The sequence below is a fragment of the Zootoca vivipara genome, chromosome 11, assembly GCF_965207765.1.
Source record: "Zootoca vivipara chromosome 11, rZooViv2.hap1.1, whole genome shotgun sequence".
Classification (NCBI taxonomy): domain Eukaryota; kingdom Metazoa; phylum Chordata; class Lepidosauria; order Squamata; family Lacertidae; genus Zootoca; species Zootoca vivipara.
In genome coordinates this window covers 53,390,728-53,626,749 of record NC_142594.1, presented here as the reverse complement: position 1 = coordinate 53,626,749, position 236,022 = coordinate 53,390,728, and the positions used below count along the sequence as shown (strand labels likewise).

At 47.0% G+C, this 236,022-nt stretch overlaps 1 protein-coding gene and 1 pseudogene across 1 annotated transcript; both read left to right on the top strand.

Moving 5' to 3' along the window:
• The first annotated feature begins 64,601 nt into the window (after nt 1-64,601).
• Nucleotides 64,602-167,969, top strand: WNT3A (Wnt family member 3A). The gene is made up of 4 exons (XM_035130022.3): nt 64,602-65,140; nt 118,197-118,438; nt 164,582-164,847; nt 166,525-167,969. Exons 1-4 carry the CDS (start codon nt 65,070-65,072, stop codon nt 167,002-167,004), a joined length of 1,059 nt encoding a protein of 352 aa, XP_034985913.2. The 5' UTR covers nt 64,602-65,069; the 3' UTR covers nt 167,005-167,969.
• LOC118092416 (U2 spliceosomal RNA) lies at nt 101,195-101,297 on the top strand (annotated as a pseudogene).
• Nucleotides 167,970-236,022: the final 68,053 nt, after the last annotated feature.

The following is a 236,022-nucleotide window of genomic DNA, read 5'->3' as shown; positions in this document are numbered from 1 at the left end:
AGGTGATGGATTTGCCTTTGTTGGAGGTTTTCCAGCAGAGGTCGGGGGCCCACCTGCCAGGGATTCTCCAGCAATGATGAGTGGATTGCAGGGGGTTGGACTGGATGACCCTAGGGGTCCCTTCCAATTCTGCAATTCTATGTTTCCCAGCATTTGGAGGATTTAAAAATAAATAAATACACACACACCAGTTGATTTTGTGTATATCTTGATGCTTTTAATATGTGCACTGTTTTTAAAAGCCTGCCTTTTTATAAAAAAATGACAGAATTGTTTATTTATTTACAACATTTATTTATTTATTTATTTATTTATTTATTTTACTGGAGGTATATATTATTCTCCAAGGAGCTCAAAGTGGTGTACATTGCTTCACCTCATTTAATCCTCACACCAACCCCGTGAGGTAGGCAGTGCCTGGCCCCAAGTCACACAGTGAGTTCCATGGCCGAGCATGGATTTGAACAGGCATCCCCAAACTGCGGCCCTCGAGATGTTTTGGCCTACAACTCCCATGATCCCTAGCTATCAGGACCAGTGGTTGGGGAAGATGGGAATTGTAGTCCAAAACATCTGGAGGGCCGAAGGTTGCTGATGCCTGGATTTGAACCTGGTTCTCTCATATCCTAGTTCCACACTCTAACCCAGGCTTCCTCAACCTCGGCCCTCCAGATATTTTTTGGCCTCCAGCTCCCATGATCCCTAGCTAGCAGGACCAGTGGTCAGGGATGATGGGAATTGTAGTCTCAAAACATCTGGAGGGACGAGGTTATGTAACCCCCTTAGAGGTATATTTTTGGGGAGGGGTTTAATCGAGCACTGAGACCTCCGGGTATAGGGTGATATATAAATTCAGTTAATAATAATAATAATAATAATATGTTGAGTTTTCTTTGCTGTTTTTAGTATAGGTTGTGGCATTTATATCTCACCTTTTTTCTCCAAGGAAGTCTAGTGGTGTACATCAGGCATCCCCAAACTTAGCCCTCCAGATGTTTTGGGACTACAACTCCCATCATCCCTAGCTAACAGGACCAGTGGTCAGGGATGATGGGAATTGTAGTCCCAAAACATCTGGAGGGCCGAGTTTGGGGGTGCCTGGTGTACATGGTTTTCCTTCCCCTCCCCAATTTAATGCGCGTGCGAGGCAGCCTATTGGCTGAGAGCCAGTGCCTGGCCTAAGATCACCCACCCAGTGAGCTGCATGGTCAAGTGAAGATTTGAACCCTTGACATTGCCTGGAGACGTCCATGTGGAAGGTGATTAACAATAAAGAATAATCGGAATTAAATATTGCATAAATCTTGGGTGGCAGAGGCTGTTGGGGGGAAAGGCAATCTCAAGGCAACTTGCAGATAAAATAAGAACAGCTAAAAACATAGAAAGAAAGAAACAACAGTAATTAAAAGCAAAAGCATACAGACAATCTCAACAGAAACAGCATGGCCCTCATTAAAAGTAGCCAGTTCCCAAAAACCTCTTCACCTGCCACCAAAAAAAAAACCTGTGCTGTGGGTGACGATTAGATTAGGCCTGCTCTGCAAGGGCACCTAACTGAGTGAAGGGGTAGAAATATTGAATGCTCCCCCATATCTAGAGAAGAAGAAAGCGGGGAAACTCCTTGACAGTTTAAAGTTCATATAGATAGAATTGAAGAGTTGGAAGGGACCCCCAAGGGTCATCTAGTCCAACCCCCTGCAATACAGGAATCTCAACACATGCTACCCCATCCAATTCGAAACCAGACCAGACTCTGCTTAGCTTTGTAAATGTGCTAGCGGTTTTATTGCTGCACCGATAAGAATACAGTTCTGTTTTTTCCTGCTGTGCTAGATTTCTTCTTCCAGGGAGGGTTGTTTTTTTTGGGGGGGGGGTAATGCAAGGAACCGTTCAGCAGTGGAATCTCCCGAGACAATCCATGTACTTTTGTAAAGCAAGAAAATCTTTAATAAACTTTTTTTTTCAAAAGAAAAAGATAGAAAGGGGATCTCCCCACCTGCAGCCTGGTGTGATACCGTTTGCAGAGTTTGGACCCGGTTTATTCATTAAGTGGCTTCATTTGCAGCATGTTTCATTCATGGTTTCATTCTGCCCGGACACTGAGGTCCAGCACCGAGGGCCTTCTGGCAGTTCCCTCGTTGCGAGAAGCCAAGTTGCAGGGAACTAGGCAGAGGGCCTTCTCGGTGGTGGCGCCCGCCCTGTGGAACGCCCTCCCATCAGATGTCAAAGAGAAAAACAACTACCAGACTTTTAGAAGACATCTGAAGGCAGCCCTGTTCAGGGAGGCTTTTAATGTTTAATAGATTAGTGTGTTTTATTTTTCTGTTGGAAGCCGCCCAGAGTAGCTGGGGAAACCCAGCCAGATGGGCGTGGTATAAATAATAAATTATTGTTGTTGTTGTTGTTGTTGTTGTTGTTGTTGCTAGCCACAATAGCTATGCTTTTCCTCCACAGTCAGAGAGACAGCTTCCAACAAAATATTAAAAATACATTAAAACATCAGTCATTAAAAACTTCCCTAAACATGATGGTGGAGTAAACCCCTGCAGGATTACACACTTGGTATATGGCTCAATTACTGTATCAGCTGTCAGTATTGCAAAGGGGGGACAAAACCAATGGCGAGAGATCTCTTTGGAGATGTCCACATCAGCACAGTTTGGAACTGCTCCATCAGGCATGTCCAACAGGTAGATCGTGATTTACCGATAGATCACTGGGTGTCTGTGGTAGATCACTGGCTTGCCCCAAAGAAGCTCAACAACTTTGGCTCCCCTAAAGAAAGCTCAACAATGTTACCCTGCCCTCCTAAAAAACGGGGCTTTCCTCCTCCCTAAAAACAGCTTAACATCTTACCCCCCAAAAGGGGGTAGATCACTGCCAGTTTTTAACTCTGTGAGTAGATCACAAGTCTATTGGGAGTTGGCCACCCCTGTGCTACATCCAATTGGCACAGTTTGAAACTGTTTGGTCCACCAGCTGAATTCAGAAAAAGTGTCTGATGGCATTCAAACATAGGCCAAAATCCACTCCTCAATCTTGGGAACAGTAATTGGGCAGCAATATTTCCAGAGGCATCCAAAGTGGCGGAGTTCAGAATGTTTTGGACCACCATATTGATTCAAAATAGCATGCAGTATCCAAAAACCGCCTCCTCCCTCTCGGGAACCACCATATCAGGTTTGGTCATGGTATCTCATGAGACTCTGCATGCCTGCCTGTGCCTCTCTGCCTCCCTCTTCTCTCACCGTAGAACGCCAGTTCCCAAATGTTGGTATCTACCGAGAGGTCATGGCAGAAGATCCAGCAGGTTCTTGTATTGCTAACTGGTCTTCTCTCGCCCTTTTCTTCCACAGGTCTTGCGTTACTTCAGGCATCCCCAAACTTGGGCCCCCAGATGTTTTGGGACTACAACTCCCATCACCCCTAGCTAACAGGACCAGTGGTCAGGGATGATGGGAATCGTAGTCCCAAAACATCTGGAGGGCCGAGTTTGGGGATGCCTGCGTTACTTCCTATCCATAAGAATGGCTTTGGATTCTACACTACATGACTGGAGCTTCCTCCATGGTATCCTCTTGAAAGAAAGACTGAGAAGAGAAGATGTGGAGAGGGCTCTTGTGCTCAGATCCTGCTTGCTGGTTTCCCACTGTGAGAACAGGTTGCTGGACGGATGGGCCAGAGGCCTGATCCAGCAGGCTCGTCTTTAATCAGTTGTTGATGCCCAGCAACTGGTCTATAGAGGAATTCAGCCTCTGACAGTACTTGGCAGAATCCCATGTCAAACTTTACATCAATTGGAGATTTAACCCCGTTAAAGGGGTTCCGGGGGCGGTAGCTTTGTCCTGAGCCTGCGGAGGTCAGGGCCCTATGGCACCCCCCAACGGTGGCCACAGGGGGTGTCTCAGTAGATGTACATCATTCGGCTCCTTTCTGGTGGTTAATTTCTCCCAGACTGTAACACACGGGTTACAGTCGGATATAGCCTGTTAGGTTCCAATGCCTAAGCCAATACCGCTCAACATCCGAAACCAATAAAGTCGTGGCCTGTTCACCCACTTAAACTCATTTCACTGTGTCTTGTGTCTTATTTCCTGGGGAGCAAGGGACATCGCCACACAAGCTAATTTTCAGAGAAGCAAATAGAGATTAATGTTGATGGGATTGCCACCTTCCTTAACAGCCCCCGCTCTTCAGACCTCCTTTCCTTCCAAGAAGAGCATGCATATATATATTTTTAATTTCTGCATGCCGTGCGGTTATGAAATGACAGGACACGCAGCCAGCAACCCAAAATTAAAATGCATTTCATTTTTGGAAAACAATATCGCCCTGTTTTTGGAAGCGGTCCCTCTCCGTGTGCCTGGAATTCAAATATTTGTTTCCTTTACCAAAAAGAACTGAAAGGGTCTCAAATATTTAACCTTTCAGAAATTTCGCTATTGTGTGTTTAAAAGAGAGGGGTTTGGCTCTTAGGGTGATTAGGCGTAATTCAGTTTGAACGCATTAATTTGATTTAACGCTAGGATTGCTTTCATAGGCAATCCTAGGGTGAATGATTAACGATTTGGGCTGTACAAACTCCACCAGGGTTGAACTTGATTCCGATAGAGTTTGGAGCTGGTGCAATTCACTTCAGCCTGATTTCTCTTCAGATTGTGTCGGGCGGCCTGTCTACACCGGTTCACTTTGTTGAATTTAATTTCATCAGGTAAGGCGGTGGCGTGGGCCAGGTTCGCTCAGCCAATAGCTGAGCTTGATCGGTTGCCTGTTTAAACCAAACATCCACGCAATCCAGTATCAGCCACCAACAAATTCCACAAAGGGTAGCCTGACGCCTACATCATCAAATCAAAGGTGTGTCGGCTGCTGATGTCTTGATCTGTGGCATTGTTGCAACGGATTTGGTTTCGGAATCTCAGGCATCCACGCTTGCTCCATTTTAAGGAAGAACTTCGGGGCAAATGTAAAGTATTCCACTCCGGGACTTGAATCTGTTTGGTTCGGGGGTGGGGGTGGGAATAGTTTTACAAGTTGTGTGTCCTTGTTTCTCAATTTGATCCTTTAATGTGGTTTTGTATGTTTTGTGGTATTTTATGCATTCTGATTTGCTGTTATTTTCATTGATTATAGATTGCTAATACTTTGTTGTGGCTGATAAGTATAAACTATTTAATTATTATTTGCTGATGTTTAATTTTACTCTTCACAATTAGATTCTGGTAGTTGAAATTAAAAGACGCCTGCTTCTTGGGAGAAAAGCAATGACAAACCTAGACAACATCTTGAAAAGCAGAGACATCACCTTGCCGACAAAGGTCCGTATAGTTAAAGCTATGGTTTTCTCAGTAGTGATGTATGGAAGTGAGAGCCGGACCATCAAGAAGGCTGATCACCGAAGAATTGATGCTTTTGAATTATGGTGCTGGAGGAGACTCTTGAGAGTCCCATGGACTGCAAGAAGATCAAACCTATCAATTCTGAAGGAAATCAGCCCCGAGTGCTCACTGGAAGGACAGATCCTGAAGCTGAGGCTCCAAGACTTTGGCCACCTCATGAGAAGAGAAGACTCCCTGGAAAAGACCCTGATGTTGGGAAAGATGGAGGGCACAGGGAGAAGTGGACGACAGAGGATGAGATGGTTGGACAGTGTTCTCGAAGCTACAACCATAAGTTTGACCAAACTGCGGGAGGCAGTGGAAGACAGGAGTGCCTGGCGTGCTCTGGTCCATGGGGTCCCGAAGAGTCGGACATGACTAAACAACAACAACAAAAGTTGAATGTTGCTTGGTCTGATACAAGTTGTTTGTTTTAAAGTTACCGTGACGTTTTATATTGGATCAGATTGTTGCTGTTTGATGTTTTATTTTGGGTTTTTGTATGTGTTGGAAGCCACCCAAAGTGGCTGGGGCAACCCTGCCAGATGGGCGGGGTATAAATAAAAAATAATAATAATAATAATATAAGGTCCTTGTACAGCTCACCAGTGGATAGTGTTGATGACACAGATGCTGTTCAGAGATGGGGGAGAGCTCTGCTCACTTAGAGCCTAAGAATTGGGAGTGGAGGGGGTCCTGTAGTTGTTTAATGCTGGGGGAAAGTGTATAAATCCCAGGTCAAAAATAAGAACTGGGTCAGGCCAGTGGCCCATCTAGTCATAGAATCATAGAGTTGGAACAGACCACAAGGGCCATCCAGTCCAACCCCCTGCCAAGCAGGAAACACCATCAAAGCATTCTTGACATATGCCTGTCAAGCCTCTGCTTAAAGACATCCAAAGAAGGAGACTCCACCACACTCCTTGGCAGCAAATTCCACTGCCGAACAGCTCTTACTGTCAGGAAGTTCTTCCTAATGTTTAGGTGGAATCTTCTTTCTTGTAGTTTGAATCCATTGCTCCGTGTCCGCTTCTCTGGAGCAGCAGAAAACAACCTTTCTCCCTCCTCCATATGACATCCTTTCATATATTTGAACATGGCTATCATATCACCCCTTAACCTTCTCCTGCATCCTGCTCTCACAGTTGAACCAGATGCCCTGATGGGTAGCCCCAATGCAGGGCCTGAGTACAACAGCATTCTCCCCATGTCTGGTTGGAGGAAAGGATAGTCACTGCCGGATTTACATATAGTGGGAGCTATTCATCATCCGACTTTTTCGAGTTATGAGCGGAAAAAGTGGCCGCGCGCTGATGATTTCTCCGACATCCGAACGGAAAACCCGTTCACGGCTAGATGCGGTTTCCTCGACTTACAAGTTTTTAGATGTGGTTTCCTCGACTTACGAATTTTTCCGTTTCCAATGCATTCCTATGGGAAACCGCTTTTCCTATGGGAAACTCAACTTGTGAAGTTTTCGACCTACGAGTGTGCCTTCGGAACGGATTCAATTTGTGTAAGCCGAGGTCCCACTGTATAAGCTAAACAAGTTATAGCTTAGGGCCCCACTCTCTTCGGGGCCTCAAAAAATTTAAAGGGAAAAAAACCCCTGGATGTATTGCAAAATATAAGATAAAAAACAAATAAAATAAAACCTACATACAGCAACCGTGTTTTGTGTTGTGTAGGCTCCTATGATGTAAGTCATGGCCCCCGCCTGCTTGCCTGCTCCCTAAAATATCACTGGTTTGCTCATTTCTATATAGTGGTACCTTGATTCTCAAACTTAATCCGTTCTTAATTATCATATATTCAACACAAAAAACAGAAACAATTTGTTGTTGACAAAGGACAGCTGGACATACAAAGGGCCCCATTACCTTCAGTGGCTGAGGGCTTCATCAAACCTAAATCCGGCCCTGAGGATAGTGGAATGGTTGGGCCTTTGGCCTGATCCAGCATGGTCCATCTTATGTTCTTTATAAGGGGGTGGGCAGGGTTTTTTTAAGTATTAACGCGGGTGGCGCTGTGGGTTAAACCACAAAGCCTAGGGCTTGGCGATCAGAAGGTCGGCGGTTCGAATCCCCACAACGGGGTGAGCTCCCGTTGCTTGGTCCCAGCTCCTGCCAACCTAGCAGTTCGAAAGCACATCAAAATGCAAGTAGATAAATAAGAACCGCTCCAGCGGGAAGGTAAATGGCGTTTCCATGCGCTGCTCTGGATCGCCAGAAGCGGCTTAGTCATGCTGGCCACATGACCCGGAAGCTGTACACCGGCCAATAATGTGAGATGAGCGCCACAACCCCAGAGTCGTTCGTGACTGGACCTAATGGTCAGGGGTCCCTTTACCTTTTTACTTTCCAGTTACTATATTTAAAATATTTTTTAAAAGGAACAATGTATGTGAATTGGGACCACAGTGGTGGGTGCTCAAAGGCAGACACTATGTAAATGGAAAGACCACACTGCTTGGTTATCCTCACCCCTCTCTAGTTAACTGGCTCCCCACCCCACCCACCCTGGAAGGAGGAAAGAACAAAGAAGACACCCAGCATTGTGTCTGGGATTACTTCACCTCCACTCTCCCACTGGCTGTTGAAAAAATCTAATCAATGAAGACCCGGGGAAATTTAATCATGGATATTTCACAACAAGTTGAGTTTCGCCCATTGTGGTACTGTTTTGCCTTTAGGACACACACACACACACACACACACACACACACACACACACTCCAGGAAGCATCAAAAGATGTCAACCAAAAAAGAAATTTGTCTCAAATACCCCCCCCCCCCGGGTTTATTTATTTGTAAAATATGTTCAACCTATTTTGGCATGACGGCTTAGCCTTAGGAAATAATATTTATTTATGTGTTGCATTTATGTCTCACTATTTCCTCCCAAGGGGCTCAAGGCATAGCTGCCAAGTTACCCCCTTTTTTTAAGGGATTTTCCCTTATGCTGAATAGGCTTCCTCGTGAGAAAAGGGAAAACTTGGCAGCTATGGCTCAAGGTGATGCATACGTGTCTCCTTCTCATTTAATCCCCACAACAGCCCTGTGAAGTAGATTAGGCTGTAAGGCGGAAGTGACAAGCCCAAGATCACCCAGCGAGCTTTATGGCCCAGTGGAAATTTAACTTTGGTCCCCCAAGAGATAATAATACAAGAAGTAAAATAAAAAAATTCCTTCAGTAGCACCTTAAAGACCAACTAAGTTTTTATTTTATTTTTTTAAAAAAAGACGCCTGCTTCTTGGGAGAAAAGCAATGACAAACCTAGACAGCATCTTAAAAAGCAGAGACATCACCTTGCCGACAAAGGTCCGTATAGTTCAAGCTATGGTTTTCCCAGTAGTGATGTATGGAAGTGAGAGCTGGACCATAAAGAAGGCTGATCGTCGAAGAATTGATGCTTTTGAATTATGGTGCTGGAGGAGACTCTTGAGAGTCCCATGGACTGCAAGAAGATCAAACCTATCCATTCTGAAGGAAATCAGCCCTGAGTGCTCCCTGGAAGGACAGATCGTGAAGCTGAGGCTCCAATACTTTGGCCACCTCATAAGAAGAGAAGAATCCTTGGGAAAGACCCTGATGTTGGGAAAGATTGAGGGCACTAGGAGAAGGGGACGACAGAGGATGAGATGGTTGGACAGTGTTCTCAAAGCTACGAACATGAGTTTGACCAAACTGCGGGAGGCAGTGCAAGACAGGAGTGCCTGGCGTGCTATGGTCCATGGGGTCACGAAGAGTCGGACACGACTAAACGACTAAACAAACAACAACAACAAGTTTTTATTTTGGTATGAGCTTTCGTGTGCATGCACACTTCGTCGCATGCACACGAAAGCTCATACCAAAATAAAAACTTAGTTGGTCTTTAAGGTGCTACTGAAGGAATTTTTTTATTTTGCTTCGACTCAGACCAACACGGCTACCTACCTGTAAATACAAGAAGTGTTCATATTGCTTGTATAAAAATTGCAACAATACAAGAATTGCTAAATCACACATATAACAAACCCTTTAGGGGATTTTTTTTTAAAAAAAATACACAATAAGAATCATATTCATGGAACTGTCTGAATTGACTGGGAGAATCCGGGATCGGAGTGAGGAGTCAGTGGAAGAAGATTGGAAGAAATTTAAAATTTATTTGGAGAAGAATTATAAAGTTAACAATATTTATTAAAGGAGGCAGAAGTATAAGGAGGTGGTAGAAGCAAATTAGTTTCGAGGAGGAGGGGTTAAGATTATATGAAAAATAGTTATGTTTTCTAGATCCAAAAGATATGTTGAAAAAATGGAATTTAGAGATGAAAATGGAACTAGAATAATGGTTTATAATGTGTATTTCAAGAAAGAATGGTATTAAGGAGTGCTAAACTAGTTATAAATAGAAATGTGGAAGGGGGGGACGGAGGAAGTCGATGGAGTTAAGAATTGGCAAGTGAGCAATATAACGTTATGTAAACTAAAGTTTGATGTTATGTATGCTCAAACGAGTCAATCTATTTGATCTATTTGTTTTTTGTCTTTTTTCTTTTTAAATTTTCTATCTTGTTTTTTCTATTTTGTTAAAATCAATAAAAATATTTGGGAGAAAAAAGAATCATATTCAAGTGAAATTATTAGTAAGAATCTATTTAAACTACAACTAGCCATATTTTATATGGCCCATACAAACACACACTCTCTTCTTTTGTTACTTTGTGAACAGGTCAAGCAAATCCGTTATTTATTTATTTATTTATTTGTTTGTTTGTTTGTTTGTTTGTTTGTTTGTTTTAAAAAAATTCGCGGGACAATAGCTCCTAAGAGACTCGCCTGGCTTTGCAGAACTAGATACTTAATGCCAGGTGTAGTAGTAATAATAATAATAATCCTATATAATAAAGTCCAAGTTGTCCCTGCGTCCAAGTTGTCCCGTGTGTCCCTGGGGTACTGCGCATGTACCCCAGGGACACAGGGATTGGACAGCAGAGACTGCACGCGCACACTCTCTCCCCCCCCCCCCGCCTCGCTCCCGGCCAGAACGTCAGGGAAGCGAGGGTGGAGGCCGGTGGAGACCTCCTCCTCACAACCCTCCCTGGCCCGTGAGAGGAGCGGCGGGAGGCCGCGAAGCAGCGGCGGCGAGGTAGGGGTTTGTGTCCCGCGTCCTTCCTGTTGGTGGCTGCGGGAGAGGAAGGAAGGAGGAGAAAGCAGCGCTTTCTCCTCCTTCGTTCCTGTCCTCCTGCCGCCGACAGTAAGGACAGGTCCCAGGGTTCGGAGAAGCGCTGTGCAAGCGCTTCTCCGAACCCTGGGATGTCTCCTTGCTGTCGGCGGCTGCAGGAGAGGAACGGAGGAGAAGAAAGCAGCGCTTTCTCCTCCTTCGTTCCTGTCCTCCTGCCGCCGACAGTAAGGACAGGTCCCAGGGTTCGGAGAAGCGCCGCGCAAGCGCTTCTCCAAACCCCGGGATGTTCTAGCGCCCGTTATTGAACGGGCTGAAATACACTAGTAATAATAATAATAATAATAATAATAATAATAATAATTTGTTTATACTCTGCCCATCTGGCTGGGTTTCCCCAGCCACTCTGGGAGGCTCCCAACTGAATATTAAAAACACGATACAGCATTAAACATTAAAAACTTCCCTAAACAGGGCTGCCTTCAGATGCCTTTTAAAAGTAAGATAGTTGCTTATTGCCTTGACATCTGCTGGGAGAGCGTTCCACAGGGCAGGTGCCACTACAGAGAAGGCCCTCTGCCTGGTTCCCTCTGCCCCCTGGTTCCCTCTGCCCTCTGCCTGGTTCCCTGTAACCTCACTCCTCGGCGCTGGACCTCATGGGCACTGGAGGAGAAGGAAAAGAAGCATCACCAAACTTCCATATCCCTTATAAATAAATCCCTAAATGCACCTTGAGAGCCAGTGTGATTATAGAATCGTAGAGTTGGAAGAGACCACATCCAGTCCATCCAGTCCAACCCCCTGCCAAGCAGGAAACACCATCAAAGCATTCTTGACATATGCCTGTCAAGCCTCTGCTTAAAGACCTCCAAAGAAGGAGACTCCACCACACTTCTTGGCATCAAATTCCACTGTCGAACAGCTCTTACTGTCAGGAAGTTCTTCCTAATGTTTAGGTGGAATCTTCTTTATTGTAGCTTGAATCCATTGCTCCGTGTCCGCTTCTGTGGAGCAGCAGAAAACAACCTTTCTCCCTCCTCTATATGACATCCTTTTATATGTTTGAACATGGCTATCATATCACCCCTTAACCTTCTCTTCTCCAGGCTAAACATACCCAGCTCCCTAAGCCATTCCTCATAAGGCATCGTTTCCAGGCCTTTGACCATTTTGGTTGCCCTCCTCTGGACACGTTCCAGCTTGTCAGTATCCTTCTTGAACTGTGGTGCCCAGAACTGGACACAGTACTCCAGGTGAGGTCTGACCAGAGCAGAATACAGTGGTTCTATTACTTCCTTTGATCTAGATGCTATACTCCTATTGATGCAGCCCAGAATTGCATTGGCTTTTTTAGCTGCTGCATCACACTGATGTAGGAGTTCGTTTCTGGCTCCCACCTCCTACCCCTCGAGCCACCCCAGACCAACTGCAGTCAGGAATATTGCCACCCTGCAGAAAGCAGTTATCATTGTTATACCGTACATTCTCCAGAAGAGCTTTTCTCCTTCTTCCTTTTTTTTGAAAATAATAATAATAATCCTCATGCGTGATTATTATGTTTTGGCTGTCGCAGAGCCCTGAAGTAGGGTGTGCCAGGAAGGGACGGTATCTTGTGCACAGCAGTTGCTGTGAATCACAACAAACTCTGGAAACTCAATGTGACGTGGCTGCAAGCGGGTAACGCCGCTGAAGGCTGCCAAGGCTCTGTGTTGCCCTCCTCTGCAACCCCAGCCCCCCTTGGGTTTCCTTGTTGCTCTTGGAAGGCAAAGGGGAGCTTAGAAGAGATGGAGGGGGCTCGGGCAGGGAGAGGGAGACCCAAAGAGGAGGAGGAGGAGTGGAATTATCCAAGCAGGGAGGTCACCGAATCAGCATGACCCCGGCCCCCTAGCAAATGCATGGCATTTTTCATTAGTACTCATTTCTAGATTGCCTAGGGGAAGTCAATTCAGTCCACGTTTTAATGAGAAATGACCTAAATCGCACTTCTCCGAGCGATACGCTAACCAAACTGAAGCCTTCCTTTGAAATTCGCACCGCTCCAAATTTTGCAACTCAGTTTTCCCAACTCAGCAATGGGTACAATCAGGCTTTATATTTGGGGACAGTGTGGGGCACAATGCAGGTATCAGTGAGGATGACGTACAGAATGCATTGTATATGGGGAAATGGCTTGCAAGAATGTGTGTATTGATAAAAAAAATGTGTGTATTGATAAAATGTGCAAGAATGTGTGTATTGATAAAAAAAGTGAGTATTTGGTTACATTTGTTTTAAAATGTTGACAAATTTTCATGAGGATGTTTTTAAAGAGAAAAGGGAAAAGGAAAAAACACAGATTGTTGTGGAAATGTGGAGAAGTAAATTTAAGGTTGGAAAAATGAGAAATTGAGAGAACCAGAATTGACAGGCCTGTCCATTCCTTCATATGTAATTTATGCAGGTCTAGGAGATAAGTTTGGGACGCAGGTGGCACTGTGAGTTAAACCACAGAGCCTAGGGCTTGCTGATCAGAAGGTTGGCGGTTCAAATCCCCGCGATGGGGTAAACTCCTGTTGCTCGGTCCCTGCTCCTGCCAACCTAGCAGTTTGAAAGCACATCAAAGTGCAAGTACAGTGGAACCTCGGTTTATGAACACCTCAGTTTACAAATTTTCGGTTTACGAACGCCGCAGACCCATCTGGAACGGATTAATTCACTTTCCATTACTTTCAATGGGAAAGTTCGCTTCAGTTTATGAACGCTTCAGTTTATGAACAGACTTCCGGAACCAATTACACCCATGCTTCGGGTTAAGTACGCTTCAGGTTGAGTACTCCGTGGACCCGTCTGGAACGGATTAATCCACCTTCCATTACTTTCAATGGGAAAGTTCGCTTCAGTTTATGAACGCTTCAGTTTATGAACAGACTTCCGGAACCAATTGTGTTCATAAACCGAGGTACTACTGTAGATAAATAGGTACCGCTCCAGCGGGAAGGTAAACGGCGTTTCCGTGCGCTGCTCTGGTTCGCCAGAAGCGGCTTTGTCATGCTGGCCACATGACCTGGAAGCTGTACGTCGGCTCCCTTGGCCAATAGAGCAAGATGAGCGCCACAACCCCAGAGTTGGTCACGACTGGACCTAATGGTCAGGGGCCCCTTTACCTGGGACCCAGGTGGCGCTGTGGTTAAACCACTGAGCCTAGGGCTTGCTGATCAGAAGGTCGGCGGTTTGAATCCCTGTGACGGGGTGAGCTCCCGTTGCTTGGTCCCAGCTCCTGCCAACCTAGCAGTTCGAAAGCACGTCAAAATGTAAGTAGATAAATAGGAACCGCTACAGCGGGAAGGTAAACGGCGTTTCCATGTGCTGCTCTGGTTTGCCAGAAGCAGCTTTGTCATGCTGGCCACATGACCTGGAAGCAGTATGCCGGCTCCCTCGGCCAATAATGCGAGATGAGCGCGCAACCCCAGAGTCGGTCATGACTGGACCTAATGGTCAGGGGTCCCTTTACCTTTACCTATGAGATAAGAACTTTAGGTTTTCATCTGTTAATCTGCCTGAATAATCAAGGAATGAGAAAACAAACTACTTAAAAACACCTTTGTAAATTAACAATGGGCTGTTTCTCCAGAAGAACTCAGATCCACCACTGACCTTGCCAAGGCGTTGTCGCTCTTCTTTGCAGTACAAGAACTCCCCCAAATTCCATTTTCCTAGCATGTCCTGTCTTTTTAGAGTTTAAACCTGAGGGCAGGGACCATTTTAATGCTAATTTTTGTAAGCCACTCCAGGAGCAGGTTTTTTGGCTAAAGGGTGAGTTTCTAAATGCTATCAAGAAATAAGTGCTAAGTAAATCAGTCCAAACTGCAGTCCTTGTATTTGCAAATCAAGCTATTCACGCATGCATCTGTTTAGTTTTGCAAAATTTGCTTGGTTTCTTAATGTCAGTCATGGGGAACATGATGCAGTGCTGGGCAATGAAACCTCACCCTCAGGTATACACAGCAAACCCCCTTAGTTCCTGATCTTAGCTTCTAAATACAGGTAGGTAGCCGTGTTGGTTTGATGTAGTCAAAAGGAAATTTTAAAAATCCTTCCAGTGCACACACACAAAAAAATCCTTCTCCAGTGGTATCTGAAGAAGTGTGCATGCACACGAAAGCTCATACCTATGACAAACTTAGTTGGTCTCTAAGGTGCCACTGGAAGGATTTTTTAAATTTTGTTTTAGCTTCTAAAATTTGCCATACTTTCAAATTGCCCACACATTCTCAAGGTTACCACCATAGGCATGAGGGACAGAACCCTGCTAATGAAATTTGGGGTTCATGTGGATTTCTGCACCTTGTGAGTTTCCACTGGTGTGATCCTGGCCCTGGCAGTAGCTCTCTTACAATGAATTGCCTTTTCTTGGTGTGCATTCATTCACTTACCCATTCTTGTTATTCTAAATTGTGCCCCCCCCCAAAAAAAGAGGGACTTGCGTTTTAAACTGCAACCACCAAAATGTAGAATAAAAAAGGGGGGTTGAAAACAAACATAAAAAAACTAATAAACTGATGTCTCTGTCTCTCTCTCTGCAAAAGGCAGAGACATCATCTTGCCGACAAAGGTCCGTATAGTTAAAGCTATGGTTTTCCCAGTAGTGATGTATGGAAGTGAGAGCTGGACCATAAAGAAGTCTGATCGCCGAAGAATTGATGCTTTTGAATTATGGTGCTGGAGGAGACTCTTGAGAGTCCCATGACTGCAAGAAGATCAAACCTATCCATTCTGAAGGAAATCAGCCCTGAGTGCTCCCTGGAAGGACAGATCCTGAAGCTGAGGCTCCAATACTTTGGCCACCTCATGAGAAGAGAAGACTCCCTGGAAAAGACCCTGATGTTGGGAAAGATTGAGGGCACTAGGAGAAGGGGACGACAGAGGACGAGATGGTTGGACAGTGTTGTCGAAGCTACGAACATGAGTTTGACCCAACTGCGGGAGGCAGTGGAAGACAGGAGGGCCTGGCGTGCTCTGGTCCATGGGGCCACGAAGAGTCGGACACGACCAAACGACTAAACAACAACATCAATAAACTGATTGAACAGACAAGCTTTTTGACAGATGAAACAGTTGATCCCAAGCAATTGGACAGCACATTTTTTGTAATTATTTGTTCTTTTTAGTACAGATACTTAGCGCAATAATATGAATAGTTTCCTGTGACTGACAGGCACCATCTCAGAAGAGGCAGTGCACCAATGGTCTCTCCCATGGGGCAAGACACCTCTCCTGGGATGAGAGGCCTCTGCTGTGAAAGGTAACATCATCCCTAAACCGAATACTGTATAGGGTGAAAGTCAACGTCCTACAATTGTAAATGTTCCCTCTGCAAAGTCTTGCAGTTTTCCAGGTGGAATGAGTCTTCCTCTCCTCCCACCGACCCCCTAGCTCCGCTGTTCTGGAGGTTCTCCTGACTCTCTCAGAGCCAATTGAGAGGGGCACAGTGGAAGCCCCATCACATGCGGAAGTCCTTCCACAGGGCTTCCACTCACAGGGCAAATTAGATGAATCCTGCTCTGGATTCTTCCTTTCCTTCAGATCTGAGGTTTCAGATGACCCATGAGTTTCTACTCTGCAGTATACCTGTATGTCCCATGGGCTCGATCCAGTTCCCAGTGCAGCAATGGATGTTAATAAACACACACACACCTCTTATCAGGGCCGTCTCAAGCACGCCGGGCGCCGTGGTGCGGAGATCGCTCCGGCGCCCCCCGCTCCGCCCCATTACTTGCCGCGGCTGCTGGGCGGGTGCAACGTGCAGCGGGGCTGCCGCGCAGCTCCGCCGTGTGCTGCCCCCCTGCCGGCCCAGCCCCCTGGTGTCCCACGCCACCCAGCCTACCCCTAGAGCCGGCCCTGCCTCTTATCAAGTTCAGCACAGACTGGGTGATCAGGTCAATATGTAGGCCATATTGGGTGTAGCCGGGGGCGGGGGAGCAGCTGCCCTTCCTAAATCAGTAAAAATCAATACAAATCAATACAAATTTGAGGTTCTGCCCCTCCTAACAAAAGCCTGCCCCCCCCCAAAAAAAATTCCTGGCTATGTCCATGCATGTAAGCTATTTGTGTAGATGCTCTGCAACAGATCAGAGAACAGCTGCAGCAATGGTCACAGCAGCATTATTATTACTATTTACAAATTCATGAATCACCTTTTTATCTATGTCTCAAGACGATTTACAAATGCACCATAAAAACAATTTATTTATTTTAAGTACAAAAAAACCCCTGAAGATAAAATGAGCACCTAGGGCAGAAACCGTTTAGCATATCATCATTGTTATCATTGCCCAATCAGGCTATCTCAGTTTCCGCCAACCTGCCTGGGACCACTTGGCAGCTGTAGGGTTGCTTCACACATGCAACAGCCGCAAAAGCAGGTCTCTGCCCTCAGGAGCATGCAGCCAAAATTATGATAGCTGGAAAGAGGTGACACCTCAGAGCAGATGGGAGAGAAGAGATGGCAGTAAATGAAAGCAATTTAGGTTGGGAGTTTGGGGGCATCCAAAGCAGTCACCATCCCAGTTAGAAAGCCTTCCTACTTGGTTAATGGATCGGCAACCTCTATTGCTTTAATGGTTAATCATCTATCCACGTGGTTCGAGTGAGTTAACCCCCACCTCCAGATGAAGCTCTGGGTGTCTGTGGGTCATGATAAATCCCACTGGTTCCTTCCATCAGTGAAATGCTACTGACCAGGTGTCTTATCGAGAGGTAGATGAGACTGGAATAACCAAACCAGGAATATCCTGGACAAGTAGGGTGGGTTCACTTCCTTCAAGTGCAGCAAATTTGTGGTTGGTTTCGGTGTGTTGAATCTCTCTTTCCTCACTTGCTGTTCACATCAGCATGGCTTCATTAGTGAACAATTTGTTTCCATTGGTGTCTATACTAGGAAACATTGATGATGATGATGATGATGATGATGATTTACTTAAACCCCTGCCCATCTGGCTGGGCCTCCCCAGCCACTCTGGGCGGCTTCCAACAGGATATTAAAAACACAATAAAACATCAAACATTAAAAACCTCACTCGGTCCAGTATACCTGAAGGAGTGTCTCCACCCCCATCGTTCTGCCCGGACACTGAGGTCCAGCTCCGAGGGCCTTCTGGCGGTTCCCTCCTTGCGAGAAGCCAAGTTGCAGGGAACCAGGCAGAGGGCCTTCTCAGTAGTGGCACCCGCCCTGTGGAACGCCCTCCCACCAGATGTCAAAGAGAAAAGCAGCTACCAGACTTTTAGAAGACATCTGAAGGCAGCCCTGTTCAGGGAGGCTTTTAATGTTTAATAGATTATTTTATTTCATTTTTCTGTTGGAAGCCGCCCAGAGTGGCTGGGGAAACCCAGCCAGATGGGCGGGGTATATAATAATAATAATAATAATAATAATAATAATAATAATAATAATAATAATAATATATTATTATTATTATTATTATTATTATTATTATTATTATTATAAACAGGGCTGCCTTCATATGTCTTCAAAAAGTCAGGTAATTGTTTATCTGTTTGACATCTGATGGGAGGGCGTTCCACAGGCCGGGTGCCAATACCAAGAAGGCCCTCTGCCTGGTTCCCTGTAACCTCACTTCTCGCAGGGAGGGATCCGCCAGAAGGCCCTCAGAGCTGGACCTCAGTGTCCAGGCAGAATGATGGAGGTGGAGACGCTCCTTCAGGTCTACAGGGCCGAGGCCGTTTAGGGCTTTAAAGGTCAGCACCAACACTTTGAATTGTGCTCGGAAACGTACTGGGAGCCAATGTAGGTCTTTCAGCACCGGTGTTATATGGTCTCAGCGGCCACTCCGAGTCACCAGAATAGCTGCCGCATTCTGGATTAGTTGTAGTTTCCGGGTCACCTTCAAAGGTAGCCCGACGTAGAGTGCATTGCGGTAGTCCAAGCGGGAGATAACCAGAGCCTGCACCACTCTGGCGAGATAGATCGTGGAATGTCTTTACCCTACACAAAGGTGTTCACAGGGGGATAGGACTAGATGGCCCTTGGGATCCCTTCCAACTCTACAATTCTATGTGTTAGGGCAAAATTCTGGGTGCGAGAATGCTCAGCCACCCAGCTCATCAGGCAAGGGCCTGTGGTCATTGCGGAGTATAAAAAAGGAAGGAGTCCAGCCACGATCCGGAGCAAACAGCCAGGTTTATTACTGCGCAGCAGGTTCAATGCCAGACTGAACACCGTGAACAGGGCTGCAGGAACTTTTAAAAGTTCCCACCACCATCCCATAATGCACATCGAAAGCATCATACATACATCACTTGTGACAGGGTAAAACGTCAGAGAAGGGGAAGGTGCAAGGGACATTAGCATACAGGTAAACAGGAGGGACCCAGGTGGCGCTGTGGTTAAACCACTGAGCCTAGGGCTTGCTGTTCAGAAGGTCGGCGGTTCGAATCCCCGCGACGGGGTGAGCTCCCGTTGCTCGGTCCCAGCTCCTGCCAACCTAGCAGTTTGAAAGCACATCAAAGTGCAAGTAGATAAATAGGGACCGCTGCAGCGGGAAGGTAAACGGCGTTTCCGTGTGCTGCTCTGGTTCGCCAGAAGTGTCTTTGTCATGCTGGCCACATGACCTGGAAGCTGTACGCTGGCTCCTTCGGCCAATAATGCGAGATGAGCGCGCAACCCCAGAGTCGGTCACGACTGGACCTAATGGTCAGGGGTCCCTTTACCTTTAAACAGGAGGTAAACAGGATTAACATAAGGTAACAATGCACGATGTCCCAGGACATTGATAAGCAAGTACCAGTAAGTATCTGGGAGGGGATCCTTGAGTACCTGGCGGGGGGGGGGGAACAATGGGTCCAGGTTTGTGTATTGCCTCTGGCTTCGGAGGGGCGGGAATGGCAGGAGATGGTACCTGAATGCATTATGGATATGCAGAGGAGCACCACCCTGGCTACGTGACCTCTCGCTTAAAGGATTATGGCTGTTCCCTGCATCCCTGAGAGCCCTTGGCCAGAGTCGCAAAAGGGGGTTTCATTTAGAAATACAGATACACGGTATTCATTCATAAAGAAATATGGTTACATAGAGTCTCAGGCAACAGAGAAAGGGTAGGAAAGGGAGCCTTTATTACACAGGGCTTGATCTTGAGGGGTCCGTGTTGGTGCGATACTAGAGTGGTGTTGTAGGATCAGACGGGGTCCCCTTGAGGGCATTTGTACCAATCTTGATTCCCAAATGAAGCCTCGTTTGTGTGCCCCCCCCATAAAATTCCCTAACACTATGTGTTATGTACTGAGCTGAATCCTAGAACAATAGGATCCAGAATCAGCAGTCTGATTGGTCCGCAGGAGCCACCCAATCCAACTCCAGGTGGAAGTGAATCAGCAACCTGATTGGCCTGCAGGAGCAGCCAATCAGGCTGCTGGCAGAAGTCAATCCACAACCTGATTGGCCCACAGATGTAGTTCTGAAGTAGCCAATCACGCAAGGCCCATTGTGTAAATAATGTATATAAGCAGATGTTTTGGGGGGGAAGAGCCATTCTTCTCTTTTTCTCCTTTGACGACTACGAGCTGAATAAAGAGCATGAAATTCACTCTCGACTCCGAGTATATTGCACTATCACCCTCCTGGAGATTCAAGCCCTCCACCTGCCACCTGGAGGGGGCCTGGCAAACTTGGAGACTTATGGTCATACCTGGAGGTCTGGCAACCCTACTGGAGAGAGCCAGTCAACACAGAAGGAAGCTTTGCCAACCTGGTGCCCTCCAGATGTTTTTAGATCACAACTCCCATCAGCCTTGGGCCCATACAGACTGTCATAGTCTATGACAAGGGTAGCCAACCTTTTGCCCTCCAGGTGCTGTGGACTCCAACTCCCATTAGCCCCAGCCAGCATAATCAATAGGACCGACAGCTGTTGCAGTCCCAAAAACATCTGGAGGGCACCAGGTTGACAAAGCTTGTATACACTGATGCCAACCGGTCCACAATACGGCAATCTGCCCCGTGATCTTGGGCAGGAAACATTCAAGCGCTGCAGCTTTATCTTGACTTTGAATATTTCATATTGAAGATTTTTATATTTCTATTCTGCAACGAGCCCGATATCCTCCCTGAGCCTAGGGGAATAGGACAAGCTTTTATATATATATATATAAGAAAAGAAAAGAAAACCCTAAATAAATAAATCGACACGTCCTTCCAGCCTCGGCTTGTTTACCTTACTAGTTTATCGCAGGTCAGTCCTGAGTTGAAGTTGATTTAGCCTGCAGGTGACCCACAGCTGGTGCGCTGGAAACATCTGGAAATCAGTACGGCCAGGGCCTAGCAGAGAAAGAATGCGGAGCTGCTGCGTCGCCTGGCGTTTTTAGGGAAGAAAGGAGACTGCGCCTCACCCTTCATTGGATAGTCTTAATCAATGGAGAGCAGAGTTGCCAAGGAGTGATGCTCTCTTGATCTGACGGGTCTTTAGGGCAAGAGGGGGAAAGCTCAGGCCCAAATGCGCCCCTCCAGGTCTCCCTATTTGGCCCTCAGAACTCTTCCCAGGAAACACCTCTTGTCGTCCCCCCCCCATGCCACACTCCTCATGGACCCTGCTTTACACGCCCCCTCCAGTGTTCCTGCTTGAATCGTGCCTTTGAACTCCGATAATGACTCTTGCTTGCCAGAAGTTAATGTAGCCCTCCTCCATCTGAAAAAGGGAATGCCAACCACTGCTGCTTGAACAGCTGTTCAGCCTGCTATCGGCAAAATCGGTTTGGGTTTTATTAGATCCTGCTGCATTTTATCTTGCTTATAGAGGATAATGCATATTTTGCCCCAGGTTTATGCTTGTTGTTGTTTAGTCGTTTAGTCGTGTCCGACTCTTCGTGACCCCATGGACCATAGCACGCCAGGCACTCCTGTCTTGCACTGCCTCCCGCAGTTTGGTCAGACTCATGTTCGTAGCTTCGAGAACACTGTCCAACCATCTCATCCTCTGTCGTCCCTCTTCTCCTAGTGCCCTCAATCTTTCCCAACATCAGGGTCTTTTCCAAGGATTCTTCCCTTCTCATGAGGTGGCCAAAGTATTGGAGCCTCAGCTTCACGATCTGTCCTTCCAGTGAGCACTCAGGGCTGATTTCCTTAAGAATGGAGAGGTTTGATCTTCTTGCAGTCCATGGGACTCTCAAGAGTCTCCTCCAGCACCATAATTCAAAAGCATCAATTCTTCGGCGATCAGCCTTCTTTATGGTCCAGCTCTCCCCTTCATGGATCATTGCCTTGTCGTGGCGAAGGGGCTTGAATAACTCAGAGAAGCTATGAGCTATGCCATGCAGGGCCACCCAAGATGGACAGGTCATAGTGGAGAGTTTTGACTAAACGTGATCCACCTGGAGAAGGAACTGGCAAGCCACTCCAGTATCCCTGCCAAGAAAACTCCATGGACAAAGACAACAGGCATATAAAAAAGTTTATGCTTAGGGTGGGCTAAACATTTCCATGAATGTAAAACAGGGGTCAGCAAGGTTTATATTGCCTGGGCTGGATTGGTCCCACGGAGATCCCTCCGTGGGCCGGGCCGGATCGTGCCTGCGCCCGTGATTTTCGGCATCTCTGTCTGCGCAGACGCGGTTTTCGGTGCCGCTGAAGCGATTCCCCGCATCGCGCTGCGCCCGTTTAGCATGGCGCGAGAGCAGGCGGCTCGGTTTGGGGGGTGGCTTGTGGGCTGGTCAAACTACCTACCTCCGTGGGCTGCTTCCAGCCCATGGGCCTTAGGTTGGTGACCCCTGATGTAAAAGGTAGAGTAGCCCCATTGAAGTTAATGGACATGACTCAGGGTTCATTAATTTCAGTAGGTTGCAATCCTGTATGGTACACTTATCTGGGAATAATGGAACCGACTTTGAAGGAAGCATGCGTAGGTTTACCCCCCCCCCCCCATTACGGTTATTTCTTGCAAAGATGCAATTCATTCATTTACAGAGCAATTTTATTAATGTTTGCCCCAAAGTAAGTCCCATTGAATTCAATGGGACCTCCATTCACCAGGAAGCACTTGGTCAATCTGCAGTACCAAAGCAAAGCATTCTGAGTACTGTAATTACTTACAAGGCATTTTGGCTTTGCAAAGCTTATCAGACCACTTTAACACCAGCACAATTATAGCTGCTGCCTCCATGGTTTGTGAACCGAAGCACAAAGCCGTTTGATTTGAACGCCCAAGAGAGCAGGGATCTGGCTGTTGTCACCTGTGTATTTGGAAAGATTGCTGCAATCTGCTCTGTGCAGAGCTTCCCTTAAAACTGTTGCTATTGCAAAAAATACTACCACCTACTGTTTTTCAGGGTCTACCAGGAGCACAGACCTGAGTTCTATAATTTTCACCTGCTGTGTGTTGGTAGAATCATAGAGTTGGAAGAGACCACAAGGGCCATCCAGTCCAACCCCCTGCCAAGCAGGAAACACCATCAAAGCATTCTTGACATATGCCTGTCAAGCCTCTGCTTAAAGACCTCCAAAGAAGGAGACTCCACCACACTCCTTGGTAGCAAATTCCACTGTCGAACAGCTCTTACTGTCAGGAAGTTCTTCCTAATGTTTAGGTGGAATCTTCTTTCTTGTAGTTTGAATCCATTGCTCCGTGTCCGCTTCTCTGGAGCAGCAGAAAACAACCTTTCTCCCTCCTCTATATGACATCCTTTTATTTATTTGAACATGGCTATCATATCACCTCTTAACCTTCTCTTCTCCAGGCTAAACATACCCAGCTCCCTAAGCCGTTCCTCATAAGGCATCGTTTCCAGGCCTTTGACCATTTTGGTTGCCCTCCTCTGGACACGTTCCAGCTTGTCTGTATCCTTCTTGAACTGTGGTGCCCAGAACTGGACACAGTACTCCAGGTAAGTTCTGACCAAAGCAGAATACAGTGGTACTATTACTTCCCTTGATCTAGATACTATACTCCTATTGATGCAGCCAAGTCTTCCACTGCCTCATGTTCGTAGCTTCGAGAACACTGTTCAACGATCTTTTTTTCTGTCGTCCCCTTCTCCTAGTGCCCTCAATCTTTCCCAAGACCAGGGTCTTTTCCAGGGAGTCTTCTCTTCTCTTCAGGAAGCTACGACTCTTTAAACTGGCACCAGTGCTTTAAATGTACAGTGTGAATGCGGCCAAAGTCTTCTTTAGTGGCATACAGTTAGAAAAGGGAATCTCCTTGTGCAGGGCTCAGAGGGAAAGTGTGTGTGTGTGTGTGTGTGTGTGTGTGTGTGTATGTGAGAGAGAGAGAGAGAGAGAGAGAGAGAGAGAGAGAGAGAGAGAGAGAGAGAGAGAGAGAGAGAGAGACCATGTATCATATTCTTAAAAACATAAACCTCTGTCATTCCAGTTTTTCTTCAATAAACCCTGGGCTCACCATATGATATATTATGGTGCTGCAGACTTTTGTAGCTTAAGAAAATTAGTCATAAGGTCTTCTGCAGAACAGCAGTGTTCAAGCCCCGGTGGAAAATATCCCCTCTAGGTTCTCTCCTGCTTAGGCAGGCTATTGTGAACATCTAATCTATGAATTAGGGACCCAGGTGGCACTGTGGGTTAAACCACAGAGCCTAGGGCTTGCCGATCAGAAGATCGGTGGTTAGAATCCCTGCGACGGGGTGAGCTCCCGTTGCTTGGTCCCAGATCCTGCCAACCTAGCAGTTCGAAGGCACGTCAAAGTGCAAGTAGATAAATAGGTACCACTACAGTGGGAAGGTAAACGATGTTTCCGTGTGCTGCTCTGTTCGCCAGAAGCAGCTTTGTCATGCTGGCCACATGACCTGGAAGCTGTACGCCGGCTCCCTCGGCCAATAACGCGAGATGAGCGTGCAACCCCAGAGTCGGTCACGACTGGACCTAATGGTCAGGGGTCCCTTTACCCTTTGCCTAATCTATGAATTATTATTATTTTCTTGGAAAACATTTTGAGAGTTCAGCAGTTGCTTTACTTTGCTCTACATTGTTTCTTTAGATGGATGACTTTGATCTGTTTTGCATCGCCAAGTCACTTTGAGCGTCTGATTTTGGGTATTAATGATTTTTTTAAAATCAAATCCATTCAATAGATTAATAACAGAAGTGTGTCTGAAAAGCAGCCAAAAGAGTTCAGAGCATTGCAAGATTATGTGTCCCCCCCCATATGGCATTTCGGCAGTGGGCAACAAGATGCTTTTTCTAAGCTGTGGGAAAGACAAATTCCATGCTAGGGATCATTAGGAAAGGAACTGAGGAGACAACTTCCAAAATTATAATGCTGTTATACAAATCTATGGCGAGGCTGCATTTGGAATCTGCTCTGTACAGTTCTGGTCACCTCACCTCAAAAAGGATATTGTAGTGTTTGAAAAAGTTCAGGAAAGGGCAACCAAAAGGGTCAAGGGGAAGGAGCAACTCTCCCATTAGCAAAAGTTGTAATATTGGGGACATTTTAGTTTAAAGAAGTGACATGATTGAAGTTTATAAAATTGTGCAGGGCCTGGAGAAAGTGGATAGAGAAAAGTCCCCCCCCCCTCTCTCAAAACACTAGAACTCTCATCCAGTGAAGCCAAACGCTGTAAGATTCAGGAAAGATGAAAGAAACTATTTATTCACACAGGGCATAATCTAACTATGGAACCGGCTCCCAGAGGAGGCAGCGAGGGCCACCAACTTGGGCAGCTTCAAAAGAGGGTTGGACAGAGTTATGGAGGAGGCTCTCAATGCCTGCTAAGCGTGATGGCTGTGCTCGAAGGCCGTCGTTTTTCTCATTACCTCTTGTTGGAAACCACAGGAGGCGAGAGCTGCTCTTGTGCTTGGATCCTGCTTGCGGGCTTCCCATTGGAGCATCTGGTTGGCCGCTGTGCAAAGAGGATGCTCCACGACACGGGCATTTGAGCTGATCCAGCAGGCTCTTTTCAGGCTCTTAGGAGGGATGGCTAACATGGTCGTCGTCCCCTTTAGCTGTTTTTGAACTACAACTCCCATCATCTCTCACCATTGGCCATGCCAGCTGGGGCTGGTGGAAGTTGAAGCCAAATGTCACCCAGAAGACATCACAGAACCATAGAAGGGACCCTGAGGATCTAGTCCACCCCCCCCTGCAATGCAGGAATCCTGCCAGTGTGGTGTAGTGGTTAAGAGCAGCAGACTCGTGTGGTGTAGTGGTTAAGAGCGACAGACTCGTAATCTGGGGAACCGGGTTCGCGTCTCCGCTCCTCCACATGCAGCTGCTGGGTGACCTTGGGCTAGTCACACTTCTCTGAAGTCTCTCAGCCCCACTTCTTTGAAGTCTCTCAGCCCCACCCACCTCACAGAGTGTTTGTTGTGGGGGAGGAAGGGAAAGGAGAATGTTAGCCGCTTTGAGACTCCTTCGGGTAGTGATAAAGTGGGATATCAAATCCAAACCCTTCTTCTTCTGTCCACAGCCATCCCTGGGTTGGCTCGAACCACCAGCCTTCTGGTTTCAGCCAGACACACTGACTCATTGTGCTCTATGGCTCTATGGTAGGCATGTCCAACAGGTAGATTGTGATCTACTAGTAGATCACGGGGTGTTCCTGGTCAATCCTGGTAGATCTCTGGCCCCTCAGTGATCTCCAGTTCTCCCCCCCCCAAAAAAACCTCACTAACTCATGCTTCCTAAAAAAAAAAAACCCTCAATAACTCATAATTCTGGCTTCCCAACGAAGTTCAATAACTTTGGTCCATTCAACAACAATGGGCAGATCACTGCCAGTGTTTTCATACTGTGAGTAGATCACGGTCTCCTGCCATAGAGAAAAGAATCAAATTCTGGGTTGCTCCACTGGATTTATAACATGAATGGGAAGCTGTGGTCCTTTGGATGTTGTTGGACTCCTCCTCCCATCACCCCCCACCCAGAATAGGCAATGGTTAAGGGTGATTTGAGCTGGAGTCCAGCTGGAGGACCAGCCATAGTTCCCTGCCTTTGATTTATCATCACTGCCCAGTGCCCACAGTACCTTGCAAACCACAATCAGTATGTAGTTTATTGCAACCCTGGTCCTTCTTCTGCATGATAAAGAGAGACATCTAGTGGTTATGGAGATAATGGCAATTTGCAATGTTGGGGACACCTGTTTGTTGCAACTGGGCTTTGCGTTGTTGTTGTTGTTGTTTAGTCGTTTAGTCGTGCCCGACTCTTTGTGACCCTATGGACCAGAGCACGCCAGGCACTCCTGTCTTGCACTGCCTCCCGCAGTTTGGTCAAACTCATGTTCGTAGCTTCGAGAACACTGTCCAACCATCTCGTCCTCTGTCGTCCCCTTCTCCTAGTGCCCTCCATCTTTCCCAGCATCAGGGTCTTTTCCAGGGAGTCTTCTCTTCTCATGAGGTGGCCAAAGTTTGGGGGCCTCAGCTTCAGGATCTGTCCTTCCAGTGAGCACTCAGGGCTGATTTCCTTCAGAATGGATAGGTTTGATCTTCTTGCAGTCCATGGGGCTCTCAAGAGTCTCCTCCAGCACCATAATTCAAAAGCATCCATTCTTCGGCAATCAGCCTTCTTTATGGCCCAGCTCTCACTTCGCTTTGCTTTACACATATTAATTCCTCCAGAAGAGGGTTCTTTCTTCCCATATAACCATCCCATAACATCAAAAGCAGCCCTCAGAAGATCTGGTTGTGCTTCCTTGTTTTCATGGGTCCTGCAGGTTATGGAAGGAGGTAGCACCAGGTAGCAAAAAGCCCCGTGGTTTCAATCAAGAAATATGCCGGGCAGTGAACAGCCTGTAAATCATTGCTAGCAACACATGCCTGCCCACCTGGGTCCAAAGGTCAGGGACTAGCAAATGAAGCGTCCCATGTTTGGAAAGCCGACGAGCGTGATGCATTTTTAAAATGGAAAGGATCCCCCGCAAAAAAAAAAAAACACCTCTGGGTGAGATTGTTCTATCCAGTCCTCAGAACTCTCTCCAAACAACACCTTACTCTCGAGGCCACACACCCCTTTCCAATCAGATCCCTGTTTTGCACCCTCTTGTCTGAAATGTGTCCTTGAACTGTAACCACGACTGTTGCTTGCCTGGATGGAGAGGCATTTGTGTGTATAGTCATCTCTGGCTTTTGCCTGGCAAGAATGTAGCTTACCTTAAAAAGGTAAAGGGGCCCCTGACCATTAGGTCCAGTCGTGACCGACTCTGGGGTTCCGCGCTCATCTCTCATTATTGGCCGAGGGAGCCGGCGTATAGCTTCCAGGTCATGTGGCCAGCATGACAAAGCCGCTCCTGGCAAACCAGAGCAGCACACGGAAACGCCGTTTACCTTCCCGCTGTAGCGGTACCTATTTATCTACTTGCACTTTGACGTGCTTTCGAACTGCTAGGTTGGCAGGAGCTGGGACCAAGCAACGGGAGCTCACCCCGTCACAGGGATTCGAATCGCTGACCTTCTGATCAGCAGGCCCTAGGCTCAGTGGTTTAACCCACAGCACCACCTGGGTCCCTTACAAGGGTCCTATTGGTTGCTCCTACCTTACAAGGGTCCTATTAGTTGCTCCCCCCCACCTTTGCCTCTGGCCCCACCCATCACAGGCAGGTGGCCCCCAGAAAGTTGCCCCTGAGGGAATGTGGAAAAAGTTCCCAACCTCTAACCCTAACCCTAGACCTCAGAAAGTAGATTCTATCTACTGGACTTTCCATAATTTGTTATTATTTATCATTATCATTATCATCATCATTATCATTATTTCCACTTTTATGCAACCCTTCCTTTTATACAAGCCTAGGGCAGTGAATACCATCAATATGCAATCTATACAATAAAGCATATTTAAAACACAACCTTAAATACAAATATAAACAACGCAAACTGCTGAAATTGCAAGGGGCAAGTTGTCATGTCTCAAAAGCTTCAATCTGGGTGAAGAAATATGTCTTTTGTCTTCATTGAAAATTAAAAGAGAGAGAGAGAGAGAGAGAGAGAGAGACCATTCCACAAACAGGGTGCCACCTTAAAGAAGGCTTTGTCACAATTCGCCACCTGTGCAGCCGAGCTCATTGGTAACACCATCTTTTTTTAATTATTTTAATTATTTTTATTTTTTTAAATTTTCTTTTTTATTAAAACAAACTTTATTTGGAATTGTTTAAATAAACACACTCACAAACATACTGTGAGGGACAAGGGATACAGGGAAGTCCCTCCCATCTTAAGTTCCAGCCCATCCCCAAGCGCTGGAGAGAGTAGGGAGAGCTCTGCCTCTAGCGGAGAGTCAGGAAGTGGGGTCCGAGGCTCAGGCAAGGTTGCGGAGCCCATGCACCAGGTGGGACAGGAAGTGGGGGGCCAGGGGGGAAGGCCAATCCCCCCAACTCCCGAATTGCGACGCAAACGTAGGGGGAAGAGGTTGGGTCTCCCAAAGCTTCTGTGCTGGAAGAAAACGCGCCAATCGCCATTCGGAGGTTCTGACACCTCACCTTAAGGATGCATATTTACCGCTCTGAACACTGTAAATAATCAGCACTTAATAAAAGCCTAAAAAGACCATGCTGGAGTCGTTACTCTAGAGTAGCCATATCAGGCCCCCTGACAGCAACCTCCGAATCTTTTTTTGGCTACTTTGGAGTGCCGCGATGAGCGCGCAAGAGGCTGAGCATTGGAGGCTGGAGGCTGAAGCAGTGAAGCAGGAGCTACGGAACCTTACAGCGCAGGCACAGCAGCAATTGCATGCCGCTCAGGAGGAAGCGCGCGGGGCGCAGGAGGAGCTGAACAAGCTGGTGGACCAGGTGAGGACAAAAGAGGAGACTGAGAAACAGCTAAGGGTGATGGTATTAGACCTGCAGAAGAAGTTGGAAGAGGAGAAAGCCGCTAGAGGTGGGGGGGCGCCCCAGCCGCAGCTAGTCCAAGTGAGAAGGGGACAGAGCCTAGTCACCAAGTTTAGCGGCGACCCTAGGGAGTACCTAGGATTTGAGACAGAAATAAATTATGCGCTGGAATTGCATGCAGCAGAATTCCCAGATGACGCGCACAGAGTCTCCTTTATCATAGAGCATTTGACGGGGGCCGCCCGAGAATGGGTAAGACCGCTCATCACGCAAAAAAATCCTTGCATGAAGAACGCAAAACTATTTCTAGAAGCTTTAAAAATAATGTACGCTAGTGACAGTGAAATGGAGGCCACTAAAGAGGAGCTTCATAACTTAACACAAGGAAAATCGACAATTAGGGACTACTGGGCGAGATTCACCATGCTGGTGCACAAACTGGGGTGGGATCTGCAAAGTGAGCCAGTGAAATCAGCCTTCTACCTGGGTTTGCACGCAGATGTTAAGGATGAGCTGGCGAGAGGTCCTAAACCGCGAACTATGGATGAGTTAAGCAAAGCGGCGCTAGCGGTGGGGGTGAGACAGGAATCCAGATGGAATGACAAACAAGCGACGCGCGCAGCAAAGCCTTGGTTCCCACGCTCCCAGGACAGACCACATCACCAAACCCCACCCCAGGGCCCGCCCACAGACCCGCCCAGACCAAGCCCAGAGCCGGAACCGATGGAGATCGGTGGAGCGCGCGCGCGGGCTTTTCAAACCTCGGCGGCGCCAAGACGCAAGGAGGGAAGAGGCGGGAATTGCTTTCTCTGCAACTCCCCCCGGCATCGCGTCAGAGACTGCCCTCATCGCAGGGAGTGGCAAGGAAAGGCGGGAACGGTTGTACCTTCCCCCACTGAAGCAGCACCACAGCAGGGAAACGAGACAGCCTGGCTGCAGGAGACAAGGGGCAGCAGCCAGGCACAGTTAGCACAAACCGGCCCCAACCCACCCACCCGCACAGCGAGGAGCAGCAACAGCCCACCCCCCCCCAGAGCAGGGGTGGTTCTAGAAGTGACGCTAACGCTCCCAAATGGCTATCCCCTGACGGTACTCGCGTTAATTGACAGTGGTGCCTCAGCCAACTTCTTCTCGAGAAACTTTGCAGAAGAGCACCAGATCCAACTTCTGCAGCTGGATTTCCCCCTGCACGTCTCCACCATAGACGGCAGGGAGTTGCTGGGGGGGGGCCATCACCCACCAGACCCCCCCCCCATGAGAATGACGGTGGGACGACACTCAGAGACGCTGGCATTCAACGTCACCTCCATCTCCGACCCCCCCCATCGTTTTAGGCATGAGCTGGCTGGCGCGCCATGACCCCTCCATCAGTTGGCACCAGAGATGCATCACGTTTGGATCGGACTTTTGTCTGGAGCATTGCATGCAGCACCAACCGGGGGAGGGGCCTCCCATCGCCACAGTGGCCACCATGCACGTCAAGGGGGGTGAGGCAATACCCAAACCGTACTGGGACCTACAGGAGGTCTTCAGCGAAGCAGAGTCCAACCACCTACCCCCACACAGGTCCTTTGACTGTCAAATCAACCTGGTGCCAGGGGCCACGCTACCCCCAGCCAAGCTGTACTCCATGTCAGATCAGGAACTGGAGGATCTGAGGGAGTTCATCGACAAGAACCTCAAGCGGGGGTTCATCAGAGAAAGCAAGGCAGCAGGGGGCAGCCCGGTCTTCTGGGTGGACAAGAAGGACACGCAACAGCGCCGTCTGGTGGTGGATTTTAGACGGCTCAATTCAATGACGGAACCGGTGGCTTTCCCAATGCCCAGAGTGGATGATCTGCTGACAGCGGCACGCAGGGGCAAGATTTTCACCAAGCTAGACCTGAGGGGGGCGTACAACTTGATCAGGATCCGGGAAGGCGATGAGTGGAAAACCACGATGTTCACGCCACTGGGCTCTTTTGAATATCTGGTCATGCCCTTCGGTTTGCAAGGGGGCTCAGCATGCTTCCAAGCCTTCATGCACCACGTCCTGGGGTCCCTCCTCTTCAAGAAATGCCTGGTCTTCCTGGATGACATCCTTATTTACTCCAATGACCCAGAGCAGCATGTGAAGGATGTCAGGGAGGTGTTGCAGCGCCTGAAAGAGAACCACCTGTATGTGAAGCTGGAGAAATGCAAGTTTCACACCAGGGAGGTGGACTTCCTAGGTTACAAGCTGTCAGACGAGGGGCTAGCAATGGATAAGGACAAGGTGCAGGCCATCCTGGACTGGCACAGCCCTAGGACGCGCAAAGATGCCCAACGCCTACTAGGCTTCGCCAACTTTTACAGGAAGTTCATCAAGAACTTCTCTCGCGTTACGGCTCCCATCACGGACTGCCTAAGAGGCAAGCAGAAGTTCAGGTGGACTCCAGAGGCGCAAGCAGCGTTCGAAAGCCTCAAGAGGGTGTTCGCTTCCGACCAGAACCTGTTCCACGTGGTGCAGGATGCGCCCCTACGCGTGGAGACAGATGCTTCAGACAGGGCTTTGGGAGCGATCCTGTTGCAACTGGATGCCAACAGAGAGTGGAGACCCTGTGATGCCAACAGAGAGTGGAGACCCTTTCTCTAGAAAGCTGACCCAGCCAGAACGCAATTACACGGTGTTTGATAAGGAACTTCTCGCGATCCAACGTAGGGGGAAGAGGTTGGGTCTCCCAAAGCTTCTGTGCTGGAAGAAAACGCGCCAATCGCCATTCGGAGGTTCTGACACCTCACCTTAAGGATGCATTTTTACTGCTCTGAACACTGTAAATAATCAGCACTTAATAAAAGCCTTAAAAGACCATGCTGGAGTCGTTACTCTAGAATAGCCATATCAGGCCCCCTGACACATACACATACACATATAGCATTAAAGTAAAGAAGAACAAAACTGAAATAAGAAAAAGGAAAAAGAAAAGAACCTTATACTCGAAAACAATAACTTAAACAAAGTAAAGTTAATAACATAACATAATCCAAATAATATTTGTAATATATCCAAATCATAATTATAACAAGAATTCTAACATAGGAATCTTAGTCATCGAACAGAAGATAAGGAAGTTTAGAATAGAAACAAATAAGGAATAAACGAATCAAATTTCTCTTCAGACAATCGTTCATGCTCAACCCCCTAATTTTTTGTACTCTAGTCCAATTCATCTTGACCATTAATTCTGTTAAAAAAGCTTAGTTACCCTCCCCCTTGCCCTCCACCCTGGTGACTTCCAGTCATTCCTATATGTTGACTATCTTTCTTTATTCTGATGCATACTTAATACAATTTTCTCCTGCCCTTTAAATTCCTTGCCCTTCATATCTCTGCCTCAAGATTCGCTCATTTTGCCTTGTTTTTCATATATGATTCATTGGTAACACCATCAACAGGGCCTCCCCCTACAGAACTTAAAGCATGGGTGAGTGAGCTGGTATTGGGAGTTCATAGAATCATAGAATTGTAGAGTTGGAAGGGACCCTGAAGGTCCTCTAGCCCAACCCCCTATAATGCAAGAATCTCAACTAAAGCATCCATGACACATGGTCATCCAACCTCTACTTAAAAGTGAAGGAGAGTCCACAACCTCCTTGATCCTCGCTCCTTGGACCCTTGCCTTGCCGACGCCTTGATCCTCGACCCTTGGACCTTTGCCTTGCTGACGCCTTGCTCCTTGACTCCCAGACCTTCGCCTCTGCCTTGATCCTTGACCCTGCGACTGCCTGCTGCTGGACCCTCAGCCCTGCACCTGTTCCTGCTTCTACACCACCATCTTGCCTCTGGTCCTGACCGTTTCCCCAGCCACTCTGGGTGTCTTCCAACCAAAAATTAAAAACAGTACAGCATCAAACATTAAAAACTTCCCTAAACAGGGCCGCCTTCAGTTGTCTTTTAAAAGTAAAACAGTTGCTTATTGCCTTGACATCTGCTGGGAGGGCGTTCCACAGGGTGGGTGCCACTACCGAGAAGGCCCTCTGCCTGGTTCCCTGTAACTTGGCTTCTCGCAGCGAGGGAACCGCCAGAGGGCCCTCGGCACTGGATCTCAGTGTCCAGGCTGAATGATGGGGGTGGAGACGCTCCTAAATGATGGGGGTGTAGGCTCCCTAAACAGGGCTGCCTTCAGATGTCCTTTAAAAGTCTGGTAGTTATTTTTCTTTTTGACATCTGGTGGGAGGGTGTTCCACAGGGCGGGCACCACCACCAAGAAGGCCCTCTGCCTGGTTCCCTGTAACTTGGCTTCTCACAGCGACGGAAACGCCAGAAGGCCCTTGGCACTGCATCTCAGTGTCCAGGCTGAATGATGGGGGTGGAGATGCTCCTTCAGGTCTACTGGGCCGAGGCCGTTTAGGACAACAAAGCGCCGCCCCACCGTCTCAGCGACTCCACTCTGGATTTGTGTAGGGTTCGCTCCTGAGCCTTTTCTTCTCCCGAAGATATCCCTCAAGGCAGCGTAGGTTTAGGATCAGAGTTTTCCTTCTAGATGGGCTCCCTTCCCAGGTGGATGAGCCCCATCTGCCCCTTAAACGTCACTGTTATTCCTATTGCTATGAACAACACCCTAAAAGGGACCCAGGTGGCGCTGTATGTTACACCACAGAGCCTAGGGCTTGCTGATCAGAAGGTCAGCGGTTTGAATCCCCACAATGGGGTGAGCTCCTAGAATCATAGAATCATAGAATCATAGAATCATAGAGTTGGAAGAGACCACAAGGGCCATCCAGTCCAACCCCCTGCCAAGCAGGAAACACCATCAAAGCATTCCTGACAGATGGCTGTCAAGCCTCTGCTTAAAGACCTCCAAAGAAGGAGACTCCACCACACTCCTTGGCAGCAAATTCCACTGCCGAACAGCTCTTACTGTCAGGAAGTTCTTCCTAATGTTTAGGTGGAATTTTCTTTCTTGTAGTTTGAATCCGTTGCTCCGTGTCCGCTTCTCTGGAGCAGCAGAAAACAACCTTTCTCCCTCCTCTATATGACATCCTTTTATATATTTGAACATGGTTATCATATCACCCCTTAACCTTCTCTTCTCCAGGCTAAACATACCCAGCTCCATAAACCGTTCCTCATAAGGCATCGTCTCCTGTTGCTCGGTCCCAGCTCCTGCCCACCTAGCAGTTCGAAAGCACATCAAAGTGCAAGTACCTTCCGGTGGGAAGGTAAACGGCGTTTCCGTGCGCTGCTCTGGTTCACCAGAAGCAGCTTTGTCATGCTGGCCACATGACCCGGAAGCTGTCTGCCGACAAACGCCGGCTCCCTCGGCCTGTAGAGCGAGATGAGCGCCGCAACCCCAGAGTTGGACACGACTGGACCTGATTGTCAGGGGCCCTTTACCTTATGAACAACAAATAGGTTTAGAGCCCAACTGGGCTTGACGACATGTGGCTGGGTCTGTGAGCTGCCCTTATGAATCTCCTACAGCGCCTTAGATTGGGAAATTCCAAAACTCTGCCTCAGAACCATCTGTAGCTCTGGTCCCACCACGGGCGTCTTTCCAGTTGGGCTGAGTGGCGCAATGTGCCACGGCGCCCGCCCAACAGGGGCGCATCGGAGGGCGCATCGAGGAGGCACACGGAGCCGCCCACGCGTGCACCTCACCTGCTTCGCTCCTTTCCCGGTGGCAGTGCCTGAAGCGAGGTGGCAGCGCCAGCAGCAGAGCTGCCTCCGTCGAGGGGCGGCGCCCCCCCCAGCCACTCAGCCCAGCCCAGCCGCCCGACGTTGTGCGCTCCTCAGGGCGCAGATTGCCACGCCTCCGAAGGCATCCTCCGGCCGCAGAGGCGCAGAGGGTGGGTTGACCCCGTGGGGGTGGGGGGCACCCGAGGGATCCCTGCACCACGGCGCCACATAAGCTTAAGACGGCACTGGGTCCCACCAACACAAGAGGGGGTCTCCCTCAAGCATGGAGCTGGTTGTGGCTTGAGGCAAAATCTCACTGGCAGGCAGCCCAAGATTATTACAGCCTCTCTGATTTTGGTTCAGCAGGGAGGAGTGTTTTGCTGATCAGATGACCAGTCATGAAATTGAGTCGAGGTTGACCTGTAACCCATTTGGTCATGGGGTTGCTTCCAGAGGGCCCTGCAGCACCGCCACCCAACATGAACACTGAAAACATGACCGAGCAAGCTTCGAAGATGGGCCTGGCTTCCTTCAGCATGACAGAGTTCGCTCCCCCCGGCGGCTACCAACAGTTCAAGCTCAGGCCGCTGAGGAAACCCTCTGGTCTCTCGTGTTTTCCTCAGCTCGTCCTTAGGAGTGAGATTTTGCAGACTTTGTTGGAAGGGCAGAAAGTTAAAACTGTAATGCGGGCCTCCTTGGTAGACCCTGCCTGGAAGAGCAGGTCATAGCAGCCTACGTCAAAATAATTAAGTCAGATGGGGGCTACAAGGACCAGAACGTCTTCAGGCTGGGTGTGTTCAATGGAGCTCACCTTGTGTGGCCCAATTTGTTGGGGCTTTCATCAAGTATGTTTCAGTTGAAATAAATTATCACCACCCTCATCTTCATCATTATATATTCATTTATACCCCGCCGTTTTCCCAGAAAGGGACTCCAAGCAGCTTACAGATAAAATAGGAGCAGCTAAAATTATTTTAATTGGTTTGTTTTTGTTTTTTTGTTATGCATTTTGTGTTCTCCTTTTGTATTTTTATGTCGTAAACTGCCCTCTGATCTTCAGATGAAGGGTGGTATACAAATTTAATTAATAATAAAAATAAAGGTAAAGGTAAAGGGACCCCTGACCATTAGGTCCAGTCGTGACCGACTCTGGGGTTGCACGCTCATCTCGCATTATTGGCCGAGGGAGCAGGCATACAGCTTCCAGGTCATGTGGCCAGCATGACTAAGCCACGTCTGGTGAACCAGAGCAGCACATGGAAACGCCGTTTACCTTCCCGCTGTAGCGGTTCCTATTTATCTACTTGCATTTTGACGTGCTTTCGGACTGCTAGGTTGGCAGGAGCTGGGACTGAGCCACGGGAGCTCACCCCGTCACAGGGATTCGAACCGCCGACCTTCTGATCAGCAAGCCCTAGGCTCAGTGGTTTAAACCACAGCGCCACCTGGGTCCCCTACTATGTATATATAAAAGATATTAAAACATACAGATAATTTCAATAAAAACAGCACGGCATCAGCCCTTGCATTACAAGCAGTCAGTTCCCCAAAACCTGTTGGAACAAGGTCTTCACCTGCTGGCAAAAGGTCTACAAAGAGAGAGCCAGTCTGGCTTCTCCAGGTAGGGAGTTCCTGAGTCTGGGAGCAGCCACCAAAAAGGCCCTCTCCTGCATCCCCACCAAAGTCCAAATAAATGGCCTGTGGTGAGGTGTTGAAGGTGGGCAAGGTTGCTGCAGGTGTTGAAGGTGGAGGTTGCTGCAGGCCAGAGTCCAGACATCAGCTACACACCAACACTTCAAAAGGATCTGAGGACAATCAGTCAGACGGGACAATAGTTTAGGAAGCTGCCTTCTACCAAGCCTTGTCTACCTAGCTCAATGCTATTGTTCTTCTCCAGAGGTGAATTTCAGCCCTCAAGGCCTCCATATCTGATCCTTGGGACACTCCCTTCCCAGGCCATACATCCATACATCTTGTAGAGAAACATAAGGCCATAAGAGAAAGCACAAGAGAATCCTCCCTTCTTGTGGTTTCCAGAAACTGGTACTCGGCCCAATAAAGATTGACCACCTTCCCATTGACTTCTGCTCTTTGCCTGGCAAGGGATGTGTGCGCTAGAGCCAGATCTGCGTAACTGCTGGCATTTATGTTTTCAAGGGGGGAGCAGCTGTTGGGACAGCTCTCTTTTTAGGCATGTCCAACAGGTAGATCGTGATCTACCAGTCGATCACTGGATGTCCGCGGTAGATCACTAGTAGATCATTGGCTCCCCCCAAAGAAGGTGAACAACTGTGGCTCCCCTTAAAAAAGCTCAACATTTTACCTCCTTCCTAAAAAAAGCCCAACAACTTTGACCTGAACCCCCCAAAAGGGGGTAGATCACTGTTGTTTAGTTGTTTAGTCGTGTCCGACTCTTCGTGACCCCATAGACCATAGCACGCCAGGCACTCCTGTCTTGCACTGCTTCCCGCATATCTGAGGTTGTTGATATTTCTTCCAGCAATCTTAATTCCGGTTTGGGATTCATCTAGTCCAGCCTTTCGCATGATGAATTCTGCATATAAGTTAAATAAGCAGGGAGACAATATACAACCTTGTCGTACTCCTTTCCCAATTTTGAAACAATCAGTTGTTCATATCTTTTTGAAACAATCAGTTGTTCCAGTTCTAACTGTAGCTTCTCTTCCCACATAGAGATTTCTCAGGAGACAGATGATCACTACAGGGTAGATCACTACCAGTTTTTAACTCTGTGAGTAGATCGCAGTCTCTTGGGAGTTGGCCACCCCGCCCCTAACCAAATCAGCCTGCTTCACATTCAGCCTGGAGAAGTGAGCAAGGGGCTTCTCAAGTTCTCTTGCTACTTTGTGACATTTTAATAAATGCTAACGAGGTTATTACACTACTGTCACTTTGGGGCTTTCTCTTACACACTTGGCCATCAGAACTATGCCTGCAACTTTTGTGTGGATAGCTCATAGAGATCTATCACCACCTTGTGGTTGCAAATGCATTTATGCTAGGCTGTCTTTCTCTCTCTCTCTGTGTGTGTGTGTGTGTGTGTGTACTTTCACACAGTGCTTTTTCTGGGGAGGCGCAGGGGGACACGTGAATCTAAGTTTGGCCTCATTGAGGGGCAGTATTTCAATATGAGTAGGAAAATGAGAGTACCCCAAAACATTTTTTAAGGAAAGAAGGAGAGCAGTACATGTGAAAAGGATCTAGGAGTCTTGGTAGACCACAAACTTGACATGAGTCAGCAGTGTGATGCAGCAGCTAAAAAGCCAATGCAATTCTGGGCTACATCAATAGGAGTATAGCATCTAGATCAAGGGAAGTGATAGTACCACTGTATTCTGCTCTGACAAGCTGAAACATGTCCAGAGGAGGGCAGACAAAATGGTCAAATGCCTGGAAACAATGCCTTATGAGGAACGGCTTAGGGAGCTGGGTATGTTTAGCCTGGAGAAGAGAAGGTTAAGGGGTGATATGATAGCCATGTTCAAATATATAAAAGGATGTCATATAGAGGAGGGAGAAAGGTTGTTTTCTGCTGCTCCAGAGAAGCGGACACGGAGCAATGGATTCAAACTACAAGAAAGAAGATTCCATCTAAACATTAGGAAGAACTTCCTGACAGTGAGAGCTGTTCAGCAGTGGAATTTGCTACCAAGGAGTGTGGTGGAGTCTCCTTCTTTGGAGGTCTTTATGCAGAGGCTTGACAGGCATATGTCAAGAATGCTTTGATGGTGTTTCCTGCTTGGCAGGGGGTTGGACTGGATGGCCCTTGTGGTCTCTTCCAACTCTATGATTCTATGAAAGGCACTGCTTTCACACCTGGGCCAGAGACAGTGTCAAAATGTGCCTCTTTTTTAACTTGTAGCCATGGAGTGCTTTGGTGTTGCCTTTTTTATTTTGGTATGGAAGGTGCTAGTGATAGTCTAAGTTAATTGTGCTGTTTCTCTCCCTCCCTCCCTCCCTTTCGCTCCCAGGCTGTCACTACAGCCTCATGTGACCTCATTGCCTAGGGGCACCTATGCAGATCTACAGCCATTCCTACTAGCAGGTGACCTGAGTGTTGCGATCAGCCAGTGGTGAACGGTGCTGCTTGGCTGCCCAGGGCGGCACATACGCAGTCCGCCCGGGCGCATGCGTCGTGATGTTACAACACGGCCTGACGCATGCGTCGCAACGTCACGACGCACGCGCCAAGATGGACTGAGCATGTCCACACATGCGCAGTCCATCCGTGCCGGCACACTCGGGCGGCGGCTGGCGCACTCAGACGGCAACTGGCACACAAGGGCAGTGGGCAGCAAGGGTGCCGATGCACTCGACCAGAGGAGGTGAGGGGCGGGCCAGGGGCGCCTGCGATCAGCAGGAGATTCCCTACTTGTGGTTCTATCCATAGCAGAAGCTTGGGGGTCGGTAACACAAGACAGGTCACTCTTGGTGGTGGCACCTCATCATGCACATCATGCATGACATTCAGTCTGCTCCCACAGGTAGCATCTTTAACAGCAGGCTTAAGACCCTTCTTCAAGGGCTGCATTCCCCTCAGGGGTCACACCCCAGCAGTGGGCAGGGCCAGAGGCAAAAGTGGGAGGAGCCACTGGTGTAAATTCTACCTTTGTACAGTTAGGCTAGTTTCTAGACACACCCCTCTTTATTCTCTATTTGGGCAAACAAGGAGCATTAGCAGAGTTCAAGGACATATCCCAGCCAGGCAAAAACACTCAAAGAGGGTGCAAAGCACAGGGTTTTTTTGGGGTGTGTGTGTTTCCTTCATGTAAGAATATGCCACCCATTCTATTCATTTATTACACTGTTTAGATCCCCTTTTATGTGTTGGCCATACGAGTCAGCTGTTTTTTGGTGTGACTGTCCATTTTCCAGCCCATATTAATGTTACACTAGGACAGTAGGACAGGCTTCCTCAAACTTGGCCGTCCAGATGTTTTTGGCCTACAACTCCCATGATCCCTAGCTAGCAGGACCAGTGGTCAGGGATGATGGGAATTGTAGTCTCAAAACATCTGGACGGCCGAGTTTGAGGACTCCTGCACAAGGAAAACATACAGTGGTACCTTGGCTTGTGGACCCAACCCATTCCGGGGTGCCGTTCACACCCCGAAAAGTCCACAACCCGAGCGGCGATAGAGTGCATGAGCGAAAGCGCGATAGAGCACTTCTGCGCATGTGCGAAGCGCACAGAACGCTTCTGCGCATGCACGTGCGTCGGAACCCAGAAGTAAACACTTCCAGGTCCGCCGCGTTCGTATCCTGAAAGAACGCAACCCACAGCGGACACAACCCAAGGTATGACTGTACAAGTGATATGCAGATACTGTAGCCAAATAAATATCATTTGTAAAAGTGACTTTTATAGCTTTTCATCAAAACTGCAATTCCTGGCTGGGAGCAAATGGGCATTCAATAGTTCTGGCCAGGAGGTGGCAGTAGAGATTCATGTGTGTTTATTCCAACGCAGGCGGGAGCTTTATACCGAGAGAGGCTATTTGTCCTAGGCAGCTTTTAAACCATACATTTTTAAAAACAATATTTTACCACTTTAAATAGTCATGGTGCCCCCAAAAATAATTATTGGAGCTCTGGTTTGCAGACAGTGCTGAGAATTTTTAGGAGACCCCTATTTTCCTTACCTGGGGTGCAGGTGGCGCTGTGGGTTAAACCACAGAGCCTAGGACTTGCTGATCAGAAGGTCGGCAGTTCGAATCCCTGCGACGGGGTGAGCTCCTGTTGCTTGGTCCCAGCTCCTGCCAACCTAGCAGTTCGAAAGCACGTCAAAGTGCAAATAGATAAATAGGCACCGCTCCAAGCGGGAAGGTAAACGGCGTTTCCGTGTGCTACTCTGGTTCGCCAGAAGCGGCTTTGTCGTTTGACTCGGAAGCTGTACGCCGGCTCCCTCGGCCAGTAACGCGAGATGAGTGCCGCAACCCCAGAGTCGGTCACGACTGGACCTAATGGTAGCCATGTTCAAATATATGAAAGGATGTCATATAGAGGAGGGAGAAAGGTTGTTTTCTGCTGCTCCAGAGAAGCGGACACGGAGCAATGGATTCAAACTTCAAGAAAGAAGATTCCACCTAAACATTAGGAAGAACTTCCTGACAGTAAGAGTTGTTTGGAGTGTGGTGGAGTCTCCTTCTTTGGAGGTCTTTAATCAGAGGCTTGACAGCCATATGTCAAGAATGCTTTGATGGTGTTTCCTGCTCAGCAGGGGGTTGGACTGGATGGCCCTTGTGATCTCTTCCAACTCTATGATTCTATGATTCTATTCTCCTTACACATTGTGTAAGAGGGATTGTTTTTTTTAAACCACACTGGACACTCTCCATTTTCCCTTCCTGCTCCTTATGGCTGGAATTCCATTCTAGAAAAAATGACATAGACTATTAAGCCAGGGCTCAACCCCCACCAAGAGTTTCTATCCTTTGACTTGGACATGCAGCCCTCTAAGCTGTAGGAGCATCCGGCAGGATCTTGGTGAACAAGAAGGGAACTCTGCACATGCTCAGAGGTGCTTTCTCCCTTGTCTATGCATCTGGGGCATTCCAAACAGGTTTTTCAGGGCAGAGTCTGTGACTCAGCTGAAGGCTTTTGGAAGTGGCAATTTGGGGTGAGGGGGTGGCACCTTTTCAGCAACGGGAAAAGGTGACCTGAGAAATCTCAGGGGTGCCCTGTCAGTAGGGGGCAAGGCAAGTGGGTACAGGGTGCCTGCAGCTTTCAAGGATCAAGGACCAACATTTTCAGGGAGTGCTGGGCCAACCAGAGACCCAAGGTATCATGTAGAAAGGGGTAGTCTGAAATAACAGCTCCCTGGCTATGGTCTAAATCAGGGGTGGCCAACTTCCAAGAGACTGTGATCTGCTCACAGAGTTAAAAACTGGCAGTGATCTACCCCTTTTGGGGGGGTTCAGGTCGAGGTTGTTGAGCTTTTTTAGGAAGGAAAGCCATCCATGTTTTGGGGGGTTCAGGTCAAAGTTGAGCTTTTTTATTTTTTAGGAAGGAAAGCCCTGTTTTGGGGGCTTCAGGGCAAAGATGTAGAGGGAGCCAAAGTTGCTGAGCTTCTTTGGGTGGAGCCAGTGATCTACCAGTGATCTACCACAGACGTCCAGTGATCTACCAATAGATCACGATCTACCTGTTGGACATGCCTGGTCTAAATGGAGAAAAACGGTGAACAACACAGTGCTGTTGGCTAAATGGTAGCTATAATGGCCTTAGCTCAGTTCTTGGAATCTCCAAGCAGGACTGGGAGAAACATCTGCCATTGAAGAGCCACGGCCATTCAGCGTAGACGATACTGAGCTAGGTGGGCCAACGGTCTGACTCAGTATAAGCCAGCTTCCTATGTCACAGAATCACCAAAAGAATACCAGACAATTGCCAGAGGCGGCTCTAGTGAGCCTGGTGCAGTAACACACAGGCATGGAGCTTCTGCGACGCCAGATCAGGCTCCGCCACTATTACTCCAATGAAGGGCAAGAGGCCGGGGGGGGGGGAGCGACCAGATTTTGGCATTGCACAGGGCACAACTGAAATTTGAGACGCCAAGGTCTGCCACTGCAATTGCCCCAACAAAGATCTTGCCCGAGTTAAGAAAAATCTCTTAGCCAGCTTTGCATGGAACACCACTAGGGGGCACCAGCCTGCAGATCAGAAGGCCGTACCTTTGTCCTTCTCAATATGGTGGAATCACTAGAAGAAGAAGAAGAAGAAGAAGAAGAAGAAGAAGAAGAAGAAGAAGAAGAAGAAGAAGAAGAAGAAGAAGAAGAAGAAGAAGAAGAAGAAGAAGAAGAAGTAGTTTGGATTTGATATCCCGCTTTATCACTACCCGAAGGAGTCCCAAAGTGGTTAACAATCTCCTTTCCCTTCCTCCCCCACAACAAACACTCTGTCAGGTGGGTGGGGCTGAGAGACTTCAGAGAAGTGTGACTAGCCCAAGGTCACCCAGCAGCTGCATGTGGAGGAGCGGAGATGCGAACCCGGTTCCCCAGATTACGAGTCTACCGTGTTTCCCCTTTTTTAAGACGTAGCCATAAAGTAAGCCATGGCAGGATTTTTAAACATTTGTGAAATATAAGACATACCCTGAAAATAAGACATACCTCCATGCCGTGTGGAGCGAGACCGCCGAGGGCCCCAGCCAGCCAGCGGGACTCAGAACGCCGGCTGCAGCAGCAGGAGGCCTGCCGGCTTGGTGCCTGGAGCCAGCTGCTGCTGCAGCGGCGAGCGCGCAGAGCACCCGAGCCAGCGGTTTTGCCTCCGCCCGGCCGAGGAGGCCTGCCGCCCAGAACCGGTGGCTGCAGCGTGGAGCATGCCAAGCGCTCCGCAGCATCGAGCGCTTGGAGCGCTCTGTCGGGCCGGGCGGAGCGCTTGAGCCAGCGGCCTCCGCTTGACCCGGCCGATGAGACCTGCCTCCCTGCCGCCCAGAAGTGGCGGCTGCAGCATGGAGCACTTGGAGCGCTCTGCAGGACTGAGCACTTGGAGCGCTCTGTCGGGCCGGGTGGAGCGCCTGAGCCAGCGGCGTCCGCTTGGCCCGGCCGAGGAGACCTGCCCTCCCTGCCGCCCAGAAGTGGCGGCTGCAGCATGGAGCACTTGGAGCGCTCTGCAGGACTGAGCGCTTGGAGCGCTCTGTCGGGCCGGGCGGAGCGCCTGAGCCAGCGGCCTCCGCCTGGCCCGGCTGAGAAGACCTGCCTCCCCGCCGCCCAGATCCGGCTGCTGCAGTGTGGAGCGCGCCGAGCGCTCTGCAGGACTGAGCGCTTGGAGCACTCTGTCGGGCCGGGCGGAGCACCTGAGCCAGCGGCCTCCGCTTGGCCCGGCCAAGGAGACCTGCTTCCCCGCCACCCAGAACCGGCAGCTGCAGCGTGGAGCACGCCAAACGCTCCGCAGCGCCAAGCACTTGGAGCGCCCTGCTGGGCCGAGCGGACCACGTAAGCCAGTGGCCTCCGGATCGGCAGAAATCAGGGGCCTGGGTGGGAGGGCGACTGGGGTGTGCCTTTTGGATTCTTGCATTTTCTTGTTTTCTTCCCTTTTTGCAATGTACAGAAATGCAAACTATATCTTATCATCATCACTATTATTACAATTTCACCCCTCCGTTTCTTTTCTGTGTGTGTGTGTGTAATTGTGGAACCCTCCCGGCCAATTGAGAAATGCACAGACGTCTTTCTTTAGTTCTTTACAACCATTGAACTCTGTTGTCTGTTTAAATTTCACATTTAAAAAGGAAGATAACTGGGTAGTTTCCTTTTCCTTTTAAAAATATTATCTGCAGCAAAGCAGAAATGGGCACAAGAAACAGGAGGTGTGGACCTTTTGGGTTTGCTTTTCTCAGGGTTCAATCCAACCCCACCTTCCCCAGCTGCCGCCTCCCCACCTTTCCTCCCCAGATCGGCTCTGCCCCATCGTCACGTTGCTCTTAGGCATTTTGCTCAAAGCGTAGCGGATGGGGAGGGCTAAGGAGAAGATGTTCATCCAAGCCAGGCTTTCAGGTGCTGCTGGACTCCAACTCCCAATAGCCAGCATGGCCAGTGGTTGGGGATAATGGGAACTGCAGCCCCACAGCATCCGGAGGGCTGGGGGGTTGCTCTGGAACTTCTCTCCCTCCCTCCTTTTCCGTCTCTTTCCCCTCTCTTCAGACACTCATGTGCTGCATCTGCTTTGGGGTAACTTGATGGTAGAATTTGGGCTAGATGACAGGTAATAAAAAAATAAGACACCCCACTGAAAATAAGACACCCTGTGTTTTTTTGAGAGAAAAAAGTTATAAGACGGTGTCTTTAAAAAGGGGAAACACGGTACCACTCTTAACCACTACACCACACTGGCTCTCAATACCAGTAGTGTGTGTGTGTGTGTGTGTGTGTGTGTGTGTGTGTGTGTGGCCACACACAAAATGACATATTTTGGCTTGAAAGAATCCCTGGGAGCAAAAAAATCCCAAGCTAAAAGCCCTGGTGCATATATTTCAAATTTTTCAAATTCAAATATCCTTCCGGTCTGAGTGGGGCAGGCAGACACATGATTAGGGAAGTGGGGTAATCATAAAAGAAATAAAATAGAGTATTGTCTATGGTAGGGAAGTTCTTACTAAAAGGTAATGTCTTTACCTCCACCAACAAGATACACACCTTCCCTTCCAAACACCATTTCATGTTGAGTCGCCCCCCCCCCCAAAAAAATTATGTTTTTAAATGCAAACATTCCATACATTCCAGTTTTGGAAACCTTATTTCAAAAAAAGCTGTCCTCCTAGTGGGGCAGCAATAAAACTTCTAGCACATTTGCAAATTGGACAGGGGACTGTGTGTTGAGATTCCTGCACTGTTTAGTCGTTTAGTCGTGTCCGACTCTTCATGACCCCATGGACCATAGCACGCCAGGCACTCCTGTCTTCCACTGCCTCCCGCAGTTTGGTCAAACTCATGTTGGTAGCTTCGAGAACACTGTCCAACCATCTCGTCCTCTGTCGTCCCCTTCTCCTAGTGCCCTCCATCTTTCCCAGCGACTCTTGGGTTCCGTTCAGGTTATAAGGAAGGAGATTCCGACTAAACATCAAGAGGAACTTTCTGACGGTAAGAGCTGTTCAACAGTGGAACGGACACCCTTGGAAAGTGGTGGTTTTCAGATGACCATCTGCCCTGGATGCTTTAGTTGAGAATCCTGCATTGCAGGGTTTGGACTAGATGGGGTCCCTTCCAACGAAAGGTGCCAACTTTAATCAAATATTGGAGGGGACAGGTAAGCCCCACCCCGCATAATCGGTCACAAGACACAGAGCACACATACACACCATTTGAATGGCCGTGCTCATAAACGTGGGAGGCAGCCCCCTCAAATATTTTATTGGGGAGCTGAAGGGACCTCGGCCTCTAGGAATTGACCCCTATGCTTCCAACTCTACAAGTCTATAATTCCATGATTGTACAGCAATTGGGCCAAGGTCACTCAATGTGCTTCACGATGCTTCATGGCTGAGTCTATGCATCACATTGGCCCTCTAAAGCCTATATAGTGAAAGAGGTTCTTGCTCTGGTCCACAGACCATTGGTGGTCTATGAGGTCCATTCAGGGTGGATGTTGGTGGAACGGTCAAGGCTACCTGTATGTGGCTCTGCATTTTACTGAGCTCTGTTAGGAGAAAGGATGAGACGGAAATCTGATAAACTGCCATTCTAAATAATAATAATAATAATAATAATAATAATAATAATAATAATAATAATAATGCTATCTTTTTCTAAAGATGGAGATCGACTTCATAGAACTTTGTACATAAAGACAGGCATCCAAAAGGCAAGAGAATTTGGAATTAAAATATGAGTGGGGTTTGTGCTTTGTTTTGTAGAACAAGAAAATTAAGCAGTTCGCTGACACCCCCAGCAATATTGAAGTGGTTGTTACACACTGCAGGACGGGGAGAGTTTGAGAACCTGATCTGTTCTTTGGACATCCCTGTGTTGAATATTAGACTGTAGGCTCCTAGGGGCAGGGGGGCTAACCGTTTATACTTTGCAATTCATCAGGTGCACTGATGGTCTAATAAGGACTTGTAACCTACCTCAGGCCTATACGATGAGAATAAATGAAATGAATGAATGAATAATATGGAAATGAAATGTGGGGGGAAAAACAATTCACCCAACTCACCCACCTAAAGGATGTTGAACTTCACACACACACACCAAATAAACCACAGAAAACAGGACAGGTGCCCATTTGTCAGCAGCATTAAGATGTCCTCACTTTTCTCTAATTTGTAAACAGTTGGAAAGAATATCCTCCCTCGGCGGAGAGGGGAAAGCCATCTTTTGAAACCCCCAGGGCTATGACCCCTTGTCCTCTCTGTTTATGAAGAAGAAAGCCAAGGAAGGCAAGACTTTTTTTCATTGACAAAGTTTTCCGTCTTTTGTGATTAAAATGGGGGAGAGGCATTGTAAATCCTCTCCACTTTCTACAGTACTTTGCTCTCCCTTTTTTGGACATCCCTCTTGCAGAATCCATGTTCTTCTCCATTTCTTCTTCCAATATTATGATTATTATTAATAATAATATGAATTATTGTGGTTAGCCTTTGGGAGGAAGGTAGGTATGGGTAAAATAAAGTTCTTGTTATTAATTTAACTTATGGATTACTTCCCATGAGAAATCCCAAAGCAATTTTATAATACTGTACAATAAAAAGGACAATTTCATTTATAAGCTGCTTTAAAACCGCATATATAAAAATGATTAAAATAAACACACAAACACACATAATTTAAAATATCAGTACATATATCTGAAATCAATTCAAATACAATACAAGTAGCAACTTCGACACTTCTTGACTCTCTCTTGTTCTAAAGAACCTTTGCTCTGTGTGTGTATGTGTGTGTGTTTGCATGTTTTTAACACCTTTAGAAATAAGCCTTTTTTAAAAAAAAAACAACCTCCAAATATAACTTTCCTTTCCTGCTCTGAGTGAAAACAACAGTTCAAACAATCCTTGTCAAGGATCTACTCTTAGGGAAGAACTTATTTTGAGAGGGATTTTCAGCAGTTTAGAGATTAGAGTCATTCATTCATTCATTTATATCATATGCCGCCAAAAGCAGGACTCAAGGCAGCTCACAAAAATTAAAATAAGCACACAGAAAGCTAAAAACCCATAAAAGATAATAGCTAAAAAGTAATTAAACTATAATGGAACTGAAACGATGAAAAAACCAAATCTATTAAGAAACAGATAGCAAGATAACTAAAAGCAGCGCTATTAAAAGGAGCCAGAATAAAACAATCTTTACCTGCCAGCAGAAGGACAGCAAGGAAGGAGTCAATCTGGCCTCTCCGGGAAGGGAGTTCCAAAGCCTGGGAGCTACCACCGACAAGGCCCTCTCCTGCATCCCCACCAAACATGCCTCTTAGTGTGGTCAGATAGAGAGAAGGGTGTCCCCTGAAAATCTCAGAGTCTGGGGAGGTTCAAATGGGAGGGTATAGCTCTTCAGCTAACCTAGGCATAGGTCCACTTTTCTACTAAAATAATATTCAGAATGACTTCAACATACCGGTACATTTTCAAAATATTCCATATGCAATGCTAGTTGTCAATCAGGGCAAATGAGAAAGCCCCCACCATCCTCAGTCTGCCCTCCGCCAGCCCCTACCTGCCCGCTTTCTTACAAACAGTCCTGGGCATATGGGGACAAAACTAAAATTAGTTGCCTCTACCTGTCACTGGGTCACCTGCTGCTGGCCTCCCTTCCTTCCACCTACCAGCCCAAATGGTCACCAGGCACTGCTGTTCATTACAATATCATCAACAAAATGATATGTCCAAGCCACTGCTCCTTTTGCTGTCCTAACAGAGCTTCTATTGCTGTGACTCATATCCCACAAAGGGTTGTCTTCCCTTTGTTGTTGTTGTTTAGTCGTTTAGTCATGTCCGACTCTTCGTGACCCCATGGACCATAGCACGCCAGGCACTCCTGTCTTGCACTGCCTCCCGCAGTTTGGCCAAACTCATGTTCGTTGCTTCGAGAACACTGTCCAACCATCTCGTCCTCTGTCGTCCCCTTCTCCTAGTGCCCTCAATCTTTCCCAACATCAGGGTCTTTTCCAAGGATTCTTCTCTTCTCATGAGGTGGCCAAAGTATTGGAGCCTCAGCTTCAGGATCTGTCCTTCCAATGAGCACTCGGGGCTGATTTCCTTCAGAATGGGTAGGTTTGATCTTCTTGCAGTCCATGGGACTCTCAAGAGTCTCCTCCAGCACCAGAATTCAAAAGCATCAATTCTTCGGCGATCAGCCTTCTTGATGGCCCAGCTCTCACTTCCATACATCACTACTGGGAAAACCATAGCTTTAACTATACGGACCTTTGTAGGCAAGGTGATGTCTCTGCTTTTTAAGATGCTGTCTAGGTTTGTCATTGCTTTTCTCCCAAGAAGCAGGGGTCTTTTAATTTCGTGACTGCTGTCACCATCTGCAGTGATCAAGGAGCCCAAGAAAGTAAAATCTCTCACTGTGTCTTCCCTTACAGATGGATATTCTCATGGAATTAGAATTGAGACATGGGGATAGATACCAACCGTGTTCATGGGAAGGAAGCCACTGACGGCTGTTGCAACAATGCCTTGCCAGCTGTATCATGACTCTAGTAGTGGCCAGGGCATTGAGGTGGAGGCTACAGGACAGTGATGCTGTTTTGAGACTACAACTCCCATCATCCCAGTGGTCAGGTTTGATGGGAATTGTAGTCCCAAAACAGCTGGAGGGCCAAGTTTGGCCATCACTGCTATAGGGTAACTGGCTAAGGAACCAGGCCTAACCCTGAGTCTGATGCTTATTTCTGGGGAGCACTGACCTCAAGGCTGGGAAGGGCCAACACCTTCAGGTCCACCTTTCTCCGGGCTTGAGGAATGGATTGCCTCCTGAACTACCTTTCCAGACCAGCAGCATAGGGAGCACACCAAGCAGGAGGCCATGGAGTGCAGGAGAAGGACTGGTCTTCAAGCCAGAAGGCTAGACCTTTACGAGGTTCCACTAGTAGGTGGTGCTTCACTAGAGCAAGTGGCTCATACAGAGCTCTCCATGGTGCTGGAGTCCTTGCCTTCCCAGCTTCTCCTTGGAATGAAGACAGGGTAGTATGGACACCAGCAACGATAGCATGTCTTCTGCCACTGTGCTATGGCTCTCCCCTATGATAACTTAACTAGAGAGTGGTCTTCCTAGCCATGCTATCCAAGATCCATTGTCAAACTGGAGGTACCAGAGACCAAACAACTCTGGGCCAGACCCAGATTTAAGATTCCCTTCCACCATCTTGTCTGGTCAGAGCAGTGGTAGTCAATGTGGTTCTCTCTGGATGTGGTTTGATAGGAACCCCCAGCATCCCTGATGTTTGACCATGCTGGCTGGGGCTGCAGTCCAGTAACATCCAGAGCGCACCTATTGGCTACTCCAGTACCAAAGGCTCCAGGATGAAGCCTTTGCTCAAGTTTCCTTGTCAAGCAGATGATGACCACTGGGGGGCACACTTGATTGGAAAAAACACACATGGCCAATCATCTCCAGGGATATCCCTGTTCTCTCCCTGTGGTCCATCACCTGCCTCTTCTGCTAAAGTAAGGATGGGGAACTGAACTTTGGTCCATGACCCCATGCACGCCAGGCACTCCTGTCTTCCACTGCCTCCCGCAGTTTGGTCAAACTCATGTTGGTGGCTTCGAGAACACTGTCCAACCACCTTGTCCTCTGTCGTCCCCTTCTCCTTGTGCCCTCCATCTTTCCCAACACCTTTCCCAACATTTTTGATAACACACAGCTACATCTACTTAGCCAGTTTCACCAGGGCTAGGATCTCAGTCACCACTGTCCCTGCTCATTACAGTCATACCTCGGTTTAAGTACGCCTCGGTTTGAGTATTTTCAGTTTAAGTACTCCGCGGACCCGTCTGGAACAGATTAATCCACTTTCCATTACTTTCAATGGGAAAGTTCGCTTCGGGTTAAGTACGCTTCAGGTTAAGTACAGACTTCTGGAACCAATTGTGTTTGTAAACCGAGGTACCACTGTATTGTTTATTGTTGGCTTCCATCTGTCTCAGGAGATAATGGAGGGGTGCGCCTTTCGGGGTCAAACTGTTGGAAGGTTGCATTGCCTGGTGTGGCTGTAGAGGCCAATACGGAAGAGAGATGTTTTGTTGCAGCTAGGGCAGATGAAGGCATCCGGTTGTGCTGCAGCAGATGCACCATGATGTTTCTTCTCTCTGCGCTCCTCCCAGGGGTTATTCCTCCTCTGGTCACTGCTATTGTTGCGCAACCTCACTGTCTGTCTCCAGGGGCTGCTGTCAGCTGCAAGGGATCCCCACAGACACAGATTATGCAGACATCTTTGTAAACTGGCAGAGTTGGTCCACCAATGGGTCTGGTGCCTGAAGTGAGATCCCCATACAGAACCTCCTTGGGGATCCTGCCATCTTCCATTCTGTGGACATGACCAAGCCAGCGTAGACTTGGGCTTGGAAGAGCACATCTTTGTTTGAAACTCTGTCCTGCCATGTGTTACCCCAAATCCTCCTAACATGGTGCATGTGGAAGGCACTGAAGCATTGCTCCTGACAGTTGTAAATTTCCCATGACTCACTTCCATAAAGCAGCATGCTCCACATGCAAACATGGTAGACCTTCCTTTTGATATTGCATGTTAGCACCTCACATTCTTCCATACCCATTTTCAGAGGCAAACCATCTTAGTGTTTTTAAGTGTCAGGTGCCTGAACACAGCAGAGTTTGCGCAGGTTTTTCCGGAAGCTTCTGGCGGTAATTTAAATGACTAGAGGTCTGGACGCAGAGTAAACTATATACAGGATTTATTAAAATAAAAGAAACCCAGAGTTTCTATGGACAACTTTAGAACTCAGAAACAAAGTAAAATAAATCATTTCCTCTCTGTCTCTCTCTCACACACACAACCGATACAGCACCTCTCCTCCTACACTGACCACACACACCACACCACATACTGTGCTAGCTTTCTCTGATAACAGGTCTCAGTGCTGATATCAACCAATGAGAGCTCAGTTACTATGGCAGAAGAAGACCTTGGCTTTCTGCCCAGTGTTAATTGCTTGTCCTAGAGTTGATTGTGTGTAGAAGCAATCTGATGGTTTCTCATGCTACTAATTTTGCAAAACCCGAACAAACCATTGCCCTAGCTGCCTTGCAAATGTGCGTGTCCAGCTCAGCACTGATGGAAAGGTTGCTGGGTATGGTGGAGCTCAGGCAGACAAAATCGTCTCCCGCCTAAAGCTTGTGGTCACCAATTATGATGTGCATATGCAAAGTGGGTGGAGCACGGAATATAAAATTTCTTTTTGTACATTATGCTGGTTTCTACAAACTATCCTCCATCATGCTGTCTGGGGCTGATGAGAGCTGTAGTCCAAACCATCTGGAGAGCCCCAGGTTGGGAAAGGCTGCCATAAAGCATTCAAAGCATTTCTCATCTGGAAGATGTAGAAGCCCCTTTCATGTCAGCCACAATACCTGAATTGTGGCTTCCCTATTTCATAACCCTAGGCTTTTAACCACATTGTTACATGGCTTCATATGCTCAAAGGTCTGTTCCCTCTGTGAAATGTGATGGAAAAGATTATCAGTGCTAGCTTTTTTCCTCCAAGTTGTTTCAAAGCCAGCAGACATTTTGCACCTCTGAAAGCTGGGGCCAGCTGTGTTCTATCACAAGGGGGCAGGCAGCGAGAAGGCCCTGTTTCTTGTCCATCCCCCCCCCAACTCCAAAGGCTTTTTTTTAAAAGAAAGATTACACCAGTTTGCAGGTCATTAAGGGGAGCATCACAAATGTCTCAGAAGGTGGAGCATGGCAGGAGTGTAGATTTGCCTTTCCATAACCACAAGAGCCCATTTTTGCAAGCTATTTGCAATTATCATTGCCTCTGAGTGTATGGAGAGTACCTTTCCCTCATCATTGAGGAACTGTATGTGGTGTAGGGGAGACCTTCTTTGTTTTTTCTGGTAGCACAGTTCTATAGAGAGGAACAACTGTTCCACATCATTAATCTACTCAGTTACTAAAGGCCATGTCAGTATCTATAATGGCCACAAGAAAATATATTTTTCGTGTCTTTTATCCCCTACGAAAGTAACAGCAGCTTGGGGCAGAGGACCGTGCAGGAGATGACATGAGAAGGGTTAAAAACCCGGAGCACCGCATCTCTGCTCCTCAAAGATAGCTGATTAGCAGAGAGAGAGAGAGAGAGAGAGAGAGAGAGAGAGAGAGAGAGAGAGAGAGAGAGAGAGAGAGAGAGAGAGAGAGAGAGAAGACATTCTAATCATCTGGGGCCCTACTATTTGCATCATGCCATTTGGGCATGCATAATACTTCGCAACGGGACCCAGGTGGCGCTGTGGGTTAAACCACTGAGCCTAGGGCTTGCTGATCAGAAGGTCAGCGGTTCGAATCCCTGTGACGGGGTGAGCTCCCGTTGCTTGGTCCCAGCTCCTGCCAACCTAGCAGTTCAAAAGCACGTCAAAATGCAAGTAGATAAATAGGAACCGCTACAGCGGGAAGGTAAACGGCGTTTCCATGTGCTGCTCTGGTTCACCAGAAGCGGCTTTGTCATGCTGGCCACATGACCTGGAAGCTATACGCCGGCTCCCTCGGCCAATAATGCGAGTTGAGCATGCAACCCCAGAGTCGGTCACGACTGGACCTAATGGTCAGGGGTCCCTTTACCTTTAATACTTCACAACAACCCTACAGAGGAGGGTTAGACAACATGGTGCCATTCAGATGCTGTTGGACTACAACTCCCATCATTCCTACCGGTATCACTGCCTGGTAAGCGCATTATGCTCAGCTAATGGAACCCACTTGGTTTTGCCACAGCCGTGGTGGTAGCACAGAGGCAGGCTTTTGCACTGGTGGCACCAGTGATGTGGAATGCCCCCCCCCGCCTGCTGAAATGCGAGCGGCTCCTTCAGTGTTGGCATTCTGCCATCTCTTGAAGACGCACCTGTTTAGGCAAGCGTTTCCCTGAAATGAACTTCTGGTTTCATTGTTTTAACTGGTTTTTTTTAAAATGTTCTAATTGTTATGCTTTTAAATTGTTTGTTTTATTGTATATTTTAATTAAGGCTGATTTAATGCCCTAGTGGATATGCTACTGCGTGTTTTAATTATGCATTAGGAGTATAGCATCTAGATCTAGGGAAGTAATAGTACCACTGTATTCTGCTCTGGTCAGACCTCACCTGGAGTACTGTGTCCAGTTCTGGGCACCACAGTTCAAAAAGGATACTGACAAGCTGGAACGTGTCCAGAGGAGGGCAACCAAAATGGTCAAAGGCCTGGAAACAATGCCTTATGAGGAACGGCTTAGGGAGCTGGGTATGTTTAGCCTGGAGAAGAGAAGGTTAAGGGGTGATATGATAGCCATGTTCAAATATATAAAAGGATGTCACATAGAGGAGGGAGAAAGGTTGTTTTCTGCTGCTCCAGAGAAGCGGACACAGAGCAATGGATTCAAACTTCAAGAAAGAAGATTCCACCTCAACATTAGGAAGAACTTCCTTGACAGTAAGAGCTGTTCGGCAGTGGAACTTGCTACCAAGGAGTGTGGTGGAGTCTCCTTCTTTGGAGGTCTTTAAGCAGAGGCTTGACAGGCATATGTCAAGAATGCTTTGATGGTGTTTCCTGCTTGGCAGGGGGTTGGACTGGATGGCCCTTGTGGTCTCTTCCAACTCTATGATTCTATGATTTTTTTACAACCGTAAACTGCTCAGAAGAGGCCATTTGGGCATATAAGTAGCATATTAATTAAATCATCGTCATTCCTGAGCATCGATCAATCTGGCTGGAGCTTGTAGGGACTTGGGAGTCCAACCACTTTGAGGGAGCCATGTGTTGGCTGCCCCCACTAGTGGATAAGTATTCCTATTACCAACAGGGCGAGAGGTGATGGCTTGTCTCAAGCCACCTTCTGTACTCAGAGCTAAAGTGACATTTTCACCCAGGACTCCCTTGGCCGTCGGGTGACACATCTGCTGTGCAGGACATATCTGTGTTAAGGGTAAATGCATACCACCCAGAGATTCCTCACACAGAACAGGGGTGGGGGACGTGCTTCCAACCCAAGGGCCACATTATCATTCCAGGGGTTCCCAAACTTGGGTCTCCAGCTGTTTTTGGACTACAACTCCCAGCAACCTTAGCCAGCAGGACCAATGGTCAGGGATGGTGGAAATTGTAGTCCCAAAACAACCGCAGACCCAAGTTTGGGAAACCCTGATCTAGGCAATGTTCCAAGGGCTATGTGCTAGTGCAGGAAGGGTCAGAGGGGAAAGTGGGTGGAGCAATTCATGTAAATGTTATCTTGCTGTTGGTGCTGATCTTTAAAGCCCTAAACGGCCTCGGTCCTGTATACATGAAGGAGCATCTCCACCCCCATCGTTCAGCCCGGACACTGAGGTCCAGCTCCAAGGCCCTTCTGGCGGTTCCCTCACTGCGAGAAGCAAAGCTACAGGGAACCAGGCAGAGGGCCTTCTCGGTAGTGGCACCCGCCCTGTGGAACGCCCTCCCGTCAGAGGTCAGAGAGATAAACAACTACCTGACATTTAGAAAATACCTAAAGGCGGCCCTGTTTAGGGAAGTTTTTAATCTGTGATATTTTAATGTATTTTAATGTGTGTTGAAAGCAGCCAGAGTGGCTGGGGGGGGGAGGGGACCCGGCCAGATGGATAGGGTATAAATAATTATTATTATTATTATTATTATTATTATTATTATTATTATCTTTGTAAAGTAGGCTAATTTCTTCCACCCAGACCAGTGATGGCCAAACTTGGCCCTCCAGCTGTTTTGGGACTACAATTCCCATCATCCCTGACCACTGGTCCTGTTAGCTAGGGATGGTGGGAGTTGTAGTCCAAAAACAGCTGGAGAGCCGAGTTTGACCATCACTGATCCAGACAAAAGAGAGGCATCAGCAGAATTCAGGAACACATTCCAGATTTTTTTTGGGGGGGGGGGTTATTCAGGGTACAAAGTGAGGTGTGTCATGGGGAGAGATGTGAGGGCCAAGTAAAGAGGTCTAGAAGGCCACATTTGGTTCCCAGGGCTGAGGCTCCCCGTCCCCCCGTCCCCCCCAAAAAACTGATTTAGGGTTGCCATACGTCCAGATTTTCCTGGACATATTCAGAAAACTGTCCAGACGTATTGCAGCCCATGTTGGCAGTGCTGTTTTTGCCCGTCTTCCATAAAAATAGCTCAAATTTGTGCAACAACTTTGCCAAAAAAAGCTCAACAACTTTTCTGTTCAGATTATCACTGTTTGAAATATGGCAGCCCAACTATATCAGGACAGGAGAATGATCCCCCTGAGCTACTTCCAGCAAGAGTAGTGGACATTTCTTACTTATTTACATTCCGCTGACCACTTGGTCAATATCTCAAGTTCTCTGGGTGCAACACAGGTGGAGAAAGACTTTCAAACCACAGTTTAAAGCATGAGTCAATAACAGCACTAACACACAGGGCAGCCACATCAAAGCAGAGCTTAACACTATTTCAGCAATGATACAGAGAGCCACAAGAAAAAGTTATTTGCTGAGCTAAAAGCCACAGTGCTTAAACCACATCGAAATGCAGGCATCACAGTAATAAAATAAGTGTTTTTAAAGGCTTGAAAAGGTGTTAAAGGAGGGGGCCAGGTGAACCCCTCTGAGGATAGCCTTTCACTATACTGATTTATTGTAATAATATGAAAATACCTTCCAAAGCCTTTATCACCCTCACAATTAAGTTGTTTTAAATAGTTCTAAATAGTGTGTTGTAATGCTGTAACCCATCCCGGGACCTTAGGGTGAAGGTCAGGTAACAAATTAATAACAATAATCCACATACAGATCTCAGAGTGTCCTCCAGAATATTGTATCATCTGTGTTGAAGAAAACCAAGCATCACCAGTTTAAAACTTTCCCCACAAAACAGGTAAATAACCGCACAAAGCAAACAATTTTCCTGGACAATATTCTAAAACAGGTTTTTTGGGGGGAGGGGGGGTTTGTATGGAGATGCTATGTTCCGAAACCTCAGCTGTAGGAGACAGGATGACTCTGAACGCCAGCTGCTGAGAATAACACAAGTGGGGAGAACGCTGTTGTTGTACTCGGATCCTGCTCCCAGGCTTCCCAGAAGATGGTCATACTGAGGACAAGATGCTGGACAGGACGGGCCTTTGGCCTGGACCAGCAGCCAGTCTCTTCTTGGGTTCTTTAGATGGAGGGTCCAAAAGACCTGGTCACACATGATCTGACATGTGCAGAGAGAGGGAACGTCATCACTCCACTTTTTACCATGCATCTCCCCTTCAGGAAAGCTCTCTACTCCCACTGCTTCTGGTTTGACTCAGCTCCCTTGCAGGCAGTCTTTTTAATTGAGCATAGGTCCTGATTTGTAAATCTGGGAGGAGGTTATACCATATTGCTATCGTGGTACCGGTAGTCATCCCACACTTTCCGGTGCTTTTTTTCTTTTGTTTGGAAAACATTTGTTGCCAGGAAGGTGTTTCAAGTTAGGTTTTATTATGGAACGGATGCTCTTTGTCCATGCACATTTTATGCAGTGCTCTTTGTGCGTTCACATTTTATGCAGCATTCTTGGTACGTGCGCATTTTATGCAGTGTTCTTTGCATGTGCACATTTTACGCAGTGCTCTTTGTGCATGCACATTTTATGCAGTGTTCTTTGTGCGTTCACATTTTATGCAGTGTTCTTTGCACGTGCACATTTTACGCAGTGCTCTTTGTGTGTGCACATTTTATGCGGTGTTCTTTGTGCGTGCACATTTTATGCGGTGCTCTTTGTGTGTGTGCATTTTATGCGGTGGTCTTTGCGCGTGCACATTTTATGCAGTGCTCTTTGTGCGTGCACATTCTATGCAGTGTTCTTTGTCCGTGCACATTCTATGCAGTGTTATGTGCACGTGCACATTTTATGCAGTGTTCTTTGCACGTGCACATTTTACGCAGTGCTCTTTGTGCATGCACATTTTATGCAGTGTTCTTTGTGCATGCACATTTTACGCAGTGCTCTTTGTGCATGCACATTTTACGCAGTGCTCTTTGTGCATGCACATTTTATGCAGTGTTCTTTGTGCGTGCACATTTTATGCAGTGCTCTTTGTGCGTGCACATTCTATGCGGTGTTCTTTGTCCGTGCACATTCTATGCAGTGTTCTTTGTCCGTGCACATTCTATGCAGTGTTCTTTGTCCGTGCACATTCTATGCAGTGTTCTTTGTCCGTGCACATTCTATGCAGTGTTCTTTGTCCGTGCACATTCTATGCAGTGTTCTTTGTCCGTGCACATTCTATGCAGTGTTCTTGGTACGTGCACATTTTATACAGTGTTCTTTGTGCGTTCACATTTTATACAGTGTTCTTTGTGCGTTCACATTTTATGGGAAAGGTAGCCCAACTAGGAGAAGGACAACTCTGGTCCCAAACCTCCTTGCAGGATCTTCAGGAGAAGAAAAGGCTAAAGGAGGCCTAAAGCACTTGGACGGCACCTTGTATGCCTCCTTCTGGAGACTCCTGCAGCCAAGCTGATGCCAAACATGTTGCTCTGCTTTCCTTTGGGCAGCCCAGGACTGTGCAGGCTTGTGCTCCATGGAGGTCACTTCGGTGCTGCTAGTGCAGCGATTTGACTTCACCCCAGAAGGTGGACTCCAATGTCTCATGAGACGGAAAGGTGCCAACAACCAGTTTTCCTGAGGGCGGGTTATGAAGCTGGTCTTCATTGCTTGAAGGACAGGGGCCAGCATCTAACTGATTAGGTGAGAGATAAATATAATAAATAATACATAAATTTGAATGATCTCTAACCATTGGCCATACTTGTAGGTGTTGATGGAAGCTGGAGTGCATCAAGTTCTAAAGGGCCATGGGCAGGACCGTCTTAAGTGCCCCTGGCGCCATGGTGCGCCGGATCTCTCCGGCGCCCTCCCGCCCCGTTTCCCAGCGCGGTGGGCGGGTGGGCGCAGCGCACTGCACGGCGGACGGGCGGGCAGGCACAGCGCGATCTCTCCGGCGCCCTCCCACCCCGTTTCCCAGCGCGGTGGGTGGGTGGGCGCAGCGCGCAGCTGCGTGGCGGACCGGCCAGCCAGCGGGCGGGCGCAGCTCCCGGTGCCCTCCTGGCGGGCCGGCGCCGTGGTGCCCTGCGCCACCCAGCCTGCACGTAGGGTCGGCCCTGGCCATAGGGTCCTCACTCTTGCTTTACATAAGAGCCCAAGAAGAACCTCACTGGGCTCATTTAATCCAGTGGCCAACCAGGTGCCCATTGGAAGCCCACAAGCAGCTCCTGAGCAGAGCAATGCTCTCTCGCCAACTGAGCTTCCCAGGCATACTGCCTCCAACAGTGGAAGCAGAAGGTAGTTATCATGGCTAGTTGTTTTTAGCAATGGTGCCTCTACAATGACTTGATCATGTCCACAGAATGGAAGATGGCAGGATCCCCAAGGATGTGCTCTACGGGGAGCTGGCTTCCAGGCACCAGGCCCGTGGGCAGACCAACTCTGCATTACAAGGATGTCTGCAGATGTGACATGAAATCTGACAACATCAACTTCACCTTTTGGGAATCCCTTGCAGTACTTGGAGAGAAGCAGGCAGGTCATGCATTCATAGCAGTAACCAGAGGAGGAAGGACCGCTGGGGGGAGTGCAGAGAGAAGAAACACCATGGTGCATCTGCAGCAAAACAACTGGACACCTTCATCTGCCCCAGCTGCAACAAAACATGTCTCTCTTGTATTGGGGTCCACCGCCACAGCAGGTATTGCAGCCTTCCAACGGTTTGAGTACACCCCAAAGGCACACTCCTCCATTGTCTCCTGAGACAGACAGATGCCAATAACAATAGGAATGGTGCCTGTTAACTTATACACCCCTTCTTGGAAGCAAATGCCATTGAAAATGAGAGTAACTTATGCGTAGAAATGGTTAGGAGCCCCACTCACAAGTCTGATTGGGCAGCCTAAGCAAGGTTTAACTTACAGACCAAGAGAGCTGAAAGCAGGAAGTGAAAGCACAGTGGTACCTCTGGTTAAGAACTTAATTCGTTCCAGAGGTCCGTTCTTAATCTGAAACTGTTCTTAACCTGAAGCACCACTTTAGCTAATGAGGCCTCCTGCTGCCGCCGCGCCGCCAGAGCACGATTTCTGTTCTCATCCTGAAGCAAAGTTCTTAACCCAAGATACTATTTCTGTGTTAGCAGAGTCTGTAATCTGAAGTGTTTGTAACCTGAAGCGTTTGTAACCCGAGGTACCACTGTATATCAGCAACATCAGTTGTAGGAAAAATAGCTCTCAGCTTTGTCTAGTGACAAGTCAAAGCATTGGGGAGATTCCAGTTTCCCTAAATATGGGTTGATCAAATGTTTCTATTTCTGTAAACAGGATGTTGTTGTTGTTGTTGTTGTTGTTGTTTAAAAAAAGCTCCAACCCAACTTTATGTAGATTTGCTCAGATGTAAGATGCGGGTGGCGTTGTGGGTTAAACCACAGAGCCTAGAGCTTGGCGATCAGAAGGTTGGTGGTTCGAATCCCTGCGGCGGGGTGAGCTCCTGTTGCTCGGTCCCAGCTCCTGCCAACCTAGCAGTTCGAAAGCACGTCAAAGTGCAAGTAGATAAATAGGTACCACTACAGTGGGAAGATAAACGGCGTCTCCGTGTGCTGCTCTGGTTTGCCAGAAGCGGCTTTGTCATGCTGGCCACATGACCTGGAAGCTGTATGCCGGCTCCCTCGGCCAATAATGCAAGATGAGCGCGCAACCCCAGAGTCTGTCACGACTGAACCTAATGGTCAGGGGTCCCTTTACCTTTACCTAAGCCCCAGCTAGCACAATCAATCCTACTCTTGTGCCAGTGGCAATTTAAGGGTGCCTCAATTTAAGCTTCAAAAGGGGCACCTGCAGCTCAGGTTTAGCAGTGGCAGTCTTTGGAGGTCTTTAAGCAGAGGCTTGACAGGCATATGTCAAGAATGCTTTGATGGTGTTTCCTGCTCGGCAGGGGGTTGGACTGGATGGCCCTTGTGGTCTCTTCCAACTCTATAATTCTATGATTCTAAACCACCTGCCGTGGAACTGATGTCTTGCAAAGCACGGTTGTTTTCAGTTATGAATTTCAGTTATGATTTCCAGGTATTAAAAAAAAATCATTGATTTTCAGAGGAGCTTTAAAAAGGAGTGGCGAAGATAAGTCCACCAAGGGCTGATGTCTGTTTGAAGAAGGCATCCCATTGTAAGAGGGAAGGAGACACACCCCGCCATCCAGCCGGTTGTCTACCTCCCCCTCCTCCCCACGTCCCTTTCTTTCTGCTTCGCTCGGCTTGTGTATTAGAAGGACGCGTGTTTGGGTGTGTGCATTTCAGTCTGAAATAGAAGCAATTTCCCTTGAAAAGGCTGTGAAAATCCCCCTGCCTTTGAACACGGAGGCACTCGCTCCTTTGCCTGTAATGCTATAATTGCCTGGGATTTTCACCTAATGCAGAGGGAAAGTCCTAGAGGAGAGAGAGGGGGGGGGGCTGTTTTGCTCTCTCTCTCTCTCTCTCTCTCTCTCTCTCTCTCTCTCTCTCTCTCTCTCTCTCTCTCTCTCTCTCTCTCTCTCTCTCCATCACCCCCGCCGCTCTTTTTCCATTATCCCCACCGCCAACCATCACATCAGATCCTCTTTGGCAGAAGCGCATATAGCAGAAGGCTCTGGGAGCGTCGTCCGAAAAGATGCGTGCAAGTGTGGGTCCAAAACTAAGGGGGTCGCAATCGCTGAGAGACACCAGACAAGGCGTTTAGACTACGTAGCTGGCCAATCCCACACCATTCGAAAAGAGCCCCCCCCCACGGCCATATTTAAGCGCCAGCGGGGCTTCCGATCATAGCTGCCAAGTTATCCCTTATTTTAAGGGATTTTCCCTTATGCTGAATAGGCTTCCTCGCGAGAAAAGGGAAAACTTGGCAGCTATGCTTCCGATGTGAAACCGGATTGACTCCAGATTGCTGAGGGTCGGCCCGCAGCACAGATCTAGGCTGCGATCCCAAACACACTTTTCCTTGTAGCTTGGCCACAATGGGATTTATTTGCATAGGGTTGAGCTGTGAACTAGGTATCGCAAAGTTAAATGCGTCTACTCGGGTGTAAAGCCACACTGGTCTGCAACAGAAGCTACTTCCGAGTGGGCGTGTTTTAGACGCTGACCGGGCAACCGTATTCGCGGGTTACTCAGAAGTAAATCCATTGTGTTCGATGTGGCTTACTCCCAGGTAACCGGGTAGAGGACTGCAGCCTAAAAGGGTTGGTTTTCAAAGCAAATGTGTCTAGAATCGGAGTCTAAAGCTGATTGGAACTTTTAGTGGATTTAGTTCAAACAAATTAGCGCACAGTCGCGTCCGGATTCCTATAGAAAACCATGCATATACGACTGAAATGTTAAATAGGCCGCGGATCGGGATCTCTGAAAACTGGGAAACGGAAGAAAGAGTACAATTATTTTTTTAAAAGAAGGATTTTGGGACTAAGGGATTCCACCTTCATTCCTGTCTATATCAATATCAACATCTCGGATTCCTCAACACGTCAAGGTTTTAAAATACCCGCAAAATATAATATAATCGCACGAGGAGGAGGGGTGGGCTTTTAAAATATAATTTCCTTCCAGGCCTCGTTTGTGCGTGATCTTTTTTTTTTAATGATTAAAAAATTGAATTTTAATGTCAATATTAAGATGAGGTGGAATTTCTGGTACGTCTTTCAAGGCATGGAGGATGTGAGCGAGTAATCCCACCGGATGGACTGGGTCTTACTTCCAAGTAAACGTACAGAAACCCAGGCTCTTAAAAGTTCCACCCCCCAAAAGTCTGGGGCGATAGGGAGTGGCAAGGAGGGTCTCCTTTGAGGCCGAAATCTGTCAAAAACACACCGCCGTCTCCACCTCTTTGTCTAACGCCCAGCAAATAGCAAACAAACAGAGGATCTGGTGGGTTTTAACTGGGGTGGTTGGGGGTTGCTTTTAGCACGCTTGGGTGGGTAGACTTCTTTTTCTAGCGGGTCTTTCTTCCTCTGTGGGGTAACGGACGCTGGTGCTTGCAGGAACCGAGGAGATTTGGGAAGGATCGCTGCTGGTGGGGGAGGCGGAAGAGATCCACCCTTTATTCTCCCAAACGGCCACGGCTACATGCACTCGATCCTCTGAATTTGTACTGTGAAACTATCCCCCTCCCTCTCTCTGTCTCTCAGTTTGCCTTATGGGCGTTAGTTCCAGACGTTTAATACAACACGTGTAAACCAAATTCTCCAAGAGTGCACTCCTATGACTCCTATACACGCCTCCTCAGAAGGTAGTCCATTTGAACTCAAGGGGGATTACTTTCGAGTAATTGTAAGAATGCAGCCTCACAAAGGTAAGCCGAAGCAAGGCTGCGATCCTGCTCCCCATGTTTCCTGGAGCTGGGAGGAAGCGCCGCTGAACTCACAGTGAGGACTTACCTCCGAGGAACTACTGTACGTACTTCAATTTAGCCCGCGCCCGGCTTAATTGAGTTCTGGATCACGGAGTAAGATTCCACTCCACCTCCCTTAATGCTGCAAGGGCGATCCCAATTCTTATGTGTGGTGATCTGTTCAGAGTTCAGCTAGGCAGCGATTTAAGCGCCCCGCCGAACTAGAGGATATGGAAATTAAAGTGTGGTAGAAAACAGGAGACTTCCTCCCAGGCAAATGGGTCTCTCTTGGTCTGGAATGTGGGCTCCTGAGGATTCATCCGGATGAAACCGGTTTAAATCCAAATTCCTCAACTTGAATGTCTTGTGGATGAGAAGTGTCTCTCCCCCGCCCCGGGTGCCACAAGGAAATAGTCTCTCCATCCCTCGACACTGAAGCAATCTGCCGCACCAACTTCACTGCCCGGTACAGCTAAGAATTCGGAGCGCAACGGATTCGGTCCTGCTCCGCTTAACCGTCCCGATGCTAACCACGCGCGCAGCTCAAAAGTAACTCCCTGGTGTTTTTTTAAAGGGGCTTACTCCAGAGTAAGAGGGCAGAGGGTCGCCTCCAAGTTCTGTCTTGGAAGTAAACCCGAAAAGGAGCCTTTGAAAGCAAGGAGTTGCGTTTCGGGGACCCCTGTACTCCGCCTCAACGAGGTCGTGCCGCTCGCTCTCTCACATACATAAACACTTTAAGCCGGCTGCTTGGGAATAACGCTGTTGGGCGCGAGTATTTCCTTTCCCTCGCACATAATAAAATAAAAAAAGCATTGCATCCAAACGCCAACCTAGCGATGATTTAGTCGGGTAAAAGCAGAGATCGTTTTTGAGCGGTGACTGGAACGTTCTTCCCTTGGTGGGGGTGGGGAGAGAAAGAAAGACCCCCCCCACCTCATCTCACACCGGTTCCTCAATGGATGTCTCGCCTTGGCTGAAAGTTCCCGAATTCCTCCGATTTTGTTGAAATGTAAAACAAGAGGGTTGGCTTTGCCGGGGTGGGGGTGGGGGGGCGGAGGAGGGAAAGTCCTTTGAAAATGATTATTAATAGAGCGGGAAAGCGACTTTTAACATTGAGCAGGGAGCCTAATGCTGGTGTGTGGGAGCGATAAAACACATATTTTAATTTAATTTAATTTAATTTATTTCGGGGGAGTGATAAGCACATCCGCTCCCACATGCAAGGAAAAGATCGGCGACTCGGGTCTTTATAACGACCCAATCCTACTTTCCCCCATATTTTATAGGTGGATTCCCCCCCCTCCTCTTCTTCTTCTTCTTTTAAAGCATTTTAGTGGCTCCTTCTACCCAAGGAGTGAAGTCCGGACAGGTTGTTATAGCTACCCTGAGCCACAGGGGTCCCCCCTGTCTATTTAAACCCCCTAAATCTTCCTTTCCCCTTTTCTTCTCCCCCCCGGCTTTCTTAAACCAACCCCCCTCTCTACTTCCCATCCTCCCCCCCCACCCCTCCAGGGGCTGGTGGGCCAACATGTCCTTAATGAGTATTAAAACACTATCTCTTCGCAATTAGCTCATTCCTTCGCCTGGCTTGCTGGATTGACGCACGGCGCAGAAGGAGCAGGAGAAGCCCGGGCAATTTCCCCTTTGGCGATAAGTGCTGATTGGGTCTCTCTCTCTCTCAAGCAAGCCTGCTCCAAACTTTTTTTCTTCTTCTCCCTCCTCTCTCCGCTGCTAAATGTTTGCCTTTAGTGTCTCTTGGCTGCGAGAAGAGGGATTTTGCCCCCCTTAAAAAAACAACAACAACCCACCTCTCCGATATTTATTTTTCTTATTTATTATTTTCGTCTTCTTTGAGAGAGAAGACGAGAAAGGAAATAATTTCTATATAGATATTTCCATATACCTATATACACCCATAGATAGATATATACAGGGAGAGAGAGAGAGAACTGGCTACCTGCTTGGGCTGGGTTGGTTTTTAATTTTTTCTGGGGGGTGGGGGTATTTTCTCCGCCCCCCTCCCCTGCATCCAAGAAGAGAAAGTTGGACGTTTTGCTGGTTTTAGAGGGGGGAGATATTAAAAGGGTTTTTTTTGCCAACTTTTGGGGGGCGAGATGGCCCTTTTGGGATATTTCCTGTTTCTTTGTGGGTTGACCCAAGGTCTCTCAAGCTATCCCATCTGGTGGTAAGTTGATTTTCTTATTGATTGATTATTTGGGGGGGTAGGGTGAACCCCTTTTTCTCCCTCTAGCGCTCCCTTTTCAAAGAGATGTTGGATCCCTCCCGTTTCCGAATATGTTGAATGTGGAGGGAAAAGAAATTGTGGTTCCTAAAAGGGGTTTTTAAGAACGCACTCCCACCCCCGTCGAAAGTCTTTTTATTTATTTAAGCTGTATGTTTATTTTGACTGCGTTAGCCCTGATCTACCGTTCTCCTACTGTAAAGTAAAAAAAAAACCCTGAAAAGGTGGGGAGGGGGTGAGAGAGAGAGAGAGAAGAGAGATCAGAGTTGCTGGGTTGTGTTTTTTTTAAAAAAACTTGCTTTGATCCTCTCCTGCCAAGAACAAAAGGTACTGAGTGAATTAAACAGATAATGATACAAGTCGACACGAGTTTTTCAAGGTGATTTTAAGCTAGTCATGTGGAAGGAGAGGAGGAGGAAAGCAAACCCTCTCCGACAAGAGGAATATATATATTTATGTATATATTGACGTGCAAAACAATGTGTACGTGGTTGTTGTTGTTTTAAAGCACGAGCAAAATATTGTACAAGCGCGCAATATATTTTTTTTCCCGTGGCAATAGAGATGGACTTGTCGTCTCCTTGGTAAGGTGGGAGGCTCCCCGCCCCGGCTTCTTAAAATAACAACAAAAACAACAACCGACAATCATGGGATCTTGAAACTTGGAACGAAATTCCTAAATATTGTGCCTGGGTGGAATTCTGTCAACATGTGGGTGCCAGGACCTGCGTCAATGCTCCCTCTTTCCGTAGAAATGAGAGGTGTGTGTCTGTAGATACCTATCGCCAAAATATACACAGATTTTTCCTGGGTCTTCTTTATAGTGGCTGCAGGCAGATTCAGTGACGCCAGGGCATCATCGGAACCCCCCCCCCCCAAATCCTCTATTCCGATTTGAGACAGTGAAGATTCTTTAAGCACTCAGTGCAGAGATAGGGACTCTGTACCTAGATTCCTAACTACCCGGCGTCCTCTCTCCTTCCGTATATCAGAGATGGTCCTACAGTACTTGGGTTCTTAGGCTATTCGATCCCTCTTTTGCGCCTGGGTCGAGGCGCCTTTCGGATCCGGCTCTTCCTCCAAGGCTGAGAGGCTTGTGCGACTTGCTGTTTCGGTCTGGGGAGTCCTCAACTCCTGGAAAAGGGTCCCCCTTTCTCTCTTTCTGTCAGGGGGAGCCGCGCCAGGCTGCACAGAAACTGTAGGCGGCGGCGTTTGAAATTGACCAGCCTCGAACGATTCGCGAAGGGAGGCGAAATTGACTCAGGCTTGTGCGGGTGTCCGGAAGGCAAAGCCTCTTTTCCCTCTCTCCCCACCCCACCCGGTCCCTGTCCCGCAACCATTCCCAATGATTCCTGGAAGCAAAGAGAAACGCGACCCAGGAAGAAAACTGATTGGGGGGTGGCGGAGAAAGGTTAGGCAAAGATTAGGGTTTGGGGTGGGGAGGAGGATTGCCCTCGGAATGGAGAAATCATCAAAACTCTTAAATGAATGGCTGTCAGACGCTTGCTTCCTCCATCGAAGTGCAGAGCGCTCGCCCAATCTGGCCTCCTGCTTCAGTTTTTCTGATAAAAAGTCTGGGAAAGGTAACTGGGAAAGGCCGGCGACGTTGCGCCCTGCCCCTTTAAGAGCTCGGGTTTGGGGCTTTTTGCGGCCAAATGTGAAGGGACTAAGGGAGAGAGAGAGAGGAGAGCTAGGCGCGCGGGCGTGTTGCGGCACATCAACCCGATCGGCGGTAATTACAGACTCCAGGGAGTCGGGAAGGAGGAAGGAGGCGGCGGCGGCGAAGCCACCGCGGTCGTTCGCGGGCTTGAACCGGGCGAGAAGTGCGCCCCCGAGCCGAGCGCCGCAGGAGCGACCCCGAGAGAAGGCTTCGAGGGGGGACGGGGTAGCGCTCTTCGCCCGCCGGGGCGCGCATTCACGCGACCGCAGAGGGAATCGAGGCCTTTGCCGAGCGCTGCAAGTTCTTACTAGAGGCTGGGGGCGTTCCTGGAATTTTAATAGCCCTCCACCACCCCCATCCCCGGAGGTATTGCCTGAGCGCAGCACCACCGACTAGCAAGCTGCAGAGCCGAGTCTTGTGTCAAGTCGCCCCGCAGACAAACCCCACACAGACGCCCCACACTGGTGCAGTTGCTGCACTCGGTAGAATAAAGCGGCATAAGGTTTCACGGACTGGGACACTTTAGGCAGCCGTGGGGCCGGCGGGGGGAGGAAGGGGAATGGACCCGCACGACCATCGTCCCACCGGCTAATTTCCTTGCACGTCGAAAAATAGCACCTCGGGATAGAAGCGTCTTCGGGAGTACTAGAAAAGGGTGTGTGTGAGGGGGGGGAGAGAGAGCCCACCGAGCGTGCAAGCCTCCCCACCGCCCAAGTGGTGCAGTCCGGGGTTAGCTTCACCACTTGCTGGCAGTTTGCGTCTAAAAAGGCCCTCTGTGCGCAAATCCACCTGCTTGGTTGTAGCTCAGATGCCGTTTCTTAAAATGTTTACAAGTGTGTAAAAGGTCTAAAGGCAGTTGGTTTACACATACATGGATGGTTTCCTGGTTTCTCAGTGTTCTGCTTCTGGAGATAACCTTTAGGACACTTCAAAAATTAAATTAGATTTGAATCTCATGAGTGATGGCTTGTGTCGGATATATGCAGGCGTGAGTGAGCATTGGCGAAGGCGGTTTTTGCACAGCACCTATGGAAGGCTGCATTAAAATATTAAGCCCGGCTACTGTCCGAAGCACAGGACAGTATAAAGAATGGATGTTCATTTCGTTAGGGTGATCTATGTGTTATGCCGAACAAGCAGATACCCTAGCAAAAGTCTGCGGAGGAAATAAAGAAAGAGCTTCTGCTGGTGTACAAAAACGCAATTCCCCTTGCACACACTTTAAAAAGAAAACCCACCTTGCTTTTTAAAATCCGCAGGAAAGGACAAAACTGGCATCTCCTAAAAAGCTCGTGTATGTTGTTTGTACTCACCACTCGCCTTCATGTCAAAATGCGGGGCGGAGAACTAGGGTCACCCGAGGAAAGAGAGGGAGTTAAGACAGTTTCTTGAGAGTAATTCAGTACTCAGGTACATAATGAATTACTGCTTCCACAACTCTATATATGTGTGTAGGACAGTGGCAGACCGAAGCACACTTGACTTGCACGTTCAGTTTTCATTGAAAACAACAGACCATTCCTTGCAAGTAACCGTGTTTATGAGGATCTGACTGCTTACAAAGGCTCCTTTTATAGCAGGTCCGAAAGTGGTTACAGAATTTTCAGGGCTTTTTATACATTGTTTGTTTGTGTGTGTGTTTTAGAGGCACGTATAAAGCAATTTGAAAGAAGCGGCTCCCTTTACTAGCAATGCAATCCTTTGCATGTCTACTCAGAAGTAAATCCATTGAATTCAATAGGACTTGCTCCCGGGTCAGCAAGCGTATGAGATTGCAGCCTAAACGATCAGCAATATGCGCCAAATTGCAAATACGACTTCGACCCAAAATCCAAAATTAAAAATCGCTTACAAACATTCCCTCTCCTCTTCGGAAAGAACATTCGTTTTTCTCCATTCCTTAAAAGAACGATATGCAATCAATATATAGGAAACTGGGTGGGCAGGGGGAAGGAGGGAGAATCTGTCCTTTTAGAAAATAAGATCGATTAAGGCTGCAATCCTATAGCCACTGAAATCAATGGGGCAGTTGCTTTCTGAGTAGACCCGTAAAGGAACGCGCTGCGGGGAGAAAGTAGCAAGGCGGGCGTGTGAAGAGGGAACGCGGTTGAGGAAAAGGCCACCGTGTCTGTCAAGCGCGTTTGTTTTGTCTGGACTCCTATAATGTACAAGGCTCTGAACATACACACACTCTCTCTCCCTCTCCCTCTCTCATTTTCTTTCGGGGGGGGGGGGGGAGAAGGCGGGCGTCGTCGACGGCAGAATTCCCCAAATAGTTCAGGTATGACAGAGGGCACAAGATAATAAAATGTAAATATTAAATCCTTGATAAGACAGGTTACCTCGCACACCTGGGCTGCAAGCAACGTGGAGGGGGAGCAAGTAGCTACTTATTTATTCAAATTCGAAGAAAGCCCCTTCAATTTCCCTATAAATACCCCCCCCAAAAAAAAATATGGAAAGCGACAAGGAAAAAGAGGGCAGCTTCCTTGTATTTTCGCTCAACCCGCCCCCTATCCCGCCCTAAAGAATATAGGTTACGACCCTACACACACTTATCTAGGAGTAGGTGTCATTGAACTCAATGGGCTTACTTCTGAGTAGGCATGGCTAGACTTGCATTTGCAAGTCAAGACCAGAATCCTCTGTGCAAGCGTGATCTTTACGGGGCAATCCTAACCATATTTATTCAGGAGGAAATATTTCGGATCCCAGCAGTAGTGGGATTTATATTCCAGATAAATAGGCTCAGAACTGCAGCTTCTGTTCCTTAAGGCGGGAGTTCAAACCAGCCTGGAAAAGATAGGCTACTCGCTGTCTTTGCCCCCAATCTCCAAATGAGATGGCAGTGTTTAGTAAGCAGGCGCTCTACACATGCTCAAAGGCACTAAAATCAGATTGAAATGCTGAAATCAAAGTTTATTTTATACTCCTTGCCGTCCAAAACGGGTTATATAGCGAACAATTTATATTAAGCATCTCTGCCACGCCATGCCACCAAAACAAGCACTGTATTTATTTTATTTATGGGGGTGGTGGGGGTATCGTGGCGAAGCTCTCCATCAAGGTATAAACCGGCGAAGTAGATGCCCCAGCTTACAGCCTGTCTGGAACCCTTAGAACATTTGCACCTTTTTCACACGTGACGTTTGTTTGCTTGTTTAAAATCGTGTGCGTCGCAAATGCAAACCCATTGTCAACGAAAACAGACATTTTAGAGTCTTTTCACACCATGTGCTAAAAGGGACTTTGAAGCTCTGCTATTTGGGGCAAGTGTGGATGTTGTTAATCCGAACGAGAAAGCTGAGGAGGAGGCATCGAAGCTATACTGTAGCCAAGGTTCTACAACTCCGTTACAGACCGACTGAAGGAAAAGGCTCTCTTTCATCACGTGCTATCACGTTCACACGTGTATAGTAAACAGGCAATATCCTTTTGGGGGCACGTGAGAAAACAGACTTTAGGTGTTGAAACCTGGCGATTGTTTTTGACAGAAGACTAGTAGATTTCATTCAACTGCGGTTTTACTACAGTCTGCCGCTTTTAAAACTGGCTCAGACCTGCTGTAATAAATAAAACCCTGTTCAAAAAGAAAATAAAAACCAAAGGACGGAAGGAACTCAGATTTGTAAAGTAACCACTCATATTAAATTCAGGTAGCTTATCTCATACCTCATCCTCCTAAACATGATTGTTTGGGGATAAGTAGACTAGAGGGCACAGTTTTAATGTTACGATCCAAACGCTCCCATTTAGGATTACACTCCATTGAAACCTACTAGACTTATTTCCAAGTTAGGTCAAAATCCTCGCCATGCACATTTCCTTGAGAGTAAATAACACTCATGGATGAATACGGTGGGATTTACTTTCGAGTAAACACACACTAGATGTGACTGTGCCTGCCTTTGGAATCTGCAGTGAAATGTCACATTCAGAAGAATTCTAAACTCTTGGAATGTAATGGGAACCATTTTGGGGGGAAGCAGGATAAGTTCCACTTAGTTCACTTACACAGGAGTAAACCTCAAGAATTTAACCAACAACTTCTGAGCAGCTGGCTGGCCACTGTGAGAAGAGGCTGCTGGACTAGGTGGGCCCTTAGCCTGACTCGGCAGACTCTTCTTGTGAGAAGACATCAACTGTGAACCGCTAGTCTATAAATTGAAATTGAAATGATGGGATCCCTTTAGAGAGAACCTTTGCTCACGCCCAGCCTGATCCTACGCATGTTTATTTCCACTGGGTTCAGAAGTAACATAGCATCATAACATTTCGACTCAGAAGAAGGTCTTATTGAATTGAATGGGTCTAGGACTGTAGCCCAGGAACCCTCCGCTTTCGTACCCCAATTCTGTATTCTCTCAAAGCGGTTGTAAAAGTCACACCCTTCATTAGCAGCCCTCATTATTACCCTTTGTCCAAACCCTCCTCTCCCCAAAATCCAGCCATTTCCATTCGATTTAGGAACCTTATCCAAATGATTTCAGCAGCAAGATCCACAAACAGTTTTTTTGTTTTTGTTTTAACTGGCCTGAGTGGAAAAATCCAGCAAAACGAAGGCTGTCATTCCATCACCACCACCCCGCAAAAAAGCGAAAACATTTTAATTTCACAATCATAATATAATAATCCCTGTAACTCTAGAAACCTGTGCTATTTTTATTAACGCATCCGGAGTCACGCCTCTTTTGAATTATTATTTTTTTAAAGAACAAATTGTGGGGTGTTTTTTTTTAAAAGAACGAACACGTTTTCTCTTATAGAAAAAGCAGAGAGAGAGAGAGAGAGAGAGAGAGAGAGAGAGAGAGAGAGAGAGAGAGAGAGAGAGAGAAGGCCATCAAATCTTGAATCTCTTGGTGTCCATCAGACCAAGATTTGAACTGCAAAGGGTGTCTGGAGGTGTATGTTGCGGAAAATGCAATCACCTGCCTGCTAAGCAGCCACCCCCACACCTAATTTGTTTCCCTGTGTAAACTAGTTTCTGGATAGTTAATGACATTTAATTATTATTTTTGGGTGTGTGTGTTTGTGTGAATAGGCAAACTGTCCTGGACAGTTAGTTAATCCAGATTCTTTTACCCATTTCAGCTCTGTGTTTGCAACATCTGCCTTGGCGAGTTGCGTTGGAGCCCAGGTCACACGGCCTCTCGGAATTCTCTCCACCCTGTTTTGTGGGCATGGAAACTTGGGGGAACCAGTTCACCCCATTTCTCTCCAGAAATGGAGGAGAAACTGTCCCAACAGTTTCCATTCTTCTCCGAAGGGTTTAGCAGGAAGTACTTTTTACAGAGCACATACCAGTAGTTAAATTATGGAACTTGCTCTCACAGGGAGCAGTGACAGCCACCAACTTGAATGGCTTTTAGAAGAGGATTTAGACAAATTCATGGAAGAGGGCTATCAATGGCTACTAGCCAGGATAATAATACCCGCCCATCTGGCTGGGATTCCCCAGCCACTCTGGGCGGCTTCCAACAGACATTAAAATACAATAATCTATTAAACATTGAAAGCCTCCCTAAACAGGGCTGCCTTCAGATGTCTCCTAAAAGTCTGGTAGTTGTTTTTCTCGTTGACATCTGGTGGGAGGGCATTCCACAGGACAGGTGCCACTACCGAGAAGGCCCTCTGCCTGGTTCCCTGCATCTTGGCCTCTTGGAATGAGGGAACTGCCAGAAGGCCCTTGGTGCTGGACCTCAGTGTTCGGGCAGAACGATGGGGGTGGAGATGCTCCTTCTGGTATACTGGACCGAGGCCGTTTAAGGCTTCAAAGGTCAGCACCAACAATTTGAATTGTGCTCGGAAACGTACTGGGAGCCAATGTAGGTTTTTCAAGACCGGTATTACGTGGTCTTGGCGGCCGCTCCCAGTCACCAGTCTAACAGCCGCTATACTCTTCCTCCACAGTTGCTGGAAACCACAGAAGGGGAGAGGGCTCTTGTGCTCAAATCCTGTTTGCAGGCTTCCCACAATGGGCATCTGCTCGGCCAATGTGAGAACAGGATACTGGATTGGATGGGCCACTGGCATTATCCAGCAGGTTATTCTTCTGTTCTTATGTTCCCCTTCCAGCTGTGACACCATGTTGGCATCCCATGGCCATCATTTTGCACCATCTGTAATGCCCAGGACCCTGGCTTCATTCCTGGCATGGAGAGCGGAGGGGAATGGTCTCTGTCACCAAAACATGGTTTTTAGACTATTCAGAGTAAAAACCACAAAGTGGCCCCTTTTTGGGGGGGGGGGAGGAATACAAACATCATAAATATTCTCAAGAAATACATTCTCTGAGAAGCTTCTTCTCAGCTCCACTCTGGTGGAAAACTTAGTCCTTTGCACAAATCCTAGAGACTAAGGCTGCGCCTAGCCCCTCCCCCCTTTACCTTGAAGTAAGCTGCACTGAACTCAATAGGAGTTACTTTTGAGTAGCCTTAGACTAGCATTAAACTCAGTGGGACAAAAGCAACTATGCACAGGTGGTTTTTGTTTTTTTTGCACAGCTGGGTTAGTAGCATTGAGTGCAGAATTAAGATCTGTTTTGTACCCAATATTGATTCATCCAGCAGCAGTAGATCCGAGAAACACACTGGATGTTGTTATGGCACTCAGCGGTTTGCCCCCAGCATTTTGTCTGGAAAGATTCAAACATTTTTCCTCTGAGGGATTCCAGGATTGGTCAGCAAGTGTTCTAGTAGGTAGCCAAGTTTCTCAAACAGCTCACCAGCGACCAGCCACCTCTGCTACGTCAAGAGATTTTGCTCAAAGTGAAAATTGTGAAGGGAAATCTGAGGACTTTCCTCTTTCCAAATTTTGCGAGAAGCCCCCACCCCCCCAAAAGAAGATGGAGGGAAGGGAAAGCGAGCATAAGAAGAGTCCTGTAGCTTCAGGCCAAAGACCCATCTAGTCCAGCATCCTGTTCTCACAGCGGCCAACCATTCCCCATGGACATTTTGTTAACCCTGCTGATGGGCTATTGCATGGAATAGTTAAATAGTGCAGTTGATTTATTAAATTCACTCCCACAAGCTAAAGTGATGGCCAACAACTGGGGTAGCTTTAAAAGAAAACTTGACAAACTCATAGAGAATTCCTCCTCTCAGTGCACAGAGTCATTCTACAGTGGTACCTCGGTTTATGAACACAATTGGTTCCGGAAGTCTGTTCATAAACTGAAGCGTTCATAAACTGAAGCGAACTTTCCCATTGAAAATAATGGAAAGTGGATTATTCTGTTCCAGACGGTCCACGGAGTACTTAAACTGAAGCGTTCATAAACTGAAGCGAACTTTCCCATTGAAAATAATGGAAAGTGGATTATTCTGTTCCAGACGGTCCACGGAGTACTTAAACTGAAGCGTTCATAAACTGAAGCGAACTTTCCCATTGAAAGTAATGGAAAGTGGATTAATCCATTCCAGACGGGTCCACGGAGTACTCAACCTGAAGCGTACTTAACCCAAAGCATGGGTGTAATTGGTTCCGGAAGTCTGTTCATAAACTGAAGCGTTCATAAACTGAAATGAACTTTCCCATTGAAAGTAATGGAAAGTGAATTAATCCGTTCCAGATGGGTCCGCGGCGTTCGTAAACCGAAAATTCGTAAACCGAGGTGTTCATAAACCGAGGTTCCACTGTAATCTAAACTATCAATTTGAACTGGGTACCGCCTTTTGAAGGGAGCCAGCAGTGGGAGCTGCATGCACTGAGTCCATTGGTGATGGAGGCTCTTGTCAAAGCCTCCAGATTTGACTGTAGCATGGGAAACTCTGCAGCCAGGATCTGACACAGCAAAGAACCTTCTCTGGTTCTACCTTGACCCGGATTGTGGGCCAGGGGAAGAGCAAATGAAGGTGACTTGAGGGAACCGGATGACTGGAAGTGGTTTTCTATGGTTTCAGGTTAGGGGTCTCTCGTAGCCCTACCTAGAGATGCCACTGATTGAACCCAGGACCATCAGCATGCAAGTCAGCTGCAGTACCACTCAGCTACGGCCCTTCTCCATTCAAGGAACATAGTGAACTGCCTTGCACCACCAGAATGTTTTTTGACACCATCGACCATAACATCCTTCTGGACCGTCTAGAGGGGTTGGGAGCTGGGGGCACTGTCATACAGTGGTTCCGCTCCTTCCTCCTGGGCCGTGTTCAGAAAGTGGTGGTGGGGGGTGAGTGTTCGGACCCCTGGGCTCTCACTTGTGGGGTGCCTCGGGGCTCTGTCCTCTCCCCCATGCTTTTTAACATCTACATGTAGCCGCTGGGAGAGATCATCAGAGGGTTTGGGCTGGGTGTTCATCAGTATGCGGATGATACCCAGCTCTACCTCTCTTTCAAATCAGAACCAGTGAAGGCGGTGAAGGTCCTGTGTGAGTGCCTGGAGGCAGTTGGAGGTTGGATGGTGGCTAACAGATTGAGGTTGAATCCTGACAAGATAGAAGTACTGTTTGTGGGGGACAGGAGGTGGGCAGATGTAGGGGACTCCCTGGTCCTGAATGGGGTCACTGTGCCCCTGAAGGACCAGGTCCGCAGTTTGTGAGTCATTTTGGACTCACTGCTGTCCATGGAGGCGCAGGTTAATTCTGTATCCAGGGCAGCTGTTTATCAGCTCCATCTGGTACGCAGGCTGAGACCCTACCTGCCCGCGGACTGTTTCACCAGAGTGGTGCATGCTCTAGTTATCTCTCGCTTGGACTACTGCAATGCGCTCTATGTGGGGCTACCTTTGAAGGTGACCCAGAAATTACAACTAATCCAGAATGCGGCAGCTAGACTGGTGACTGGGAGCGGCCGCCGAGACCACATAACACCAGTCTTGAAAGACCTGCATTGGCTCCCAGTACGTTTCCGAGCACAATTTAAAGTGTTGGTGCTGACCTTTAAAGCCGTAAATGGCCTCGGTCCAGTATACCTGAAGAAGCGTCTCCACCTCCATCGCTCTGCCCAGACACTGAGGTCCAGTGCCAAGGGCCTTCTGGCGGTTCCCTCACTGCGAGAAGCCAAGTTACAGGGAACCAGGCAGAGGGCCTTCTCTGTAGTGGCACCCGTCCTGTGGAACACCCTCCCACCAGATGTCAAAAAGAAAAATAACTACCAGACTTTTAGAGGACATCTGAAGGCAGCCCTGTTTAGGGAGCCTTTTAATGTTTAATCAATTATTTTATTTTATTTTTCTGTTGGAAGCTACCCAGAGTGGCTGGGAAACCCAAGCAGATGGGCGGGGTATAAATAATAAATTATTATTATTATTATTATTATTATTATTATTATTATTATTATTATTACTACTACTACTATCTTGCTCAGTGTGGTCAATGTTGGTCTATCTTGCTCAGCGGCTCTCTAGGGTCCCAGGACAGGAGTCTTTCCCAGCCTGCCCTGGAGATACCAGAGGTTAAACAGCCCTTACTTGAAGTATTCCCATCAAAGGTATGCATTAAGTTGAAGGAGTTAGAATCACTCTTTCTGGAACTATTTAAAACTGGATAGGACAAAGCCCTAAAGAATTTACAGTAGGAAACACATCCTCGGGGAGAATGGAACGCATGAGCTCATCGTAAGCCTTCCACACTCTGCTCTCAGGTATGTGAGTCAGGGAAGGAAATGTCTTTTTAAGTTTATGGGAGCTGCAATGTTGTCACAAAATCCAGGCTAGGCAGGGATCATAGCAAGTGCCATGCCATTGTAAAGGGCGATGGCTGTGTTCTCCCTCCAGTATTGGAGGCAGCAATGCTTCTGAGTATCAGTTACAAAAAAACTGCAGGGGTGTGTGTGTGCAGGGCCGGCCCTATGCGCTGCGCACCACGGCACCACGGCGCCGGCCCGCGAGGAGGGCGCCGCGAGCTGCGCCTGCCTGCTGGCCGGCTGGTCCGTCGGTCTGCTGCGCAGCTGCACGCTGCGCCCACCCGCCCACCACGCTGGGGAACGGGGCGGGAGGGCGCTGGAGAGATCCGGCGCGCCACGGCGCCAGGGGCGCTTAAGACGGCCGTGTGTGTGTGTGTGTGTGCTTGCATTCATTCCCTGCTTCACATGGGCACCTGGTTCGTCACTGGGAGAACATGTTGCTGGACTAGATGGGCCACTGCTCTGACCCACCAAGGCTCTTCTCGCATCCTTAGGAGAATAGCAATCACCAGGAAAAGAAAGAACACAACGTCTTTGCTGGAGATGTCTCTACATTGGTTCCTGTTCCTAGAATGCATGGTTTGAGTAGCAAGCCTGCTGACCTGAAAAGGACTTTATGAGCCATAATAATAATAGCGTTTACCAAACATTTCACAAGCACGTGTCCCAAAGGGGAAATCCTCTCTGAGTCACACTGCATCGTGTTTGGATGGCTGAGGTTTTCACTCCCACCAGGTGTGCCGGTGCCGGGGCACATGAATGAGAAGATGGCATTCAACCACGTTCTGTCCATAGGCACCGCTGGGATGTTTCTTAAGCTAGGCCTGTGCTTTGCAGAAATCTGGCCTCTGTTTTGTTGAAAGCTTCCTCCCCCCCCCAAAAAAAAGAGGCTTCCATTTTTCGGCCTCCTTTTTCAGGCACTTAAGCCTTTCTTTAGCATTTCTTTTGAGGGTTTTCAGTTCCTCTTATCATTAAAAGGCGCATTGGGAGTAGGCACACCCTCCAACACCCAGACTGAAAAATCTGGGATCAGCGGCGGCGAGGCACTGGAAGTCGCTTCTATGTGGTGGCGGAAGTCACTTCTATGCATGTCCAGACATGCGTAGAAGTGACTTCCGGTGTTGGTGCTGCCCGATTTCCAGTGCCCAGAGACATGGGTAGCGCGGCGCCGGAAGTCACTTCTACGCTTGTCCAGACATGCGTAGAAGCGACTTCCGGTGCCAGGCTGCCTCTGTGCCCGTGCCGGGCTGCCTGGGCACCAGAAATCACTTCTGCGCATGTCTGGACATGCGTGGAAGCGACTTCCGCCGCCACGTAGAAGCGACTTCCGGTGCCGCGCTGCCACTGATCCCGGTCCAGACATGCGCAAACAGCTGGCAGCTGGGACATGGCCGCCGGCAGGAGCTTTACGGGATATTTACGGGATATAATCAATTCAGGATAACAGCGGGAAACGGTAACAAAATACGGGGGTTTCCCGCGAAAAACGGGAAACTTGGCAGCTATGGGAGTAGGGTTGCCAGACATCTGGAGCTGACCTGAAGCTTCCAAATTTGCCTGGCCCCCACCAGGTGGCAGAGGGAGGGATTGAATCTCCAGGTGGACAGGAGTGTCTTTAAGTTAAAAAAAAAAACACTAAGAAGGCTAAGCATGCAACCTGCAAGCTTCAGCAAATTATTCCATTGTCTTGGGGAGGGTCCTCTTCTGTTCTCTCCTCCCCTCTCCCAATTAACCTCCATCTCCAGAGATGCCCCTAGGTCTCATGTTTGTGCCCTGAAATCTGAGAGTCTGGGATGCTCCTGACCTGGCAACCCTAACTGGGGGTGGTGTGTAGTATAAGCTGCCTTATAATAATTCAGACTATTGATCCATAGCTCAGGCATCCCCAAACTTCGGCCCTCCAGATGTTTTGGACTACAATTCCCATCTTCCCCGACCACTGGTCCTGTTAGCTAGGGATCATGGGAGTTGTAGGCCAAAACATCTGGAGGGCCGCAGTTTGGGGATGCCTGATATAGCTCAATATTGTCTTCACTGAGTGGCAGTGGCTCTTCAGGATACCTCCAAGTGCTACCTGGAGATGCTGGGGGTTGAACTTGGGACCTTCTGCATGCAAGTCAGATGTTCTACCACTGAGCTACGGTCCTTCCCAATGTGTATGTTCGGTCAACCTGCCCAACCAGCATGGTTAATGGTGGGAGATGATCAGAACTGTGGTCCAGCGATGTCTGGAGGCCACAGGTTCTCCATTCCTCCTGTAAAAAAAAAATCGGCAGCTCTCTGCAGCCTCCCTGCCTGCCTAATCTGGAAAAGCCCCAGGGTAGGAGTTATTTAGTAATGTTCTTTGATGGAAGTACAGGCACCCAGTAAGGCTGCTGAGTGCAGACAAATAGTGAGATGATTTGTAGAATGAAAGGAAGGGCACTCACAAACAGCCCACATCCATATGATGGGGCCCAGAATGGAGATATACAAACATACAGACACAGGGACATTGCAGTGAGAACAGAACTTGCCCTTGGGGAGAGGGTGCCATTTGCCTCTGAATGTGGCGTGTAGCGGGCACCTTGCATCCTATGCCAGGGGGTGTCTGCGTCACACAGTCCTGCCCATCAGAGTGACAGGCATTTCACTAACTGAAACTGCAAAGGCATGGCTGCAACGAAGGCTTTGTGCGTTGCTCTTTTCCGACAGTGTGGAGCTAAATGCTGGCATCATCTCCCAGTGTGGAATGAAAAGCAGTTAATAGCTGTCTTCAGTTGATGTTGGCAAGCAGACAGAGTGGGCCACCTCCATCGCTATTATGATATCAGCTTAGCTCTAACAAAGTCATATTAAGTTACAGCACGGAGGTGTCTGTGCCAAGGAGCAAGCTACTGATCTACGCCATTCATTTGTGGGTTTTCCCTCCACATTCTGGCGCTGCCGAGACCTAGTGTTCCTAAGGGGGTTTGCCACGTGGGGTGGGCGGACCTTCCTGCCCCCTCCAAGAAGCAAAGCAGAGAAACAAAAATCAAAAATAAAATGCTACGAGGAGACCAAACCCACCCCACCATTTATGACCGAGAAGCTGAATGTTGGGAGATTCAGAACTTATAAAAGAAAGTATTTCTTCATGCAGTGCATTGTTAAACTATGGAACTCGCTCCCACAAGAAGCAGTGATGGGCACCAATTTGGATGGCTTTAAAAGAGGATTGGACAAATTCATGGAGGAGAAAGCTTTCGAGGGTTGCTAGACACAATGGCTGTGCTCTGCCTCCTTGGCAGAGGCAGTAATGCTTCTGAATAACAGTTGTTGGGAATCATAGGGGGAAGAGTGGTCAGATCCTGCTTGTGGGACCTTACCTTCCAAGTCCCGGACTGCAGAATCCGGGACTGGCAGCCGTGTGACACCGGAAGTTGCGTCAACGTAACTTCTGGTGTTGCTTTGCCCTTCTATGGGCACCAAAAATGGCCGCCGCCGGCTTCAAAAGTAGCTTCTACGCACTTCCGGTCATGCATAGATGCGACTTTTGAAGCCGGTGGCGGCCATTTTTTGTGCCCATAGAAGGGCAAATCAGAAAAAAATGGCCGCCGGCAGGAGAAAATAACGGAGAAAAACGGGAGACGAAGTGATACAGAGGACCACTGGGAAAAGGTAAGTAAAAACGGGGGTTTCCCGGGGAAAATGGGGTACTTGGCAGCTATGTGTGGGACTCCACTGCTGGTCACTTGGAGAACTTGAATGGACATTAGTCTAATTAAGCGGGCTTATGTTCTTAATGCACGCGATTATGGAACATTTTTGCCAACTGGAAACCAAAGTTGTGTATGGACATTGGGCATAATCCAGCAAAGTGTGAATGAAGCATGGAATGGAGCTGAGGACAGGGTAGAGGACATAGTCATGATTTGGTGCCATAGCTTAGTGGTAGAGCATCTGCTGTGAATGTCGATGGTCACAGGTTCTATACCCAACATCCCCAACTAGGATTGAGGGAGAATGGCCCCTGAAACCCTGGAGAGCCACTGCATGTCAGTGTTGACAATAGTGAGCTAGATGAACCAATGGTTTGACTTGGTATAAGGTAGCTTCCTATGTTCCTAACAAATATCTCATTGCTTTCATTGGCACCTAATAGTGACCAGTTGTTCAGGACTCCACTGCATTAGTTCTCTGGAGCAACAAGAAGACACACACATACCCCTATCATTAACACAACACTATTTTAGTACATTGGTAGTGTGGCAATGATACAAATGTAATGAAGGTGAAGGTGTAGAGGATTCCAGATGTTGCTGAACTACAGCTCCCATCAGCCCCAAGCAAGCATGATCAACAGCCAGGGATTATGGGGGTTGTAATTCAGCAACTTCAGGGTATCTCTTCTGTCTTTCTCTTCTCCTAAGTGCAGTTACATGCAAAGCATAGCCTCATGCAAGTTAATGGAATGGTGAAATTGACTAAACCAGACAAGTTTGCTCTAGGCAATTTCATGCATCAGGGAAAATTCAAGTTTGCTGAACATCCTCTACAGCTTGAACAATCCCCACGAGTGTGGATATGAGGATTAGTGAACTATACTAATGATTGTAATTGTGAAGCTAGAACATTGTGAAGCTAGAACCTACATTGGCTACAGGGAACCAGGCAGAGGGCCTTCTCGGTGGTGGCACCCGCCCTGTGGAACACCCTCCAATCAGAGGTCAGAGAGATAAACAACTACCTGACATTTAGAAAATACCTAAAGGCAGCCCTGTTTAGGGAAGATTTTAATCTGTGATATTTGATGTATTTTAATGTTTGTTGGAAGCCGCCCAGAGTGGCAGGGGAAGCCCAGCCAGATGGGCAGGGTATAAATAATAAATTATTATTATTATTATTATTATTATTATTATTATTATTATTATTATTATTATTATTATTGGTGTAAGGGCAATTTCCATGAGTGCTATGTGTAGTTGAGTGCATTGTAATGTTGCGAAAACAACTCTCATTGATGTCTAATGTCCACTCAAGTACAATAATTCAGGTGCATAAATTTTTGCGTGTGTTCAGGACACTCCAAAACCATGAAATGTTCCCAGAAAGAAGCCTCCCATGAAAGATATTGCAATCTGCTGTGGGCAAAAATCCAGTTTGATTGGTGGGGGTCAAGGGTCCTTGAGTGACCTTGCATGACCTCAGTGACTAACTTTCCACCTTCTGTTTCCTGCTGGATCATCCACCTTTCCCCAAACTGCTTCTATATCCAGTAGCTGGGCTTTGGTTTCTATCTTCCCTTCAACTCAAAGACTCTCTGTTGAAGAAAAGGGTGATATGGACCCTCTTCCACGTCACTTTCTAAGAACTCTATACTGCTGTCTGTGCTGCTATCTGGACAAAAAGAGATCAGCACAGGTGAAGATAGGCTACAGGATTGGAACAGGGGAGGTTTTTAGAGGCTATACACCTAATCTATAAACTGTGTGATTCCTTAGAGCTGCGGCAAAGACAGTAAACTAAGAGATTCTGAATTATAATCTCAGGGACTCAGGCGATGGTCTTAGAGAACAACCTTGATAGCCAGGGCCGTCTTAAGCATGTCGGGCGCCCGGGCGCCGTGGTGCGGAGATCGCTCTGGCGCCCCCTCCGCCCCGTTTCTCGACGCGGCTGGTGGGCGGGCACAGCGTGGCTGCCACACGGCTCTGCCGCGCCGTGCCCCCCCCTGGCGACCCTGCGCCACCCAGCCTTCCCTTAGAGCCGGCCCTGTTGATAGCTGAGCCTCAACCTCAACCTGCCAGTTGCAGTATGCTACTGGCCGACCTGCCAGGGTGATTCTGTTTGCTGTTGTTGTTGTTGTTTAGTCGTGCCCAATTCTTCGTGATCCCATGGACCATAGCACGCCAGGCACTCCTGTCTTCCACTGCCTCCCGCAGTTTGGTCAAACTCATGTTCGTAGCTTCGAGAACGCTGTCCAATTCTGTTTGTAAGGATTACCAAAAGAATATTTGTGAAGTATTAGATAAATGCCCAGTATTATTAATTAAAATACTGTGCCCTCCAAAAGTGGGGTTCTAACAGGGCCAGGCCACCCATGAGGGAAGATGTGGTGACTGCCTCATGGGGCAGGATCCATAGGAGCATCAGATCTTTTATTTCCCCCTGCCATTGTTCCTGATTTAGATCTTCACACACTCCTCCTTTCCTGGTGGGAAGGCGGCACCATATTGTGATTGGGCTGTCCCTGAAGTCTACTACCTGTGTATATCATGCACCTTAAACAATTTACATACATTTCCTTAACTTGTGTAATATCTGCACAGGGCTGGTGCGTCCATTTAGGTGGACTAGGCCATTGCCTAGGGCGCCCAAATGGAGGGGGCGCTGCCAAGCCTGCCCCGCAATACCCCCGCGCCGCCGCCGCCGCCCGCCCGCTCACTTGCCGAGGAGCCCCCAGTGTCCCCTCCACAGGCGGGAGGAGCGCGAGCCAAAAGGAGAGCTCAGCGCCCTCCCGCCCACGGAGGGGATGCTGTGAGCTCCCCCGCGGCTGCAGCGAGCAAGCAGCGGCAGCGCCCGCAGCTGAAGCCTTCAGCTATGGGTGCTGCTGCCGCTGCTCGCCCACTGCCGCCGCCCACCCGCCCGCCGCCCATAGCTGCCAAGTTATCCCTTTTTTAAAGGGATTTTCCCTTATGCTGAATAGGCTTCCTCGCGAGAAAAGGGAAAACTTGGCAGCTATGCCGCCGCTGCCGCTCGCTCGCCGCCGCCGCTGAGAAGCTCAAAGCGTCCCCTCCACAGGCGGGAGGGCGCCAAGCTCCCCCCTTGGCCCTGGGGCATGTGCGTGCGTGCGTGCGTCATGACACATGCGTCATGACGCATGTGCCCGGGGGGCGCCAGAAAGAGTTTTTGTCTAGGGCGCAAAAAGCCCTAGCACCGCTCCTGTATCTGCAGCTTCTGGTATATATATTTTTGCGGGGGGGGGGGGGGGGAGGACGGGGAGCAATAAGGAACACAGGTCACAGAAGCCTCATTTTCCAAGTACTTCACTCTCTGGTTCCAGAGACTATCCCAGCCATAAGTAAGCATAAGGAAACATAAGAAGAGGCTTCTGGATCAGGCCAATGTCCCACCTAGCCTAGCATCCTGTTCCCACAGTGGCCAAGCAGATGCCAGTTATGGGAAGCCTGCAGACAGGAACTGAGGTTTCTCCAGCAACTGGGATTCAGAAGCTTTCGTTGCCTCCATTTGTGGAGGCAATCGCAGCCCTCGCAGCTTCTCTGCATGTATTTTCAAGGAATCCTCAATCTGTTTTTGAATCTGTTTTTGGACTGACTACAGATTTCTGCAAGGAGATCATTGCTGCATTTTCTTGCAGTGCAGAGACCGTGTAAACAAGAGACAAGCCACCCCCCAATCCTATATTACAGGGAACTAAATCCCATTTATACTCTCTCCCGACCCGTGTGAGTGAGTATAACTTGCACCCGTGTTTGTGATCTATTATCATGTGATGGTTTGGCCGAGCTACACATACTTTGCTCTTTGAAATTCCTCAGCCCCTCTGGCCTTGCTTTCAGCACCTTGAACTCCAGTCTGTCTGCACCTATCTGGCAACAACACAAACGAAGATTCAAATGCAACCACCCCAGGTGCAAAAATCCTTAACTACAAAGCTCGGGGGGGGGGGGCTCCGTCCTGGTCTACGAAAGGGCCTCTTAGAAGCTGCAGGGGGGAATTCCGGTGGGCAAAGAAACTGGGCTGTTGCATTTAATCCTGCACAAGATCCTCCACCCACAATTGAAGCTCTCCTCTGTGGCAGGGATGGGGGATCTGTGGCCCTCTGGCAGCAACGTGGAATGCTCACACTCACCAGTCCCAAGGCAGCATAGCTAATGGTCAGGGATGTTGGGAGCTGAGCTCCAGCAACATCTGGTGGGTCACATCTTCTCCACCATTGCTTTGTGCTCTGAGCCATGGTGATTTTGTATGGGGGGGGCTGTTTTGCAGTTGCAGCTTGGGGGTATGGCTGGGCCAATCAAGGCCCACCATATTTTACACTGTAGCCACTACATAGCTGCCTGAGAAATAAGGGACTGGACCGGAAGTAGTAGACCGGAAGTAGTGCTGCCGCCATTTTGGAACTGGGCGGAGCATGCTCAGAAGCTACTTTTGATGCTGCTCTGCCTTGTTCCAAAATGGCCGCCACACCAGAAGTCGCGCTGCAGCCATTTTGGAACTGGGCAAAGCAGCATCAAAAGTCGATTCTGAGCATGCTCCGCCCAGTTCCAAAATGGCCGCTGCGCCGGAATAAACCGGGGAAAAACAAAAAAAATGTTTTTTTGGCTGGGGACAGCTGGAAAAACGGGGGTTTCCCGGGGAATACGGGAGACTTGGCAGCTATGAGCCACTATTGTGACTTTTTATTTTATCAATTACTAGCTGGCCCTGCCACACGTTGCTGTGGCTCAGTCTGTTAAATGGAGTCTCAGACTCCCCCTTCAGACTCCCCTCACCTTCAGAGTCCCCCTGTTTTACATGTGTTATGTTTACACAGGCGCGTCCCTGTGACACCCCCCACCCTGTTCCGACCCATGACCTATCCCGCCCCCTCCTCCCCCCACCCCCACCCCCACCCAGGCAAGCCCCCACCTCCACTCGGCCTAGTCTGGAAAGCGGCCTAGTCTGCAAAGCTGAGCCGAGATCCTGTGGAGAGGGAAGCTTTCCTAGGTGCAGTACCAGTGTAGCCGTCGCTAGAGGGCGCTGTTTTGCAACCTCTCCTGTGCTCCCAGCATGCACTTTCATATGATTTGTGAGTTCTGAAACACGGGGTTTTGGGTTTTTTACCTGGCGTAGGTGACACATCTGTCTTTGGAAACGGTATGGGGTCACTCGGGTAATCACATTTGACTTTGTGTCCAAATTTCAACGCTATCGGTCAAGCAGTTTTATTGAACATTGGAGACAAAGGAACATACCCAGTTTACATTTTTATATATAGATGAGTAGGGAGGATTCCAGAGGAAACAGAAAAACAGGAGCACAAATTGCCAATGTTTGGCTGTTGATCCCATGTCTGGAATGGAAATCAATCCGTTGTTGTTGCTTTCCACCGTCACAGGGATTCGAACCGCTGACCTTCTGATCAGCAAGCCCTAGGCTCTGTGGTTTAGCCCCCAGCGCCACCTGGGTCCATTAGCATTAGATCGGAACAAATGGCAATTTGGGGAAAACCCAGATTGCCATTTTCTCCGGTTGAGCGCTAAAGAGTTGTTTCCCCTGGGGAAAAGCAGCAGGATAAATGGAGGTGTGGATAAGCCCAAAGTTTAGGAAATTTGCAGACGGTTGCAGAAATGTCATGGAATGAGAAACTGAGAGAAACAGAAATTGACAGATTTGTCCATCCCGATTCACAACCAGTGAATAGCTTCCTGTGTGGAATTCAGGGAAACGGTTTCCTTGGGAGAAAATCCAATTTCCAGGCAGATTTGAAACTCGTGACTTTTAATTCCAAACAATAAAACCTGCAAGGTATCCATCATGGACATAGTTTGGGGAGCCGCTGGAGATGACCTGCAGGCAGAGTGTCAAGGCCACCGCAGAGAGGGAATTTCGCAAGAGGTTGCTCTTTGGAAATTTCCAATCCAAAGTTTAAAGCACCTGGGGACCTGGTCTCTCAGTGAAGCATCTGAATAATTTTGGGTGCTTATCTCAAAATGCCCCAAACTTCATTGACTTTCATCATTTGATCTTTGCAAAAGGACCCAAAGGGAGAAATAACTGCATTGACAGAAGACAGAAAACTCTCATGAATGGCAAGATTTTGCTACAGGCTGTTTCTATCCTTTTCAAAAATCCATATCGGCTAGATAACAATAAAGGACACATAGTTTAGCTCAGGTGATCAGCCTTACAGTTCTGGCTGTATTTCACATGTCTGTGGGCCCATCACACATGGAGTTGTGTGATTTGGCATCCGCAGCTTTCCTGCTAAAAGCTGGTAACTAAGCTTCTAGCCCTCAGGGTGGTGGAGATAAGTCCAGTGTGTTTCTTGAGTTTGGGAAGAATTAAAACCTGGAATAATTGTTGTAAAAATCTCAGAAGAGCTTTTTCTGACTTGAGTTCTTTAACTCTATTCCTGTTGGAGGATTGTCCCATATTCAGAAGGATGTGGCACAATGGCAGACTGAAGTTAAGATGTTCTGCAGAGCCGGTCCTACGGCAAGGCTGGGTGGCGCAGGGCGCCAGGGCGGCCAGACAGCCGCGCTGGGAAACGGGACGGGATGGGGGGATGCCGGAGGGATCTTCGCACCACGGCGCCAGGGCGCCAGATATGCTTAAGACGGCCCTGATGTTCTGGCTCACCATATGAAGTCCATGATCATCTCCACCTGGGTGTGACTGGCACCTTCATTGTATAGCTTTTGTCATATACGCTGAAGATGTGCCTCTTTACCCTGAATCTCACATTTGCACCATACATTTAAATGATGTGGCTTCCCCAAAAGAAGCCTGCAAACTCTAGTTTACCCTTCACAGAGCTGCAACTCCCAGCACCTTTAACAAATGACAGTTTCCAGGATTTTGCGGGGATGCAGTGCTTTAGACATGCTATGAATGTGTGTGTGTGTGTGTGTTTGTGTGTGTTTAGTGGTTTGTTTTTAGTGAACTCCAGAGTTTAACTATGCGCTGTGTGAATAGATGCTTTCTCTTGCTTCTCTTGAATCTTCCAGCATGCATGATTTTAAAAAGGTAAAGGACCCCTGACAGTTAAGTCCAGTCACGGACGAATCTGGGGTTGCGGTGCTTCACTGGCAGAAGGAGCCGGTGTTTGTCCTCAGACAGTTTTTCCGGGTCATGTGGCCAGCATGACTAAGCCGCTTGTGGCGAACCAGAGCAGCGCACGGAAACACCGTTTACCTTCCCGCTTGGAGCGGTACCTATTTATCTACTTGCACTTTGACGTGCTTTCGAACTGCTAGGTTGGCAGGAGCTGGGACCGAGCAACGGGAGCTCACCCCGTCGCGGGGATTTGAACCGCTGACCTTCCGATCGGCAAGCCCTGGGCTCAGTGGTTTAGACCACAGTGCCACCCGCGTCCCTCGTGTTATTTTAGTTAGCAGCAATACCAGTAGGGTGGCCATGTGTCCTTCATTAGAGGAGCAGTCCTCTACCTGCATTGAAAGGCTGGCAAGAGGACATTATAATGATGGGATGGGATTGAGTTGTCTCACTCTTAACGCTGAGCCCTGACTGTGGCCCTTTTATAAAAAGAAACAGTCTGGAAAAGGCTTATATGGCTGGAAGCTATGGTGGGGAGGCTTATCCAGTGCTCATCTGGGCAGCTATTTATGACAGGGCATGCTTACTGGATCATTCCTCTTATCTTAACGCTTTGTGTCCCCCCCCCAGGATGTTTTGCAAGGGTGGGGGGACAGTTGTTGATTGCATACATTGGGAGCTCAGTTCATGATGCTGCGTGGTGCTTGAGCATGGATTCTGGAGATTAGAGCCAGGAAGAGGAGAGAGGGAGACTGGGTCAGGAGAAAGTAGTAAGGGTTTTGTTGAGGCCAGGAGTAATCTGCAACTGGGTGAGGAGAAATATGATTCAGTTTACGTTTCCGAGCACAATTCAAAGTGTTGGTGCTGACCTTTAAAGCCGTAAACGGCCTCGGTCCTGTGTACCTGAAGGAGCGTCTCCGCCCCCATCGTTCTGCCCGGACACTGAGGTCCAGTACTGAGGGCCTTCTGGTGGTTCCCTCGTTACGAGAAGCCAAGTTACAGGGAACCAGGCAGAGGGCGTTCTCGGTAGTGGCACCCACCCTGTGGAACGCCCTCCCACCAGAGGTCAAAGAGAACAACAATTACCAGACCTTTAGAAGGCATCTCAAGGCAGCCCTGTTTAGGGAAGCTTTTAATGTTTGATGGATCTCTGTGCTTTGGTATTTTGTTGGAAGCCACCCAGAGTGGCTGGGGGAACCTGGCCAGATGGGCGGGGTATAACTAAATAAATAAATAAACAATAATTTAAATGTGAACCTGATTAATTCATACTTAATTCATAGGCTTGACAGGCATATGTCAAGAATGCTTTGATGGTGTTTCCTGCTTGGCAGGGGGTTGGACTGGATGGCCCTTGTGGCCTCTTCCAACTCTATGATTCTATGATTCTACTTTCCAAAGCAACCATCCTTCAAAATCCACACTTTGCTGAATTTTGCAATGCAGTTCTCCAGGCAAGTAATGTGTAAAAAAAATGCATACAGAAGTGTCCATTAAAATGAGTAACTGAAAGGAAACATTATTTTAGGGAAGTTGCTTTGCATAAATGTGAATATTAGGCAGAACTGCTTCCAAAATTGTACATATGAGGAGAAATCCACACTAAAATACTGATGGATTTTCATGAGGACTTTTAAAAAATGCAAGCTGATGAAGAAATATGAAGAACTGAAGTTTAGAAACTGAAAACCCAGATCTGCCCATCTGCAATAATGCAGTCCAACAGATGATGCAGGGAATCCTCGAAAATCCGTGTCGCTGGGGCTCCAGCAATGTAAGCAAATGTATTATTTGCACAAGTTGCTTAAAAATTTCAATCGACATCTGGGCTGAATGGTTGATTAATATGCCCATTAGCAGAATAATCAGTTGTTCAGTTGATTACATCGAAATATATCTGCCAGCACTTCAATTAACATGTCTTTTAAGCACAACTAAAGAAGAATAGGAACTTTCCCTTGATTACCAAACTTCAGACTGTAAGTGCCAATAATTATGGAGCCAAAAGAGCAGCATCCCAAGCACAAGGGAAAGGAATCGGCAGACTCGGGAGAACAGAAGTAAAAAACCGAAAAGAATTAAAAAAACAAAACAAAACATTAAAATCCTAAGTGGGTAGGGGATTGTCAAGACAGAGCAGTGAAGAGTGAAAGGGCTGAGTGGCCATAGGACACTGTCCCACCTATAACTTACAATTTACTAAGTAAATCCTACTGCTCAGCAGTCAGATGCACACCATATATTTAAGGCACATTTGAAACACATCCCTTCCCCAAGAATCCTGTGCACTGTAGTTTATCCTTCGCAGACCTACAATCCCCAGCACACTTAACAAACTACAGTTCCCAGGAATCTTGGTGTAGATGTGACCAGTGTTAGGTTAGATAAAGGATGTGGGTGGCGCTGTGGTCTAAACCACTGAGCCTCTTGGGCTTGCTGATCAGAAGGTTGGCGGTTCGAATCTGCACAATGGGGTGAGCTCCCATTGCTCTGTCCCAGCTCCTGCCAACCTAGCAGTTCAAAAGCACAAGAGTGCAAGTAGACAAATAGGTACCGCTGTGGCGGGAAGGTAAACGGCATTTCCGTGCGCTCTGGTTTCCATCACAGTGTTCCGTTGTGCCAGAAGCGGTTTAGTCATGCTGGCCACATGACCTGGAAAGCTGTCTGTGGACAAACGCAGGCTCCCTTGGCCTCAAAGGGACAAAGCGAGATGAGCTCCAAAGTTGGCTTTGACTGGACTTAACCATCCAGGAGTCCTTTACCTTTACCTTTACCTTTTACCTTTAGGTTAGAATCCATCTCACTGATGGGGTAGATCTCTCTCTTGGAATCATAGAAGTGTACAGTTGGAAGAGACCCTGAGGGTCATCTAGTCAAACCCCCTGCAATGCAGGAATCTCAACTAAAGCTTCCATGACAGGTGGCAATCCAACCTCTGCTTAAAAACCTCCAAGGAAGGAGCGTCCATCACCTTCCATGGGAGTCCATTCCACTGTCAAACAGCTCTTACCATCAGAAAGTTCTTTGTGATGTTTAGTTGACATCTCCGTTCTTGTAACTTGAAGCCATTGGTTCACATTCTACCCTCTGGAGCAGGAGAAAACAAGTTTGGTCCATGTTCCATGTGACAGTCCTTTAGATATCTGAAGTTGTTAGTTTGGGCTCAGTTCTCCAATCTGTTAAGGTCATTTTGAATCCTGATTCAGTCTTCTCCAGCATTGGCTACTCTTCCTAGTTTGGTGTCATCTGCAAATTTGATGAGCATTCTCTGAATTCCTCTGTCACATTTAGAAAGGTGTTGAACAGCAATAGGCCCAGGACAGAACCCTGTAGCACCGCACTTATCCCGTTTTTCCAGGATGATGAGGAACTATTTGGGTTTGGTCAGTCAACCAGCTAACAGTTATCTCATCCAGCCAACATTATCCCATTCTATGCAAAAAAATACATTTGGGTACTTCATCAAAAGCCTTCCTGAAATCAAGATATACTATATCCACAGCATTCCCTTGATCCACCAAAGCAAAAAAGAGAAATGACTTATTTTTGACCCATGCTAGATCTTAGTAATCTCAGCATCCTTTTCTAAGTGCTCACAGACTGACAGTTTAATTATCTGTTCTACAACCTTTCCTCGTATTAATGTCAAGCTATCTGGTCAGTGGTTATCTGAGTCTTCTTTTTCTCCTTTCTGAAGCCAGGGTCCACATTTGCCCAGTCTACAAGGATGTCACCTGTTCTCCAAGAAATCTCAAATATTATAGACACAGGACCTGCAAGCTCCTTTAGTACCTTTGGGTGCAACTCATCAGCCCCTGGACATCTGAGTTCATTTAAAGTAGCGACAGTTGTTGTTCCCTTACCATCTCTTTTTCTATCTTGGGCTGAAGCCCCATCCTTGCTTAGTTTATTTTGTTATCACCATATTGGGCACTGCTTTCTCTCTCAAATTTTATTTTACATAGAGTCTGTCCGTCCCGTCTGCTGGCCGTCTAAAATGATGTACTCGACCCTCAGCTGTTGTTCTCCTCCATGAGAACTAGCAGGGCCATCCAAACCCCTGATCCTCCTTACTGGGGTTGGAAGCACTCATCCAGCTTTCATATAATCATAGCCAGAAGATCAATGTTGTTATTGTTTAGTTGTTTAGTCGTGTCCGACTCTTCGTGACCCCATGGACCATAGCACACCAGGCACTCCTGTCTTCCACTGCCTCCCACAGTTTGGTCAGACTCATATTCGTAGCTTTGAGAACACTGTCCAACCATCTCATCCTCTGTCATCCCCTTCTCCTTGTGCCCTCAATCTTTCCCAACATCAGGGTCTTTTCCAGGGAGTCTTCTCTTCTCATGAGGTGGCCAAAGTATTGGAGCCTCAGCTTCAGGATCTGTCCTTCCAGTGAGCACTCAGGGCTGATTTCCTTCAGAATGGATAGGTTTGATCTTCTTGCAGTCTATGGGACTCTCAAGAGTCTCCTCCAGCACCATAATTCAAAAGCGTCAATTCTTCGACGATCAGCCTTCTTTATGGTTGATCGCCATATTGATCTACTATTGAAGATCAATAGTAGTGAGCAAACGTTCCTGAGAAACAGCTTGCCCACAGCTCCCGTTTTTCCTGCAGACCCAGGAGAATGTTGTGTGCATTCCAGATAAGGATCAGCAGATCTGTCACTTTCGCTCAGCTCCTCCTTTTTCCACTCTTAAGTTCAGTTCCCCACATTTCCACATCAGTTTTGTTTTGTTTTCAATATCCTCAAGTCCTCATATTATGGAAAAAACAGGTACAGGGCTCAAGCTACTTCTTCTGTTGTGGTTTACAATGAATATCCTAAGGGACAAACATGCACATGCTAAATGGGAAAGTGTGGTTGACCTGTCAAGGATAATAATAATAATAATAATAATAATAATAATAATAATAATAATAAATTTTATTTATACCCCGCCCTTCCCAGTCAAGACCGGGCTCAGGGCGGCTAACAACAAATAATATCAACACAAGTATAAAAGAAACAATTCAGTTAAAACGCAGATTAATACAATGCTAAAATTCAATTTTAAAATTAAAAATCTACGAATAAGATAAAACCATTATGAAATAAAACCTTAGGGGAGGGTAACCGTGGGGTCAGACTGCGTCAGTCCGAAGGCCAAACGGAACAGCTCTGTCTTGCAGGCACCACGAAAAGATGACAAATCCCGCTGGGCCCTAGTCTCCTGAGAGAGAGCGTTCCACCAGGTTGGGGCCAGTACTGAGAAGGCCCTGGCCCTGGTCGAGGCCAGCCTAACCACCTTGTGACTCAGGATCTCCAATATGTTATTATTTGTGGACCTTAATGTCCTCTGTGGGTCATACCGGGAGAGGCGGTCCCGTAGGTACGAGGGTCCTAAGCCGCATAAGGCTTTAAAGGTCAAAACCAGCACCTTAAACCTGACCCTGTACTCCACCGGGAGCCAGTGCAGTTGGTAAAGCACTGGATGAATGTGATCCCGCGGCCGGGACCCCGTAAGGAGCCTCGCTGCGGCATTCTGCACCCGCTGGAGTTTCTGGGTCAGTTTCGAGGGCAGCCCCGCGTAGAGCGAGTTACAATAATCAAGGGGAATACAGATGGGGAATCTGATGGGGAATCCATATGTTACTGGACTACAACTTCCATCATCCCTGACCATTGAGTATGATGGCTGCTGGTGGCTGCTGGGATATGTAGTCTGAGACACCATCTGGATTGCCACAGTTCTCCAACCCTTCGGTATCTCAAAATGGGTGGGGAAACTGGAAGAAAGGGCATCCAAATAGAGCTATAACAAGTGGGAAAACTACTGAAAAGACACCAAACATTACTGAGGTTCATGAAACGATGCGTGCTGTGGGGGGAAATGGATAAGAAGAGTGTTTCTCCACGTCTCAAAATGCTAGAACTCAGGAGGATCATCTGATGAAACAGATTCAGAAACAGAAGTAGGACAAAAATAATCAGAAAAAATCAAACCAGAAAATCAACCAGAAAATCTGTGGCCTAAAAAGTTATGAGATTTCAACAGGAAATTATGAGATGTGCACTGATTGGAAATGAAGCCATGTGACTGCCACAAATCTGCAAGTATTATTGAAAGTTCATATGATTGCCCTGATAGCATCATGAGCACAAATAATCATGAATGAGCAATTAAAAAGACACCTGGATTCTTGGTTGCTTTTAAAAGGGAGTTAGAGACAGGTTTGGAAAACTCAGCAGTAGCCAGAGGACTGGAGAAGATCAGTCTACATCCCAATCCCAAAGAAGGGCAGCGCCAAATAATGCTCCAACTACCTCACAATTGCGCTCATTTCACATGCTAGCAAGGTTATGCTTAAAATTCTACAAGGCAGGCTTAAGCAGTATGTGGACCGAGAACTCCCAGAAGTGCAAGCTGGATTTCGAAGGGGCAGAGAAACCAGAGACCGAATTGCAAACATGCACTAGATTATGGAGAAAACTAGAGAGTTCCAGAAAAACGTCTACTTCTGCTTCATTGACTACGCAAAAGCATTTGACTGTGTCGACCATAGTAAACTATGGCAAGTTCTTAAAGAAATGGGAGTGCCTGATCACCTCATCTGTCTCCTGAGAAATCTCTATGTGGGACAAGAAGCTACAGTTAGAACTGGATATGGAACAACTGATTGGTTCAAAATTGGGAAAGGAGTACGACAAGGCTGTAAATTGTCTCCCTGCTTATTTAACTTATATGCAGAATTCATCATGCGAAAGGCTGGACTGGATGAATCCCAAGCCAGAATTAAGATTGCCAAAAGAAATATCAACAACCTCAGATATGCTGATGACACAACCTTGATGGCAGAAAGTGAGGAGGAATTAAAGAACCTTTTAATGAGGGTGAAAGATGAGAGCACAAAATATGGTCTGAAGCTCAACATCATAAAAACTAAGATCATGGCCACTGGTCATGGCAAATAGAAGGGGAAGAAATGGAGGCAGTAAGAGATTTTACTTTCTTGGGTTCCATGATCACTGCAGTCACAAAATTAAAAGACACCTGCTTCTTGGGAGAAAAACAATGACAAACCTAGACAGCATCTTAAAAAGCAGAGAAATCACCTTGCCGACAAAGGTCCATATAGTTAAAGCTATGATTTTCCCAGTAGTGATGTATGGAAGTGAGAGCTGGACCATAAAGAAGGCTGATCACCAAAGAATTGATGCTTTTGAATTATGGTGCTGGAGGAGACTCTTGAGAGTCCCATGGACTGCAAGAAGATCAAACCTATCCATTCTGAAGGAAAAATAAAAATAAAAAATCCTTCCAGTAGCACCTTAGAGACCAACAAAGTTTGTCATAGGTATGAGTTGGTCTCTAAGGTGCTACTGGAAGGATTTTTTATTTTTATTTTGACTGCGTCAGACCAACACGGCTACCTACCTGTAACTCATTCTGAAGGAAATCAGCCATGAGTGCTCACTGGAAGGACAGATCCTGAAGCTGAGGCTCCAATACTTTGGCCACCTCATGAGAAGAGAAGACTCCCTGGAAAAGACCCTGATGTTGGGAAAGATTGAGGGCACTAGGAGAAGGGGACGACAGAGGACGAGATGCTTGGACAGTGTTCTCAAAGCTACCAAATTAAGTCTGACCAAACTACGGGAAGCAGTGGAAGACAGGAGTGCCTGGCGTGCTCAGGTCCATGGGGTCACGAAGAGTCGGACATGACTAAACGACTAAACAAAAACAACAGAGGCATGAATGGTGGAAGGAAAGGTCAACTATCAGCTATTAGCTGTGAAATAGAACATCCATGTTTGGGGGCATGATGTTAGGGACAAAACAACAGAAGACATCTATTCCTTTATGCCCTGCTTTGAGAGCAACCTAGAGGCATATGACCATAGCTGCTATAGGGAGCAGGATACTGGGCTTGATCTCATTCTGGCTTTGCTCAGTCAATGATGCTGAGGTTCTCCCAGCCCCTGGAACCACCACTTTCCAAGCCCAGAACACCATAGGGCTTCCTTCACAGGCCCATTGTGCAAGGATGTTACAACCTCTGCACAGCCGCCGCTCACCTGGATGTCTCTCCCCTTTTTTTTTTTTTGCTCGCTGTGGCTTTTTCCTGTGTGCTCCAGATAAATAGCTTGGGGTGAAGGCCTGCTGCTGTACATTCTTTATTAAGCAAAAAAAGAAAAAAATGCTGTCAAAGTAAGGAGGCAAAATCTGTGGCCCGGGGCACCATGTGCAAAGGAAAGCGTCTCCGATCCTTTGCACGGACTTGTTTGAAATATGCAGCAACAGCAGCCGAAGTAGCTGTCTTCTGCTTGGAAGGAAAGCGGGGGAGGTGGGGAGAATCATCCAGTTTGGTCAAGCAAGCAGATCAGCATGGAGGTGAATGGGGGTGCCGTGCCTGGCATTTAGCAGAACAGTCTTAAACACACCTAAGTACATATCTATCCAAGTGTGTGTGTGTGTGTGTGTGTGTGATATGTATATATTATATCTTATATATATTTATATGCACACACAAGCAGACATATGCTCTGTGTGTATGTATATGCGTGTGTATAATACTTGGGGCTGTGCCTCTGCTCACCAACCCCGCCCCCCCCATTCCTCCCATATTAACGCCCTAGAGATTCTCTCCTCCCACTCTTAAGCAACTATAAAGTTCACTTTTTACCTTCCCAGCTCCATTTCTTCATGCAAATCCAGGATTGATGCAGCAAGTAGAAATCCTCCAATGGGAGCTGTGCAATGACAGCCTAACGTTTTAATGTACTGTTTATGTACATTTTTATGTACCGTACTGTTAAACAGATGATAACAGTTCTAGAAAGGCAGAAGGACCTGAGTAAAGTACCTCACCTTCTTATTCAGGAGGAAAGAAGATACTTATCTCGCCCAGCTATGTACCTATCCCATCTGGAAATACCCTCTCATCGAAAAGCTTTCACTTTAGCCCGAAATCGCATCATGCCCTCGGCAGTTCTTCAAGGGAAGTACAAACGGATCCCAATGTGCAAGAGATGCTGCCCGTGTGGATCTGGGGAAGTGGAAACTATTGGCCACATACTCCTGCGATGCAGCTACTACGAGGAGGTGTGAGGCGAACTTATCCACACGGCGCTGTCTGAGCTTCCTGGACGCTCGGACAATTTCTATATAGAGTGGCTTCTTTCAGATGCTAACTCTAATGTGACAGCAAAGATAGCCAAGTTCTGTGCTAGAGCCATAAAAATCCGAGCCGACCTAGTTAGTAGTGCCCAAAAATTTCAGGACAGAGCCAAAGATGATCCATTGCTACCATTTGCTGTACCCTCCCAAGTAGTGATACCTTCTTTTATCTAATCATTTTTATAATGGTTAAAGTGGTTTATATTTATTGCTTATATTTTAGATTGTATTTTGGATTGTTTTATGTATATATGTGTATGCTGGTCGAGAACCGTAACAATAAACTAAACTAAACTTGTTGTTGTTGCTTAGTCATTTAGTTGTGTCTGACTCTTCATGACCCCATGGACCATAGCACGCCAGGCACTCCTGTCTTCCACTGCCTCCTGCAGTTTGGTCAAACTCATGTTCGTGGCTTCAAGAACACTGTCCAACCATCTCGTCCTCTGTCGTCCCCTTCTCCTCCATCTTTCCCAACATCAGGGTCTTTTCCAGGGATTCTTCTCTTCTCATGAGGTGGCCAAAGTCTTGGAGCCTCAGCTTCAGGATCTGTCCTTCCAGTGAGCACTCAGGGCTGATTTCCTTCAGAATGGATAGGTTTGATCTTCTTGCAGTCCATGGGACTCTCAAGAGTCTCCTCCAGCACCATAATTCAAAAGCATCCATTCTTCGGCGACTGTATATTGAAAGAGATATGCATATGGCTTAGGTCTCCTTCACACATCACCATAGCAGAGCTGCTTCTGACTTCCCCATGACATTGTCTCAAGTCACCCCACAGATGTTTAAAATTCCAGAACCACATAGGATGAAAGGAGCCAGTTGTGCGGGTCCTTCCCACAATGAAGGCCGCACAGCTGAAAGAGCGGGTGATGTTTGGTAGGAAGAGCCCAACTGATCAGCTTCTGTGGTGGCGGCAGCATGGGAAAAGATTATGGGGAAGGGGGGAAGCCCAGAAAAGAGAGGGAGCACTTATTCCGCTGTAGTTTTCAGGATCAACTGAGCACACCTCTTGACTATCTTCATCAATGGCAGGGATGCTGAAGAGGGGACTAGTCATAGCTCAGTGGGTGGAGCACATGCCTTGCGTGTCTCCCAACTTTAATCCCTGGCATTAACCATAACTACAATCGACCCAGGTGGTGCTGTGGGTTAAACCACAGAGTCTAGGGCTTGCTGATCAGAAGGTCGGCGGTTCGGATCCCTGCAACGGGGTGAGCTCCCGTTGCTCGGTCCCAGCTCCTGGCCACCTAGCAGTTCGAAAGCACATCAAAGTGCAAGTAGATAAATGGGGGCCGCTCCGGCGGGAAGGTAAACGGCGTTTCCGTGCGCTGCTCTGGTTCGCCAGAAGCAGCTTTGTCATGCTGGCCACATGACCCGGAGGCTGTCTGCGGACAAACGCCGGCTCCCTCGGCCTATAGAGCGAGATGAGCGCTGCAACCCCAGAGTCGGACATGACTGGACCTGATGGTCAGGGGCCCCTTTACCTTTACCTTACATTCAGAGTAGAAAATGCTGGGCTACCGGTAGATCGGGGCTGGGGAACTTCAAATGCGACCCTGCAAACCTGCCTGCCTGAATCTTGGGACTGTCTCCCCAGGCCATACACCCTCCCCCTCAAGACCATCCTTGAGCAATTTTGCCAAAGTAAAATGTGTCCCTCAACTCTCTGATACTGTCTTCCGTTGCTCCCTGTGTTGAAGTTGAGAGTCATGGGCATGTCTAACTGGATTTTGTTGTGCTGTTTTGGTTATGCTCAGAGAATGACATATGGCAGGCACCCCCAAACTTTGGCCCTCCAGATGTTTTGGACTACAATTCCCATCTTCCCCGACCACTGGTCCTGTTAGCTAGGGATCATGGGAGTTGTAGGCCAAAACATCTGGAGGGCCGCAGTTTGGGGATGCCCGACATATCAAGATTTAGCCTAGCAGAGGCCCTTGGCTCCTAAATTCCAGCCCCAACTTTACCTCTGAGTATAGAACCTCAGGCCAGGGGGGAATGAATGTACTGCCCTAGACATCTGAACTGGGCCCAGATCCCCTCACTGACCCTGCTTCACACACCCTGAGTGTTTTTGTCTTGCTGGAATGTGTTGTTGAACTCTGATAATGTCTCTTGTTCACCTGGGTGGGGGACGGAGAAGGGTGTGTGAGTTAGAAACTAGCCTAGCGTACAAAGGGAAAAAAATTGTGTCAATTACTCTACCCACTTTTGCCTCTGGCCCTGCTTACCATTGACCTGTGGCCCTCAGAAGATTGCCCAGAAAGAAATGTGGTCCTCAGGGTGAAAAAGCCCGTCTGCTCTGGCTCTAATGGCTGCCTACAGCTTAGTCCTTATTGGCATTAGGCATGGCCAATCCAGAGCCTTCATCTTGCCAACCAATCGTAGAAGCCGAATGTTGCACACCTGTTCCTTTCTGTGCTTTGAACCCCGACTGTCCAAAGTAGCTCATTAGGCCACCTTCAGTTCACAAAGTTCCTTCACCAGAGTTCTGCAGGTTTCTTTTGGCTCGAACCCTCTCTGCACATCCTACCAAGGTGGGCTTCCATGCCCTTAGGTCTTCACAAGCGCCTTTAGTTCTGCACCTGACTTTTTTATGTCCCCACCCTGCCAGATCTTCCCCTGACAACATTCTTCACCCCATCTCTAATCCTCCGGTGCTTTGGAGCTGTGAAAGGAGTGTTTGTTGTTCTCCTTCTGGATTCCAAAGCTCTGTTCCGCAATCCTGGAAGTCTTACGGCATCCTCTCAATAGTCTTAATTCCTCCTTCTATGGTACAAATGTTAGTTTAGCAGCTGTCAGGCTGGCACAGGTTCAAGTATCTCAAGGAACAGAACAAGCACGGGTCTCCTCAATTTGTTTTTGAGAACCAATATTTGCATTAGCTTTGGCCTCCTGGAGAATTGCCTCCAAGTACAGTACTCATTTGTGACCCAGGTCAAGAGAATGGCTTCTTTGCAGGTTGAGATTCCTCAAGGGTAGATTCCTTGCCTAACGGAGATCTCCCACCACTCAACGAAACCATGTGGGAGATGATACTTCCTTAGTTGGGCCAAAGTTGAACAAGCTCTTAATTTGTGTGCCTCTGTCGATTAGTAACTAGGGTCAGGAGCAGAATTTTAAGGAGGAAGATGCAAAAATAATTGCATTTCCATTTATTTATGGTTAAAAGAGGGGTTTTGGCCAAAGTGACCCCAAAGCATTATGTGATATACAATGCAAACCTTACAACAAAATAGAACACTCAACATGTGCAAAATTCATCTCTATTTCCCCCCTCTCTCTCCAAGGCTGTGTACATACCAACCCATTATAGCACAAAATATATACTTTTTCTAAAGCAGGAATTGTTCGTGCTCATCCTCAGCACGCTTTCAATCTAGATTTATTCTAGCTGCTGCTTCCTACAAGGGTGGGTGTGGAGCTTGATACATGTTCGAAAACCCTCCTCTTGTTTAGGCTATCCACACTTCTTCTGCACATGCCCCAGGTGAATGAAGAAGGAAGTGGAGATTGTGATCAAAGTCACTGGGCAGGGACTAGGACCACCTGCATTGCTAGGACCCTCCATTGCTATGACCACCTATATCTGTTTCCACCACTTTTGAAATGGATGCACTGCAAGGTAATGAAGAAACATTCTGAAATGAGCTTTTATTTTCAAAGGGAAACCAGGTTTTCAAGAAGCGTTTTTCAAGAGCAAAAAAGGGGGCAATGGATCTAGATTGTGTGTGGACTACTATGTGTGTGGGGGGGGGGTTGAAACCCCAAGTACTCAGTCTCCGTTGATTCTTGTTGTTTAGTCATTTAGTCACGTCCGACTCTTCGTGACCCCGTGGACCAGAGCACGCCAGGCACTCCTGTCTTCCACTGCCTCCCGCAGTTTGGTCAGACCATTGATTCTATAATTATAATTATTATTTATTTATTTATATCCCGCCCATCTGGCCGGGTTCCCCCAGCCACTCTGGGCGGCTTCCAACAAAACATTAAAGTACAGAAATCAAACATTAAAAGCTTCCCTAAACAGGGCTGCCTTGAGATGCCTTCTAAAGGTCTGGTAATTGTTGTTCTCTTTGACCTCTGGTGGGAGGGCATTACACAGGGTGGGTGCTACTACAGAGAAGGCCCTCTGCCTGGTTCGCTGTAACTTGGCTTCTCGTAGGGAGGGAACCGCCAGAAGACCCTTGGCGCTGGACCTCAGTGTCCGGGCAGAACGATGGGGGTGGAGACGCTCCTTCAGGTATACTGGACCGAGGCCGTTTAGGGCTTTAAAGGTCAACACCAACACTTTGGATTGTGCTCGGAAACGTACTGGGAGCCAATGTAGGTCTTTCAGGACCGGTGTTATGTGGTCTCGGCAGTCTCTCCCAGTCACCAGTCTAGCTGCCGCATTCTGGATTAGTTGTAGTTTCCGGGTCACCTTCAAAGGTAGCCCCACGTAGAGCGCATTGCAGTAGTCCAAGCGAGAGATAACTAGAGCATGCACCACTCTGGCGAGGCAGTCCGTAGGCAGGTAGGGACTCAGCCTGCGTACCAGATGGAGCTGATAAACAGCTGCCCTGGACACAGAATTGACCTGCGCCTCCATGGGCAGCTGTGAGTCCAAAATGACTCCCAGGCTGCGCACCTTGTCCTTCAGGGGCACAGTTACCCCATTCAGGACCAGGGAGTCCTCCACACCCGCCCGCCTCCTGTCCCCCACAAACAGTACCTCTGTCTTGTCCGGATTCAATCTCAATCTAGAATAATATATTATGCAGCCCAAGTTAGCAGCAGCAAAACAGCATCAGAGTTACTTACTTGCATCGCTTCTTAGCCGTTTGGCTAAGATCAAGTGTAGTATCTGTTCTTATCAGAGTTGCTTACTTGGAACATTTTTTGGGGGGAAATTAACAACATGACCACAGAGCCGCTCTAAGCAGCTGTAAAACATTGAAGGTAGAAATAGCCAGTCCACATGCCACCTCTGAAGTACTTTTCTATCTTTCTTTAAAATGTCAGATTTTAAAATGATTTAGTCCCTTTAAAAATTCTGCCCACAAATGGGATGAAATGGAGCCAGTTTTGCAACAAACGCAACCAGCAGGGGATGGAAATACACTGGTCCCCAAAGGAACCTCTACCACTTAAGGTCGCTTTCTAAACAACCTCCATTGCAGTCTTGGCCAACTTGGGGTTGATGGGAGTTGTATGGCCCCAGGTTGGCCAAGGCTGTTCCACTCGATCTCCAGATGAAAGCAGGCCATTGACACCCTAAGCCAGGCATAGACAACCATGGCTCTCCAGATGTTTTGGAACTAGAACTCCCATGATCCCTGACCACTGGCCCTGTTAGCTAGGGATCATGGGAGGTGTAGTTCCAAAACATCTGGAGAGCCAAGGTTGGCCTATGCCTGCCCTAAGCCCTAGAAGCTGCTCCTTTTCTGTTCATTCTTCTCACTCAAGTAGTCTAATCATGACCCTTATTGCATAATCCTCCAAGGCAATTGTACCATTAGACTGACAGGTAGCACACGAGAAGCCATCTGTCAAACCCAATAACCCTGCCACTTTTATCACAAGGAGGAGGAGGAGGAGGAGGAGGAGAGAGTTTGTCTCCGGTTTCTAAAGCAAACACACATGGGATCTTGGCACAGGCCTTTGCGGATTCGCTCAGTGCTGGCTCGCTGCTTCTTCCCCTCCTTTGGCAAGTCAAAGCTGGTATCTCTAGCTAACCGTGAGCAAGTGGCTGTGTGTGCTAGCAGATCACTAGCTGGAGGCCAGCCAGAGCTTCTGCAGTGCTCTGTGAAAGAAATCATTAATGAGAGTTGCACTCCTGAAATACAGTTGGATACTGCATGAAGCTGAGTGTTGCAGGATTCAGGACAGAAGACAGAAAGTATTTCTTTTTGCAGCACATACTTAGAAATATGGAATTTGCAGCCCCAAATGGTAGTGGTGGCCACCAAGTTCATAGAATTGGAAGAGACCACAAGGGCCATTCAGTCCAACCCCCTGCCAAGCAGGAAACACCATCAAAGCATTCTTGACATATGGCTGTCAAGCCTCTGCTTAAAGACCTCCAAAGAAGGAGACTCCACCACACTCCTTGGCAGCAAATTCCACTGCCGAACAGCTCTTACTGTCAGGAAGTTCTTCCTAATGTTTAGGTGGAATCTTCTTTCTTGTAGTTTGAATCCATTGCTCCGTGTCCGCTTCTCTAGAGCAGCGGAAAACTACCTTTCTCCCTCCTCTATTATAACATCCTTTAATATATTTGAGCATGGCTATCATATCACCCCTTAACCTTCTCTTCTCCAGGCTAAACATACCCAGCTCCCTAAGCCGTTCCTCATAAGGCATCGTTTCCAGACCTTTGACCATTTTGGTTGCCCTCCTCTGGACACGTTCCAGCTTGTCAGTATCCTTCTTGAACTGTGGTGCCCAGAACTGGAGACAGTATTCCAGGTGAGGTCTGACCAGAGCAGAATACAGTGGTACTATTACTTCCCTTAAGACCCTGATGTTGGGAAAGATGGAGGGCACAAGGAGAAGGGGATGACAGAGGACGAGATGGTTGGACAGTGTCCTCGAAGCTACGAACATGAGTTGGACCAAACTGCGGGAGGCAGTGCAAGACAGGAGTGCCTGGCATGCTCTGGTCCATGGGGTCACGAAGAGTCGGACACGACTAAACGACTAAACAACAACAATTACTTCCCTTGATCTAGATGCTATACTCCTATTGATGTAGCCCAGAATTGCATTGGCTTTTTAGCTGCTGCATCATACTATTGACTCATGTCAAGTTTGTGGTCTACCAAGACTGTTAGATCCTTTTCACATGTACTGCTCTCAAGCCAGGTGTCACCCATTGGGTGCCCTTGAAAGAGAAAACCATGGAGAAGGCTATCAATGGCTAATAGCCACAATAGCTCTGTTTTACCTTCTCTGCTGGTTGCAGTATGATATTGAATGCCAGCTGCTGGGAAACGCAGGTGGGCAGAGTGCTGTCGGAGTCATGTCTTGCTTGCAGGCTTCCCACAGCCATATGGTTGGCAACTTTGAGAACAGGATGGTGGACTAGATGGGCCACTGGCCTGATCCAGCAGGCTCTTCTTGTGTTCTTACATTCTTATACCTCTTCTCCCCAGGCTGCACCCATTACTGGTCTGGCTTTGCACACTCCTCAAATGCTTTTTGTCTGGCTGGAACGTATTCCTGGACTCCAATGATGCTTCTTGCTTGCTTGTCGGATTCTGCTTTCAAACTTCCTAGGCATCTGGTAGTGCACAGTGAGAAAGTCTCTCCTCTTTACAGAGGTTGTGAGTGGAAGCCGCTCCCGCGTAGGCAAGGCGGCGTTTCTGCCCCTTGCCTTACCTGCCCTTGCTGCCGCGCCACGCCTCCGGTAGCCAGCCAATAGTGCTGGCTCGGGGGCGGGGTTTAGCTGCACTTATTGCAGTCGCGGCAGATCTAAGCCTCCATTTTCCATTTTGCGCCAGGCTATGTTTTTGACATTGCTACAGACTTCGGTTGGTCGCCTTGGTTGCCCAAAGGGGTCTGGTAGGAGTTTTTTTGTCCGTTTGGCAAAATTGGCTCACGCCTCTTGGTTTTTTCTGCCTACCTCGTAGCAAATCGCCACAACTTTATTGGTGGTTAGGCATTGGTATATCCATGATGTGTCAGGGGGGGGCAAGGTTCGGGCCATGGCCTACCCCTTCATCTTTAGGGTATTCCATTAAAGGAATCCGGCGGTTGTGGATCCTGTCCGATGCCCTGCTGGTGGCTAGGGCCATGGCATGACCCCCAGTGGCGTCAGGGGAAGCTTCCAGTTTTATTTGCATCAACAGGCTCCACCTTCTGGTTGCTAACCTTTGATGACTCCACACTGAGCAGGGGGAGTCTTGTAGTCTGTCCGATCCAATGCCTAAGCCAATACCACTCACATGCTGTAACCAATAAAGTTGTGGCCTTTTCCGCCCATTAACTATAATACATTGTGTCCTTGTGTCTTTATTTCCCCAAGCGGGTGGCGGGATCTGGACTCACAACAAAGTGCTGGACAATACGGTCCATTCACCAGATCCAGCAGCCAGGCCCTTCTTATGTGTTATGTGCTCCTCTGAATCTAGAATGTTTGATGTTTTCTCCCCATCTACCCACATCCAATGGAATATCTCTAGCTTGAACCTCAGTCCTTTTGTCCCTCAAAAATACCCTTGCAAATTTTTAGAGAGATGCTGATGCTTTCTCTGGGTGTTTTAATCCTGTTACTCTTTGTTTATTGTTCTATTTTTTTTTAAAAAAACACACACCCTGTTTTCTATTTTGTAAGCTCTTTGGGAGGTTAGGTGGGGTAAAAATTGTAAACAAAACGAAGTGTGTGAACAGGGTGTTGCACAGACACAGAAGGGCCTCAGCAGGGGGAGGCAGGAGTGGGTGATGTCTCTGCAGGCGTTGTGAAAAGCACCCATTGACAAAGAAGTGTCACATCCAACATCTATCCAGTCTTCTGCCAGACCTGCTCAATTTGTGAGTCTCCCAAGCTGATAGCTGTGTGCTAATTTTCACACATCCTGCAGCCAGCCCTCTCAACCTGGGGGATTTGACTAAGTAAGAAATGGACCAGCCCGATGAAAGCAATGGGGAAAGTTCTCCCAATGCTATACATATTGTAACCTGCTGAGGGATTTGGGGTGGGCAGGGGGGAATAGAAAAACAGGATGTTTATCAATCTCCTGATGGACCCTTGTACTTAGCTAATGTGCCAGTTGTTGGAAACTACAGAAGAGGAGAATGCTCTTGTGCCTGAGTCTTGCTTAAGGGTTTCCCACAGGTATCCGGTCGGCCACTATGAGAATAGGATGCTAATAATAACAACAACAACAACAACAACAACAACAACAATTTATTATTTATACCCCGCCCATCTGGCTGGGTTTCCCCAGTCACTCTGGGCGGCTTCCAACAGAATATTAAAATACAATAATCTATTAAACATTAATTAAACAGAGCTGCCTTTAGATGTTTTCTAAAAGACAGGTAGTTGTTTTTCTCTTTGACATCTGGTGAGAGGGCATTCCACAGGGCGGGTGCCACTACCGAGAAGGCCCTCTGCCTGGTTCCCTGTAACTTGGCTTCTCACAGTGAGGGAACTGCTAGAAGGCCCTCGGAGCTGGAACTCAGTGTCCGGGCAGAACAATGGGGGTGGACTGGACCGAGGCTTAGCATGTCAGTGACCAAGAGCTTCCAGGAGCTTTGACCAACCCAGAAGTTGTGCCGATATTGAAGTCTCTTTGCGATGGGTTCCTGGAATAACCAACAGTCCTATTTCATCTCTCATCAGCTCGATGTTACCCAACAAAGTTGGATGCTGGAAGGTCCAGGACAGATTGGTCCTCCTCCATGCAGCGCAGAGTTAAACTATGGAACTCAGTCCCACAGGAGGGGAGAGTTGCTCTCCTGCTCGGATCCTGCTTGCTGGTTTCCCGCAGGCATTGGGTCGGCCACTGTGAGGACAGGATGCTGGACTGGATGGGCCCATTGGTTTGATCCTGCGGGTTCTTCTTGTGGCCTATACATCCCATCATTGCTCCAGTGAAAATTGGGAGAGGGGGCATCCTCGGCAGCCAGGAATGAATTAGAGGAATAGCACAAGCGGAAATGTCAATGACATATTGCAGAATATACTCCCAAAAAATAGCACCCAGGCTTGAGGACCCTAAACATCTTTTGTCCTGTGCTTTCCCTCCCAACACACCTTTTATTCTATTTTATTTAATCATCTCGTTCCTTTTCTTTCCCTTCCTGTCCCTTTCTCTTTCCTCACATTTGTTCATGGCCTTGCCTTGCACCTTGTCTAGCAAAGGCTATGGCTTTCTCAGAGAGATTTGCTAATCGTCCTTATACCGAGTCAGAGTACTTTAATAGCAAGCAATGTATATTCCTGCGTATAAGACTACTTTTTAACCCAGGAAAATCTTATCAAAAGTCGGGGGTCGTCTTATACGCCGGGTCGTATTTCTTATATGGCGAGTATATCCCAAACACTATATTTTAACTGGAAATGTTGGGGGTCGTCTTATACACCCAGTCGTCTTATACGCCGGAATATACGGTATCTCTGTCTCTCTCATAGGGTATATGTTGTTGTTGTTGTTTGTTGTTAATAATGTTGTTGTTGATGATGATGATGGTATGGAACTCGCTCCCACAAGAGGCACTGATGGTCATCTTGGGTGGCTTGAAAAGAGGACCAGACAAATTCATGGAGGAGACGGCTATCAATGGCCACTAGCCACAATGGCTATGCCGTTGTCGGAGGCAGCAATGCTTTCAGAAGAAAGGAGGGGAGGGGGCTTTGCATTTCCTACAAGCATCTGGTTGGCCACTGTGAGAACAGGCTGCTGGACTGGATGGGCCATTGGCCTGATCCAACAAGCTGCTCTTACCTTTGTATTATTATTATTAAAGGTAAAGGTAAAGGGACCCCTGACCATTAGGTCCAGTTGCGGACGACTCTGGGGTTGTGGTGCTCATCTCGCATTATTGGCCGAGGGAGCCAGCGTACAACTTCCAGGTCATGTGGCCAGCATGACTAAGCCGCTTATGGCGAAACCAGAGCAGCGCACGGAAACGCCGTTTACCTTCCCGCCGGAGCAGTACCTATTTATCTACTTGCACTTTGACGTGCTTTCGAACTGCTAGGTTGGCAGGAGCTGGGACCGAGCAACGGGAGCTCACCCCGTCGCAGGGATTCAACCTGCCGACCTTCTGATCGGCAAGCCCTAGGCTCAGTGGTTTAACCCACAGCGCCACCCGCGTCCCAATTGGCTGTATATACAGGTGCAATTTCAGTTGCAAAGGCAGGATCGTACTGGTGCTGTACCAAGTGGTGATTAGCGCCCATCAAGCATAAGGCAGGGAGACCACTAACAGTAGATGGAGCCAAAGCCGATTGCAGTCAAAGCTGACTCATTTTAGTTTTGTTGCCATCCTCCTCCCTATTATTATTATTATTAGCTATTCTAATTATTTGCCTGGGATACTAAATTTAAAAACTGCACTATTCTATCGTTGTTGTAACTTGTACCGGGAAGGCCAATCAATCAATCATATAAAAAAATAAATATTGCTCCGTTTCACCCCAGATGCTCAGCTCTGACTCACCATCACCATTGGGGAATCCACCTCTGGGGCTCCTGTCCAGTGTTAGGATTCAGCAGTATTCCATCAATCTTCACCACCAACCTTCTGTATTGCAAAGTACTGACTCATCATCAGAACTAAGACTTACTCAATCCCAGTAAAGCCCCATGGTGATGAGAGACAACAGGCCGCTGAGTCACCCGCGAGGTGCCAAGTGATGTATTCTGCAGTTTGGGAGAGGAAGAAAGAATAAATCTGGTGAACAGGCATGTAGAGCCTTCTCTTGCCTCTCTGCCAATTGAAAAGGTGGCACATTTCACTGGTTGTAGATCATTGTCTTAAGAACTGGGAGCAGTTCCCACCACCTATCTAGTTTTTAACTAAAACATTAGTGAAGGAGGCACTGTGACCAAAAATTGATCTGCCCACTCCCCCACAAAATAAAGTACTAATCTGATGCCCTTCACATACTTTGCGACATTTGAAGCAAATTGCTATTTTATTTTGTCCTCTAAAATGCTTGCAATCCATCTTTGTTTTGTGTCACTGTGCATCTCCTTTTATGAATGCTCTTCCAACTAACATACAAGGGAAGACAGTTGGAAAGCTAAGATGCCACAGAAATTGCAAGTATCCCTACATTAAAAGGCGACGGTTTTATGGTGCTCTGCACAGTCCACAGTGTAAGATACGTTTTGCAAATCTATAGATTTCTGTGGATTTTCATCATGCCTGCACAATGTATAATCCAGTGCATGTGCATTTATGCAGGAAGACGTCAAGGGGCGCTTCTAGACATCATTTTTATTGCACGTATATGACTATTTGTGCTCATGATGGTATTGCGGCAGTTATATGTGATCTTGCTTTCAATAGTGTTTCCGCCTGTAAAGGTTTTGGGATGGGCATATTCCTTTTGCTCTCAATCAGTGCATGGTGCATAATTTCCTGCTGAAATCTTGTAACTTTTTATACCATATACTGAAACTGCCATGGTCGCACTGGTTGATGATCTCCGGCAGCCCAGGGACAAAGGTGAGAGCTGTTTCCTAGTTCTGCTGGATCTCTCAGCAGCTTTTGACACCATCGACCATAACATCCTTCTGGACCGTCTAGAGGGGTTGGGAGCTGGGGGCACTGTTATACAGTGGTTCCACTCCTTCCTCCTGGGCTGTGTTCAGAAAGTGGTGGTGGGGGATGAGTGTTCAGACCCCTGGGCTCTCACTTGTGGGGTGCCTCGGGGCTCTGTCCTCTCCCCCATGCTTTTTAACATCTACATGCAGCCGCTGGGAGAGATCATCAGGGGGTTGGGGCTGGGTGTTCATCAGTATGTGGATGATACCCAGCTCTATCTCTCTTTCAAATCAGAACCAGTGAAGGCGGTGAAGGTCCTGTGTGAGAGCCTGGAGGCGGTTGGAGGATAGATGGCGGCTAACAGATTGAGGTTGAATCCTGACAAGACAGAAGTACTGTTTGTGGGGGACAGGAGGCAGGCAGGTGTGGAGGACTCCCTGGTCCTGAATGGGGTAACTGTGCCCCTGAAGGACCAGGTGTGCAGCCTGGGAGTCATTTTGGACTCACAGCTGTCCATGGAGGCGCAGGTCAATTCTATGTCCAAGGCAGCTGTCTATCAGTTCCATCTGGTATGCAGGCTGAGACCCTACCTGCCTGCAGACTGTCTCGCCAGAGTGGTGCATGCTCTGGTTATCTCTTGCTTGGACTATTGCAATGCGCTCTACATGGGGCTACTTTTGAAGGTGACTCGGAAACTACAATTAATCCAGAATGCGGCAGCTAGACTAGTGACTGGGAGCGGCCGCCGAGACCACATAACACCTGTCTTGAAAGATCTCCATTGGCTCCCAGTACGTTTCCAAGCACAATTCAAAGTGTTGGTGCTGACCTTTAAAGCCCTAAATGGCCTCGGTCCAGTATACCTGAAGGAGCATCTCCACCCCCATCGAGGGGGTGTTGCAGGGAACTAGGCAGAGGGCCTTCTCAGTGGTGGCGCCCGCCCTGTGGAACACCCTCCCATCAGATGTCAAAGAGGAAAACAGCTACCCGATTTATAGAAGACATCTGAAGGCAGCCCTGTTTAGGGAGGCTTTTAATGTTTAATAGATTACTGTATTTTATTTTTCTGTTGGAAGCCACCCAGAGTGGCTGGGGAAACCCAGCCAGATGGGTGGGGTATAAATAATAAATTATTATTATTATTATTATTATTATTATTATTACTACTACTACTACTACTACTACTACTACTACCACAAATTCTCTGCAAGGGTGCGGGGATTATACTGCTTTTGTTGTGCTATAGTGCAAAAGTGCCCCTCTAGACGGCAATAATGCAGTAGCATTGAAGAACAACTAACAAAACAGAATACTGTATGGACGATCTAGTAAATATATACCACTAATGCACTCTTATTGTGTCCATGGCATTTGGAATTCAAGGTGGCTTACAACATACATGCATGCATGCATACATACATACATACATGATTTTATTTGTATGCTGCCTTTCCGTAGACAAAATGATGCTCAAGGTGGCTTACAAAATAAAATTTAAAAATACAAAATTACGAACAAAACAAAAGTAGCCATAAATAACAAATAAAATATCAAAAAGTACACAGCCAAATAAATAATCCCCACACAAATCATAGAATCATAGAGTTGGAAGAGACCACAAGGGCCATCCAGTCCAACCCCCTGCCAAGCAGGAAACACCATCAAAGCATTCTTGACATATGCCTGTCAAGCCTCTGCTTAAAGACCTCCAAAGAAGGAGACTCCACCACACTCCTTGTGGCAACAAATTCCACTGTTGAACAGCTCTTACTGTCAGGGAGTTCTTCCTAATGTTTAGGTGGAATCTTCTTTCTTGTAGTTTGAATCCATTTGAAATCATAATGAGATCTAAAATAAACATAGAAAACATTAATATCAAAAACAGCAACAATACCTTCCAAACAATACCTCAACCCAAGAATCTGTTCAGCAGCCTCAGCTTTTTTAGCTGGAGTCAATCGGGGCCCCGCACTCCCAGGTTAGGTGGAAATAGGCCTGCAAGGCAGGGAGTGGGTTTTCCAGGACTCCCAGCCCAGATGGTATACAAAATTATGTACAAGGTAATAAAAACAAACTACAGCCTGATTGTGTCTTGCACAAGGGTTATGTTCTGGGGATGGCACAGAAACATGCATACCTTTTTATTTTGCAATCTTACTTCCCAGTCCACCTCTAATGGGTTGTTGTATAGTACAGTGGAGTGTGTGATGAGCCCAGAAGATAAAAAAAAGTACTTCTTCACATAACACATAGTTAAACTATGGAACTCGCTCCCATTGGAGGCAGGGCTGGCAACCAGAGAGACAAGGGGAGTCTATCACTGGATACTTAGCAACTGTTGGAAGTCTAACCAGGAAGCTTTTGTAGGGGGTCAGGTAGGAACCATCATAACCACACATTCTGATCTATTGCCATTTTCCTATTGATCTATTTGGCTGGACTGCCCCTTGTTGTGCCTTATTTGGTCAAGAGGTTTGCAGTGCCAGCTGCAGGCAAAACCACAGCTTCATATCTCTTGGGACCAGTGGGCAGATTCTGTCCCAAGCCCCTCTCCCCAAATATGGGAATACTACTGGGAAAAGGAAAAGTTCAGTGGCAGGACATCTGCTTTGCATGCAGAAGGTCCTAGATTCAATCCCTGGCATCTCCAGGTAAGGCTGGGAATATCTCCTGCCTGAACCCCTGGAGAACCACTGCCTAGTACTGAGGTGGGTGGACCATTGGTCTGGCTCAGTATAAATCAGCCTCTGAATTCAAGCACAGGGTGAGGGAAAAATTCAAGGAGGATAACATTTGTGGTTCCATAAACAGCTGTAAGGTATGTCTCAAGTCGAGTCTGACTGGTCTACGTTGACAAGGCAATGCCTCCAATTATACAGCATGCTCCGGCCTGCAAAAGAAAAGAAAAAATCAATTTGCTACGTATATTTATTTATTTCTTGTTATGAGAGAATGGAGGGGAGGTGGTATGCACAGATTTCTGAAGGCTGGGAAACCCATTGCAAACCAGAGAAGACTCTGTATGAATCCTGTGATTTATGAGATTCTCATCCTCTCCCTCTTTTAAAACGCAGAACAGCCACAGAAGGAATTATCTGGATCTAGACCACAGCCAGAGGGGAGTTATTATTAATAATTTTAAAAGACACCTATACCATGCAACATAAAATAAATTGCTCGGCTGAATTTATACATAAACATAATATAACAGCCAGAAAGCTCATTAAAAGTACATGCAAATGGGGCAACTGCAAAACGGCAGAGTAGACGGGAACATTTAAAATGTTGGAACAAAGAGGTGGCTTTTAACTTGAGATCCAGTGTAGTGTCGTGGTTGGAATGTCATACTAGGACCTGGGAAAGCAGGGTTTGAATCCTAACTCGGCCAACGTAGCTGAATGGTTGACCTTGGCCTAGTCAATGTTTCTCAGCCTAACCTACAGTACTGTTGTGGCGATAGAGTGACGTGGGTGGAGAGTACCCTAAGCTTCTTAAAAGAAATGTGGGTTATAAATGTAGCAATGATATAAACTTGGTGCCCGAGTTATAACAGTGCCTGCCATGCTGGAGAGGAGAGGGCATCCCGCAAGCAGGGGGCCACCACCAAAAAGGCTTAGTCCCATATTGCCACACAACAGACTTCATAAGGTACAGATGACCCTTCTCCCTTCTGGTCATTTTCCTGATGAAAATTTCCCCAAAAGCTATTTGCTGCTATTGGCAGCTTAAAGGGAGGAGGAGGGGTGGGTGGGGGGTTTCCGTCAGGAAAATGGCATGGAGGAGAAAGGGTTAACTCTCCCTCCCATGTCTATAGCATGGTCAGCCAATCATGGGATTTACAGGACCCCTCCAGAAGGGGGTTACTCTGCTTTCATCTTGATTTGCTTGCAAAAAGCTTACACAGTGATTAGGCTTATGAGGAAAAGAGTCTTAATTTCAGCGTCATAGGTTCCAGGCCCACATTGGGCAAAAGGAATCCTGCATTGCAGGGGGTGGACTAGATGACCCTCAGGGTCCCTTCCAACTCTACGATTCTGTGATCCAATGCAGTCATGAGCACTCTTACTTCCTTCATCTTGATTTGCTTGCAGGGTGTTTGTGCGCCTTCCCACGAATCGTTTGTTCATCCCATTCATTTCAATGCGATTCCCCTCCACTTTCCAAACTACAAAGAGTCCGATGTTTGTTGTTGTTGTTGTTCTTCTTCTCAATGTGATTCCCCTCCACTTTCCAAACTGCAAAGAGTCCAATGTTTGTTGTTGCTGCTGCTGCTGCTGTTTTGTGGGGAGAAAAGGACTTGTTCTTCTACAACAGGCTTGGGGAATCTTTGCACATTTAGTGAAACGTGTTGTTGAACCCAAAGTGTCCCATTTTGGGCTGGGTCCTATTGGGGAATTCTGGCTAGGCATGTCCAAGATTCAGGTCAGTGCACAGATGGGGGTTTCAAGCATGGGGGTCAGATGCAGGCATCCACACCAATCTGGCCTCTGGGGCTCTTCCTCAGCCACACCCCCTCTCCCAAGATCACACCCATCACCTGCCTGGCTTTGCACACACCCCCTGAATGTTTTTGCCTGCCGGGAATGTATTATTCGACTTTATTGCTTGTTTGGATGGATGGACAGGTGCATAGATGGTGAGAGAAGGCTATGCAGGTGTGTAACGAAATTAGCCTACAGTACAAAGGAAAAAATTCACATCAAATGCCCCACCCACTTTGGCATCTGGCCCCACCCACCATTGCCATGTGGTCCCTGGGAGATTAGGAAGTGGCTAATCAGAACCACGGAGAGCTCACTAGGGATCTGGATGCACAAACAGGCTTGATACCAGAATAACTGAAAAACCGGGGGCTTAGAGGGTAACCAGTGGTCTGCTGTTGACTGAGAGTTGAACAAGTGTGGGAAAGAGGTGTGTATGTGAGTTTAAAACTTCACTGCCCCTGAGGGGCCTGCCCAGGATTTAAAGGGGCAGTACTCTATTATGGCGGGATGCAGGTGGCGCTGTGGGTTAAACCACAGAGCCTAGGGCTTGCCGATCAGAAGGTCGATGGTTCGAATCCCCGCGACAGGGTGAGCTCCCATTGTTCGGTCCCTGCTCCTGCCAACCTAGCAGTTCGAAAGCACGTCAAAGTGCAAGTAGATAAATAGGTACCGCTCCGGCGGGAAGGTAAACGGCGTTTCCATGCGCTGCTCTGGTTCGCCAGAAGCGGCTTAGTCATGCTGGCCACATGACCTGGAACGCGGCCAATGACGTGAGATGAGCGCCACAACCCCAGACACGGTCACGGCTGGATGTAAGGGTTAGGGGTCCCTTTACCTTTACCTTTTACCCTTCACTCCAAGGTGAAACTCCAACTAAAACACAATGTTAAAAAAAAAAGTTTGAAATGGTTTGCTGAGAATTTTTAGGAGACCCCTATTCTCCTTACCTGGGACGCAGGTGGCACTGTGGGTTAAACCACAGAGCCTAGGACTTGCTGATCAGAAGGTCGGTGGTTTGAATCCCTGCGACGGGGTGAGCTCTGCAACCCCAGAGTCAGTCACGACTGGACCTAATGATCAGGGGTACCTTTACCTTTACTCTGTTATGGCAGCATGCGTGGGCCTAGTCTCAATGGACTCTTAGCTTAGTGTTGCTAATAGCTCCCCTCCTAGTCCTGACCACTCCTCTGGGACATCACATGCCAGTGTCCACCATTACTTTGGCCCAGTGCCTGCACTCTCTAGCCAATAGAAACTCCCTAGCCCTGGATAGGCATACCTGAACTGGTGCAGCAAGACTGCTACTGGAAGCCAAGCAGGGTAGATCATCTGCTTCTTTACATTCAGAAGTCTCGAAGTTCAAACCTCAGCATTTCCAGATAAGTCTGGGAGAGATTCCCTTGAAAGCTGCTGCCGGTTGGTGTAGATCAGGCATGTCAAACTTGCGGCCCTCCAGATGTTTTGGCCTACAACTCCCATGATCCCTAGCTAGCAGGACCAGTGGTTGGGGAAGATGGGAATTGTAGTCCAAAACATCTGGAGGGCCGCAAGTTTGACATGCCTGGTGTAGATGAACTAGATCAGGCATCCCCAAACTGCGGCCCTCCAGATGTTTTGGCCTACAACTCCCATGATCCCTAGCTAACAGGACCAGTGGTCGGGGAAGATGGGAATTGTAGTCCAAAACATCTGGAGGGCCTATGTTTGGGGATGCCTGAACTAGATGAACTGTTCCTTTATAAGGCAGCTTCCTGTATTCCTGATATACTACACCCATGATGCAATACCCAGCCAAGGAACATCTCTCTCTCTCTCTCTCTCTCTCTCTCTCTCTCTCTCTCTCTCTCTCTCTCTCTCTCTCTCTCTGTGTGTGTGTGTGTGTGTGTGTGTGTGTTCCTAGCAGGTGCAGAACCAACCAGAATCATCACCCACACAGTCAGGATTGACAAGTGTTGGCAGGCAAAGGCATTGGTGGCAGCAGGGACCCTGCCAGGGGCCATGATGGCCCCTGGCAGTTGCTTGAGTAGGCCAGGTGCTGACACAAGGTCTGGTTGTATCCCAGCATGGCTGCTTATGGCCCATGTGCTCGGTGGATGGGTGGGTCGTCCTGGGCTGCAGATGAGTCTGGGGTGGTTGGAGAGTCAGGTACCTCCTTCAAAGCAGAGGATAGAGGTCTCACTGCCCCCTAGAATTTTTCATCAGTAGACATTTCTAGTGGGGCACCTACTTTTTGTTGTTGTTGTTGTTGTTGTTGTTGTATTATTTACACCCCGCCCATCTGGCTGGGTTTCCCCCGCTACTCTAGGCGGCTTCCAACAATTACCAAAATACATTAAAATATCACAGATTATAAACTTCCCTAAACAGGGCTGCCTTTAGGTGTTTTCTAAATGTCAGGTAGTTGTTCATCTCCCTGACCTCTGATGGAAGGGCGTTCCACAGGGCGGGTGCCACTACCGAGAAGGCCCTCTGCCTGGTTCCCTGTAGCTTTGCTTCTCGCAGTGAGGGAACCGCCAGAAGACCCTCGGCGCTGGATCTCAGTGTCCGGGCTGAACAATGGGGGTGGAGACCCTCCTTCAGGTATTCACTGATTACCCCATTTACTTAAATAAGGATCCATTTCATTTCTGCCCTACTTTTCCTCCAATGAGCTTGAAGCAGTGTATATTCCCTCCCACCCCTACACACAGGTGTGTGTTTTTTCACGATCACCCAGAAAGGTTAGGCTAAGGGATATTGATGGGTTCAAGGTCCCACAATGAGATTCATGGCTGAGTAGAGATTAAACCTGGATCTTCCCACCAAACTAAGGCCCGGGGGCCGGATGTGGCCCAATCGCCTTCTAAATCCAGCCCATGGACAGTCCGGAAATCAGCATGTTTTTACATGAGTAGAATGTATCCTATTATTTTAAATGCATCTCTGGGTTATTTGTGGGGCATAGGAATTCGTTCATATTTCCCCCCCAAAAAATATAGTCCAGCTCCCCACAAGGTCTGAGGGACAGTGGACCGGCCCCCTGCTGAAAAAGTTTGCTGACCCCTGAAACAGTTAGAGAGACCCATAGCTGTCAAGATTTCCCTTTTCTCACGAGGAGGCCTATTGAGCATAAAGGAATTTCCCTTTTTAAAAAAGGGAGAACTTGACCATTGCACCACACTGCAATGATTCAGGACTACAGTCACTGAGTCCTTGGAGCTCTTCTCTGGGGGTTGTGGGGTGGGGGACGTCCTGGTCTATGACACAAATCTGTGGCAAGTTCTGGTCTGCAGCTACGATGAGGAATGATTCCAAACATGCCAACATTTCCCTGAAAAAGCCAACTAATCTTGACTTACCACCCCACTTCATGAATTGCTCCAGGCTCGTCTAGAAGAGATGTGCTTTGTAAAGGCATGATGGTGACTCCTGTATGGAATTGCCAGTCCGTTGCAGCTCCTACCCCCAAAGTGTCATATCCCCCCCCCCCCCGCACACTGCATTTCTTTGGAAAATAAATCACTAATCGGCTCATTACTCATTATCTAGTGAAGTGCCTTTCAGAAGGGTGGGTGAAAAATAGGGAAGCTGCTTGTCTAAAGGTGTGTCCGGACCAACACATTCCATTTCTCTTCATGGTGGCTGGTTTAATTTGTCCTCTCCCAATACCCGAAACAGTTTACAACAATTTTTTGGAAAACATAATAAGCATCCTCATCTTTAAAAAGTTAAAAATCACCTCTACGATCAGTTGCTGTTCAAACATGCAGGAGATTACAATAGCAATTCATTACTTAAACATTTGGTTTTTTTCTGGTGAGGGCCGCATTCTGTTGAGAGCAATCTGTCGGGGGCCGCATCCTGGCAGTCGGAGGAGCCGAGGTGAAACCAGAGACAAAAGTCTTCTGGATGAGCCAATCTGGAAAGCCAGGTGCCCACTTGCCACGAGGGAGCTGGTGGAGCAGCATTCTTACAGCCCTTGTCTACACAATCAAGGAGTCCCTGAGTGTGTCTAGCACGTACACACACACACACACACACACACACACACAACCTTTCCAGACCCTTGTGGTTCACTTGCAGGTCACAGAGCAGCTTCAGGGAGTAGGGAATTCCAAGTATCAAAGATGATCATTACTTTGGAAAAGAATGCATCCTAGGCAGCACTTTGAAAGGAGCTGTTGAAAACCCAACGAGCAGTTTCAGAATCCCCTTTCCAAGCACAGCAAACCCTCCACCTCTGGGGCAGGTGGGCATGGCTTGGCTGGAACAGGCCAAATGGGGAGGCCTGGTGGGCCTAATTAGGCTTGTGGCCAGAGGTTACCCACCCCTGCTTTACATGATCATAAATTCCAAGAGGAAGAAGAAGTGAATCAAAACCCATTGGGGTTGGCTGGTGATTCTTTTTCAACTCATTCCGACCTCTGACTCACCACTTGAACACACAAACCAACAATGAGCTTGGAGTGAGTTCAGGGGGGGGGGGTTGACTGCAATTCAACCATTTATATCTCACCTTTCTACACTGAAGTGTTCATAAGGTGTCTTGCAGCAAAACACCCAAAACTAAGAAGCTTAAGTGCCTCACAGGGTCTCCATTTATTAATGTTATGTAGAAATATTTATAAAATGTGTAATCAAAAAGTGTACATAAAATAAAATGTATTTTATATGACAGAATGTGCACCCCACTGAATCATAAAAAAACTCTAGGCAGTTTACATAAAATTTAAATGTAATATGAGACAATTATCAAAACATGGTGAAAGTTCCTAGGACAGTATATGGCCGTCTGCATATTGTACAGTCGAGATCTGCCACAAATATGTCACTGAGTATGGATCTGAAACCAAGTCTTAAGGCTCATCCAAACTTCTGCTTGCCCCACCACTTCTCCCCATTGAAAAGAAGCCCTTTCCCCCTGACTCAGAGGCCAACAACATTCTGGAGGGCCACATTTTAGGCCATGCATACCAAACCATCTCTCAGGAGTTGGCTCTGGGAAATTACAGCTCTCCATAGGCAGGCTGGATCATGTGAGAGGCAAATGGGCTTGGGGGGGAAGGGCTTTGGTTCTCTGTTAGTCAGTTGATCACTTCTCTTGAGAATGGAAAGACCACACTCTTCTCTTTCTCTTTTTAGGTCCTTGGCGATTGGTCACCAATATTCCTCCTTGGGAACTCAGCCCATCCTTTGTGGCAGCATCCCTGGCTTGGTGCCCAAGCAACTACGGTTCTGTCGGAACTATGTGGAGATCATGCCCAGCGTAGCAGAAGGGGTGAAGATCGGCATCCAGGAATGCCAGCACCAGTTTCGTGGCAGGAGGTGGAACTGCACCACTGTAAATGACAGCCTGGCTATCTTTGGCCCAGTGTTGGATAAAGGTGAGTACACAATGTTCTAAAAGGAACGACAGAGGTGATCAACCTGAGAAAATGGAATTGGGGGATGAGAGTTTAGCTGATGAAATCTCTTGAGGAATAGGCAATTTCTGTGGGGTTTCTTTCCTGCCTGAGGAGTCAGACTGTGCTTGTGGTTTCCGTTGTGCTCCAATGCAGTTGTTGTTGTTGTTGGCACCCATCTGTCTTGACATACGATGGCGTGCACCTTTGGGGGTAAAGTCAAACCGCTATGTTAGCAGCACCAAAGTGACCTCCCTGGGCGTTGCCTGGGCAGTGTGTATATAGGGCCTTGGCTGCCCAGACGACAGAACCCTCCTCTTGGCTTCACTGATGTGCTTCAAGGAAAAGCAGAGCGATATGTTTAGCATCAGCATACCTGCCAAGTTGCTGTCAGAGAAATAAGGGACCGGGCCGGAAATAGCAGACCGGAAGTAGCGCTGCCGCCATTTTGGAACTGGGCAGAGCATGCTCAGAAGTGACTTTTGATGCTGCTTTGCCCAGTTCCAAAATGGCCACCGCACCAGAATAAACCGGGGAAAAACAAAAAAATCAGTTTTTTCAGCTAGGAACAGCTGGAAAAACGGGGATTTCCCGGGGGAAACGGGAGACTTGGCAGCTATGCATCAGCTTTGCTGCAGGAGTTGTTGGAAGGAGGCATGCAGGGCACCATCCAACTGTCTTAGGGACTCCATTCTGGATTTATGTAGGGTTTTCTCCTTAGCCTTTTCTTCTCCCAAATAAGGCAGCAGAGGTTTAGGATCAAATCTTTCCTTCTCCTACATGGGCTACTCTCGCTTCCCTCTACAGCACAGGCAGAAACTACCTTCTTGACTGTTGGACCAACTATTGGTCTCGTCCACTCAATCTGCTGGAGCATGTCTTCACATGCAGGAGATGTTCCTAACTCACCAAGGGTTTGAGACCCACCAGGTATCCTCAACTAGTTTAGTCAGGCAGTTGAAATGGTTTCCTGCGGAGTGGCTTCTGTCACATGCAGTAGTAGAATTTTGAAGACAGTGGTAAGCAGGCATTGGTACCTGAAGAGTCACAAGCCAGGTAGATGAAGGGAATGCTGTGGATGTAGCATATCTTGATTTAAGCAAGGCCTTTGACGAGGTGCCCCATGATATTCTTGTAAAGAAGCTAGTAAAATGCAGGCTAAACAATGCTACCATTCAATGGATTTGTAACTGGCTGGCTGACCAAACCCAAAGGGAGCTCATCAATGGCTCCTCCTCATTCTGGAGAGTAGTGACTAGTGGGGTGCCACAGGGTTCTGACTTGGGCCCAGTCTTATTCCACATCTTCATCAATGACTTGGATGATGGGCTTGAGGGCATCCTGAGCAAGTTTGCAGATGACACCAAATTGGGAGGGGTGGCTAATACCCCAGAGGACAGGATCACACTTCAAAATGACCAAGATTAGAGAACTGGGCCAAAGCAAACAAGATGTATTTTAACAAGGAGAAATGTAAGGTACTACACTTGGGCAAAAAAAAATGAAAGGCACAAATACAGGATGGGTGACACCTGGCTTGAGAGCAGTACATGTGAAAAGGACCTAGGAGTCTTGGTAGACCACAGACTTGACATGAGTCAGCAGTGTGATGCAGCAGCTAAAAAAGCCAATGCAATTCTGGGCTGCATCAATAGGAGTATAGCATCTAGATCTAGGGAAGTAATAGTACCACTGTATTCTGCTCTGGTCAGACCTCACCTGGAGTACTGTGTCCAGTTCTGGGCACCACAGTTCAAGAAGGATACTGACAAGCTGGAACGTGTCCAGAGGAGGGCAACCAAAATGGTCAAAGGCCTGGAAACGATGCCTTATGAGGAACGGCTTAGGGAGCTGGGTATGTTTAGCCTGGAGAAGAGAAGGTTAAGGGGTGATATGATAGCCATGTTCAAATATATAAAAGGATGTCATATAGAGGAGGGAGAAGGGTTGTTTTCTGCTGCTCCAGAGAAGCGGACACGGAGCAATGGATTCAAACTACAAGAAAGAAGATTCCACCTAAACTTTAGGAAGAACTTCCTGACAGTAAGAGCTGTTCGACAGTGGAACTTGCTGCCAAGGAGTGTGGTGGAGTCTCCTCCTTTGGAGGTCTTTAAGCAGAGGCTTGACAACCATCTGCCAGGAATGCTTTGAATTGATGGTGTTTCCTGCTTGGCAGGGGGTTGGACTGGATGGCCCTTGTGGTCTCTTCCAACTCTATGATTCTATGAGATGAGTATTATGCTCAGGGAGGGTAGCTGGGGAGTGCAGTGGCCAAGGGCGGAACTCCTTCTAAGATGATAGGGTGGCTATCTCCATCTGGTAGCCACAACTATGTGAACATACAGCACTCACAGTGCTGAGTTTGAATGGTGTTGTAGAGTGTTCCCAAACATTCTCACTGATTAGATGCAAGTTGACAATTAGAGGTGTTTGACCACATGCAGATTTGGTGACAGAAATATAAGATCAGCTTGGATAGGAAGTAAACCTTCCACAGGATGTTGGGTCAAGAATGTCTCTGTGTTTTTGATAGGAAGGGAGCACCAAAGCACAAATATTGAGGAAGTCTGGGTGCCAAGTGAATTCAGATGGAAGTAAGCCAAGGGACACGGTGTCCAAAACACAGGTTGGAAGGCTGAATGCTCCATATGGCTTTGAAAATCTCACCCAAGTTTTAGAGATGCTGGTTGGGGAATCAGGTTTTGTTCTCAAAGGTGCAGTCAGTAATATGGTTTGCTGATGTGTAATGCATGAAACGGGACTTAGGCTTCCTTATGTTGACATTCGTTTGTTGATTTAGTTTATTCATTTATCTTCCAGTTAGCGATTTGCATGAAATATAAAACATAATGTTCCCAATAAAACAAGTTAACCTAACTTTCTTCAGAATAAAGTCAGCAGTACACACACACACACACACACACACACACACAGAGAGAGAGAGAGAGAGAGAGAGAGAGAGAGAGAGAGAGAGAAATTATAAAATGAAATTACATATTAAAATACATGTCCGAGTAGGTTTGCTTAAACAAAAATTTTTTAGCAGTTGCTGAATATCATCAGGCAAGGAGCAGTCAAATGGCCGTATTATGGGCGAGGGGAACCCTTCAAGTAATCTGTTTCCAAGCTGTACTAAGCTTTATCTATATTGAATTTTGCCCAGGTACGAAACAGCAGGCAGTGAGGATCTCTGAGCTGAGATGAAACATGCTGACAGAGTCTCACTCCTGATAGTGCTGCAACATGTTGCATTAACTGCTGCTTCCTGGACTAAGTGAAAGGGAAGCCCACATAGGGCTGCTTGTTCTGCCCTGAAAGTCCACTCAGAGCAAATGTCTACTGGGTTTAATCCACAGGATCACAGAATTGTAGAGTCGGAAGGTATCCCAAGGGTCATCTAGTCCAACCCCCTAAATCTCAACTAAAGCATCCAGTGGTAAAGAGGGGTTTTTCCAGGGAAAGCAGAGGGCAAACAGAGAACCACTCAGACCCATTGCCCAGAAAGCACAGCACAAGCGGAAATCCCCTCGAATTCGTGCTTTCTAGGCACGATACAAGTGTGGACAAGCCCATAGAATGCATTGCAGCATCTCTGCATTCAGTTATTGTTGTTTAGTCCTTTAGTCATGTCCGACTCTTTGTGACCCCATGGACCAGAGCACGCCAGGCACTCCTGTCTTCCACTGCCTCCCGCAGTTTGGTCAAACTCATGTTTGTAGCTTCGAGAACACTGTCCAGCCATCTCATCCTCTGTCGTCCCCTTCTCCTTGTGCCCTCCATCTTTCCCAACATCAGGGTCTTTTCCAGGGAGTCTTCTCTTCTCATGAGGTGGCCAAAGTATTGGAGCCTCAGCTTCAGGATCTGTCCTTCCAGTGAGCACTCAGGGCAGATTTCCTTCAGAATGGATAGGTTTGATCTTCTTGCAGTCCATGGGACTCTCAAGAGTCTCCTCCAGCACCATAATTCAGTTATACGTATTCCCAATTATACGTATTCCCAATTCCCAGTTATACACATTCAGTTATATGTATTCCCAAATTGATTTTTTGAACTTGACCTCTGTTGAGATCAAAAGCCAGAGTCCTGCAGAAGAAATAGTCACGTCTGGAAGGAAGCAACTTTAGCATAAACACAGCCCTAGTTTAACTGGACTGAAGTTAAGCCTCTCTGGGTGTAATTATGGAAATAGTTAGCAGCCTCATACACTTCCCCAAGGGACTGACACTGCTGTTAAGATTAGCTTACCCTAATGCTAGAGCAAACACCAATTGACCTCCCGTCAGAAGTGCAAGGCAACCCTTAGAATATGTTTAAGAGAGTCCATCTTGATGGTGATTTGTACGGTTGACCTTCTAAGACAGTTCACCCTTGGGAGAGAGAAAGGCTAGAGTTCTCACTAGCAAACAGTATTTGGGAAATTGTAGAAAGGACTCTCCTTTCCTTCTTTATGTGTAATGAATGAGGCTATGAAGTTGGTTATAGCAATTCGTTAATAGCAATTCCCAGTTCCCAGTTTTGATTCAGTTGTAGTGGATGAACTGGGCTAGCCTGGACATCTATGTACCTGAAAATAAGCCCTTTGTTGTTGTTTAGTCGTTTAGTCGTGTCCGACTCTTCGTGACCCCATGGACCATAGCACGCCAGGCACTCCTGTCTTGCACTGCCTCCCGCAGTTTGGTCAAACTCATGTTCGTAGCTTCGAGAACACTGTCCAACCATCTTGTCCTCTGTCGTCCCCTTCTCCTAGTGCCCTCAATCTTTCCCAACATCAGGGTCTTTTCCAAGGATTCTTCTCTTCTCATGAGGTGGCCAAAGTATTGGAGCCTCAGCTTCACGATCTGTCCTTCCAGGGAGCACTCAGGGCTGATTTCCTTAAGAATTGATAGGTTTGATCTTCTAGCAGTCCATGGGACTCTCAAGAGTCTCCTCCAGCACCATAATTCAAAAGCATCAATTCTTCGGCGATCAGCCTTCTTTATGGTCCAGCTCTCACTTCCATACATCACTACTGGGAAAACCATAGCTTTAACTATACGGACCTTTGTCGGCAAGGTGATGTCTCTGCTTTTTAAGATGCTGTCTAGGTTTGTCATTGCTTTTCTCCCAAGAAGCAGGCGTCTTTTAATTTCGTGACTGCTGTCACCATCTGCAGTGATCAAGGAGCCCAAGAAAGTAAAATCTCTCACTGCCTCCATTTCTTCCCCTTCTATTTGCCAGGAGGTGATGGGACCAGTGGCCATGATCTTGGTTTTTTTGATGTTGAGCTTCAGACCATATTTTGCGCTCTCCTCTTTCACCCTCATTAAAAGGTTCTTTAATTCCTCCTCACTTTCTGCCATCAAGGTTGTGTCATCTGCATATCTGAGGTTGTTGATATTTCTTCCGGCAATCTTAATTCCTGCTTGGGATTCATCTAGTCCAGCCTTTCGCATGATGAATTCTGCATATAAGTTAAATAAGCAGGGAGACAATATACAACCTTGTCGTACTCCTTTCCCAATTTTGAACCAATCAGTTGTTCCATATCCAGTTCTAACTGTAGCTTCTTGTCCCACATAGAGATTTCTCAGGAGACAGATGAGGTGATCAGGCACTCCCATTTCTTTAAGAACTTGCCATAGTTTGCTGTGGTCGACACAGTCAAAGGCTTTTGCATAGTCAATGAAGCAGAAGTAGACGTTTTTCTGGAACTCTCTAGCTTTCTCCATAAACCACCCCAAAATTATATATCTCCACCATCAGCTGACTGCCCCGCAGACTGCCCTAGCGGTGGTGCATCCCAGAACAAGTCTTAAGAACACAAGAAGCTGCTGAGCAAATTCCCTAGATAAGATCTAGGGAAATAGCTGTAGCTCAGTGGATGCAGCAACCTTGTCCTTGCAACCAATCCATATTGTATGTACTTCAGACATATCCAATAAGGAAACTTAGCGGTAGAGCACCCAATCTGAACATGGAAGGTCTCAGGTCCAATCCCTGGTGTCTGCAGGTAGGGTTGGGAAAGAATCCTCTCTTAAATCCAGAATAGTCACTGCCAATCCTGAATACTGAGCTAGAGGGACCAATGGTCTGATTTAGGGCTGGGCTGTCATCAATATGTCGATGACACCCAGATTTATCTGTTGATGGATGGCCGTCCTGCCTCGGCCCCGGACACACTGACCAAGTGTTTGGAAGCTGTGGCTGGATGGCTACGTGGGAGTCAGCTGAAGCTAAATCCTTCGAAAACAGAGGTCCTCTGGCTGGGTCGGGATGACATGGGTCGGGGGGGGGGGGCAACTTCCATATTTCGCTGGAGCTCAATTAGTGTCAGCCCCTTCTGTCAAGAGCTTGGGTGTAACCTTGGATGCCTCCCTTTCCATGGAGGCTCAGGTTGCAACCACAGCCAAGGTGGCATTTTTCCATCTCCGCCGCATTAAGCAGTTGGTCCCCTACCTTTCTCAGCCTGAGAGATGGCCACGGTGATCTATGCGATGGTCACCTCTAGGCTTGATTATTGTAACTCGCTCTAGGCGGGGCTGCCCTTGAAACAGACCCAGAAACTCCAGCGGGTGCAGAATCCCGCGGCGAGACTCCTTACGGGGTCCTCACCGCGAGATCACATTCATCCAGTGCTTTACCAGCTGCACTGGCTCCCGGTGGAGTACAGGGTCAGGTTTAAGGTGCTGGTTTTGACCTTTAAAGCCTTATGCGGCTTAGGACCCTCGTACCTACGGGACCGCCTCTCCCGGTATGCCCCACAGAGGACGTTAAGGCCCACAAATAATAACATACTGGAGATTCCGAGTCACAAGGTGGTTAGACTGGCCTCGACCAGGACCAGGGCCTTCTCAGTACTGGCCCTGACCTGGTGGAACGCTCTCTCTCAGGAGACTAGAGCCCAGCGGGAGTTGTCATCTTTTCGTAGGGCCTGCAAGACAGAGCTGTTCCGCTTGGCCTTTGGACTGACTCAGTCTGACCCCGGTGTTACCCTCCCCTAAGGCTTTATCCTACAGATATTTAAATGAGGTTGCACTTGTAGATTCCTAATTTTAAAATTGAATTTTAACGTTGTATTTAATCTGCATTTTAATTGAATTGTTTCTTTTATGCTTGCTTTGATATTCTTGTTGTTAGCCGCCCTGAGCCCGGTCTTGATTGGGAAGGGCGGGGTATAAATAAAATTAGTAGTAGTAGTAGTAGTAGTAGTAGTACAAGCCAGGTTCCTATGATCTAGTATGAGGAAGGGCTGTAGCTCTGAGGCAGAGCACTAACTGGGACAGAAAGTCCCAGGTTCTTAGATACCATTGTGTGTCACACAGAACTCAAGGCAGTTTCCATACAAATATAATTATCATTACAAAATCAACAAAATTTCGTAAGATACAAAATGCATGCCTTACTTTATAACCATTTCATGCCGTTTAACAGCAGTACCAACAGAGAAAAATAGTCAACCTCCAGAGATTTTTTAAAAACAAATGAGCTTTCACCAACCAACGAAAGCACATTGATGTTGTGGCCATGCATGCTTTCAAGGGGAGGCGTTCCGCAACTGGGGAGCCAATGCAGAGAAGGCCCTACTCCAGGTCCCTTTACAACAAGCAACACCAGTAGGGCCTCCTCAGCTGTCCTCTTATATATGGAGCATCCCACTCTGACTCCCAACTTCTTTGCTTATCAGGGTTTGATTTCATGGTTTGCCTCCAGTGATGAGCAAATCTGCCCATTTCAATATCTTCCATTTTCTCATTTTTCCAATCTAAAATTCAGTTCCCCACCCTTCCACATCAGTTTGCATTTTATAAAATTACATTTGTGAAAATTCCTTAGCATTTTAGTGTCCATTTCTCCTAACATACATATTTCTGCAAAGTAATTTCCCCTAATATATGTTATTTTTATGAATATATGCATTTTTAAGGCATACTACTATAGTAGATGTATTTTTGTACACATTACTAGGCTGAAGAAATGCGTTGCAAAATTCAGAGACATACGAATTTCAAATGATGGTTGCGTTTTGGCTCGTATGTTGTTTCCGAAAGCGCATCCTATATAATAATATGCAAGTGTCTCTGCATCCAGATTCCCTGTGTCCCGTTTTCCGCGCTACTTAGCATGTGCCCCAGGGACACAGGGATTGGACGCAGAGACTGCACACACACACACACACTCTCTCTCTCTCCCCACCCCACCCCCACCCCTCTGCCCTGCACTGGTTCAATAAGCAGTTAAAACAGAGGCCACCAGGTGGAAGGCAGGAGCAGGCAGCAAGGCTCCTAAGCAGGGCAGGCCCTCTCTCAACGTGCCCAAGGGCCTGAGGAGGAAGCCGGGACGACCAAAAAATCGAGGCCCCGGCTTCTCCTCACTAACAGGCCCGAAATTGAGGCCCAAACAGCACAAGCAACCGGGAGACCCCCACTGGGCCGGAACGGCCAGTAAAGGCGTGGGGAGGCCACCGAATGCTCAGTGTGCCGGGGCGGGCGCAAGCCCCCCGGACGGCAAAGCTCCCTCCCGGACGCAGCAGGTGACTGAAAAACAGCCGCGGAAGCCAACAAAAGTAGCAGGAGCCACACACACACCCCAAAAAAACTGGGCGTACACCCCAGAGCAGCCGCCTGGGCCGTCCAGGAGCCAGAATTCGGCCACTGGGCCCTGGCAGCAGCAGCGCTATTGACGGGGGGGAATTAGGAACCAAACGGCAGGCGCGAAAAGTGCGCGAAAACAGGGTGGGGAGGGATCCGCACTCCAAACACAAGCTTCGGAGGGGGTAAAGGAAGAAATACCTCCCGCACCCCCAGCCGAGCCCGGGCTTTAAAGGTAAAAAGGGAGGGGACTTTGGCTTGGGGTTTGGGAACGGGGGGGGGGGGGAGAAAATTAGGGATAAATTAAGGATCAAAGGGAGGGGGGAAGGAACAATCAATTAGACAAGGAATAAAAGCCCCGCGCGCGCCGCTGCCACCGAAAAAGGCCGAATGTTCTAGCGCCCGTTTATTAAACGGGCTGAATGGCACTAGTATTTGATAAATTTGCCTTTAAGTGCAAGTTGAATCAAATTTCTCCTCCATTCCTACCTGGGTCCAGGGCTGGGTGGCGCAAGGCGCAAGGGCACCTGACCACCAGGGGCAGTGATCTGCTTCATGATTCTGCTTTATGGGCTGGTGTCTCCTCCTCTTCTTGCCCATGAAGCAGAATCAGTGAAACTCCTGGCTAGAGTGGCACCACACGCCTGCTGCTGCTCTAGGCAGGAGTCTTGCTGATTCTGCTTCATGGGCTGGTGTCTCCTCCTCTTCTTGCCGAAAAGCTTGACCCGGAAGCTGTATGCTGGCTCCCTAGGCCAGTAAAGCAAGATGAGTGCCGCAACCCCAGAGTCATTTGCCACTGGACCTAACAGTCAGGGGTCCCTTTACCTTTAACTATACTTGCACTATAACCGAACTAAATTGCACTATAACCGAACCAAACACATTTTTCAATGAATTTGTTTCTTGCACGTTCCCTTTTATAATATGTAAGCTTTGTCAACAAAGCTATATCCCATGCACTTTTATACCATTGCAATATATCATCTGGTTTATATAATTTCCAGTTTCTTGCAACGACTAGCCTAGGTGCAGCGATCATAGTTATTGCAAGTTTCAAACCTTTCTTGTTTGCCAGGCTTCCCAGAGATCCCAGTAAATCATACAGGTACTTGGGTGTTGCAGTGCCCTTAAGCACAATCTTAAATCAACCCCCTGAATAATGTTGAAATTTGAACAATGAGGGTGGAAAGTGGGTGCCCATATAATCATACCTGCCAAGTTCCGGCCTGAGAAATAAGGGACTGGACCGGAAGTGGCAGACCGGAAGTAGCGCTGCTGCCATTTTGGAACTGGGCGGAGCATGCTCAGAAGCGACTTTTGATGCTGCTCTGCCCTGTTCCAAAATGGCCGCCACACCAGAAGTCGCGCTGCAGCCATTTTGGAACTGGGTGGGCAAAGCAGCATCAAAAGTCGCTTCTGAGCATGCTCCGCCCAGTTCCAAAATGGCCGCCGCGCCAGAATAAACCGGGGGGAAACAAAAAAATCCGTTTTTCCGGCTGGGGACAGCTGGAAAAATGGGGGTTTCCCGGGGAATACGGGAGACTTGGCAGCTATGCATATAATACTATTCAATTCCACATTAATGACTGTGACGATGGGAATTAGAGTGTAATAGGAATCAGGAATGGTGAGAGAGAGCTTAAGTATAAACTACTGAAGTTCCCCTCGTTCCGCTCAACTGGATCGGTAAATTCTACACCACACTGGCTCCAAAATGGGCTAGATTGGGTGTGACCAGGGCCTAACCAAGAAAAGAGCATATAACCTTAAAAAATTAAGTGCCCGGTGCTATTCAGAGATGTTGCAGGATTAGGACAGCGAGATTGGACTTCTAGAATACTGAAGGCTCCCCTAGTATTGTTTTCTGAAAACATCCCCCTGTGACACAGTGAAGTGGCAAACTTTGGCCTTAGGGAGATGATTTTAGAGCACATCCTTTTTGTGTCATTTTCACAAGAACCTTGCTTACCTGGTTAGGCTGAGAAAGATGGTAACTTGCCCAGAGGAGCAAGAGATTGATCCTGAGCTCAGTGTGTATGTCGGGACAGGTGTGGGGGTGGGGTGTTGCTACTATTTCATAATTGAAAAATGTTGTCCCTCAAGGGAGAATCAAGCCCCCCCCCCTTGAGCTCTGCTTCACCTACAGCGGCGGCAGGGGGGAGGGAGGAAGATAAAGGAAAATACATCTCAGACGCCTTCTTTGGAGCTCCCTCAGGGGGAAAACATACTTGAGCTACCCAAGAAAGGGCTGGATTTCAGAGCTTAAAGCAACCGCCAACACTCTCACAGAAGCTAAGATTCTTCTCCGGTCCAAGACCACATTCACATCATACATTTAAAGCACTATACCACTTTAAACAGTCATGGCTGCCCCCAGAAAACTCTGGGTGCTGTAGTTTGTTAAGGGTCCTGAGAATTGTTAGGAGACCCCTGTTTCCCTCAAATAGCTGCAATCTCCAGAAGAGGGATCGATGGTTAAACCAACATTTTGGTTGCTCATCTCTGAACCTTTCACAATGCTATAATATCTGTCATGAGGTGAGGCACCCTGAACCGTACACAGTAGTAATTCGTATGCGGCCACAACATAGATTTGTATAACAGCATTATAATCTTGGCAATTCTGTTTTCAGTCCTAAATAGCATGGAATTTGCCTTCCCCCACACAGCTGACTGATGTCAACAACCACTTCTGAGTCTCAAGAAAAGGGGGAGTGAAAATGTGCATCTATTTCTTATACTAAACTGTGCATTTGTGTGACGAAGCTCCCAGAAATCCCCCCTAAATAACTCACAACTCACACATTATTTTAGGTTTGGGTTTCTGGCATTGTTTTGGCCACAACTTTATTTAAAATACAATTTTATTCTGAGTGTTGGCTTAGGCTTTGGTTAATCCATCTGTCCTCTCTAAGGGACAGGACCATTTCCATCTGACCCACATTGGGTCAGGACCATTCCATCTGACCCATTTGGGACAGGACCATTCCATCTGACCCCCTTTGGGTCAGGACCAGCTCCGACTTACCTATGGGTAGGTAAGTCAAGTCAACACCCCAAGGGAGTGGAGGTACTGTTCAACAGACACTCTCCCCTCGACCCCGGAATGTTCCCCAAGGCTCGGCTCTGTAATGGCCCATCATCCCCGCCTATGGCGGGTATGTGACTAGAGTCCCTGAGCCCCAGGATTCCTTTAACGGAATACTTCTATGAGGAGCAAAATAGGGGGGTAGGAAATTTAAAGCCAGGCCCCTCCTATAACCAATTTATTAACCAAAGCCTAACAGCCAACCTAACAAGTTGTGACAATTTGCTAAGCAGTAGGCAAAAACCAAATGGCAACAGCCAATCAGCCAAGTGGCAAAATTCCTACTGGGCCACTGAATACAGGCGAGCCCTGGAAAGGCAAAGCAATGTCAGGCTAAGGCCTATAGAAAGCGGTGGGCGGGCGGGAAATTCAAAGGCTATTCGAGAGTGGGCTAGAAACGAAAGTAACTGGGCTTAAGTAAGGTCAGCCTGTCAATCAAATACAGCTACACGCCCCCATGACTCAGCCCACCCCCTCCCAGATTTCTTTAAGCTCTTCCGCAATCCCCATTACCCTCCATAGAGGGTAATGGGCTTTCCCATACATGTAGAGTGGGGAAGCAACTCTCTTCCTGTGGTTCCTCCAGCAACTGGTATTCAGAAGCATTGCTGCCTCTGACTGTGGAGGCAGACCACTGCTGTCAATAGCCTTCTCCTCCCTGAATTTGTCTAAGCCTCCTTAAGATATCTAAGAGCCAGTGTGGTGTAGTGGTTAAGAGCGGTGGACTCGTAATCTGGGGAACCGGGTTCGCTTCCCCGCTCCTCCACATGCAGCTGCTGGGTGACCTTGGGCTAGTCACACTTCTTTGAAGTCTCTCAGCCCCACTCACCTCACAGATAGGTAGCCGTATTGGTATGACATAGTCTAAAAAATATATAAAAAATCCTTCCAGTAGCACCTTAGAGACCAACTAAGTTTGTCATAGGTATGAGCTTTTGTGTGGTATCTGAAGAAGTGTGCATGCACACGAAAGCTCATACCTATGACAAACTTAGTTGGTCTCTAAGGTGCTACTGGAAGGAATTTTTTTAATTTTGTTTTCACCTCACAGAGTGTTTGTCGTGGGGGAGGAAGGGAAAGGAGATTGTTAGCCGTTTTGAGACTCCTTCGGGTAGTGATAAAGCGGGATATCAAATCCAAACTCTTCTTCTTCTAAGCAGGCGGCCACTATGGCATTCGGTAGCTACAAGTTCCATAGTTTAAACTATGTGTTGCATGATGCTTTTTCTGGTGTCCATTTTTTCTAGTGTTATCCAATAGGGAACTTTTCTCCAAACTACAAGTGCTGATACCCTTCTTCAACCATTCAGGAAGACATTCAGAGCTGCCCTCAGCGACTACATTACGCTAGCAATCCTGGTCCTCCTTTAGAGAGAGACTCTCATTATTCAATTAAATCCCCTCATCCACCCATTTACAAGATGCCAACTGCTCCAGTGTTTTCAAATGACCACTGATCTCCTAAAACAGCTTTTATTGGAAAATTCCTTCACTCAGAAAACTCCAGCCCTTTAAAAGTCCTCACAGCAGATAATTAACCCAGAAATAAAAAAGTTTCCCTTCCCCTCAGCCCTCCCCTTTCCACTCAGAGTAAATTACTCACCGAGTATTTAAACGCCCCCTTTCTTTTCACCCCCTTCCCAGCCCATTCATTTAAATGTTTCAAAAGGGAAGCCTTCTCCATCAGTTTCCTCTTGTTCCAGCCCCTCCCAGCTTGCCTCCTCTCGCTCCGCTACACACTGGCCAGAGCTCTAAACCTGCCAGACGGACTGAGAAATGGCCAGGAGTCATTGTGGGAGAAGCAGCTTTTAATGAACTATTGGAAAGTGGATACAGTGAAGGGTGTTGAAGTCACCCGGGTAAAGAAACCAGTTCTCAGTCTCGGGCTATTGTGGTGTAAATGCAAGCCAGCCCCTCCTACTGTTTGGCCGGGGTTGAAGAGGAGAGGACAGAAGGGGGTCAACTTATAGGGTCTCTGCTCCAGTTAATCAATGTGATTGGATTAGGGTCACTGCGACCCCTAATAGTGTCAAAGGTCGTGCCCAATGGGATTAGAAGCTTTGTTGAGAGGTAGCCCGTATCCTTTCAGCGCTTGGGGATGAAGCTTGTTGATTAGCCTTTAACACTCCCACCGCCTTTGAGGGAAACAGTGTCCCTTTCTGTGGCCTTATGTCTTTGCCCATGTGAGAGGAAAGAAGGAGGGAGGGGAGAAGGGTTGTACGTCCGCCACACTTAGGTGCTCAGGCTGGACTTCAGAAGACATGTATCAGATGCATATGTTACCCTTTTGGCCTACGGAAGTGGTTTTCAAACTCTGTCCTGAGGAATGCTTCAAGGATTCTTGAATGAGACCGGTCATGATGGACAAACCACCTTGGAGGACCACTCATCCACCACTATCACCTTCCCCAACAATGCACATTGAATGCAGGGGGATGTTGACTGCATTTGAGAACACACCTCTGTTTATGCAGAAGTGACCTAACGGGCCTGGTCAAAAACAGTGTGCGTACCCCAGGAATGCTTTGGCAGGATCTTCTGCAACACACATAGGGAGGCACCGTATCAGATATGCAGGGGTTTCTTAAGCAAACAAGTACGTGTGGGAAAGGTCTCTGGGTGGTTGAAAGTTTGCAAAACACTAGCATACCATTTCATAGAATCATAGAATCATAAAGTTAGAAGAGACCACAAGGGCCATCCAGTCCAACCCCCTGCCAAGCAGGAAACACCATCAAAGCATTCCTGACAGGTGGCTGTCAAGCCTCTGCTTAAAGACCTCCAAAGAAGGAGACTCCACCACACTCCTTGGCAGCAAATTCCACTGCCAAACAGCTCTTACTGTCAGGAAGTTCTTCCTAATGTTTAGGTGGAATCTTCTTTCTTGTAGTTTGAATCCATTGCTTGCTCCGTGTCCGCTTCTCTGGAGCAGCAGAAAACAACCTTTCTCCCTCCTCTATATGACATCCTTTTATATATTTGAACATGGCTATCATATCACCCCTTAACCTTCTCTTCTCCAGGCTAAACATACCCAGTTCATGTTTGTGGACTTCCCACAGGAACCTCCCAGGCACTGGGAGAATGGGATGCTGGACTATGTGGGCTTTTGGTCTAATCCAGCAGGTATTTTCTTATGTTCCTATGCCGATTGGTTTCATATTGCGGAATTGAATGATTTTTTTTTCTGAGACAGGTTCACATGGTGGAAACTTTCCACAATGCCTTAAAAATCCCACAAAGGCCAGTCAGTCGGTCAATGGCTTTTAGTCACGCTGACTATGAACCCCCTATCCCTCTGTGTACCAGTTGCAAGGGAACAACAGCTTATTGCCATCAAGTTCTGCTTGTGAGCTTCCTAGTGACATCTAGAGTCCTGTGGGTTCAGGGCAAGAGTCCATTTATCCCAGCGTCCTATCTCTCACAGTGGGAGAGATAGGACGCTGGGATTAATGGACTCTTGCCCTGAACCCACTGGACTCTTGTTATGCTCTGTGTATGTGTTTGTTTGTTTGTTTGTTTGTTTGTATGCACACACACTTATTCTACTATAGGGAAGTATACAAATTTATTAATTACATATCATTTTTTTAAAAAAAACAACCAACCTGTAGTTAAGGGTTGTGGTTGTGGGACAAGGGTGGAATACAGGCTCCACCCAACCTTTGACTAATTTTATTTAGCTATTTTCATAAGAAAACATAAATCCTGGTACTTTATCTCTATTTAAAAATGGGTCACCTGTAAATGTTTGGAGACTGAAAGGGAGAGAAGTCTCCTGTGATTAAGTAGAGTAAACCAATAGGTCGGCTTCCGATAGCTCTGCTTGTAGACTGATCTCCTCATTGAGGACCTACTAATAAGCTTCGGAGCTCCTCAGGAACACAGCACTACGGAAGAGAGACTCAATGGTTCACCTTTAGACCTTTCCCAGCATGCATTCCATTCTTAATAGCTCCTAATTTAATAAGAGTCCTGCAGGGATGGACTAAGATTCCATCTAGTCCTGTATTCTGTCTCCAGTGATGGACAGTGTGCATGGGAAGCTGTCTTATACTGAATCAGACCCTTGGTCTATCTAGCTCACTTTTCTCTATGTCAACTGGGATTGGCTCTTTGGGGCATCTTTCCTAGCCCTATCTGCAGATGATGTGGGTTGAACCTGGGGCCACCCTATATGTGTATAGCCCACAAGCAGGCCACGAGGCCTTTTCCCATTGTATGCCCCCCCCCATCAACTGATATTCACAAGTAAGATGCCTCTGAATATTGATGCATCACTGAGCAATGATCATAGCTGTCAACTTTCCCCTTTTTTAAAGGGAAATTCCCTTATTCCGAATAGGATTCCTCGCGAGAAAAGGGAAAAGTTGACAGCTATGGCAATGATGGCTAATCACCGCTATGGATTTATCTATGAATTTGATGGCCCATTAGAGAGCCTCAAAACTCTGGAACTCCTGTATAAAGGGGCATCTGTTTACAAGCTTTACACAGTCACTGAAAATGTACCTCTTTCTCCATGACCCTTGACAGTTGAACTATTGTTAGCGTTCCTCCTATATACCTACTGATTTGTTGATAGGTAGGCATTTTTGGATGGGCTTCTCTTATTTGGTTGACCGTCTTATATTGTTTAGATGTTCTCCACCCTGGGATCCTACGAGTAACTAATGTTCATCATTATCCTCCTTTGAAATAAAATTGTGTGAAAAGACACATTGTATTGAATAACAGAGTCTTGATTGGTTGTTAACAGGGCCATGTTAACCATAGGCGCCAGGGGTGTGGGGAACCCGGGCGCCGGGCTCTCAGGGGCACCAAGCTGAGAGTCTGGGGGCCGAGAATTGGAGTCCGGGGAAGAGCCCGCCTGTTGATTGGAGCACCGCGACAGGCTCTTCTATTGCGGGTGACTCTGCGGCATGACTTCGGGGGCCAGCGAGCCAGTGAGGTGCTGAGGAAGCCGGCTGGCTCCGCCCTCCTGTGTGCCTGGGATTGGCGTAGGGCCGTGGAGCGGCCTGCCCAGCGCACACTGCTTACACCATGAGGTGCCCAGCTCCGACGCCTCAGGCTGGTTTGTTGCACTGGGTTCCTTATGTTTCCTGGTTTGTTTTTTCTGAGCAGAGATAAATGTGGTGTCAGCTTCCTCCCTAAAAAAAGATCAACAACTTTGGGGTTTGCCCCCTAAAAAAAAAAGCTCTGGGCAACCGGGGGGGGGCGTGCCGGGTGGATCTTTGCACCCCGGTGCCGCATACTGTCAGGAAGAACTTCCTGACAGTAAGAGCTGTTCGGCAGTGGAATTTGCTACCAAGGAGTGTGGTGGAGTCTCCTTCTTTGGAGGTCTTTAAGCAGAGGCTTGACGGGCATATGTCAAGAATGCTTTGATGGTGTTTCCTGCTTGGCAGGGGGTTGGACTGGATGGCCCTTGTGGTCTCTTCCAACTCTATGATTCTATGATTCTATGATTCTATATGCTTAAGACGGCCCTGGTTGTTAAGTAAGAAGGCAGGCAACTGAGAGCTGGCTGAAGACAGAATGAGGTTGGTGGGGAAAGTGCCCCATTTGTCCAATTGAGCCATCCTCCACTGGTCTGCTTATACAGTGGACAGTGCACAATGTTCTGAGCTATGCATGAGCCACACCGCTTCATGCTCCTCAGCTCCCAATCACATTGGGGCATGTGTGTGCATATTGTGCGGGTGCAATGATGCAATGGCAGGATTTCTAGTGCCTAAGCAGCTCAGTAGTGGCAAAATGGGAGAGGCAGTGAGCAGTGGCGAGTTATTAGATGGTAGAGCTGTGTGTTTCCATATGCTCTGTTCTACACCTACTAAGCTAGCCTGCTCCTCTTGTAAGATCCACCACCAGTCTGGTGGAAGATGGGGGGAGCGCCATCTTGTCCTTCAACTCACAGTGCAATGTGTCTTGGGCCAGCCCTGAGAGATGGCCAGCCCTGGAGGAAGATTTTCTTAGTAGAAGAAAGTGTGTTTGAGATGTTGAAGGGAAATCTGGAGGACTTGGCAACATCTTGAATATGGTAGACCGAGGAAGGGAAAATTGATGATCATCTGAGGAGTATGTGTCTGAGAGAAATGGGAGATAATGGTGTCCGACAGACAGATAAGAACATGAGAAGAAATGATGTTAAGCTGTATGCCAAATGCCTAGGAGATATCACAAAAAAGGTATTTTGGGTTAGAACTATTTCAGTAGTTCTAAAAGTCCAGTCATAAGTGAGAAAGAAAGTGATGGTCCTTCTCTTCTCATGCCAACTGGTTAAATTGTGTCAGAAGATGTTACATGTTTTCCAGAATTTTCTTTTTCAGTTGTCCCATTAGCACTGATATTTTCCAGAACATTCTTTTCCCCCTGGTCCCATTGACATGGAATGTCATGTTCTCATGAACTGGAAATGAAAGAAGGATGGGAGAAAAAGAGGTGTTCGGGCAATTAATCATCACTAAATTTGTGTTTAATTGTAGGGGCATGTATAAGGCGAAAAGGCTGAGAAACGGTTGGCACTGTGATATTTGGTGAATCATTTCACTTACTTCAGGTATGGTAGCCTGGTCTCAAAATGGCTGTGCCTTCCACAGCTTTAGTCAGTCAAATGAGAGCAGTGTACCCTTCACATGCATATTGCCAAAGTTTCTAATAAAGGATCTGTATTTTTCGGGGTTGGGCCTTTCCTGGCAACAGACAAGCCAATGAAATAATTGAGAACCCTCCCAAAGGCCTCAGGCCTTCAACCCAAGCCGGTCATTAACTGTCAGGAATTTCCCTTCCCATAAATCATGGCTGGGCCTTAATCATTCGCAAGTCGCTCCAGTTTTGCCCTAGTCAGTTCCCCTGAATCTCTGGAGCTTCCTCAAAAATCAGGATAATAGCTGAGTCAGACCCCCCAATATCCAAAGCAAATGGTGCCACTGGAATGAAAACGTAGGAAGATCAAACATCAAATGTTTCCTTCACTTTTCTGCTACTAAAATGGAGCCCACTTGTTTCCCACTCACCTCCCAAACTTTCCTAGAGAATGCTTAAAGCTTGTGCTTTTGGAGCAAGGCTACTCATCACCCTCCAGGCCTCTCTATCTAGCCCAGGCATCCCCAAACTGCGGCCCTCCAGATGTTTTGGCCTACAACTCCCATGATCCCTAGCTAACAGCACCAGTGGTCAGGGATGATGGGAATTGTAGTCCAAAACATCTGGAGGGCCAAAGTTTGGGGGTGCCTGATTTAGCCCGTAGGGTTCTCCTCCTCAGGCCACATCAACTCCCTATCACCTTGCATGCAAAGGACCCAAGTTCAATCCCTGGCATCTCCAGGTAAGACTGTTTGAAACCCTGGAGAGCTACTGCTTAGCCTTAGACAATACTAAGCTTAGACAATACTAGCTTAGACAATACTAAGCTAGATGAACCAGTGGCCTGGCTGGTGTAAGGCTGCTTTCTCTGTTTCCATAAACACGATCCTCTGATAAATATGATCTTTTCCCTATAGGCATGATCCTCACTGACCCCTCTTTGCATTCACAGCGAGTGTTTTTGCCTTGATGGAATGTCTCCTTGAACCCTTATAATGCCTCTTGGTTACACAGATGTAGGATAGATAGGGGTGTGCAACTGTATGTAGAAACTAGCCTCTGGTACCATGGTAGAATTTACATTAATTGCATTATGCACTTTGGCCTCTGGTTCGGCCCATCGCTGATATCCTGGCCCCACATTTTTCATTTTAGCAGACCCGCGCAAATGACTAATGCAGGTGCGGGGTTACCTGAATCACTTGCTGAATGTGTTTGTCTCAGGTTACTTTTAAAAGCATAGCAGCAGATCGGAAAAAAGGAAGTTGGCAATAACTGTACACAACAGCGTGAGATGGAATGAGACTTCATCAGGCACTGGGTTTCCATTGTTGAACAGCTCCTTTTTCTTTGTTTCTTTGGTGATGGCGAAAGATACAATAAAAACCAAGCTGCGTCGATACCATCAGCATCACAGCCCTATGAGATCACTGCATTGCACACTTTGGAGCTCTTAAAATAGCAATTTCATTTCAGAAAAGGGTTGACCAATTATGCATTTCACCAGTTGCAAGAAGATTCAGTAGCGTCTCCAGTTAGGGTTAGGCCCATTGGTTTCGTGACGACCTCACATGAACTTTTACTTCTCCTTCCCATGGATTCTAGAAGCTGCTGGTGGTGATGGTGGTAAATCTCAGGTTATTTACTTAACAGCTTGTCACCATTTGAGTTTAAATAAGAATGCACAGGAGGGGCCCTTCCTACATTCGACAAATATTTTTGAGTGGGATGTTTCGCTCAAAGAAGGTGCCAGGTGGGGTGGGGTATAAATAATAAATTATTGTTATTATTATTATTAGATCTCATAATTTCATTTTAGGTGACATTCACTAATGACACTAGTCAATTCAGATTGCAGAACTTGTTGGATGGTCCATCATAGCAAATGGCAGGGTCGGACTTTGGGGTCTCAAATTTTAACAGCATCCTGTGCAATGCCGCAATTTGGTGTCCCTCCACCTTTCACCTTCCAGTCTACATAATAGTTGTGGTGCCCCTGAGGCTCTGCACCCAGTGCGACCAAACCGACCATGCTCTCCTAAATCCGCCTCTGCAAACGGGACACTACACCACCAAACTCTGCCAGCCCCCCATCAATCTGCCTTCCTACTTACAAACAGTCCAGCGGGTGACACTGCCTGTCTTTCTCCTCCTCCATCTCAGAGGATGAAGTGGACAAAACGAGAATTAGTTGGTTCTGTCTGTCATTGGCTCTAGCGCCACCTACTGTTGGGCTCCCTGCATTCTGGCCCATCAGCCCCAATGGGCATCAATCATCACTGGCTGCAAAGCAATACAGTGGTACCTCGACTTACGAAGACGATCCGTTCCGCGGCCGTCTTCGTCAGTCGAAGTCTTCGGTCGTCGAAGCGTTGCTTCTGCATATGCGCGAAGTATGATTTCACGCTTCTGCGCATGCGCCGACCGCACACACCGCTTTGCGCAGGTGCAGAACACGCACGCGGCGAAAAGACTTCAGGGGTTGTCGACTTCGGAAGTCAAAACCTTCGGAAGTCAAATCGTTCGGTTGTCGAGGTACCACTGTACATGAAGAAGTATCAAATAGCCACCCTTGAGCCACTGCTTAATTTCATGCACTACAGAGGACATGTCATTCTACAGCCACTCGCCACCATGTATTTTTTTTTATTTACTGTATATTCCTGCGTATAGGACTACTTTTTAACCCAGGAAAATCTTCTCAAAAGTCGGGGGTCGTCTTATACGCCGGGTCGTATTTCTTATACGGCGAATATATCCCAAACTCTATATTTTAACTGGAAAAGTTGGAGGGGCGTCTTATACGCCAGAATATACGGGTATTTTTTAATAATATACTTCATGGCAACAGATTACAGGTCAATTACAACAATTCAAGTAAAACAACCAAAAATGATAGCAGCAGAGGCACAATATTTAAAATGCCTGGATAAACAGAAATGCTCCAGCAGCCTAGTGCTCTCCAGATGTGTGGGGCTCCAACTCCCATCCACCTCAACTTGCAATGGGCTGCTGAGAACTGTAGTCCAAAGCATATGGGGGGGCACCAGGTTGGTGAAGGCTGTGGTAAGACAAAGGTTGCTAATGTGGCATCTTCCAGATGTTTCTGGACTCCAGCTCACTACCAGACTTTTAGAAGACACCTGAAGGCAGCCCTGTTCAGGGAGGATTTTAATGTTTAATTGATTATTTTATTTTATTTTTCTGTTGGAAGCCGCCTAGAGTGGCTGGGGAAACCCAGCCAGATGGGCGGGGTATAAATAATAAATTATTATTATAATTATTATAACCGAATCCTGGACTAGATGGTCACTAGTCTGATCCAACAGGCTCTTCTTAAGTTCTTAAATGGGGCAATGCCCCATGAACCTCAGTTTGCCTGCAACCAGATCTCCTCCTCCTCCTCCTCCTCCTCCTCCTCCTCCTCCTCCTCCTCCTCCTCCTCCTCCTCCTCCTCTTCTTCTTCTTCTTCTTCTTCTTCTTCTTCTTCTTCTTCTTCTTCTTCTTCTTCTTTGCAGATCACTCATAGCTGAGTAAGATTGTCTTCCGTAAACACAGTAAGTGACTGTGGAGGCCAATTCTGGATCCACACGTCCTTCCACAGTGGGAACATTGGTTTCCAGGTGGGAGTTGATCACTGTATGGATTTGCCAAGCACGCCTTCCTTCTTAGCACATTTCTCCCTTGCGCCCTGAGTTCGAGTGTCTTCAAAGCCCATGACACCTTTGGTAAAGGCTGTTCTCCAACTGGACCGCTCGCAGGCCAGTGTTTCCCAGTTGTCAGTGTTTATGCTACATTTTTAAAGATTTGCCTTGAGACAGTCTTTAAACCTCTTTTGTTGACCACCAGCATTACGCTTTCCATTTTTAAGTTCGGAATAGAGTAGTTGCTTTGGAAGACCAAACAACATGACCAGTCCAACGAAGTTGATGTTGAAGAATCATTGCTTCAACACTGGTGATCTTTGCTTCTTCCAGTACACTGATATTAGTTTGCCTGTCTTCCCAAGTGATGTGTAAAATTTTTCGGAAACACCGTTGATGGAATCTTTCGAGGAGTTGTCTTACAGCCAGTCCAAAGGGTGGCACGGCATCCCAGCTTCCTGCTCCTTTGTCTTAGTGTTGCCCCTTGTAGAACGTAGCAGGGAGAAGGATGGGGCAAAACTAGAATTAGTTTGATGCTGCCTGTCACTCACTCTGGCTCCACATATTGTGGGGCTCCTGGCTTCTACCCTAGCAGCCCCAATGGGCAGGAACCACCAGTGGCAGGCACTTTCAGCATGCTTTTAAATAAAGCTTCTTTGGTGGACTGTGTAAGTCTGGCCTGCATGGGGAACCCAAAAATTCAGAACCGTGTGTGTGTGCATTTGCAGATTGTACAGTTCCAGAAAAAATGGGGGCATCAAGAGTGCCTTGCTCATTCCACACACCCCAAATTCAGCACTGACTTCCAGGGTTGACTTTAAGAGCTGAGCAGTCTACAATTCTTCATAGAATCATAGAATCGTAGAGTTGGAAGAGACCACAAGGGCCATCCAGTCCAACCCCCTGCCAAGCAGGAAACACCATCAAAGCATTCCTGACAGATGGCTGTCAAGCCTCTGCTTAAAGACCTCCAAAGAAGGAGACTCCACCACACTCCTTGGCAGCAAATTCCACTGCCGAACAGCTCTTACTGTCAGGAAGTTCTTCCTAATGTTTAGGTGGAATCTTCTTTCTTGTAGTTTGAATCCATTGCTTGCTCCGTATCCGCTTCTCTGGAGCAGCAGAAAACAACCTTTCTCCCTCCTCCATATGACATCCTTTCATATATTTGAACATGGCTATCATATCACCCCTTAACCTTCTCTTCTCCAGGCTAAACATACCCAGCTCCCTAAGCCGTTCCTCATAAGGCATTGTTTCCAGGCCTTCGACCATTTTGGTTGCCCTCTTCTGGACACGTTCCAGCTTGTCAGTATCCTTCTTGAACTGTGGTGCCCAGAACTGGCCACAGTACTCCAGGTGAGGTCTGACCAGAGCAGAATACAGTGGTACTATTCATACTGATTTTTGTGTGTTTATGAGTGCACATGGAAATGATAGAGGTGTCTGGCTGAAAAAGTCCCCACTTTCTTTATAATACATTCCTGAAAATATGGTTGTGGTTTATTTTTATTTTTATTTTAAAAGCAAGATTCTTTATCATACTAAACTTGATGGCTTTGATTTTGGCAAAGGGTGGGGGTGGGAGAGAGAGAGAGAGAGTGAGAGACTTTGCAACATACTTTGCTGGCATATAGTTCCTAATTGGAATATGCCCTTTGGATATTTGAAAATTGGCCCAGATATGGTCTTTAATGAATAACACTTTAATTAAATTTTTACATATTTAGCATGCAGCAGGAGAAATAGTTAGGCAAATGGCACAAGCATTAATCACGTACAAGTGAGTCAGTCCGAGCAAGCATACATTAACAGAGCTTAGGAAACACCCTTTCCTTTGAAGGTGATGTAGAGGATGCTGGAAAAGCAAGGCAAATAATTAAAATGGGAGATGGATACAAACGATAGGAGATAAAGCGTGTGTGTGTGTTGAGGGGTGTAGGGGAAGTCTGAGTAGGAAACATTTAGAACCACAAAGGATGCTGCAAAATCCTTCGGCGAAAGCTCTCTGCACTTAGAAAGAGGCATTGCTAGAGCTAGCTCTAACATGAATTGAGGTTGATATGCAGGTCCAGCAGCGGAAAAATGGCCCCGAATTGGGTCAGGGGATCAGGAGGGTTCTGAGGTTAAAGAAGATTAATCAGCTAAGATGTATTTTAATTAGTCGGCATCCCTGCTAAAGATGTTTACATTTATCTATTGCCCCCAGCCCTCTCTCTGCCTTTGTTTCTTTCCCCTTTAGGGTGAAGGCAGACACAATTAAACACTGGGTACAGCCAGTGGAGGCTGATCCATCAGGGGAAATGGGGCACTGCCCAGTAACTTCAGACTGCCCTCAGCCAGCCCCTACTTGCCTGATGTCTTGCTTAAAGCCAGCCCAAGGGGTGGCCATGCCTATCCGCTTCCTTCTCCTTGGTCTCAGTGGTGCACGTGCAAAAATCAGCAGGGAGGAGGACGGCAACAAAACTAAAATGAGTCAGCTTTGCCTGCAATCGGCTTTGGCTCCATTTACTGTTAGGGACCCAGGTGGCGCTGTGGGCTAAACCACAGAGCCTAGGGCTTGCCGATCAGAAGGTCGGCGGTTCGAATCCATGCGACGGGGCGAGCTCCCGTTGCTCGGTCCCAGCTCCTGCCAACCTAGCAGTTCGAAAGCACATCAAAGTGCAAGTAGATAAATAGGTACCGCTCCAAGCGGGAAGGTAAACAGCGTTTCCATGCGCTGCTCTGGTTCGCCAGAAGCGGCTTTGTCATGCTGGCCACATGACCTGGAAGCTATACGCCAGCTCCCTCGGCCAATAATGCGAGATTAGCGCGCAACCCCAGAGTTGGTCACGACTGGACCTAATGTTCAGGGGTCCCTTTACCTTTACTGTTAGTGGTCTCCCTGCCTTATGCTTGACCAGTCCCAATTGGCGCTAATCACCATTTGGTACAGCACCAGTACGATCCTGCCTTTGCAACTGAAATTGCACCTGTATATACAGCCAATTGGGACGCGGGTGGCGCTGTGGGTTAAACCACTGAGCCTAGGGCTTGCCGATCAGAAGGTCGGCAGTTCGAATCCCCGCGACAGGGTGAGCTCCCGTTGCTCGGTCCCAGCTCCTGCCAACCTAGCAGTTCGAAAGCACGTCAAAGTGCAAGTAGATAAATAGGTAGCGCTCCAGCGGGAAGGTAAACGGCGTTTCCGTGTGCTGCTCTGATTCGCCAGAAGCGGCTTTGTCATGCTGGCCACATGACCTGGAAGCTGTACACCGGCTCCCTCGGCCAGTAACGCAAGATGAGCGCCGCAACCCCAGAGTCGGTCACGACTGGACCTAATGGTCAGGGGTCCCTTTGCCTTTACCTGTACAGCCAATTGAGCACTGTATCAGTCATTTCTTCCACCCACCCACCCACCCCATGATTCAGTTAATTGCTTACAGCAAGGCCAGGGACCCTGGTGCCCTTAGTCTATTGTCATTTTGACTTCAGTTGTTGGTATTTTCTTCTCATTGATCATTTTATTGTTTTATCTTTTTTGTAAACTGCTTTCAGAGTGTGTGTTTTTCCAATCAAGTGGTGCATAAATTTCATTAAATAATAATACATATGTTGTTGGACTACAACTCCCATCATTTTCTGCTTATTGAATTTATATCCTGTTCTTCATCCTAAAGATGTCCAGGACGGCTAACATGGTTCCCCACCACTGGTTTGTAACTACGGTATTTTCACTCAGGGCCAACAAACTAGACATGCATGTGACATATGGTTTTTGGGGTTTACTTGGCTGCAGGTGTGTGGGATGGGGTTCTGAATGGTACCAGAACATTTCCCATGTTGTGTTTTCCCAATCAAAATATCCTTCCAGGTGCTTTTCTACCCATGGAGCTGATGCGCACCTTTCTCCTTGTAGGGATAAAAGCAGTTGAGGTGATGGTGGCTTTGAATGTGAAAAGGATTCACCGAGAAAGGAGTTAAACATCTCTCTCCTCCCTGCGCCCCCTTAAGGTCTCCCATATTAAGTTGTGTTAAGGCCTGCCACTCACATCTAGTTTGGCATTCAGCATTGAACTCGGTGGGATTTATGAGATGCACAAACATAGGACTGTGTGGTTTATCCCACTCCTCTTTCAAGGAGATCAGCTTTTAAGTGCCTCCAATCCAGACATATTTGTTTAGCTTGAACTTGATTGCATGCTGTCCAGTAGTCAAATGTTGTCTACACACAACATTTTAATCTGGGATCAATGGAGACTGAGAATTTGTTTTTCTACACAGTCCACACACAATCCATTCTATTACAGTGTGGTGCAGATATTGCCAAGGTAGCAGATTCGATCCCCATATGGGACAGCTGCATATTCCTACATTGCAGGGGGTTGGACTAGATCAGGGGTCCTCAAACTAAGGCCCGGGGGCCAGATGCGGCCCAATTGCCTTCTAAATCCGGCCCTCGGGTGGTCCGGGAATCGACATGTTTTTCATGAGTAAAATGTGTTTTTTTATTATTTAAAATGCATCTCTGGGTTATTTGTGGGGCCTGCCTGGTGTTTTTACATGAGTAGAATGTGTCCTTTTATTTAAAATGCATCTCTGGGTTATTTGTGGGGCATAGGAATTCGTTCATATTTTTTTTCAAAATATAGTCTGGCCCCCAACAAGGTCTGAGGGACAGTGGACCGGCCCCCTGCTGAAAAAGTTTGCTGACCCCTGGACTAGATCATCCTCAGGGTCCCTTCCAACTCTACAGTTCTATGATTCTAGAGAAAATGGTTTCCTTCAAAAAATAAAAGGTTGCTGCAGATTGAGTCTGCATTACTCCACAGTGTGTCTATTTGGGGAAAAAAAACTATAGGCAATCCCAGCGTTTGGGGAGGAGTGTGTATCCTCACCTGCCCAAAGGTATGGGTGGGCATATACAAATATCAGAGAGGAAAAGGTGTGCATAATCCCATAAGAGGAGGGTTAGTCAAACTTTCCTTTTCACATCAGCTTTTGAGTTGTAGATGGCTGGATTTTTTTATCCCTTAAATATGGAGATGCAGAATAAAAATATAGAACATGTATACATATATAAATAAGTTAAAAATGATATAAACATACAATTTAACAGGATAAACAAGAAAACTACAAAGGAAATGATTCCTAATATTATTCAATTTATACTATTTCCTCAATAGCAAATAAGGGTTCCTTCATGCTTCATTCTCTCATGCCACCAACTACTGAATTACAGGGAGCAACGGAATGCCCTTTATATACCGGTATGTTTATTTGAACAGATCCACGCAATATGCAAGGGGTGAGCTGTACTAACTTTAGAAACCACTCCTATCATTGAAACATAAGCATTAATTCTAATTAGGGAACAGAACATTCAGAACAATGAGTAATTTTATGCAGAATACAATTAAAAGGGTAATAAACTTACCTAATAAACTTAAGTCCACTGATTGCCATGGGACTGCTCTGAATATGACTAATGTTGGGCATTAGCCTAACACAACCATTGTTTCCTCTTTAACAGCTATCCTAACCCTTTACCTGTGCTTTTATGACCCAAGGAGACACCTGAGAATCCTGGATTTCCCACCTCCCCAGGCCTACAGTTCCTCACCCCTGTTTTAAATGATAATAAATAATCACAAGTGAGAACCTACTCCATCAGATAGGCACATAGGAAGTTGCCTTATACAGTGTAAGGCCATTGGGCCATCCAGTTCAGTGTAGTCTACCCTTGGTGGCAGCAGTTCTTCAAGATCTCAGGGAGGAGTCTTTCCCAGTCCCACCTAAGGATGCCAGAGTTTTAAACAGGGACCTTCTGTATGCAGTTGGGGCCTTCCCTACAGGATATTTGTGAAAAGTAAATGAGGGATGCTCTCTTATATATAAGGAGTGTTGTAAACAGGATAGGAAAAAAGAAGCACCCTCTTCAGAGACTCCATTTGTTGTTGTTTAGTCGTTTAAGAGATAACTACCTAACATTTAGAAAACACCTAAAGGCAGCCCTGTTTAGGGAAGTTTTTAATCTGTGTTATTTTAATGTATTTTGGTATTTGTTGAAAGCCGCCCAGAGTGGCAGGGGAGGCCCAGCCAGATGGGCGGGGTATAAATAAATAAATAAATAAAGAATAGTCATGTCCGACTCTTCGTGACCCCATGGACCAGAGCACGCCAGGCACTCCTGTCTTCCACTGCCTCCCGCAGTTTGGTCAAACTCATGTTGGTAGCTTCGAGAACACTGTCCAACCATCTCATCCTCTGTCGTCCCCTGACGTCCAACATCAGGGTCTTTTCCAAGGGCTCTTCTCTTCTCATGAGGTGGTCAAAGTATTGGAGCCTCAGCTTCATGATCTGTCCTTCCAGTGAGCACTCAGGGCTGATTTCCTTCAGAATGGATAGGTTTGATCTTCTTGCAGTCCATGGGACTCTCAAGAGTCTCCTCCAGCACCATAATTCAAAAGCACCCATTCTTCGGCGATCAGCCTTCTTTATGGTCCAGCTCTCACTTCCATACATCACTACAGTACTGTGAAAACCATAGCTTTAACTATACTGTATGGACCTTTGTCGGCAAGGTGATGTCTCTGCTTTTTAAGATGCTGTCTAGATTTGTCATTGCTTTTCTCCCAAGAAGCAGGCGTCTTTTAATTTCGTTCTTTACGGTCCAGCTCTCATAGACATTCTTAATGATCAGAGGGGGTGAGATGCACATGGAAGCTTAAGAGGCAACCCTATGTTCCCCCATTGGGCCCCATTGGCTTGGCTTTGAGTAAGCATGCAGAGTATAACTAGACTGTTAGGTGTATTTCCATATTTCTTTTCAATATATGTGTTTGTTTGTTTGTTTGTTTGTTTGTTTGTTTGTTTGTTTGTTTGTTTGTGATTCATATAGGCTACCTTCCATAATAAATGACCCCAAAGTGGTTCCCATATAGCAATCAAATAATACAAAAAATGGGAAAAAGAAAATAAACATAATAAACCATAAGCAATAAATAAATAAAGCTGAACAAGCAGAGACCAAGAAATCCCTCAGTGGTGTGGAATCCAATGCATCTAATGTTATTTTTACGCAAATGCTTCCTACCCTATTCCATAACGTCCCAGATACCTCAGGCTGAACCATAAAAATATAAGAGTAGTTCTAGTGGGTCAGAACAAAGACCAGTCTCCAATGTAAGTCTGAACAGAGCTTGAAATGGGATGAGCATCTTCTAATGCCTGTTTCTACCATTTAGTAATTAGAGGCACATTGCCTCTGATCCTGGAGGCTCCATTTGTAGTGATTGGTGCCAACAGTCATCGGTGACGGCTATCCTCAATAATTTTGCTTAAAAGCTGCTAATGCTGGCGGCCTTTAACATTCAGTCCACCCCAGAAAAAATAAAATAAAACACCACCAGAGAGCCAGAAATTAACAGAGCAATCAAAAGGAGACCAAGGAAATTAATTGTCGGAAATGAGTTTCAGGAGGGGGGTGTGTGTGTGTGCTTAAGCCAGGTCCTTGGGAACAACTCTGAGCTTCAGTCATCTTTTGAAAGGGGGGGCTGGTAGACATCCCAAAAAACACAGGTTATGACCTGTGACCTTCCTATGAGAAATTGTTGCCTTTTAGGATGTGTTAGTAGGACCATCCTTTTCATCAAATGCGTGTTTCTCCTGGCGGTGGGAGGCAATCACACCAGTATATCATTAACTTGCAGAGAAAAGGGGCCGTAAAAGGACTTGATGGGGGACCTTAGCCCACACCCTGCTGGGGTCTGCTAGGAGCACAATATCCCAGAGACCAGGAGATTAAGCTAAAGAGAAAAAGTGAAAGTGCTTTTCACGATTCACACGCCCTTTAGATTGTTTTATTAAACCACTTGAATAGGGATTTCCCTTGCGGCCGGCGACAGGGCCCGGCCAACGCATAGTTCTAGGTTGCTATGACTTGGTTGGTTCTTGCTAATCAGTGCAAGGGCGAACTTCATATAAAATATCTCGGGCCATTGTTAGCCTAACGTGCCGTGACACCTCCATCACAAAAGGGGATTCATTCACCCCAGCAGGTAATAAGGACGACTTGCCATACCAACCAAGCTGGGCTGTCAAGAGGGATCATGCCAAGGGCGAGGGAGCTCTCGCATTCCGTTCTCAGGTGGGCTGAGGGCGATCCTTTTGTTTAGCAGAGTCTGCTGATCACAGAAAATGATTTTCTGTAGAATGGATGGGGGAAGGGGAGTGTTTTGGTTGGTTGGTTGGTTGGTTGGTTGTTGGGTTTTTTGTTTTTTGTTTTTTTTAAAGTTGCTGTGCAGACCCCAGAAAAAACGGCAGAGGAAGACTCATGGGGCTGGAAATATGCAGATTGTCCTGGGACAAGGGTTGGGAGAACAAGGATCATCGGGCTTTAAAATGGCCTTGTGACGGCGGCTTCTACCTTAAGTGGCTTTTAAAAAGGATTAGACACTAGGGATTGGCAAATCTGTCAGTTTCGGTTCCTCTCGGTTTCTCATTTTTCCAGTCTCAAGTTTAATCAGCCACATTTCCACATTAGTCTGCCATTTTTTTAAAAAAAATCACCAGCATTTTAGTGTGTATTTCTCCTAATGTACACATTTTTGCAAGGAAGTTTCCTTAATATATGTATTTTTTTAATGCATACTTTCCCCTTACAGTTTTGTACACATTTGGCTGGAGGATTGTATCACAAAATTTGGACAGCTGCTAGTCTTTTGATATGCATGTTGTTTGTTGTTTAATCGTCTTCGTCGTGTTCGGCTCTCCGTGACCCCATGAACCAGAGCATGCCTTGGAAACTCTCACTTCCTTCTCAAAGCTTCTCCTTTTTTTAATGTCCATGGAGTTTTCATGGCAAAATATTGGAGTGGGTTGCCAGTTCCTCCTCCAATGCATGTTGTTTAAAGGTAAAGGTAAAGGGACCCCTGACCATTAGGTCCAGTCGTGACCGACTCTAGGGTTGCACGCTCATCTCGCATTATTGGCCGAGGGAGCTGGCGTATAGCATCCAGGTCATGTGGCCAGCATGACAAAGCCGCTTCTGGCAAACCAGAGCAGCGCACGGAAACGCTGTTTACCTTCCCGCTGTAGCGGTTCCTATTTATCTACCTGCATTTTGAGGTGCTTTCGAACTGCTAGGTTGGCAGGAGCTGGGACCGAGCAACAGGAGCTCACCCCATTGCAGGGATTCGAACCGCTGACCTTCTGATCAGCAAGCCCTAGGCTCAGTGGTTTAACCCACAGAGCCACCTCAAATCAGATACGTTCACTTTCAAATGTGAACCAAACCAAATATCTCTCCCACCTTCATTATCCATATATTCTCTCCTTCCTATATACTATCCCCACCCTCCCTTCATTTTGCCTTCATTCCAATCCTGTGTGGCAGGCAAAAAGGGAAGCAACTGATGGGCTCATGGTCAACCACTAACCTTTGTGGCCAAGCCCAGGGAATGGTTGCACTACAGGAGAACTGTGTCTCTGAATATCAGATTCAGGGACAGGGGAATACAGTGAAGGCTCTTCTGCGCATGCTTTTCTTGTGCGTTTCCCAAAGCCATCTAGCTGCTACTTTTAGAAATAAAACATTGTTCTAGGCCAGGAGTGGGGAACCTCAGGTCTGAGGGCAGTATGTGGCCCTCCAGGCATCTCTAACTGGCCTAATAATAATAATAATAATAATAATAATAATAATAATTTATTTATACCCCCGCCCATCGGGCTGGGTTTCCCCAGCCACTCTGGGCGGCTTCCAACAGAAATATTAAAATACACTAATTTCTTAAAGATTAAAAGCTTCCCTAAACAGGGCTGCCTTCAGATGTCTTCTAAAAGTCTGGTAGTTGTTTTTCTTTTTGACATCTGGTGGGAGGGCGTTCCACAGGGCAGGTGCCACTACCGAGAAGGCCCTCTGCCTGGTTCCCTGTAACTTGACTTCTCGCAGCGAGGGAACCGCCAGAAGGCTCTCAGCACTGGACCTCAGTGTCCGGGCAGAGCGATGGAGGTGGAGACGCTCCTTCAGGTATACTGGACCTGAATCTCTCTCCAGGTCACCTCCCTCTCCCCAGACTAAGCACCTTAGAAGCCCTTTCTTTGTACCCTCCTTCTGCGTTTTTGCCTTTCTGGAATGTGCCCTTGAACTCTGATAATGCCTCTTGCTTGCCTGGTTGGAGGAGGAGAAGGGGTGTGTGTGTGTGTAGAAAATAGTCTACTGAAGGCATCCCCAAACTTCGGCCCTCCAGATGTTTTGGACTACAATTCCCAACTTCCCCGACCACTGGTCCTGTTAGCTAGGGATCATGGGAGTTGTAGGCCAAAACATCTGGAGGGCCGCAGTTTGGGGATGCCTGGTCTACTGTATAAAAGCAACATTTGCATTCATTGTTCCACCCACTTTTGCCTCTGGGTGGTTGCCCAGGAGAGAATGGGCTGAAAAGGGTTCTTCACCCTTGTGCCAGATGGACCCCTGGTATGATTCAGCACAGCATATTTATGCATATTTAGCTACACACCAGCTCCCTACTCCCCCGAGAATAAAGGTGCCACTGAAAAATACTAGCACAGCAAACACATCCTGATGACTCAAGTGAGTGAGCCAGGCCGCACACAACAATAGGAAGCAAATAAATTAATATATACCTGTAAATAAACCCTCGCTCCTTAGAGCAAATACATTTCCTATATGATGATGAGCCTGTTCCTGAACTTCACCAATCCCACCCACCAAGTTTTCCCATGGGAAACTGTGTTCTGCAGAAAGCCCATGCCACTCCCCACAACTATCTTTGTATTCCCTGACAATTATTTGTCCAGATTTTTCTTTTGACACCTCCCAGGGAGCATATTCTCTAACCTCCCAAGGTAGCCTGTCCCATTGTTGAACTGCCTCTTAGACTTTGGAAGTGGACCCAAATGTTACTTATACTTATAGTATATTGTGACTTTGAGCAGCAAACTCTCTTATGTAGATTGGCTGAGCTGATGTGATGGTAGAGAATATTCACAAACATTCTAACTTCTCGGTGAACAAAGAATGTTTGCAGTCCGGTTTCTGTGAGAGAAGAAAATAATGGTTGGTTGGGAGACAGCGCTGGGACAGGCCAAAGGTAAGAGGTTCTAGGAGTTAGGGGACCTACAGGGCAAGAAACCCAGAAGCAAGGTGGTGGTATGGAGGGTGAAGAACAGCCACCATATTGAGAAACAGGAAGTGTAGTGAAAGTATGCTTAAGGACATGGGCAGAGGTGACAAATAAAGGAACTTCACCTATTGAATGAGCCAACTAATAATTTTGGTTATAGGCTTTTAATACATAATAATAATAATAATAATAATAATAATAATAATAATAATAATTTATTATTTATACCCCACCCATCTGGCTGGGCTTCCCCTGCCACTCTGGGCGGCTTCCAACAAACATTAAACTACATCAAATATCACAGATTAAAAGCTTCCCTAAACAGGGCTGCCTTTAGGTATTTTCTAAATGACAGGTAGTTGCTTTTCTCTCTGACCTCTGATGGGAGGGTGTTCCACAGGGCGGGCGCCACCACCGAGAAGGCCCTCTGCCTGGTTCCCTGTAGCTTTGCTTCTCGCAGTGAGGGAACCGCCAGAAGGCCCTCGGTGCTGGACCTCAGTGTCCGGGCTGAACAATGGGGGTGGAGACGCTCCTTCAGGTATAATGGACCGAGGCCATTTAGGGCTTTAAAGGTCAGCACCAACACTTTTAATTGTGCTCGGAAACGTACTGGGAGCCAATGTAGGTCTTTCAAGACCAGTGTTATGTGGTCTCGGCGGCCGCTCCCAGTCACCAGTCTAGCTGCCACATTCTGGATTAGTTGTAGTTTCTGGGTCACCTTCAAAGGTAGCCCCACATAGAGCGCATTGCAGTAATCCAAACGAGAGATAACCAGAGCATGCACTACTCTGGCGAGGCAGTCAGCAGGCAGGTAGGGTCTCAGCCTAAATTATATATTCCTATAATTTAAGCTTCATTCTCTAGTGCCATAAGTAAATATGTTAAGCACTCTTTAAAAACAACTCCTAAACAATTTGGTCCTGCACATTGTATGACCGATGCATTCCTTACATCCCACTGCAATCTCTCAGATCTGCCAAGGCTACTAACTTGGGCTATGAGGGCATAAAACCTGGCAATTTAATTGGCTGTCCCGTCACCCCTCCCTGCAAGACATACGGAAATTCGTGACAAAGAAAATGCTATGGCTCACAGGTAGAGCATAAACTTTGCATGCAGAAGTTCCCGGGTTCAATCTCTGGATAAGGCTGGGAAGGGTTGCCTGAAACTCTGGCGATCCTCTGCCTAGTCAATGGAACAATACTGAGCTAAATGGACCAATGCTGTGACTTGCTATGAGGTGGCTTAAGATGTTCTTGTTTATTTAGCTTGAACAGAACACAATTCAAAGTGTTGGTGCTGATCTTTAAAGCCCTAAACGGCCTCGGTGCAGTATACCTGAAGGAGCGTCTCCACCCCCATCATTCTGCCCGGACACTGAGGTCCAGCACCGAGGGCCTTCTGGCGGTTCCCTCACTGCGAGTGAGGTTACAGGGAACCAGGCAGAGGGCCTTCTCAGTAGTGGCACCCGCCCTGTGGAACGCCCTCCCACCAGATGTCAAAGAGAAAAACAACTACCAGACTTTTAGAAGACACCTGAAGGCTGCCCTGTTTAGGAAAGCTTTTAATGTTTAATACAGGGGTCCCCAGACTATGGCCCGGGGGGCGCATACAGCCCACGAGGCTCTTTTATGCGGCCCCCAGCGACCCCCGCTGCCCGCTGCCCGCTCTTACTGGCGGCTGCCCACTTCCAACCCGGAAAAGCGAGGGAAATAGCAAGCGTCATTTCCGGTGTACTTCTGGGTCGGAGGAGGTTTCTGCACATGCGCACAAGCTATTTCTGACGCTTTCCAGGCTGGGTGTGCGCCAGAAATGGCATTTGCGCATGTGCATGGGCGTGCACAGCCGCGCACTCCCGTGCATGCGCTCCCCCGCCCTCCGCGCGATCGGCGCGGCAGGCATCCGGCCTGAAGCCGGGTAAGTTTGGAGACCCCAGGTTTGATAGATTACATTCATACCTCGGTTTAAGTACGCTTTGTTTGAGTATTTTCCCGAAGGAGTCTCAGAGCAGCTAACAATCTCCTTTCCCCTCCTCCCCCACAACAGACACCCTGTGAGGTGGGTGGGGCTGAGAGACTTCAGAGAAGTGTGACTAGCCCAAGGTCACCCAGCAGTTTGCATGTGGAGGAGCAGAGAAGCAAACCCGGTTCCCCAGATTACGAGTCTACCGCTCTTAACCACTACACCACACTGACTTCAGGTTCAGTACGGACTTCCAGAACCAATTACACTCATACTTTGGATTAAGTACACTTCAGTTTAAGTACTCCGTGGAAACCATCTAGAACGGATTAATCCACTTTCCATTACTTTCAATGGGAAAGTTCGCTTCAGGTTTAATATCCTCCTGGAAGCCGCCCAGAGTTTTTTAATGGGATGGGCTTGAGAACCAGATGGTCAGGAAGATGCATGCTCTGACCAGGAAGCATGGTCACCTTCAACCACCATGGCCAACTGACGGGAATGATGGGAGTCGTCACCCAGCTATATCTGAAGCATCACAGGTTCCTCACCCCTGTTTTATACTGATATCTCTTTAACCCAACCATATGTCTCCTCTTTAGTCAGTTGTCTGTGTGGTATTCCTGGCATGATTTGCTCCCTTAATAATTTTTCCTTAATTATTTGCATGGCTGTTTATCTGATGGAAGCATTATGCCTCCTGGGGGTAATTTGGTGCATTCAGACTTCAGACATAACAAGGCCTTATCAAGAACTTCAGACAGTACTCTGATACCAAATCAGGGACGGAACTTGGAAACCAGCAGAAATCTTCATATAATACCCTACACAAGTCTCACAGTGAAGGCTGGCCCATTCGGATGCGTGGAGAGCTGCCCCACTACCCAGCTCTACCTCTCTTTTAAATCAGAACCAGTGAAGGCGGTGAAGGTCCTGTGTGAGTGCCTGGAGGCGGTTGGAGGATGGATGGTGGCTAACAGATTGAGGTTGAATCCTAACAAGACAGAAGTACTGTTTTGGGGGGGCAGGAGGCGGGCAGGTGTGGAGGACTCCCTGGTCCTGAATGGGGTAACTGTGCCCCTGAAGGACCAGGTGTGCAGCCTGGGAGTCATTTTGGACTCACAGCTGTCCATGGAGGCACAGGTTAATTCTGTGTCCAGGGCAGCTGTCTACCAGCTCCATCTGGTACGCAGGATGAGACCCTACCTGCCCGCGGACTGTCTCGCCAGAGTGGTGCATGCTCTAGTTATCTCCTGCTTGGATTACTGCCAACCATCTCATCCTCTGTCGTCCCCTTCTCCTTCCCAACATCAGGGTCTTTTCCAGGGAGTCTTCTCTTCTCATGAGGTGGCCAAAGTATTGGAGCCTCAGCTTCACGATCTGTCCTTCCAGTGAGCACTCAGGGCTGATTTCCTTTAGAATGGAGAGGTTTGATCTTCTTGCAGTCCATGGGACTCTCAAGAGTCTCCTCCAGCAGCATAATTCAAAAGCATCCATTCTTCGGCGATCAGCCTTCTTTGTGGTCCAGCTCTCACTTCCATACATCACTACTGGGGAAACCATAGCTTTAACTATACAGACCTTTGTAGGCAAGGTGATGTCTCTGCTTTTTAAGATGCTGTCTAGGTTTGTCATTGCTTTTCTCCCAAGAAGCAGGCATCTTTTAATTTCGTGACTGCTGTCACCATCTGCAGTGATCAAGGAGCCCAAGAAAGTAAAATCTCTCACTGCCTCCATTTCTTCCCCTTCTATTTGCCAGGAGGTAATGGGACCAGTGACCATGATCTTGGTTTTTTTGATGTTGAGCTTCAGACCATATTTTGCGCTCTCCTCTTTCACCCTCATTCAAAGGTTATTTGATTCCTCCTCACTTTCTGCCATCAAGGTTGTGTCATCTGCAATTAGTATTCAGGGGCATATTGCCTCCAACAGTGGAGGTAGTATCATAAACCTTCATCCTCACCTCTGATTATCTACTGATAGAAGTCCTTCCTGGATCTGGCTAAAATTACAGCTAAAAGCCACCTGTCAATACACCACCCAATTTTTTTTCCTCCTTCATAGGCTCAAGGCTATATTTTGCTGGTACACATCCTATTGATTTGGCTGTGAAGTCATGAAGGTACATGGGAAATTCCCTCACCCAGGCACCTTTTTTCCTGGGGCATAGCAAAGATAGAGAATGCATGTATTTTTAAAGGCTTTTATGCTTACACAGGAACAGATAGTTTGGTAATCAAAACTATTAAACCTTGGCAGGGCACCAAGCCGAGATGGAGATCATCCCAGAAAACAAAGCAAAAAAAGAGAGTTGGAAGAGACTTGGAAGTCTTTGGCATGTATGTAATTTATGGAGAATGCTGGGAATGTGTGGGAGGGAGCGCCCAAAGGCGGGAAGGGTGTAATATGTTGCTTCCATCCAAAAAAAAGGAGAGGAAAATCCAAGCTGTTGGGAAGTTGACTTCGCTTATGGCAAAAATATTGGGAACGTTGGAAACCAAATATTGACGCAAAGCTGTTTTTTAGGGTGAACTCAACTGTGGTAGTGTACTCAACTGGAATCAAGGGAAGAACGGTTTTTCTTCAGATGAATAAAACTTGTGACTTGCAGTTGACCAAGTTAAAATAAGGAGATAAAACCTGTAGATGTAATGTTCACATAACATACTATCCCACTTCTTGTAGATCAGGGATACGGAATGTCACCTCCAGACATTGTTCGGCTCCAACTCTCACCATTAACCCGACAACATGGATAATGGTTAGGAATGATGAGCAGTGGTGTTCAAATACCTGGAGAGAACCAGGTTGCCCATCACTTGTTGTTGTTGTTTAGTTGTTTGGTCGTGTCCGACTCTTTGTGACCCCATGGACCATAGCACGCCAGGCACTCCTGTCTTCCACTGCCTCCCACAGTTTGGTCAAACTCATGTTCGTAGCTTTGAGGACACTGTCCAACCATCTCGTCCTCTGTCATCCCCTTCTCCTAGTGCCCTCCATCTTTCCCAACATCAGGGTCTTTTCCAGAGAGTCTTCACTTCTTCTCATGAGGTGGCCAAAGCATTGGATCCTCAGCTTCAGGATCTGTCCTTCCAGTGAGCACTCAGGGCTGATTTCCTTCAGAATGGATAGGTTGGATCTTCTTGCAGTCCATGGGACTTTCAAGAGTCTCCTCCAGCAACATAATTCAAAAGCATCCATTCTCCGGCGATCAGCCTTCTTAATGGTCCAGCTCTCACTACTGGGAAAACCATAGCTTTAACTATACAGACCTTTGTCGGCAAGGTGATGTCTCTGCTTTTTAAGATGCTGTCTAGGTTTGTCATTGCTTTTCTCCCAAGAAGCAAGCGTCTTTTAATTTCGTGACTGCTGTCACCATCTGCAGTGATCAAGGAGCCCAAGAAAGTAAAATCTCTTACTGCCTCCATTTCTTCCCCTTCTATTTGCCAGGAGGTGATGGGACCAGTGGCCATGAGCAATTTCATGGGCCTCTAGACAGTTCTACTAAATTGTGGAGGGTGCATAGGAAGCTCTTCTCTTCTTTGTCTCAGAGCTGTGCCTTTTCTAGGGTGACAATCCTGGTGAGAAATGCAGGACCCAGGATGGGGAGGTGGAGCTTTTCATACCAGGTTGGGGGGGGGAACCTGAGGCATAATTGTAGGATGGGGTGAGGAACCTCAGGCTCACGAGCCAAATGTCACCTCCAAGGCCTCTTTACCTGGTGCCCTTGGAACTCTGTCTTATATGGACAGTCCAGATCCTACTAGATTTGCCTTTGAACAGAAAACACAATATTCAGAACCCAGATCTGCTTGCTCCACAGCTTGCAAACATGCGATGTGCATGTACGAGAGAGAGAGAGAGAGAGAGAGAGAGAGAGAGAGAGAGAGAGAGAGAGAGAGAGAGAGAGAGAGAGAGATTGCAGTCTGAGAAACAGAAAGGGGTTCACCCCTTCACTCACTGCAAGCACATGTGAGAGGTTTGTAGGGTTGTACTGATTAGCCCCAGATCCTTTCCAAGGCTCTTTTGTAGACATCACCTTCCCATTGCACACATATTTTGGTTGTGTGTAGGGCGCATAAAAGGGACGCAGGTGGTGCTGTGGGTTAAAGCACAGAGCCTAGGGCTTGCCAATCAGAAGGTCAGAGGTTCGGATTCCCGCAATGGGGTGAGCTCCCATTGTTCGGTCCCAGCTCCTGCCCACCTAGCAGTTTGAAAGCACGTCAAAGTGCAAGTAGATGAATAGGTACCGCTACAGCGGGAAGGTAAACGGTGTTTCCGTGTGCTGCTCTGGTTCGCCAGAAGCGGCTTAGTCATGCTGGCCACATTACCTGGAAGCTGTACGCCGGCTCCCTTGGCCAATAACGTGAGATGAGTGCCGCAACCCCAGAGTCGGTCACGACTGGACCTAATGGTCAGGGGTCCCTTTACCTTTAGGGGACAAAGGTATGGCCCCTTCACAAATGCATGGTCAACAGGAGGCATGGGCACTAACCATTACAAACCCAAGACACCTTCAAGACATGAGGTCGGAGGCCTCTGAAAACCAGTTGCTGGAGAACACAATGAATGGGGAAGTCTTTTGCACTTGGGTCCTGTTTGTGGGTTTCCCATAGGAATCCGGTTGGCCACTGTGAGAACAGGATACTGGACTGGGTGGGCCATTGGCTCTTATGCTGTTATGACAGTCCTTCACAAACAAGATGAATTTTAACAGGGAGAAATGTAAAGTACTACACTTGGGCAAAAAAAAATATGAAAGGCACAAATACAGGAAAGGTGACACCTGGCTTGAGAGCAGTACATGTGAAAAGGATCTAGGAGTCTTGGTGGACCACAAACTTGACATGAGTCAACAGTGTGATGCAGCAGCTAAAAAAATCCAGTGCAATTCTGGGCTGCATCAATAGGGATATAGCATCTAGATCAAGGGAAGTAATAGTACCATTGTATTGTGCTCTGGTCAGACCTCACCTGGAGTGCTGTGTCCAGTTCTGGGCACCACAGTTAAAGAAGGATACTGACAAGCTGGAACGTGTCCAGAGGAGGGCAACCAAAATGGTCAAAGGCCTGGAAACGATGCCTTATGAGGAATGGCTTAGGGAGCTGGGTATGTTTAGCCTGGAGAAGAGAAGGTTAAGGGGTAATAATGATAGCCATGTTCAAATATATTAAAGGATGCCATATAGGGGAGGGAGAAAGGTTGTTTTCTGTTGCTCCCGAGAAGCGGACACGGAGCAATGGATTCAAGCTACAAGAAAGAAGATTCCACCTAAACATTAGGAAGAACTTCCTGACAGTAAGAGCTGTTCGGCAGTGGAATTTGCTGCCAAGGAGTGTGGTGGAGTCTCCTTCTTTGGAGGTCCTTAAGCAGAGGCTTGACAGCCATCTGTCAGGAAAGCTTTGATGGTGTTTCCTGCTTGGCAGGGGGTTGGACTGGATGGCCCTTGTGGTCTCTTCCAACTCTAAGATTCTATGATTCATTTAAAGATATTTGAAGCATTGAGCGGTCCACACACAGTTTAAAGATAATGAACTGCTAGAAGGGGCAGGTGGGGCCTTGAATGTTGCTTATCAGCAGTTAGTAGCAGGCAGGCAGGTCACCTGGTCACAGTCTTCTCCACTAGGATGAGATGTGTTGTATTTCTATTTGAATTACAGAAATGGTTTTAAATATGCACCCATAGATATATAAATCAGAAATTGCAAATTTCGTACACACTCTTTGCACTTTTGGGGGGCTGCCCAACTGGAAATTGAGCAACCAAATGCATAAACAGCTTAAACAAAGGGTGCTTAAAGAAGCAATAGGACACCAATCAATCCTCTAGTTTTCTAAAACAGAAAAGGGAGCATAGTAGTGACTCGGTGAGTGGGGCCCAGGGAAATTAATTATATGAGCATTTGGGGAAATGCATTACCCAAGGAGTGGTACACCAGCTTCATTCTCTGGTGGAATTTTGCCAACAAGTTAAAAGGCAGCTTATTTTTGAAAGTGTTCTCTATTGGTTGATTTTATCTTCTCTAAGCTTGCTTTAAAGCGGTGATGATGTAATGGAGTTTTCTTACAGTTGGGGTTTTCTGCTTTATTTTCGGCATTTTAGTTTATGGTGGTTTTAGTTGGGTGGTTTTATCATTCGAATTCTGTACAAATGGCAAAGAACGAGGCCACAGGATACCTAAATAAATGGGATGTAAATATTGCTGATTGGCTAGCTAGGTGAACAGTAGTCATATCCTCCACAGCAGTCCTACAAGGCCACTTCATATGGTTTATGAATACAATGAAAATTTAAAAATATTATATAAAATCAGTTTTAAAATAGCGGTTCCAAACACAGGTAGGAAAGAGTTCCAAGTCAGAAAAGAGCTGCTTTAAGTAAACAAAGGCATTATATACGTACATTAGGAACAGGCCTATATCTGGAATTTTGTTTGTGTGTTTAGTGGATTTTGCTTCTAAACTGATTATGTGAAAACCATAAGACTTGCTTTTAAAAATAATTAAAAATAATAATAATTGAGAGTTACTTCTAGGAATGGGCGAATCTGCCAATATTTGTTTCTCTGGGTTTCTTATTTTTCCAGTCTTGGGTTCAGTTTGTGCGGTTTTTTGAGTTCTCATGAAAATTCACCAGCATTTTAGTAGAAAATTTCTCCTAATATGCAGGGTTTTTTGAATATAATTTTGGGAAGGCCACAGCCCTCACACCGCCTTTGTCCTTTGCATAGCTTGGTGTGGGGGTGTGAGGGAGGGAATAATTGAAGAATAAGTTTCCTCCACACACCTTTCGTTTATTCCCCCCCCCAACCCGCACAAAGCTGCAATCGTGTAAGTACAATAAGTAGAATCGTAGAGTTGGAAGAGACACTGATGGTCCTCTAGTCCAACCCCCTGCAATGCAGGAATCTCAGCTAAAGCATCCATGACAGACGGCCAGCCAACTTCTACTTAAAAACCTCCAAGGAAAGAGAGGCCACAACCTTCCGAGGAAGACCTTTCCACTCTTGAACAGCTCTGGCAGTCAGAAAGTTTTCCCAGGTGCTTAGTGTAAGGTGCAAGTTACCAGTACAGCCGTACCTTGGACCTCAAACATCCTGGAACTCGGATGTTTTGGCTCCTGAATGCCGCAAACCCAGAAGTGATTGTTCCGGTTTGTGGGTGTTGTTTTGGAACCCGAAGGTCCAAAGGGGCTTCCATGGCTTCTGATTGGCTGCAGAATCTTCCTGCAGCCAACCCGCTATTAGCTGCCAAGTCTCCCGTTTTCCCCGGGAAACCTCTGTTTTTAAAGCCGTTTCCCGCTGTCATCCCGAATGGCGAAATAGTCCGTAATTCCCCCGGATTTCTTCCGGTGCCGCTCTGCCCATGTCTGGGCACCGGAAATCGGGCAGCGCCGGCACCGGGAGTTGCTTCTACGCATGTCTGATACAATACAAGCAGCACGCAAGGGCACAAGATTCAATCAAGTTTCAATCAAGTATTATTAGTACAAAAAGAAAACAATTAGAGAACCATATACAAGTGCTGACACAGAAGCCAAAACCAAACGTCAAGCAGATAGCATATACAAATAAATACCGAAAGGCAAACCAGTCTTTATGGTCTTTGAGGCTATGTAGCGGTCAGCAAAGTGGCAGCAGGTCGAACGAAGTGTCAATGATAGACAGGCTGCCGGCGTTTTTCACCTGTTTCGCCCATATGACGGGCTTCTTCAGTAGTTTCTCCTTCTGCTTTCTGTTATGTTTAATACATTCAAATTCGTATGAAACCACTTATCTTGGCTTAGGCCACAATGCTCAAGTTCTTATTTCAAAAGGTTCTCTACGCATGTCTGGACATGTGACTTCCAGTGCCGGCACTGCTGATCCCATCTTTTTCTAACCGGGACTTGGCAGCTATGAGCCAACCAGAAACCGCGATTTGGTTTTCGAACGTTTTGGAAGTCGAACAGACTTCCGGAATGGATTCCATTCGACTTCCAAGGTTTGACTGTACTTTTCAGGGCCTCTCCCTCTCTCCTCACCCTCCATCGCCACAGTCAAGCCTCTTCTTAAAGTGCACCCCACAGATGTTCAGTTCGCCTCACCCCACCCCCACCCCCGATTTCCTCAGAGCCTTGGAAGGACCTCCTTTGGAGGCTTCATGAGAACTAAAGAAGAGCCTTGCTTGATCAAGCCAAAGGTCCATCTAGTCTAGCGTCCTATTCTCACAGTGGCCAAACACATGCCCCAATGGGAAGCTCAAAAGCAGGAATTGGGTGCCACAGCTGTTCTCCCCACCTGTCCTAGCAACTGCCATATGGAAGCACTTGGCCTGTGACTGTAGAGGTAGATCAGGCACATAGCTGCCAAGTACCCCGTTTTCCCCGGGAAACCCCCATTTTTTCGTACCGTTTCCCGGATGTCCCCCGTATCACTTCGTCTCCCGTTATTCTCCCTTATTCCGTTCCTGCCAGCGGCCATTTTTCCCCCTGCTTTGCCCATCTATGGGCACCGAAAATGGCCGGCGCCGGAAGTCGAGTCTATGCATGTCCGTAAGTGCATAGGTGCAACTTCCGGTGTCGGCGGTGGCCATTTTCGGTGTGCATAGATGGGCAAAGCGACACCGGAAGTTGCGTAGACTTCCGGACATGCGTAGAAACTTCCGGACATGCGTAGACGCGACTTCCATTGCCGGTGCCGACTATTTTTGGTTCCCATAGATGGGCAAAGCGACTACGCAAGTTCCAGTGTCACGCAGCTGCCGGTCCCGGATTGTGCAGTCCAGGACTTGGCAGGTATGATCAGGCATCCCCAAACTTCAGCCCTCCAGATGTTTTGGACTACAATTCCCATCTTCCCCGACCATTGGTCCTGTTAGCTAGGGATCATGGAAGTTGTAGGCCAAAACATCTGGAGGGACGCAGTTTGGGGATGCCTGAGGTAGATCATGGCTAGTAACCATTCACAGCCTTTTCCTCTGTGTATTTGCCAAGGTGTGTGAAATGGTGTAGACTGGCTTTTCTCTCACTTTCTTTTGCGCTCCTCTGTTAGGAATGCTCTCTGTTCCCTCTAGGTAAGGATTCCTCCCCGTACTTCTGTTCACTGACAGCTGACTTTCCAGAAAGGCCTCCGTCTCTCTCAAGTCGCGACCTGCTGCCTGTCTCCTCTGCAGCTACCAAGAACCACCCAGGCTGGCTGACAAAAACAAGCCCTGCCGTTCTCCCTCTCCCTCCTCTTATCTCAGCTGAGGCTCTTACATTTTTATATGGCAGCTAAATAACCCCTCATTTCCATTACAAGTGCGTGCTTTTCCTCCTGTTTATCTTCATCTCCTAGCCCAGCCTTTCTCTTGGCCCTGAGGCCCAGGACGCCTCAGGTAAGCTCACCAAAGCTAAAGAGGGTCAGGCCAGCTATTAGCCATTGATGGTGGTGCGTGGGGAGGGGGAGGTTAGACAGACAGAGCCAAACCCTTTATCAAGCATAGGAAGCAATTCACAAGTCTCAGAGGCCTTTTCTCTCTCCCCTTCTCCTTCTCTGCGTCAAAGCTCAACCCAGATTGCTTGCTCCAGAGATAGGAGTCGGGGGGGGGGGATTTTGTTTGGCTTACATTTTCATGGAAACCTATGAAATTATTTGATCCAATCTAAGTTGTTGTGTCCATCATTCATAACCACTCAGGGAAGGTAGGAGTGCAGAGCCTGGGGACCCAATAACTACAAAAATGCACATATTAGGATGCTTATATTAGTGAATATAATGTGTGAAAATGCACTATGTTAAGGGAAATTCCTTGCAAAAGTGTGTAAATCAGGCAAAATTTCATACAAAATATGTGTATAACAAAGATAAATTAGCACTAAAACGCTGGTGAATTTTCCCGAGGACTTTATTTTTTTTTAAGTAAATGCAAACATGTTGGACCACCCTGGGTTAAGGTATTCATTCATTCATTCATTCATTGGAGGTCACAGCTATTAAACAGGTTAGGTACAGTGGTGCCTCGACTTACGAATTTAATCCGTTTCAAAGGCACCTTCGTAGGTCGAAAAATCCGTATGTCGAAAAACGCCATTGGAAACGCGATTTCCCATAGAAATGCATTGAAAATGGAAAAATTCGCAAGTCGAAGCAACCCCATCTAAAAATTCGTAAGTCGAAAAATCCCTATCTAAAACTGCCGTGGTGTCCTTTCGGATGTCGAGACATTCGTAAGCGTGCGGCCATTAGCCCCATTCGTAAGCTGAAAAATTGGGTTGTCGAGTGGTTCGTAAGTCGAGGTACCACTGCATTGGATTCAATACTGTATTGGATTCAAAACTGGGCTGCATCAATAGGAGTATAGCATCTAGATCAATGGAAGTAATAGTACCACTGTATTCTGCTATGGTCAGACCTCACCTGGAGTACTGTGTCCAGTTCTGGGCACCACAGTTCAAGAAGGATACAGACAAGCTGGAACGTGTCCAGAAGAGGGCAACCAAAATGGTCAAAGGCCTGGAAACGATGCCTTATGAGGAACGGCTTAGTGAGCTGGGTATGTTTAGCCCGGAGAAGAGAAGGTTAAGGGGTGATATGATAGCCATGTCCAAATATATAAAAGGATGCCATATAGAGGAGGGGGGAAAGGTTGTTTCCTGCTGCTCCAGAGAAGCAGACACGGAGCAATGGATTCAAACTACTAGAAAGAAGATTCCACCTAAACATTAGGAAGAACTTCCTGACAGTAAGAGCTGTTTGGCAGTGGAATTTGCTACCAAGGAGTGTGGTGGAGTCTCCTTCTTTGGAGGTCTTTAAGCAGAGGCTTGACAGGCATATGTCAGGAATGCTTTGATGGTGTTTCCTGCTTGGCAGGGGGTTGGACTGGATGGCCCTTGTGGTCTCTTCCAACTCTATGAGTCTAATTTGTACTGTAGACATAAAAAGGGCTCCGTGAGTCTTAAACTATCATATCCTGGGATGGCTATAGGTAAGCCCAGAGCAGTAATTCATCAATTCAGTATTTCTAACTGGTACATTTAACTCCTGTGTATAATATTAATATAAATAAATCATTTCCTATTAATGTGGCTGATGAATTTTCTACTCCAACCTTCCAGCCTCCAAGCTATATTTGTGAAAGTAACCCCATTGTCCTTGAGTAACGGATACTGAGCATGATGTTATTTTCCTTCCCACAGCCACCAGAGAGTCAGCCTTTGTTCACGCTATTGCCTCTGCTGGTGTGGCTTTTGCTGTGACCAGGTCCTGTGCGGAAGGATCGGCCACCATCTGTGGCTGTGACACACGGCACAAGGGTCCTCCGGGAGAAGGCTGGAAATGGGGAGGCTGCAGCGAGGATGTGGAGTTTGGGAGCATGGTGTCTCGGGAGTTTGCGGATGCACGAGAGAACAGGCCAGATGCTCGGTCGGCCATGAACAGACACAACAATGAAGCTGGAAGGACGGTAAGGAAAACTGTGGCTTTGTTCTATTCCCTCAGTGATCACTGCAACACTATAATAACTTAGCAACTTTCTTCAGATATAAAAGCAGGCACCAAACATAGCTGCCAAGTCTCCCGTATTCCCCGGGAAACCCCCGTTTTTCCAGCTGTTCCCAGCCGAAAAAAACGTTTTTTTTGTTTTTCCCCGGTTTATTCTGGCGTGGCAGCCATTTTGGAACTGGGCGGAGCATGCTCAGAAGCGACTTTTGATGCTGCTTTGCCCAGTTCCAAAATGGCTGCAGCGCGACTTCTGGTGCGGCGGCCGTTTTGGAACAGTCGCTTATTTCTCAGGCCGGAACTTGGCAGCTATGGCACCAAACTGCACAATCAGAGAATCCAGTTGATCCTGTTCTGCGCCATTTAAGGCTGCTAGGGGGCAATCGACTGACTGACGAACTTTTCCTCCATGGTCAGAGGAGGAGAGAAGGGGGGAAAAACAAGCAAGTTGCATAGTCACCTACAATCCCATCGCTTTCGCTATACTTCTACTCTACAGCTAGCTAAGGTTTTACTGTCAAACATATTGGAAGCTGCCTTATACCCTTGTCCTCTAGCTCAGTATTGTCCACATTGGCAGCAGCTCTCAAGGATTTCAGACAAGTCTTCCCCAGCCCTACCTGAAGGTGCCAGGGACCTTCGGCATGCAAAGCAGATGCTCTTCCAAATGTCAATTAAAGACACCCCCATGGTGGCAACAGTAACAAGTAATGGTGGCAGGAACATTCAAATTGCTCTGTAGAGCAGAAAGGAGGAACCTCTGGCCTGTGGGTCTAATTAGGCACCTCCAGGAGGACATTATGTCCAAGCTACACCCACCTGCCTTACACCTGTGACATCAGGTGTAGGGGAGGTAAAAGCCTGCCACAGCTGAAAGGGGTTTTACCCCTAATCTGCCTGATTGAGCTTCAAAATCTGACCTTACACCTTAAAATCAGTTGGCAGCTCTCAGGGCATGGACATAACAAATCGGGTTGCCAGACTCAATAGAGGGCAGGACTTTTGTGCCTTTAATTGCCCTGCTCTCTTTTGAGTCTGGAAACCTTAAAGAGAAACCAGCAGACCTTTTGTTTAATTTCCAAGCATAGGGTCTGCTGGTTTCTCTTTAAGGTTTCCAGACTCAAAAAAAGAGAGCAGGGCAATTAAAGGCACAGAAGTCCTGCCCTCTATTGAGTCCGGCAACCCTAATAACAAAAGTACTACAGTGAGGGGAGATTTCTGGGTCCAGCAAATGCACGAATATTAGACTGTAAGCTGGTACTGTGCCAGCATCCTAAAATGCTGAGATATTTGTTGTAGCCATTGACAGAGCTGCGGCACATGCCTGACTTCCTGCCACAAGTGCCGTTGCTGTTTACCAAGGAGGAAAAGGGGTTGAGGTCGGTGCTGTGCAAATGCAGAGCCATTCCAGCTGGTGCATTTGCACCGCAGCAACCTTTCTGCCACCTCTCTGCTCCCCTTCCAGGTAAACCACAGAGGCAATGACAGGAGGTTAGGTAAGCAGCATTGCACCGCAGCAACCACTACTGGATAATTGGGAGATGCCAACCCTCCAAAGTTTGAAAATGCCATATTGAATGTTTCCTCATACCGCAAGCTAATGTTGCCTTCCTTGCCGTTCTTCCCCCCTTTCCTTTTTCAGTCCATTATTGACCACATGCACCTCAAATGCAAGTGTCATGGATTATCAGGCAGCTGTGAGGTAAAGACCTGTTGGTGGTCCCAGCCTGACTTCCGGGTTATTGGCGACTACCTCAAGGACAAATACGACAGCGCTTCAGAAATGGTGGTGGAGAAGCACAGGGAATCCCGCGGCTGGGTGGAGACACTGCGGCCCAAATATAACTTCTTCAAAGCACCGACCGAGAGGGATTTGGTCTATTATGAGAACTCACCCAACTTCTGCGAGCCAAACCCTGAGACTGGCTCCTTTGGCACCCGCGACAGGATCTGCAACGTCACTTCCCATGGGATTGATGGTTGCGACCTCCTGTGCTGCGGGCGAGGACACAACACACGGACTGAGAAGAGGAAGGAGAAATGCCATTGCATCTTCCATTGGTGCTGCTACGTCAGCTGTCAGGAGTGCATACGGGTCTATGATGTCCACACATGCAAGTAAGATGGGATGGCCACGGAAAAAGAATCAAAGATTACTTTTTTCTATTGGAGAAAGTGGACTTCTTGAGACACACACACACACACATATACACACACAAACACACACATAGAAGCTAGCATTGGTTGGCTAGAATAGGTATCATTTCTTCTCGACCATCACATCTGGATGTTAACCTTGCAACTCCTGACAAACCGAGATGCCAACCAACTAGCTGTTTTTGACCTTCTGCCCCACAGGAGACCGGTTTCTTTAACTAGTCGAGAACAAAGAGCTGGATAGTGGATGGCGAGCAGGTTTCCAGAAGGTTCTGGAATCTCTGCTCTTTTCCTTTCAACTCACATGGCAAAACTCGTGCTATTAAGTGTCCTTTGAATGTTGTGCGTCTTCCTGAAACATGGCCCATTTGTGCATTATGAGCATGGAAGAAGCTTCTAGCGCAATGACTCTTAATGTTCCAGCCCAGCCTGTAGCTATGTATAGAATTAACAACAGGTGGTGTGTTGTTGTTGTTTTTTAAGGCCCTTGTTCAACCTCTCACAGGAACTGGAGGAACTTGCAAATGACTCTTCACTCTGTGGAACTGCCAAACTTTGTAATATATTCAAATCCTGAACTGATTGACGATTCAGACAATGCTTCTACTATGGGAGAAGGAAACAGGAAGTGAGGTGGCACTTGTGTGTTATGCTTGTTAAACAATGTAATAGAATACACACACACATACTGTTACATATATACATACATATGTCCACCATCTCACAGTTTCAAGTGGGCACTGCTAAGGCACTGCTTATTAGCCCACTTGTACTGGGTGGGATTTTTACCACAGGAAATAATGTCACAGTTGTGGGCTGTCTACCGGGAATATAACATTGTGGCTTAAACAGTTGGCTCCCTTAGGCTCAACAGCAGGCCTCTGAGGACAAAATGGCTGCCAGGCCTTACTGCAGTAGATAGCATAGCTGCCAAGTTTGTTTTTGCCACAAAACTCAAAAACCTCATCAGGAGGGCTTTAAACTGACTTATGTGGGGGAGGGAGACAGTGGTCCTGAAGGTAGGAGTCTATCAAATGCTGAAGATGATCATCCAAATGTCAAGGACCAAATGGAGCAAGCAGCATGCAGACCTAGTGGTGGGACGAAAATATCCTTAAATAAGAGACATGGGGGAATGATCAACGGTCTTCAATGTCTGTATACTAATGCACAGAGCATGGGAAATAAACAAGATGAACTTGAGCTCTTGGTACAGCAAACTAAATATGACATAATAGGCATCACTGAAACCTGGTGGGATGAGTCTCATGACTGGAATGTAGTAATAGAGGGATACAATCTATTTAAGAGAAATAGACCAAACAGGAAAGGAGGAGGAGTAGCTTTATATGTTCGGGATATGTATACCTGTGAAGAGATCCAGGATTTAAAACTTCAAAGCCAAATTGAGAGTATCTGGGTCAAAATTAAGGGAGAGAAAAACAACAGTGACCTCATTGTGGGAGTTTACTATAGATCCCCAAGCCAAACTGAGGACACAGATGATGCCTTCCTGGAACAGATGGCCAAGCATTCCAAAGGAAGTGAGATAGTAGTAATGGGGGATTTCAACTATCCTGATATTTGTTGGATGTCAAACTCAGCCAAGAGCATAAGGTCGAACAGATTCCTCACTGGCCTTGCAGACAACTTCATTGTCCAGAAAGTGGGAGAGGCAACAAGAGGATCAGCCATTTTAGATCTGGTCCTAACCAATAGTGATGACTTGGTTAGTGGGGTAGAAGTGGCAGGATCATTAGGTGGGAGTGACCATGCTCTTCTGGAGTTTATTATCCAGCGGAAAGGAGCAACCAAGCATACTAAGGTCCAAATTCTAGACTTTAAGAAAGCCGACTTCAGAAAACTTAGGGAAACGCTGGGTGAAATCCCATGGACAGTAATACTAAAAGGGAAGGGAGTTCATGATGGTTGGGAGTTTGTTAAAAGGGAGATATTAAAAGCACAACTTCAGGCAATACCAATGAGACGGAAACATGGAAGGTGCCTAAAGAAGCCAGGCTGGCTATCTAAAGAACTTTTGACTGAGTTAAGATTTAAAAGGGATATGTACAAAAAATGGAAAAGGGGGGAAATCTCCAGAGAGGAATTCAAACATATAGCCAGCACGTGTAGAGACAAAGTCAGAAAAGCTAAAGCACAGAATGAACTCAGGCTCGCCAGAGAGGTTAAAAGCAACAAAAAGGGCTTTTATGGGTATGTCCGTAACAAAAGGAAAAACAAGGAAACAGTGGGGTCACTCAGAGGAGAAGATGGTGAAATGCAAACAGGGGACAGAGAAAGGGCAGAACTCCTCAATGCCTTCTTTGCCTCAGTCTTCTCCAAGAAAGAAAACAACGCCCGACCTGAAGAATATGGAGCAGATGATTCAGCAGGGGAAACACAGCCCAGAATAAGTAAGGAGGTAGTACAAGAATACTTGGCTAGTTTAGATGTATTCAAGTCTCCAGGGCCAGATGAACTACATCCAAGAGTATTAAAAGAACTGGCAGAGGTGATTTCAGAACCACTGGCAATAATCTTTGAAAATTCCTGGAGAACAGGCGAAGTTCCAGCAGACTGGAGGAGGGCAAATGTTGTCCCTATTTTCAAAAAGGGGAAAAGAGAGGACCCAAACAATTACCGCCCAGTCAGCCTGACATCAATACCAGGAAAGATTCTAGAGCAGATCATTAAGCAAACAGTCTGTGAGCACCTAGAAAGAAACTCTGTGATCACTAAAAGTCAGCATGGGTTCCTGAAAAATAAGTCATGTCAGACTAATCTGATCTCATTTTTTGACAGAATTACAAGCCTGGTAGATGAAGGGAACGCTGTGGATGTAGCCTATCTTGATTTCAGCAAGGCCTTTGACAAGGTGCCCCATGATATTCTTGTAAAGAAGCTGGTAAAATGTGGGCTAGACAATGCTACCATTCAGTGGATTTGTAGCTGGCTTACTGACCGAACCCAAAGGGTGCTCATCAATGGCTCCTCCTCATCCTGGAGAGTGGTGACTAGTGGGGTGCCACAGGGTTCTGTCTTGGGCCCAGTCTTGTTCAACATCTTTATCAATGACTTGGATGATGGGCTTGAGGGAATCCTGAGCAAGTTTGCAGATGACACCAAGTTGGGAGGGGTGGCTAACACCCCAGAGGACAGGATCACACTTCAGAATGACCTTAACAGATTAGACAACTGGGCCAAAGCAAACAAGATGAATTTTAACAAGGAGAAATGTAAAGTACTACACTTGGGCAAAAAAAATGAAAGGCACAGATACAGGATGGGAGACACCTGGCTTGAGAGCAGTACATGTGAAAAGGATCTAGGAGTTTTGGTTGACCACAAACTTGACATGAGTCAGCAGTGTGATGCAGCAGCTAAAAAAGCCAATGCAATTCTGGGCTGCATCAATAGGAGTATAGCATCTAGATCAAGGGAGGTAATAGTACCACTGTATTCTGCTCTGGTCAGACCTCACCTGGAGTATTGTGTCCAGTTCTGGGCACCACAGTTCAAGAAGGATACTGATAAGCTGGAACGTGTCCAGAAGAGGGCAACCAAAATGGTCAAAGGCCTGGAAACGATGCCTTATGAGGAACGGCTTAGGGAGCTGGGTATGTTTAGCCTGGAGAAGAGAAGGTTAAGGGGTGATATGATAACCATGTTCAAATATATAGAAGGATGTCATATAAAGGAGGGAGAAAGATTGTTTTCTGCTGCTCCAGAGAAGCGGACACGGAGCAACGGATTCAAACTACAAGAAAGAAAATTCCACCTAAACATTAGAAAGAACTTCCTGACAGTAAGAGCTGTTCGGCAGTGGAATTTGCTGCCAAGGAGTGTGGTGGAGTCTCCTTCTTTGGAGGTCTTTAAGCAGAGGCTTGACAGCCATCTGTCAGGAATGCTTTGATGGTGTTTCCTGCTTGGCAGGGGGTTGGACTGGATGGCCCTTGTGGTCTCTTCCAACTCTATGATTCTATGATTCTAAGTCTCCCGCATTCCCTGGGAAACCCCCGCTTTTCCGGCTGTTCCAAGCCGAAAAAACGGATTTTTTGGTTTTTCCCCAGTTTATTCTGGCGCGGCGGCCATTTTGGAACTAGGCAGAGCATGCTCAGAAGCGACTTTTGATGCTGCCTTGCCCAGTTCCAAAATGGCTGCAGCGTGACTTCTGGTGCGGTGGCCATTTTGGAACAGGGCAGAGCAGCATCAAAAGTAGCTTCTGAGCATGCTCCGCCCAGTTCCAAAATGGCGGCAGCGCTACTTCCGGTCTGCTACTTCCGGTCCAGTCCCTTATTTCTCAGGCCGGAACTTGGCAGCTAAGGTAGATAGATTGTTAAATGACATTAAATCACAGTAATCAAGAGGATAGGAAATTACACCCTTTCACCTTCATACCCCCTGGGTCTTATCCAAGCCATGCCATATGAGAAGTAAAATGTTGAATGGCCATTCTTTGGAGCCATCATGAATGTTCAGGCAGGTTTCTGATCAATGAAACCATTTCAGCCAGAGTTTCTCAACTGATATGTGCAAATTGTTCTTTATCTAGACCAGGCATCCCCAAACTGCAGCCCTCCAGATGTTTTGGCCTACAACTCCCATGATCCCTAGCTAACAGGACCAGTGGTTGGGGAAGATGGGAATTGTAGTCCAAAACATCTGGAGGGCCGAAGTTTGGGGATGCCTGGTCTAGACATACCCCCTCAAGCATAACCCCAGAATGGCGTATCTGCATTTCCCACAAGACCAAAAACTTGGTAAATGACTCATTTTTCATGTAGGTCATGTTTTCAGAAGAAAGTCCTTCAAAGCTAACCTAGGGAGTTCGTACCATTTCCATTTTCCAGGGCAAAGATGCATATTTCCTCTTTTGTTCATCGCATGACTATTTGTATGACCAGACAGCTGAAATTGCAGACATTGCGAACACTCCCCCCCCCCAAGATGGTTCAATTTCCTCAGCAGATACCTTGTTGGGGGTTTTCCTTGTTGATATATCAGGGGCCAACAGAAGTCGTTCTAGTCAACAAAGCATTAATTAAATTTCAATGCATTCCTATGGGAAACCGTGCTTCGCAAGATGAAATTTTCGCAATACGAAATGACTTGTGGAACGAATTAATTTCATCTTGCGAGATACCACTGTATTGGGGGGTCGACACATCTTCTATAATCTCAACCTCAGTGGTACCTCGGGTTGCAAATGCTTCAGGTTACAGACTCCGCTAACCCAGAAATAGTACCTCGGGTTAAGAACTTTGCTTCAGGATGAGAACAGAAATCATATGGTGGCATGGCAGAAGCGGGAGGCCCCATTAGCTAAAGTGGCACCTCAGGTTAAGAACAGTTTCAGGTTAAGAATGGACCTCCAGAACGAATTAAGTTCTTAACCCGAGGTACCACTGTAATGGTTTGATATAAATCAGGGGTGGGGGATATGACAAGTTGAATCCAGTCAAAGTTGCAACAATGACAAAGTTAAGCACACACTTAATTCTCTCCTACTGAAATGAGACTTTACGAGTTTCTAGTGTCAGCAAGATTGTGCCCCAAAACAAGTGTAGATATATGCTGGACTATGCGCTAAATAGGCATAGATCTTTTCAGTGCGCTCGACGGACTTGAAATGAATTTTCTGCGCTCTTCCAGTGATCACAGATAGTTTAAATGGTAGAGAGCTTAAGAATCCCTCTGTATTCACCCCAGGGCAGAAACACAGCTGCAATCATAGCGGAAATATGATATGTCGAGTCTCAAAATGAATGAGGTCCTCTTCAGTGAGGTGGTTTCTTTTACTTTTGATTAGACATCTCTCCTCTCATTCCAGCGTCCCAGGAGGCTTTCAAAGGACCCTGGAGAAGGCTCAACAGCCCTGCTGAGAAACATTTTTAAATCCTTTTGTTTCCATTTTTCCAGAATTCTCAACTCTATTCGTATTTATTGTGATTAACTGACATCTTGGAATCATCTCTCCCTGTCGCAAATGGCCTTTCCCAGTCAGTAGCTCCTCATTCTTTAGCTGGAAAGACATCTCAGGGTGAATACGAGGAGCCTTTCATGTAGCATCAACCTTGTAGGGGCCCTTTGTAGGTCATGAGGAGCTCCCAGGAAACCCCCACCTTGTTCCCAGGCAACCATGGGCAGAACTACCTTGATTCTGCAACTTTATAAACCAAATCTCTTGTGCTTAGCAGCCACTCTAGGCCCACACAGCCGCAATCTACGACAGAGTAGCCAACATTGTGCCTTCCAAGTGTTGCAGATGCCCAACTCCATCAGCTTCTTCCAGCATATTCAGTAATCAGGGCAGAAGGGGGTTGTAGGCCAACAACATCTGGACAGCACAAAGACCAGAAAACTGTGATCCTACAGATGCTATTTTTTGTTGCCCCATGAGAGAATGGCTAATGGTCAGGGATTATGGGAGCTGTAGTCCAACAACATCTAAAACAGGCACCCCCAAACTGCGGCCCTCCAGATGTTTTGGCTTACAACTCCCATGATCCTTAGCTAACAGGACCAGTGGTCGGAGAAGATGGGAATTGTAGTCCAGAACATCTGGAAGGCTGAAGTTTGGTGATGCCTGGTCTAAAAGGTGACAGGTTCTCCATTTCCGACATGGACTGTCGCAGACCTGGTTTGGATGGAGGTGGTAAAGCTGTATTGCAACTGCAAGGGTGGGGTGGGGTGGGTGACAAAATGTCCTCTTAACATCTAGTTTGTATGTGTGTGGTGCAGGGGTGCTGGTATGGGGTAATACAGTAGTCAAGTTTCCTTCCACCAGTAGTCTGAGGTGGTAGACCCCCCCCCCAAAAAAATCCGCTTGTGTGAGAATAATGAGGTCACAGTCTTAAGAATCTACTATTCTTAGTGACAGATTATATAGATTGCATGTAGGGTGTCTCCAGTCAGTATTTTGTGGGAGGAGTTCATGTGCATACCAGCTAATTTAGATTTGTACAATTAAAGGGGATTAAAGAGTTTTGTTGTCCCAGAGCTGAATCCACACCATACATTTTAAAGCACCTCCCATCCCCAAAAAGGAATCATGGGAACTGTGGTTTTTTTAAAGGGTGCTGAGAATGGTAGCTCAGTCCTAGGGTAAACTACAGCTCCCAGGTTTCTTTGGGGTTAAGTCATGAGTTTTAAATGTGTAGGAAAGCAATGGTTAAATGCACTAAAAAGTGTGAGAGAAACAAATGACTAATGGGAAGGCACATGAACACCGTACAAGTAAAGCAGGATGAATAATCATTATTATTGTATAGCCTCCCTGCAAACGACTCAGAATGAACACTCAATAAAGACCGGATAAATGTAACTTCCTCATGAAGTTTATGCGAGCAAATCAAGATGAATGCTGAATAAAGAGGTTATTTTGTTGCTGTAAATTAGCCCCAATGGATGAGGATTGGGACCATGGTGAACGGAACAGCGGGAGTTTAACACTTTCTCCATGTACTGTAATGCTGAAACCCACCCACCACACACACACACATATATATATGCACCGTATATACTGTATATCTAGAGATTGGAGCCGGGAAATGGCACCCCCACCTGGAATCTGTGGCCACAAGCAGCTGCTTCACATTGCTTCACGACTGGTCCAACTCAGAACATCTTATTTCCTGTTCAGTCACCCTTTATAATGAACCCACGTATTATCAAAAATAAAGGAAACCCTGAAATTCCAAAGCTATTGTACAAAAGAAGAGTCGCCACCTTTCTCTCTTTCTCTCCCACCCCCTTTGGTATTTTGTTAAGTCTGATGGGTTTTTTATGATTATTTATTTCATGAATAAATGTATATATTAGTAAGAGTATATATTTGCAGAAATAACTCCTTGGGAACAGTGTTGTCCATCTGCTACTTGTCATCTGAGTAAGCAGCGATCTAGTAGATCACGTGAAACTCAGCCTGCTACTATCTCCCTGTGTTTAGAAACATCCTGCACACACTTTGGAGATGCTTGTACGGTGCTGTTGAGAATGGGGTGGGCCACCTTTGCTCAAGTGGAGCCCTTCCATTTGTGTGTTGCAGTCTGCAGAGTTCTGGATCGTGGCCCTGTGTCTTTTTATCCTGGTTTTTTTTTACCGACAACCTGCTAGCAATGTCTTGTATTTTTTTTTACCAGTTATGTTTCATAGATGTGTTTAACTTTATAATGAAAATTAAAAAAATATGCATTAATTTTAATTTTGTTGCCTTAAAAGTTATTGTACTGGGGGGGGGGACAAAGTTTTAAAAGGCCAAACTATACACTTGGTGTTTATCATTTAGTTTGGCCTCAAATGCCAGTGTTGGGGCCCAGCTCACGACAGGACACTGCATATCCTCCAACATTTCTCTGATGAAAATAGAAATGTCCCCTTCAACATTTCTCCAATGGAAATAGGGACATCCTAAGGGAAAGCAGGACATTCCGGGATCAAATCAGAAACCAGGATGGCTTCTGTAAATCTGGGACTGTGCCTGGAAAATAAGGACACTTGGAGGGTCTGCATGGAGGGGGCTGCACCCTGCTGTGGTTCTCATCTGGATCAGGCCCCCTCCTCAAACCTGTAATTAGCATTGGATGAGGGACTCCCCTTTGATCTACTGAGAGGTGTGTCCCCCCACAGCCACAATGCATTTATAGGAGCAGCAGGACCCTGATCCGGATCCGACTCACAGCAGGAGCAAAGAGTTAAATCATACCCCACCGATGTCTCATCCCATTCCATTCAAGGAAGAACTATGTGATTAGTGTCACATGTCATTTGGGCCTTGAAATCTGCCCACTGCCATGCTGATGTAGATCAATGGTCCTTATTGTTGCTCAACAGTCTCCCTGTTAAGAACATAAGAGCATATGAAGTGCCTGGCTGCTGAATCGGTCCAAAGGCCAATTTGGCCCTGCGCTCTGTCCTCTCACTCACCAACCATGGGAAGTTGGCAAGCAGAACCTGAGCATAACAGCACTCTCGCTTCTTGTGCATTCTCTCAAGTTATGGCTAGTAGCCATTGATTGTTGTTGTTGTTGTTGTTTAGTCGTGTCCGACTCTTCGTGACCCCATGGACCAGAGCACCCCAGGCACTCCTGTCTTCCACTGTCTCCCGCCATTTGGTCAAACTCATGTTCGTAGCTTCGAGAACACTGTCCAACCATCTCACCCTCTGTCGTCCCCTTCTCCTAGTGCCCTCAATCTTTCCCAACATCAGGGTCTTTTCCAGGGAGTCTTCTCTTCTCACGAGGTGGCCAAAGTATTGGAGCCTCAGCTTCACGATCTGTCCTTCCAGTGAGCACTCAGGGCTGATTTCCTTCAGAATGGATAGGTTTGATCTTCTTGCAGTCCATGGGACTCTCAAGAGTCTCCTCCAGCACCATAATTCAAAAGCATCAATTCTTCGGCGATCAGCCTTCTTTATGGTCCAGCTCTCACTTCCATACATCACTACTGGGAAAACCATAGCTTTAACTATACGGACCTTTGTAGGCAAGGTGATGTCTCTGCTTTTTAAGATGATACAAGCCATTGATACAAGCAGCCAATTAAAGTCCCCTGGAATAGAAGAAGCTGACATATGAGGGCAGACTGTTTGTCCAATCTAGCCCTTTGACTGGCAGCAGCTGTCCAGGGTCTCAGGTAAACAGGGGTCTTTCCCACTAGTCCAATATCCTGTTTCTCACAACCATCAACTGGATCCCTCGGGGAAACCCCTAAGCAGGGCCAACAGTCCTCTCTTACCATTGGTCCCCTTCAAAAGTCACACTTCTTCAAATTTTGCAGTGCAGTTCTCGAGCCAAGTAATAGGCACAAGAATGCGTATACCTGGATGAAGTTTGCACAGAATGCATTCATTCTATATTCTGATGAATTTCAATGAGGTCATTTTTAAGAATGACCTTAACAGATTAGACAACTGGGCCAAAGCAAACAAGATGAATTTTAACAAGGAGAAATGTAAACTACTACACTTGGGCAAAAATAATAATGAAAGGCACAAATACAGGATGGGAGACACCTGGCTTGAGAGCAGTGCATGTGAAAAGGATCTAGGAGTCTTGGTAGACCACAAACTTGACATGAGTCAACAGTGTGATGCAGCAGCTCAAAAAGCCAATGCAATTCTGGGCTGCATCAATAGGAGTATAGTATCTAGATCAAGGGAAGTAATAGTACCACTGTATTCTGCTCTGGTCAGACCTCACCTGGAGTACTGTGTCCAGTTCTGGGCACCACAGTTCAAGAAGGATATTGACAAGCTGGAACGTGTCCAGAGGATCTCAGTTACTATAAATTATTGTGTGCCATCCTCTTCATGAATAATCTTCCATCAATTAGGCTCTTTTTCATTTCCTTCATTATAAAGTCATCTGCTTAGTTAACCTTAGGGAGAGAGTGCTTAAAAGTTTTATTTGTGCAGAGAATAGCAACACACACTACCATTAGTTGTTATACTTTGAACCAAAATGGTCAAAGGCCTGGAAACGATGCCTTATGAGGAACGGCTTAGGGAGCTGGGTATGTTTAGCCTGGAGAAAAGAAGGTTAAGGGGTGATATGATAGCCATGTTCAAATATATGAAAGGATGTCATATGTAGGAGGGAGAAAGATTCTTTTCTGCTGCTCCAGAGAAGCGGACACGGAGCAATGGATTCAAACTGCAAGAAAGAAGATTCCACCTAAACTTTAGGAAGAACTTCCTGACAGTAAGAGCTGTTCGGCAGTGGAATTTGCTACCAAGGAGTGTGGTGGAGTCTCCTCCTTTGGAAGTCTTTAAGCAGAGGCTGGACAGGCATATGTCAAGAATGCTTTGATGGTGTTTCCTGCTCGGCAGGGGGTTGGACTGGATGACCCTTGTGGTCTCTTCCAACTCTATGATTCTATGAAATGTACACGCTGAAATGTGGAGAACTGAAAATTGGAAAAATGGCAAACTGAAATGCCTCCTAACAATCTCTCTGCCTAATCTACCTCACACGGCGGTTCTGAGGATACAAATCGAGGTCGGGGACATGCATATCACCTTGATACCACCTTGGAGGAAAGGTGGTATATCAATGTAATGGTAATTAATAATTTAATTAATTAATTGCCCCATTCATTCTCCCACAGAGCCCCATCCTTTACAGAAACACCAAACACTGTTTGACTTTGCCTGTGGGAACCCAGTCTTATAACATAATCGGCAACTGGACGTCTCCGTGGCCTGGCTCTGGAATTTGCTTGCTAAGGATACCTTACCCTTATTGGCAGGTGGAGAGTCAATGTGTGTGTTCCATTAGAAATGCACTCTTAGGCACTCAGCCAGAATGCATTCCTTGGGGCTACAAGCTACTCTGGGGCTTACCTGTGTGTGTCAGCAGGTGAAAAGTGTTAAGCAATGAACTCTGTGGTGGGAGTTAAGGAAAGGTCAGTGCCGTCCATCAGAGAGCTGGCTCAGAGCAAGGAGAGTGTGGCAGGCGAGACTCCTGCCTCTAGTCGAAAAGAGTCACAACAGACCAGAGCATTGACACACATCCCTTCTGTGGCCTCCTTGAACCACACCTGGGTGGGCATAGCATCAGTTCCAGCCCCACCCCCACTTCTAGTTTATCTTGTCTTGACTATCACTGACAGCCAGCTTGTAGCTGTTGGACATCCTCAACATATCTGACTTGGTACCCAGGGACCTTCACGGACAGCCAGGGATTCAAACCCATAGAGGGAAATACTATTAATGGCTATTAATGGAGTACAGGGTCAGGTTTAAGGTGCTGGTTTTGACCTTTAAAGCCTTATGCTGCTTAGGACCCGCGTACCTACGGGGCCGCCTCTCCCAGTATGCCCCGCAGAGGACATTAAGGTCCACAAATAATAACATACTGGAGATTCCGAGTCACAAGGTGGTTAGACTGGCCTCGACCAGGACCAGGGCCTTCTCAGTACTGGCCCCGACCTGATGGAACGCTCTCTCTCAGGAGACTAGGGCCCAGCGGGAGTTGTCATCTTTTCGTAGGGCCTGCAAGACGGAGCTGTTCCGCTTGGCCTTTGGACTGACTCAGTCTGACCCCGGTGTTACCCTCCCCTAAGGCTTTATTCTACAGATATTTAAATGAGGTTGCACTTGTAGATTCCTAATTTTAAAATTGAATTTTAACATTGTATTTAATCTGCATTTTAATTGAATTGTTTCTTTTATGCTCGCTTTGATATTCTTGTTGTTAGCCGCCCTGAGCCCGGTCTTGACTGGGAAGGGCGGGGTATAGATAAAATTATTATTATTATTAGTAGTAGTAGTAGTAGTAGTAGTAGGCATGATGGCTGTCCTCTGCCTCCACGGTCAATGCAGTAATGCTTCTTCTGAATACCACTTGCTGGGAAGGCTGCTTTTGTGCTTGTGTCCTGCTTGTAAGTTTCCTATGGGCATCTGGTTGGCTACTATGAGAAAAGGATGCTAGACTAGATGAACCACTGGGCTGATCCAGCGGGCTCTTCTGATGGTCTAATGTTTTTTTATGAACTCATGTCTTTCCCATTCAAACCTGACACTGATGTGCGTGGCCTGTGGAGTGGTATAGTCAATGAGGGGTGAAGATTGGACATATTACTAATTAATTAATAAAGGAATCACTTCCTGTGAAGCATCACAAAGTGATTTCACAATGCAATAAAAACATAAAACAACTGCATCTATAAAAAACAAATTTGTGAACATTACTCATATTAAAAACAGTTAAAACAAAACATACTGTATATAGGTAAAGGTAAAGGGGCCCCTGACCATCAGGTCCAGTCGTGTCCGACTCTGGGGTTGCGGCGCTCATCTCGCTCTATAGGCCAAGGGAGCCGGCGTTTGTCACAGACAGCTTCCGGGTCATGTGGCCAGCATGACAAAGCTGCTTCTGGCAAACCAGAGCAGCGCACGGAAACGCCGTTTACCTTCCCGCCGGAGCGGTCCCTATTTATCTACTTGCAGTTTGATGTGCTTTCAAACTGTGTGTGTGTGTGTGTGTGTGTGTGTGTGTGTGTGTGTGTATTCAAATCCAAGACAGATATCTGCCTGCTATGTAATGCAAAGGAGTTCTAAAAGTTCGGTGCCCCTGCACTAAAGGCCCAATTCCAACATTTCCAGGATGGATCTACTGATAAGATAAGATGGTATCTGCAGGATGCCCTTTTGTAGACAGTTCAGTGATAATTTTGGTGCATAATAATAATAATAATAATAATAATAATAATAATAATAATAATATATTATTTGTACCCCGCCCATCTGGCTGGGTTTCCCCAGCCACTCTGGGCGGCTTCCAACAAAGATTGAAATACATTAAAATGTCACAGATTAAAAACTTCCCTATACAGGGCTGCCTTCAGATGTTTTCTAAATGTCAGGTTGTTTATCTCTTTGACATCTGATGGGAGGGAATTCCACAGGGCGGGCGCCACTACCGAGAAGGCCCTCTGCCTGGCTCCCTGTGGTTTTGCTTTACACATGTGTCATAGAATCATAGAATTGGAAAATTGGAAGGGACCACAAGAGTCATTTAGTCCAGCCCCCTGCAATACAGGAACCTTTTGCCCAAAGTGGGGCTCAAACCCACAACCCTGAGATTAAGAGTCTCATGCTTTAAGAACTGGGTTGGATTACACCCGTGCTTCCCACGGAAAATATGGAAGAGGCACATCACTGCATACATTTGAAAGGGCACAGGAATGTGAGTTCAATTCAGTTCTGGTACTGAGCAAAGCTTCTTAAGCACAGAATGTGCTCAGAAGTACCCTGTTCATTCATTATAATTATATGTCTTTACCACCTGGCTCTGCTTTGTAGATCTTGGGGTTGTAGTATAAAGCAAATTAGATCTAACAAGGCTGAAGTCTGCACATCTCTGTTGTTCCATCACCCTCCCATCAGAAGGACAGAACCCAAGAGACCAGGGTTCAGATCCCCATTCAGCCAAACAAGCTCACAGGGTGACCCAGTCAGTCTCTTAGCCTGACCTACCTCACACAATTATTGCAAGGATAAAAATGGGAGGGGAGGAGAACCATGTAAGACACCTTGAGTTACTTGGAGGAAATAAAAGGGGGGGATATAAAAGTAATAATCAAACAAACAAACAAACAAACGATGTAGCATCCACCAATGAAACTGACCGGAAGCAAAACCAAACAAAATGCAGGCTTTTCATGGTGCAAGGCTTCCTTGATTTTATGGGATTCAGTTCCATAGGATGTGACGGCTATTAGCTTAAAGGTAAAGGGACCCCTGACCATTAGGTCCAGTCGTGACCGACTCTGGGGTTGCGCGCTCATCTCGCATTATTGGCCGAGGGAGCCGGCGTATAGCTTCCAGGTCATGTGGCCAGCATGAGAAAGCCACTTCTGGCGAACCAGAGCAGCACACGGAAACGCCATTTACCTTCCCGCTGTAGCGGTTCCTATTTATCTACTTGCATTTTGACGTGCTTTCAAACTGCTAGGTTGGCAGGAGCTGGGACCGAGTAACGGGAGCTCACCCCGTCGCGGGGATTCAAACCGCTGACCTTCTGATCAGCAAGCCCTAGGCTCAGTGGTTTAACCCACAGCGCCACCTGGGTCCCGCTTAAACAGCATTAAAAGAAGAGTAGGGAAATTCAGAGGGTTTTAGCGGCTGGGAAAAAAGTTTCTTGTTCAGGGGCATGGTACTTCTTATATCCAGTTGCCAAGGAAGAAACACAGGAGGCACGTCTAATACCACCATGCTTGTGAGCTTCTCGGGATGCCTGGCTATCCATTGCTGGAGACAGAACACCAGGCGTGATGGACTTGGCCTGATGCTGTGAGGCCATTTCTAATTTTCATTTCTGCAATATGGAATATATGATTTGGATGCATCAGAAAGCTTTGTTATCATTTGTGCGCTTCTCCCTTTTTCTTCTCTTTGTGTGTGTGTGTGTGTGTGACCTCTCCTACATGCTACATATGCTTTAACAAGATTTAAACTTTTGGTGCAAAATAATAAATTATTACAAAACCTCAGTTATGCACCACTGGTTCCCAGGAAATGTAAAGGGCCCACATCAAAGGCAGAGGGGAAAACCCCCACCTTATTCGCCCTATGGTGTGATATTTGAGGGGGTGGGCCACTAGGAGCCAGCTGGGGTGGGGCAGGTTATAGTAATGCAAAAATGTCTTCTGGCCCTCAGGCATTATCAGCAGTAGCCTAGGAATCTTCTCTCAGGTGGAGATGATGAGAGGGTTAGAGTAGTCCTGGCTATTGGGGGTGGGTGGCAAGGCAACCACCTCCGTTGCATTTACAGGGGTCATTAGCAGAGGGACCAGCTTCCCAAATGGTTCTCACGCCTCTGCCAGCCCCCTCCCCCATGGCTTCACCCTCCATTTCACACCTTCTCAAGTACTTGCTAACTTCCATTTCCCTTTGGCCAAAGTGGCAGGCCCAAGAGCCTATATCCTCAATGAATAGAGAATCCGGGGAAATGGGGATGAGCTCAGGGGTCTATTGAAACCCAAAGCCATAAACCCTTTCAAAGGCAGCAAGGCACCTACTGGTGCTGTCTTTTCAGTTGCAATTTCCAACTGCTTTTGTGGGCTTCAGCAGGTTCGGGGCAGGATAGGAAAGGGAGGGGCAGAGAGGAAGAGGAATTTTTCACCTAGAGCAGTCTTCCCAAAACTTGGTGCCCTCTAGATCAGGCACGTCCAACAGGTAGATTGTGATCTACCAGTAGATCACTGGATGTCTGTGGTAGATCACTGCTAGATCACTGGCACCCCTAAAAAAAGCTCACCCAATATTTCCTCCTCCCTAAAAAAAAAAAAAAGCTGAACTATGACCTGAAGCCCTAAACAAAAATGGGCCTCCCTCCCTCCTAAAAAGAAGCTCAACAAGTTTGAACTAAACCCCAAAAAAACAGGGCTTCCCTTCCTTAAAAAAAAACTCAACAGCTTTGACCTGAACCCCCCAAAAGGGGGTAGATCACTCCAAGTTTTTAACTCTGTGAGTAGATCAGAGTCTCTTGGGAGTTGGCAGCGCCGTCTTAAGCGCTCCCGGCGCCGTGGTGTGCCGGATCCTCCACCGCCCGCCGGATCCCTCCGACGCCCTCCCGCCCCGTTCCAGCGCCCTCCCACCCCGTTTCCCAGCGCGGTGGGCGGGTGGGCGCCGCGCGCAGCGCGGGTGCAACAGGCGCTGCTACGCGGCAGGCGGGCGGGCAGGCGCAGCTGCACGGCGGACCGGTCGGCCAGCGGGTGGGCGCAGCTCGCGGCGCCCTCCTGGCGGGCCGGCGCCATGGTGCCCTGCGCCACCCAGCCTGCACGTAGGGCCGGGCCTGGGAGTTGGCCACCCCTGCTCTAGATGTTTATAACTCCCATTAGCTCCAGTCAGCACAGCTATAATAAGACTTTTCACCTGTTTTTCATACAGGTAGGACCCAGAAGGCATGAAGCCCCTGCAAGTGCTTGCTGTGATAGTTTTCCCTTTTCTCGCGAGGAAGCCTATTCAGCATAAGGGAAAATCCCTTAAAAGAAGGGATAACTTGGCAGCTATGCTGGTCAGAGTTGTAGCCCAAAACATCTGGAGAGCAAGAGGTTGGGGAAGCTGGACCTAGAAAGAGCCCCATGACACAGTGCAGGCCTCACACCAAGAAGACTGAATATATAGGGGATAAGGAAAAGGCTTTAGATGTGTATAGGCTTCCTAGGAACATAGGAAGTTGCCTTATGCTGAATCAGTGCACTGGTCCAACTAGCTCAGTTTTCTCTAGGCTGGCAGTGGCTCTTCAAGTTTTCACGCAGAGTTCTCAAGTCAAGTCAGCATGGGTTCCTGAAAAATAAGTCATGTCAGACTAATCTGATCTCATTTTTTGACAGAATTACAAGCCTGGTAGATGAAGGGAACGCTGTGGATGTAGCCTATCTTGATTTCAGCAAGGCCTTTGACAAGGTGCCCCATGATATTCTTGTAAAGAAGCTGGTAAAATGCGGGCTAGACAATGCTACCATTCAGTGGATTTGTAACTGGCTTACTGACCGAACCCAAAGGGTGCTCATCAATGGCTCCCCCTCATCCTGGAGAGTAGTGACTAGTGGGGTGCCACAGGGTTCTGTCTTGGGCCCAGTCTTGTTCAACATCTTTATCAACTCCTGTCTTGCACTGCCTCCCGTAGTTTGGTCAAACTCATGTTCGTAGCTTCGAGAACACTGTCCAACCATCTTGTCCTCTGTCGTCCCCTTCTCCTAGTGCCCTCAATCTTTCCCAACATCAGGGTCTTTTCCAAGGATTCTTCTCTTCTCATGAGGTGGCCAAAGTATTGGAGCCTCAGCTTCACGATCTGTCCTTCCAGGGAGCACTCAGGGCTGATTTCCTTAAGAATGGATAGGTTTGATCTTCTTGCAGTCCATGGGACTCTCAAGAGTCTCCTCCAGCACCATATTCAAAAGCATCAATTCTTAATAATAATAATAATAATAATAATAATAATAATAATATATTTAGACCCTGCCCAACCCAGCCACTCTGGGTGGCTTCCAACAGAAATATTAGAATACACTAATTTCTTAAGGATTAAAAGCTTCCCTAAACAGGGCTGCCTTCAGATGTCCTCTAAAAGTCTGGTAGTTGTTTTTTTTTCTTTGACATCTGGTGGGAGGGCGTCCACAGGGCAGGTGCCACTACCAAGAAGGCCCTCTGCCTGGTTCCCTGTAACTTGGCTTCTCGCAGCGAGGGACCCGCCAGAAGGCCCTCGGCACTGGATCTCAGCGTCCGGGCAGAGCGATGGAGGTGGAGACTATGGAAAACTGGAAAACTATCATGTCAGGAATAAGAATTTTCATCTGGACATCTCTTTAACATGCTAGTTTTCTACACACAATGATGGTTTTGGTTTTGCACGGAATCTCATTCAATCACATGAGCCCCAGCCCTACTCCTTACAGCTTAAAATGGTTGAGGCCCAGATGTAGGCTTACCACCTCATTGAGAGCTGGGACTGCGCTATGGGCAACTCCAGATGACCTGTTTATTGAGCATTCATCCTGATCTATTTATGAGGAGAAGGTCTGATGATGTTGCATGATGCAAGTGTTATTCCACACTTTCCTTATCGCAAAAGGTCTGATCTTTTGGAGAAGCAGGTTCGTTGTGCAAAACCTCCCAATTAACTGTAATTACCTAAATTTGCTGGCATGTTATTGAATCCCACTTGAAAATAATGACAGTCATGAAGTGCTCCATATTACTCCAGTTTGCAATGAGGATGTGCATATCATATTTTTAATGTTCTCCCAGGTTGAACCCAGGAGTGTGGTAGCGGGGGCCAACAATATCTTAACCCCTGTACAGTAGCTTGCACACAGCAGGAACCTAATATGTGCTACAAGCAGCACCACCAGATTTACAGAAGCCATCGCGGTCCCACTTTTCCTTAAAAGGTAAAGGGACCCCTGACCATTAGGTCCAGTCGTGACCGACTCTGGGGTTGCGCACTCATCTCGCGTTATTGGGGTTGTGCACTCATCTCGGCGTATAGCTTCCAGGTCATGTGGCCAGCATGACAAAGCCGCTTCTGGCGAACCAGAGCAGCGCACGGAAACGCCGTTTAGCTTCCCGCTGTAGCGGTACCTATTTATCTACTTGCACTTTGACATGCTTTCGAACTGCTAGGTTGGCAGGAGCTGGGACCGAGCAACGGGAGCTCACCCCGTCGCGGGGATTCGAACCGCCAACCTTCTGATCGGCAAGCCCTAGGCTCAGTGGTTGAGACCACAGCGCCACCCATGTCCCTCCCACTTTTCCTTAGGACATCCCTATTTTCATTGGAGAAATGTTGGAGGGTATGGAGTTATCTAAGCCCCGAGTCATCTGAAAGCAGTCCTGTATAGGGAAGGTCTTTATAATGTTTAATGCTTTATTATGATTTTATATGTTGGAAGCCGCCTAGAGTTTAGGGAAGCTTTTAATGTTTAATAGATTGTTGTATTTTAATATCCTTCTGGAAGCCGCCCAACCCAGCCAGATGGGCGGGGTATAAATGTATTATTATTATTATTATTATTATTATTATTATTATAGTGGCTGGGACAACCAGACCCACACTTTTCCCACCTCACATCCTTGGCTATCAAGCCTGCTTGCCTTTTTGCTCTAGGAACACAGGATGACCTTCCATTGAGTCAGACCATTGGTCCATCTAGCTCAGTACTCAGGGCCGGCTCTAGGCCTGTTCCTGGTGGCGCAGGGCGCCAGGGCGCCAGACCACCAGGGGCACCGCTGCGCCCACTGAGAGGTGCGGCTGAGGCTGCCCCAGGCGCGGCTCCGCTGTTCAGCGGCTTCAGGCCGCTCTCCGGAGGCGCGTGGGCCTGGGGCCGCCTCCGTCGCACGCAGGGGCGTCGCAACAGGGCCGGCCCTACGGCAGGCTGGGTGGCGCAGTGCAGCTGCGCCTGTGGCAGCCCCCCTGCGCGTGGCGCCCGCCCGCCACGCTGGGAAACGGGGCGGGGGGCGCCGGAGGGATCCGTCGCGCCAGGGCGCCGGGCATGCTTAAGACGGCCCTGTCAGTAGTGTCAGCTCTGACCAGCAGCTGCTCTCCAAGTTTTCAAGGAGGGTTCCCTCTCAGCCATAGCTGGAGACAACAAGGATTGAATGAGGGACCTTCTGCGTGCCAAACAGATGTTCTGCCACTGAGATACAACTCTTCTGCTGATAGATAGATTCCTAGGAAATCCTAAATTAGTGCCATCCCATTCAAGTCATGGCCTGTTCTCAGGGCTGTCAAGAGGTTTACACACACACACACACACACACACACACACACACACACACACACACACAATGCCACTGGATGGGCCAATTGTTGACTCAGAATTCCTATGTTCCTCTCTTCCCAGGCCACATCCATCTCTGGCCTGATCTACACCTTCCTCAATTGCTTTTTGTCTGCCTGGAATGTGTCCTTAAACTGTGATAGCATGCCTTGCTAGCCTGAATGAAGGCTGGAGAGGTGTATTTTTTTTATGGGAGGATGTGGAAATCTTAAGACTTCTGCTTGGCTGGAATGTAGCCTACTGTACAAAGGTAAGAGTCACATCAATCACTCCGTGCACTTTTGCCTCTAGCTCTGCCCACCCCTAGCATGTGGCCTCCCAGAACGCTGACCACTAGGAACCCCCAGACTGAGAAAGGTTCCCCAACCTTGGACAATAGCCTCACCAGCTAACTGAAGGAGTTCAGAGTGGTGAGCCCTCAGTACAGTACAGAACTGTACGGTATGTTGTTAGATCTTCATAGCAGAGATCGTGTTTGGACCCACAGGTGATTACCGGAAGATGACAATTACTACTGGTCCATACAGGTTAGAAGGTAAGTAGGTGTCCTTCACCTTTAGAGGCAAATTCTGTATATTCCAAGGTCAGCCTCGGATGCTCCAGTCCTGCGGAGTTCCACATGCCACCCCGCCTGGCAATTAGGTCTGGAGGGCAACCTCAGTACGAGAGGTGTGAGTCTGGCTGCTGCTGCTGCTGCGCACAGAGGGTTAAACGCCAGTAGACTGAATGCCAAAGGACTTAATAACGATTTGCTGCTCACCACACTGCTCTCTGGGAGCAATGCAGCACAAGAAAAAACACGTCAAGAAATGCCAGAAAAATGCAGTGCACCAAACACACACACACACACGGTGGGAGGACGGGGGACGTAAAAATGTAGAACCTTCAGGAGCAGTTAGCTGTGGGCAACAGTGTTTCCAGCTGATATGGAGAGAGACATAAAAATTTGGAATGTGTGATGCATGAGATATTAGTTCCTCCTCACTGACCTTAGAAGTGCCACCTCCCTCCCTCCCCCATTGCAACCACCCCCTGACCTTTTACACTACCCTGGTAAGTGATACAGGCTCTCTGTATGCTGGTGGTACTTTTGAGGGGAGAAAATGATTGTTAGAATCATAGAATCGTAGAGTTGGAAGAGACCACAAGGGCCATCCAGTCCAACCCCCTGCCGAGCAGGAAACACCATCAAAGCATTCTTGACGTATGCCTGTCAAGCATTCTTGACGTATGCCTGTCAAGCCTCTGCTTAAAGACCTCCAAAGAAGGAGACTCCACCACACTCCTTGGTAGCAAATTCCGCTGCCGAACAGCTCTTACTGTCAGGAAGTTCTTCCTAATGTTTAGGTGGAATCTTCTTTCCACCTCATTGGTGTAACAATAATTAGTACAGTGGTACCTCGGTTTACAAACACAATTGGTTCCGGAAGTCTGTACTTAACCTGAAGCGTACTTAACCTGATGCGAACTTTCCCATTGAAAGTAATGGGAAGTAGATTAATCCGTTCCAGACTGGTCCGCGCGTACTCAACCTGAAGCGTACTCAACCCGAGGTATGAGTGTAATTGGTTCCGGAAGTCCGTACTTAACCTGAAGCGTACTTAACCTGAAGCGAACTTTCCCATTGAAAGTAATGGAAAGTGGATTAATCCGTTCCAGACGGGTCTGCGGAGTACTCAACCTGAAGCGTACTCAACCCGAGGTATGAGTGTAATTGGTTCCGGAAGTCCGTACTTAACCTGAAGCGTTCATAAACTGAAGCGAACTTTCCCATTGAAAGTAATGGAAAGTGGATTAATCCGTTCCAGACAGGTCCGTGGAGTACTTAAACTGAGAATACTCAAACCGAGGCGTACTTAAACCGAGGTACGGCTGTATAGCATTCCACTCTCCTTCCATTGAAGTCAGAGTGATCTACAAGCTTGTGGGTTATCCTTCTTCCTCACAACAGCCCTCTGCAGTAGCAGGCTGAGAAAGAGTGAGTGATATTGATCTGGGATCACCTGGTGAGCTTAAGAACATAAGATCTCTGCTGTGACAGGCCAAAGGCCTATCAACTCCAGTAACCTGTTCTCACAGTAACCAAGCAGATGTCCCACTGGGAAGCCCGCAAGCAGAATCTGAGTGCAAAGCAGCATTCTCCACACCTGTGATTCCCATAAACTGGTATTCAAAAGTTTTCCGCAGACTGCTGTATGCTCAGATTCAGTGGTAAAGAACGGGTTTTCCTGGGGAAAGCTGCAGGATGAAACAAAAAGCACACAGACCTGTGTCTGGAAAGCAATGCGCAAAAGCAAATCTGGATGAGCCCTTACTTAGAAGACGGTCCTACTGAACAAAGTGAAACATATAGAATCATAGAATTGTAGAGTTGGAAGGGGCACCTAGGGTCCTCTAGTCCAACCCCCTGCAATGCAGAAATCTCAACTAAAGCATCCATGACAGATGGCCATCCAACCTCTGCTTAAAAACCTCCAATGAATGAGAGTCCACTCCACAACCTTCCAAGGGAGTCCGTTCCACTGTCAAACACATCTTATGATCAGAAAGGTCTGCCTGAAGTTTAGTTGGGATCTTATATCTTGTAACTTGAATCCATTGGTTCGGGTCCTACCCTCCAGGAGAAAACAAGCTTGCTCCATCTTCCATGTTACAGTACTTTAGATATTTGAAGATGGCTAAAATATCTCCTCTCAATCTCCTGTTTTTGGCTTGCCTGACCTTCACCCTGCACATGTTGGCTCCTCATGTATACACCTCCTTCATGATTTCCCTTTTCTTCCCTTTCTTATACATGACCTTCTTATGCTCAGTTTGCCTTCAATACTCCAGATCAAGAGCCTCTTCACAAGTACACACATCCTTTACATATAATGCTGCTACTTCTTCCTTCCTACCCCTCATTTTTGACATTCCATCTATGAGCCTCATCCCACCAGGTTTCAGTAATGCCTGTTAGGTCATATTTACCATCCTGTGTTCAAAGCTACAATTTGTCTTGCTTGTTTCCCATACCCTGTGCATTAGTATAGGGACAACTGAAACCATGAGATTCCCTCCACCTGCTTCTTTCTTGTAGTTTTCTGCCCTTTAGCAGGTTTGGGGGGCACCATCTCAGTGCCCTGTACATCAATGAAGCTATTATTTTATCCCCAGTACCAGGTGTTCTCTTGTTGTCTGGAATGTTGTCTCCCTCCCCTTCAGGATTTAGTTTAAAGCTCTCCTGATCAGGTTCGCAAGACTCTTAGCAAACACGTTGTTGCCAACTGCTCTGACATGCTGCCCATATCTTGCCAGAAGTCCTTAATCAAGGAAGTGCAGACCATGGTCCAGGAAGCCAAACCCTTTCTGACAGCACCACCTGTGCACTTGGTGGTTTACTTCCAGTATTTTCCCCCTGTCTTCCAGGGCCACTACCTTCAACAGGAAGGAGTGATGGAAAAACACACCTGTGCTCCAGTGCCCTTCAGCTTCCTGTCCAGAGTCTCATAGCCCCTTGTATATGTCAAATGTGTATGGCAATATCGTTTGTACCCACGTGAATCAAAAGGAAGGGGTTGTGGCTGTCACGGTCCAGTCGGCGGGCGTCAGGACCAGAGGCAAGATGGTGGTGTAGAAGCAGGAACAGGTGCAGGGCTGAGGGTCCAGCAGCAGGCAGTCACAGGGTCAAGGAGCAAGGCAGAGGCGAAGGCTCAAGGAACAAGAAGCAAGGCGAAGGTCCAAGGGTCAAGGAGCAAGGCGAAGGCTCAAGGGTCAAGGAGCAAGGCGAAGGCTCAAGGGTCAAGGAGCAAGGCGAAGGCTCAAGGGTCAAGGAGCAAGGCGAAGGTCCAAGGGTCAAGGAGCAAGGCGAAGGTCCAAGAGTCGAGGGTCAAGACGCCGGCAAGGCAAGGGTCCACGGAGCAAGGATCAAGACGTCGTCAAGGCAAGGGTCCACGGAGCAAGGATCAAGACGTCGTCAAGGCAAGGGTCCACGGAGCAAGGATCAAGACGTCGGCAAGGCAAGGGTCCACGGAGCAAGGATCAAGACGTCGGCAAGGCAAGGGTCCACGGAGCAAGGATCAAGACGTCGGCAAGGCAAGGGTCCAAGGAGCAAGGAGCAGGAGGCCAGATGCAACCAGGCAGGGATAGCGTTGCTGTGGCAAAGAGCTGAAGGGAAAATGCTGGGTTTTTATCCCTCCCAGCTCCTGCCACCAGGTACAGTGAGATCTCAAGTGGCCTCACCTGGGTGACTACTCCTTGCCTCTCCAGCACAAGCTGAGGACTTCACCTGTGTGGCCACGCCTTGCTTCTCCAGCACAAGCTGAGGCATGCCCCAGTCCTGCAAAGCACTACAGGCCCCAGAGCCTGACTCCTGCCCATACTCCTGACAGTGGCCAGTGGACTTTATAAGACTTGGCAACTTCTTTGTCACATTGTGAATCTTTGCACCTCCCAGGACACCCTGTTATTTCCACACACTACCACCTCTATTCTCCTCAGTAGGGAGTCATCTACCAACACCACACGTCTCTGCCTCCTCTGTAGCATAGGTGCCGAGTTCCGGATTGAAAAATCCGGGATCAGCAGTGCCGCAACACCGGAAGTCGCTTCTACGCACTTCCGGACATGCGTAAGGGCGACTTCCGATGCCGCTGTGCCCATTTCCAAAATGTCCGCAGCGCCAGAAGTCGCTTCTACGCACTTCCGGACATGCGTAGAAGCGACTTCCGATGCCGCTGTGCCCATTTCCAAAATGTCCGCAGCGCCAGAAGTCGCTTCTACGCACTTCCGGACATGCGTAGAAGCGACTTCCGATGCCGCTGTGCCCATTTCCAAAATGTCCGCAGCGCCAGAAGTCGCTTCTACGCACTTCCGGACATGCGTAGAAGTGACTTCCGATGCCGCTGTGCCCATTTCCAAAATGTCCGCAGCGCCAGAAGTCGCTTCTACGCACTTCCGGACATGCGTAGAAGCGACTTCCGATGCCGCTGTGCCCATTTCCAAAATGTCCGCAGTGCCAGAAGTCGCTTCTACGCACTTCCGGACATGCGTAGAAGCGACTTCCGATGCCGCTGTGCCCATTTCCAAAATGTCCGCAGCGCCAGAAGTCGCTTCTACGCACTTCCGGACATGCGTAGAAGCGACTTCCGATGCCGCTGTGCCCATTTCCAAAATGTCCGCAGCGCCAGAAGTTGCTTCTACGCACTTCCGGACATGCGTAGAAGCGACTTCCGATGCCACTGTGCCCATTTCCAAAATGTCCGCAGCGCCAGAAGTCGCTTCTACGCACTTCCAGACATGCGTAGAAGCGACTTCCGATGCCACTGTGCCCATTTCCAAAATGTCCGCAGTGCCAGAAGTTGCTTCTACGCACTTCTGGACATGCGTAGAAGCAACTTCCGATGCCACTGTGCCCATTTCCAAAATGTCTGAAGCACCAGAAGTTGCTTCTACGCATGTCCAGAAGTGCGTAGAAGCGACTTCTGACTTCTGCGTAGAAGCGACATCAGAAGTCGCTTCTACGCATGTCCGGAAGTGCATAGAAGCGACTACTGGCGCCGCTCTGCCCATTTCCAAAATGTCCGCAGCACCAGAAGTTGCTTCTATGCATGTCTGGAAGCGCGTAGAAGCGACTTCTGGCGCTGCGGACATTTTGGAAATGGGCACAGCGGCATCGGAAGTCACTTCTATGCATGTCCGGAAGTGCACAGAAGCGACTTCCGGTGCCGGCGCGGCACCAGAAGAACATGGCCGCCGGCAGGAGCTCCGTAATCCGGGGGGCATAACTTTTGCCATTCGGGACACCTGCAGGAAACAGTAAGAAAATACAGGGGTTTCCCAGGGAAAATGGGGTACTTGGCAGCTATGCTCTGTAGAGTGGCAGGAATTCTTGTTTTGGGGGGGTGTAATTTGTATATGATGATAAATGCTTTAGAATATTTTTGGATATTGAATAAAAATTATAATGAAAAAAAAAGGTGTACTTAAATCCCTGCTTCTGAAATAAATCAGAAGTAAAAGCATTTTAGATGGATTGTGTCCATTACTTGGATCAGTCTGTTAGGAGTATATTGGATAGTCACAGATATTTGGTTAATAAGAATTCACAACAGGGGTTAACTCTTGACTACCAAGTTGGCGGCTATCAAGTTCTTTCCAATCCTCCAGAGAACCCCAGCCAAAATTGCCACTTTCCAACAAATTCCCATTTCCTATCTTCTTCCAAGCCTGGAGCTACACAAACGTCTCTGTTAAAACTCCCAATCTCATCTTGAAATGAAAAATGAAACAGCGTTGGGGGTTTGGTTGTCAGCCAGCGTGTTGACAGAGCTCTGACATGGTTTCAATGGTTCTAAAGGGTGCAACATTGCCAAACATCATCAGAATTGTTTTTCTTAATAATTGTTTCCCCCCAAATTATTTTTGCAGTCTAATTAATTTCCATGTACCTTTTGTAATACAGTCAGCATAAAAAAACCAAGCCATTTAAACACATACTAAACAAACAAACAAACAACAGTATCTATGGACTACCGTGTTTCTCCAAAAATAAGACACCATCTTATATTCATTTTTCCTCAAAAAAAAACCCCACACTATGGCTTATTTTCAGGGGGTGTCGTATTTTTTTTTCTCCTCCTCCTCCTCCTGCCGCAGCCGGCATTGCTGCTGCGCCTATCACTATGTCTTATTTTCGGGGGATGGCTTATATTCCTTGAATGCTTAAAAATCCTGCTATGGCTTCTTTTATGGCTTCGTCTTATTTTCGGAGAAACAGGGTATGTATTATCTTAAAGTATGTTGGCCTACCTTTGGCACAAATGCAGATACTGCCAGGAACAGGGCACGTGGCCTGGATCCCAAGGTCATGTTGTCTACTACAGTGGTTCTGAGTTCTGGGGTCAGGGGCCTGAAATGCGGTGGAACAGCAGACCAAACTTCATGGATAGGGTTCTTCCAATGAGTTCAATCAGCTCAAGCACAGTGTGAGAGCTTCTTGCACAATAGGGCTTTCCTACCTCTCCGTTCCCTAGGTAAAGGTAAAGGGACCCCTGACCATTAGGTCCAGTCGTGACCAACTCTGGGGTTGCGCGCTCATCTCGCATTATTGGCCGAGGGAGCCGGCGTATAGCTTCCAGGTCATGTGGCCAGCATGACAAAGCCGCTTCTGGCAAACCAGAGCAGCACATGGAAACGCCGTTTACCTTCCTGCTGGAGCAGTACCTATTTATCTACTTGCATTTTGACGTGCTTTCGAACTGCTAGGTTGGCAGGAGCTGGGACCGAGCAACAGGAGCTCACCCCGTCGCAGGGATTCGAACTGCCGACCTTCTGATCAGCAAGCCCTGGGCTCAGTGGTTTAACCACAGCGCCACCTGGGTCCCATATAATCTGATGTATGGCTCTTTAACAAGCAAAACTATAATGGGGGGGGGGCAGGGAGGAGAGGCAGTTAAAATTTTATCCAGCCAGTTCATATCCACTCTGGCTGAAATACAGGAATGCCAAACGATGAGCATGGTTCCATGCAGATAAATGCGAGAAACATGTATATGCATAGCTGCCAAGTTTTCCCTTTTCCTGCGAGGAAGCCTATTCAGCATAAGGGAATTTCCCTTAAAAAAAGGGATAACTTGGCAGCTATGTGTATATGTCTTTGTATATAGAGAATTCAATGTAAACATTCACCCATCTTTAAGATTGTGCACCATAAACTACCCAACACGAGCGGCCTTTTAACTTTTCTGAAGTAGTTTAATATAATAGACTAGGTGGCAGGACATGGGGCTGAGAGAGGAGTGGGGTGGGGTCCCCAACTCTAACCACTGAGATGCAGGTCAAAAAGCAACTTAATACACGAGACCCAACTGTTACGTGAAAGTTGAGTCTCCGAGGAACACATACAAGAGGCGCCGAGATTATGAAAGGCTTCCAGGCCGCTAAGGCTTCTGGGAAACAGCCTCAAAAAAAAAACACCTTGCAAGTTTTTAATGAACTTGTGCAACCCCCCCCAGTCACCCCCCCCCAATTCTTCCTCCTGAGGAATGTGGCTGTTGCTTTGTCCATGTTTTGTAAATTTTGTGTGTGTGGCACAATTAAGAACTGATATGCTTAATATGAATGGAAATGCTTGCGCTGAATAGAGACAGCAACTCCTGAAACCCTGGGGGTGGGGGAGTCCACTTCCCCCTAGACAACCCAATTCCCCCCCCCCCCCAACCTCCCCGGCTTCCAGCTACCAACAACTCCGCCTGGGAGGGAAGTTTGTGTATCAATCTAGGCCTATAATGGTGTAATTTAGTAGGTAGGCCTGGGCTCTGGTGGCGATATTGTAGTGGAATGAATGAAACTGTGGGCTTCAGGCTGCGCCATACTGCTAGTCCCTGCCTGGTTCTATTCAGCCCAGGCCTAATCTGATTCATTTCTTCTCTCCACCAAAGCTCCCTTCTCAGTAGTAGGTTTTTCTCTGTGTTTTGTTACTGTTTCTTAAAGAGCTCAGCTGGCTGCTGGGGCTGAAAAGAATCAAATTATTAAAGATTTTGTGGAAAATCCAGTGAGAATAGGGCCATGTAATAATGATAGCATTGTGCCACCGTGGACCATTCCCAGCTTCCACTGGGGAGAAATTGTCAAGTCTGCCTTTGTTTTCTTAACCCTTTCAATAGAAACAAAATAATATTTAGCTTAGCACAAAATACCTTCTTTTTTATTTCTAATCCTTTAAGGGTTTTTTTTTCCCACCCCTTATCCCCTCCGATCCTCCCTCCCTCTCTTATTTTTTGGCTACTCTCCCAAAATAGATTTATATATTCTATACATTCTGCTTTCCCGAGCAATTGGCTGGAGGGCCATCTGTTATCAGGGAAGCACTACTTGTTAATTAGTATGTAAAATGAATTATTAAACCAGCAACCAGTCAATACAGAGGTACCTAGATAGGACATCAAAAACAAAAGAGAGAGACTTTTATAGCCACCATCCAACACAGAGTTAAGTATTTATATTTGGGTATTATTTTCCACCAGACATTCCTATGCATTGTTTAATTTAACCATTATGGGTAAAGTTCACCTCTGCAAGCCTCTGAGCATTCCAATGAACATGTGTGGGCTTCATGTGGGAGGGGTGGGGTACACATGCAAGAACCGTCTCTGAAACGCACACATTTCAGAGGTTGGAAGTAGGGCCAGTGAATTTTAAGGGTGGGGGCATGTATGCCTTTGCTCCCTTCCCCACTTTAAGCCCACACATGTATATCGAAATGCCTGAACAGGTTTAGTTACAAGGTGCTTTCATGTGATTGCTGGGAGCCCCATGAAGGCCCGTGAAGGCCCATATACCTGAAGGAGCGTCTCCACCTCCATCGTTCTGCCCGGACACTGAGGTCCAGTACCAAGGGCCTTCTGACAGTTCCCTCGTTGCGAGAAGCCAAGTTGCAGGGAACCAGGCAGAGGGCCTTCTCGGTGGTGGCGCCCGTCCTGTGGAACGTCCTCCCATCAGATGTCAAAGAGAAAAACAGCTACCAGATTTTTAGAAGACATCTGAATGCAGCCCTGTTTTGGGAGGCTTTTAATGTTTAATTGTTTTATTTCATTTTTCTGTTGTAAGCCGCCCAGAGTGGCTGGGGAAACCCAGCCAGATGGGCGGGGTATAAATAATTTATTATTATTATTATTATTATTATTATTATTATTATTATTATTATTATTATAGCTCCAGAGCAGAGCATCTGCTTTGCATTCAGAAGGTTGCAGATTCAATCCACAGCAACTTCAGGTAGGGCTGAGAGAGAACCCTGGAGAGATGCAACCAGTCAGTTTAGACCAGGCTTGTCCAACAGGTAGATCGTGATCTACCGGTAGATCACTGGACGTCTGTGGTAGATCACCAGTAGATCAGTGGCTCCCCCAAAGAAGCTAAAAAACTTTGTCTCCCCTAGGAAAAGCTCAACATCTTTGCCCTGCACCCCTAAAATGACCTGAATCACCAAAAACAGGGCTTTCCTTCCTATAAAAAAAAACTCAGCGTCACTTTCCTCTTCCCTAAAGAAGCTCAACAACTTTGACCTGAACCCCCCAAAAGGGGATCACTGCCAGTTTTTAACTCTGCAAGTAGATCGCAGTCTCTTGGAAGTTGGCCACCACTGGTTTAGACAATACTGATCTAGACTTCCAGATGCACCAATTGTCTGGCTCTAAATAAGGCAGGTTCCTATGCTCCTATGACTGTGAGCACTTCACAAGTGCGGACACTGTTATGCAGCGTTTTTCAACCGCTGTTCCGCGGCACACGAGATGCTGCCTGGTGTGCCGCCATTAGGGGGCGCTGACCCGCCGGAAAGGAAGCCGGCCGGGTCACGACGCGAGCGCAGCTCTCAACAGCCACCACCACGGCCTCGGACGCGAGAGGCGGCCAGCGGGTGCTGCTGCTGCTCCTTTTCTCGCCGCTCTCGCTCCTCTTGCTGGCAGCGCCCAGGGCTTGGTCGGCGCGAGGCCGCGGGGCCGACAAGCAGAACAGTCTCCGGAGGGCAGCCAGCGGCGTCTACCAAGGCGTGAGCGGCCTCTTCGGCGAGGAGCACGTGCGCGCCCTGCAGAAGGTGAGGCGCCTGGCCTGGACTGAGGAGGGGCAGGCCCGTTGCTCCCGGGGGGTTGCGCGGGTTCCAATGGATATTTTTACAGGAAAATATCATCCTGACCTTCCCCCTAGGTTAAAAGCTATCAATCAAGTTTAAATTTAGCTCCCACACAGTCCCAGATGAACAGGAGGCAGTCAGGGCAAGGAAAGCTTAACACCTGAGAATGTTTGTACTGTGTGGCAAGGAGGGAAAAATTAAAAAGAACCACCCAGGCTTAAAGTCAACAAAGGGCATTAACAAATGGCCTATATATAAAGAGAATTACTTTATATATAGTCAATATAGGCACAGAGTTAAATTTTTTAACTTTTTTAATGGTGGTGTGCCTCGTGATTTTTTTCATGGAACAAGTGTGCCTTTGCCCAAAAAAGGTTGAAAAACACTGCTGTTATGTAAGAAGGATGCAAACTTAGTTACTGTTGCACTCTGGAGCTAATGGTAAACTCCCACTTTAGATGATAATGTGTAGCACATCATTTGTTTCAAAATGTGTCAAAGATGCATTTGGAGGGACCACCTGCTCATGATGCTGAGTGGGATCATGGACTTCTGCCCCAGACGGCTTCCAGTACCATTGATTCCTTGGGCTAGCATTGTATTGCTAAACACGGGGCTGGATTCTCATTTGGTGCAACCATCTTGGCAAGATGTGTGAAGATGCCCAGCGAAGGAGGATGAGCGGCTTACACAGAAGGTTTTTAAATCAAGGCCACCCTCCTTTCTTAAAGATACACATTTTCCAGTTAGAAGAATCATAGCTTAGTGGGAGTGCTTTGTATGCAGAATGTCACAGGTTCAATATCTGGCATCTCCAGGCAGGGCTGGGAATGCCCCCCAGGAGATCCGCTGCCTGTCAGTGTAGACAGTTGAGACAGATGGACCAATCCTCTCACTCAGTCAATATGTTACAGGTAGGTAGCCGTGTTGGTCTGACATAGTCGAAACCAAAAATAAATAAAAATTCCTTCCAGTAGCACCTTAGAGACCAACTAAGTTTGTCATTGGTATGAGCTTTCGTGTGCATGCACACTTCTTCAGATACACTGAAACAGAAGCCACCAGACCCTTATGTATAGTCAGAGGGTGGGGAGGGGTATTACTCAGAAGGGTGGTGGGAATGGGTGACGCCAAAGGATAAATGGACATAAATCTGACATCAGGAATCACAAGACAGAGAAACCAGTAGGAGAACACTTCAATCTCCCAGGACATTCTATACAACAGGGGTGGCCATCTCCTAAGAGACTGTGATCTACTCACAGAGTTGAAAACTGGCAGTGATCTACTCCCTTTTTGGGGGTTCAGGTCAAAGTTCTTGAGCATTTTTTAAGAAGGAGGAAGGCCCATTTTGGGGGGGGTTCAGGTCAAAGTTGTTGACTTTTTTCAGGGAGGAGGTAAAATGTTGAGCTTTTTTTAGGGGAGCCACAGTTGTTCACCTTCTTTGGGGGGAGCCAATGATCTACCAGTGATCTACTTCAGACATCCAGTGATCTACCGGTAGATCACGATCTACCTGTTGGACATGCCTGCTATACAAGATCTAAAAGTAGCTGTCTTATTACAGAAAAAAAATCAGAAACAGACTGGAAAGAGAAGTTGCTGAATTGCAACTCATTACCATGCTGAAAACCACGGAGAGACCTGGTCTGAATAAAGACATTGGATAAAGCTATCTTTAGCCATCTCACCCCTTGCTTTTTTCATGCAAGACCAATTGCAGTCGTTAACAGTCGTCAACAGGTTTACCACTCCTATCAGCCAATCACCCATTCTCACCACCCTTCTGAGTAACACCCCTCCCCACCCTCTCACTATATATAAGCGTCTGGTGACTTCTGTTTCACTGTACTGTATCTGAAGAAGTGTGCATGCACACGAAAGCTCATACCAATGACAAACTTGGTTGGTCTCTAAGGTGCTACTGGAAGGAATTTTTTTAGATTTTTTGTTCAGTCAATATGTGGCAGCTTCTTATGCTTCTGTGTTCCTAAAGAGGTGGGCTTTTTAGCTTAGCCACCAGAGTGTTCACAAGACATCTCATATGCCAGCGCTGGCGCCATTGTCCCCTTCCGTCTTTAAAATCCTACTGTCTGCAAGAACAATGCTGAGCTTTCCCACATGGTGAGCAGATAACAACATGTTAACATCAGTTAATAAGCTGTGCTTGGCCCTATACAGAATTCCTGTGGATTTTGATGGAAATTATAGGGACTGGAAGACCAGCTCTGACCGCTTCAATGTTCTTTATGCTGTGGGCAACACAATTTCATGGGCTGCAATTGTTGGCTAGGCGGGATGGAGGGGAGCAGACATGCTATAACAAAGCACAGGTCTATTTGCATCAGGCAATGGGGGCAGGGATTTCATACAGGCCCGTCATGTTTTCCAAACAGCAATGACCATTTCCCTAATGCATAATAAAACAAACAAACAAACACAGATTGCAACCTCACACTTAACAACAACAACATCAATTTCAAGAGGCTATGCATGCAAGCCATACAGAAGTGAAGCAGCTTGCTCCTGCAATGAAGTGTAAAAGACTATTTTGAAAGGTTAAGTGAATTAAGTGAATTCATTTCTAATAAATGCTGTTTTCTTTTTATTTTATTATTATGCCACCCATCTGACTGGGTTGCCCCCTTTTGCTGCTCCTCTTTGCTGTACCAAGAAGATAGGCAGCAGCAGTTATCTCAGTATCCCTCATATTGTGTAAGGGAGTTCCCGCAAAGGTCAGACTTTTTGCAATAAAGAAAGTGATGGGGAAATGCACTGGATTGATGCAATATCATCTAATCTTCCTCCAAACAAGTAAAAACAAATGCTCAATAAACAGGTTCTCTGGAAGCATCCAAGACACTGCAGCAGCAGTTCTTATTTAAAACTCAGTATGAAGATGACTCTTTTATTGTTGTTGTTTAGTCGTTTAGTCGTGTCCGACTCTTCGTGACCCCATGGACCATAGCACGCCAGGCACTCCTGTCTTCCACTGTCTCCCACAGTTTGGTCAAACTCATGTTCATAGCTTCGAGAACACTGTCCAACCATCTCGTCCTCTGTCGTCCCCTTCTCCTTGTGCCCTCAATCTTTCCCAACATCAGGGTCTTTTCCAGGGAGTCTTCTCTTCTCACGAGGTGGCCAAAGTATTGGAGACTCAGCTTCAGGATCTGTCCTTCGAGTGAGCACTCAGGGCTGATTTCCTTCAGAATGGATAGGTTTGATCTTCTTGCAGTCCATGGGACTCTCAAGAGTCTCCTCCAGCACCATAATTCAAAAGCATCCATTCTTCGGCGATCAGCTTTATGGTCCAGCTCTCACTTCCATACATCACTACTGGGAAAACCATAGCTTTAACTATACGGACCTTTGTCGGCAAGGTGATGTCTCTGCTTTTTAAGATGCTGTCTAGGTTTGTCATTGCTTTTCTCCCAAGAAGCAGGCGTCTTTTAATTTCGTGACTGCTGTCACCATCTGCAGTGATCAAGGAGCCCAAGAAAGTAAAATCTCTCACTGCCTCCATTTCTTCCCCTTCTATTTGCCAGGAGGTGATGGGACCAGTGGCCATGATCTTGGTTTTTTTGATGTTGAGCTTCAGACCATATTTTGCGCTCTTTTATGGGGACCCCCAAAAATCCCACCAGATTCCCACCAAATCCCACCCTGTCATAACAGAGAGAGCCCTGAATTTACCTGACCACACCTATGGAATAGGACATTTTTCAGTCACTTGTCTCACTCCTGCCAGACAGATGCAGACATGCCAATGTGCTGGCAACCATGAGTTAGTGACAATGGAAGTAGGTCATGCTGGTCAATAGGGTCAGTTTCCTGCAGGCCCAATATGTCTCTCATGTCTCTCTCACCCTTTGGGGTTGGGAGCATTGCAACAAAAAGATCTTCTGTCTCTTTTCTCCAGCCTGGAAGCAGCACGTTGCTTTACAAGGAGAATCCGGACCAGCCATTTCCCTCATAGCACATGGGAGGGTACCCATTCTGGGTGGCACCTTTGCCAGTTGGCTTCCAGACAGGCAAAGCTTATTCATGTTTCCAAGTCCCAGCCAAGTTCAGCAATGAAGCCTGGAATGTTTTAAAGTGGGAGGGGGAGAAAAGGACTGGGAAAACATCCAGGACGCACTGGGTAGTTTTGTGCCAGGAAGAGAATGGATATGTTTGTTATTTATTCCAGAGACAGTGTGAAATGTGTGTGAGAGGCTGCTTCCAAACTGGGCATTTACCATGGAATAGCCATACTTGTTTCATTCACAGGGCATCTGCATGACGTTTGTGAACAAAACATCATTCTCTCGTGTTTTCCCTGTTCAATGTCTGTTCTCCCAGAGCTCAGAAAATACAACTTTTTTAAACTGCTTGGAATAGCTGCATAATTTATTCAGGCATAAACGGCCTATTGTGCAGCTATTCTAGCCAATAAGATTGCCCTAGAGTTGTTGTTTTTTCTAGTTATACTCCTTCTTTAAGTATATAATAATGGTAATAATACTCTGTCTCTCCTCTCTAAGAATCAGCTCTATCACTTTAACCCTTCCCTTTCCAAATGCAGCGGCTGTTATCTGTGATTCCCAAGTCCTAATTGTAGCATGGGGGGAATCATGGTTGCAGTGGTAGGGAACAGTGTTTAACCCTTTCCTCCCTCACAATGGTCCCAATGAAAAATTTTTGGGGGGCAACGTGTGAGGCTGGGTAAAGCAGGAGTGATAGATGAGCTGAAATAAGGAGCTTACAGATGAGCTGAGATCTAAGAAGGGCATGTATAAAAAACGGAAGAAAGGGGAAAACACAAAGGAGGAGAATACATGAGTAGTTAACAGTTGCAGGGTGCAGCTCAGGCTGGCTAAGGCTCAGAAGGAACTCAGGTTTGCAGGAGAGGTTAAAAATAAATTTAAAAGGTTTCTTCGGCCGTGTTAGAAGTAAGATGATGAAGAAGCAAGTGGCAGTTCCTCTGCATGGAGAAGACAGTAAGAGCTTTCTGACAGTAAGAGTTGTTCAACAGTGGAATGGTCTCCCTTAGGAGGTAGTGGACTCTCCATCTTTGGAGGTTTTTAAGCAGAGGTTAGGTGGCCATCTGTCATGGATGCTTTAGTTTAGATTCCTGCAATGCAGGGGTTAGACTAGATGACCCTTGGGGGTCCCTTCCAACTCTAGAATTCTATGATTCTAGTCTGAAGTTGCTATTCCACTTCTAGGTTGAAGCAGAACAGTGACAACTGGTTGCTGCTATAACATATGTCACCAATGTAGCAGCTGCAAGTGTCATGTGTACCCACAGAAGCCTCGCTTGGTGCCTACAGAGTTGCATTGACCCACTGAGATTAGCCTTTGACCCATAGAAGGTCTTTTTCAAACCTACCGTAATTGCAGCATGAGAGTGATTTAAGTTATGGCTGGGGAACAGAAGAGTTGCGACACACATGTGGTGCCCACAAATTATTTTTGGTGACCCCAGTGGTAAATCATCCATGTCTAGAAGCACCCACAAAAACCGAACACAGTACCACAGGAGCCCAACAGAAAGTGGCCATTAAGTTATAAAACAGGCATGTCCAACAAGTAGATCGTGATCTACCGGTTGATCACTGGATGTCTGAAGTAGATCACTGGTAGATCATTGGCTCCCCCCAAAGAAGGTGAACAACTGTGGCTCCCCTAAAAAAAGCTCAACATTTTACCTCCTCCCTGAAAAAAGTCAACAACTTTGACCTGAACCCCCCCAAAATGGGCCTTCCTCCTTCTTAAAAAATGCTCAAGAACTTTGACCTGAACCCCCAAAAAGGGAGTAGATCACTGCCAGTTTTCAACTCTGTGAGTAGATCACAGTCTCTTAGGAGTTGGCCACCCCTGTTATAAAACATGTGAGGAAAGTACTTTCTCTTCCCCTCCTGCCTACCATATTGAAGATAGGGTGTCCATCTGTTCCACTTTGCATAGGGCATTCTTCTTTTGAAGGGCTGCCAGTCCAAGTCCAGTTTAAGGTTGAAGTGCAGGAAGAAGGGTGAGCAAGAGGGGACCTTGAAGTTGCCAGTCAACTCTTAGCATCTGTACAACTGACTGAGCAAACTTTATTTGCCAGAGGCAAAAATGGGTGGAGCAATTAATGTAATTATTTGAACAATTAGCTAGTTTCACTTCCTAATTGGAAGAGAGGACACTTGCACAGTCCTCTCTATCTTCAACCCAGGTAAAGAAAAAGGCACTATTAGAGTTTAAGGCAGGCACATCCAACAGGTAGATCGTGATCTACCAGTAGATCACTGGACGTCTGTGGTAGATCACTGGTAGATCACTGGCTCCCCCCAAAGTAGCTCAACAACTTTGGCTCCCCTAAAAAAGCTCAACATTTTTGCCCTGCACCCCAAAGAAATGGGGCTTTCCTCGCCCCTAAAGAAGCCCTACAACTTTGACCTGAACCCCCAAAAACGGGGTAGATCACCACCAGTTTTTAACTCTGTGAGTAGATCACAGTCTCTTGGGCGTTGGCCACCCCTGGTTTAAGGACACATTCCAAGCAGGAAAAAAACAATGAAGGAGGGTGCAAAGCAGGGCTCATATTGGGTGTAGCCTAGGGAAAGGCCTTGGTGAATTGGTGAGCCCTGGGAAGTGGTGTTCCAAGGCCCAAAATGAGAGTCCTGGGGGGCCACATTTGGCCTCCACACCTGAGCTTCCACATCCCTGCTGGGGTTGCCAGACTCAATAGTGGACAGGACTTCTGTGCCTTTAATTGCCCTGCTCTCTTTTGAGTCTGGAAACCTTAAAGAGAAACCAGCAGACCCTTTGCTTGGAAATTAAACAAAGGGTCTGCTTGGCAACCTTGCTAGTATCTACAAATGAAACAAAATTTGGAGCAGGCCTGTGCTGCGAAATTCTGTGTTTTGAAGTTCTCAAATTTAAATTGCTCCACTTCACATAAGAATACTTGGCGCGTTTTAAAGTAAATGACATTTGGCATGGAATTAACCCATTTAATATTTTGTACATAATGTTTTCTCCTAAAGTTTATCACATCCTCAGCAGTGAGGGGGTAGTCAAAGGAAATTTGAATTCATGAGAATATATGTTCAATCGTTTTTGTAGGAAAATGAACACAGGAAACCGCCTTATACTGTACTGAGTCAGACCATTGGTCCATCTAACTCAGTACTGTCTATACTGCAGTATTCCATGTATGTCCAGGAAATTCCGGAACGTATGGCAACCATACTGACAGAACCCAGTTAGGTAGAATTTGAATGCAATTTATCAGGGCAAATGGTTGATTTTGCATGGAGTTCCCAGAGCAGGAAAGAAGGTGAAAGACACTCTCATTGACCTGGGACAGCAGCACTCTGTCGGCTTGAAGCCATAGTCCAAAGCAAACCTTCTGACAACAACTCATCTATTCAAAGTATGAGAGGATTAAAAAAAAACAGCTAAGGTGTGTGCTTTGTGCTAACCGCAGGCAATACGTTCAACAACAACAGAAAGAATGAAAGAAAAAGAAACGAGAGAGAGGGAGTTTGGTGCAATAATAATAAAGTGAGGGATTAGGAAGATATTTTTAACACCACATCTGTCATATTAATGGCTAACTGCTGGTTTAATTGCTGTAATCTTCCTCCGTCTGTTTTGATTTCTTAAAAGGAATACAGCTATCCTTCCTCAAACCAAAGCTTCCCTTGACACCTCTAACACTCTTATTCAGAAACTGAATAAGTTCCCTGGGGTACACAGAAGCTCAGTGGTCTCTCTTCTGGCACTTTGCCTGTGTAGCAAAGTCACAGAACCTGGACTTTGCTATGGCATTTTCTCAGGGTAGCTTTTCCAGGTGATAATATCCTCGTGCAGCAACAGTCTGAAGCCTGAAAAGTAGGAATGAAATTGATGAAGGCAAATCGATCGATATACAACATTGGTTCGGAACAAATACAGGCCACCCATGGCACATGGTTTGAATGCTTCCCTCCATCCAAATTCTCTGCACATAGACAACTAGGACATTATGAAAGACTAGTGTCATTCAGCCCGTTAAGTAAACGGGCGCTAGAACATCTGTGAGAGGAGCAGCGGGGCTGTGGCCTTTCCTCCCTCTCTGTGCTCGGCCGCGGGGCGCGCCGGGAATGCAAGTAAACAAACTCGCTCTCTTGTCGTGCCCCGCGGCCAAGCGCAGAGAGGAAGGGAAGGCCGCGGCCCCGCCGCTCCTCTCAAAGGCTCCTCCGCCGCTGCTCCGCCGCCGCCGCAGTCCATGCCTAGGCAGGGGAGGGGGGAAGGTAGGGGCGGCCAGGGCCCTCTTTCCTTCCTGCCCTCCCCCTGGGCTCGAGCCCCCTCCTTGTCCGCCACCGCTGCCTGAGGACCGTGAGGGAAACGGTAGGCAGGGGGGAGCGCGTGCGTGTGAGTGCGTCCAGTCTCTGCGTCCAATCCCTGTGTCCGTGGGGCACATGCGCAGTAGCGCAGACACAGGGACACAGGGACTGGACGCAGAGACACTTGCATATTATTATATAGGATGTTCCAGAAGCCATGTCCCTGAGGTTCTAGATTTCTACATGCATGGAGTCTTTGATCTGGGGAAGTATTCCAACACGTCATTCCCTATATAGTGTTATCCTCTCTAGAATATGTGGCTATAAGAGAAGAAACAAGGAGTTCCAACCTAATATTTGGCTTTTGATAGATAAATATACGAAGTAGCTGAATATCTTAAGTTGCTAATGATGTCGTAAGTGCTTACTCATAGGCAGCAATATATGCACATTAGTGTGATGACTTTTTTACAACCTCATTTCCCTGTATCATAATTTGATGAGCTTTCATTAAAGATTAGATAAAATCTTACTTTCAAAGAGATTTAATTAAAAAACCTCACGCACAAAATGATTTTAAAAAATTTATTTATCAGTTTTTTGACCATTTTTGAAGTCACTGTAAGCAGATATGAAATTGAACCCAAGCTTTAGAGTCACATATATACAACATTATATAGGGTCATCAAACACACAAGGAAGCTTTTTTTAGCTGCAGTAACAGTATAGGTGGCGCTGGAGGACGATGTTTTGCTACCTCTCCTGTAGGTTCTTTTCCCAGCATGCCCGGCAGGGTCTGCTGGCTGAGTTTTGAGGTCCCCAAAAGGGGCTTTTACCTTGCGCAGGTGTGACATTTGTATACCCTATGTTGCTAAGAACACTCCCCGTTGTGGAATGTGGTGTTGTGTCCAAATTTGATACGAAATATATATAGAATTGTTAATACAATTTTATGAAATGGTAAAACGGCATACAAAAAAATTAAAAACAGTTCGTGCGAAACCTTTTTTTAATATTTCAGTGGAATATACCTCATTTTAGTCATTAATAGGCAAAAGTTTATCCATTTGTGCTACAGGAAATAATTTTTGAGAAAAAAATAATGAAAATGTCATCACCCTAATGCACATATATCCTGAAGTACTAGAATCTCAGAAGGCCTGTACCACATGCTTTTTTAAACATTTCATGTAGAGAAGGGGTGAGGAAATTCCAGTGCAGTATCAGAATGTAGCCTCACCTCTCTATCTGTCCAAAAGGATAGACTCTCTTCAGACCATGCCCACCCCGTCCTGCTCTGCATCCTAGCTGAGTGTTTTTGCCTGGCTGGAACGTGTCCTTGAACTGTGACAATGCCTCTTCCTTGCCTGTTTGGGGTGGTGGGTAGTGGTGGGGGTTGCACAGAACCCTGTGGCTGCTGTTCACTGTACAATATTAAGAAACACAGCTGTTGCTCCACCCATTTCTGCTCCTGACTCCACCCACTTATGGGATGCAGCCTCCAGAAGGGTGCCCTCAAGGGAAGGCAACATTTGAATTGAAAAAGTTTTTCCCCCGCCTGTCATCTAGGATGTCTATGGCTAAGCTGCCCTCCTGTGGTGGTAGCATGTACTTTAGAAGTGAGGTCAGCAGAAATCAGCAGCTAAAACCCATCCTGGCATGATTATGAACAACATCAATTGCTAATGTCTGCAGATCAAGATGCTGCTAAAAGTACAAAACAACCCTAGGGTTGCAACCCTAATCTCTGTGTCCCAGCATTTGCCCCTAGTTACACTGCTGCCCCCAAGAATAGCTGTTTTACAGCTGCACTAGAATCATAGAGTTGGAAGAGACCACAAGGGCCATCCAGTCCAACCCCCTGCCAAGCAGGAAACACCATCAAAGCATTCCTGTCAAGCCTCTGCTTAAAGACCTCCAAAGGAGGAGACTCCACCACACTCCTTGGTAGCAAATTCCACTGCCAAACAGCTCTTACTGTCAGGAAGTTCTTCCTAATGTTGAGGTGGAATCTTCTTTCTTCTAGTTTGAATCCATTGCTCCGCATCCGCTTCTCTGGAGCAGCAGAAAACAACCTTTCTCCCTCCTCCATACGACATCCTTTTATATATTTGAACATGGCTATCATATCACCCCTTAACCTTCTCTTCTCCAGGCTAAACATACCCAGCTCCCTAAGCCGTTCCTCATAAGGCATCGTTTCCAGGCCTTGCATCTGATCATATCTCTGGAAAATAATATTCACAAATATTAACAGATATTTATCTAGATATTGCTAAATAAATACAAAAGTTGGGAAAGAATATTTTGGCAAACGTCTATATGAAATCTGAAGAGACTGTCAGTGGTCAAATGCTAATTACTGTTGCATGTTCTTTCTCAAATGGTGCCCAGATACTTCAAAATTGAAGGCCGTCTCTCAAATGCTGTACCATGGCCTGTGCAAAGGGTGAGATGTAGATTACCTAAATAAAATAAAATAATTTGGCTATTCCACATAGCTTGTTTGGTTGTAGACAATTCTGTAAGCGACAAGGTTCAACGTTTTCCAATCTCAAGTTTCAAACCCCAGGGTTCAAGACACACAACCTCCCCCACTATCCCCCAAATCTTCCCTTGATTAATTTTGATTAATCAGTTTTCTGTAGGGGGTATCAGCAAGAACAGTTGCTCACATCACCAAGCCAGTCTTACCTGGAATTATCACATGACCCATTCTGGCCTATTGGCAGCAGGAAGCTTCCTTGGCCATTTGATTGGTTCCCTAAAGGTCCCTGAATGGTGGCATGTGGGTGGGATCTTGGGTGGCGGATCTTCAGGGGCGGTATTGCAATTCATTAATAGAACATACGTGTTAAATGAGAGACAAGGAATAAATTTGGTTCTGTTCACATGCAAGCCTGCCCTATTTGCACTTCTGGAAACAAGGCACAAAAATGTAGCAGCCAACCTTCAAAATTAAACTTCTCAAAATGCCGTGATGCAGTTCACCAACCAATAAAAAGGGGGGGTGAGCATTTGGGGGGGAGTGGGCATTAAAAATGCATTATACTTGGAGAACTTGCTTGCAAAATGTGCATATTAGGGGAAGATGCATACAAAAATGTGTATATTAGATTAAATGTGTACGAAAATGCTAGCAAATTTCGGTAAATGGCTGTTTTTAATTCGCAAACGGGTGTGAAAATGTGGTGAGCTCAGTTTAGGATTGGAAAAATAAAGTACTGCTGACAATCATCCTCCCCTTTTCAGGGTCACTCCTTAGCATCTCTAAACACCCTGGAGAGCCACTGTAAGCCCATTGACAGTGAGACAGACCGATAGCCTATGAGTAGTGCATGCTCTAGTTATCTCCCGCCTGGACTACTGCAATGCACTCTACGTGGGGCTACCTTTGGAAACTGCAATTAATCCAGAATGCGGCAGCCAGACTGGTGACTGGGAGCGGCCACCGGGACCACATAACACCGGTCCTAAGAGACCTACATTGGCTCCCAGTACGTTTCCGAGCACAATTCAAAGTGTTGGTGCTGACCTTTCAAGCCCTAAACGGCCTCGGTCCTGTATACCTGAAGGAGCATTTCCACCCCCATTGTTCAGCCCGGACACTGAGGTCCAGTACCGAGGGCCTTCTGGCGATTCCCTCACTGCGAGAAGCAAAGCTACAGGGAACCAGGCAGAGGGCCTTCTCGGTAGTGGCACCCACCCTGTGGAACGCCCTCGCATCAGAGATCAACGAGAACAACAATTACCAGACCTTTAGAGGCATCTCAAGGCAGCCCTGTTTAGGGAAGTTTTTAATCTGTGATATTTTTTATGTATTTTAATGTGTGTTGGAAGCCGCCCAGAGTGGCAGGGGAAGCCCAGCCAGATGGGCGGGGTATAAATAATAATAATATGATGATGATGATGATGATGATGATGATGATGATGATGATGATGATGGCAGCTTTATAGGTTCAATCCTTTCCTGACATCCCCCAGTTCACTTGTTTGGACCACCAGCAAGCTCTAATAATACTTCATGAGGAACAGGTCACATTGTCTCATTTCCTGATGCATTGGGAAGCTTTAAATGTTCAGAGCAGATCTCCAAGTGACAATCTGGCATCTCTACCGTCTCCCAGGCTGCGTACTTCTGCTAACCAGTCTGGAGATTGAAGCTACACTTCCTAGGCATTTCCTAGATAATTGTTTGGAGAAGCTTGCAGCTGAAGATCATGCATGTAACACAACAGCATGTTCTGAAGAATGAGTTAGACAATTGTGCATTTCCAACACAAGATCGCAGGCATGGAATAAACAAGCACGACTTCCGACACTCTCAACATTGGTGAATGCCTTCGGTTCCCAAGGAAATGCATTGTTTTGCTCTGTTTAGTAGTCCACAAACGCAAAAAGAGGAATGGAATGCCCTCAAAATGTTTCCTTCATCTATCCCCCCCACAAATGCTGCATCTTTAAAAAAAAAACCAAAAAAACAGCCTGGAGCTTCGTTTGTTGTCAACATTAAACAGAAAACCCTTGCTCTCGACCACGTCCAACTTTGCTCTTAAAAACTGCAATCCAAAAGTAGATTTGTTAACTGCATGAACCATTGGCATTGGCAAAAGGTTGCTCTCTTTTGGTTTGAATATACAGAAGAAAGAGACTTTGCAGTACCATAACACATTCCTGCCAGCATTGAAAACTCCAAAAGGATGGACTAGCCAAATGTTCATCACTAGGGGACATCATTGAATGGGACTCCCACCTTACCCTAAGTCTGCACCTTGCCTGAGGGGGCTCCCAGGGAGGAGAATTAGGGCTTTCCCTCTCTCACCTGTATTTCAGATTGCAAAGGGTTGTATTCTGCTAAGTTGCTGCGGATGACTTGTGCTTGCACAACAGAACTTCCCCTCCCTTTCCTTTCCCTGCACGCTCCTGCAGCCTCACATCTCCTCTAGTAGTTCCCCCAAACCTGGTACTGGGGGGGGGGGCGGGGGTTGCACCGAGGGGGAGGAGAGACAGTGAAATTTCATTGCCGAGCAGAATTTATTGCACTCATGCAATGACTTGGTTGGATTCAACTCAAACTGTTTATTTTGTCTCTCAGAACTTAATGGAATCTCTTAAGAATCAAATCGGTTCATAACTGCATAGCCCCACCTCCTCATTTGCATAGTGTTCACCAGAATTCTGTTTCTTGGTCACAAAACAGGGTGACAGAAAGGTAGAAACAGGTTTTTTTGTTTTTACACAAGGCAAGAAAGAAAGAAGAGTGGGAAACCGTGAACTAGTGCCAGATGTATACAGCCAGATTTACATAAATGCCCTTCATGTTTTGAAAAACATTTACTCGTGTCAATCAACACAATACAATTAGTTTTTAAAAATAATGTAATACATTAAAATAATTGATAATGGTCATGGAATAGCAGCCACCATTTTGGATGGTGTCGATTAAGCAGTCTATACATTTTTATTTTGTTTTAAAAATCAAATCAAGCAATACATTGCTATTGCCAGAGAAATTATATAACAAGGGAGTTGTTTTTTAAGACAAAAAAATCAAATATAAAAACTATCAAGTTTCTAAGTAAATGTGCATATTCTGATTGACATATAACAACAACAAAAAAGGCTTCTGCTATGCACATTTAGATTGTTTTTAAAAGGTTACAGTTGTGTGGCGAGGGTAACCCTTCTCTTCTGAACTGTGACACACATACCCCCAATCACACCACAGAACATTAGTGGGGGTGCTGGGCAACATGGGGAGACTATGGGTCATATAGGGATGGTCCATGGGCTAGAGGGTCCCCACCTCTGCTTTAAAAGGAGGAAATAAGAATATAAGAAGAGGCCTGCTGGATCCAACCAAAGGCCCATGTAGTCCAGCTTTCTGTTGTCACAGAGGCCAACCAGATGTCCCAAGAACAGGCGTTCGGAGGTGTATTACCTCCAACACTAAAATCAGATTCAAAGCCACCTCATAGATCCATAAGTCCTAGAAAACACCGAGTAACACCTTAGTTAATTAATGAATATCAGATTCAGGTAGGTAGCCCTGTTGGTCTGACACAGTCGAAAAAAATAAAAAAGTTGTCCAGTATCACCTTAGAGACCAACTAAGTTTGTTCTGGGTATAAGCTTTCGTGTGTGTGCATGCACACGAAAGCTTATACCCAGAACAAACTTAGCTGGTCTCTAAGGTGCTACCGGGCAACTTTTTATTCATGAATATCAGTTAACTGAATGTATGGTGAATCCTAGCAGAATGTACCGTATATACTTGAGTATTAGCCAACCTTTTCAGCACATTTTTTATGCTGAAAAAGCCCCCCTCGGCTTATACTCGAGTGAGATTCCCACCTGAGTGCATTTCCGACAGCGGCAAAGGCGGATGAGGAGGAACGAGCAGCCTGAAAGCAGCCCTTTTGGAATGCTCCTTCCTCCTCCGCCAGTTTGTGGTGTGATGAACCGGCTTATACTCGAGCCAATAAGTTTTCCCAGTTTGGGGGGGGGTGGTAAAATTAGGTGCCTCGGCTTATATTCAGGTCGGCTTATACTCGAGTATATACGGTAATACGGTAATTTCTTCCACTGTAGAATTAGAGTTAATCAGTCTTTGATCAGTTCTCTCCACATCAGGAGTAGGCAATGTGGTGTTTTCTTGCCATTGCTGTTATAGGAGAACAAGAGAGGTGTTCATGGTGAGTTCCGGCACCTCTTTTTCCAGAAAACTAGCACTGCAAATAAGGCCTCGAAATACTAAAGTAGCCAATGAACCAGTTAGAAGGGAGAACTACAGGTGTTTGTGTGTGTTTTAAGCAGTGCCTCTCCTGTCATTGCCCCACCTTGGCCCTGCTAAGCTCTCTGCCGAATATAAAAGAGCATTTGTAATCTAATTAACACAGCCATTGCCTGTTGTGGCTGGAAGGCAGTTTGAAAGACTATCCCTGTGCTTTCTTTCACCTGGAAAAGTTAATCTTCTAAAAGTTCAGGGGATTCCCGGACTCCTGAGCCCCCACAACATCTTTTTTTAGCTTTCTTCTTAGCCAGTCCTTAGCAATATGCTTTCAACCTTAGAGCGTTTCAGAATCTGAAGGTTTTCCTTGGGGTGTCAAACACCTAGGTTATCACTTAAAAATAGCATTCTCAAATCTTATGTAACATTTATTTGTATATCCCCCTATCCTTCTGTGATGAAATTCAAGGTGATGAACATGAATTCCCGCTCAGGCACCCATCCCATCCAGACACTGATCGCAGGCAGACCTGCTTAGCTTGAGCAACTTTGTCCAATCGCTTCACTCCAATCGCTTCCCCCCCAGCATTTGTTATTCAAAGATACGTTGCATCTCAACATGGAGGAATGGTAGCTGTCCTGGCTAATAGCCACCGGTAATACCCTTGTGGTCAATTACCAGAACAGAAAGATGTATTTAATGTCTTATTATTCCCTAAGACCCAGGTGGCGCTGTGGTTAAACCACTGAGCCTAGGGCTTGCTGATCAGAAGGTCGGCGGTTCGAATCCCTGTGACGGGGTGAGCTCCCGTTGCTTGGTCCCAGCTCCTGCCAACCTAGCAGTTCGAAAGCACGTCAAAATGCAAGTAGATAAATAGGAACCGCTACAGCGGGAAGGTAAACGGCGTTTCCATGTGCTGCTCTGGTTTGCCAGAAGCGGCTTTGTCATGCTGGCCACATGACCTGGAAGCTATACGCCGGCTCCCTCGGCCAATAATGCGAGATGAGCGCGCAACCCCAGAGTCGGTCACGACTGGACCTAATGGTCAGGGATCCCTTTACCTTACCTTTATTCCCTACATCGACGCAGGTGGGGCTGTGGGTTAAACCACTGAGCCTAGGGCTTGCCGATCAGAAGGTCGGCGGTTTGAATCCCCGCGACGGGGTGAGCTCCCGTTGCTCGGTCCCAGCTCCTGCCAACCTAGCAGTTCGAAAGCACGTCAAAGTGCAAGTACAGTGGTACCTCAGTTTAAGTACACAATTGGTTCTGGAAGTCTGTACTTAACCTGAAACGTACTTAAGCTGAAGCAAACTTTCCCATTGAAAGTAATGGAAAGTTGATTAATCCGTTCTAGACGGTCCGTGTTGTACTTAAACTGAAGCATACTTAACCTGAAGTATGAGTGTAATTGGTTCTGGAAGTCCGTACTTAACCTGAAGCGTACTTAAACTGAAGCGAACTTTCACATTGAAAGTAATGGAAAGTGGATTAATCCATTCCAGATGGGTCCGCGGAGTACTCAACCTAAAAGTACTCAAACCGAAACGTACTTAAACCGAGGTATGACTGTAGATAAATAGTTACCGCTCCAAGCGGGAAGGTAAACGGTGTTTCCGTGTGCTGCTCTGGTTCGCCAGAAGCGGCTTTGTCATGCTGGCCACATGACCCGGAAGCTGTACACCGGCTCCCTCGGCCAATAACACGAGATGAGCACTGCAACTCCAGAGTCGGTCACGACTGGACTAATGGCCAGGGGTCCCTTTACTTTTACTTTTATTCCCTACATCATTTAAGGCAAAGGTGGGAAACCTGTGGCGCTTCAGATGTTGCTGGACTACAATTCCCATCATTTTTGACCATTGCCCATGCTGGTTTAAGGTGTTTAGAAAGAAGATGACGCTCTTCAGGGAGCACTCTGCATATGCTCAGACATAGCCCATGCCTTTAATTATCAGAGGGGAAAAGAAACCCTCGAGTAAAAGAAACAGAAACAACAAAACATAAAGAGAAAGGCACGTTTAAACTGTCACAGAGGCACTCAGCTTAAGATGCAGGAACATTTTAGCACAAAACATGGCAGCATTGGTGCACCCACAACACTGAAACTAAGAGTGGCTACTCTGTCCTCAACAGAAAAAAAGGCCCCAGGCCTTTTCTGAGGTGGTGCAGTGCCCACGGAATAATTGTATCATTGAAGTTGTTGTTGTTGCTGCTGCTGCTGTTGTTAATTGAATTTATATACCACCCTATACAAAGGGATGCAGGTGGCGTTGTGGGTTAAACCACAGAGCCTAGGGCTTGCCGATCAGAAGGTCGGCGGTTCGAATCCCTGTGACGGGGTGAGCTCCCGTTGCTCGGTCCCAGCTCCTGCCCACCTAGCAGTTCAAAAGCACGTCAAAGTACAGGTAGATAAATAGGTACCGCTCCAGCGGGAAGGTAAACGTGCACTGCTCTGGTTCACCAGAAGCGGCTTTGTCATGCTGGCCACATGACCTGGAAGCTGTACGCCGGCTCCCTCGGCCAATAATGCGAGATGAGCGCGCAACCCCAGAGTCGGTCACGAATGGACCTAATGGTCAGGGGTCCCTTTACCTTTACCTTTACCATCCTATACCTGGGGGGTTTGAGTTGAAATGAGGAGGTGCTTTCTCTCACATGGCAAATTCTATGAAGTTCATATGGGGCCGCATTTCAGACAAACTAATGCCCCTATGAGAATCTATGGGGAAGAGAACTGTGCCATATCAGAAACTTACATATGGCCCCATATGGTCAAACATTTGATCAAACATTTTGTCACATGGTCAAGCTGTTTTTGGAGTGTACCATTTCAGACTACAGTACTGGGTGGAGGTGGGGGCTTTCTGACTGAACGTTCCTCTACAACAGGCATGTCCGACAGGTAGATTGTGATCTACTGGTAGATCACTGGACGTCTGCGGTAGATCACTGGTAGATCCCCACAAAGAAACTGAACAACTGTGGCTTCCCTTTAAGAAAAGCTCAGCATTTTACCTCGTTCCTGAAAAAAACTCAACAACCTTGACCCGAACCCCCCCCCCCCAAATGGGCCTTCCTCCTTCCTAAAAGAAGCTCAACGACTTTGGCCTGAACCCAAAAAAGGGGGTAGATCACTGCCAGTTTTTAACTCTGTGAGTAGATCACAGTCTCTTGGGAGTTGGCCACCCCTGCTCTACAAGGGACAGAGAAAATTAGAACAAGGAGAGAATGCTGAGGTAGAGGCACTAGCTTTCTATTTGCAGGTTAAAAAAAAACAAATAATGAAGGGGAATGTTAGAGGCAGTTAAGTTGTACAGCACAGTTTGGCCATGAATCAGCCCTCAGAGAGATGCAGAATGCCCATTATCTCATTACCCAGCATATTATCCAAATTTTGTTCATTTCTTGTTAGATTTGAGATTTGAAAGACAATGAAGCAAAATAGTAGCCCCTGTCAATCATAAAAGGACAGCGAGCAAGAGGATGGGACAAGAGCCTGCTGTCAATTTTCCCCACACTTTGAAAAGGGTCATCTCAGAGGTCCGAGACTTCCCACAGCTCACCTGAAACCATTAAGCAGGAATGCCACTACAGTTCATATAATTTCGGAGCCCGTTGGGGCTTTGGGCAGCTCAGAGGCAATGTGGCAGAGTACTGGGGTTTGGTTGCGGGACGCATGCTGGAGAACCGGGTTGCAGGTAGGGGGAGGGAGAAATGAAAGAAGAAAAGTTATTGGAAAAAACATCAAAGCGGAACAAAGCCCCATCCAGATGTGTGTAATTGCAAGGTCAGAGTGTTAATCACAGGTAAGAAGCCATACGACAAAATAGACCTGTTCACTTCGCTGCAGTGGAGGGAGGGGGAGGGGGGGACTGCAACCAGGAGAGGGATGGAGATGGAAAAACAAGGCTTTGATACAGTACCGAGAAGGCAGGCCTGAGAAATGTATTTTCCATGCTATTATGGAAATAATGACTCAGTCTCTCTCTCTCTTTTTATTAAGGAAGCGGTGACCCCTATAATTGAAGAGGGCATTTTAATCTGAAAGGGCAGCATCAGGAAGAGGGGTTTTTTGTTGGGTTTCGTGACGATGTGATATGCTCACTCTCCCTCCCTGCCAACCTCGAGACGTAAATTAGCTATGATAAGCTAAATGGAGCTTCCATGTTCAAATGCAGTGTACCCTTAAACACTGGAGAGCGAATAACAGAGGAGAGACTTTTGCTGGTATGACGTAACATTCATGGATCATTAGTGATATACAGGCCTTGCTGGCTCTACCACAGGGTGGCCAGTTATACACACACACACACCCAAAAAAGAGGATTTGCAAAACCAAAAGAAAAGCGGGGGGGGGGGACGGGACAAAATATGACATCAGTTTGCATATAAGTAGCATATGGTGAGTGGTATGTACAGACGCAAATTTAGAAATTGTTGGCATCTGCCTGTCTCAAGAGACAATGGAGTGCACCTCTAGGGGTGAAGTCAAGCCGCTGGAGAATCACAGCGCCTGCTGTGGCTGCAGAGACCAGTAACTCATAACTGCTACCTCCTGCGTTGTTTTTGCTGTCTTAGCAGCACCAAAGTGAACTCTCTGGGGTGAAAGCCTGGGTAGTGTACATGGAGGTCTTGAGCTGCCCAGGCAACTAGAATTTAAATAGAAGTGTAAGTACTTCTATAGTATACACCAGGCTTCCCCAAACTGCGGCCCTCCAGATGTTTTGGCCTACAACTCCCATGATCCCTACCAGTAGCTAACAGGACCAGTGGTCGGGGAAGATGGGAAGATGGAGCACACCTCCATTTGAGAGCTGTCCAGTACAAGTCTGATTTAAAGTCCACAATAACCGAAAGAAAACAAAAGAGATTATTGTGGACTTTAGGAATTGTAAATTGAATATTCAGCCACTTATTATTGAGGGGGAGTGTGTGGAACAGGTCTCGGTGTTTCGATTTCTGGGAATGGAGTTGAGAGATGACCTAACCTGGGGAGAAAACAGCAAAGGCCTGATGAAGAGAGCACAGCAGAGGTTATACTTTCTGAGAATCCTCCGGAAAAAACAATCTCTCAAAGGACCTGTTGATGGCATTTTACCATTGTACTATTGAGCGTGCATTAACTTATGGTCTGTGTGTGTGGCTCGGGAGCTGCACGGCCAGGGAAAAAACAATGCTGTCCAGGGTTGTAAAGACTGCGGAGAGAATAATTGGGTGCACTCTTCCCACCTTGGATCAAATCTATGCTTCCAGGTGCCATAAGAAAGCTGCAGAGATAGCGCAGGATAGTGCGCACCCCAGTAATGATCTCTTTCAGCTTCTGCGTTCTGGAAGAAGGTACAGGGTTATGAAGACTAGGACTAGCCACCTGAGAAACAGTTTCTATCCAAATGCGATTTTGGTTTTAAATGCAGTGTAAGGTAGTCTTTATGGGGATATATTGTATTTAATCATGGGGTATCAGATGAGATAGCAGGCTTGTTGGTTTTGAATGTCTGATGTAGAGGTTTTTTTTCAATTTCGTTGTTCTGTATGGGACAATGACAATAAAGATTATCTACCTTCATATGGAGAACTTCATCTGAAAGCCCTTCAGAACAGAGGACCGTGCTCTTTCATTTTCCATTTAATAGGAGCTGAAACTTATTTTTTCCCATCCATTTTCCTTGGATTTCTGTTCTGTTAGTTTTTATATTAAATATAATTCTCAGGTATCTGCTGTATGTGCAAATGTTGGCCGCGTATTTGCTGCATAATTGATATCTATAGTAGACATACTGTGATTTCACTTCAATACCTGCTAGAATTTGATAGCAGATATTGCAGGAGAATTTTTGCTCTTAATATTATTTGATAGATGCAATGCACTAGTATCTAGGATGCAATGTAATGCTAAATACTGAGGTAAGGGTCCTAGCTCAGTAGTAGAGCACATACCTTGCATACAAAAGGATTTTGGTTCAATCACCAGCATCTCCAAGTACGGCTGGCCTGTGACTGGAAACTTTGGAGAGCTGTTGCTAGTCAGTGTAGACAATGCAGAGTTACATGGAGCACTGATGTAACTCAGTACAAGCAAGCTTCCCATGTTCCAATATTCAATGCAGGGGCGGTGGGGGTGGTGCGCCCCGAACGACACGATCCCAGGGGCGCCATCGCCGCTCCCCGCCCTGCCCCCAAAACGCACGCCCCACCCCTGCGCGTGGCGCACCCTGCCCTAAAACGCACGCCACGTCACTGTGCACGTCATTGCGCATGGCGCGCCCCACCCCCAGAACGCGCGCCACATCACTGGGGGCAGTGCGCCTGCTCTCCACCCCCGGTGACGGAGCATGAAGCTCCGCCGCTGGCCGTGTTGGTCTGGCATAGTCGAAACAAAATAAAATAATTTTTTCTTCCAGTAGCCCCTTAGAGACCAACTAAGTTTGTCATTGGTATGAGCTTTTGTGTGCATGCACACTTCTTCAGATACATGCACACAAAAGCTCATACCAATGACAAACTTTGTTGTTGTTGTTTAGTCGTGTCCGACTCTTCGTGACCCCATGGACCATAGCACGCCAGGCACTCCTGTCTTGCACTGCCTCCCGCAGTTTGGTCAGACTCATGTTGGTAGCTTCGAGAACACTGTCCAACCATCTCGTCCTCTGTCGTCCCCTTCTCCCTGTGCCCTCCATCTTTCCCAACATCAGGGTCTTTCCCAGGGAGTCTTCTCTTCTCATGAGGTGGCCAAAGTATTGGAGCCTCAGCTTCAGGATCTGTCCTTCCAGTGAGCATTCAGGGCTGATTTCCTTCAGAATGGATAGGTTTGATCTTCTTGCAGTCCATGGGACTCTCAAGAGTCTCCCCCAGCACCATAATTCAAAAGCATCAATTCTTCGGCGATCGGCCTTCTTTATGGTCCAGCTCTCACTTCCATACATCACTACTGGGAAAACCATAGCTTTAACTATACGGACCTTTGTAGGTGATGACAAACTTAGTTGGTCTCTAAGGTGCTACTGGAAGAAGAAAAAATTATTTTGTTTAGTTTTATACATTTTGGCCAATTTTACAGGTGTTAAGTACCATCTGTAGAGCATTTCCATGAAATTCTCTTTCAAATCATAGCGCACAGTGAATTTCAGGTCCTCCCTCCATAACCTTTCCAATGATTCCATTTGAATATTGTAACCAATATTGTAATCTCTGGCCCATTGTACCATAACAGATTTTACTTCTTCCTCCTTGACCTCCCAGTCAAGAAGAAGTCTGTACATTCTAGAGAGCGGTTTTTCAAGACTTGAAATTTCTGTGGGAAAGCCTTGTTCGTTATTTTGAAATGTTTCATTTGGTTGGAAATATTGCAACCAATCAGTCAAATGGGTCCAAATTTCTTCAAAAAAATTAATTGTAGCCTATTTTCTTTTTCTTCCAATAGATCTTTGTAAGTCGCCCAATTACTCTTCATGGGTTTTTTTAAAACCAAGAATGCTTCTGTTGGGGATAGTCACCATTGCGTTTTGGGTTCTAATAAGTCGTTATACTTAACCCACACCATATATAACGATTTCCTAACCAGGTGGATCAAGAAGCCTTTGTGGACTTTGACCTTCTTGTATCCTAGGTAGGCGTGCCAGCCATATCTATTATTAAATCCTTCCAGATCCACCAAGTCAGTATTTTGTAACATCAGCCATTTCCGGGGTCCAGGAGAGACAAGCTGCCTCATTATAGTTTCAGAGCTGGCAGTGGGGGGGGAAAACCCCTCTTTAACATCAATTAATAGTTTGTGCTTAATCCTGGGTTTTTTACCCCACCAGATAAATCTTGAGATGTCCCTGACAAGGCATTCTGAAGTCTAAGCAATTTAATTTCACAATGTCTCACTGAACATGTATTCAAATTCTAAACTGGACAGTTCCCTTTCAGACTTTGTCAAAAATTTCAACACATTTCAGATATTGAAAATGCTCAGTTCCAATTCTAATTTTCTTAGAATTTTCTCCAGGATGCATTTTCCCCCTTGCAGGGGTGTGTGTGTGTGTGTGTGTGTGTGTGCACGCGTACACACACACACACACACAACAAAACAAACAAACATACATACAGTTGAATAGGTGGTGTTTTCAACTTGCTATTTTAGTTATCTGTTTTCATGCCTCAGCATCAGCTGTGTTTGGGTAGGATTATTCTTGTGTTTTATTTTCCATAAAGATGAAATTGAAATTGTTTATTACGGTTGTAAACCAGCTCCAACAGCACATTCACAAAAATGAAATCTGCATATTATAAACAGTATACAGCAAACCGCTTAAGACCTAAAATTGAATTAAACAGACGTATGAGAACCTAAAAGTTTAAAATTTGAGATACCATACAGATTGGCCCTATCACCCTGGAGGCTCCCTTTGACTATTTTCATGTCATTTCACAATGTATAGGTGACTATACCTAGTGCCATTAGCTAGTAGCTTTTATGCCTGGGGCATAAATGCCACCCTCTCCCAGCCATCACAGAAATTCAGAAGTTCTTTACTTTCTGGAAACTGTATTATTATTATTATTATTGTTGCTGTTTAGTCGTTTAGTCGTGTCCGACTCTTCATGACTAAACAACTAAACAACAACAACAATAATAATAATACAGTTGTTATTATTATTAGTATTAGTATTAGTATTATTAAATATTTTTTATTAAAGGTTTCTTGAATTACAAAGGTGTGTGCAGTTTCTCTCATATTTTAACATGTATCATTTTTGCAAATCACACTAAGAAGAAAGAGGGAAAACGAGGTAGATAGGGGGTGGGAGGGTGGGGTGGGAGTAGGTGACGATGTTTCTGTTTTGCTTAATATATGTAGGGCTTGATGTCAGCTTTGTTTGTGTTGGTACTCCTTTATTCGCTGGAAACTGTATTAAGAAGCTAAAGTGCAACACAGCAGCTAACCCTGTGATAAAACAGCAATTATCCCTGGATTAACTGCTGTGGGAAATCTGGGTGAGTCGAGAATGGGCCTTTATTTTTCTTCATGCCAGACTTCCAAGTTCTTACTAAGATAGATGGCTCCCGCTGCTTGGTGTTCTACAGTAAGTACTGACTTTGAGCTGTAACGCACCTAAGTTTCTAAACAGGTTTCTAAACAGCAGTATGAGAACCCGCTTAGGATCTCATGCTTCCAATTCTCTGCTGTTACCACCTGTAACATTAGACGAGATGGGCAGATAGATCTTATTGGTTCAAAATATTTTATTCCCTGTTAGTAGGGTGAGTGTAAATTCAGCAGCTGAAAGTATTGACGATATCTAGGGGGAAGGGAGAAACATGAACATTTGGGGTAATTAGAATATCCAGTTGTAATTGATAAATAAACAGAACCGTGGAAAGGGGAAAGGGAATTTGAAGATTATGAATGTATGGTTGTCTTCAATGAAATGTGAAAAAATTGTAATGGAAAAGTATAAATAAAAATTAAAACAAACAAACAAAAACATTTTATCCCCTCTTTTGACCAAGAGGTCTCCAAATTGGCTTATGAAATAAAACATAGCCGTGTTGGTCTGACGCAGTCAAAACAAAATTTAAAAAATCCTTCCAGTAGCACCTTAGAGACCAACTAAGTTTGTCATAGGCTGGAGTGCAACATTTTAGGTCAGGAAGGTGTTCTCCTCCAATAGGACTGGCTAACAGTTTCCTCACTTCCTATTTTCTAACCACACACATCTCAGCACTTTGCTGGTGGCACAGGATAGAGTGGGTTAGAGAGATCAGCCATTCCTTTCCAGCTATGTTCTACCCACCCACGCTTATCATGACACATCAGTTCCAAACCCAACTTTTGAGCCAAGAGGCATTTGGGGAGGAGGAGGGGTGGGGGAAAGAAAGTTTCAATGAAGTTATTTGGAAGTTGTAGAAAGATCCTTAATTCATGAGGAAAGATGAAAAGAATTAAAAGATGTTTAGCCTGGAGAAATGATGACGAGCAGAAGATGCTAATGTTACTGTGGTGTATGTATATATGTTGAGGAGGGCATCATTTAGGATGGTATAAAGGGAACAGGATTGTTGCAACAACAAAAAATATGCATTCAGTTAATTAAGAGGGGGACTAGAGAGGAGGCTCCCAAAAGGCAAGAATGGAGAGAGATGTCCTACAATAGACAAGACAGTGTGAACTAGAACATCAACAAGGGTTCACAAGCAAAAACATTCAGTACAGGCATCCCCCCCACTTACACAGGAGTTACTTTCCAGGCCCCCGAGTGCATAAGGGGAAACTGTGTAAGTGGGGAACACCCTCCAAAAAGCCTCTAAACCAGGCATCCCCAAACTGCAGCCCTCCAGATGTTTTGGCCTACAACTCCCATGATCACTAGCTAAGAGGACCAGTGGTCCTCTAAACACTCATTTTCCCCTGCTCTCCAGTTCTCTCTGCTGCTGCTCCTGCACAACCATCTATGTCAACTACTGGGCAGGGAGGCTGAGCAGCCTAAACAAAGCCCCAGTGCACCTCCAGTCTCTTTGGGGCTTCTTCCACCCCCTCTTTGCATAGCTGCCAAGTACCCCGTTTCCCCCGGGAAACCCCCGTATTTCCTTACCGTTTCCCGCAGGTGTCCCGAATGGCAAAATACCCCGTATTCCCCCGGATTACGGAGCTGCTGCGGGGCGGCCATGTTCTTCCGGTGCCGCGCCGGCACCGGAAGTCGCTTCTACGCACTTCCGGACATGCATAGAAGTGACTTCCGATGCCGCTGTGCCCGTTTCCAAAATGTCCGCAGCGCCAGAAGTCGCTTCTACACATGTCCGGAAGTGCGTAGAAGCGACTTCTGGCACTGCAGACATTTTGGAAATGGGCACAGCAGCATCGGAAGTTGCTTCTACGCATGTCCAGAAGTGCGTAGAACAACTTCAGGTGCCGCGGTGCTGCTGATCCCAGACTTTTCAATTCAGAACTTGGCACCTATGCCTCTTTGGGCTCCAGAGAGGGCCTCCTCACGAGCCACATGGATTCTCCAGCTCTGTCCCATCATTTCCTGGTTTGAATCTATATATTTACTTTATGGCTCTGCACATCTACATGGGTGCACATGAGTTGATCACATGTAAATGGGGGAATCCAAATTCTGAGGATCTCTGTTTTTGCTTATTCAAAAGCAAGTTTCTAGTGCATATGGCTAGGGCAATGTTTGGAAAAGCATTGCCAGCTGTCTCAAAAGTTCACTTCTCAGAAGCCCTGTGCGTATATACGGCAAAGAAGTCTGCAGCAGATGTTATAATCTTCTATGAATGCATACTGGGTGTAGAGATGGACTGAGCAACCTAATTCTGTCCCTTTCCAGTTTCACTGCCACTCAGTCTTAGATCCATTCTTTCCCAGTTGTGTGGACTGTTTAAAAGAATGCACAAAAGGTCCACATTTAAATTGTATGCACTTCTACAAAAAAGTGCACATTTTTCCAAAGCATGTTTTTTAAGGTACACATTTTGTTTCCATTTTTGTGTCAGCATGCTTCAGTTCACTTGGCCACAGATAGTCAGCACTGCGAACAACAGTGTGACAAAAGACTTCAAAGTGCTGCCAGGCCATAGCAGCAGCATTATAAGACTGTGACGGGCAGCCCAGGTAAGCCACAGAGGAACAGTCATGACAGGCTAGGGCACACACACACACTCACTCGCTCACACATACATACATACAAATACACATGTATATTTGCACACTAGACTGCACTGCAAAATCCAGAGGAGTACATTGGGAGTTGTGTTCTAACCTGGCCAGCAAGTTTGAAACATTGGATTGCTCTGCTGTGAAAAGCAGATCAAACAAATTCCTCCTCCAACCCTAATTGGGTAGTAGAGCACATGACATTCCCATGTACATTTTTCCACTCTGAAAGACTTAGGAAAGCTTGCCACTTCATCCCAGTATGGTTCTCCCTGCTCCACATTATTGGCTAATGCTGGTGGGATGTAAAAGCTCATGCAATAATGCCATAACATGTGGGGAGCATTCTGAAACATTACAGGGGAGAGATCATGCCACAGAGATTTCACAGCTCTGTACAGACATGCTTTGCATGAAGAATATGCTAGTTCCAGGCCTGAATATCTCTCTCTTTTTTTAAATAACATTTTATTAAATTTTCCAATTATTACACATTTAAACATCCAACCAAACTTACAAATAACAAAATGACACCTTAACATGCATTCTACTGTGACTTCCCTCCCTCCCCTCATAAGGTTTTCTAATCAAAGCTTATCTCGCAGTTTCTTTGTTTCTTCCCCTTAAGTTCAATTCGCAGGATTTACTTCAACCCTGCAAGAGTTTTTAAACTTCTACAGTTCTTTTCCATATAATCCACATATTTACTCCAGTCTTTTAGGAACTTTGCTTCCCCCTGGTTCCGGATCCCGCTAGTAAGTCTCGCTAGTTCTGCATAGTCCATCATTTTTGTCTGCCACTCTCCGATCGTCGGTAAATCCTGTGTCTTCCATTTTGGGGCTAGTAAAGTCCTGGCCGCTGTTATTGCATATAGAAATAGTACATTATCTTCTCTCTTAATTTCTTGACCTATCATTCCTAACAAAAATAGTTCAGGTTTTTTGGGGAAAGTGTATTTAAAATTTTTCTTCAGTTCATTATATATCATTTCCCAAAATTCTTTAACTTTATCGCACTTCCACCACATATGATAAAAATCTCCCTCCCTCTCCTTACATTTCCAGCACATTCTATTATTCATTCTATACATTTTAGATAATTTCACTGGAGTTAAATACCATCTATATATCATCTTCCAAGTATTCTCTTTCAGTGCGGTACATGCAGTAAATTTTAACGATTGATTCCACAGCTTCCAGGCCTGAATATCTCCACTAAAAAGGATCTCAGATGGGATAGACCTATTCCTAAAACCCTGAAAAGCCACTGCCAGGCCAAGTAGACAAAACTGGGCTAGATGGATCAATATATGGCAACTTCATACGCCCATATAATGCTGGTTTTGGTGATACCCCTTAACAGACATGGCGTTCTCTCTCTCTCTCTCTCTCTCTCTCTCTCTCTCTCTCTCTCTCTCTCTCTCTCTCTCTTTCTCTCTCCAGAGCCGATACTGGTCAGAAAAGGTAACACCAGACTACATGAACTGACTCCTTTTTTTGCCATATAATATTTTATTAATTTTTGTTGTTGTTGTTTAGTCGTGTCCGACTCTTCGTGGCCCCATGGACCATAGCACGCCAGGCACTCCTGTCTTCCACTGCTTCCCGCAGTTTGGTCAAACTCATGTTCGTAGCTTCGAGAACACTGTCCAACCATCTCGTCCTCTGTCATCCCCTTCTCCTAGTGCCCTCCATCTTTCCCAACATCAGTGTCTTTTCCAGGGGGTCTTCTCTTCTCATGATGTGGCCAAAGTATTGGAGCCTCGGCTTCAGGATCTGTCCTTCCAGTGAGCACTCAGGGCTGATTTCCTTCAGAATGGATAGGTTTGATCTTCTTGCAGTCCATGGGACTCTCAAGAGTCTCCTCCAGCACCATAATTGAAAAGCATCAATTCTTCGGCGATCAGCCTTCTTTATGGTCCAGCTCTCACTTCCATACATCACTATTAATTTTTAACAATACATTAATCATATTCAACTCATTATTTTTCACATTTTATCATTTGGGCTTTTTAAAGCCTTGATTTCCATCCACCCCTTCTAATGATTTTCTAACATTTATTCTAACACCTTACTCCACCCCCCCACCCCCCGGCGTGCATCTCGGAAAAAGGCCTTTCCTCGTCTACGGCACAAAGGGCAACCGAAATGCAGTTGGTGCAAGCCGCATAATGATGCTCTTTGACATCAGACATTGGTAAACAATTATTTGCCTTGTGCCAGGCTTCAAATTAGTGTTTATAGCCGGAGTGGAACGCAAACAGATGTGCTGGCTAAGCAAGGTGCCCTTGCCCCCAGCTGACAGAGTAGCTATTTGCGGTGCACACATATGTGGGGGTGCGGGGGCCATGGTGGTCATCACAGAGGCAAGTCTGGACAGCGGCAACTTCCCTCCCAAGCTCCTATTTCTGGGGGGAAAGTGATTCTGGTTGCAAAGATACACCTGAAAGTGAGGGGATGAGGGCCAGCTTTAACATTAGGAAAATAGAAGTAACTACGTCAGATTTAAGGTGCTGGTTTTGACCTTTAAAGCCCTTTACGGCCTAGGACCCTCGTACTTACGGGACCATCTCTCCCGGTATGCCCCGCAGAGGACCTTAAGGTCCATTAATAGTGACACCTTAGAGGTCCCAGGCCCAAAAGAAATCAGATTAGCCTCAACTAGAACCAGGGCCTTCTCAAGACTGGCCCCGACCTGGTGGAACGCTCTGTCTCCTGAGACCAGGGCCCTGCGGGACCTGATGTCTTTCCGCAGGGCCTGTAAGACAGAGTTGTTCCACCTGGCCTTTGGCCTGGAGCCAACCTGATCCCCTCCCCCATTTTCCCTTTCTTTTTACCCTTTTGTATGAGGCTGCATTTTTATTTTTTATTTTAATGTATTTAGTCTTGTTGTTGAGTTGTATTTTAACTAGTTGTTTTATATTTGGTGTTAGCCGCTCTGAGCCTTGGCTGGTGAGGGCGGGGTATAAATTAAAAAAATATTTATTTTTATTATTATTATTATTATTATTATTATTATTTTCAATAACAGGTGCTGGGGGGCAGCAGCACCTAGCTGTTCCTTCTAAGTCCCACCTCTAGCCATTCCCTTGTTGCCACACAAAAGCCTGCCCTAGCCTGTGGTGAAGATGCTATCTCATCACCAGTGTTGAAGTAAGATCAGTGGTGGCTGGGTCTGGTGCCCGTTAGAACTAATGAGGCAGGAGGCAGAGAGACCAACAGTAGGTAAAGCTGTGACAGTAGGACAGGTGACGTAAACTAATTCCAGTTTTGCCCCCGTCTTCCTCCTCATTGAGTTCTATCAGGGTAACACTCAGGCTAAGGTGGAGGAAGCCAACATCCGGACTGACTGGATGTAAGGAAGAAGGCAGGCAGGTGGAGAATGCCTGGGTGATTTTGGTGGGACAGTGCCACATTTGACCTAATGTACCAGCCTCCACTGAGTAAGAATCATCTGCCAGTCCAGTCAAATGCGGAATCAGAGAGTGCCACCTTGGCTTTTGCCTCAGGCAGCAGAATATCTATGGCTGGCCTTGATCATACACCATAACTTCAACTGTCACGGTCCGGTCGGCGGGCGGTTGAAGCCCTGACTGAGGATGTTAGGACCAGAGGCAAGATGGTGATGTAGAAGCAGGAACAGGTGCAGGGCTGATGGTCCAGCAGCATGCAGTCGCAGGGTCAAAGAGCAAGGCAGAGGTGAAGGTCTGGGAGTCAAGGAGCAAGGCAGAGGCGAAAGTCTGGGAGTCAAGGATCAAGGCGTCAGCAAGGCAAGGGTCCCAGGGTCAAGGATCAAGGCGTCGGCAAGGCAAGGGTCCAAGGAGCAAGAGGCCAGAGGCAACCAGGCAGGGATAGCGTTGCTGTGGCAAAGAGCTGAAGGGAAATGCTGAGCTTTTATCCCTCCCAGCTCCTGCCACCAGGTGCAGTGAGGTATCAGGTGGCCTCAACTGAGTGACCACTCCTTGCCTCTCCAGCACAAGCTGAGGTCTTCACCTGAGTGGCCACTCCTTGCTTCTCCAGCACAAGCTGAGGCAGGCCCCAGTCCTGCAAAGCACTACAGGCCCCAGAGCCTGACTCCTGCCCATACTCCTGACATTCAACTATAGAAAGTCTCAGTTGTGTGGTCTCACACTAAGAGCTGGAAACTCCTTGCCAAGTTGTTTCTCACAGCCCTGGGCTCCGTCGCAGTGCACAGCATGGATTCCTGCAGCTGAGTGGAGCATAGCCTTGGTCCAGAGCAGGGCCGTCTTCAGCAAATCCAGCGCCGTGGCGCAAAGGTCCCTCCGGCGCCCCCTCCCTTTCCCCAAGCTGCTCTCTCTCGCCCTGGCTCAGGGTCCCCAGCGCCACCAGCCCAGGCTTCCCGCTGCCCCTCACCTGCTGTGCGGTGTCCCGCTGCCAGCCCAGGTCACGCTGCCAACTCCTCTCCGCCCCAGCCAGGGCGTGGGCAACTCCCCAGCTCCCGCCACCTCCCTAGCCCGGAGGCTGCGTGGCCCAGCCGCCATCCGCACCGGAGGAAACAAGCGTGAGCGGTGAATTCTGGGTCCCACAGCGCGCCGCTTGTTCCTCGGCCAGCTGACCGGTCTACCTCTGCCTCCGCCTGCGCTCTCTCGCTGCGCTCCCAGCAGCTCGAGGAGCAGGAGCAGGAGGCGGTTGCTACACCGCCGCCCGTGCCCTGGGAGTGGTGGTGGTGGGGTGGCGGGCACCAGATGTGTAGGAGGCCCCTCGGGAGCCGCTCCCGCCACCACCGCTCCCGCAGGCAACAGCGGCTTGGCGGGCAGCGGCTGAGGGGATTCTCGTGGGCCGAAGGAGAGGAGGAGGAGGCAGAGCCATAGGGCTCAGACAGCTGTCTGGCGGGCGCAGCAGCGCCCCTGGTGGCCAGGCGCACTGGCGCATTGCGCCACCCAGCCCAAGCCTAGAGACGGCCCTGGTCCAGAGGCAAGAACATGAGAAAATAAGAAGAGCCCCGTTGGATCAGTCCAACTAGCCCAGTATTGCGAAGAAGAAGAAGAAGAAGAAGAAGAAGAAGAAGAAGAAGAAGAAGAAGAAGAAGAAGAAGAAGAAGAAGAAGAAGAAGAAGAAGAAGAAGAGGAGGAGGAGGAGGAGGAGGAGGAGGAGTTTGGATTTGATATCCCGCTTTATCACTACCCGAAGGAGTCTCAAAGCGGCTAACAATCTCCTTTTCCCCTCCTCCCCCACAACAAACACTCTGTGAGGCTGAGAGACTTCAGAGAAGTGTGACTAGCCCAAGGTCACCCAGCAGCTGCATGTGGAGGAGCGGAGATGCGAACCCGGTTCCCCAGATTACAAGTCTACCGCTCTTAACCACTACACCACACTGGCTCCCAGTGTCCAACCAAATGCCTCTGGGAAGCCTGTAAGCAGGACAAGAGCACGCCAGTACTATGCTAATTCGTAATTCACAACAAAATAGAAAAATTCCTTCCAGTAGCACCTTAGAGACCAACTAAGTTTGTTATTGGTATGAGCTTTCGTGTGCATGCACACTTCTTCAGATACCACGCACACGAAAGCTCATACCAATAACAAACTTAGTTGGTCTCTAAGGTGCTAAGGTAAAGGGACCCTTGACCATTAGGTCCAGTCGTGACCGACTCTGGGGTTGCGCGCTCATCTCGCATTATTGGCCGAGGGAGCCGGCGTATAGCATCCAGGTCATGTGGCCAGCATGACAAAGCCGCTTCTGGCAAACCAGAGCAGCACACGGAAACACCGTTTACCTTCCCGCTGTAGCGGTTCCTATTTATCTACTTGCATTTTGACGTGCTTTCGAACTGCTAGGTTGGCAGGAGCTGGGACCAAGCAACGGGAGCTCACCCCGTCGCAGGGATTCGAACCGCCGACCTTCTGATCAGCAAGCCCTAGGCTCAGTGGTTTAACCACAGCGCCACCTGGGTCCCTCTCTAAGGTGCTACTGGAAGGAATTTTATTTATTTTGTTTTGAGTACGGCAGACCAACACGGCTACCAACCTGAAATTGTAATTCACAGCAACTGATATTTAAAGACATACAGTCTTTGACAGTGGAGGTAGAACCTAGTCATTGTGGCTACTAACCATGGATAGCCTTGTCCTCCATGAATTTGTCTAATCCTCTTTTCCAAGTTGGTGGCCATCACCGCCTCCTATGGCAGCAAATTCCATAGTTTAACCAAGCGCTGTATGAAGAAGTACATTATCTTATCTATCCTGAATCTTCCCATGTTCAGCTGCATTGGCTGTCCATTTGTTCTCTCTACAGTCAAACCTCAGTTGTCAAACGTAATCCGTTCCGGAAGACCGTTCGACTTCCAAAACATTCAACAACTGAGGTGTTGAATTGGTCGCAAGAGCTCTTGCACTCATGTGGAAGCTGCGTCGGATGCTCGGGTTCCAAGAAAATGTTCAAAAACCGGAGCATTTACTTCCGGGTTTTCGGCGTTCGAGAACCAAAATGTCCAAAAACGGAGCCATTCAAGAACTGAGGTTTGACTGTATCCACTTTCTCCATACCGTGCATAACTTTATAAACTTCTGTCGTGTCACCTCTTATTCGCCTTTTCTCTAAACTCAAAAGACTGAATGACGCAACCTTTCTTCATAGGGGAGTTGCTCCATCTCCTTGCTCGTTTTGGTTGACCTTTTCTGAATCTTCTCCACCTCTACAGCATCCTTTTTGAGGTGAGGTGACCAGAACTGTATGAAGTATTCCAACTGCAGTCATACCACAGGTTTGTCTAATAGCATTATGATATCAACAGTTTTATTTCAGTTCTTTTCCTAAGTAGTCCTAGCATGGAATTTGCCCTTTTCACAGCTGCTGCACACTGGGCCATTGAGACCTTGGAGGCTTCTAGCATTGCCACGTAAACTTGCATATAGTGTCCCTCTTCAAGTGTCTTGGTGAGACTGCCTGGTAGCTTCTCACCAAAGCGGCTCTGAGCTACCCTGAAGGAAAAGTGCCACATAGAGGAAAAGTCATAAATAAGCTTCACAAGGAAGGCAAGGCTTCAGACTGACAAAGGCAAAGGCGCATTTAGCCATTCCTGTGGGCATATATCAAAAGTTTCCATCCAGTGAGGTTGCAGAGGTGTGAAGAGCAGCAGTTTGCATGCAGAGCTTCGCAGATAGGGAGGTGTGAGAAATGACAAGTCAAGCAGGAACTGACACCAAACTGAATGGGTTGCAAGAACATAAACAGCCCCAACAGTGCTGGGGAGATAGGATCCAAGTGCCTCAGGGACTCTCCCTTTTTTCTTTGCCCCTTGTGTTTTCCAGTGTGTTCTGTAACACACACACACAGTTTATTTACTCTTGTTTTTTTCATTTTATTAAATATATTTTCTGCCCTTGGACCCAAATGCAAGTGATAAAATACATACCTCAATTAGAGACATCACCTTGCCAACAAAGGTCCATATAGTTAAAGCTATGGTTTTCCCAGTAGTGATGTATGGAAGTGAGAGCTGGACCATCAAGAAGGCTGATCGCCGAAGAATGGATGCTTTTGAATTATGGTGCTGGAGGAGACTCTTGAGAGTTCCTTGGACTGCAAGAAGATCAAACCTATCCATTCTGAAGGAAATCAGCCCTGAGTGTTCACTGGAAGGACAGATCCTGAAGCTTAGGCTCCAATACTTTGGCCACCTCATGAGAAGAGAAGAGAAGACTCCCTGGAAAAGACCCTGATGTTGGGAAATATTGAAGGCACAAGGGGAAGGGGATGACAGAGGACGAGATGGTTGGACAGTGTTCTCGAAGCTACCAACATGAGTTTGACCAAGCTGTGGGAGGCAGTGGAAGACAGGAGTGCCTGGCGTGCTCTGGTCCATGGGGTCACGAAGAGTCGGACACGACTAAACGACTAAACAACAACAAATTCCAGCATCCTTTTCTAAGTGCTCAAAGGCCAACTGTTGAATTATGTGTTCTAGGACATTTCAAATAAACAACAACAACAACAACAACAACAACAACAAAAGCTCAATTTTACATAGCTCAAAATTTAAAATACTCAGCTCAATACCCTGACTCTCCAGGGTTTCAGACAAGGAGCCTCTCCTAGTCCTACCTAGAGCTGCGGGAGATTTAGCCTCAGACCTTCTGCAGGCCAAGCAGATGCTCTGCCATTGAGCTACAGTCTTTCCCGTTTTTCTCCTACTGCGCTCTGTAACCTGTGAATCTCTGTGGCGCAATAGGTAAGTGTGCCTGGCTATTAACCCAAAGGTTGGTGGTTTGAGCCCACCCAGGGATGGCTGCGGGCAGGATTCCTGCATTGCAGGGGTTGGACTAAATGACTCTCGGGGAACCTTCCAACTCTGCAATTCTACGATTCCATGATTTCCCACCTGCTACTTTGGGAAACAAGAAATTTGGAGGGGACAAAATGGCAGCCAGACTGCCAAGACAAGAGCTCTGATAATGCTATCGCTATTGCTGCTGATGCTGCTTGGGCAGCCGCACACAAAAATGCCCCCTCCCCAAATCCCAATGAAAGTAGTGCCACTACTAATACAAACATTGGAAGCTGCCTTGTACTGAACAAGAGCACTGCTCCATTTAGCTCAGTGTTGTCTGCTCTGACTGGCAGTGGCTCTCCAGGATTTATTCTATCCCTACCTGGAGTTGCCACTGGAGATTGAAACTGGGACATTCTGCATGCAAAGCACGTGCTCTACAACTGAGCTATGCCCCTCCCCCAGTTGCTAAGCTCCACCCAAGAAATTGCTGGAGAATTTCACACAGACACACACAAACAGAGATATTCTGCAAAAGGACACCCCATCTCCAGTTTTCCCCATCTTCAAACAGAGTGCAGAATTTCAGGGTGACATTGTTGCTCAGCTCTAAGAACTGTCCCAAACGCAAACATGATTTGTAGTCAGCAAGTGTTGGGAATCTGGTTGGCTGAATGAGTCCACTGCATGATTTATTACTCCATCACGTGGTTACAGCATGCTAAATTTCTTCAGGTCATCTACCCTCTTCCACTTCGAAGTCAGATCACTGGGTTCAAATGCAGCTCATGAGTCTTTCATAATATTTGTGCTTCTTTTCGATATGCCCGGATCCTTCTTTTATTAAAAGGAAGACAAAGTGATGCATGATCTAATATGCTAATTCTAGTCTTGGAGACATCAAACAGCCTCTTTTCGCTCCATCTCATTCTTTCCCCCAACCAAAGAAAAATCTAAAATGTTTGGCAAAGGCATTCACTATAAGCACATCTGAAATTACCAGGTTCACAAGTTGACTGTTCGTGTGGAGAAGCCTTCGCTTTGATGCCAGAGATCCTGGCTGCCTGCCACTTACAGTAAATGAAGAAGAGAAATGATTCATGGCAACAGGAGGGGTGTTAGATTCCCCCGGTCCTCTTTTGAACTTGCATGTGCTGCTAAGCGGGGAAGATAATTAACCTTAATTAACCTTCAGTATTGACATGAGTCATGTTGAGGGAAGAGGCCTTGGAAGGACGAGGGCAGCAAGGCAGAAAACAGAGGCGTACGTTCCTTGAGGTTTTCAAATCGCAGGCTTTCTTGAGCCCTGTTGAAAGACTCATGTTAGCAGAATTGTTGCAGAGATCATAAAGTCAGTGTGCAAAAGGCTCCAGGTTCAAATCCTGACAGTGAATAGCGGGTTTGCCCAAAGATTCTCATGGTTTGGTACATATTGGCACAGGGTTGACTGCTCTTCAGAGCCACTTCCTTGCTAATATTGAAGGGCAGCAGACATTCATATAATCCTTTGTGTGTCCCCTGGTCTAGTCAGCCTTTGGCCTGATCCAGCAGCCAGGTTCCTCTTATGTTTTTATGTGTCTCTGCGTCGAGACAAAGACTGGCAATGATAGGTAAGCTATCACTTCCAGAAACCATGCCTTCCTATAGTTCACAGGTGCCAACAGAGAGTGTCTTTGCCAAGGGTCCCCAAACTAAGGCCCATGGGCCAGATGCGGCCCAATCGCCTTCTAAATCCGGCCCGCGGACGGTCCGGAAATCAGCATGTTTTTACATGAGTAGAATGAGTTCTTTTATTTAAAATGCATCTCTGGGTTGTTTGTGGGGCATAGGAATTCATTTTTTTTTTTCAAAATATAGTCCAGCCCCCCACAAGGTCTGAGGGACAGTGGACTGGCCCCCTGCTGAAAAAGTTTGCTGACCCCTGGTCTTTGCCTTTTAATACCCAAGTTCTCATCCCAAGGACAACCCTATGCTTTGATACTAATCCTGAGCCCTGCAGACAAAGAAGTTTAGAAGTTACTTATTAAAGAAGAAGAAGAAGAAGAAGAAGAAGAAGAAGAAGAAGAAGAAGAAGAAGAAGAAGAAGAAGAAGAAGAAGAAGAAGAAGAAGAAGAAGAAGAAGAGAAGTTAGTCTCTAAGGGGCTAACATTCTCCTTTCCCTTCCTCCCCCACAACAAACACTCTGTGAGGTGAGTGGGGCTGAGAGACTTCAGAGAAGTGTGACTAGCCCAAGGTCACCCAGCAGCTGCATGTGGAGGAGCGGGGACGCAAACCCGGTTCCCCAGATTCGGAGTCTACCTCTCTTAACCACTACACCATACTGACATGTTTTATGCATGAAAATCCATGTTCCATGTCTGGTGCCTCCAGACAGAGGCTTGATGTGCAAAAGGGTCCTCTTCCCGACATGTCACCAATGGGTCTTTGGTAACAGATTTTTTTTATTTATCAGACTGCACTGCCATCCTTGAAAGGGTAAATCTAAATTAAATTGAAAGGGGGGTGGGAATACAGGCTGGCATTTAGACACCTACAACATTGTATGGGTGCTGGGGGGGGGGGAATCTATGCATGAAAAATACCCATCCCATCCATCTGGAAACTGATGAAGAAATATGCTGACGCGTGTGGGAAATAATCAGTTGACAGGGAGATATATAACTTCCTTGGAAGCAAATCAGAATGGGTGCTCAATCCAGATGAGGCATTGTATCTGTTCCGCCTGGCCTTTGGGTTGGATTCAGTCTGACCCCTGTGTTGTCCTCCCTCATGGTTTGGATTTATGGACTACTTAAAATGAGGCTGCATTTTAAATTTTAATATTGTATTTTAATCTGTATTTTAATTAACTGTTTTCTTTTCTTTTTTATGTCTTATTGTAATTTTATTGGTGTTAGCCGCCCTGAGCCCGGTTTTGACTGGGGAGGGCGGGGTATAAATAAAAATTTATTATTATTATTATTATTATTATTATTATTTTTATTAGTAGTAACTCCACTTAAGTTTTGTGCAAGCAAATCAGGATGAATATATATATATAAACTGGGCATGTGGGTTGGTCTCCACTTTTCTCCGAAACCGCTTGACCAATTGCATTCAAATTTGAACACAATGTCCCAAGCGAATATGCGAGTGTCCATATACAGGTTGTGTAGATAGATGCCACACCTATGCCAGGTAAAGCAGGTAAAACCCACTGTTCTGGAACACAAAACTCAGACAGCCGGGGATGCTGGGAAATAGAAGCCAGAAGCTCCGTCTCCAAGGCCAAGCCGAGATCGTGACATCACCAACCGACATGCTATAACCACCACAAAAGGCCATTCCTCCACAAAGGCTGACGCCGGGATCCGTCCCCTAGCCCCCCACATCCAACCGTCACAGACAGACCACACCACACCGACATCGTGCCGAAAAGCGGACCACGCCCTGCCGTTCCCCCCCCCAATGCTGAATACCTGGCTTACAGACCGGGATACGCTGACACTGAAAACCAGAGAACTCACAGGGATAGGCGGGGGGACCATGGAGGGGGGTGGGCAAAGTCACGGAGATGAGCCGAGGGGTGGGGGGAGGAGGGAAGTGCAGGGAGGGGGTGGGGCCCCTCACAGGGATGTGCCAGGGAATGGGGAGAGGAGGGGACACGCTAGAACAAAATGAAGGCGGCCTCTGAAGGT

What these genes read in the sequence shown, in the direction of transcription:
- WNT3A (XM_035130022.3), top strand. Translation starts at nt 65,070, where the DNA reads ATGGCCCTTTTGGGATATTTCCTGTTTCTTTGTGGGTTGACCCAAGGT. An exon ending in TGGCCCAGTGTTGGATAAAG is followed by an intron (nt 118,439 to 164,581) that starts GTGAGTACACAA and finishes TCCTTCCCACAG; the next exon opens with CCACCAGAGAGTCAGCCTTT. An exon ending in ACAATGAAGCTGGAAGGACG is followed by an intron (nt 164,848 to 166,524) that starts GTAAGGAAAACT and finishes TTCCTTTTTCAG; the next exon opens with TCCATTATTGACCACATGCA.